Source organism: Symphalangus syndactylus, chromosome 2 (genome assembly GCF_028878055.3).
Source record: "Symphalangus syndactylus isolate Jambi chromosome 2, NHGRI_mSymSyn1-v2.1_pri, whole genome shotgun sequence".
Lineage (NCBI taxonomy): Eukaryota > Metazoa > Chordata > Mammalia > Primates > Hylobatidae > Symphalangus > Symphalangus syndactylus.
In genome coordinates this window covers 73758053-74046410 of record NC_072424.2, presented here as the reverse complement: position 1 = coordinate 74046410, position 288358 = coordinate 73758053, and the positions used below count along the sequence as shown (strand labels likewise).

The window sequence follows — 288358 nt, the reverse complement described above, 5'->3', positions numbered from 1 at the left end:
TCTGGGCAGTACCATTCAGGGCATAGGCATGGGCAAAGACTTCATGACTAAAACATCAAAAGTAATCGCAACAAAAGCTAAAACTGACAAATGGGATCTAATTAAATTAAAGAGCTTCTGCACAGCAAAAGAAACTATCATCACAGTGAACAGGCAACCTAAAGAATGGGAGAAAATTATTGCAATCTATCCATCTGACAAAGGGCTAATACCCAGAAGCTACAAGAAACTTAAACAAATTTACAAGAAAAAAACAAACAACCCCATCAAAAAGTGGGCAAAGGATATGAACAGATGTTTCTCAAAAGAAGACATTTATGCAGCCAACAAACATATGAAAGAAAGCTCATCATCACTGGTCATTAGAGAAATGCAAATCAAAACCACAATGAGATACCATCTCACACCAGTTAGAATGGCGATCATTAAAAAGTCAGAAAACAACAGATGCTGGAGAGGATGTGGAGAAATAGAAATGCTTTTATACTGTTGGCGGGAGTGTAAATTAGTTCAACCATTGTGGAAGACAGTGTGGCGATTCCTCAAGGATCTAGAACCAGAAATACCATTTGACCTGGCAATCCCATTACTGGGTTTATACTCAAAGGATTATAAATCATTCTACTATAAAGACACAGCACACGTATGTTTATTGCAGCACTATTCACAATAGCAAACACTTGGAACCAACCCAAATTCCCATCAATGATAGACTGGATAAAGAAAATGTGGCACATATACACCATGGAATAGTATGCAGGATGAGTTAAAAAGGATGAGTTCATGTCCTTTGGAGGGACATGGATGAAGCCAGAAACCATCATTCTCAACAAACTAACACAGGAACAGAAAACCAAACACTGCATGTTCTCACTCATAAGTGGGAGTTGAACAATGAGAACACGTGGACACAGTGAGGGGAACACCACACACCAGGGCCTATTGTGGGGTAGGGAGCTAGGGGAGGAATAGCATTAGGAGAAATACCTAATCTAGATGATGGGTTGATGGGTGCAGCAAACCACCATGGCATGTGTATACCTATGTAACAAACCTGCACATTCTGCACATGTATCCCAAATCTTAAAATAATAATAATAAAAGAATTCTCATTCATTGCTTGTGGGAATGTAACATGGCAAAAAAATGAGTAATTTATAAATAATACAAATTTATTGTTAACAGCTCTGGACATCAAACCACTGGCAGATTTGGTGTCTGGTAAGGGCTTGCTCTCTACTTCAAAGATGGAGCCTTCTTGTCATGTCCTCATATGGCAGAAGAGGTGGAAAAGGGGCAAACAGGCTCCCCCAAGCCCTTTTATAAGGGCACTAATCCCATTCATTAGGGTGGAGCCCTCAAAATCTAATCACCTCCCAAAGGCCCCACCATTTAATGGTTTGACATATGAATTTTGGAGGGACACAAACATTCAGACCATAGCACAGTTACATGTATTAAAGTAAATTAAGAGAACAAGCCTAAAGAATCACTGAGCAAACAAGGCCAGTCAGGCCTCATAAGTGACCTTAACCTTGCTTGATTTACAAACAGAAGCAAAACTTAATTTGAGCTATTTCTTGTGAACGCCTGTATCAAAGAAAAACAGAACTGAAGCTCAACCAATCAGAAATAGCCAACTGACATATAATTATATAACTAGGGACTTTCCAACAGAATAGACCAAATAAAGCAACTGTAAAACTGTAATCAATCAAATATTGTCTTTGCTTTGCCTCCATGTTTTTCCTATAAATCTCCCTCTTTGCTTTCCCTTAGTGGAGCTCCTGAATCACTAATGGTTTGGAGCTGCCCAAAACATAGATTGTTGTTTGCTCAAATAAACTCTTTAAAATTTTATCATGCCCAAATTTACTCTTTAAAATGGCTTCTAGTTGTAAATGAGTATTTTTTCATTTGAATTACAGCCTGTCACTTTAAATAAAAAAAGAAATGGTCAGCTATTTCATACAATCGTTAAAGGTATTTCCTAATGATAAAGAAAACGGAAGATAGAGTATAATAAAAAAGATATTAATTATGGAAATGATTTGCTTACCAAAATATGTGAGTCTTACATAATTTCCCCAAAGTTTGAGCCTGACTTTCTTGCAGGAAAATATCTTATTAAAAATCAGAATATAATTTTCATATCTGTTAAAAATACTGGATTTATGTTTATGTACACACATAATTTTAATTTGGCTTATTGCAGCTTGTTTAGTGACTAATTCAAAAATACTAGTGATTAGAAGTTTTCAAAAGTCCCTAGGTTTCTGTGAATCTTTACTGCAAGTGAACCATCTTAACATCTTTACAAATGTAGTCACTATAATGAGATAGAATGCAAAAGGTCATTTTACCAGTGGTGCCAGAAGTGGGATTACTGAGGCAATCCATTAGGATTTGCTAATATTTAATTAAACACTTGACACTGGCACCCTCAGCAGGCAGGTATGTCATATGGTAGCCTATGGGGAGTTATCCTAAGGAAGGCGTAGATGTCCTAAAACAAAGATGTTTACATAGCCCTTTGTGTATTCATTCGATTTCAACATATTGTGATGATTGAAATTTATTTCTGCCTAATTAGGTAAATTTACGGATTATATTAATTAGTTTTGATGAAACTAGACCTCTCGAAGTGAGCAAATGGTTTCAAAAATATTTCTGCGAAGAAATCCTAGCTTGAAGATATTACTGATAATTCAAGTGTAAATAATCAACAAGTAAATGGCAGAATTAACATTTTTGAAGCTAGCATTTGCTGTTCTGCCACATGGTGGACTCAAATGAATAACCTAATAAGATTTGAGATATTGGTTAAAAAATATATAAAATTATGAGGGTGAGGCTTTTTGAAATTTGAATTGCATCCAGCATCATTAAGGACAAATCTTGTCCTAAGTGTTTATTTAGCCCTGAGATGTTAGCTAATCATAGTATAAAACCATTATGAGAACAAGACATTGAAAGCACTGGGAGGCAAAGGACTATTCTTTCAATACTACTTAGAATTATATGATAATCCATTACTTTGTAAAAACTTAATCAAATATAATAATTGTTTAGATGATAAATTTGAGGTTTCTTAATTGTAAAAAATGAAATACCATGTACTGTTAGGGAAACATTTGTTTTTGCTCTGGTTAAAAATTAGCTGAAATACTACATAGGAATTAACATAAAAACAAACTTAAACATATTTCTTCTCAGAAGATGCACAGGAAACACTGCTAAAGAAATAATAAAAAGTGGTAAAATATATTTCATGTATTTAGGGGAAGTAGGTTTGCTATACAGCTGGATGATTGTACAAGGTTTTCCAACATTCAGGCTATGGTACTTGCTAGATTATGTCTCCTTTTGTAAGCAACCAAAGTAAGATGTCCCATAAAGAATATATTCTCAATACAAATGATTTCATTAAACAAAAAGTATTTTACTGACTAAGTCTATACATGTAACCACTGAAAAAGCTGCTGATTGGTTTGTAATCATTAATAAAAAGGTTCCTGGTCATGATTATAGAGATATCTTCACAATGGAAATGTATTCATTGTATTATTTGTAGAAAAAATTTGAAAATGAAATCACATCATTTTCAAATGCTATGAATATAGCTAATTTTGTAAAAAGAAGACTATTCAATAGAAGAACTCTTTGTATGTTATTTTTAACGCAATACAAGTGACAATAAAAGTCTTTTTTAAGCACTGCAATTTGCTGTGCTTAAATTATAACAAGTACTTAAAGGAGTTGGCAACTTAAAAAAAGATATAATTTTTCTTTTAAAAAAGACAAGTTTCCTAAATTTGCTGACATTTCCAGGAATGAAGAGATGTACTACCTGGAATATACATATATATATATATTTCAAAATAAGACATAATCTGTTTCTTCAAGTTAAAATTGAGATGTTACCAAAGAGTCAGAAAATGAATACTTATTCAAAGAAACTTATGTTATGACAAGAGGACGTTGAGAATAGATACTTGGAAATATTCCCATAGTAATGTGGTTTTGTTGACAAAAACAGTTCTAAGCATTTCACCTATAAACCCTAGTCTGCATTATCTGAAATTAGAATTTTCTAGTCTGTAAAATCTCCCAAATGAAGAGCTTTTTTAGGTTTTAAATCTATGTTTTAAATATAAAAATACACTTGTTTTTTGTAAGATTTGATTGCCTTCAGAAAAGGTAAAAATTTACTAGCAGCTTCATAATTATTTATACAGATAGATGGGATTGAAAAAATGTGTCATGATTTAGTAGGAGCTGCAATGACTCACTTTTTCTATTTGGACCTATATAATTTTGTAGGGCATCCTTTTTAGATATTTATGGCCACTCAGACAAATATGAAAATAATTTATAAACCAGACATTAAAATTAGCATCTCACAGAATGTTATACAAATATTAATAAAATAAATTATAAATATTATACACTTGGGGTATGTATTTACATTTTCCCTTTTTCTGTTTGAGTTTAGGATGAAAATATCCAGGTACTACTGATGTAACACACCTGCTGCTACAAGATGCCCCAGACTTGAGCTGCCCAGTTAAATGAGCCTTAGTCCTAGTATAAAGTCCTTACCATCAGAAGTGTCCACAATAGCTCATTTTAAGAAAGAATGTGAAATATTTCTTTATAATATTAATTCTCTGTTTTTTTCATTTCGTCTAGAAAAAAGCCTTATTCTGCACTTTTTTTTTTCAATTGAAGTGTCACATACTGACATTTGACAGTGTTTTCTTCTCATTCAAGTTAAAGCTTTGGATCCCTTGCCTGGATCCCATCTCCACTGTTACCACCATTCCCCACCTTCCCCTCTTCATTTTCTTTCTTTCTATCTTCTAACATTAATTCTTTCCTGTTTTGAAAACAAAACAAGCAAAAAACAAAGTTTCACTTTTACTCTAGTTGTTATCTATTTTGTATTGCCTTATTGCCAAAGCATAAACAAATAGGGAATCTATTCTCTTCTCCAATTTCATCTTCACTCACTCCTTTTTCATACCTTGGAAAAGGTTGGAAAGACTCCATTGTTTATATTTGAAAATTTTCTCTTTTCTTTTTAAAGTCACTAATGACTAATTGATAATTGAATGCCCCTTTTCTATTCTTCTCTGTGGCTTCTCTGAAGCATTTCACACCATTGTCTAAAATCCTCATAACACCTCTTTTTTGTCAGTTCTCTGATGTCATACTATCATACCCTCTTCTCTAGGATAGCTGTTTACTCTTTGTTCATGTCCCTGAATTACCAATTATCTATATTCATCACTTTTTAGTCCCTGACACTCTGGATCAAAGAGGAATATATTCTTTATATAGGAACCTTTTTGTATTTTCCCCAAGTAATTTTTTCCCATCATCTAATTCAGTCATGATACTGTCAGGAAACTAAGTCTACCCCCAGATTATTCAAATGAAGAGACTTAAATAAAAGGATTACAGAGTTGTGGGCCAAGTGAAAGGCTGAAAAAAAAAAAAAATAAAAGGATGGTGGGGTGCTTAGAAAAGAATAATACTGGGAAATTATCTCCACCTTGAGGGCTAAAGCAAAACAGAGACTCAAACTTACAAGAGCCCAGCGAGGCCTGAAACCTGGCAGGAGGAGACTGTTAAGGTGGAGCTGTATTGGTGGCAGGACACAGTTACCATCAGAAATCGGACTTGAAGCCAGGAGGGAACAGAGAAGAAACACCCTGACTGCTTTCTCCTACCAACCCCTCCAATTCCCTGTCCCTGCTTCCTATAGGCCAAACCCAACCTGAAGCCAGCTGGTGAGTGAGGCTGGATAGGCAGTCTGTGGAGATCAGCCTCCCGAGGAACAGAGTGGGCAGAGGGTGAAGACAGCTAGCCAGTACATCACCTCTTTGCAAATAACTACATTTTTTTGCAGTTGGACCTCTCACATAAACCTAATTTCTAAGTCAACTATCTATTAGCTATTTCCACATGATTTTCTTTCTATTCCTTCAAATACACTATGTCTAAAGGCAAGCACTATCTCCTTTTTCCAAACCTGACCCTCAACTAGCCTTACATTTCAACTCATGCCATGCTTGCTTTGTGATTTTCTCTGACCTGTATCCTAGTTCCACTATGTAATTCTGGGACCATATTCGACTTTACCTGAATCTCGAGACTTATTCTCTACTTTGAATCACACTGACAGAAATTTAATGTCTTATTTGTTTCCAATGTCTATCTCATCTTGCTCTTGCTATTACCCCATATCCTTGGGGAATGAAGTTTTGTCCTAGTGGCTGAAATCTGGCAGTTTACAGATGGTCTTCCAAGCAACTGTGGTGCATCTGATCTGCCTGGGTCTCTGAAGAGACCCTATTCTTAAAGCCTCAGCTGTCTTGCTCTGCCTATCTTTTAGGGCACCTATTGGGTGAGATTTTTCCCCATGCTGACTCCCTGTCGGGGTGCCTTCTGGGTTAGTATTAGTCTCCTGGTTTAGTGTTGTGTTTGCTAGACTAGATTTTCTTTTTAAAACTTATATGAAAATCTGTGATCCCTAGTGCCTGCCTCCTCTGGCAGGCAAGTAGAGTTCTAGGTGCTACTTCTTCCCAAGTGGAGAAATTACTGGATTGTTCCGACTTATGGAGCTACTGTGATCTGTACTCTAGTTGAATAAGTCAGAAACTTTTTTTTTTTGAGACAGGGTTTCACTCTTGTTGCCCAAGCTGGAGTGCAATGGCGTGATCTTGGCTCACTGCAACCTCCACCTCCCAGGTTCAAGCAATTCTCCCGCCTTAGCATCCCGAGTAGCTGGGATTACAGGCACCCGTCACCATGCCTGGCTAATTTTTATATCTTTAGTAGAGTCAGGGTTTCACCATGTTAGCCAGGCTAGTCTCAAACTCCTGATCTCAGGTGATCCACCGGCCTTGACCTCCCAAAGTACTAAGATTACAGGCATGAGCCACCACTCCCAGCCGTTTTAACCTTTATTTTTCTGATATAAAAAACATGCCGCCAAATTATAAAAATATAAGAAAATACAAAAAACCACTGAAAGCAAATAAAATCCACCTATGTTTCTAATGTCAACATCCTGAAATAAAAACTAATAATATTGGGGGGTATTTCTAACTATTTCAAATATATGTGGATACATATGTGTGTGTGTGGTAATAAATACATACTTTAAAATACATATATAGATAATGTTCATATAATGTTTCACCTATCTTTTATTTTTATTTATTTGTTTTTAGACAAGTTCTTACTCGGTGGCCCAGACAGGAGTGCAGCGGTGCAATCAAAACTCACTGCAGCCTCAACCTTCTGGGCTCAGGTGACCCTCCCACCTCAGTGTCCTGAGTTGCTAGGACCACAGGCCTGTGCCACCACACCCAACTAATTTTTTAATTTTTTTGTAGAGTGGGGGCCTCCCTATGTTGACTAGGCTGGTCTTGAACTCCTGGACTCCCACTTCAGCCTCCCATAGTGCTGAGATTACAGGCATGAGCAACTGCACCTGGCTCATATCTCTTTCAAAAATAATATATGTATATACACAACATATTCATGAATAAATATATGAATAAAATACGTATGAAAATATATGTATACCTATGTGTACACAGTTTTATAGGCCATCTTTTTAACTTAATATTTTTCATGAAAAAGTAAGTTCCTAAATACTTTTGGAAAATATTTTACTGGCTAAAGAATATTGCATGTAAGGATGTGCCATGAGGCACTCTGTCACCCACTTTGTTGAATCCTTTTATTTGCTTCCAGCTTGTAACTTTGTAGAGCATCAGATTGTTTTTCCTTTAGGACAGAGTCTGCAAAGTGGAATTACTGAGTCAAAGGGAATTAGATTTATTAAAGGCTCTTGAAACACACTGTGAAGTTGCTGTCTAAACAAAATAAAGCAATATGTGCTTCTACCAGAAGTGTTTGTGCACACATGTACCAATGTCCCTTTCTTGCCACGTTCTTCTTACAGGGAATATTTTTCTTAAATACTATTTTTAATTTTTGTGGATACATAGTATATAGTGCATGAGATGTTTCATACAGGCATGCAATTTGAAATAACCACATCATGGAGAATGGGGTATGTATCCCCTCAGACCTCTTTTCTTTGAGTTACAAACAATACAGTTACATTCTTTTAGTTATTTTAAAATGTACAATTAAGTTATTGTTGACTGTATTCACTCTGTTGTGCTATCAAATAGTAGGTCTTATTCATTCCTTCTGTTTGTTTCTAACTCATTAACTATCTATCTCTCTGTGCCCCACAGCCCCTACTACCTGTCCAAGCTTTTAGTGACCATCATTTTACTCTCTATCTCCATGAGTTCAATTGTTTTGATTATTAGATCCCACAAATAAGTGAGAACAAGCAAAATTTGTCTTTCTGTGCCTGGCTTATTTCACTGAACATAATGATTTCCATTTCCATCTATGTTTTAGCAAATGACAGGATCTCATTCTTTTTATGGCTGAATAGTACTCCATTGTGTATATGTACTACATTTTCTGTATCCATTCATGTATCAATGAACATTTAGATTGCTTCCAAATCTTAGCTACTGTGAACAGTGCTGCAACAAACATGAATGTGTGGGTATTTCTTTGATAAACTGATTTCCTTATTTGGGGTATATACCCAGCAGTGGGACTGCTGGATCATATGGTAGCTCAATTTTTAGTTTTTTGAGGAGGCTCCAGACTGTTCTTCATAGGGGCTGTGCTAATTTACATTCCCACCAACGGTGTACAAGGATTCCCTTTTCTCCACATTCTCACCAGCATTTGTTACTGTCTGTCTTTTGGATAAAAGCCGTTTAACTGGGGTGACATGATATCTCATTGTAGTTTTGATTTGCGTTCCTCTGAAGATCCATGATGTTGAGCACCTTTTTAGCCTGTTTCATTTGTATGTCTTCTTTTGAGAAATTCCTATTCAAATCTTTTTGCCCATTTTCTAATCAGATTATTATATTTTTTCCCTATAGAGTTTTTTTGAGTTCCTTATGTATTCTGGCTCTTAATCCCTTGTCAGATGGGTAGTTTGCAAACATTTTCTGCCATTGTGTGGGTTGTCTCTTCACTTTGTTGATTGCTTCCTTTGGTGTGCAAAAGCTTTTTAACTTGATGTGATTCTATTTGTCCATTTTTGCTTTGGTTGTCTGTTGTGGGGCATTGCTGTGGGGTATTGCAATATCTGCTTGTGGGGTATTGCTCAAGAAATTTTTGCCCAGACCAATGTCCTCGAGATTTCCTCTGATGTTTCCTGGTAGTAGTTTCATAACTTGAGGTGCTATATTTAAGTCTTTAATCCATTTTGATTTGATTTTTTTGTATATGTTGAGAGATTGGGGTTTAGTTTCATTATTCTGCATATAGATATCCAGCTTTCCCAGCAATATTTATTGAAGAGGCTGTTTTTTTCCCAGTGTATGTTCTTGGCACCTTTGTTGAAAATCAGTTCACTATAGGTGTCTGAATTTATTTCTGGTTTCTCTAGTCTCTTCCATTGGTTTATGTCAGTACATGTCATTTTGGTTACTATAGCTGTGCAGTATAATTTGAAGTCTGGTAATGTGATTACTCTATTTTTTTTCCTTAGGATACCTTTAGCTATTGTGGGTCTTTTGTGATCCCATATAAATTTTAGGATTTTTTTCTATTTCTGTGAAAAATGTTGTTGGTATTTTGATAGGGATTGGATTGAAATGTAGATTGCTTTGGGTGGTGTGGACACTTAGACCACAAGATGCAGTCTTTCCAGCTCTTCTCCCCTCTTTCCAAAAGCAAAGGAGTTTTGCATGGTACCACTGCCTCCACAGGCCATGTCCCTTAAGGCCCAAGGGCTCTTACATCAGCTTTTGGTGAATGCTGCCTAGCCTAGGACTCACACTTCAGGGCAGGGGGCTCCCCTCTGACTCAGGGCAGGCCTAGAGATTGCTGTCCAAGAGTCAAGTCATGAAATCAGGGACCCCAAGAACGCACTTGCTGCTGTGATTATGCTGGTACCTAAAGCCAGAAAGGCTCAGAAGCTCACCCAAGGCCCTCGACGAAGTACCTGGGTATCACTGCTGGTTATTCAGGGCCTATTGACTCTTCCATTAGCAGGTGATAAATGCTGCCAGGACTGGATCTTCCTTTTCAAGGCAGTGGATTCACTTCTGGCCAGGTTGTGTCTAGAAATGTCGTTTGGAGCCAGGGCCTGGAATGGGGTCCTCACGACTCTGACCAGTGCTTTATCCTGCTGTGGCTTAGCTGGTACCCAAGATGTAAGACAAAGTCCTCCCTGCTCTTCCCTCTCCTCTCCTCTCCTCAAGTGGAAGGAAATGGTCATTTTTGCAGCCATGAAATGTGCAGCCTGGGGTTTGGGGAGGGGTGATGCCAGCACTCCCTTAGCTGCCCTAGCTGGTGTCTCACTAGGTCATGTTTCCCCCCACAGTGCACTGTCTCTGGGCCTACTTCTGCACTAGGACTTGCCTAAGAGTTATAGTACTTACGGCCTAGACTGCTTCTCACGTTTACTTAAGAGACACAGAGTACTGTAGCTCTTCCTGGAGAGGTTTGCAGAAAGCCACGTTCAGACCACTGGGATTTGTGATTCTCCTGTGGCTAGGGCTGGTTTACATGCTCCCTCCGTGGTGGGGATTGGGGTGTCAGCTAAGTTTGGTCCAGTGTTCCTTTCTGCTGTAACAGGACAGTGCTGAGTTTAATGCCTCACAATTGCTGTGCTCTCTCTCTCTCCCCCAGCATCCAGAGATGCTCTCCACACCACGCTGCCATGTGGGGAAGGGGAGAGAATCCTCCACAATTCGGGACTGTATTTTTTCTGTCTCTTCAGTGCATTTTTCAGCAATATGAAGCTAAAGACAGATACTACGAGTGCTCACCTGATGACTGGTTCTTATGAAGGTGTTTTTTCTGTGTAGATAGTTGTTAATTGGTGTCCTTGTTGAAGGGATGATGGGTGAAGCATTCTATTCCTCTGTCTTGCTGTGCCTCCTCCCTCTCAAGTGAGTATTTTTATATTAGAAAAATTCTTGACTTATGTGGCCCAAATTTCCTTAGTGTTTAAATGATGTTTCTTTTACTGCATCATGATAAACAAAGAACATTTTGAAGAAACTAGACTCCTTATTGTCTCACAGTAAAAACAAAATGGAGGACACCTTCCCTTATCTTTGTGTCCTCCCCAGCTTATTTTCCACTAGTTGTGTTCTGTCTGTTTACTTGTCTCTCAAGGAGCCAGGGAAATTTGTACTTACCTATAAGAAGGATAGTAAATGAAAACTACCCAGGAATCTCTTCCTGGATGAGTGTACAGGGCACTCAGAAGTTAACGCTGCATTCCAAGGTTAGAGGTCTCGATTGGAGGCTATATAGGATGAAAATTTGACTCACAGAGTGTGACAATAGCAAAAGAAACTCTGCTAACCTTTTTTTCTGTGATAAGACATGTAGAGAAACAGAAAAGACAGTTTCAATTTCTTTTCATGGCCTTTACAAAACTATGTTGTTCCTCTCTTCCTGCTCCCACTTCTTTTTAATAAGTGTGATACTTGTTGATTAAAATGTAAAGAAAATGCACCATATGAGGTTCTGTGGTACTTTTCTTAATTTCGAAAATGGAAGTGTGAAATTCTCTGAAGTGTGGTGCTAAAGGTATATAAATGCTGTCTTGTTTTGAGAATTAGCTCAGTAAACCTGTCTCTAATGTTGCCCATAAAAAAGAGAAGCCATTCTCTTCAGTTTGTTCTATGAGGCTTTACTTCCATTTATCAGCCATTCCCTCTACAAGCAGAAGAGGATCTTGAAGATATATATATGTGTGTGTGTGTGTGTGTGTGTGTGTGTATGGCCATTTCACTATATTAAAAACAATGAATCTTTCATGTGAGAGTTTATAAGATAAGCTATATTGTCTCCATGACAAATGAAAGGTAAGACAAAGCAGTAAATATTTATCTTAGTCAAAATAAGAGCTCAAAAATATTCTTGTGTTGTTAATTTCCATTTTTCCCTGTTATTAGCTTTGTACCACTTCTTGTCAATTTCACAAAGGGAAACAGTGCAAAACAAATGGAAAAGAGTTTCTGGCCTCCTCTCTCTTTTAAAAAAATAAAAAAGAAAGAAAAAGATAAAGAGAAATCCCAACTGAAAACAACATTTAAATCAAGCTTATAGTCACACATTTTGATACCAAAAAATGTTTTGCCAGTTGGAGACTGAAAACATGGATCTAATCAAAAGCTTCTTTTCTCACTAATTTCAATTTTCTTTTAGAGGCATTTATTTGCTAATTTTCAAAGGTGAGCTAATAATTTCCCTTAAGTCTGAGAACTCATCTTGAACAAAAATATCATAGAAAGAATCTATACATAGAATTTAAATCTTTTTTATCAGTCTTTTGTACCATGTGTAGTGAATTATGTCCTTCTTGAATTCATAATTAGAGGAGGGAGCAGATGGCTGGGACTTATTGTAAAATTTTGTGCCTATTAAACAGTAAGTTATGCATTCTCAGTAACTATTCTTTGTAGTGAGATAAGCCAAATATTTAAATTATTTTAAAGGATGAAACAAAATACATTTTCTCCTGTAGATTAATGTGCTATATACATCAGAATCACTTGACAGTTAAGTTTTGAATTACTATATGCTAACTGCATGGAATCTTTTTTCTAAATCCTTTTCATAGATATTGCGATAGAGACACTTTTGGAACAAGGGTTCTTAAAATGCAACCAGCAATTTTATCCCTTTCCACTGTATTTTCAAACCCTTCCTTTATGATGATTATTTTCAAAGGTATTTGACCTACATCAAAGCTATCTTACTTTTTCTTTTTATAAAGATACATTTGAGCATGGGGACTATGGGTAGAGACAGATGATTGAGCCCATCATTTTCTGATTTTGTTCTAATTGTACCCAGAAGAGGTGCTGAGAGTAGGCAGCTGCCAGAGGTGTGCCTATATATCGTAGTGGTAACCACACATTCACAACCCCAGTTCAGTGATGCATGCACTCATTCTTTCTTACAAGCACATGCACATGACACACACTACTTGAACACCTGTGCTTACCAAGAACTTTCTACTTTGTCTTTATGTACATTTTGATTACCTCCTGCTAGCTGTAGCTGAAAAAAGCATTTTAATTTTATGAGAAATAAAATATGAGGATAGTCAAGCACAGTGCTTTTGAGGACAACATCATTTTACCTTAAACATTCAACTGTCAATTGGCACAATTGTTAAACTTATAGTATAGCAGTGGCATTAGAGAGGCTATACTGTTGGAAGAAAGTTTTTGGAGTGACTTCTGTCTAAACAGATTTTTATAGGTATTTTAGCTCTCCTGTTTCTCTGCTTAAAATAGTCTTTCAGACAAACTATACGACCACATTTGCTGACTGAGTAGGGCAGGAATTAAATAAATGAATTCATTTTTTCATTTCTGCTCTGTGTTTCATGTTTGTTAATGAATAATTGTTGTACTTTTTGTCTAAAATTACATGAAATTCTGGAAATCTCTGCCTTGGCATTTAGTGAAATGAATATACAGGCACATAATCTTATGTCAAAAATCATGTTAACAAAAAGGGGTTGCTCAAAATGCGGGCATAATTAATATTTTCTGGAGCAAGAAACCACACATTGTTTGCAAAGACTTTAAAAAATATATTACATGTGTTTTGTTGAGAGAAAGGTATTTCCAGATCATTTATGCAGATGATGAAAGCAATATGAAGAAAGGACTGATATTATGTTTGCAATAAAACCTGGCTGGGCGTCATTTGTATTCTTAGTTGTAACAATTCTCGTATTTTTAGGATCAACTCTTTAATGGATCAGCTCTGAAAGCAGATATACCTGGATGGTCTTCAAACTGGTCTCAGTCCAGACCTCATTGCCTGTCTTATTCTAGAGCTTTTTCATTATCTTTGAGGATTCCAGTGTTTAAAGAACAACTAAAAATCTAGGAACTATGGACACTGGTAGGATTAGGATCCTGCTATATATTTAATTCAGGGTCAGAATCTTAAATTTTGACCAGTTTCAAATATCTGGGTTGACCATAGCATTCACCTAGGATGTGGGTTGCTCCTAGGGAACATTTTAAGATTTTAGATCAGGAGTCTCTGCTCCCAGACTTCTGAGGGTCCCCTTTTAAATAAAGTATGTAACAGGACCTTTTAGTAGAAATGGCACATCTTTTTGTTGCTTCTTCCAATTGGTTACTCTTCTTATGGGAAGTATACACCTCATAATGATACAGTTTTTGTATTTGATACATAGGATTTGGTCCATGAGTTAAAAGGATCCTTGAATGCCATGAAGAATGAGGGTGGCACCCCACAGACCAGCAACAATGACTGGTGTCCATGTGGACATGTGAATAAGTTAAAAAAGTCAACAGTGATTGATATTGTGTTGGCTTTGTGCAGGCAGAGACTTTTCATTAATTATTGCAGTACGTGAGAGTGTTCATATATATGTGTGTGTATATATGTATGCACCAATATAATAGATAATATAGACTCTTCAATTCTAATCACCCTTGCACTCATACATTCTAATCAGAATATTGTATGCCTTACAATAGTGAAGTAGTATTTTGAACTTTTAAATTTGACTCACTACCCTTCTTTAAGATTCTGTGATTTTCTCTTTGGTTTTTATATGTACATATATGTGTATATGTACATAGATACACACACACACACACACATACACACGCACACAAACATAGGAACTCCAGATAATTCATAGAGAAATGGAATTAAAAGATAAAAGTAAAAAATATAAGCTTTATTTCTCAACATAAGTTCCATCAAGTTTAAGACACCAGTTATTTAGTCTATCCCTAAAGAACTGAAGGTCTTGTGAATATCACCGTGTTGATGCAGTATTTTTAACATTATTAACTGAAGAAAAATAGGTGCCCTTTACAGATTCTTTTTTTTTTTAAGAATAGTGATATGGCTTGGCTGTGTCCCACCCAAATCTCATCTTGAATTGTAGTTCCCATAATCCCCACATGTCTTGAGAGGAACCCAGTGAAAAGTGATTGAAGCAAGGGGGTGGTTTCCCCCATGCTGCTCTCATGATACTGAGTGAGTACTCACGAGATCTGATGCTTTTGTAAGTGTCTGGCATTTCCCCTGCTGGCACTTCACCTTCCTGCTGCCCTGTGAAGAAGCTGCCTTTCTTCCCCTTCACCTTCCGCCACGATTGTTTCCTGAGGCCTTCCCAGCCATGAAGAACTGTGAGTCAATTAACCCTATTTTCTTTACAAATTACCCAATCTCAGGTATTTCTTCATAGCATTGTGAAAATGGACTAATACAATTAGGAAATGGAAAGGAGTCAGAAGGAGCCAATTCAGGACCAAAAGTGGATGCCTAATAAGTTTCCATTGAAACTAACAGAATTACCCTTGTTTAATGAAAGAAATAACCAGGAGCATTATGGTGGAGAAAGACTCCCTGTTAAAGCTTTCTGGGGTATTTTTATGCTACAGCTTTGGCTTTCTTAAAAACAAACAAAACTCTCTCATAATAAGAAGATGCCACCATTCTTTGGCTCCCCAGAAAGACAACAAACAAAATACCTTACCTCGAGCACCCCAAAAAACTGTTGCCATATTCTTTGCTCTTGACTAGTCTGCCTTTCCTTTGGACCACTTTCATCTCTTGATAGACATTGCTTTGATTGTGTTTTGTTTTCAGGATCATACTAGTAAAGCCATGATTTATCTCTTGTTACAATTACTTGAAGAAATGCTTCAAGATCTTGATCCCAATTGTATAAAATTTCCACCTTTTCTGCATCTGATCTAGGCACAATAGTTTTGGCACCCATCAAGTGGAAAGTTTGCTCAACCTTAACTTTTCAGTCAGAGTTGTGTAAGTTGAACCAACTGAGATGTCTATAGTGTTGGCTATTGTTTCTGCAGTTAATCATTGGTCCTTCTAAATTAGGGCATGGGCAAGATTAATTTTTTCCTCACAAATTGATGTGGATAACCTGCCACTGCAGGCTTCATCTTCAGTATACTCTTGTGCCTTCTTAAAGTGAGTTATCTCTTTGTAAACCGCTGATTTCTTATGGGGCATATTTCCCATAAACTTTTCGTAAAGCATTAGTGATCTCACTATTCCTCACCTAAGCTTCACCATAAATTTGATGTTTTGCTTCAATGTTAGCAGAATTTATGTTGCTCTGATAGGGACTCTTTTCAAACTGATGTCTTATCCTTCGTAGTGCCTCAAACTAGATCCTGTCCAGACATGTTATAAGAAGTTAGGAAGCTTTTATTTTGGCACAAAACATTTTTAAAATTCATGGATTATTTAATAATATACATTTTCCATGATTTTTTTTATGAGACAGGGTCTTATTCTGTGGCACAGGCTGGAGTGCAGTGGCATGATCATAACTCCTTGCAGTCTCCAACTCTTGGACTCAAATGATCCTTCCACTTCAGCCTCCTGAGTATCTAGGACTACAGGTGCACATCACCATACCTGGCTAATTATTTTATTTTGTAGGACAGGATATTGCTATGTTGCCCAGGCTGGTCTTGAACTCCTGGCCTCAAGCGATTCTTCCAAAGAGCTGAGATTACAGGCATAACCTAGGATGCCAGGCCTCCACGAACATTTTTAAAACCTCTTCTGTATCTCCAAAAATTTCTCTTCAATCACTCAGAAATTGATACTATCTTTTCCTCATTTCTATTGCCTCTAATCAACTACAACTATTACAGTAAATTAGCCAATATATAACTAGATTTTATCTTCCCTTTTTTGTATGATTTCCATTTATTTCAGAAAGTTTGCATGTAACAATTACCTGAGAGTCATTTTTTTATTATACTTTAAGTTCTAGGGTACATGTGCACAACGTGCAGGTTTGTTACATGTGTATACATGTGCAATGTTGGTGTGCTCCACCCATTAACTCACCATTTACTTTAGTTAGGTATATCTCCCAATGCTATCCCTCCCCCTTTCCCCCATCCCACGACAGGCCCAGTGTGTGATGTTCCCCCTCCTGTGTCCAAGTGTTCTCATTGTTCAGTTTCCACCTATGAGTGAGAACATGTGGTGTTTGGTTTTTTGTCCTTGTGATAGTTTGCTGAGAATGATGGTTTCCAGCTTCATCCATGTCCCTACAAAGGGCATGAACTCATCTTCTTTTTATGGCTGCATAGTATTCCATGGTGTATATGTGCTATCTTCCCTTTTTAATTCTTTTGAAATTGGGAATTCATGAAAATTCTAATCTAGGATAAATAGTATACAATAAAAACATTCAGTGTGAATTATGTTACTGAGGAGTTTTTCTCTCCCAATAGCTAAAACATTAAATTTGTCTGAAATATTGTTGAATACTGGGGAGGGTAATTTGATACTAGTCTCACAAGAAGTAACCTGGAATTTAGACATCATTTAAATCACCTTCCATCAGAAGCAAATTAGAATGTTCAGCTAAAACAAAAAAAGAACTGTATGTAGAGATTGATTTTTAAAATAGGAGCATCTGCATAATCATTTGTCAGTGCTATGTCCTCAGTTGTTGTATTCATCATATAATACTTGTTTCTGTTAAATCTGTCATTAGTGCATGAGACTACAGATTTTCTAGTACACATTTATCCACTTCTATGGTGCTAGAAAATATGGATTTCTAGAAAACGTTTATTAAAAAAATTAAGTCTCTATTAGATGCAAACTATTAAAAATAACTGCCTAAACTAAGATTTTGCTTTCTCCTTGGGAATTCCTGACTTCTAGATTTCTCAGGATTCAGCAGAAATCCCATTTCTGGGTTCTCTTCTTGTGCTGGGCACTATTTCAGAAAAATCAGAAGTATGTCTTAAATTTCCCCACTTGATGTCCAGATCCAAAAGTGTGAGGTTCAAAGCCTGTCTTATCAGTCTTGGTTTCAGTTTCAGAACTTATGTATTCTTTGGAACATGTTTATTCAAGTATTAAAGAGTATCAAGTTACATGGCACTTTTAATTTTTTTTTTTTTTTTTTTTGAGACAGAGTCTCCTATGCTGCCCAGGCTGAAGTGCAGTGGCACGATTTCGGCTCACTGCAAGCTCTGCCTCCCGGTTTCATGCCATTCTCCTGCCTCAGCCTCCCAAGTAGCTGGGACCACAGGTGCCCGCCACCAATACAAATTTTTTATATTTTTAGTAGAGATGGGGTTTCACCATGTTGGCCAGTCTGGTCATGAACTCTTGACCTCATGTGGTCCACCCGCCTTGGCCTCCCAAAGTTCTGGGATTACAGGTGTGAGCCACTGCACCTGGCCTTTTTAAAAAAATATAGATGAAATCCAGAGGATATTTATGAAATGCATGCAAAACTTAAAAAATAACTTACAGTAACATAAATAGACCACACAACTTAGAAAAAAACTTACCCTCATGCAATCACCTGTGCTCCTCTCTGAGTCCCTGCCCTACTTCATTCACCCTCAGCTGTAACCATCATAATGAGTTTTGGATTTATTATTCTTTTGCTTTTCTATACAGCTTAATTTTATGTTTGTATTCCGAATAATATATCATTGGATTAACAAATTATTGAAATGTATGTGATTGAATTTGAATTATATTGTGAGTATTCTTCTACAATTTTTTGCCACTCAAAATTATTTTCTTAAGATCCATTCATGTTGTTGTATTTAGCTGTAATTCATCTATTTTCTCTGCAGTATCAGATTTTATTTACAACCATTTGCAACCATTTATTTACAAATTCAACTGTTGATGGATGCATGGGATTTTGATGAGGTAATTTTGATGTCCAGTTTTCTATATAGGAAATTTTTTCATTTTCATTTATTTCATATCTCCAAACACAAAGTGATTGACTTTTGAGCATTTTGAAAGATTTCAATTTAAATGCCCTCTCTAACATCACACCTTCCCTGATTCCCTTCTGTCCTGAGCCTTTTTCATTCCAGACATACATTTTATCTCACCTCTCTCTATATTGCTGTGGACAATGATGTAAAAGAAGATTGAGTTTAAAGGAAAGATTACTAGTCAGGAATGAGTTTGGACAGTCAGTTGATAATAACTTTTAAGAGAGTAGAATTTCATACTTATCTAAATGTTCTTTTTTAGTTTCATCACATCATGTTTTTAAATAAATAAAATGCCTTGGTGATAAACCATTACAACTCACTTAGGCTGATGTCCTTTTCATATATAAACACACAAAGCTTTGAGATTACCATATGATTTACTATATAATTTCCTGCCAGTCGATATGCCTGGCTGGGAGTATCTGAATTTTGTTCTTTGTATCACTCCTATTTAATGGAGAAAAAATTGCTATTGCCACCAAAAGGGAAGGACAATCAACAGCCTTTTCCTTCACTATTTTCAATGATTTTCTGAAAAGGGAGCTAATTCCCCTAGGATAATACTTTGTAAAATGTGTAAGAGCTTATTACGGTTCAGGGAAATGCAGTGCTGTCTCAGGAAGAAAGTGAAGGAAATTTATATGGGAGATTAGAAGAGTGGCTGAAGAGGGGCTGAGATTGTAGCCAAAATTAATTAACTTCACAGGAGAGATAGCGTGGCTCATATCTTAAGGCCTTATTGAGAATTTGTTGTTTTTCCTCATTGATTGATTTAGTGCATTGTGTATGTCAGAAATAAATACAACAAAGCTTAAAATGAAAATTTCTTACATTGCACGTTGAGTCATTTTAATTAACACTTTTATACTACTTATACTTTAAAAGCAAAAGTTAAAGCTTATGATAGGGAATCAAAGGCTATCAAACCACACTCTATGAATCTATACCGTATAGACTTTAATTCTGCAGTCATTCACATTTCACTGTAAGAAAATGAACAAGGGAACATTTTGATGATTTTCAGGAGAAACACTAGTCTGTTCTCTACATCCACTTCTGTTATCTTCCTTTTATGGCATTACGTCTGTTAAAATGTAATACCTTATAATAATAAAAAAAATACTTCCTGCCTTCTTTCTGACATACTGGCAAATTTCCCTCTCTTTGAAATTTAGAATGTAGTATTGGAAAGTATATACTTGAAAATATAGTTAATGTATTACCTTCTCATAAATGAAGAACTTACAATTAATAAATATTCAGACTGAAGCACAATCCATGTTAGTTTGCTAAATTTATACACAAGTAGGCAGTGGGGCTCATTCACATTCTCAGGAGAGAACTAAGGCTGAAACAGGAAGGAGGCATTTATTATCGGTGAAAATGCCTTTGATTGGACAACAGGCCTGAGCAACGTGCAGAAGGACAGTATTGTGCGTATGCCATCCTTTCCCCACTGACTTTCAATGTCATCTGCATCATTTAACAATTTATATGTGCACATATCTGTCTCCAGTTTCCTCCCTCTGTTCTTTTGTTTCATTGTATTTTTCTGTGCCGACGACAATGCATCTTAGCTATTAAAGATTCTTAATAAATTTTGAAAATCTGTACATACTATAGAGTATGTCTCCTCTTCTGGTTTTACTTTTGAGGGTCTTAGCTATTCTTGGCCCTTTGTTTGTTGGCATAAATTTTAGAAACAGCTTGTCATGTAACATGAAAAATTCTATTTGCTTTTTTGTTAAAATGTCATTCAATGTTTTCTTACTAATCATGAATTATCCATTTTTCCTTTCTTAGGTCTTTTCTCATTTTAATAAACTTTATGATTTTCTTCCTAAAACCGTATGTATATTTGGGTAGATATATTCCTAGTAAATTTCGCCTTATGATTTTTTTAATAAAATGCCACTGCATTTTGTGTGTGATCTTATATTCAGCAAACTTTACATATTATATTATTTAATCTAATAATTATCTTTTAAATATTGTGAGGGATTTTTATATAGGGAAAAATGTCATCTGCAAAGAATTATAGATCTTTCTTTGTTTCCAATCCTTATGTCTTTTTAAAATAGTTGCACTAGTTAGCTTCTTTAATACATATTAAATGAAATTTGTAATGGTACGAGTTCTAATTTAAAAGGAAATGATTTCGGTTATTAATTTTGAAATATGGTAGATGTGCTGTTTTTTATAGATGTCATTTATCAGAATAAGGAAGTTCCTTATAGTTCTATTTCTGATATTTGGTTTTCTTCTTAAATTATAAATATTTTTGATTTTTAATGATTTTTCGACATTTGTACAGATGATCATTTATTTTCCTCTAATCTGTTAATATGGTGAAATAAATTATTTGACTTCCCATTATTGATCTATTGTTGGGATGAAACAAACTTGATTATATAGTAAATGTACTTTTTTCTTCCTTTTTCTTTTTCTTTTTTTTTTTTTTTTTTTTTTTTTTTTGAGACAGGATCTCACTGTTGCCTAGGCTGGAGTACAGTCGCACAATCTCTGCTCACTGCAACCTCTGCTTCCTGGCTCAGGCGATCCTCCTACCTCAGCCTCTGGAGCAACTGAAACTACAGGCATGCGCCACCACACACAGATGTTACGTATTTCTTGTAGAGATGGGTTTTCACCAAGTTGCCCAGGCTGGTCTCCAACTAATGAGCTCAAGCGATCTGCCTGCCTTGGCCTCTCAAAGTGCTGGGATTACAGGCATGAGCCACTTTGCCCAGCTGTAAATGTATTTTGGAATTTAATTTTTTTCATTTTTATTTCTATACTAATGAGAAATATTGATCTACAGTAGTTCTTTCTCATAGTGTTCTTACTTAATTTTAGAATCGAGATTATACCAGCTTTTTAAAATCAGTCCAGGAGTATTGCATCTTCTATTTTCACACAATATCCTATAAATTAGAATAAGCTGTTTCTTGAAAAATTGGTAGAATTTGACTGGAAAAATTTTTAGTCTGATATTTTCTTTGTGGAAAGATTTTTTTTAAACTGATTCAGTTTCTTTACTAAGACAGTTCAGACTTTGTTTATTCTTGAAATAATATTGTTAATTTTATTTAAGATTAATTTCATTTAAATTTTCAAATATATTGACCTAAAATTGTCCATAAAACTCTTTTATTATTTATTATGTTTTAATTTTCCCTGAATTTATAATTATGTTCGCTATCTTTTTTTTTTTTTGGAAAGGAAGTTTTACTCTTTTTGCCCAGACTGCAGTGCAATGGTGTGATCTCGGCTCACTGCAAACTTCTCGTCCCGATTTCAAGTGATTCTCCTGACTCAGCCTCCCGAGTAGCTGAAATTACAGGTGTGCACCACCATGCCAGGCTAATTTTGCATTTTTTTTTTTTTTTTAGTAGAGACAGGGTTTCACCATGATGGCCAGGCTGGTCTCAAACTCCTGACCTCAGATGATCTGCGCACCTTGGCTTCCCAAGGTGCTGGGATTACAGGAGTGAGCCACCACACCCGGCCCATGTTCTCTTTTCTATTTTAATGTTTTCATCAGTTTTGCAAAATATTAAGCAATTTTATTAGTCTTAATATTAGCCAAATTTTGCTTGCCTATCATCTCCATTGTAGCTTTAAAAATTTATATTTCTTTAATTTTTTCTCATGTATATTAATTCTATATTTTCTTTTCAAATGTCTTATGTTCCTCATTAATTTTCAGCTTTATTTCTTTTCCAAAATTAGTTTACTTAAGAATAAAATTTTCCTAAGTATTGATTTAGTGGTATCCTAAAAAGTTAAAAGAAGTTGTATTATCATATAGTTGTAATTATTTTCTAATTTCAATTACAATTTCATCTTTAACCCATAAATTACGAACTTAAAAAAATTTTACTAAATATGTTGTTTTTAACTTATTTTTATTTCTTAACCTAATTGACTTGTAGCCCAATAATACCAGCTTTATGATATAGATTTTATTAAATGTGTCAAAAAAATATACATAGTCAATTGTCAGTTTTTTTAATGTTCTGTATCCTTAGAAAAAAATGTTCTCCAGTTGCTGGCTGTCGTGGTTCAATATATGCCAATTAAGTAAAATGAATTGATTGTGATTTAAAAAAATCTTTTAAAATCATTTTTATTTTCTCTAGTTCGTCAATTATTGACAGAAATGTGTATATTTTTCTCATTATCTTGACATATCCATCAATTTCTTCTTGAAGTCTATAAACATTTGCTTTATGTATTTTGGATCATTTTTATTAGGTTCACAAAGATTTAGAATTTTATCATCCTGTGAATTGAAACATTACAATATAACTCTATCCTTAGTAAGGCCTTTTTGCCGTGAAGTCAAAACAGTATATATGTTTTTTCTTTTTTTTTTTTTTACTTTTTATGTTTATTTTCTATATAGCAATATTATTATAATTTTAATAGTGTAGTCAATACTTGTATAGCTTTATTGCCCAATTTCCTATTTTTCTTTGCTCATCATGTTTTTTTCAATCCTGCACATATTTTCTTGATCATTTTCTTACCTTCTTAAGTAGATTCCTTGGAAATCATTTTTATAAAGCAGTTGTAGTAAAATCCCTTTTTTAACAGGGTCTGAAAATATTTGTATTTCAATCTTGCTATTGAAAGATTGTTTGCCAGTACAGAATTCTACTTTGACAATTATTTTCTCTCATATCTGAAAATAGCATTCTTCCATTTTCTATTATAGGCATTGATAAATTAGTTATCAGTCTAATTATATTTACTTTGTTTATGATATATTTAAAAATTGATAGCTGCTCATAATACCTTTTTTTCTTTTGTGTTTTGCATTTTTACTATATTTCTTGGTATGGATTTCTTTTTAATTTTTCTCACTTAGGTTTCATTGGAGTTTCTGAATTTGCAAATTGAACCGTTTCTTCATTTCTGAAAAATTCTTCACCATTATCTTTTACTATTCTTTCCTTCTGGCCTACAGTTAGTTTTATATTAGCCTTTCAGTTAGTCTTATATTAGGTCTTCACATTGTTCTTCCATAATTTCTTTCTTATCTGTTTGTTTTTGTGTTGCCTCACAATTTTCTTAGTTGTGTTTTCCAGTTTACTTCCAGCACTTTCTCGTCTGCCCTTAACCCATGATATTGTTTTTGTTAGTATATTTGTGTCCAACAGTTCTGTTTTGTTATGTTTCTTTCAAAACTACCTGCCAATTTTGTTACTTTTCTGGTTTCATCATGCTTTTATTGCTCCCCTTATTTGTTTGTACCTAGTAAAAATATTTATATTTAGTACTGGATAATTCCAATATCTTTTTTTTTTAATTTGGTACAGATTCTGTAGTTTGGTTTTGTTATTGATGGTTGTAATGTTGGCTTTTTTCCTTACATCTTAGTAAATGATCATTGTGAGCTCACATTTTTTGAAACTGGAAATTATTTGAATTCTGAGTTTTATGTGTCTTCATTTATTTGCTTCAGCCTGGTGTATGGAAAAGTTAGAAACATGGTGATAAATTTTCAGCTTGTGCTTTTTTGGGCCCACTTGGCTAGTATAAAATCAGAGTCAAACCTGTGTGAATGTGAGCTTGTAACCTCAATGAGTAATTTTTTGCTTCTTTTGCCAAATTCAGGTCTTGGTCTTGACTCCATGGTCTCTCTTTTTGAGGGTTTATTTTCTGGCTGAGCCATTGAGTAAGCTACACTCCTGTGCCTCCAATGTTATCAGTGATCTCAAATTAGCCTTCCTCAATTTTTTGTCCTGTCTTCAGCACACTCAGCTTGTTAAAGCCCAAACTCTAATCTACCAGAGATGGACATCCAGTTTGAGAGTAAGTGCAGCTCCAAAGTCCAGAGTATAGATTTTTATGATTTCTGACATTTGTAGATTTTACTTTGCACCTAGCTTTCTTTTAAAAAGTGTATTGTACCTGAATGTATTTCTCTTTGTATCTTTTCTGCCATTATGTTAGAAATGGAAGACACTGGTGATTCTTTAAAACATAAATTAAGTCATGTGACTCCATTATGACCCATCATAGTTAGAATGAAATTTAAACCCTTTCATCTTGTCTGTACAACTTTACATGGTTGGGCCTCTGGTTGCTTCTCCTTCTCATTTCTTATGACTGTTACCCTTGTTCTCTGCACTTCAGCCTGTGTTTCTCTTCTACAATAGGACTGCTTGATTTTCCTCCAAAATACTAAACTCACACCAGTCTTGGGCTTTTAATCTGCTTTTCTCTTGAATTTGAATGCTTTCACCCAAACCACGACTTGCTTCCTTAATTCATTCCGGACAGATATTTTGTGTGCAAATGTCACCTTACATAATTTTCTCTATCTAATGTAATATAGCATCCTCTACCACTGTCCCTTTAACCTGATTGTTATATTTTTATTCATTGTATTCATCACCATTTGCACACACACACAGACACACATTTCTGTTCCATATTAGAATGTAAATTTTATGGAGCCAATACAGAATGCCTAGCACCACTTCTGGCACAAAACAGTCATTCAATAATTACTTGTTGAATTAATAACTGAATGTCTTCAATTATGTTGGTTTTATCTTATGTGAATTCTTAGTATCTCATGTTAAGTTGGTCTGCTGTATTTTCTCCTTATTTATTTTATAATTTTATTTAGCAAACTTTTATTGAGTTATTGTGCTAAGTTAAACATGTACATGTATTATCTCATTAGTCTGAAAACCAACTCTGCATTGTGGATTGCCATTCTTATTTCACAAATGAGGAATCTGAAGTTCGTGGAAGTCAATACATTCCCTAAAGTCATACACGGCCAGTATGAATTAAAATAAAAATTAATGCCAGTCCAAATTATACTTGTCTGACTCTATAGCTACACTCTTTACCAAATCAGTGCATTGTATTTTTCTTCCCAATTGACCACTATGGTGGTGATCAGCTGATTTTAATGGAAAACTTGTGAAATTCAAATAAAGCCTGAAGTTTTGCTAATTTTTTAAAAATGAACTGCTAATATAAGCAATGGCATAGATACATATCACAAAAAATGTTCTACGTGAAAAAAGCCAGACAAAGTACATTCAAATGATTCCATTTATATGAAAGTCAGAAACAAGCAAAAACTACTCTACAATGACAGAAGGCTGATGAGTGGTCACTTAGACTCAGAAAGGGGAGTGGTATTGACTGAAAATGGGCCTTTGATGAAATGTTTTGGTGACAGTAAAATGCTCTCTAAAAGTGAGTGGCTTACATTTTCAAAACTTTTAGACATGTATAATTAAATTAGATATAAGTTATATCACACAAATTATACCTCAATAAATTTGTTTTTTTTTTCCCAGAAAAAAAAATATGGGCTGAGTGCAGTGGCTCATGCCTGTAATTCCAGCACATTGGGAGGCCAAAACAGGCAGCTCCCTTGAGTCCAGGAGTTGAGACCAGCCTAGGCAACATGGTGAAACCCCACCTCTACTAAAAATACAAAAAATTAGCCTGGCATGCTGGCACAGGCCTGTAGCCCCAGCTACTTGGGAGTTTGTGGCCACTGCACTCCCGCCTGGGCTATAGAGTGAGACTCTGTCCTCAAAAAAAAAAAAAAAAAAAGTGTGTGTGTGTGTATACTTAAACCAAATGTTTCTGAATTGTGGAACTATTTTCTTGAGTTATTGAAGTCAACATGTTATATTTTACAAATATCAGACCTTTTAGGGCAGCAGACTGGAAGTCAGGACTCCTGATTTCATCATGAATAACAGGTACTTCTCTGTGTTCTGGCTTTGGTTTTATTGTCTATAAAGCTAAGAGGCTGTCCCACAGTCCCCAAGATTCCTATCAGCTCTGAAGTATTTGAATACAATGTTGTAAAGATTATTTTGTTTTGTGTTTCAAGTACTTTTAGAGAATTGTTGGATTTCTAATCTCTATTCCACAGTTAATCAAACAACTTAGTCAACAATCCAGAGAGACAGACAGAAGTATGAACATGTGAGGGTGCCTATAATCTAGACAGCAGTCTAGCTTGACTAGAGTTTAATGTTTTAAGTGTTTTTTGAGGGGTGTGTGTGCATGTGTGTGTGTCTGTGTGTATATATATTCAGAATTTAGAGTAGGTTAAATGCACTTTTGTAGGCACTATGGGCAGACAATAAAGAATTTAGCTATCCTCAAGATAACAATATGATAATTTTCATCATGATAGATTGTATCTCCAAAGTCATATACATAAGACATACAGTTACACACAAGAAAGCAAATGTGTGACTGTGTAGAATTAGATAAGTAAGATAGAAGAGTCTACAAGTCAACAAATACAGTCTTAGTACACTAAGTGCAGTTAGTATACTTCCCTGTGTTGAGGGAAGGTGGGAAAGTACCTTCTGTGACCTTCAGGAATTTTTTATACAGTGAATAGAGGAGATAGGACACATTTCTAATACATCACTCCGGAATAAGTGTAATAGTAAAGACAGAAAAAGTCTCATGGGACTGTAGGGAAGAAAAATAATTCATAGGACATCTGGGAAGCTTCCTAAAATATTCATTTTTACACTGGACCTTAAGGAATGAGGAAACCTTTCAGAAATAACGGTAAGAAACAAGGTCATTTCAGTGCAAGTATTAATCTGGAGACTGAGAAGTCAGTAGAATAATCTCCAGTGGGGTTCAAACAATGAGTCTGAAGCAGCTTAGGTCATGATCCCAGCACTCCTGTGATGTGCCTTAGAAGACATTTTGCACAACGCAGCACAAGATTTCTTACAAGGAATTTTTATACAAGTGTAGGATATGGGTCTTGTATAAACACTTTTATGTTAGTTTTGTGAGATATTAGAAATCTCCATATAAATGAGCCACATTTCCTCAATCAAACTTACTTCTATTGCAAGAAGAAATGAATGTATTCCAGCAGATGCAAAGTTGCACTATCTCACTTGGAAATATTTGCAGCTACATCTACTCTTACTGATATAGTTACTTGGCATTTGTTTGGATTCCTAGTCTGCAACAATTTGAGAGAATTCCAGTGAAACGTCAGCATTCCCTGGAACTGAGGTGATTTGAACGAATCTTTCAAAGGTGTGCATTGAGTTGAAGTTTGGAAAGAAAAGAGGAAGCAAGGATTGATATGTTTGTCAAATTCATATCCAAGTGTTATTTCGCATCAGTGAAAAAACATTTTGAAAAATGATTTGCACTTTTAATAGATCCCTCATCCTTTTGCTCTTGTCATTTCAAGAGATTTTTCAATGGAGCCTTGTCACAAAGTTCTGAATCAGTTTTGAAAAGTTTTAGCTGATGGTCACCTGTGTGTGTTTGTCTAAAACAGCTTGCCTAAAAGGCAAATTCTGAGGCAGCGTAGCGTGGTGACAACATGCCTACTTTCAGATGAAGCAGTCTCCAATTCATCTCAGCCTTTCTGCTTCCTGGCTCTGGGACTCGATAGTCATTGTAATTTCCATCTCCACCTGGGTAAGAGGAGGTCAATAATTTATCCTCTAAACACAATCGTGAGAGTTAATGGTGTGAGTTAATGTTAGCGGCCTGAGTTTCTGATTCATAGCAGAGCTCCGTTTGCTCCCGTAGCATGGCCTTCTCTATTCCTGACCACATACATACTTTTGTTCTGCCTCATCTTGTCCCAGCCTAGCTTTGGCCACTGAGCCTTTTCCATTCATTGAAAATACATTTCACCCCACTGATACAGAGATACTGCAAATATCTGTCTTCCTGAAAAACACATACTCTTTTTTCATAGCACTTGTTGCAGCTGTCAATTTGTACTTATTTGTGTGATTATGGGTTGGTAAACTTCACTAGGGTAGGAATCAGGTCTGTTTTTCTCTTCATTGCTCCACCTGTCTCTACTTCTTGCCTGTCACTTAGGAATCTCAGAAAATACTTGAATTTATAACTGAATGAAGTGGAGAAACAAAGCTCTTAAATCCTAATATAAGATACTTCAAAACTTTTGTGGACAGAGTCAGCATTGCTGAATAGATAGGATGCTGTCTTTGGAGTCAGATGAATCCGGGTTCTGTTCTGTCAGTCAATGAACCAATTATCTTTAGACAACCTCTATGAAACTCAGTTTCTACCTCTGAAAAATGGGGCTAAAATATTCAGCATAGAGTTTTGTCTTTTGAATATTAAGTAGGATAATGTAAATGAAAGACCTACTCTGGTACATGTATGTGGTATTCACACAATAAATTATAGTGTTAAATTCAGATAGTAATAATTATAACAATAATACCAGACATTAAATAAATAATTTTCCATATCATGTATAAAATCTTCATTCTGTGTTAAAGTTAAATGAAATCTGCTTATAATCATTAAAATTTAATACAGGGCAATGGCATTTTTTTCCTCTAGAGCAGCTAGAAAGAATGGCAGCAGCATTTTTATCTGAATAATTCAAGAGAATGCAGCCTAGGAGTATGCTCTGAACAAGTTACCAGTAGAGCCAACGAGTAAAACACCTTAGTAGTTGACAGAGCATGATGTCTTAAGGATTTTTGGAGTAAAGAGTATTTGAAGAAAATAACTGAGTTATTAATTTATGGTGAAAGACACAAGTATTAACTCCATTTTACTAAAGATGCTTCTGATAAATGGAAAGGCAGATTGGAAATGCATTTGAGAGCTGAAGACAGACCTGTTCCTCCTCCATATGACCCTGCTTTATGTAGGTTTATGAAGCTTCAAGTGCTTAGAATGGATTAATCTATTTGATACTTTTGTCTCTATATGAGAGTCTCTTGTATAAGAAGGAGCTGTTGATCAATTTTCTCCTTCTGCTGACTTCCATCATCACAGGTGAAGTGCTGTGGCTGAAAAAGGGGGCCTTTGAAATTTATAAATAAGTGCACGAGAATTTTTAATAACAGAAAGGCTGTGGGCTGGGCAAGATATCACTAGCAGAAAGCATCACTTAAAAGCTACATGGGAAATCTTTGGTCATGTTGTGGCTTTGGGTTACCCATACAAGAGGCGGAACATGCATGGGACACGAGTTAGTGACTAACTCCCTAATGAGGAAAAAAACTCATTGTGGAAAAGCTGCAGGCCAGAGAACCCTTTAATACTACTTGGTATGCAGCATGCTTTGCAGTCTTCCAATGGCAGAGGAGCCACTTTAGAGTTTATTATATACATTAATTTGATTGTACAGTGATGTATTTGTTAGACAAATTACCACAGGTCTAATTAAAGGCGGTCCTAAAGCCACCTGATTACTGATTTACATTACATTTATTTGATTCCAATGTATTTGTGGAGATAAATTAGATGTAATTTCCAGGTAATAAAACTTAAGTGGTGTAAAATCTCAAGGTTACTAGATAAAAAATGAATTGAGAACCTCAGCCACATCAGTGAATAACGTGAGCCACTGAATGAGGTACTGTGTATCAGTATTATCATATGCAATGTAGGGGAGTCAGAAGACTGTTTCTTTTTTCCTTTTATTTTTAGTCGACACATAATAATTGTACACATTTATGGGATTTATTGTATGTTTTCAAAGGCTAGAAAAGAGGATTTTGAATGTCCACAACACAAAGAAGATTCTTTTAAATTATTTATGTTGTTGATTTGTGGGGCCCTCTAGTTAGAGGCCACAGTTTCTTCATCCGAAAATCAGTTGTTTGGATTTACTCACCATGGTTGCTTTTAAAAAAACTAGTAAGTTGGGAAGACATTCATTTTTCAATGATGTGCAGTGAATGATAGATCATGGAAGCTATTTCTTGTGATGATGTTGTGTACTGTGGGCTATCCTGAGCCCAAGAAGAAACAATCCATGACATCAGAATGTGCGTGTTTCTGTGTTGTTTATCCTGTAACCTGCATGTGAAGACAATATGTATGTATATGAATTATAATTTGCCATAATACCGGTGAACATCTGGCCAAAATATGTGTTTATTAACTCCAAGCCAATGATTATACTTAGTAGGAAAAAACTCTACTACTTATATATCTGAAAACAGATTCATTTCCAGTTATTCCAAATTTAATAATCATTAGATTCTAATACTAAATACTCTTTATTTGAAGTTAGAAAGATGGCTTTGGTGGACAGATGGATATTTCTCAATATTTGCTGTCTTTTTTTCATTTTGGCCCATTAATGAAGTTTACCTCTTCACTTCTTTTAATTCTGTGACACTAATAGTTTTAAACTAATCTACTAGAACAGGACAGATTTTTAGAATCCTAACCCACTGGTCCGTGAAGGGGTACATGGAAATGGAACCAGGAAGAGGCCTGGATTAGAAGAAGGTACATGGTGACAGTTAGCAGCTCTAGAAACAGGAGCCCATCCTAGGGAACTGATTCACTGTTAGGAATGGGAATGTGTGCAATGTCCCTGTCCATGGCCCTTTTCCTCCTCTCAAATTGTGTATGTGTGTGTGTGTTTGTGGGGGTGGGGAGTGTGCGTGTGTGCACATGTGCATGTGTGTGTGCGTGTGTGCGTAAGTTACTAACCCAAGGTGCTTATGGAGGACTTTTTTCCTCATTTCATTCTACCTATGGTGGTGGGAGCCCTAGGTGTATGGGAAGTCCTATGCTTGCTGATTTTGCCATCTGACATTTGAGCAAAAAATGACTTTCCTTATCTTTTATTAAAGATGTCTTTTTATTCTTATATCTCTTTCCCATCAGAACCTCCAGGCTAATTATATGCATGAAAGAAGATTCTTCCTCTGTCAGTGGTTAAATATACCTTTGTTTTTTTGTTTCTAGTAAATTATGCTTCTTGAGCTTCTTTTTAATCCATTATAAACACCCACCTTCATAATATATTTATTCCTTCTCAAAAATGGCACTTCTATTTTTTTCACATTAAGCTTCTTTTAAAAGAATTGTTTTCTCATATCCTCCCGTTTTTATCATTGCTTTCTGTTTTATTTCAATCATTGGCTTTGTTCTTTCTTCTTGGATGGGACCTGGCTTGTGACATATAAAGCAAATTCAGTAAATGCAGTTTAAGGTGGAAAGCTGAGATAAGCTTGACTGCAAGTGTCTAAGATCCTATTTTATTTATTACACTTTCTAAAGGTAGATTAGAATTGAAAACATTATCATTAGAATCATTCTGGGCTTATAGTCATACAGTTACCAACTTGAGAACCCAATCCTGGGGCTTTAAATTTTTAGATACATAACTTAAGGTATATTCAACCATCTCAGGAAAGAATAAGAAAGACATAAGAAGTGTATTTCTGTTCTTGCCATCATATCCCTACAGCTGTGCATAATCTCTGTGTTACAGTTTCTTCAATAATATAGACACTGAAACTCAATAATTCATATAATCTCTTCTAGTTCTAAAAAAAGATAGTTGGATTAATGCTTCGAGCTTATCACTTTATTTTTCAGTTTCTACTGAAGATATTTTTGCAATGAAGAATTAAATAAATATTTCCTAATTAAATAAGAGTGTAAGTTTTACCCATACTTCCATATGTAATACAAATGTAAGACCTCTTGCTAATTAATAACCAAAACATGGAAGATGAGTGAAGATGAATTAAAACATTATGTTGACTGAAATGGCAAATGTTTAAAAATAATTGCTATAGTTTGGATATTTGCCCCTACACAAATCTCACTGTTGCATTATAATCCCCAGTGCTAGAGGTGGGGCCTGGTAGGAGGTGTTTGGCTCATGGAGGCAGATCCCTCATGTCTTGGTGCCATCTTTGCAATAGTGAGTGAGTTCTCATGAGATCTGGCCCTTTTAAAGTGTGTGGCCACCACTCCTTTGCCTGCTCCTGCATTCACCATGTGACGTGTGTGTTCCCCTTTTGGCTTCTGTCATGATTGGAAGCTTCCTGAGGCTTCTCCAGAAGTGGATGCTGCTATGCTTCCTGTACAGCCTGCAGAACCATGAGCCAACTAAATCTCATTTTGTATAAATTACCCAGTCTCGGGCATTTCTTTATAGAAATGCAAGAACGGTCTAATACAATAGTCATTTACAGTGTTACTTTGTTACAATTACATTCATGTGGAAGTTTTGGCTGAATCTTGGCTTGACGAGCAAGAAGAATAGTGGTGGTCAACATGTAATAAATAAGATAATTTGCTACTGGCTACTTATGAGTAATTGATGTCCTAACTAATGAAGAGGAGAAAAACTTTTAAAATACCTTTTGTGCTTTGGTTTATAAGCAACATTTTAGTCTTGATCATTGCATATATATGTTTGTAGCATGCTTCATTGAGTGCTTTTTCTTATTAGACATGATATAGAAGCATGATATCACAGATGGATGGACGCAACATTCGGAATTAAGACTCTGCCTACCATGAACTATGTAAACTTGAGAAAGTCATTTGACTTCTCTGAACTCCAATTTATTTATGAAATAAAGGAATTTAGATGGCTGAAATTATTTATTGCTTCATGAAGCAGTTAAGTCTACTTCTCCTTTAATGTAACCATTTGATATTATTTATTCACTTTGTCTCTGCTTGCATGTTTGTTTCATGATAACTTTTGAAGGAGATGAGTTAGTGAACATTGAAGTATTCCTTAAGTGTGCCAAGAATTTCCCTACATTCCATTGTAGTATAGACTCTATTCTTGACTCTAAATTAAAATTGAGTAATTTTTTCTAAGTTTTCTTGTATTCTTAAATTGGCTTTTAACCTATTTGAATAATAATTTTTGAATCATAACTTTGTGTCAGGCACCAAAAAATAAGCAGTCATGTTAGCATTAGTTTAGAGTCAACACATTCCCCTCAAAAGTAAACTTCTTTTAAGTATTGAAAAAAATGATTTGGGGTTAAATATTATATTTCATACAAGGGTAAGTTTAATAATGTTGATAATCAAAACATAAATTCATGATATAATGTTTTCCATCTTGTTTCCATATGCAACATGTGTTTAAAATAGCTACTTAGATGTGGTAGGTTTGGCTTACCTAGAAATCTATCTTTCCATTACAGAAGCTAATGATAATGATCAAAAATATTTTACTAAATTGATCATAAACATCTGTACTCATTTAATTCTCATAGCAATCCTCTTAGGTAAGTTCTAAACGTTTTCTAAATTTACAAATGGAGAGATTTAAGAAACTCATATGCAGTCTGCAAAAAGAACCATGGACTTATAATGAGGTATAGTATAGGGTGTTGAGATAAATAACCTAACAAATAGCTGAAGGGATTTAAATATGTATTTCTATTATGCAAGTTAGGTTATAAGTGATGAGAAAATAGGGAAATTATGTCAAAATAAAAATGGGAAAGTACGGTTGGCTCCTAAGTGCTTTTGCCTAGTGTAGAAACATGTTTGAAACATGCAGAAACAAGCTTTTATAGAGTTAAAGAGAAAATTTTAGCAATATGCAGAGGTGATGGGTATTTTGTGGTTTCCAGATCTGCCAAGTTTTCTCCAAAGTTAAGCTATTTGGTGAAGCTGCTTTGAGTGCAGCTCATAGAAACTCCAAAGAGAGAGAGAGAGGGAGAGAGAAATGAAAAATAAAAGCTGCAACTTGCGGCCAGTTTTCACTTTTATCCAAACAAGATTGTATTTGAAGCAAATACATTCAAGGATCTGTATCTCCAAGAAGGATCAACTGACCAAGATGCAGGATGCAAATTTCTGTGGATATTTGTGCAAATCTTTTTTTGGTATTGTTATTGCTTTTGTTAGTTTTATCATAAGCCTTATTAGTTTTAGTGCACAATACAGAATATAACCATCACAATAGAAATGTCCTCACTCAGTCTCTCTGTTGCATTCATATTCATGATCGCTTAGCTCAGCTATAAATGTCATGTTAATGAGGTTATGAACTACTTTAGGGCTTCACACTATTCCATGACTGTGGTCCATACTTCAGTTCTCTGATAAAATTAGGAGAAAAAAAGAATATAGACAAATTAGTACAAATTAGTTATCACTAATAGAAAAGTATTTTAAGAATTAGTAACTTGAAAGAGAGAGAATTTACATTGTAAGAAACATTTAGATCAAGTGAAGTGCCTTTTTTAAATTAAAACTAATGTAACAACGTCAATGTTTTTAAAAAGTCATCAATATTGTCCCCACCATAACAAAACTATTTTTATTTGGAAGTATTACATCCAGACTTTGTTGTCTCACTCATTCAAAAACATAGACTTAAAAATAGTTGTAGTTATGACATATGCATAATATCGACATTTGTGTTTTCACTTGTTTGATCATTTACTCTTTTTTTGACTTACAAAGAGTCTCACAATGTATCAGCAACATGATTTATAAAGCCTCTTCTACTCTTTAGTATTTGGAATGTTTCAGTTTTTTAAGTATTCTATATAATGAAGTAAACATCTTGATCCAGTTAAAATCATTTTCTTACAATATGATAAAAGCAAGTTTACTGGAAACATAAGTATCAAATTATTTATGACAGCCGATACATACACACACACATACACACATATATCTCATACATTACTACAATATAGTAAGTCCTCACTTTGTTGATAGGTTCTTGAATACTACTGCTTTAAGCAAAAGGACATGTAGCAGGTCCTGGAATAAAGTTGTTTCATTCAATGCGCTTTTGTTATAATGTAGATGAGAAAACAAATGTTTTCGTTATATGTCATTCTGATTAAAGTTGCAATTTCCGAGGAACTACTGAACATATATTTCCATATTACTTTCCATATGGGTAAAAAAGCTTATGATTCTACCAGTAGTATCTAAATATACCATTCTTATCACAATTTTCTGAGCATTTATTTGATATTTTCAAATTTGGTGAGAGGTATAAAATAATTTTTCAATGTTATTTTATTTGCACTTTCTTAATAAATGTTGGACATATTCCTGTGGGAATTGTCCATTGTGTATTTACTGGAAACACACTTTTTAAAAACCTTTTAAAACAGATTATTGAGGTATAACTGAGGTATATTTACAGTATATAATTTCATAAGTTTTGATATGTGTATACACTTGTGAAGCCATCATTGCACTAAAGACAACAAACATACCCTCCCGAATTTCTGAAAATGTTTGTTTAGTTTGCCAGCAAGTCGTCAGGCCTGGAAATGTCTCTGTGGGAAGATTTTAAATTACAAACTTAAAATTTGAAAACAGATATTGGGTTATTCAGATAATTTTTTTATTTTGAATGAGCCTTGGTAGTTTGTGTCTTTGAAAATTTTTTCCATTTCATCTAAGTTGTCAAATTTATTGGGTTAGAGTTGTCCATAATATTCCCTCATTAGCGTTTTTTTGTTTGTTTGTTTGTTTGTTTGTTTTGTTGTTGTTTTTTGAGACGGAGTCTCGCTCTGTCGCCCAGGCTGGAGTGCAGTGGCGTGATCTCGGCTCACTGCAAGCTCCGCCTCCCGGGTTCACGCCATTCTCCTGCCTCAGCCTGTCCGAGTAGCTGGGACTACAGGCGCCCGCCACCACGCCTGGCTAATTTTTTGTATTTTTAGTAGAGACAGGGTTTCACCGTGGTCTCGATCTCCTGACCTCGTGATCCGCCCGCCTCGGCCTCTCAAAGTGCTGGGATTACAAGCGTGAGCCACTGCGCCCGGCCTTATTGGCGTTTTAATACCTCTAGAATATATAGCCCTATAACTTCTCTCACTTCTGGTGTTGGTAATTTATGTCTTCTTTCTCTTTTCCATGGCCAGTCTAGCCAAAAATCGATCAATTTTATTAATCATTTCTAAGAATCAGTTTTTGGTTTTATTGATTTTCTCTATAAATTTTCCATTTTCTCTTTCTTTAGTATCTGTCCTCATTTTTATTATTTACTTTCTCCTACTTAATTTGAATTTAATTTTTGACTTGATGCCAGACATTAAATATTTTATCTTGTTGAATAATATATACATTTTAAGTCTGTAAATATTTTTGAACTTTGGTTTGGACACAGTTAAAGTACTTGGAAATGGTTTTGTTCTGTTAAGTATTGCTTTTAAGCTTTGTCAGGCAGAATCAGAGCAGCCCGTACTCAAGGGCTAATATTTCCTCCTACCGAGGCAATATATTTTGAATCCTTTACTGAAAGTCCTGTTAATTTCAAGGTTTTTCTTTACTCACTGGTAGGAACACAAACTAGTCCCAGCCTTGTATTATTTCCAAGGACTGTACCCATGAATCCTTTGAGGTTGTTCTTTCCCTGGCCTCAGGTAATTTCCCCACATGCATGTTTTAAAAAGCATCAGCTGATTAGTGAGCTGAATACGGGAACCCTCTGCAGACCTTCAGATCTCAGTCTCTCTCTCTCTCTCTCTCTCTCTCTCTCTCTCTCAGTTTCTCTCTCTCTGTCTCCAGCTCTGTCTCTGTCTCTCCTGCTATTTGGTACTGTGCTTTGCAAATATGACTGGCTGCCTTTGCCTCTCCAGACTACTAACTCTGTGTCCTCAACTCAGGGATCTTTTGAATCTATTTCTGTTGACTTTTCAGAAGTGATTTTACTTGCTTTTCACCCATAATTAGTTTCCTCATTTACCGTTTATTTTTGCATAATAGACAATGTCTCAAGAACATAATTTATAGAAAATAATCAGGAGCTCAGGATGACTTATCATCCTTTAAAGAAGACTTTTATTGCTTCTACTGGGTACCTGAGGTCACTATTAGACCACATAACTTGAAACTGTGCTTTGAGCATGAGGTTTCCTGTTCTACTCAGATGATCTGACTGCAGTCTGTACAAGAGCTGTTCCTTCTTTCCTCCTCATACTGCTATGTGGCTCTTTGGACCCCACCTCAAACCAGACTGAAGTGTAGCAGGATTACATTGTTTATTGGTCCTGAATGCTGACTTTTGCCACCCAAGACTTGTGGTGATGTTAAAAATCCCTGAAATAAAAAGCAGCTCAGCTTTTAATGGTGAACAATTATGATTAGATAATATCCCAGAGCAAAATATTCCCAATTGTCATGTTAAAATCACTGGATTCACATTCTTCCCAGTGCCTTGACCTTTTCATTCTTTTTCATAGAGCTATTTGTTTTCAGAAGATGATCGTTACAATTCATTCAGTGTCTTAATGTTCAACAGAAAAGTTCTTCTGAAACATTTAGTCCATTGATTTCAGAAATGAAAGTCATGATATTTTTTCCTTTAAATGTCAGTAAACAGTGTGTTGTAGCTATAATGTCACTGTCTTAAATGTTAAATGTAGTATTACTTTGAATCTTCTAAATTACCACAATATTAAATATTAAGTAGTACATTAAACAGTTATGACAACTAAAAATGTCTCCAGAATTTGCCAAATATCCCATGGGGAGCAAAATTACTCCTAGTGAGAACCATTGCTACTGGAAGCAGGAAGGCATTTTCCAGGCTTTGCAGCCCATGCTCATAACCATGATACTGCACTGTTTACTTGGTACTTTCTGCCCTAGGGAATACACTGGTTTCCACTAACTCTCTATCTCACTGCTCATTTCTCAGGCAAAAATTATTTTACAGACAAAAAGCTATAATGAAACTGAATTATTTCTTTTTCTTCTCTGTATTTTACCCTCCCTCCCTCCCTCCCTCCCTCCCTTCCTTCCTTCCTTCTTTCCTTCCTTCCTTTCTTTCTCTTTCTTTCTTTATTTTGACAGAGTCCTGCTCTGTCACCAGGCTGGAATGCTTGGCTCACTGAAACCTCGGCCTCCAGGGTTCAAGCAATTCTCCTGCCTCAGCTTCCTGAGTAGCTGGGACTACAGGTGTGCACCACCACGCCCAGCTAATTTTTGTATTTTTATTTTTATTTTTATTTTTATTTTTATTTTTATTTTTTTGAGACAGAGTCTCGCTCTGTCGCCCAGGCTGGAGTGCAGTGGCGCGATCTTGGCTCACTGCAAGCTCCGCCTCCCGGGTTCACGCCATTCTCCTGCCTCAGCCTCTGGAGTAGCTGGGACTACAGGCGCCCGCCACCATGCCCAGCTAATTTTTTGTATTTTTGGTAGAGACGGAGTTTCACCGTGGTCTCGATCTCCTGACCTTGTGATCCACCCACCTCGGCCTCCCAAAGTGCTGGGATTTGTACAAGCGTAAGCCACCGCGCCTGGCCAGTATTTTTAGTAGAGACGGGGTTTCACCATATTGGACAGGATGGTCTCAATCTCTTGACTTCGTGATCCGCCCGCATCAGCTTTCCAAAGGGCTGAGATTACAGGTGTGAGCCACTGTGCCTGGCCCTGTATTTTACCTTTTCTACATGTCATTGTGTTCCCTTTCCTTACAATTCACTTATTTCTTGTCCTAATACCTGCCGTGTCCATCCTGTCCAGTTTAAATGCCATGTACTTTCTAAAGCCTCTCCTCATCATCTTGTGTGCATTTCTCTGTCATTTGAATGCGGTTTCTCCCCTGAGTGTGTGAGTTATATATATATAAAGATATATCATGAAAGATGTGAGGACAAAATTCATTGTATTCATGTATTGTCTTCTAAAAATACAGGAGAGTTCCCTGCTTCCAGTAGGGACTAAGTAAATGTTTGTTACATGAGTTAATCGTTGTTTTGTGAGAGGGGAAACTGATTGTCTTTCCTAAATTTCTTCTAGAAAGGAACTGCTTCTTTAGATTCCACTTTGGATTCGTTATAAATTTATCATCCAAGAATTTAACTGAATTATACCCTTCCTAAGTTACTATTTCTGTGAACTACAAATTCTTGAAGCATTATGTCCCATAGATGGACTAGTTAAGATTTTGCTTCCAGTTATTTGTCTGAAAAATGAGCTGCTTTCTTTCTTTACTCTTGATTTTTTTTGAATAATTTTAGGAGTTGGGTTGTTTGCACAAAATTTGATTTTGTCTGCCAATGTTGACATATTCATTAATTTTAGAATCTATGAGAATTCTATAACTAATTAAAATTAAACTTGAAAATAAATATACTTAATTTTTGTTCCGTTTTCCTTATGACATAATTTTTTTATGTATTATTTTATTAACTCAGAAATAAAAGCAAATTATAGCCATATTTGAGAAGGAATCATCTACTAATGCCTTTCAGTAGTCCATAAAAAAAATGATTTTAAAAATGATTATGTAAGTTTTGGAAACTTTATGGTATATCCTGCTCTTGTAAAGTCATAATTTACTATAACATATTAAAGGCTGTAAGAAATCCTACAGCAGAAATTAATCAGTTAATGAGATATTGGTTCAACCTCATTTAATCCAATGTTTCCAAACAGTAGAGTTAAGTGGTTGAGCATTGAGGTCCTGGAGCCAGATGACCTGCTCTCACATTCCAGCTCTCACACTTTGTAGCTGTGTAAAGTTGGGTGAATTTTCCAACTTTTTGGTTGGGAAAAAAGAGGTAATGCTGGAACTGTAGTGTTATGAGGATTAAATGAAATAATACTTGTAACGTACTTAGAATACAACCTTGCCCTCTGAAAACCCTCAGTCTATATTTACTATTATAATCATTTATGTATGACCAGGATTTATTTATTTATTTTGGAGAAAGAACTATTGGTATCACTGTGGTATACAAGCTCTGGGAGGACTATTACAGAGATTTTGATGCAGTAGCCAATAGAAAGAAGTCGGCCCAGATAAATTACTTCCTGTCTCTGAGTACTTACCTGGGGGAAAGATAACTGACCTAAGCAGGAAACAGTTAATGCCCATATGTGACTGGAAGCAAGTTGTAAACTCAGAATTGCGGAGCTGAGTTTTCATCTACCCTTATGTACACTGAGAAACATAACAATTCTATGTCCAGAGAGAAGAATAAGGCATGAAGATGAGAAAAAGTGGTTAACACTCCTCACCCACACACAACACAGATACACACAATTACGCATGTGCACATGCACACACACACACACCAACCCACACATCAAAACAGATGTGCAGAAATCCACACTTGTTCACATAAGTGATACCCACAACCGTAGAGCACTGTGGAGATTCCTGCAGGCTTCCCTGTTCCAAGTCCAGGACTCTCAGAAGGCCTGGCACCTTGAGTTCTCTAAGCCACTTAAGAATACTTTCATTAAGCCCCCTTTTGGCTTATTTTAGCTCATCTTAATTTATCTTGTGAGCATTTTTTTCAGAAATACCTCAATCACAAATTTTATTACAACAAAGGAACTTGGTAAAACCTCAAATTCTTCTCGAATTTCAAAAGTAGAGATCAATAAATCAATATAAACTTGAGATTTCTTATAGCTGGATTAAACAAATGTTTTAGTTTAAATATAAGGGGATCTTTACCCCACAAGCACAGGCAACCAAAGCAAAAATGGACAAATAGAGTCACGTTAAGTTAAAAGTTTCTTCATAGTGAATGAAACAAAGTGAAGAGACAATCCATAGAATGGGGGAAAATATTTGCAAACCACCCATCTGCCAACGGATTAAAAACCAGAATATATTAAAAATTCAAACAACTCTGTAGGCGTTGTAACTCCTACAGAGCAGCAATAACAAATGCTGATGAGGATATGGAGAAAAGGAAACCCTCATGCACTGTTGGTGGGAAAGTAAATTAGTACAACTACTATGGGGAACACTTTGGAGGTTCCTCAAAAAACTAAAAATAGAGCTACTCTGTGATCCCTTTGCTAGGTATATACCCAAAAGAAAGGAAATCAGTATACTGAAGAGATATCTGCACCCCCATGTTTGTTAGAGCACTATTCACAATAGCCAAGATTAGTTTGTTTTTTCTTTATCTATTATTTTTTGAGACGGGGTCACATTCTGTCACCCAGGTTGGAGTGCTGCGGCATGATGACCTACCACTGCAGCCTCGACCTCTGAAACTGATCCACTCACCTCAGCCTCTCGAGTAGCTGGGACTACAGGCATTCACCACTATGCCCGGCTAATTTATTTTTATTTTTATTTTATTATTTATTTATTTATTTTATTATTATTATTTTATTTGGTAGAGACGGGGTTTGTCATGTTGCCCAGGCTGGTCTCAAGTTCCTGAGGTCAAGTAGTCCATCTGCCTTGGCCTCCCAAAGTGCTCGGATTATAGGCATGAGCCACTATGCCAGGCCCAAAATAGCCAAGATTTGGAAGCAACCTAAGCATTCATCAACAGATGAATGGATAAAGAAAATGGGGTACATATACACAATGAAGTACTATTCAACCATAAGACAGAATGAGATCTTGTTATTTGCAAAAATATGGGTGGAACTGGAGACCATTATGTTAAATGAAATAAGCCAGGCACAGAAGACAAACTTTGCATATTCTCACTTATTTGTGGGAGCTAAAAATTAAAATAATTGAACTCATGGATGGTTACCAGAGGCTAGGAAGAGTGGAGGGGTCTGGGGAGGGCAAGTGGGGATGGTTAATGGGTACAAAATATAGAAAGAATAAGAATTAGTATTTGCTAGCACAACAGGGTGACTATAGTAAAAATAATTTAATTGTACAATTAAAAATAACTAAAAGATTACACAATTGGCCGGGTGCAGTGGCTCACGCCTGTAATCCCAGCACTTTGGGAGGCTCAGGCGGGCAGATCACGAGGTCAGGAGATCGAGACCATCCTGGCTAACACAGTGTAACCCCGTCTTTACTAAAAATACAAAAAAATTAGCCGGGCGTAGTGGCGGGCGCCTGTAGTCCCAGCTACTGCGGAGGCTGAGGCAGGAGAATGGCGTGAACCCGGGAGGTGGAGCTTGCAGTGAGCTGAGATCGCGCCACTGCACTCCAGCCTGGGTGACAGAGCGAGACTCGGTCTCAAAAAAAAAAAAAAAAAATTAAAATTTTAAAAATCCTTTATTTAGAGGTGTAGATAGAAACATGACACACTTATGTATCATGTATAAAAGTTGGAAATCAGAAAATAACTTTAGTAACAAAACTAAGATACTGTCAACAGAGATTATTAATGTGCTTTCTTAACTATTTTAATGAAATCGTGAATATTTTACTTTAAAATTTTATAAATAAATTAATGATTTGGCTCATAAGGACATAATTAGAAAATTTTGACTGATTGATACAAATTAAGAAGATTCTGAGGTGAATTTTGTGAGTTAGAAAACTCACATGAAATCATATTTCCAGCAAAACTGGAAATACTTTGCCATCAAATTAAGTGACTATAAATAAAGCATCTCTTATGAAATAATCCAAACATGAATCCATAGGTGATTAATTGTAAAAAGCTGTATAAAGTTTTCTGAATAATTCAGGTGAAATAAATGTTGTATCATAAAATCAATGTATTCTCCTTTTAGGTAGAATAAAGTTTTTCATCTGCATAATTCCTGTTATTAAGTAACTATTGAGGGTCTAGGGTGCCAATATTGGAGAATTTTAGGTTTCAGACTTGTTGAAAATTATCTTATTGTGTCTTAATTCATTGGGAACTCTAAACAATGATTCTACGGTTTTTCTAAGACACCTGGTGAGAAGTACATTAACATTTTTATTTCTAGATCTGATTGAATATATAACATTTGCTGACTGACCATTTTAGAAAGTAGACTTAAGTGAGACCAGGCATGGTCCTATACTCCTGTAGTCCCAGCTATTCATTAGGCTGAGGTTGGAAGACCCCTTGAGCCCAGGTTTTAAGGTCAGCCTGGGCAAAATAGCAAGACCTCACCTATAATAAATAACTAAGTAGATTTGAATGACTACTTTACAAGCTGTAAAGTTGTAAAATTCCTTACAATTTAAATGTGGATCCTCTTCAGCATCTGTGGTTTCCTGACTTTTTAATGATCGCCATTCTAACTGGTGTGAGATAGTATCTCATTGTGGTTTTGATTTGCATTTCTCTAATGACCAGTGATGATGAGCTTTTTTTCATATGTTTGCTAGCTGCATAAATGTCTTATTTTGAGAAGTGTCTGTTCATGTCCTATGCCTACTTTTTGATGCGGTTGTTTGATTATTTTTTTCTTTTAAATTTGTTTAAGTTCCTTGTAGATTCTGGATATTAGCCCTTTGTCAGATGGATAGATTGCAAAATTTTTCTCCCATGTTGTAGGTTGCCTGTTCACTCTGATGATAGTTTCTTTTGCTGTGCAGAAGCTAAATAGGAACGCTTTTACACTGTTGGTGGCAGTGTAAATTAGTTCAACCATTGTGGAAGACAATATGGCAATTCCTCAAGGATCTAGAACCAGAAATACCATTTGACCCAGCAATGTCATTACTGGGTATATACCCAAAGGATTATAAATTATTCTACTATAAAGACATATGCACATGTATGCTTATTGCAGCAGTATTAACAATAGCAAAGACTTGGAACAAACCCAAATGCCCATCAATGATAGACTGGGTAAAGAAAATGTGGCACATATACATCATGAAATACTATGCAGCTATAAAAAAGAATGAGTTCATGTCCTTTGCAGGGACATGGATGAAACTTGAAACTATCATTCTCAACAAACTAACACATGCACAGAAAACCAAACACCGCATGTTCTCACTCATAAGTGGGAGACGAACAGTGAGAACACATGGACACAGGGAGGAGAACATCATACACTGGGGCCTGTTGGGGAGTGGAGGGCAAGGGGAGGGATAGCATTAGGAGAAATACCTAATCCTTGCAGGGCTTTAAAACCTAGATGATGGGTTGATGAGTGCAGGAAACCACCATGGCACAAGTATACCTATGTAACAAACCTGCATGTTCTGCACATGTATCCTAGAACTTAAAGTACAGTAAAAAAAAAGAAAAAATGTAATATTCTACAAAATAACTTGCTAGTACTCTTCTAAAAAGTATCAGTCATAAAAGAGAAAGGAAGTGTCTCAGAATGGAATAAATTAAGGAGACATAACAACTAAATTCAATGTGTGAACTTGGATTAGATCCTGATCCCGATAAATGCCATTTGTGGGGCAATTGGTAAAATTCAGGTTATGTCTATAGATTAGTTAACGATATTGTACGAACGTTTTGTTTTTGATCTTTATACTATGTTAACATTTGACAAGATGTTAATAGTTAAGGAAACTTGGATGAGGGTTATAGCAGAACCCTGCAAAAATTTTTAATTACTTATAATTCTTAAGTTCTTATAAAATGGAAAGTTAAAACATTAAAAAATGTGGAAATGCAATTCTTAAAGACTGAATTAAGAAACTAGCACTATCTTGTGTCATTTTAGTTCTAAACTGACACATACACACATTCACACATACACACAGACATGCACACAGAAGAGATATAGTTTGATTTTATGGTTATAGTTCATTTCTACATTAAAATGATCATTGCTATTTTGATCCTAGTAAGGATCAAAAGAGTACTTTTTCCTACTCAAAAAGTAAGGAAAACAGTTATCTTCTTAATTTTTTTTTCTTGCTTAGTCAGGCTATCTTTTTTTTTTTTAATTTTGTTTATTTATTTACGTATTTTGAGACAGAGTCTCACTCTGTTGCCCAAGATGGAGTGCAGTGGCACAATCTCGGCTCACTGCAAGCTCCAGCTCCTGGGTTCAAAGGATTCTCCTACCTCAGCTTCCCAAGTAGCTGGGATTACAGGCACCTGCCACCACGCCCAGCTAATTTTTCTATTTTTAGTAGAGATGGGGTCTCACCATGTTGGCCAGGCTGGTCTTGAACTCCTGACCTCAAATGATACACCCGCCTCAGCCTCCCAAAGTGCTGGGACTATAGGGGTGAGCCACCGCACCCGGACTGAGGTGATCTTTTAGAAATAGACATCCTAAAGTGTACTTAGCACAGAATATAAAATGTGTATGTCTGTAGCATCCACATCTGTACTTGGTGAGCCTTCTCTCAGATGAATGGGATCCCAGCCACTCCCTCTCCCCTCCTTCTCTTCTTCCTGACATCTGCTCCTACCTTCTACGCCATGTTCTGCTACCCTTTTTTGCTACTGCATTTCACATATATATATAATATATGCATTTGTTTCTCGTTTCTACCTTATTCTAATCACTTGTCTGTCCCTGGAATGTCATTTGTTGCCTGTTTCCCTAACTTGTGAAATCACATTAATACTTAACTTTCTAGAATAAACTTCCTTTGAGCACCTACAGCTTGGGTGTACCTTTCTAGTACCTGCCCTGCTTCACTTGGCAAAACTAATTCTAGGTCACAACTTCTAGTTTGTCCTGTTTCACTACGCTCAACTAGGCCATGTAGTAAAGGCATTTGAGCCTGGAGATGATTAGGTTGAAGGCAAGGAGAAATAAGTAAGATCGAAAACATTGGCACTAGCATAATGTGGGACATAGACTTAAGGGACACCATTCGATGCAGTGTTCAGTCTGAGTGATCATTTGCAAACATGGTCATTTACTAAACTAAATACCATGTGTTGACAGATTTAATAAATGGCCAAATGGCCATACAAATATTTTCTTGTAATTCTAAACTCATATACTCTAAAATTAGAATTTTGGCTTGACATAATTTGGCTCTGAATAATTAAAATCCTGAGTTTTAGGTCTGCCTCTAGCTTTTGGGCATAATATTTAACATTTTGACAGAATCTGGCAATCCCAAATGGACACTGAACCTTAAAGAATAATCTATTTGGTCTCTTTTACCAGATTGTATATTCTAGCTATTTGTGTCCTTGCTGGTTTTTGGTAATTGGGCATATTTTCCTCCTTAATTATGGCAACCTATCTGTTGATAAAGATATTCCAATTTTTTAAAAATCCTTTTTACATTATAAGATAGATTGAAAACAAAAGACAAGGAGGGCAAAACTCCATCATCCATCTGGAAAGGAGTTTCAGTTTCTCTCAAGCCAGTTCTATGCTCAAAAAAGGTTGTTGGACTGCTTACAATATGAGAATTCTGAGTTATCACTATTGCCAGCTTACTTCAGATGTAATTCCCAAATCAGAATCTGTTCTGTGTGGAATTTTTTTTTTCAGAGTACCTAACTACTGAGCGTAGGCTATCAAAAATTTATATTCCTCCTGTTTGTAGGAAGCATCCAGTCATGTTCTAGGACTCTTCTCTGCGATGAAAACCACCTTCTGGCCAGGCGCAGTGGCTCACGCCTGTAATCCCAGCACTTTGGGAGGTGAGGTGGGTGGATCACGAGGTTAGGAGATCGAGACCATCCTGGCTAACACAGTGAAACCCCGTTTCTACTAAAAATACAAAAAATTAGCTGGGCGTCTTGGCAGGCACCTGTAGTCCCAGCTACTCGGGAGGCTGAGGCAGGAGAATGGCGTGAATCCGGGAGGCGGAGCTTGTAGTGAGCCGAGATCCTGCCACTACACTCCAGCCTGGGCAAAAGAGCGAGACTCCATCTCAAAAAAAAAAAAAAAAAAAAAAGAAAATCATCTTCTATCTAGAATAGACAGAATAGAGCAGTAACTTGAAGATCTATGTTTTGTTTTGTTTTGACAAACAAAGTGACAGAGTGACTGGGTCTCACTCTGTCATTAAGACTGGAGTGCAGTGGCACAATAATCACAGCTTAGTGCAACCTCAAACTCCTGGACTCAAGCGATCCTCCTGCCCAAGCCTTCCGAGTACTTAGTACCACAGGTACATGCCACCATGCTAGGCCTGAAGATCTATGTTTTTAACAACAACAAAAATATGTTAAAAGACAATGATTTAATAGTGACTGGGGGAACCGAAGAAAAGATGTATTGTAAAAATGTTTGTGTTCCTTTTAAAATAATAGCTGAATATTGAGTGCTTGCGGTGTCAGATAATGTTCTAAATAATGTATGTGCATTAACTCATTTAATCTTCACAATTTAGGAGAAAGTGTCATTATTCCTTCTTTTCATACAAGAAAATTAAGGTGAAGAGGGGTGAAATAATTTCCCCAAGGCCATACCACTGGAAGTGGAAGAGCTGTAGAATGTGAGCAGTCCAGCCTCAGAACCCAAACACTTAGAGCCATGATATCACATGGTTTCTCTCAGCCAGAGGGAGACATTGTCCACTGAAACACCTTGGAACTGGCCATGAGGGTGGATAAGATGTTATGATGCTAGTTTACATTTTTTAATGATTTAGAGTTTTAAAAGGATACATTTTGTGGATTTGCACACACCCATACATCTGCCCATAATTATTCAGTGACTTTAAATCATGCAGCAGTATGAATCAAATCAAACTAACTCAATTCAAATCAACCAACCTAGTTTACATTTATCAGTTTGAGTGTCAAGCTCCCTATATTCTGACCTTTTCATTTTTAAATCACTAATGCCTTATCTAACACTATTCTTCTTCATGAACGTACAACTAAAATGAGCCTTATTTATTCAATGCATGCTGTTCCCAAGACCTTGTTCATGTTTCATTGGAAGGTCTATCCACATGTTCTGCTTGTTTAACTAAATTATTCTTTCAAGGACTGTCTCACAACTCATTTCTTCCAGGATATTGCTAATAACCTTACTTGCCTCTTGGCCTTTGAACACATCTGAAATATCTTTTACATCTGTAATGTATTTTGCATCATAATGAATATGACCCTTGACTATAATCTTAAGGATGCTGAGAATTTACTGGGCAGAAAAGCTGTCTGAGCTCTGGGTGGTGTGAGAGGTATCACAGATGAGGAAACATTATAGGGTAATACAAGGGAGCAAAAAAGAGCTTAGAAAATTTAATAGAAGTCAAATGTTAAAGGACAGTATATGATCTGCTCCCAGATAAAGAATTCATCCTAAGAACTATGAGGAACCAATGAAAAATCCTAATAACTATGTGACTTTGGGGAAAAACTACTGGTTAATCAACACTCTAAGCTGAGTTATCTCTGTATCACCTTTCCTCTGTGTGTATTTTTTTCGTTTGTTTGTTTGTTTTTGTTTTTTTTTTTTCCAGTGGTGGCAGTGTTGAGTGTAGATTTTGAGACTTTAAGAAGTTATTGCTTTGCTCCATGTAAGAAATATTGAAGACTCTATTGACTAAATGAAGCCATGCGGTGGATCAGAAGAAAAGTGACATATTTAAGAGAAATTTCATAGTCAATTCAATGTGGGGAAAAAGAAAAAGAAGAATTAAGGATAATTCTAAGTTTTTGACTTAGGCAACGGAACTTATAATAGTGCCCTTAAGTGAATTAAAGTTTAGAGGGAATTAGGTGTTTCCATTCCCTTACAGTGGGCTATCCCTGTCAATGGATCTGCAGGAAGTTAGATGACAGTAGGAAATTGGATATAAACACTTGGGATCTTAGCATATTGGTAATTGTTGATTCTATAGGCCTGAATATAAACAACCAAAAGAGTATATAGAATAGCAGATAATTCAGAATGCAAGGTGAGATATTTCCAAAGCTAAGATCAAGGCAGAATAGAGAAGGTTGAATAGATTCTCCTATTCCCCGTGCATACAAGCCCAAATCATTAACAGGCCTAATTGCAGCCCTGAATCCATTAAAGCAATGCAAGGGTAAGGAAACAAAGTAATGTGGAACATTTTATATATGAACACTGACTGTCCCTTTTGATACAATATTTGTAATGAGTGTATAATCTGGAAAATATATTTATGTAGTTTTAAAATTTTAATTCAATATATATAGAATGTAGATTTGCATCTAAGTAAAAATGAATCTTCTCAAGTGAATAATTTTGTATGTAAGAATTATAAATAACCAGCACTAGCTAGTATACATTTAAATTGAATTCTTTTATTTTAAATATTCACATTACAGGAATTCATTAGGTCAGAATAGAACATCATTATTTACACATTCAAGGAATAACTCCAGTGCTAAATCTGCGAGGTACTTACACTGAATTTAGGAAATATGACTGAAGAGAGAGTTTCTTTTTACACATACAGGCTCAAATCCTTTATACATTTATTTCTGCCTTGGAATCTTAGCACATATTGCTGAAATCACTATTAATTGCTGAACAAAATTTCACAAAATTATAGCAATCACACCGTATATTTATAAGCCTAGAAAGACATCCATGAGAAGGAATCCATGTTGTGACAGCATGTTTAAGGGAAGAAAATTTCAAATGACATCTCCAGTTTAATTTGTGGAAAACACGAGTTCTCCAAATAGCTGAATATACAGATTTTCTCTGGCATCTTGCCTTTCATGGCTTATTAAAATATTTGCTTAGCTGCCTTGAAGTGTTATGTTATTTACAGTTTCAATCGATGAAGGGAACAATGTGGTAGCAAACTAAGTGCCTAGATCAATGTTAGCTGAATGTCACACACATACAATATCTTGTTTGGTAAAGTCGGCCTCTACAGTGTTAGGACTGACTACTCCTCGTTTGAATTAATGCTTTGCTCCCAGGATGCAGCAGGACTCAGCTGCATGATTTTCACTTGGAGTAATAGCTAGAGTCAATTTTTCTTATCATTATACTAACTTCATTGAAGCTGTTAAATTGAACTGGAAGGAACCAATCTTCTGTAAATAAATAAATAAATAAATGTATAAATAGGATTCCCATCATTTTAATAACATAGCAATGAAATTGCCTTCCAACAGTGTAAATGCTTACTGTCATGTTTTAAGTCACTAAGAGCTACGTTCTAGCCTTAATATATTACCATGAATGATTAATTTCATGGGAGGAGAGATGATTGATCCACACATATTACCTGTTTGAAATTAAGCCCTTTCAAAAGCACAGGTATGTTTTCTGAATAAAAGAGAAAAGCTAAACAAAACAAACCCTTCATTAAGTGGAATAATTTTTGTTATTTTCAAAGACTGCTGCAAATTATCTGCGTGTAAAGGCTCCTCTGCAGCCAACATTCATATTTTTATACAATTTTTATTACTAAAGTTAATAAGTAAAAGGTTAGGCCTACTTTTTCTTCCCCTAGTGATTACACTGGTTGACTGTCAAGACTGCCTAGATGTTCTATGTTATTGCCGAATTTAGTGTTGTGCAGACCTGACCTCAGGTGACTGGCAGTAGTACTGATTTTGGCAGTGTATAAAAAGATATACTGTTCTCAGTTATAGAAAAAGCTGCCAGGATATTATGTTCATAGAATGAAACTGGTTAAGATGATATTTTCACATCTTCATGCTTTATACTATTAAGTTGCTATACAGTAAATTGTATCACTTGCCAACAAATAATTTGTTGTATTTATTGCCAACAATAACTCCAAAAATAAAGTTTTGGGAGAAAATTTACCACAATATGCTGCACAGTTAGAAAAAAGAAACGCAGCATTGTTTATTCGCTCATTAGCACTATGAATAATATTTTCACTTTACCAAATGTTGAAAAGGGACTTTTGAAAGGACGTGAATCATGCATACGGATTGAGACAGAGCCTGTGTGTGAGTGGCAGTGTAAATGTCCCCAAAGCTGCATGATTCACCAATTGCATGCAATTTTTCACCTAATATAAACACAACCTTAATATAGTCATATAATTTCTAACACATCTTATTTCAAACATGCATTAGCTACTAAAATAAGATTTAAAGAAAAGTTGATGTTTGATATAAAATAATCATGTTTTTTTCAAGTGTGGAAAAATACTCTACAAAAAAATAAGTAGAAAAATGATTTCTGATCAATGTGTGATTTTATCTATAAAAATCCAGATGACTAATTAGTGTGCTTAAAATAACCCTATTGGGTCTGCATCGCAATAATACATACACAGAAAGTTAATAGCAATAAACAACTATTAGCACAATGCAATTAAATTCTTATCAGAAATAACATGAACCTATAAACTGTACATTTGGCATTATGTTTCAGGGTATTTTTAAGAGTTTGATTAAATATGACAATACAATAGTGCAAAATTACATCACATTAATAAAACATACAATTACCATCCAAATAGTTTATGGATTACTGACCCTTACAATTCACATATTGGCTAGAATTGTCACATTTGTTTCAGAATAATAGTTTTGATCTTCCTTGAATGTAAGTCATTTTATTCAAAGTTATACTTGAACTACATAAAAAAGATATTGGCATATGTGTGTCTATATGTGCATTCTTGAGGGAATGAGGCAAGAGAAATCATGTAAAGTCCTAACTCTTCATTTTCAGAACTTCACTGCAGTGTTTTGCTTCAGTGACCTTTTAATCAGAGCTCCTGAAGCAATCACACGTTAACTTCTTCCCCACCCCTTATAGTGACATGGCCACGTGGAAAGGAGCAGTAAGAAAAGAAGAAAAAATCTGCACGAATATATGGCAGTTTGTGCACTGTGCCAGGGTAATTAAATTAGAATTTCTAACCAATTCATCAAGATTTATTAAGAGCTTCTCAGGTACTTCTAATGTACAGTCCACCACACTCCTTTTACAGATTAAAAATCTATGGCCCAGAAATGTTAGTGAATTATACAGTAGATTGTGGAAACTGGAACTTGGGCTTTGATCCTTAGTTTACTACCCCTCTTCTTGTTTCTTGTTGACACTTTTCTCCTTTTTGCCGCTTTGTGAACTTGAATCTAGGTACAGACTTGTTAGCTCTTTACTTTTTCCATTTAAAAATCTCTTCTCTACATTCATATTGTCTTGGAATCAGAATAAGACATATTATTATAATGAAGATGTTTAATCTCAACAATTTCATTCAAGTAATTTTGACCAGTTGCATTTCTGCAAGCATACATTACTTCCTACCTTCATCTCATGCATTATTTGCCTTGTAGGGATTCTATAACAATGCCATTTTTATATTGTCACAATTACTCCTTTAACCCTGATTCCTACCAAACCCAACCTTTCTTTTAAGCAAATGAATATATATTGTTTTGAAAGCTACCATAATGATGACAGCTCTAAAGATTTGCATTTTTATTTAAGGATAAAAAGGCATCATTATTTCCATAATTTCTTTCCTCATCTCCATTTCCAATGACAGAGAGCCTGTTAGACTTCCAGAGCAAGAGCTTTCACTGATTTGAATGTAGAGCATCTACAAGCTGAAAGTTCTTTTTTTCCCTTCTAAGTAAAATCTTGTTCTCAAATATGATAGTCTTTTTTTGATTAATTATTTTAAAATCATATATGAAATATTCAAGATAGATTATCTTTTATCAAAAAGTAGACTACTTCCAGTTTTACATAGACAATCAGATGGTCTTCATTTGCTTAAGGACTCTTGAGGCAGAAAACCAGTCAGTGAAAAGCCTGATCTCATTACAGTCCCTGGAGACATGTATTCCACCCTAGATGAGCTCATATCCTCTGGCAATCTCACCTTGGACAAGGATGGCATCTTCGGGATTATCTCATTTGAGGAACTGAAGGTGGCTAAGAAGGCCAATCTGAGACTGGAGATATGATATTGTACCTCTGGCCCATATTTCTCACATAATGAGTAGTAGTCCTGGGTTGTTAATTTAGTCTTTGGATACTGCTTCTGCAGAGCCTGCCTTTCTATTTCCTGAACCCTCATTAATCAAAATGGAATGCAGCCATGTGTAGAAAGTTAGCATGTTAGCATAACTTTCTGTAGAAATGGTACTTAAAATTTTCCAGATAAAACCTATATTTGTTTTCCACAATAAAATTCCAGCAAGCTATAACTTACTTTACTGACACAACTAATTCAAAATTGTTTGGTTTCCAGAGAACTCAGAAAAATAAATCAGTTTTTGAAGTTTTCTAATGTTACTGACATAACAGACATTTCTAATGCTCTTTAAAGGAACACAATTAGAAACTACTTAAAAATACTATTTTGAATATCATTCTCTTTTTCATATAGAAAAGTAGAAATTTTCCTTGAGCCTACTTTTTTGTTCTAACACAGTACAGCTTTAAAATTGTACACTTGAACAATTGAGATTATTCACGTCAAAGCTATTTATTATGCAATTATGGTAGCCTTAATCACAGTCTGGCTAACAATTATTTTATTTCTGAACCACTAGACAAATATTCCTGTTTATTGAAGTTATACCCTAACATTTTCAAAGTAACTTTTAGCTTTTTTAAAAATTAGTTTAAAAGTAGATGGAGACTTCCTAACAAATCATTGACTAGTCCTGTGTCAAAACTAGTGGACCAGCTGAAGTGATGGATTAAGTCAAACTGTTAAATATTCCTAGGCCTTTTTCTTTACCAGAAAATGATCTCTGAGAATCTTCTTGCTATCCTATTCTATGACATGAGCTGTACCAACTGATAATAAGTTAAATTGACTACTAATTTACTGATTGCTCATAACAGGGAGAGAAAATTAGGCCTGCTTGAGTTCCAATTATTTTAAGAAATGGTATATATATTTAGTAATGCAAACAATGCCTATTCACCACCACTGCCAGCTCCTCACACCCCTTCCATAACTTAGTAATTATGGGAAACATGAATATATGCTTCCATGCTGTATTTATTTGTTCCCGTTTTGCTGAATGTTGTTCCTTCGGCTTGTATAAAATTTCAGATTCCTACAAGCTGCCTGTTTAACATCTTCAGAGTTTTAGAATTAAAATTGTGAAAATAGCCCTGGATTCCTCACAATGATCTTTTATAAGAATAAAAGATAACACTTGAACACATATCTAGTCACCTGAATATAATTTCTCAGAAATATGCTACCTCTGCCTTACAGCTGCAAAATCTGAGGATAAGACAAGTTGAGTAACTTGCACATAGCTAGTGAATGGCAGACCTTGGATTCAATTCTAAATCTGTAGTTGTCGAAAATTTGGATGCTACAATTCTTTGCCATATCTCAATTGCAAATTACCTTTCTATCAGGCAAGGAGACTTTGGAACCCAAGAATGTGGTCTCTTAAACACATACAATAGAAAAACAGATCACAGAAGCATGTATCCTAGTAATTGTCTAGACCAGTCTTTCCTGTTGCAAAATATAAACATGCAGTTAGAACCTAGAAAGCAAATTAGAGATTTTTTTTTCAAGATATATAATCTTTTATTTTCCTAATAGTTCCTCCAAGACAGGAACTGGTGATTTCCTGAGGTATGCCCACATTAGTATTACCTGTGGAGCCTTTACACCCGTTAGACTTCTGGGCTCTTCCTCAAACTAAATAGATCAGCTCTCTGGAGGTGGGGTTTGGACATCTGCAATTTTAAAGCCTCTCCAGATGGTTCTAATGTGCATTCAGGTTCGTGAACTGCCTAAGCAACTCGCAACTGGAAAAAGTGTCTGGAGACTATAAATAACCTTCCCCAAATCACAAGACTGGAGAGTTCCATGCTCTTGTGTGAAATAATTGGGCATACAAAATGTCTTGGATTTTGAAGTAGAACACTTTACCAACGTATTTAAGAAGATTCCAGGTGAACTAAAGAAAGGTAATACCTCATATTTAATAGAATACTTCCCATCTAAACAGGTGGGATGCAAACCTCAAAGCTAGCAGGACACCAGAACCATCTGGGGAGATTTTTAAAATAAGATTCCTGGTCCCATCTCACACCCAGAGACTCAGAAGCTGTGTATTATTAACAATATTTCAAATGATTTTTATGCAGATGATCTAGGAAGTTTCAAAGGCATATGCATGTTTGAGAACTGCTAGTTTAGGACAGGATGGTTCACCAATTATAGCAGAAACAGAATAATTTTGGAAATGTATTAAAAGCATGCTCTTTTTTTGGGTGGCGGCGGGGCATGGATTATTTGAAGAAATTCTAATTTCATGGCTCAAAGCCCAGAAATCGGTATTGTTAACACTTCTGGTGATTCTAGGTCAGGTGACCTAGGAAGCGTGCTTTGAGTAAAACTGACAGAAGGCAACTGGTGTTGGAGAGGTTATTTTTAAATAAAATATTTTTAAAGTAAATCAAATGCATGGACATATGTTAACTATGAGTTAAAAAATAACTAAATGTTCTAAATGAACTCAATCCAGCTTACTTAAAATTATGCTATTTTATTGTTAGCTTGGGATTGCCTTAGGTATTTCCAGTGACTCCCTAAATTTTTTGCATCAATAAATATCTTTAGATTTTTGTAATAAGAGTTTGAATAGTACAGAAAACTCTAAAATATTTCAAAATAATGCCCAAAATATTATTGATTTTTCTGCAGGCGATTAAGGTGTCAGTGAGTAGTGAGTTCAAAAGTCATAGACAATTAAGGGGAGGGAGGAAATACAGGAGGAATGTCAGTTAACTGAGCACTTTCTATATTCCAAGCTCTGGATTAGGTTCTTTCCATATGTTAGTTTAAATAATCAATTTCCTACTTTAAATATCTACACAGAGAAATGAGAAGGCAATCTGTATGGAATATTCTAAAAAATTACTTTGAGATGGACATTGAAATTCCTTTAGGAATTTCATGAATATATCAATTTCGATCTTAAATAAGAGTAATAGTGCTAGAAGAAAGCTTACAAACAAGGTCCAGAGAGGTTAAGTGGCTTTCTCAAAATTAGTTTGTTGAACTAATAACCTAGGGTAGCACTCGTATTCCAGATTTAGCAGGCTATATCTTATTTAGATTCTGTTAACTGTTTTATAAAATGCATATGAATATGGATACATTCAATATGAATTACTAAAGGGAAGAACACTTTGGATAGTAGTGAAGCATACCCATTTGCAAAATGCTACAAAATCTCTAGTTGAGACATCCAGAAAAAAAAATCATCTTAATTGACTGATTGCAATACAATGGAATGAAGTTAGGAGAGAGACTATATTTCTCTCCATGTGGTTTGGTAATAGATATCTGCCCTTCACAGTGCTTGCACTTTATACTCTCCTTAAATACTAATTTTCTTTCCTATTAGAAACAGTTGATATGTTACTAATATTTGCATAGAATGTTAACGTGATCCAAATCCTTTCTAATCTTCCTTGCGATGTTACTTCTTTTGATGCTTTACAATGTGGTAAGATAGAAAGGAGTTAAAATGCCTTCCTTTTGCATCCAGGCGACAAACTGACTAATAAAATAAATATAAAATATCATCTCCAATTGGTACCAAAAAACACTGTCACTACTCTTAAAAAATATTTTACAGGACCCCTTATCACATTCATTTATTTATTCAACAAGTATTTGATATGACCCTCCTGTACATTAGGCACTGTGCTTATCCTTTAGATTCTGATGTTTGTTATATTTAACAGCTCGATTGTAATGGTTAAGAAGTTTCCCAAAATGAGATCAGAGTTCAAGGGAACTCAACGATATGATCAAACACAGTCATAAGATAAGGACCTGAAATTTGTGGTAACTTTAATTCACGCAAAAAAAAAATTCTAGGTGATTACCTTAAGACTCATGGAATCTAGTTTAAAAATAGGCTGACAAAAAAACATCAGAGGCATAGTTTCCTATTCTTTTAATATTTAACCTCCAATTGGAGGCAAGAATTTAAAGCCTCCGCAAATAATTCCTAAATATTCTGTTGCTTTACACATCAAATGCTCTGAGCTTTCTAAGCCCCTCAGAATAAAAAACATTTCTGCACAATATAAGATTATCAGGAGTTTTACAGTAAATATAAAAATTTTAAGCATGTATTTGTTTCCCACTAAGATGATTTTTTTTTCAGTTTCTACTTCATATTGTCAGATATATGGCTGTCATAATATATATGACTGTCAGGCTCTCATGTCTTTCTTGTTCAGGGTGTAATACTCTGGATGTGGACAATTCAGTATATATTCTTATTAGTAAGGTCTATAATGATTAACATTTATTTATTCTTATTGATGTCTACAATAATTAATATTTAAATATTTAGAGTATTGAAGGTAGTAGCTTTTTGATATTTTGAAATAAAACATTTTAAATGGTCTGTTCCCTTTTTTGTGTCCACAATTTAATTCCAGGCATAATTATTGGTTTGTATAATCAACAGCAAACCAATTTTGTTGAATCAGTATATCTTTTTCATGAGTTTCTTACAAAGAATTGCAATCTACAGGATTTATTAAAGGAGTGGCTGTGAACCATACTCTTTCTTGAGGGTTGTATTTCACTTAAATGTAGTGATAGTCCATTTCTTTCTGCTGAACTCAACTCCTAAAATATTTAAACCAGAATGAATGCAGCAAGTTTGATGTTTTATTTATTGTATACCTTCAAAAGACGAAGTTCTTCTACTTGAGGTATACCATTCTATAGGCCCTAAAAATACCAATAAGACATTCACATTTGTAAAAATTGAGACATAATTCTATGATAAGGTAGGAATGCGATTGAAAAAAAAGTGGGATTAAGAGAGATAGGATCCTTAAATCCAATTCTTAACTATCGTCACTGGCTGTGGTGTGTGTGTGCGTGTGTGTATGTGTGTGTGAATGTGTGTCTTGAATAAATATCTCTGGATCTAGTTCACTCATAAATAGAAAGAAAAGCAATTATAATTTCTATATTATAGCAATTATAAACAACAAAATTATAATTCCTTCTAGCCCTAAAACTCACACATCAATGGACCCAGAGCTAAAAGTTTCCATTGAGTCATTAAATTCTTCCACTTCAAATTTAGGAAACAGTCTTCTGGGACTTAGTAATGGGGTTTCAAAGCACCTGCTAGACACTCAGGAGTACTGCCTCTACTTGCGTCGTATTATCAGTGTGTGATTATAGTCATAGTCCAACAAAGAGCCTACATTTGTAGTCAACAATAGAGACACTGCCTTTAGGTCTTTCAGTTCTTTCAAATCATGAGCATTCACTAGAGCTAAGGCAGGTTGAAATAATATTGAATGCTTTTAATATTGAATGTTTTTCTGCCTTCAAAAAAAGCAGGTGGGCCAGACACAGTGGCTCATACCTGTAATCCCAGCACTTTGGGAGGCTGAGGCAGGTGGATCACTTGAGGTCAGGAGTTCAAGACCAGCCTGGCCAACACGGTGAAACCCATCTCTACTAAAAACACAAAAACTATCCAGGCATGGTGTTACACGCCTGTAATCCTAGCTACTTGGGAGGCTGATACAGGAGAATCGCTTGAACCTGGGAGGCCGAGGTTGTAGTGAGACTAGACTGCGCCACTGCACCCCGGCCTGGGCAACAGAGTGAGACTCCATCACAAAAATAATAATAATAAAAAAAAGCAGGTGCTTTCTAAACTTGTTAGCAGTGTATCCTTTTTAGATCTCTATGCTTTTTATAGGCCAAAAAATTTGACAAAGTAAATGTAAATGTATGAATTTGACTGTCTTACCAATTAATTAAATATGGATGGAGATCTTTACTTATTGAGGAGGACATCCACATAAAAATATTATTTCTTAATGCATTGTGGTTAGAAGAGATAATACAGAGAGAATAATATGTTGGGTCAAAAGAGTTGACAAAGTTTGCAGCTCAGAAATATGTCAAACAGCTAAGCAATTGGGGAAATTTGCTACTTTTTTTCCCCATTAAATCAGCATTGACCCATACAAACTTCATTCAGAGTAGCACATGCATATAAACAGTCTCAGGCTGAATTGAAAGGAAGCTTTTATATGTCTGTCCACTTAATTGTAAGCTCATTTTAGGCAGTGATAGTACCTTGTTCATCTTATCTCTGTGGGTGTTAAGGCAGTGTCTGACACTGCATTCAATCTTGACTTAAGAAAAACACCTGAGAATCAAACAATCCTCTATTCATTACAGGAATACTCCTCTGCTCAAATCTTTCTGGTGCTGGGGTGAGCTTATTCTCTCACAAGATAGTCTGGATAGCTGGATCTATGCCATTTTTACTGAATTCTTTTTGAATTTTGCTGATGTCAGTTTGTAATAGGAATAAGTCATAAATAGACCCAAATGGATGTCCTCAGAACATTCTAATTTTTGGATGGATTATTGGCCTGAATGGAATAAAGGCACTAAAGATTATTTTGAGGAATGCCTTCCTTGAAGAATCCTTAATGGCCCATCTTTTTTCACCTATGGTCTCTGCTTATATCCAGCTCTCCTCTTCTCTAGCCTTATGGAGGAGAATGCTATAGGCAGCTGCAAGTTCAGGAATATACTCTTCAAAATTTTCATGTAATGGTAGGTTTATTTTGGTTCTATAAAGGCCTGAACATCATGGTCTTATGTGCTATGTATGAATAATTACCAAAATGGGATATAAAAGTCATCTCCAATTAGTACTTCTAAAGTACAACTATCACTTCCTTGAAACAATCATTTTTCTGTGAATTCAATTGCATTTATTTATTCATCCAACAAATGTGCATTGAGATCTTACTCTGTGCTAACACTGTGTGTTTTCTATATATTCCCACTTTATTGTATTTAACATCTTTAATACCTTGATGATAATTTTATTTAGGCTCTCTTAAATGATAGAACTCAAATTAAATGATAGGGCTCATCATTATGAGCCAAATCTTATATCCGTATGGTAAAATAAGACTGTTTTAAATATTAGGGCTTCAGAAAAAAATATTAAATTGATAAGTAATTAAACGTTCATAAATGACACCATTTATAAATATATTTATGGGTATCATTTTTCTTTGTAATTTGAGGAAATTATTTGTTTTATTATGACAATGAGTGTTATCAATAGCAGAAAGAGAACTGTCTTAGATTTTCTAAAGTTTTATTGGGATTACTTCCCAGGTGCTGAAAATCACAACAAATTGGATATTTAAAAATACTTGAATAATTTAATTTAAGACCATGAGAATAAGTAGCTGCAAATCAGCTTAATGAAAATAAATGAGAAGTCTAATAGCTTCCTGAATAGAACAGTTCTGCTTCATACCTTTCTTATTCACTCCATGAATAATTTCACCTTCACGAATGTGATAAACAGGTAAAAAAAATAGATCAAATAGAGACAGTTATACACTTCGTTCAACTTCGGAGTCAAAGAGGTTAGAATTCAATCGCAACATGTTCTTCCTTTGTTATAGTATGCAAAGTTGGAACTAGACATTGTAATACTTAGTGAAAATTTTTCATACTTTAAGATGTGCATCTTCATTTCCCAAATAGATTAAACAGCTGATCAGTGTAGAAACAATAATCAAACCACAAGCTTACATTATGGACAACTACAAAAATGTGAAAAAACAATGTTTACAAATGATAATGAAGAATAAATTACTCTCCAGTGCACATAATTAGGTATATACAGGATAATTTAAAACTGAATGGAATGATTGCTCATGCTGAGCTTTTAAAAATCTCCACCAGAATATACATGTTACCCTAGAGAGGGTGATAAAAATAAATCGTGACACAAAAGTAGTATGTTGCATCTCTTCTTATCCTCAATACTTGGATGATATCTCAACAAAATATTTATCAAGTGTGCAAGTGATGAAAAATTTTAATTCCAAAACCATTTCTCTAAATTACCAACAGACTTATATTCTTGATGCCTTTTCACATGATCGCAAGCCAAGCATGCATGTGACTCCCAAAATCGTGGAAGATTTACAGTGAAATCCTTCCTCCAGTTAAAGTAACTAAGGTATAACTTATTGTTTCTGTCGACTTCCTTCAGATACTTCGCTAGCTCACTGGGAGAGTTATAATCTTCCACATGAATGAATGAATCTGCTGGAATATAATTCTCATAGTTTTCCCTAGATGGTCCCAGAACAACAGGTACAGAGCCAGCCAGAAAAGCATTGTAGAGCTTTTCTGTGATGTAATCCTTGTGGATTGAATTTTCAAAGGAAAGATAAAATTTACAAGTAGATATGGTAGGAATCAAATTTTTATCATTGACATATTCTCCAAATGCTTGCCCATAGGTATGGATTTCAATGCTTTTGCTTAGCTCATTGTAATACTTGACCCTGGCATGCTCAGGGTTCCAGTTACTCACAACCCAGCACACCAACTTCTCTTTGCTTGGCACTTCAAACACGAAGGGATTTGTGCTCACCGTCAAGAAGCCATAAGGCACTTGGATATCTGAGTCACGGCGGTAAGTCAGAGTCAGGTTAAACAAGTGCTCAATGCCACTCTTTTGGGGAGTGTGAGTTGGTGATTCCAAATTCATCCAAATCCATTTCTGGAAGGGTGGCCTAGCTTGCTGAGGTAAATTTGTCAGATCCCAACTGATGTCTCGGTGATGGATCAGAACTGCATGGGATTTGTTGTACAGCGAACGGTCCGTTGTGAGGTGGCATCCTTGGATGTTGAACATTGCTTGGCAGGATGTAAGGTCAAAGGTCTGCCCAAATGGCCACACCCACACCAGAATAGTAGTTTCATTAAAATAATCAGTTTTGGTGGAGAAGAAGTTTTTCATTTTCAGCACAGAGCTGGCTGATTCCATTGGACTGAAGATCCAGCTGTTGGTAGGTTTGATGTAAATGAGAAGACATGCCATGAAACAGCCCAGGATAATGCAGACAATTAAAAATGGGCGAAGAATTCCTTTGGATGTTGATGTCATAATTTTTCCTATGAAACAGAGAAAGACAGAAGGGGAGGTAGGGGTGGGAATGAAGAGATAATCATAAATGTATTTGGGATATATTTAAAATCATAAATATGAGATACACAGGTAGTAATCAACTGCGTTTTCCTTTTCAGTGTTATCAAACCATTGAAAGAAACAGAACTTTCCTCAAAGCCAAGAAACAGCTTCAAAAGGAAGCTTCCCAAAAACTCTTCTAAAAGTACCAGCGTATCTTCAAACCAGGTAACATTTATTTTCCATGCTATCCTTAACTGTTCTACTTTTATTTGCTTGTAGAAAAGTGGCACAACCTAGACTGTCATTGCTAAAGCCATAACTAAAATTTTTAGTATTTTGTAACCACATCAGATTTGTGAACATCTCCCAGTTGGTATAATCACTTATTTACTCGCAGATTGAGACTGTACCATAACTTTGAGGTTCAGATGGAATTCAGTAGAAAACTAAACTGTTTTTAAAAACGTTATGTTTTTGGTTTTCTCGTTATAAATTTACCTTCACAGTTTGCAAATTAGTATAATCATCTGGTAAAAAAATGGCATCTATTGATTTGATACATTTTTAAAAAACAAGTACACTCAGCCAAATTTTATAAATTCAAAACTCACAGTGTTTTGTTTTTATTTATATATTTTCTTATAGTTTGTTTACTTTTAATAATTTGTTAGTATGTCCAATATCTACCAAGATGTAATAATCAAATGTTCTATTTGCGTTGGAACAACATTCTCACTTATGTAGCATAAGGGTTTTAAAAAAGTTTTTCTTTGTATTAAGATGATATTGGTATTATAAAAATAAACATAAACAAATTCTCAAAAAAGGGCTATATTTCATGAGGAACAACTTTGGTCTCATGAATTTTAGCAGATTGTGGCTAAAAAGATGAGTGAAGGCTTTTTTTTTTTAAGAAAAAAGTGTCTTCAAGTTTTTTCTCTTTGGCATTCATGCCTCTTTATGGCTATGAATGCAAAAATATATTTGCAAAAAGTGTTTCTTGATAAAATTCTCACGGATCGTTTGAAATTCATGTTGTTTCTCATATGAAAATAATATGGCCTATAAATTTCAGACTCATTAAGGTATTTTGAAATTTTGATAGAAACTAGGATAGAAACATTAGATGTTTCCTTCCAAAAAAGGGGAGAAATTATCCTTCATTTAATTACCTAAATATATGTGAACATTAGAAAAAGCAGTCTTCTGCTATGTAGTTTTTCTTAAAGCATATGAGACTCTCTGAGTAGCAAAGCGTAACTATGAGTCCAAAGATTTTGGACACTGCATTCTAGATCACTCTCAGAACTACGTTATTGGAATCAAAGATTGCAGCTTCCTGTCAAAGTTGGTTTCAGTTCTACAGTCAATAAGAAAATGAAAACAAAAGTATATATCAAATATGTCTAGGAGCTAAATTATTAATCAATCCTTGGAATACAGAGAAAATCAGGAAATAATTATGAAGGAAATTTCAGTTATTCAGAATTAAATGACACTGAAGGTTCTACATGCCAAATTTTGTTGTATATTTAAACAGAAGGAAATTATAGGTTTGCACACATTTCAGAAAATTAATAAATCGGTCAACTCAAGAAGCTAGACACAGAAAAATGGTATAATGCTAAAAAAAAAAAGAAGGAAAAATGTTAAGGTAAAGTCCAGAAATTTGAGATGAGTAGTAATGTCACAACATTTGAAAATACTCAAACTTTAGGTAAGAATAATGAAGAAAAAAGAAATTCAAATGTAATATCAAAATAGCAAATAATTGTTGATTTAGCATAGATAAAAACTGAAGTAACTATTTTGAGTAATTTTATGTTGAAAAATTTGAAATATGACTAAATAGTTGTATTTTTGTACAAATACAGAAATACCAATATTTGTAAAAAAAAATTCTGATTCAACAGATAACAGTTAAAGAAATGGAATTCATAAACAACAACAACTAAAGGCAAATACTAGGTCTAAATGGTTTTCCAATAATATCAACAATTCAATAAATTGGGAATACCATCCACCTTTTTTTAAAATTATTTTAGAAAATACAAAAATTAAGAAAGCTTAACTCCTGAGGTCAATTATAATCTTGTTACCAAACAAGATATGACATTGTTTTTTAAAAAGTCATTTGTGCTTATGAACACAGATGCAAAAATACAAAAATTTAGTAATAATAAGTATTAGAAATAGATCTTGATGTGATTCAAGAGTAAGTTTATGGAAGTTTAGTTGCGTTTGATCCTAAGTATAAATTTAACTGGACAATCTCTCAATTCCGTCTGGACTCCAGAATTTACAGACTGAAAAACCTTACTGGAAGGGTCTCTTTTCATTGGAAAAACATTAACTTTTAATGTGCATGATTTGACTGACTGTTGCAGTGTTTTCTTCCTGTGAGACCAATGTTTAATAGTTTTTAGAAATACTCTGATTGAAAGTTTCCTTAAATCCTTTTTGAACTGAAATGCAATGGCAAAAACTATTAAATAAATGATGTCAGTTCAATATAATCAGGTTACAACTGAAGTAGCCACCATTTAATAAATGCTCACCCTTAGCCAGGCCTTGTGCCAAGCATTTTACACACATCGTTTCCTTTAATCCTTCTAGAACCCCTAAAAAGGACATCTTTTCTCATTCCTTCACAGATGAGGAAATTGCAGGCCACAGATACAAGTAACTGGCTTAACCACTGGATTGTGCTCTCTCTTTCCTTCTATAATCTACTTTGAACAAATAATACAAACATGAAACATCCATTTGCTTTTGGTATCTCAAGTTTAGTTGTCTTGATTTCCCTGGTCTCTAACTTTTATTCTGCAATTAAGAACTATTTAACCATGAGTTAAATTTAGATTAATTTCTTTTAACAAGGATATCTGACACATATATATGGCACTTATTAGTGTCAAACACTGATCTGAGCACTTATATTAACTTATACACGCACACTAACGTATTAACTCATTATATCCCCATTTTATTGATAAAGAAACTGAGGCCCAAAATGATTAAGTAACTTGTCCAAAACCACACAGAGAGTTAATGGCACAGAATACTTTTCAAACCCAGACCACTTGGCTTTAGAATCTGGGCACTTGATAATTAACATTTTAGATCACTGATTCCCCAGGTTGCAGCCAGAATATGCAATCATTTTAGTGATACAAGAATGTAAGCTTTGTGAGGGGCTTTGTTTTCTTCACTGCTGTATCTTTATCATCAGAATGTAGTAGATGCTTAATAAATGCTGTATATCTCATGTGAATGAATGGGTGAATTGCTGCATCTCAACTATATACAAGTACTATGCTTAGTAGGTAACCAGATATACAAAAACGAGCCAAATGTGAATGAATGAATATGTACTTTGTTTCTTCCTCTGTGCATTTAGCATGGAGCTCTCTATGGAATAACTCCCATTAAAATTGGCATATGGCTATTCCTACCACTAGAAGAGCAAAATCTCCCAGTTTTGCCTCTCTTTGTTTTGTCTCAAAGTTAGCATCTATCCACAACATTTTAGTTCCATGTCTCAATCTCTCTCTCTCTCTTATTCGCCAAACGAGGAATTGGTCACTAGACAGAAACTATGTTCCTTCTACTGTGTGGTTTCCAGTTTTCATGCTTCCTGGATGTTTTATATAACTTGAGGTTATCCTTGTTAACTCTCTGCTCACCACCCCACCCCCCTTCATTTTTCACTGCTGTCAGGGTCAATTACTAAATAATAGGGGCAGTTACTCAGTAACCCCTACTTTGTACAGAACTGTCAAAAAAGTTTGCCTCTTGGGGCCAAATTGACATCTCCTTGACAGAATCCTTTTCACCTATTCCTCACAACTAAAATTCAGATGGATACTCAACATGTCTTATACTGGTAATCAATACAACCTATTTTAAAAACACCTGCAGCAGTGTTACTATACCTCACCAGAGATAGCAATAAACGTATAGCACAAAGCAAATTGTAACAGTAAGTAGAATAATTATAACCTTTTCAATTATTTTTAGTAGTCTCAAGTACTATGAGAGGATGTAACTTAAAGACTTTACCATCAAAAATAACGGAATCTCGGTTAAAAGTGCTGCTTAACAAGACTTGGTATGCATGATTCAATTTTCTGTTAAGAGATTACCTCCAGTCGTTCTTTAAGAACACTCTACTGAATGTTAAAGAATGGAAGATAACTTGAAATAGAAAAAGATTAGAGTTGTAATTCTCAAACCACAGATACATATCAAGGTATTAAGGAGAAAAATGTGTAACTAAGGAGAACAGGAGGCTCCCTCAAGGAGAGGCAGTCTTACTATAAGTTTTGATTTTTGGTGGAGATAGGTATTGAATCCTTATTTTAAATGGAAAGAAACAGGAGCATACTATAGAACAAAGTTCAATACTTGCTTAAAATGTGGAGATGAAACAGGATAGCTGAGCTTGTAACTTGTCATGTGGGGCATTATTCCCAGATTGCAGCACTAGCTACCTCTTCAACCCACCTCCCCTATCCCTCATTAGCAGGATGGTGGGGTTGGAAGAGATTTTCTCTTATGCCATTAGGAGTTGTTGGGTCAGCACATTTGACAGTCACCGTATAGTACATTTACTATTTTGTGTGTGTGTGTGTGTGTGTGTGTGTGTGTGTGTGTGTGTACTATCAAACCATTCCTAAAAAGACTTTTTGATAGCTGGTAAAAATATGTGAAATACATAGACCATTTGAACAGAACTTTAGATCAACCGGAGGATCTTCAAGATAAATTCATACCAACTCTAAAGACAAGAAGTGAATCACTGACAAATTGAAGGGTGAATTAAAGTTAGCAAAGGCCTCAGAAGCAGCTTCAGAAACAAAGTTTCTGTCTGACTTTCTACTGCTCTCCTGTCTTTCACACTCATTATCTCCTAAAGCAAGCAGTAGAAACTAGAATCCCTCTTTCCCAAGGCATTCATAGAAACAAGAACCCTTTTCCTCCAAGGCCACTAATAAAACCTAAAAATATTACTACAACTTTCACCCATCCTTCTGTGTAAGAACTAGCCATGAAGAAATTTTCTGAACTACCTTGTTGATTGTAGGTCATAAGACCTGCATTCCAGAGAAGATCCTGCCTCTTACCAGAAGGAAGGAATGCTAAAGAGAAGCCAAGAAGAATCTTAACAGACTGGTCTTGCTGGGTTTCTCCCCTTTGTTTATTTTATTTTATTTTATTTTATTTTATTTTATTTTATCTTATTTTATTGAGATGGAGTCTCACTCTGTCACCAGGGTGGAGTGCAGTGGTGCGATGTCAGCTCACTGTAACCTCTGCCTCCCGGGTTCAAATGATTCTCCTGCCTCAGCCTCCCAAGTAGCTGGGATTACAGGTACACACCACCACGACCAGCTAATTTTTGTATTTGGCTGGGATGATCTCGATCTCCTGACCTCATGATCTGCCCACCTCCGCCTCCCAAAGTGCCAGGGTTACAGGCGTGAGCCACTGCACCCGTCCCTCCTTTGTTTATTATTATTAAATCAGATCATTTTTGCCCAATCACATTTCTATATGACTGTCCATTCTTCATTAATCCCAAGCATAAAAATGAATAGTTCACCTTAAGTCTTCGAGTCTTAATTCTGAAGGCTCCCATGTAGCATAAAGCTATGATCAAATAAATTTCTTATGCTGTTATTAATTTTTAAATTAATCCATCTATTATATTAGACTATTCTTCTATTAATCTGTCTTTGTTAGAGGGGTGTTGGCCATGACCCTTATGATGGGGAGGAAAGAGATCACCACCTCTCTATTCCCACACTGGCAATCGCTTCCCCTTCTTCTTCCCCTAATATTCCAGGATCCAAAGTATGTATCTTGGATCCTTCAAAATATATCCATAATTATCTATATTTTCAAATAAGCCAAAACACCCCACAACAACACTATATGTAAATTCTCAAAACTACAAATAAATCTCTTTATTTTATATAAGCCATTTGTGTTATCTGATTCTTAACTATTAGTAATCTGTTTATGCAGGTTCAAAGAATAATTTGCTCCTCGTATAATCATTGTGATCTTCACTATCATAGTATTAGTACAGGATTCTGCAAAAATCTGAATACTACAGTGAATGCTTATAATTTAAATTGGGTGGCTTATCTTTCTTTTTAGGTTTTTTTGGTTATTGTTTTATTTTGCTTTTACTCCTGCCTACAATTTTTATGCTAAGAACACGTGCAAGATTAAAAACAAAAGCTTTACACTCATCTATTATACACCAAATTATATTCTGTCTCAAAGTCCTATAAAACTTTATATGTTCATCACTGCGCTTTCAAAAATTCCCTTGAAACTTCAAATTCTATTGAATCTCTCTAATGGGCATTCCTCCTCTATGTTCCCACAATTTTCTCCATTAAATTCTGAGCTAAATGCCTCTTGCCTTTGGGAAAAATGCCATTTACTTGGCATGAAGACACTGGTTGATCTCTGGAATGCTATAAAATTTGTGTTTGTGAACCTTTCTCAAAGATCCTTAGATATAATCTCTGGTATTTCCAAGGGTAAGCTTTTGTTTTATTTCCTCAAGCCCTGAGGAAGTTGCCACCAAACAACACCCGTTTTGATCACCAACACTTTTCCTAAATATTCCTCAGAACTCTCTCTGGTAATAATAAGTCCCTGATTCATTTCTGCAGTGGGTTTGTCTTTAGACAGTCCAACGCATGTCTTTTTAAAATTCTTTTTTCTTCTTTCATTTTTGCCTCAGACATTTGTTTCTACTGGCAAGAGAGCTGCCAACTGCCACTTTTCCTGTACTGCAAATTTCTTTATTTTGGGCACCTTCTACAGTCCCTCTCTTTGAAATTTTCTTTACGAATTCAGGGATTAGCCTCTTTTAGTTTGATCTTTCATCTGCTCTCTCTCCTCTCCACTCAATCACTAGTCCTTCATCACTGTCTTTATTAACTTTAGAAGCTCTATTTACTGGCTTCAGCTGTGGCTAGAGCCATGAGATCTGACACGGAGCCCAAGTGTAACCTGGCTCATGCTCCACATGCCCTTGGGAAATACCACAGACAGGGCCAGGAGGTGCCTTGCTGGCATTTTTTCAGAACAAGCTTTCTGGCACCCTTTGAGTCCAGCAGTCTTTTATAACTTAGCTGTCAGCACCAGCACTTCTGTGATTATTGTCAGGTTTAGTCCCTTGCAGCCAACAGATTTAAAAAAAAATAAAAAATCCAAAACTCTCATTTTGGGCTGATATATTACTAGCCTTTTGGACTTTATAAATGAGAATGTCTTCATTCCAGATGATAAGGTAAGGCAACTAACCCAGTGACATCTTGACATCTTCTTGTCCTTCATATCCACACCTAACCTAGCACCAACTCCTACCAATTTTACCTCCTAAATATTCCTTACATTAGTAGACTTCTCTCCATTTCCCTAGGTCAAATGTCTATCGATTCTAGTATGGAAGACTGACATTTCTTTCTAAGTGGTCCACCTAGTGCTCCCTTTTGATCCTTTCATTTTGTTCACAGTACAGTAGATTAGTAGTCCTCAAAGGATGGCTCTAGACCAGCATCATCAGCAACATCTGGGATCCTGTTAGAAAGGCAAATTCTCCGACCGGAACCCAGACATATGAAATCAGAAACTTTGGAAAGAGGCCTAGCAACATGCTTTGGAGAGCCCTCCAAGTGGTTCTGATGTACACTAAATCTTTTTATTATTATTATACTTTAAGTTTTAGAGTACATGTGCACAATGTGCAGGTTTGTTACATATGTATACATGTGCCATGTTGGTGCGCTGCACACATTAACTCATCATTTACACTAGGTATATCTCCTAATGCTATCCCTCCCCCCTCCCCCAACACCACTACAGGCCCTGGTGTGTGATGTTCCCCTTCCTGTGTCCAAGTGTTCTCATTGTTCAATTCCCACCTATGAGTGAGAACATGCAGCGTTTGCTTTTTCGTCCTTGTGATAGTTCACTGAGAATGATGGTTTCCAGCTTCATCCATGTCCTTACAAAGGACATGAACTCATCCTTTTTATGGCTGCATAGTATTCCATGGTGTATATGTGCTGCATTATCTTAATCCAGTCTATCATTGATGGGCATTTGGGTTGGTTCCAAGTCTTTGCTATTGTGAATAGTGCCACAATAAACATACATGTGCATGTGTCTTTATAGCAGCATGATTTATAATCCTTTGGGTATAAACCCAGTAATGGGATTGCCAGGTCAAATGGTATTTCCAGTTGTAGATCCTTGAGGAATCGCCACACTGACTTCCACAATGGTTGAACTAGTTTACAGTCCCACCAACAGTGTAAAAGTGTTCCTATTTCTCCACATCCTCTCCAGCACCTGTTGTTTCCTGACTTTTTAATGATGGCCATTCTAACTGGTGTGAGATGGTATCTCATTGTGGTTTTGATTTGCATTTCTCTGATGGCCAGTGATAATGAGCATTTTTTCATGTGTCTGTTGGCTGTATAAATGTCTTCTTTTGAGAATTGTCTGTTCATATACTTCACCCACTTGTTGATGGGGTTGTTTGTTTTTTTCTTGTAAATTTGTTTGAGTTCACTGTAGATTCTGGATATTAGCCCTTTGTCAGATGAGTAGGTTGCAAAAATTTTCTCCCATTTTTTAGGTTGCCTGTTCACTCTGACGGTAGCTTCTTTTGCTGTGCAGAAGCTCTTTAGTTTAATTAGATCCCATTTGTCTATTTTGGCTTTTGTTGCCATGGCTTTTGGTGTATTAGACATGAAGTCCTTGCCCATGCCTATGTCCTGAATGGTATTGCCTAGGTTTTCTTCTAGCATTTTTATGGTTTTAGGTCTAACATTTAAGTCTTTAATCCATCTTGAATTAAATTTTGTATAAGGTGTAAGGAATTAAATTTTGTATAAGGTGTAAACATTTAAGTCTTTAATCCATCTTGAATTAAATTTTCTACATATGGCTAGACAGTTTTCCCAGTACCATTTATTAAATAGGGAATCCTTTCCCCATTGCTTGTTTTTGTCAGGTTTGTCAAAGATCAGATGGTTGGAGACGTGTGGTATTATTTCTGAGGGCTCTGTTCTGTTCCATTGGTCTATATCTTTGTTTTAGTACCAGTACCATGCTGTTTGGGTTACTGTAGCCTTGTAGTATAGTTTGAAGTCAGGTAGCGTGATGCCTCCAGCTTTGTTCTTTCGGCTTAGAATTGACTTGGCAATGCAGGCTCTTTTTTGGTTCCATATGAACTTTAAAGTAGTTTTTTCCAATTCTGTGAAGAAAGTCATTGGTAGCTTGATGGGGATGGCATTGAATCTATAAATTACCTTGGACAGTATGGCCATTTTCATGATATTGATTCTTCCTGTCCATGAACATAGAATGTTCTTCCATTTGTTTGTGTCCTCTTTTATTTTGTTGAGCAGTGGTTTGTAGTTGTCCTTGAAGAGATCCTTCACGTCCCTTGTAAGTGGGATTCCTAGGTATTTTATTCTCTTTGAAGCAATTGTGAATGGGAGTTCACTCACGATTTGGCTCTCTGTTTGTCTGTTATTGGTGTATAAGAATGCTTGTGATTTTTGCACATTGATTGTGTATCCTGAGACTTTGCTGAAGTTGCTTATCAGCTTAAGGAGATTTTGGGCTGAGACGATGGGGTTTTCTAAATATACAATCATGTCATCTGCAAACAGGGACAATTTGGCTTCCTCTTTTCCTAACTGAATACCCTTTATTTCTTTCTCCTGCCTGATTGCCCTGACCAGAACTTCCAACACTATGTTGAATAGGAGTGGTGAGAGAGGGCATCCCTGTCTTGTGCCAGTTTTCAAAGAGAATGCTTCCAGTTTTTCCCCATTCAGTATGATATTGGCTGTGGGTTTGTCATAAATAGCTCTTATTATTTTGAGATACGTCCCATCAATACCTAATTTATTGAGAGTTTTTAGCATGAAGGGCTGTCGAATTTTGTCAAAGGCCTTTTCTGCATCTATTGAGATAATCATGTGGTTTTTGTCTTTGGTTATGTTTATATGCTGTATTATGTTTATTGGTTTGCATATGTTGAACTGGCCTTGCATCCCAGGGATGAAGCCCACTTGGTCATGTTAGATAAGCTTTTTGATGTGATGCTGGATTCAGTTTGCCAGTATTTTATTGAGGATTTTTGCATCGATGTTCTTTTTTTGTTGTGTCTCTGCCAGGCCTTGGTATCAGGATGATACCAAAATAAAATGAGTTAGGGAGGATTCCCTCTTTTTCTATTGATTGGAATAGTCGCAGAAGGAATGGTACCAGCTCCTCCTTGTACCTCTGGTAGAATTTGGCTGTGAATCCTGCTGGTCCTGGACTTTTTTTTGGTTGTTAGGCTATTAATTATTGCCTCAATTTCAGAGCCTGTTATTGGTGTATTCAGGATTCCACTTCTTCCTGGTTTAGTCTTGGGAGGGTGTATGTGTCCAGGAATTTATTCATTTCTTCTAGATTTTCTAGTTTATTTGCATAGAGGTGTTTATAATATTCTCTGATGGTAGATTGTATTTCTGTGGGATCGGTGGTGATATCCCCTTTATCATTTTTTATTGCATCTATTTGATTCTTCTCTCTTTTCTTCTTTATTAGTCTTGCTGGTGGTCTATCAATTTTGTTGATCTTTTCAAAAAACCAGCTCCTGGATTCATTGATTTTTTGAAGGGTTTCTTGTGTCTCTATCTCCTTCAGTTCTGCTCTGATGTTAGTTATTTCTTGCCTTCTGCTAGCTTTTGAATGTGTTTGCTCTGGCTTTTCTAGTTCTTTTAATTGTGATGTTAGGGTGTCAATTTGAGATCTTTCCTGCTTTCTCCTGTGGGCATTTAGTGCTATAAATTTTCCTCTACACACTGCTTTAAATGTGTCCCAGAGATTCTGGTATGTTGTGTGTTTGTTCTCATTGGTTTCAAAGAATATTTTTATTTCTGCCTTCATTTTGTTATGTACTCAGTAGTCATTCAGGAGCAGATGTTTCAGTTTCCGTGTAGTTGAGAGGTTTTGAGTGAGTTTCTTAATCCTGAGTTGTAGTTTGATTGCACCGTGGTCTGAGAAACAGTTTGTTATAATTTCTGTTCTTTTACATTTGCTGAGGAGTGCTTTACTTCCAACTACGTGGTCAATTTTTGAATAATGTGATGTGGTGCTGAGAAGAATGTATATTCTGTTGACTTGGGGTGGAGAGTTCTGTAGATGTCTATTAGGTCTGCTTGGTGCAGAGCTGAGTTCAATTCCTGGATATCCTTTTTAACTTTCTGTCTCTTTCATCTGGGGTGGTTCCAAGATGGCCGAGGGGCAGTTCCAAGATGGCCGAACAGGAACAGCTCCAATCTACAGCTCCCAGTGTGAGCGATGCAGAAGACGGGTGATTTCTGCATTTCCAACTGAGGTACTGGGTTCATTTCACTGGGGCTTGTCAGACAGTGGGTGTAGGACAGTGGGTGCAGCCCACCAAGCGTGAGCCAAAGCAGGGCGAGGCATTGCCTCATTCGCGAAGCACGAGGGGTCAGGGAATTCCCTTTCCTAGCCAAGGGAAGCTGTGACAAATGGCATCTGGAAAATTGAGTAACTCCCACCCTAATACTGCACTTTTCCAAAGGTCTTAGCAAATGGCACACTCTGTGAGAGTGTTTTCAGAAGAGACTTGCTTTTGATCAGTGGATTCAGTAAGGAAGATCTGCTCTCACCAATGTGACTGGGTACTAACAAATTTGCTGAGGGCCCAGACAGAACAAAAAGCAGAGGAAAGAAGAATTCGCTCTCTCTCTCTCCCTTCTGGAGCTGAGACATTCAGCTTCTCCTGCTCTTGGACATCAGAACTCCAGGATCTCCACCCTTCAGACTCCAGGGCTTGCGCCAGTTCCCTCTCTACCGTCTGCCTTGGACCGAGAGTTACATGGTCCACTCCCTGGTTCTCAGGCTTTGCAGTTGGACTGAGCCGCACTGTTGGTTTCCTTGGTTCTCCAGCTTGTGGACCTCATACTGTGGGATTTCAGCCCCCCATAATCACATAAACCAACCCCTCTAGTTAATCCCCTCCTATTTATATCTATCTCTCTATATTTATAAAATATGTATTTGAAATATTTTATATCATATATAATATATAATGATATATAATATACAAGTTATATTTATATATATCCTATTTGTTCTGTTTCTATGGGAAACCCTAATACACAGTCTATGTTGCAACTACTCAACTCTGTCATTGTAGCACAAAAGCAGTCATAGACAATACATAAAAGGGTGAGTTTGGCTGTTTTCCAGTAAAATATTATTTAAAAATTAGGTGGTAGCTGAATTTGGCCACCAGGCATATAGTTTGCTTACTGTAGATTTAAACAGTCCCTTTGGGAAATTTTGCTTTTTCATTCGTCCAGATATTCTCTCCTTTCACCTATTTTTCTTGCTCAGTTGAAATTCAAGAGAATGAGTAGAGGCATCTTCTCATCTGCTAACCTCACGGCCACGCTTCCTGGCTCCTTGCTTCTGGCTTGCCCTGCTGGCTTTGGTTCTGAGGCCGGGATAATTTGTAACCTCGGACTCTCCAGGAAGGGCACTCTGTGGAGCTGCCTGGCTGTCTTGGTGCTCCTCAGCAACTTTGGTGCTATGACTTTTCAGGGGTCTGGCTGTGACTGCCGCTTAGTTCTAGGCTCTGCAGGTCCCACAGCCACTTCATCACATTATGGCAATCCCCTCTGACAAGCTTCCCAGCCACATCTACATCCCACCCATACTATACATAAAACAAGGGCAATTTGGAGAACTGTCTCAAGATCTCAGGTGTCCGACTATACTGTTGGCTGTTCCCATGGTTTGCGAGAGGCCTCTTCTATCTCTTTTAAATATTACCCTAAATTATGTGATACTCCTCACTTAAGCCAAAGCCCAGAGAACTTCCCTCAATCCTAAATCTTGATATGTTTAAAAGCATTAAAAATTTTTTTCTCTAAAAACAATTGAGTTTGTATCTTTTACTATATGTCAGAAGCCAAAAATTACAGTCTTCTTTCTCTTCTTAGTCCTTCTTTAATAAATCTGAATTTACTTATCCTACCCACCCCCAAGGTAAAATAGATGACAGTCCAGCTAGGATAAAGGTCATGCATTGAGAAAGTTCAGAAAAGAAAATAATGTAGTTACATGTTACGTTAAATTTCCCCTACAACAGTCCTCCTGGATAGGTATTGTTATACTCATCTAGAAATGAAAAAAATTAAGGTTCACAGAATTTGCTAAGTAAAGCTTGACCAGCTACTATATAAAAAAGCAGAAAACCTATCTGTTTCTGGCTAGACTCCTAATTCTCATTCAACCACAGTTCCTGGAAGACAGGAAGTTAATTCCTGGTAAAGAGCATGGTTTGTGTTTCAGCCCCAAATAAACGAACTTCTCTCCACCTTTGCATGGAATCACTGGGATTAAATGAGGTAAATATAGTAACAGCTATCTTTCATCTAGCCCCTGGGTGAGCTAGGCAGTTTCTAAACATTTAGATATATTATCTCATTTAATTCTAAAAACAATCCTATAAGGTATTAAAATTATTATCATTTTTTTACTTAATGTTACTAAGGTCCTCAATATAGAGTTTGCCACATAGTAAATGTTTAGTAAGAACTGGTTATTCTTAAAATTATTACTCTTCCATTAGAATTACACCAACCAAGAATATTTATATGGACATCTTTTTCCCCAGAGCAGAAGCAGTCTTTGATAGGCAGCCTTTGTTTGCTCACAGGGTGAGGAACTCCCATTCTTAAAAGGACTAAAAGAGCATCACACTTAAGAACAAATTCTGGGATCCACCTACACTGTCATTCTCTTCAGCTCCCGTGATGCCAGACCTTGCTGGATGCAGAGGCCCAGAACATAATGGCAGTGTTGGAAGCAGGAAAAAGACAGGAAAGGATGTGTACCAGGATGGCCAAGACAAGCCACTGGGTCAATTCAATATCCAGGCAAGACTTTTCCCTTTTGAATTTACATTTGTTTAAGTTTTAATCCTAACCCACTTGATGAATTCAATTTGGACTTTTTCCATTTTGAATTCTTAATATCACAACTGTATTTCCTCATTTTATGAAAAGGGGAGACACTGTATTATGGAAAAAGTCTTGGCCCAGAAGCTAATATATGTGGTTTGTCCTTTCTATTGTGTCACTAAATATGTGATATTAGCACTAATCGAAATTTTATGTATCTATTTGAAAACACAATCAAGCTATATAATAAGGCTATAAGACTAGATGTTCATAAAGATATCTCCCAGAGAAAAATTGTCTTTTAAATATTTTCTATTATCCTCGGCATAAATGCTGATGAGTCTCTTCGTCTTTAGTCAACATAAGACTTGAAATTGTTTCCATTGGCAACCACCTCACAATTATTAGTTAAAGAGAAACCAGCTCTAGGCTTTGAATAATCCATCATTTTTAGAATTATTTATGGGTTTCAATTCCTCATTTGATTTTCTTTTTAACTGAAATATAAATGGAAGGAATATGAACTGTAGTATCTAAGGGTCTTCTTTATCTATCATTATGTTAATCATTTAATATAATAAACACAGAGATATCCATTTCCCATCTCCCTTTTGCACTGTGCCAATATTTGCTTCACATCAGCATTCACTATTTGCAATTCATAAAATCACATGGTGAAAAAAATATGTTCTTTTGCTTTAAGGATCTCATTAATACTTTGATTTCACAGTTATCAACCACAAAAATAAAACACCTTTTGTAATTTCTCTCATTTTGGGATTTCTAAAGATTCTGGGTCTTATTTTATACCGCAAGGAGCAGAAACCTCATTCTCTCAATGCAATGAAATTGTTATAGCTGTAAATTTATAGTTATTGGGATCTTAGGTATAGTCATCCCGTATTGTATATGACCATAGAAGATTTGTCCTTCTTCATTCCAAACAAACCAAGAAAAAAACTATCACGTTAGAATGTTTGATTGAACTTTCATGCATTCATTATTTATATTTATTTGTTCAATACATATTTACTCATTTAGTAGATATTTATGTCTCCCGTGTACCAGAAATTGTGCTAAGTACAAAGAATAGAAAGTCAAAATAAATTTGGTTCATGCCTCCATGGAGCTTATGGTTTAATAGGGGAGAAACACAGGCAAATCAATTATAGTGTCATTATAATGCAAGTGCTATGTCAAAGAGATGCACAGCAGCTATGGGAGCACAGAGGAGGAGCATCTTTCTTATTAAGACAAAATCTTTCAAAGGTATTTATTATTCAACAGAATTTATATGTTACTTTAACAATTTTTTTTGCTTATGCATTATTTAAGAGGGATACTATTCAAAACACTATGTTACATAAATACATGAACTTAAAAATAATTAGTGAACATTTGTTATATGCAAAGTTTTGGTTAAGTTACCTTGCTGGCTGAAAGAAAAGATGGAATTCTTATACATAAGAACAATAAAAATTAAGAAAATGATAAGGAGTGAAAACCATTTATTCCCAAAGAGAACACCTGAAAAAAAATCTGTCTTCAGAAATTGAAGGTCAAAGAGGGGCAAAGTACATCAGAGAAAATGAGTTTCTTAATCTCGTACAGCCAGATTTGTCTACTGAACATACAGCTTATGACACAATAATTGTGCAGTAATTACTCTAAAAGATGAGACAAAATCAAGTTAAAATGGAGCAAATTGCCTTTTGCATTGTGGCCAATGACAATTAGTGACACATTCATGCTGTAAAATACCACTTTCTTTTTGTGAGAGGTGACCTATTGCTCAATGGTTAAGTAATTAGGTTACTTCTTGGAAAATCTTCTGCAATCCTGTCTCTCAGAGGAAATGCAAAGTTTATTATTGCTACTGCTTTGGTGGCAATTTCATATTCAATAATGAAACAAGTATACATCTTAAGTCATGCATGTGTAAGTGCAACAATTATTCCTGGTCATATTTACTGAGTGCTATGTCCAGGGACTGTCCCAGGTTATTTACATGTATCAATTCATTTTACATGCACAAATCTAGCATAGTAGTATTTTTCTCAGTTTTTAGATGAATAACTGAGACATGGAAGGTTGGGGATGTTGCCCAAAAGTTTCATAGAGAGCCAGATGTAGATCCATGATTTGAAACCAGGCATGCTGTGTACAGAGTAAGTGTTGTCAGACAGAATAATGTGCCATGTGCCCCACATAGTCCAGAAACCAGTGGATGGTCTTCCTGTTTACATTTTTTAAATGTAAGTGAATTGTTTTTTGGTTTTATTATTATTTTTAATTAACATATAATAATGTACATATTTATGGAGTACAGTGTGATATTTTAACACATGCATACTTTTGTATCAATTCACCAACCTTTGGCTATCCCCCTGCCACCAACACTCTCCTACCTCTAGTAACCACTATTCTGCTCTCTGCTTCTGTAAGAACAACTTTCTTAGCTTCTACATATGAATGAGAACATACAGTATTTATCTTTTGGTGCCCAACTTATGTCACTTAATGTATTCCAAGCTCAGAATTTGTTCTCTTCTATGGCTAAACAGTATTATATTGTGTATATTTTCTTTATCCATTCATTTGTTGATGGACACTTAGGTTAATTCTGTATCTTGGTTATTGTAAATAAAAATGAAATTTTTCTTGATGACTTAAGTAAATGCTTCCAACTTACTGTTAAGTAAAAGAAAAAAAAAGAAAAGCAGGAGAAAAGAGATCTTTACCTACTGGTTCTCATTACTGTTTTTAAAAATAACATACAGAGTTAGTCATTGAAACTAGATAGGTAAATATATAGTTAAGATAAGGAAATAGATCTATACAGTAAAGACTAGAAATTGTTATTAATTCTGTGAGTTGAAGTATAGACTGCTTTCATTTACTTATGTGTGTATTTTCAAAATTGTATAAAATAAACATTAAGGTAATATAAAAATCACATTGTCATATCAGACTCACTTCAGTGAGAGATTGTGTCCAGTATCAAGCTTTACCTGTAGTTTAAGGATCCAATCAATGAAGAGGCAAGAAGAGATCTGAAACATCCTACTAGCCTCCACAGCCCTCTTTTTCACATTAGACACATAATCTCTGGTTGAGAATAATAGAAGTCTACAATGTCACCTCACCCAATAGGAGGCATTTATGTTATAAAGCATCTCCATTTTATTTTTTTTCTTCATAGTTCTTTTTTAAATTTTTTTTCATAGGTTATTGGGGGAACAGGTGGTGTTTGGTTACATGAGTAAGTTATTTAGTGATGATTTGTGAGATTTTGGTGCACAAATCACCAAGCAGTATACACTGCACCCTATTTGTAGTCTTTTATCCCTCATCCCTTCCCTCCCTTTCCCCCTGAGTATCCAAAGTCCATTGTGTCATTCATATGCCTTTGCATCCTCATTTCTTAGCTCCCACTTATGAGTGAGAACATACAATGTTTGGTTTTCCACTCCTGAGTTACTTCACTAAGAATAATGGTCTCAAATCTCATCTAGGTTTCTGCGGATGCCATTATTTTATTCCTTTTTATGGCTGAGTAGTATTCCATCATATATATAACCCACAGTTTCTTTACTCACTCCTTGATTGATGGGCATTTAGGCTGGTTCCACATTTTTGCAATTGTGAATTGTGCTACTATAAACATTCATGTGCAAGTATCTTTTTCATATAACAACTACTTTTTTCTGGATAGATACCCAGTAGTGGGATTGCTGGATCAAATGGTAGTCCTACTTTTAGTTCTTTAAGGAATCTCCACACTGTTTTCCATAGTGGTTGTACTAGTTTACATTCCCACCAGCACTGTAGAAGTGTTTCCTGTTCACCGCATCCACACCAACATCTATTAGTTTTTGATTTTTTGATTATGGACATTCTTGCAGGAGTAAGGGTATCACATTGTGGTTTTGATTTGCATTTCCTTGATTATTAGTGATGTTGAGCATTTTTTCATATGTTTATTGGCCATTTGTATATCTTCTTTTGAGAATAGTCTAGTAATGTCCTTAGCCCACTTTTTGATGGAATTGTTTTTTTCTTGCTAATTTCTTTGAGTTCATTGTAGATCCTGTATATTTGTCCTTTGTCAGATGTATAGATTGTGAAGATGTTCGTTCATTCTGTGGGTTGTCTGTTTACTCTGCTGACTATTCCTTTTCCCATGCAAAAGATCTTTAATTTAATTAAGTCCCAGCTATTTATCTTTGGTTTTATTGCATTTGCTTTTGGGTTCTCGGTCATGAAATCCTTGACTAAGCCAACGTCTAGAGGTCTTTTCTGATGTTATCTTCTTGAATTTTTATAGTTCCAGGTCTTAGATTTAAGTCCTTGATTCATCTTGAACTCAGGTTTAAGCCCTTGATCCATCTTGTGTACAGCAAGAGATGAGGATCCAGTTTTATTCTCCTACCTGTGGCTAGCCAATTATCCCAGCAACATTTGTGGAATAGGGTGTCCTTTCCCCACTTTATGTTTTTGTTTGCTTTGTCGAAGATCAGTTGGCTTGTAAGTATTTCGGTTTATTTCTGGGTTCTCTATTCTGTTCCCTTGGTCTATGTGCCTACTTTTAAACCAGTATCAGGCTGTTTTGGTGACTATTGCCTTATAGTATAGTTTGAAATCAGGTAATGTGATGCCTCCAGATTTGTTCTTTTTGCTTAGTCTTGCTTCGGCTATGCGGACTCTTTTTTGGATTCATATGAATTTTAGGATTGTTTTTTCTAGTTCTGTGAAGAATAATGGTGGCATTTTGATGGGAATTGCATTGAATTTTTAAATTGCTTTTGGCAGTATGGTCATTTTCACAATATTGATTCTACCCATCCATGAGCACGGGATGTGTTTCCATTTGTTTGTGTCGTCTATGATTTCTTTCAGCAGTGTTTTGTAGTTTTCCTTGTAGAGGTATTTCACCTCCTTGGTTAGGTATATTCCTAAGTATTTCATTTTTTTATTTTTTGGCAGCTATTGTAAAGGTGTTGAGTTCTTGATTTGATTCTTAGATTGGTCATTGTTGGTGTATAGGAAAGCTACTGACTTGTGTACATTAATTTTGCATCTGGAAACTTTGATGAATTCTTTTATCAGTTTTAGAAGCTTTCTGGGGGAGTCTTTAGGGTTTTCTAGGTATGTAATCATATAACCAGCAAACAGTGACAGGTGGACTTCCTCTTTACCGATTTGGATGCCCCTTATTTCTTTCTCCTGTCTGATTGGTCTGAGACTTCCAGTACTATGTTGAGGAGAAGTGGTGAGAGTGGGCATCCTTGTCTTGTTCCAGTTCTCAGAGGGAATGCTTTCAATTTTTCCCTATTCAGTATTACGTTGGCTGTGGATTTGTCATAGATGGCTTTTATTACATTGTGGTATGTCCCCTCTATGTTGATTTTGTTGAGAGTTTTAACCATAAAGGGATGCTAGATTTTGTGGAATGCTTTTTCTGTGTCTATTGAGATGATCATGTGACTTTTGTTTTTAATTCTGTTTATGTGTTGTATCACAGTTATTAACTTGCATATGTTAAACCATCCCTGCATCCCTGGTATGAAACCTACTTGATTATGGTGGAGTATCTTTTTGCTATGCTATTGGATTCGGTTAGCTAATATTTTGTTAAGGAATTTTGCATCTATGTTCTTCAGGGATATCGGGCTATAGTTTTCTTTTTTTGTAATGTCCTTTCCTGGTTTTGGGATTAGGGTGATACTGGCTTCATAGAATGATCTAGGGAGGATTCCCTCTTTCTCTATCTTGTGGAATAGTCTCAATAGGATTGGTGCCAATTCTTCTTTTCATGTCTGGTAGATTTCAGCTATGACTCCATCTGGTCCTGGACTTTGTTTTGTTGTTGGTAATTTTTTATTATTACCATTTCAATCTCACTGCTTGTTTTTGGTCTGTTCAGGGTATCTAATTCTTCCTGATTTAAGCTAGGAGGGTTGTATCTTTACAGGAATTTATCCATCTCCTCTAGCTTTTCTAGTTTATGCATGTAAAGAAGTTCCTAGTAGCTTTGAATGATCTTTTGTATTTCTGTGGTATAAGTTGTAATATCTCTCATTTTGTTTCTGATTGAGCTCATTTGGATTTTTCTTTCTTCTTGGTTAATCTTGCTAATGGTCTATCAATTTTATTTATCTTTTCAAAGAACCAGCTTTTTGTTTTATATATCTTTTGTTTTTTTTTTTTATTGGTTTGTTTGTTTGTCTGTTTCAATTTCTTTTAGTTCTGCTCTGATCTTGGTTATTTCCTTTCTTCTTCTGGGTTTGGGTTTGGTTTGTTATTGTTGCTCTAGTTCCTTGAGGTGTGACCTTAGATTGTTTGTGCTCTTCAGATTTTTCAATGTAGGCATTTAGAGCTATGAACTTTCCCCTTAATGCTGCCTTTGCTGTATCCCAGAGGTTTTGATACATTGTGTCACTATTGTCATTCAGTTCAAATAATTTTTAAATTTCCATCTTGATTTCATTGTTGATCTGATGATTATTCAGTAGCAGGTTATTTAATTTCTATTTATTTGCATGGTTTTGAAGGTTCCTTCTGGAGTTGATTTCCAGTTTTATTCTGCTGTGGTCTGAGAGAGAAGCATCTGTATTTTATACTTAAGATTGTTGTACAGCTTATGTGACATTCCCTAGCGAGCCATGTCTCATAAATCCATCAAAGTTTAGGTTTGTTTACAGTAAGCAATTCTAAATCAAGAACACCTTTCTCAAAGTAGCTCATAGATAAAAATGCTTTTTTTTAAGCAAACATTCTTAGTCTCTTGCCCTGGGGACCCAGTTGTTATGTTTACAAGGAGATTAGACCAGGCCACCAACCTTCCTTCCCCACTCCCCAGGGAAATCCCCTGATAAACAGAAGGAGTCACAGGCTAGCTGCTTTAACTCCTTCCTCCTCAACAATACTTTTAGAATTTTTCTTTTTAACAGAAGGAATGAAAGAGGGGAAAAACACTCAAGCCATCGTGTTTGTTTTAAATTGGAGGAAAGCAAGACCAACATCATTTATAATAGTAAATCGTTCATTATAATAATCCAGAAAAATGATATAAGCCTAAACAATGAAGTAACAATAGGAAGAAGAGAGGGAGTGAGATTTAATGAATACCACAGCATTTCAATGGACTCAATATAGTATTTGACTAGATGTAGGATTTAGGGAGTTGAAGATATAAATAATGATTTCCAGTCAGAGCCTTAGGCAGGTATATGAATAATGTGGCTATTTATGGCCACAGAGAAAACAGAGGAGCAATGTGTGGGAAGATGGAGGTTCTTTAATAGAAGATAAGAGAACTCTGATTTTATTTAAACTCTGATAGAAAACAACCAGTGAAAACATGGAAATGGATGATGCAGCAAAAATATAGAATAATCTACGGAATGAGGTAACTTTACCCATTTAGATTTCAGAATTTAATGAGGAGGGATCAGTCTTAGATATGAGGACAGATGTCTTTTCCACTCTGGTAGGAGGGAAAAAAGCAAGAATGTTCTCTTTGATGTATTATTTTCTAGTGGCCTCCATTTTCTCTATTGTGTTCACAAAATACGGAACTTTCTTCTGAGTATTTAGTAACTTGGTAAACTAAATATTCACAAGATTGTTTATTAGGAATGAAATCAGAGAAAAATATAAGATGACCCTTGAGGATGTTCCTTTCAGACTATGGAGAAAGAAATGGAGCCAAATAAATTTCCTGATATAAGAAAAATCCTCTCCTCCAAGGTTCGAGAAATTTGTCTCTCTGAGATTAGTGATTTCTCTTTCTTGGATATTTACTTCTAAACTCTGCCTTTCCACCTTTTTTCTAATAACATCATTTTCCAAAAAGTATGTTAATTAGTTCATTTTCAGATTACTCAGATGCAAGTTGATTAAACTTGCTTTTTTTTTCTAAAAATCTCTTTACTTTTATCAAAATCTACACTTTTATCATATTATTTCTTAGGCTGTTGACATCTTTGTGGCTTATTTTTTTCTATTTCGGTTCTTACTAGTTTGTTCTCTTATTGCAAATTGAACTTGAAGTTTCAGGGCTCCTAATTAACCACAGTGATACATTTTTATTTAATCCCAGCAAAACTGGTGCTAATTAGTTTCCCATGAGCTCAAAAGATGATCAGCCTGCAAAATTTGGTCTGATGCAGAAACTGTTGTCATAGCAATGCCCCATCTAAGGTAACACTCTCTCTTTGACTCCTGCAGCCTTCTTCTTAGTATGTTAACATCCCTGATATGCATGATGGTGTTTGTTTTGTAACTGTGTATTAGGGTTCTCAGAGAAACAGAACCAACAGGAAAGAGATTTATCATATATATAGAATACATATAAAAGAGATTTATCTGTATAGAAAGAGATTTATTATAAGGTATTGGCTCACATGATTATGAAAGCTAAACAGTTTCACAATCTGCTGTCTGCAACCTGGTAGTGGTTTGAAGGCCTGAAACCCAGACAACCAATGGTGTCAATTCCATTTCAGATCTAAGGGCTAAGAACCAGGAAACCTAAGGACAGAAGATCCATGCTCCAGTTCAACCAGTCAGGCAGACAGCAAGTTCAGCCTTTCCCTATCTTTTTGCTTTATTAAGGCCCTAAAATGGGTTGAATGATGTCTACCCACATTAGTGAGGGCTATCTGCTCTCCACCAATTTAAATGCTAATCTTTTCCAGAAACACTCTCACAGACACACCCAGAAAGAATGTTTAACCATTTATCCAGGCATCCCATGGCCCAAGCAAGTTAGCACATAAAATTAACCATCACAAACTGGAAGAGCAAGAATTTTATGTAAACATAACAGCAAAAGATTAGACCAGGTTACCAGCCTGGCCTAATGTTAGAAAAAAGGGTGTAGGAAAGATTCAAGGAGGATAAAGCAGTTGGTTTCCCATGGATTCTCCACCCTGCCCTGTGAACTGGACTAAAGCCTCTATCATTAGCAGATAGAGGACCAGAAATTAAGGGAAATGTTCTGGAAGAGATGCTGTGAGTGTTTCAGTGAATTCAAAGCCACTGAAACCAGCAACAGTTTGATTCAGATAGTCAGTTTTCCAACTGCAACATAAAGCCAGACTGGCAACTGCAGTTAGAGGTCAAGGAACCACTGAATTTGGGATTCTGGGCCCACACATACAATAGGGAGGAGCAGAAGTGAGCTTGCATCAGACAGATTCTCAGACCAGTGGCAGCCAAATGATAAAGGGCAAGTAGGGTTGGTGGAGACTGTAATTGCTAGAAAAGTTTGGAATCCATATAAAACTCCTGTGGTCTTTTACAGAAACGACTGGGGAAAGAAGAGAAATTTCCAGTGGTAAGATCAACGAAGGATCAAATTATCACAATATAGTCAGCAAATATCTGACTTTATACAGCAGCTTAATGAGATCCAGGGAATTTGGATTATAAAAATTTACAGAGAGGGAATTCTTTGTTTTGTTTTAAGTAATTAAAATAAATATTTAAAAAATATCAACTGACGGTGTTGTATGGAAAACTCTGGGACATAAGTGAAATGTTTACTTACATTCTTCCTTATCTCTCCCCTTATTGTTTTTAGGCAACTTGGTTCTTTGAGGTTAGTTAATTTTCAACGCTGACTCAACAAAGCAGCACATAAGGAATTTATCTAAAAGAGAATGTGGCTAGGAGGGGATACAACTATCACAGAGGCCTTGGATCAGCAATTAATGCATCATTAATCCTTGATATTCCTTGAATTTCTTCATAAGCACCCCAATAATAAAACAAATCTAGACTCCTTCACTGTTCTGATTCACCTTTCTACACTCTCCTGATGGCACGTGACCACTGTTCCTGGCCATTGGCTTCCAGAAAGAGAACAGACAGGGAAGTGTTGGTGAATCTAGTTTGTTCTAATTAACAATGACTCCAGGGAAATACATATCATAAAATAAATTTTTATTCATATAATTCATAGAAGTCTTTGCAATTGTTAATTGGAATATTCATTTTCTCTCTCTTTCGTGTGTGTGTGTGTGTGTGTGTATGTATATAAATAATTTTTAGAGATGGGAACTGACTTGTTGCCCAGGCTAGAGTGCAGTGGCACGATCGTAGCTCACTGCAGCCTCGAACTCCTGGGTTCAAGCAATTTTCCTGTCTCAGCCTCCTGAGTAGCAAGCAATCCTGCCTTGGCCTTCCAAAGTGCTGGGATTACAGGCATGAGCCACTGTACTCAGTTGTCAACATTTATTCTTAAAGCAACACGTGTGATCTGAGGCAGAAAGATGTACACCAGTTTCCTCATCTGGAATAACTGATGTAATTCTAACCCATATTTCATCTGGTCGTGAGATTTAAAGGAATTATTACCTGCAAAATGCTTGGAACCATGCTTGGAACATAGAAAGAAATATATATATATATATGTGTGTGTGTGTGTGTGCGCGTGTGTGTGTGTTTAAACACATGCACATATATTTTTCATTTAACAAATGTATATTATTTGATATATATATATATGTTTGTTAAATGAACAGTAAGAAATATATTTTTCCTGAAGATTAAATGGTAAAATTTATATAAAAATCTTAGTCTCGTGGTTTAAACATTGGAAATGCTGAATGATTGTTAGCTCTTTGGTCAGTCATAAAACATACGTTGAGAACAAGCATATGACAAGTATGATTTAGGCACTAGGGATTGGAATCTGAGTAAAAACACCCAATCTTTGCCTCATGAGCCTAGTTACAATGGAACAGAGATGACAACATTAATCATATACTCACACAAATCTAGGTAAACTTGATACTGTGGCAAATGCTGTGCAAAAATGACACATGGTACTATAAAATGTGTACTCGGTGTTTTGATTTAGTGTGTTGGGGGAAGGTTGGGAGGCTGTTGGGGGAAGGTTGGGAGACTGTCAGGAACTTTTCACAAGCTACTGCCAGTAGAACTGAGAGCTGAAAAGTGAAAAGGAATACATCAGTAAAGAGAGGAGGGAATCTGCTCCAGGGAGAGGTGAGGGCTGGTGGAGCAGCTCTGTGAGAGGGATAAGCATGGTAATGGAGGGAATGCAACATTCGCATGTGCTGAGGCTGGTGACAAAAGCTGTGTCCCCATCATCCAGGGCTCCTTAAGCTAAATGAAGACTTTTAATTTTTTTTTATCTTATAAGCAATTGGAATTCATCAACGGCCCTAAAACAGAATGGTAATATGTGATCTGTGGTTTGAAACATCATGCTATTGGAGGAATCCCCAAATTTTAGTGTACATCTAACGTTGACAGTGGGGTGTTAAAGTCTCCCATTATTATTGTGTGGGAGTCTAAGTCTCTTTATAGGTCTCTAAGGACTTGCTTTATGAATCCGGGTGCTCCTGTATTGGGTGCATATATATTTAGGATAGTTAGCTCTTCTTGTTGAATTGATCCCTTTACCATTATGTAATGGCCTTCTTTGTCTCTTTTGATCTTTGTTGGTTTAAAGTCTATTTTATCAGAAACTAGGATTACAACCCCTGCCTTTTTTTGTTTTCCATTTGCTTGGTAGATCTTCCTCCATCCCTTTATTTTGAGCCTATGTGTGTCTCTGCAAGTGAGATGGGGCTCCTGAATACAGCACACTGATGGGTCTTGACTCTCTTTATCCAATTTACCAGTCTGTGCCTTTTAATTGGAGCATTTAGCCCATTTACATTAAAGGTTAATATTGTTATGTGTATATTTGAGCCTGCCATTATGTTGTTAGCTGGTTATTTTGCTCACTAGTTGATGCAGTTTCTTCCTAGCATCAATGGTCTTTACAATTTGGCATGTTTTTGCAGTGGTTGGTACCAGTTGTTCCTTTCCATGTTTAGTGCTTCCTTCAGGAGCTCTTTTAGGGCAGGCCTGGTGGTGACAAAATCTCTCAGCATTTGCTTGTCTATAAAGGATTTTATTTCTCCTTCACTTATGAAGTTTAGTTTGGCTGGATATGAAATTATGGGTTGAAAATTCTTTTCTTTAAGAATGTTGAATATTGGCCCCCACTCTCTTCTGGCTTATAGAGTTTCTGCTGAGAGATCTGCTGTTAGTCTGATGGGCTTCCTTTTGTGGGTAACCCAACCTTTCTCTCTGGCTGCCCTTAACATTTTTTCCTTCATTTCAACTTTGGTGAATCTGACAATTATGTGTCTTGGAGTTGCTCTTCTTGAGGAGTATCTTTGTGGCATTCTCTGTATTTCCTGAATTTGAATGTTGGCCTGCCTTGCTAGATTGGTGAAGTTCTGGATAATATCCTGCAGATTGTTTTCCATCTTGGTTCCATTCTCCCTGTCACTTTCAGGTATACCAATCAGACGTAGATTTGGTCTTTTCACATAGTCCCAAATTTCTTGGAGGCTTTGTTCATTTCTTTTCATTCTTTTTTTTTTTAAACTTCTCTTCTCACTTCATTTCATTGATTTGATCTTCAATCACTGATACCCTTTCTTCCAGTTGATCTAATCGGCTACTGAAGCTTGTGCATGCATCACATAGTTCTCGTGCCATGGTTTTCACCTCCATCAGGTCATTTAAGGACTTCTCTACACTGGTTATTCTAGTTAGCCATTCATCTAATCTTTTTTCAAGGCTTTTAGCTTCTTTGTGATGGGTTCAAACTTCCTCCTTTAGCTCAGAGAAGTTTGATCATCTGAAGCCTTCTTCTCTCAACTTGTCAAAGTCATTCTCTATCCAGCTTTGTTCTGTTGCTGATGAGGAGCTGCGTTCCTTTGGAGGGGGAGAGGCATTCTGATTTTTAGAATTTTCAGCTTTTCTGCTCTGTTTTTTCCCCATCTTTGTGGTTTTATCTACCTTTGGTCTTTGATGATGGTGACATACAGATGGGGTTTTGGTGTGGATGTCCTTTCTGTTTTCCATCTAACAGTCAGGACCCTCAGCTGCAGGCCTGCTGGAGTTTGCTGGAGGTCCACTCCAGACCCTGTTTGCATGGGTATCAGCAGTGGAAGCTGCAGAACAGCGAATACTGCTGAACAGCAAATGTTGCTGCCTGATCATTCCTCTGGAAGCTTCATCTCAGAGGGGTACCCAGCCATGTGAGGTGTCAGTCTGCCCCTACTGGGGGATGCCTCCCAGTTAGGCTACTCGGGGATCAGGGACCCACTTGAGGAGGCAGTCTGTCTGTTCTCAGATCTCGAACTCTGTGTTAGGAGAAACGCTACTCTCTTCAAAGCTGTCAGACAGGGACATTTAAGTCTGCAGAGGTTTCTGCTGCATTGGTTCAGCTATGCCCTGCCCCCAGAGGTGGAGACTACAGAGGCAGGCAGGCCTCCTTGAGCTGCGGTGAGCTCCACCTAGTTTGAGCTTCCCAGCTGCTTTTTTTACCTAGTCAAACCTCAGCAATGGTGGGCTCCCCTTCCCCAGCCTTGCTGCCACCTTGCAGTTCAATCTCAGACTGCTGTGCTAGCAATGAGTGAGGCTCTGTGAGCAGAAACAATACTTTACCATCTATCTGGGTACCCCTTAATCTCATTAAGTTGACATCTAAAATTAACCATTACAGACTGAATGGCCCACAAAGCCTAAAATATTTGCTCTCTGGCCCTCTATAGAAAGTTTGTAATCACTGGTTTATAGCACCAGATAAAATTTATTTTAAAGTGTAATATGCATTCATTTATTTATTTTTTCATAATATTTGAGGCTCAGGTAGAAGGCCAGAGTAGTTTTAAATAAGAAACTCTATATTTTCAATGTACATGCCTGTTAAATCTACATAAACTAGGTGCCCCATGGCATTTGTATTTACATAAGTATCACAGCTAGCCACAGAATAGGTACAATATTTGCTATTTTAGATTTATATATTTAGCATCGAGACCATTAATTTTTGTTTCTTTCAAAGTGACCATATAGCTTACACATTTATTAGCAGACAATGTAGTATTGGGGATGTATTTTATTGAGACAAATGATGGAATGAGACAGATAGGAAACAAAAATACAATGCCTTACCTTTACTCAATAAAGACAGAGCTAAATGTTCTAGCTGGGAAGGAGAACCAGGTGACGGGGCCATGGACTTGGAGAAGCACTGTTTCTTTCTCTTTAATGAGCTCGAAGATTTCTCTCCTAAACTGTAATGTCCGGTAACTGGGAGCCACAAGATATTCCTTTAGCTTTAAATTGTCCATGAAAGACACTTGATATCTTGCTGAGGACATTTTCTCAGTCCAGCTCCAGAAAAAAAAAAGTCTTCAATCTAGCTAATGCCTAATTATTAAGGTAAAATCGTGATTGGAATAGCAACACAATTATTTAGTCCACAGCAATGTTTAGTCTAAGATCTTGAAACTTTTTGAAGTCAGCCACCCCTTTGGAATAGATGAATGCTTTAGAATCTGATGATTTTTTCTAAACGCACATATATGAAATGGATTGCATTGAATTGCAAGGAGCTTTGGTTTGTGATGTTTTCTAGGTCATCAGTTTAGGACTTCAGAACCGGTGTGTATTGAAAAAGTCTTTGAGTTTACTATTGTTTACTTTCTAACTGTGCATTCTTATCTTCCTTCATTTATTTCCATCTTCGTCAACCTTTCTAACCTACTCACACTTTCTCAGTTCAGTTTATTGTTTATTTTCCTGGTTCCAAAGAAAAGCACAACGATGAACTGGGGGCAAACAAGACCATAATGTGTGTGTATTTTGTTATCGTGGTAATAGTGAGCCTCTTATTTAGAGACCGCTGTGTCTATTTCTGCCAGAAGAAAAATCCTGGTAGGTATTGTCTCTTCATTCTCTGCCTGCAAGTATTGCTATACTTAACTGGTGAAAGATGACTGTGCAAATCTATAATCTTATCCAGTGGGGATGCTTTTTTTTTTTAGGTGTAATTTACTTCTTTCTTATTATAATTTGCCGTCATTCAATTTGATTCTGTCCCCACGTAGATGGAAAACATCTGGTCAACCATTTTTACAGCACTTTTTATAGGCTTGAAAACAGTTATTAATAATCCTCACTTCACATTTCTTTAATAATAATCTAAGTTTCTTTAACATCTCTATAATAATGTGCTGCCCTTAAATACAAAGCTAGAATTGTTAGGACATTAATTTTGAGTCATTTTACAGGAGTGGGGAAAAGTTTGCATTTATTTAATCACATCTCTTTAATGTGTTGTTTGTGGATTTTTAAGGCAGGGCTTGAAGTGGTCTGTGACTGGAAAACCCATGAGGGAATTACTGGGCCACAGGATTGCATATTTCCTCTCTCAACCAGGGGAGCAAATTTCTCATTTTAGAAGTCCTAAATACTTCTTGTATTTCTCTTAATCTTGATTCATATAATAAAATTTCACATTCCTTTTTATAAAAACTAAACAACAATCAACACAAATAAGTTATTAACTATTTTGTTATGCAAGATGGTTTTTTAATCGAAAATTGTAATGATAACAATATGGCTATCACATTTACTTTAAAACTCAAAACGCCTGTAGCAACGCTGTAAGAAGACAGCAGCAGATCTTAGGAGATAGACAGTATTAGAGAAAACAAAAGAAAATTTCTGTGATTTTCCTTTTAAATGTCCATAATACATTTTGAATTATCATATTTATCATATTGTAAATATAAAAGATCAGATGTTTCATCTTGCCAAATTCATACCTTTATAAGACAGATGTAAGAATATTTTATCTAATAAAATAGTCACCAGTTTTTTCTTTTTTGTTGCTGAATAGATTTTAAATGAAGCAAGAACATGAATCAAGGAAACCTCTAGTTAATAGAGAGACTGAGAAAATAACATACTGAAGGCCCAATTCTTGCCATGGAAGAGGCAAGGTCATATGATGATGTGTGATACATTCTTCAACTTATCCAAGAAATATGATTAGTTGTGAACTTTATGTTGAGTACTGTTCAAATTGCTGTTGAACAGCAGATAAAGAAGATGGAAAAGTTCTCTTCTTTCGTGTAGCTAACATTTTAGTGGAGAATGGCAGACAAAATAAACACAAGAAAGTAAGACAAAATCAGTTAAGGCAAGTCCTTAGAGGAAAATAAAATAAGGCATAATTCTACAGAGAGACTAGAGTCTACATAAGTAAGATGACACAGGCATTCTTAAGGCAAGACTTAAATGACAAGTGGGAGCCAGCACCTCAAATATCTGAAGAAAAATCAGCAGAGAGGAACTTAGGGAAATGGAAAAATGCCATTGTGACTGGACAGAATAATGTGTGTCTGTGTAATTACTCATGTACTATTCCTCACAAAAAATGCATTTTCTGGCCTTTTCCACCAGTCCAAATGCAAACCTCCCATTTTCTACAAGTCCTCCTCTAAATCCATAAAACCATTCATTTTGACTCCAGCCTTATAAAAATATTTCTGTTTTTAAATTTTTTTCAGTGGTACACAGAACCCTCACACCTAATTCTATATTATGTAAATGTTTGTACATGGCTATCTTATGTCCTCAGAATATAACAGTGCTCCCTTCAAGACTGAGAATCCTATCTCTTAATTTTGTCCTCCAAAGTTGGACAAATGAGAATTTTTGAACAAATGATAATTTTGTGCATGTTTATCAATGTATTGTACAGACAATCTTTTGTTTTGATGAAGAACCTGCTTGTTTGCTGCTACTTGTCAGCCTTAAACTTTTAGTGTTTGTCCAGTTTTTTTTCAATAATGGGCTTCCTTTCCTCCTTGTCTTGACTTTTGGCTGCAATCTCTAAACACTGGTGGTATGATGTAGAAACCCACACTCTACTAAGACCCTATTTTTCAAGAAAGGGGCAAAAATTTACAGAGATCAAGTATCTAATAAACTAAACATCTCTCATTGTGGTAGTGATGCTTTCCAAAAAGATATAACAACGATCACGTGAAATCATATTCAGACCCATGTAGAATTATTACTAAGCATTTCAGCAAGAATAAAATGATATGAAAAATATATGTGGTTGTAAATGGCAATGTTTCCAACAAAAATGTTAAAAGAAATCTTTCATTCAAGTTAGCTCACGCAGATTACAATGGACTGAATGTTTGTGTCCCACTCTCCCAAATTTATATGTTGAAATCCTGACCCCCAGTGTTTTGGTATTAGGAGGTCGGGATTTGGGGAATTCATTAGGTCCTGAGAATGAAGCCCCCTCTCTCATAAATAGAATTAGTGCCTTGTGATAAGGATCCCACAGAACTCTTTCCACCATGTGAGGATACAAACAGAAGAGATCCTTCAGCAGAACCTGACCAAGCTCACGCCCTGATCTTGAACTTCCAGCCCCTGCAACTCTTAGAAATAAATTTCTGTTGTTTAAGTGCCTCAGTCTACGATAATTTGTTACAGCAGCCTGAACTAAGACACTGATGTTTGGAGGAAATACATTCTACCATAAGAATTGTCAAACAGCAGTGAACCATAAAAGGTCTTACATATTAGACAAATTCTTTATTCTGCTAGGTATTTCAAGATGGGGGTAGGATGTTTTTTCAGGGCACTTGACTAACTTAAGGGTTAGTGTTAGGATGAATGAAGGGAACCAAGAGTAGAAATCCCATGAGGTGATGGAAAGTCTTGAATAAGGTAGGAGGATTCAAAGGTTTGCTGCATGGGCCTTTTCTAAAGCTGCTGTTTCGAATTTTTACATACTTAAGGTTAAAGATATCACTATTTTGTTTTATCCTGCTCCAGAAAAATAAGTCATGCATTGGGATAAAATCACCTTGGTATGCACAGAGCAGCAACAAAAGCAAAATGTTTGTGAGCCGTAAGTGGAGGAGCTTGAAGGAGTCTAGATTACAAGAGGAGGAAGAGAGTCTCAGACAACTATTGTGTCCCATTTCACCATTCTCTATGCCTTACTGGGAACTCCAGCCCCTGCTTATGTGGTGTGACAGCCTCCATTCAGCCCTCCACTAGCTGTGGCAGTTGGAACCCAACAGTGCCTTTTCTTGGGCGACAAACCAACTGCTTACTGCCTTGAGTAAAGAACATTATTGAGCTCCTGCAATGTACTCATGCATGAGCAACCCAAAAGAGCAGGGCAGTTAATGTCTGAGGAGTCAGTCTTATCCAAATGAGGGTTGAAACTGACAGATAAATGCTTTCATCTTTCATCCTCCAAGAAAACAGCTCTGAAGCCTCCTCAGAATGTGCCATGGGCTTGAGTCTCAGTCACCTGTTTGGTTGCCAACTTGAAAATGCATTCTGGAATCAGTTATTGCTCCTTTTCATTTTCACTTGCCCTGTTCTGCACTTCTGTTTCTTAGGATTGTATGCTCCTCCAAATGACTGGCAATCAAGTCTTTGTCTCAGACCCTGCTTTCAAAAATACTACAGCTAAAACAGTGAGAATGCAGGGAAAGAAAGGGGGAAAAAAGCAGAATGAGTGAACTATATGTTGTCCTCAAAAGAGGAGAGAGTTACTTCATTTTTTTTTTTTTTTTTTTTTTTTTTTTTTTTTTTTTTTTTTTTTTGAGACAGAGTCTCGCTCTGTCGCCCGGGCTGGAGTGCAGTGGCGCAATCTCGGCTCACTGCAAGCTCCGCCTCCCGGGTTCACGCCATTCTCCTGCCTCAGCCTCTCCGAGTAGCTGGGACTACAGACGCCCGCCACCGCGCCCGGCTAATTTTTTGTATTTTTTAGTAGAGACGGGGTTTCACCGTGGTCTCGATCTCCTGACCTCGTGATCCGCCCGCCTCGGCCTCCCAAAGTGCTGGGATTACAAGCGTGAGCCACCGCGCCCGGCCTGTTACTTCATTTTTGTACTAAATCACTGTAATGAGTAACTTACAGAAAGTGGGACAGTTTGTTTTACCACTGGAATTTTCTTTGAATTTCTACTTGACTCAGAGCACAATCCCCAAATGTCCCATTCTCCAGGGTTTAAAATGTGTTGTATGAATGGAGAGTTAGAAAACGATATTTCTTTCTAATACCAGGACAGTGGCTCTTTTGTCATTATTATATACTTTATTGATTTGTATTAACTTATAAAGATATCACAGGAAAACCATTGTTTTCAACCTAGAAGGCAATGATTCTAAGTGTCAGTAACATTATTTTCTTATTTTATTACTATTCAATTGTGTGTGTGTGTGTGTGTGTGTGTGTGTGAAAGGGATTTTATTCTGGTTTAACTAGCTCTAACTAGTTCATTGGATATTCTTTTGAAAGAAAAGAAAAGGCCAGTTTAATTTTGATATATTGTTTTACATAATCCTAACTTATTAATATGGGTATTTTTTCAGTTTATGGTTAGAATAAATCCCTGCTGTTCACATTAAATCTTATTTATAACTTATTTTAAACTTCTGTTAGAGTCAAACTTGGGTTTCTGCATTTATCAAATAAAATATTTAACTCTAAGGATCATAATATTGATTTGACCTACTGTGCACATTATAAACTACATATACTTAGCAACCTCATAAGATTTGGGTTGAAACTCAATTTTCCTGAATTATTTCGCATCACTAACTTACAGATAAGAAAAGTTTCAAATGGCAAAGTGAATTTGAGCTTCTTGTTATGCTGTCTATGCACGTTTCCTTCTCTGAAATATTATATTTATAATTTCATTAGACTTTTCAAAACATATCAGAATGCAAGCATTTTTCAGTATCTAATTCAGTTAGAACTGCAAATGAGTCCTATTTGTTTTCAGGGTTAGTTTTATTTCATTAAGTCAGAATTACTTGTTTTATAATTACATGTGAAATAAATAACCTGTTCACAGGCTAATGAAAGAAATCACTCACTCAAGTTTTCTCCAAATTTCTTTGGTTGGCAAAATTAACCTCTCACTCATCTTTGCCATAAGAAATTAATTTAACTTTCTTTTCAAAAGGAGAAAAATTATTTCTTTAAATTTTGCCAAATGAGTCAAAATAATAAACAATTTTAAGGAGCAAAAGAGAGAAATTTGGTAAACACAGAGCATTTAAGAGATTCGAATAAGAGAGAAACAAAGGCTTAATTATAATGCCGAACGAAGTGCTTTAGAATAGTTCTTTAATTTTAAAAAACCTAAAGAGCAAAAGACTTACGTTTAAAATGATTATGCACATCTCCAATAAATAAAACTTTTTCCTGAGAGATGTCTAATTCTGATCTTCAGTCAAGACCTCCCCCAATACAAAAACAAAACACTATCAGCAATAAAACCACTCCCTCCACACCTAGCAATAATGAAAAATAGTTACTTTCTGAGAATTATGACTGTTTCATTTAACTTATACCTGAGATTCATTGAGTACTTACTCTGTGCCATAACTGTGCTGAGTTCTTTATTTGAAAGATTTCACTGAACTCTCAAATAACCTTATCCTCCATGATAATGACATTATTTTACTGTATTTAATTGGGAAATGAATGTAAAATACAACTGAAATCATCAGCCCAGCTTACTTTGAAGTTAGAATTAAAATCAGCGTATTTGCTTCATATTCATCAGAATTTCTGTAGGCAATATTAAATTGCCCATCAGCAGATTAGTTACTCACTACTTGGTAAGTCACTGTAGTGGATACTGTAGGGCATCACCCAGCTCCCTCCTTCAGGGCCTTGGTACTCATTGGTTTCCCCAGTTGCTGGGCATGTTGACTGCTGATGATATATGTAAAGAACAGAACATCAACCCACTTTTATTCCACATACATGCTTCTACTCCCTTCTGTTCAGACCTAGCAGCATCTGTACCCATATGCCATGATTTCCTGCCTGTTGCCATAGATAGGATAAGCCTTATTCCTATGAGAGCCAATCCCTTGATTTGTACAGTAAGTCCCATCACCTCTTGACTATTAAAAAATATTGAGCCCCCTTCTGTTATCATTTATTTTTTTCACTTTCTATGGGATTATTCCCATCACAATACAAAGACATCTCTCATCTTAAAATAAGTCATCACACTTCTCTTGACTCCTCTTCCCTGCCATCTACTGATTCACTCTTGTATTTCACTTTGCAGCAAAACTCTGAACTAATTGTCTACATGTTCACTTTCTTCGCTTTTTATACTTCTATTCCTATTACATACCTTCTAATCAGCCATTTTCCCTTGCTACTTCATGAAACTCTTCTATTTCCAAGTTTAATGTTCAATTCTCAGTCTTCATCTTATTCACTCTTCTTTTACTTATGAACGGTGTTTGATGCGATTGCTTTCTTCCCTTGTCCTTCATAAACTTTCTGCTCTTAGGTCAAGATATCACCTTCTCTTAGTTTTCTCCCTTTCTGGTCACTCTTTCTCTGCTCCGTTCTTGGTAACTCCCATTCTTCTTTATCAGTCAAGGTTCAAGTGTCCCAGAGCTTAGTACCTGGTTCACATACCCAATTTTGTTACACATATATGTGCAAAGTTACCAGTTATGTATCTCCAGAGCACATCACTCCTGAACTCTAGACTCATATATCAAGATGCCTACTTGATCCTTGCATTTGGATTTCCCACAGACATCTCAAATTCATGAAAAATCCTCAAATAAAGCTCATCAAATCTCAAATTTATTTTCAGATAAAAGAAAAATTGAAATTCAATGTTCTACCCAGTCTTCTCCACTTGTTTCTTTCTCTATCTTATCTGATGGCAATTTCATCCTTTCAGTTGCTCAAACTATAATCTTGGGATATATGGTGGACTCCACTCCTTCTCTTACATGTGTATCCAATTAGCAGGAAATACAGTTGGCTCTATCTTCAACTTATATTTATAGTCTCGCCTTCAGTGACTTCTCTGACCTCTTCCTCTTCATTCTCTTTTCCTCCAATTCCCTGGCCACTCCTTTATGGCCACAGTGGCTTCCATGTAGCATCTTGAGCACAGTAGCACTCTCCACCCTAGGTCACGTTCAAGCTATTGTCTCTACCTGGAGCACTCTTCTCTCCCACACTTTTGTTCAAAAGTTACCTTCTCAATGAGGCCCACAGATTTCAAGTTGCAACTACTCTCCTTTACTTGGCACCCTCTGAATTCCTTACTCTACTCTTTTTATTATCCTTAGTACTTTTGACATCATTATTTACTTATTTATGTGGCTTCTACTAAAATAGAAACTACAAGAGGACAGAAATCCTTGTCTGCTTTGCTCATCTGAAGTGTCCCACATGTCTAGCCATTTTCTGGCACATAGTAAGTGCTTCATAAATATTTGTTGAGTGAATGAATGAATAATTAGTTTGGTGCCTGGTACATGTAAATGATTAATAAACATTAGCTATATTTGCAATTTCCATATTACCCCTCCACCTTGTGATGCTGCAAGTGGAGGGAGATCTTATGATATTACTGTTGTTTGCATCTTTGCTCATTATTGGCTTTATTGATTTCTGCACATATTTGCCATCAGATTGGCCCAGGCATTTGATTTAGACATTTTCAAGATCTTTACCATTATTTTCAATTTTCAATATTTGAAGATACATAGTTGCTTATTAGGGATTAAGGATCACATCCAATAACTTCCAGTCCCAGAAATAGACTTTAAATTATTCTTAATTACATTGCTTCTCTCAAACTTAAAATAACCGTTTTACATTTTCAGGAATTTATTTTAGGAAGTCTCAGTAATGAAAACATTTAATCAGAGAGTGAAAAGTTACAATGTTAATGTACAGTCAACCCTCTGTATCCATGGTTTTGCATCCATGGATTCAACTGATGGTGGATTAAGAGTATTTTTTTAAAAATGCATCTGTACTGAACATCTACAAACTTTTTTTCCTTATCATTATTCCCTAAATGATGCAGTATGACAACTATTCACATAGCATTTACATGGTGTTGGGTATGATAAATAATCTAGAGATGATTTAAAGAGTATGGGAGGATATGCAGGGGTTATATACAAATAGTACAATGTATGCAATGACAAAAACTACACCATTTTACATCCGACTCTTGAGCATGCATAGATTTTTATATCAGTGGGAGATCCTTAAACCAAGCCCCAAGGGATACTGAGGGGCAACTATGTAGTGCAACGTACATTTATTGCCTCTTACTATTAAGTATCATATTTTGTCCAAATATCACATTTTTTAAAAAGTATAGGAAATATTTTATTTTCTTCAACCAATGGCATTCCAGAATTAATGGTGCTTACTTTCTGATAAAAGTAAAAGATCAAAGGCAAAATGAGAAACCTCTAATTTTAACCTTCAATTTAAAAAACAGATTGTTCAAAGTAAAAACTTGTGGCTCCTGTGAGGAACTCAGAGCAGCATATTGGCATTTTTAAATACAGTTATATATAACATTATTAAGAAAAAAATAAAAAGATATTTTTAACTGCTGTATTACACTAGTAGGATAATGTTTGAACAACTGACAATGTACAGATTATGCTAACATTACTATGCTTCTCAGGTCTAACATTACATTATCATATTTAACTGTCCTGGCAGTATAATTACCTGAAAGATTTCTGCCATTAAGCCTGTCACTTATATGACATTCTTTAATATTAAAAGTACAGAAGGTCTCATTTTCTTTTTTTTTTATTGTTTCTGAAGCAAGTGAATTGTGTGTGTGCTCTCTCTGCCTCTTTTCTTTTAAAAATTTTTACTTTTATTCTGGATTATATGCTTTTGAAATTAATTTCTAAATAATTCCTGGGGCTGAATCACCATACGTCCTTGGGGAATTTTTTTACACACTCAAAACCACAAGCCGAAGCTAGAATTTTAGTAGCTAATTCTCAGACTTTTGTCTGACAGGAAAAATATACAGAATAATATAAAAACAAGGCCGAGCGTGGTGCCTCACACCTGTAATCCCAGCACTTTGGGAGGTCGAGGCTGGTGGATCACTTGAGGTCAAGAGTTCAAGACTAGCCTGGGCAGCATGGCAAAACTCCGTCTCAACTAAAATTACAAAAATTAACCAGGCATGGTGGTGTGCACCTGTAATCCCAGCTACTTGGGAGGCTGAGGCACAAGAATCGCTTGAGCCTGGGAGGTGGAGTTTGCAGTGAGCCGAGATCACGCCACTGCATTCCAGCCTGGGTGACAGATGACAGAGCGAGACTCAGTTTTAAATCCACAAGTGACAGTCACTTGCAGAAAATCCAAGTTTGGCTTTAGCTATATTATGAAAATATAAAGGTCTTTGCATTGGGTTGGGTCTTTTTTTTTTTTAACCTAGGGCTAATTGCTATAGTAAAGGAGAGATCACTTTTTATCTTTATAACTGAAGACTATTGTGAATCGACTCTTTTTTTTTTGAGATGGAGTCTCACTCTGTCACCCACACTGGAGTGCAGTGGTGCGATCTTGGCTCACTGCAACCTTCACCTCCCTGGTTCAAGCAATTCCCCTGCCTCAGCCTCCCGAGTAGCTGGGATAACAGGTGCCCACCATCACGACTGGCTAATTTTGTATTTTTAGTAGAGACGGGGTTTCTCCATGTTTGTCAGGCTGGTCTCAAACTCTCCCGACCTCAGGTGATCCGCTGGCCTCAGCCTCCCAAAGTGCTGGGATTACAGGTGTGAACCACCACTCCTGGCCTGTGAGTCAACTCTTTAGTTACCCTCTATTGTGAATTTTCTCTCATCATTTAATGAATCTGAGACAAAGATTTACATCATTCTAAAAGATCTTACTTTATACTGCCCCATTTTGTCTTGTGATTCTAGTTGCCCCATGAGATTTCTTTAGAGAATTCCTCTAGACCATCTCTGACTAATAGAAATTCCTGTGATGATGGAAATGTTCTACATGGGTGCTGTCTCATACAGAAACCACTAGCCATACATGGCTATTGAACATCTGAAATATGGCTGGTGTGACCAAGAAACAAACTTTTAAATTTTACTTAACTTTACATAGTTTTGCAAACCAAAAATAAAATTCTAAGCGCCCCCAACCAACTGAATGGATCCCTCCTCTTGGCCAAGGACATTCTAAAATAAACCCGAAACACTAGTTCAGGCCATGGTGGGAATGAGTGGTCAGACATGCCTTATTTTACCTTCTTTTCTTTGGAATTTGGGCATAGCTGACCAACATTAACATTAAAACCGAGATCTTAAGACTGACAGAGTAGACTCTTCAGGTCTGATAAGAAGCTTTTATAGTCTATTCTTTCTGAAACCTGCTACCTGGAATAATGTGGCTCACGCCTATAATCCCAGCACTTTGGGAGGCCGAGGCAGGCAGATCACGAGGTCAGGAGATCGAGACCATCCTGGCTAACACGGTGAAATCCCATCTCTACTAAAAATACAAAAAATTAGCCAGGAGCCGTGGCTGGAGCCTGTAGTCCCAGCTACTCGGGAGGCTGAGGCAGGAGAATGGCATGAACCCAGGAGGCAGAGGTTGCAGTAAGCTGATATAGCACCACTGCACTCTGGCCTGGGTGAAAGAGCGACACTCCGTCTCAAAATAAAATAAAATAAAAAGAACCTTGATCTCCAAAACTGTTTATCTTAACCCAGAAACTCCCTTCTATTGATTCCAGGTCTTTAGAGAAACTCTTTCATCCAATTGCTAATCAGAAAATCTTTGAATACACCTAAGACCTGGAGGGCCAACCCCCACCCCCAACGTAGAGTTGCACTGCGGTTCTGCATCCTGAACCAATGCACATTTTACATGTATTGATTGATGGCATATGTCTCCCTAAAATGTACAAAGCCAAACTGTAGCCTGACCACCTTGGGCATATGTTGTCAGGATCTCCTGAGAGGTTGTGTCACAGGCATGTCATTAACCTTGGCAAAATAAGTTCCTAAATTGATCAAGATTTGTCTCAGGTACTTTTTGGTTTACAATTTAAATTTAAATAGCCACATATGGAAATTCTGGTTTTAGCTACAAAATGTAAAGTGCTTAGCTGGGCACAGTGGCTTGTGCCTGTAATCCTAGCTACTCAAGAGGCTGAAAAGGGAGGAATACTTGAGGTCCGGTGTTAGAAACTTCAGCCAAATTAAATTTAGAGGAGTTTAATTGAGCAATGAACGATTCACAAATCAGGCAACCCCCAGAATCACAGCAGATTGAGTGAGACTCCAGGGATGCTTCGTGGTCAGAACTAATTTATAGACAAAAAAAGGAAATCGGCGGTGAGGTATAGAAACAGCTGGATTGGTTACAGGTTGGCATTTGCCTTATTTGAACACAGTTTGAACACTTAGCAAGTGGTTGAAGTATGGCCACTGGGACTGGCCAAGGCTCAGCTCAGCTACTGTTACAGGCACATACTCTTAAGTTAGATTTTCAATCTTGTCTGCCTATTAAGCTAGGTTATAGTTCATCCGCAAGAACTCAAATATAGAAGTATGGAGTCCTTCTCAGGCCATATTTAGTTTGCTTTAACACTGGTAAACATAGCAAGACTCTCGTTTTCAAAAAAAAAAAAAGTGCTTGGAAGTGGTTACTGCTATCTTTGAAACAAGGAAGCAGAAGAACAACTTGTAATTAATCACTTTTCTTTGAGCCAGAAACTGGTAGGAACATTTAAATTAGTAACATTCATGAATTGTTGAAGCTGATGTGAACTAGCATGAGAGTGAGAAACTTGTAAAGGATGCAGTCTTGGAGGACCTCTCACATTTTCTTGGGATTTCCAAATGAATCTCACAATGAAGAGCCAAAATCCTCTCCAGGCTCTGAGAGAGGGAGAGGAAAATAACCTTTGTGAAATACACCTGGAGCAATCTCCATGACAAAGGCCTCCACTACAAGGGAAAAGACTTTACCTCAGCCTTATCTGGCCTACAGGAAAGGCATTCCCTAACATCTTCTAGCCTTCCTGAATGACCTAATCATAAGATTAAAGAATACCTCTCTACCACCTATACCTTAATGGCAGGCCAAAAGGGCTCCAGTATGATAGCAGTGAATTACAACGGAAAGAGTGCCAGATGTAGGCTCTATTTAAGGAAGAATTGTTAAGGAAGCACAAAAACAACAGTGGAGACAAAACGAGGACACTAGTTAATGTTGGTCTCTGACATATACTACTATAACCATCATTAAACATTAATGTGTGGTTTTATGTTAGTCTGGCTAGGAGTTAGATTATTTTTAGGGCCTATTTACTTCAGTTCATATCAACTGATACACTACATCTGGCTTTCAACAAAAAATTACAAAGGAGTAGAATAGTAGTTACTAGAAACTGGAAAGGGTAAGGTTACAGTTAGATGGGGAAGTATAAGTTCTGGCATTCGTGGTCTGTAGGTTAACTATAGGTAACAATAATTTAGTGTATTTTCCAATAGCTAGAAGAGAGGATTTTGAATGTTTCCAACACAAGGAAATTATGAGTGTGCATTTGAAGTGATAGATATGCTAATTACCCTGATTTGACACATGACATACCTACTGAAATATTATGCTGTATTTCATAAATATGTACAATTATTACATCTCAAGTAAAAATGTCAATAAAAATAAGAAGAATGCTAAAAAGCAACAAAAAATAACATGTTTTGAAGAGAAAAAGCACGCATCAGAACTAGACTCAGATATGACACAGATTTTGGAATTAACAGACAGAACTTAAAATAACAATGATGAATATGTTAAGGGCTCTACGGAAAACATGCAAGAATAGATGAAAAATTTAAGCAGAAAAATGGAAGTGCTAAGAAGGAATAAAGAGGAAATGGTAAAGATCAAAACCACTGTAACACAAATGCAAAAATGCCTTTGATGGGTTCATCAGTAGACTGGACACAGTTAAGGAAAGAATCAATGAGTTTGAAGATATGTCATTAGACATTTCCCAAAATGAAATACAAAGAGGAATGAAGTCAAAATCCACTAGTACAAATTCTTGGAATCGTGATTATCACTTTTTCACATCCCATGGTAAAAGGCAAAGTGAAGGGGGTGTATTTTTTTGGATATCTGGCATTCACATATTAATAATGCAGAAGTTATAGGTACTGATTTAAATATCTACATAATGCATAATACAGCTTTTATTGAACAGAAAATGTAAATTCAGAGGATAGTTAAAGGTGTGAAACTGTATTTTAGATCCTGTAAGTATTTTTGTGGTCTGTAGATATTCACATCCGCATTCAGGCAGTCACTTCTAACATTGAAACTATTTATATTCTTCAAAAAATGTCAAAATCAACTTGGTTATCTATCTATCTATCTGTCTCTACCTATATCTATATTTATCTGTATCTATGTTTCTGTCTTAGTCCAGTCAGGCTGTTACAACAACATACAATAAACTGTGTGGCTTATAAACAACAAATATTTATTTCTCACAGCTCTGAAGGCTGGGAAGTCCAAGATTAAGGTGCTGACAGATTTGGTGTCTGGGGAGTGCCTGTTCCTCACAGAGGACATCTTCTAGCTGTATCCACTTATGGTTGAAGGGGCCAATGATATTCCTTGAGCCTGTTTTATAAGGGCACTTAACCCATCCATGAGAGCTCTGTACTCATGATCTAATCACCCACCAATGACCCCACCTCTTCATATCATCACATTTGGGAATAAGTTTTGACATATAAATTTGGTGCAGATATAAACATTCAGATGATAGCAAATTTCTAGCTATAAAGTCTTTTCCTTGAGCTTGGTCTTGTGCCAATTACTGTTTCTACTCTGGTGTTACAAAATGAATCTAGATTTTCCTCTACTGAGGAATATAATCTGTCTTAATTTACCCTATAGAAATAGATGGAGGTTATCCAGTAATTACAATTCACCTTTTCAAAATCATAGTTTAAAAACAGAAGATTGTCTTTCATTATTTCTCTCCGTCACCCATACTCTCTCTCTTAATCATTAGCACCTTCTCATTATTGTTATTTCTACTACTTTCAGAACATAATAAGCAATAGTAGAGAAAAATCCAAATGTGATAATTTTGCTTTGTAAAAAGATTATATTTTAATCAAAATGGATTCATACATAGATCTGCATTTTCATTTTTCCATGTTATCACCAAAGCCTATTTCCACAGATAAGAGCTAGTTATCTATGATAGTGAATTTGTGAAAGTCATCAATATCTATTATTAGCTTCACTTTTCCACATTTTTTGACTTATTTGGAACAATTTAATGAATCTTCAAGTTGGATAAGTTTTTTTTATCATTATATATAGCAATTTAATAAATAATGCCTTGAGTCTTTATAGCACTTACTTTTTAAAAAGCGTTCATACATATTATGTCAACTACACTTACCAGTTGTTTCACCGGATTGACCAGAGTGACTATTCTACAAATCAGTTAAAGCAAGTCTTTGTTATTCAAATAGAAACATGGTTAGTAATGGAAATCAAAGCCATTTATTCTGCAAACTCGGGCAGCATAACTGTGGTATTTTTCGTCAGCACAAATTATGAGGTGCTGAAAGGATTGGGCATTCGAGAACTTTACTCACAGTTTCCTCCCCACTCTTTCCCCCTGACTCTTCATCAGAGCCACAATACCATCATTGACACAGATTTCAGAATTCCCAGTTTTTATTCAGTGTGCCAAAAATTAAATTAGTGGTTTAAGCTCTGAGCCATCTTTAAGTTGGAAACACAGGGAATGGCAGTATTTTTAAAAGTTCTATCAAAATGTCTGTATGGGCAAAATTCTAAAACCTTTTATCTTAATGTAACTAACAAGTGTCCTGATAATTCTTCTATCTTCTGATTTTATCTGTCAGCCGAATTAATTTCTTGTTTCTTTGATAATATAAATTTAAGCTAATGAAAAATTATATTCAAGGTATAATCAATGAATATAAAGTAGAATAGCAGAAAGTAGCTGTGGCCATAACTAAAAGTTGACATGGTTAACTTTATCACTAATAAAGCATGGATCAGTGCTGCAGTTTATCAAGACAATTTTTACATCTACTGCTAAAATAATCAATGTGTTTAGAATCCTGTTGATACAAGACTCATATATAAAATTATAATGCTTGATTCATTCAATCATGTTTAACAGTTATTAAATACCATTCTAAGGACTAAAATGGGAGATAAATGAATGGAACTTGGATCCTGGCTCCAGCAGAAACAGTTTAAAACATGAAGGGCACTTTGAGACACCATAGGCAGACCTTATATAAGTGAAAGAAAACAAGTCAAAAAGATTTAGTCAGTGTAATAAGCCTGGTTCTGAAAGCTTATTTGGGGAGATATTTCTACAAATTACACATTTTTAAATCATTTTACAGACATATAGGTCTACCAATACATTTGGTCTTGTAGAACCCATCTTAATAATTTATGTTCTAATTTCTCATGTCTTACTTCATTGTTTGATTTTTGGAAGGAAGTTGTAGAGAAAAGATGCTCTTAATTTTTTTTTCTCTGGCTCAACTTAATAGTATATCATCATTCAGAGGGATCAACATCAATCCCTGCATCCCTGTTGTTGATGGGATCAACATTTTTTTCTCTGTTGATTCAAAAATCACTTGTCTTCAAATCTACTCCTGTCTTTTCTTTAGAGACAGGCTCATTTTTGCTTAATGATATGATGCAAATGAAAGGAATACGTCTGTAAAAATGTGATTTCTGTAGCTCTTTATTTTCTCTAACTCGAAAATTTTACTTGTAAATATCAATTATATTATCCAGTCTTTAAGAATCACTAATAGAAGAAGCATTAGTAGAAAAGATAATTAGATAAGGCCTCAACAATGATGACTTTTAAATAGCACTTTCGCAATATGATGTTCTGAAGAAAATATGATTAGTGGTTACTATAATGTTTACAATGTCATTTACCTGAACATTGACCTTTACCTTTACATTGATCAACATCAATCCCATCAACAACACAGATGCAGCAGATAATTTGCAAGCAAGTGCTTAAAAATAATTTAACAAATGATGTTAAAGTTGTGAGGATTCAAGCCTAAGAGGTTGATTCAGGAAAAAGAAGGGAGAGTTTCAATTTTAGTCATTTATGGTATAGAAGAAAGTCATGGGCAATTTGGGTGTTGAAGCAACAAATCTAATATTATGGAAGTGGAAGAGATGGTTGGAGATTCTTTAAGTCTCCTCAGAATACTTGATCAATAAAAGAACAGAGCAAGTTTCTTATCTGAGAGCTGATTAATGAGCTCGGAGAAGATTAAGGGTCCACATGCACGCTAGGGGGAATGGGGCAGAGCCACCTGGAATTTATGCCTTATACAAATAGGGAACCCAGCTCCATCAGCTTATATATATAGAAGCCCTTGTACTGTGAAGGGCAACTGGCAACCTGCTTTCAGGACGCCCCTTTTTGCTGAGAGCTTTCCTTTTCACTTAATAAACTCTACTCCACTCACTCTTTGAGTGTCCACGTGCCTGATTTTTCCTGGTCATGAGACAAGACAAGAACCCAGACCTGGATGAGCTAAGGAGATAAAATCCTTCATCACCAGGAATGAACCAAAGGCTCCAAGGGGAAAAGTTGTGTTCATAAACACCAACAAAAAAATTAGAAAGAGACCATGGTGATAGTTGCACTGGCTCACAGCTGTCATCCTCAAAGTATTTGCCATTTGGAAGGAAAATTACCAGGACCAGTGTGAAATTTGAAAACTTTCCTGTAGCATTAGACTTCACTGGTGAAGAGAAATGCATCAACCTCACCGAGTACCAGAAGCATCCTTTGAACATCAGCAAAATAACTATTACTTCTATGAAATCAAGTCTCCTACTGCAACAAAACCCTAAATTAAAATGTTGGAAGAAGCAGTTGGTTTTATAACCTCCAAAAGAAAAGTTAACAAAAAGCAAACAAACCACTGTTCTGTATTAGTTTGCTAGGGACGCCATAACAAAATACCACAAACTGGGTAGATTAAGCAGCAGAAATGTATTTCCTCACAGTTCTAGAGGCTGGAAGTCCAAGATCAAGAGGTCAGGAGAGTTGGGTCCTTCTGAAACTCTTTCTTGGCTTGCAGATGGCTGCCCTATTGCTGCGCCTTCACTTGGTCATTCCTTTGTGTTCTCTCACCTCTGGTAGCTCTTGCTTTTCTTTCTTTTCTTTTTCTTTTTTTTTTTTTTTTAGACGGAGTCTCACTATGTCGCCCAGGCTGGAGTGCAGTGGCGCGATCTCGGCTCACTGCAAGCTCCACCTCCTAGGTTCACGCCATTCTCCTGCCTCAGCCTCCCGAGCAGCTGGGACTACAGGCGCCTGCCACCACGCCTGGTTAATTTTTTGTATTTTTAGTAGAGACGGGGTTTCACCATGGTAGCCAGGATGGTCTCGATCTCCAGCTCTTGCTTTTCTTATAGGGACATCAGTCATTTTAGATTAGGACCAAACACTAAAGGCCTTATTTTAACCTAATCACTTCTTTAAAGACCTTATCTCCAAAAACATACTGGAGATTGGGACTTCGACATGAATTTGAGAACACATTTCAGACCATAACACTCTCTCCCCTCCCAAAAAGACAAGAAAGATCTTTTACAATAAATCTTTTGACACTGAGAGTTTTTTTACCCCTTCTAACTCCCAATTAGCAACTTTCTGGATTTCAAAGAATCAGATTTTAAAATTGCTATAAAGCTTGCTAAGAGCATTCAAAAAAAGGCGGGCATTATAGGGAAGTAAACCTTGACTGCTGTAGAATTGAGAGAATCTTTGTTCTGCTGATTGGGGGTCATTTTTCTGTACGCTAGAGAGAATGCTTTTGTGATTTGAGAGCCAACTGAAATGTTAAGAAAGTTTGGGTAACTGCAGGGACTGTCATTGCCTCCTCAGCATGTGCTGTGCCCCTCTCCTATTGCACAGCAGCAAGCACTTTGAAGGACTGACCCCAGTCCATGAAACCTAATCCACTGCCTATGCCTATCTTCCAATCTGCATATACAGGAGTTGTCAGTTACATTGATTGGTTCAGAAGTGTTCACATGAAATACTTTGGTTCAAACAAGATGAAGCCAAAAATTTTTGACTATTGGGAAAAAGGTAGTTATCTTTTTACTTAATCTAAGACATTCTTTTTATAATTGGACAATATTATAGGAAGATGTGATACTTACAAATGCAATCACTGTTTGCAGGCACGAAAAAAGTTAAGTCACAGAATAAAGCTTTTCATGGAATAAAAAAGAGCCAATAGAATTGTAAAAAATTGAGTGACTTGATCAGACTATACCCAGAGTCCACTAACCTCTGAACTCTTAAATTAATAAATTTACTTTCCTTAAGAGAGTTTAAGATGTACATTCTGTCTCACACAATCTTACTTTACAAAAAACTAAAAACATGTTTACTTTTATACCTTATAATTTTCAACTAACAAGTAAAAAGTAACCAAATACTGTTTGTTTGCTTTTATATTACTGTTGGAATCTAAGAAAAATCATAATTTTTAAAAATAAAATTAGACCAGATAATTTGACTATATAAATGACTAAAGGGAATAAGAAGAACTAAAAACTCAACATTAACAGATCACCATTTGTGAAAATGATTTTGCTACTCTGTGCTCATGTATTTCTATCACTTTTGCTAATATCCAACTTTAAGGAGCACAATGAATATTATTAATTTGATACTATAAAACATGTGTTGAGCTCTGATTTAAAGAGTAATATAAACTACCATCACCCATCATGAGGAGGCAAATGTTGTGTCAAACAGATTAACCATTGGATTGAAAACATCTCTTCTACTTTTTCCTCTCACTCATATTGAAAACTACTGCTAAAATGAGGTTAATGTGGCAGAAACATACAGTCTGATGATCAAATCCAGAAACAAAAGATAAATATAGTAGCTCCCCCTCCAGGAGAATTAAGATTTTAATCATTTCCTCTCCAGATTGAGATTGGCTGCTGGCCATTACTTAGCAAAAGAAATGTCCCTGAAAGGGGCAGGAAATTAAAATGCAAATGGTATAAAGAAATAAAGACATTCTATTTTTTTAAATGACAGCAGTGATTCTAGCATCCATAATTGAAAACCATAAGGAAACTGGAGAAGTGAGATTCATGACAAAGTGATAAATGAGAGACCTCAGGAAGTTGGTAGTATTTCCCGTAGTCTCATTTAACAAATTAATGTTTTTGTCTCGCCTGACTGAAGACCTTTGTAAAGGTCTGAGACTTAATGGTCATTATCTTGATTCAGATACCATTGTAGCAGAAATCATAGGATTTGTATTTTCTAACCAAAATCAGTCTGACTCTGATTTTTCAGGATATTTCTCAATTTCATACTTGGGAAGAGACCTGAAAAGTATTTATAAGTTTTTCTCACATTGTCTACTCAAGAGAATCCTGCACACTTAGAAGAAATGTTAGTTTTTCCAATATCCCCCAAATATAAATTAGTGCAAGGCATCAGTTAATGTGTAATGTCCTTTTGTGATTTTAAGGACAAGAGGATAGGGAAAAATGAAGCAGCTGGCTCAGGGAGGGGCACAGAGCACATCCCAGATGAGCTGAAGGGAATACAGTCCCAGATGGTCTGATATGCTCTTCAATTTTTGATGCTCTTCAAAAGTTGTTTATATGTATTTCTTTACCAAATTTGGATTCTTAAAAATTTATCTTGCCAATTACCTATGACAATTAAATACTTTTTGTAAGTACCCCAATTTTATATCTACTTATTAAGCAGGAGAAATGGAAGGGCTTTTTTAAAGGCACTTCATTACTTTTACTGATGAGAAGAATTACTGGTTTCTCTATCATACCTAAACATTCTGAGTCCATTTAGGACTGTTCCTAATTGGATTCCTATAGTTTTCCCAGAAGGTTCCCAGATGCAGTTTGCCTATCCTCTGTGAGGCAAAGCTCAGCTTTCACTGAACCGTGTTCGTGGGAATGCAAACGCTTTTTATGTTATGCTTCTCAGGTATTGCTTTGAATATATATGCATTTTTAGCAACTTTCTTCCAAAAAGCAATAATTATCTATTTACAACTTTATCAACTGAATGGTCAATCATATTAAATTATTTGTACTTGGCAGACTATTCATAGGCAAAGTCATACAACAAATCATAGTCCCAAATGACTACATAACGAATCAGTGTGCTGTGACCCTAAGTAGACAGGCACTTAAGTAAGTCCTAATGCAGTCCCTTTATCTTAAATGGCAGTGGCTGGAGAGCAGATTGTGTTAAAAGGACATTTTATAAAATTATAATTATCCAGAATTTTTCAGGCCCCACTCCAATGATTCATTTCTTCAAAAAATATTTATTGAGCAGTTGCCGTGTACCAGGAGAAAGGCTTTTAATTATGAACAAAACAGACCTCACCCTGACCTTCCCGGTGCTTTTGGTCCAGTGGGAAAGATAGGCAGTGACATAAGCGCTTAGAACTCAATACAAGAGTGCTATGAGAGGGGACAGGGTACTCTAGAAGACAGGGTGGGTGCCAGATGCCTGTGGGAGTGATATCCACATATAAATCTAGGTCATTACACAAATCGTCAAATCTGAGCCTCAGGGATTATGTCTGGGCTGAATTTTTAGACTTGGATGTTACCAGCATATACAGCGTGTAATAGGTAAAAACTATGACAGAGTAAGATATGACCCATTAGATGAGCCTATGATCAAAGACAGAATCCTGGGTAGCACCAGACTTTAAAAGACAGGCTCCTTCTCTATGGTTTCTCAAAATATAATGCTGATCTCTCCCTATGTAAAAATGGGAACAGTTTCAATGGCACTAAATATATCTCTAAATTTTTTTCTACAAGCCCTGGCATCAAGTGGACCTGTGAATAGATGCATCCTCTGATCCCATTTTGAATGCTTCTCTACTTCATCTCTCTAATGTCCTTGCTGGTATTTCTTCAAGATTGCCATTTTTTTCTATCCCAAATTATGGAGCTTGAGAAATTGTTTTATGGTAAGAAGCAGGCTCTGGCGATTAAAATAGTTTCAAAGCTCACAGTTATGTCTTGATCATATAACTCCTTTTATACTGGATCGTTGCTTCCTGGAGAAAGAGAAAGGGTAAAATATTCCTTAGGTTCAAAATATCCTAGCTGAAACTCAAAGCTCATGAGAGATATGGATAGTGAATCTGAATATAACAAAACTCAGCTCACAGCTTTGTGTAACTGGTCTCTTGAGAATTTAGGGGAGTTTTGTTCTGCAAAACTTTGGAACAACGATTCCTTCCAGTGAACTAGCATATAGATGTGCTCTGAAGCCATTTGCAGTGCCCTGAAGCAAGGAGGAAGGCAGAACTGATGTCTCTACCTGATAAAATCTTTAAAGAAGGCTGGTCTGTTAAAGTATGTCTGCACTTGGTCTGATAACAGGAAAACAATTTCATTTCACTTTAGGCACCAAGGACAAGAAAGGCAAGTATAATTTCTTCGTTCTCTTTGACAGATTTTCATTTCTCTCTGTTATAATGTGATTATCTCCTTCAGATATGGTAATGTATTTTGGAAAAAAAATTCTATTATACATAATTATAATGGCGTGGCCCATGGAATGAGGCTCATATTGGAGTAGAAGTTACCCTAAAGATAACCCACTATCAAGTTTAATCAAAGAATTAAAGCCTCAAGCAGGGTTCTCCTCACTTTCCCTTTTAGTTTAAATTTAACATGTATTTTAGTCTTCAAAATGGCTTCAGGTGAAAACATTTTTCTTGCTGTTACCCACTCTGCTAAGTTTGAAAATCGTATTTCCAAAGTATCAATTAGCATTCTATTTGGTATCTGCAAATCTAAATTGTGGAATCACACTTTTCCTTTCTGTAGCCACGTTGATAAAGATAACTAGAAAGCTTATATCAGTGATACAGCTCAAATCTCAAGACAAATCAAGTAACTTGCTATTATAAAACTTCAAAAGCTGAAACAGGAACAAAGTAGGAGGGTTAGAATGTTATATCGCCCTTACCCCCAGTCCTAGGGAATGAGATAAACATTTTATTATAATTATCCCTATCAGGTCAGCTCCACACAGCTCATGTAATAGGTTTTAACTGTTCACAAATCCATGGTATTCTGGAAAGAGGTGGACAGTCTTCAAATTGGTGCTGCAGATGGAACACAGGGCAATTTTCAGTGGCACGTGGGTTAGTCTCTACTGCAACTGTGCCTTTTCTCCACTTTAAGGAATTGTTGAGCCTGAGCTGGCATCACCTCCTTCAATCCATCCTACACACTGCTGCCAGAATAAATCTCCAAAAGCACAGCTCTGGTTCTGTCATTCTCCTTCTTAAAACCCTCTATACCTGGTCCAAGCCTGATGATTAAAGTGCACATCAGGCCTCCAAAGCTTTGCACCATCTAGCCCCTCACAGCCCATTGTTCTCTTTCACACACTAGAGGCTCAGGAAGATCAAGTCCTCTTTTCAGTTGGTGCCTCACACCTCCTTCTCCTTTTGCTTTTTCCTTGGAATGCTGGATTCATCACGCTCTGCACTAATTTCCATATTTTAAAGTCCAGGTCTATCAAAAATGCCACTTTGTTTACAATGACTTCCCTGATTCCTAATTGCTCCAGCTGGAATCACTCCCTCCTTCTGAATTCTAATGTCATTTTACCTGAAACTGACACCATTTAGTATAGCACACCAGTATAACACCATACTACTGACACCATTTTCTCTTTTTGTATTCTATTCTTGGACATGACTTATCCCTCCTAAGATAATCAAGACCCAGGTAGGCAGAGTTTCTCTTTTGCTCTAGAAGTATAACTATTACAAATTATAGAGAACAGAATGATGGTTACCACAGGCTGGGAAGGGTAATGGAGAAGGGGGGTAAAGAGGGGAGGGTTAATGAGTACAAAAATACAATTAGATAGAGTAAAATCTAGTGTTTGGTGGCACAATAGGGTGACTATAGTTAACAATAACTTATTGTATATTTCAAAATAACTAAAAGACTGGAATTGAAATGTTCCTAACACAAAGAAATGATAAAAGCTTAAGGTGATGGATACCTCAATTACCCTGATTTGATCATTACACACTGTATACTGTATCCAAACATCACATATACATAAATATGTACAACTATTATATATCCACAATAATTATAAATAAAACAATTTTTAAAACTTCAGGCAAAGAAATGCTTGCTTTTGATGGAATGCACAGATATGTTTTTTCTCACAATGTTCATGTTTCAATAAGGTTTATTCCCAGCTCTGCTGACAATTACAAATAATTGAGTTTTGTTTGATGCTGATAATATACACACACCTGATCTAAGGCAATGGGAGTTCTGTGATTTAGTGAAATTACAGTACTTCTTTAGAAGGGTTATACTGAGAAAACATTTGTTTCAGGTTTTAAAATTATTCACTCATTTGGGCTAAAAGGGATGGAGGAATGAATCTTAAGTTAATATTTTCATTTTATCCCCAAAATGTTCCACTGTGGTTTCTAATAGAGACTTTTTTTTTCTGCCTTAAACTTGGTTACGTCATATAAATTAGTAATCATGTTCCTCACTTAAAAAAAAAATGCTCTCTGGTGATAGAAGAATTAAATTTAATTCAACAAAATTGCATGGAATACTGACTCTGTACATAATAAAAGCAGTCTATTATTTTCAAGTAGTTCAAAATCTTTTTTTTTTTTTTTTTGAGACAGAGTCTCACTGTGTTGCCCAGGCTGCGGTGCAGTGGCACAATCTTGGCTCATGGCTCATTGCAACCTCTGCTTCCTGAGTTCAAGCAATTCTCCTCCCTCAGCCTCCTGAGTAGCTGAGATTACAGGCACATGCCACCACACCTGGCTAATTTTTGCATTTTTAGTTAGAGACAAGGTTTCGTCATATTGGCCAAGCTGGTCTCAAACTCCTGACCTCAGGTGATCTGCCCATCTCAGCCTCCCAAAGTGCTGGGATTACAGGTGTGAACCACCGTGCCTGGCCTCAAGTAGTTCAAAATCTAACAGCCCACATTTTAAGCCAGGGTCACATAAGACTATCTAGAGAGCATTTTGCTGGGATTTCTGCGCATGTACAGACTCAGAATAAAGACAATACATTTGGTTAAATTTTCATGTATTTACACTACTATAGGAGTAGCCACTTTTTAAAAATTTTACTGTCTTTTCAACCCTATTACAAAATATATACTATCTGGAGTAATATAAACCTCAGGCAGTACAAAATTGTTACAACTTGCGCTTCTCCAGGGCCACTCCAGGCTTTGAAACATTTAAGTGTTTTGATAGGGTCAATGAAAGTATCAAGAATTCAGGAATCAATAGCCTTCAGAGCACATTTCCACAGCTCGGCTGATTATACCATGTAAATTTTACTGAAAGCGAAACTGTAAATTTGAAAAAGCCAGCAATCTGAATCTGTTTTGATGCATTACACAGTACTCACTCATTTTAATTTTCCACCTTAATGGAGAGACTTGCTTGATGATTAAATTCCCCAGAGCTCCATGGAGCTGTTAGAATCAAATAGTTGTGGAGATAGGAGGGACTTTGGCAATCTTTCTAGACCCAATTTCCTATTCTGTAGGTTAGAATCTGAGACTCTGAGTGGTAATTACTCAAGATCATTAAATCAGCTAGAACTTAGATTTTTACGTTCCTATCTTAGTGATAAGTCTATTGCACTAAACAGTTGGAAAGATTTTTAGTTACCATCAGCTTTGTGAGATATTTGGTGTGTTAGAAAGCGTTTTTAAGGAAAGACTGGACTTCATTCAATTGCACATAGGCTGCCCAGTTTCTACATTTTTTTTTCTTTCCAACATAAATGTTTCTTTTAAAGTCTTTGCTTTGTAATATTTCTAAAACTAATTTTCGCTTCGGTACTCTTTATCCCATGTTCAGTGGTTCTTTTACATTTATCTCTGATGTAGAACCATATCAAACGCACTTTTTTTTTCTGAACTATTGACTATATCGTAGTCCCAGATCATCTTTTATCTAGTGTGGCTGTGATATATTCAAAGAACTCCTGCAGATTATTTATGCAAGCCTGAATCCATCATGGCTGGACATCATCAAGTGATGCGTTAGCACTCTGTATGAGATTTTTTGAAAAACTCCTGGGGTCTTCATCATTCAATTAGCACGGAAAGGATGAAGAGTTAAGAAATCTTCACTCTAGATCCTACTAGTGGCAAATGTTCACATTACTTCTAGATATATGAAGAAGACTTACTTCTTTCTTTGGGTTTAATAATTACAGTTATAAGTGTCCTGAAGCTTAAGTTTTCTCAGAAAACACACCAATAGCGTTGGTATTTTTATTTTCCACAGTTGCTCATCTTTTTCTTTTGCTTTAGGACGAACATGAGGATAATGAAAATTTGGGGCTAGGTGCGGTGGTTCACGCCTATAATCCCAGTACTTTGGGCGGCTGAGGCAGGCGGCTCACCTGAAGTCAGGAGTTCCAGACCAGCCTGGCCAATATGGTGAAACCCCACCCTACTCCGCCCACTAAAAATGCAAAAATTAGCCGGTATGGTAGGGTGCGCCTGTAATCCCAGCTACTCGGAAGCTGAGGCAGTAGAATCGCTTGAACCCAGAAGGTGGAGGTTGCAGTGAGCCGAAATCAGGCCACTGCACTCCTGCCTGGGAGACAGAGTGAGACTCCATCTCAAAAAAAAAAAAAAAAAAAAAAAGAAAGAAAAGAAAAGAAAAGAAAAAAAAATTAGACAAGTAGGGAGAAAAGATCGTGCTGCTATGATATTGGATGACAAAAAGCTGGAGAGTTGCTTTATCTTGTATGTGTGAAGGTAATTGTGTTTGTACTGATTGATACTCTTGGCCTGTTAAATCTTTGCTTTCTATTTAATTTCTGAAAGAGAAGCATTTGTGTGTAAGGTATTTTATATTTCATTATGATATAATAAAGGAGCTAAAGCAAGCTTGATTCAATTATAGCTATTCAGAGACAGGGAATTTTCAGTTCCAAATTTGGTGTTGTACAATTGGGCTTGTCAATTAGCAGCAATAAAACCTTGGCTTGAGCATCTTTAGCTGGCTCCTGGATTCGTCCTTTGAAATAAATTTAAACTGCATTTTACCATTTTACAATAAAACAAAACTTTCACCAAGTAGTGATACTGTTTTATGGTAACATGGAAAAGAATGAGAAGGTACATAAACTAGAAATTTGGAGATATCCCTTTGCCTTCTTTCTGTGACAAAGTGGCACTCCAGAATTAATTTATTTCTCTTTAAATGTAGTTCTAAAAAGGAAAAGCAAATAACATTTATCATATGCATGATGAATAAAAAGTTTTTTTTAACTTACCAAATTATTCAGTTCTTAGGAGGTACAGGCATTTAAACTGGACTAAAAAGATATAACCCCTCAGATTTTCCTTTGTAGTTTGCAAATTTTTTATTTTTACGTTTAAATTAGGTCCACATTTTAAATTTTGCATTTAAAAGGTAACCAGCATCATTAATATATACTTTCCAGGATTGACTGTGTACTAAACTATAAAGTAGATAGAAAAGTTCTTGAGCTATCCGCAATCCAGTAGATAGAATAGGATATCACTTGATAATTTTTACCAAGCTGCATGGCCCAGAGCAGCCCCTGCAGTTGAGAAGCTCCTGTCTGATAAAATAAGGTAGATCACGTCTCTTCTGTTCAATGCTACCACTCCTTCCCATCTCACTTTGGAGTCAAAATCTGGCCTGGTGTGGTAGCTCATGCCTATAATCCCAACACTCTAGGAGGTTTAGGTGGGGTCCCTTGAGCCCAGGAGTTCGAGACCAGCCCTGGCAACATAATGAGACTATCTCTGCAAAGAATTAGTGGGGATGGTGTCATATGCCTATAGTCCCAGATACTTGAGAAGCTGAGGTAGGGGGATCACTTGAACCTGGGAGGTTGAGGTTGCAGTGAGCAGTGGTCATGCCAGCCTGGGTGACACAGTGAGACCTTGTCTCAAAAAAAAGAAATGCAAAGAAATGAAATAAATTAAAATAGAAATAAAAATCCTTGCTGTGACCTCGTGACCTACAACCTGTGAAGGGCTTCTCCACAGCCCCTGCCTAGACGTACTCTATCAACATCATTTCTTGCTGTTGCCCCAATAAGCTGTGCACAGCCTGCCTCAGGCCTTTGCACATCTGTCTGGAGGCTTTCTTAAGATACCAGCATGGTCAGCTCCTTCACTTCATTCAAATCTTTACTCAGGTTTCCACAATGAGGCCTTCTTTGACCATTCTCTCAAAAAAAATCTCACCCTTCCACTTCATATTTATCTTCTTTAGCATTCATTACTATCTAACACACTATACATCGTACTTATTTAACTTTTACATTATCCCTTTTCAAACAGAATGCAAGATTCTTGATGGTAGGAAATTTTGTCTCCTTCATTCTCTGCTGTATCCTCTGTGCCTGAAACACTGGCTGCTACATAGTAGCTGCTCAGTAAATGTCTGTTTAATGGATGAATAAATAATAAGACAAGGCCGGGCACAGTGGCTCAATCCTGTAACCCCAGTACTTTGGGAGGCCGAGGTGGGCAGATCATGGTCAGGAGATCGAGACCATCCTGGCTAACATGGTGAAACTCCGTTTCTACTAAAAATACAAAAAAATTATCTGGGATTGGTAGCGGGCACCTGTAGTCCCAGCTACTCAGGAGGCTGAGGCAGGAGAATGGCGTGAACCCTGGAGGTGGAGCTTGCAGTGAGCCAAGATCGTGCCACTGCACTCCAGCCTGGGTGACAGAGCAAGACTCCATCTCAAAAAAATAAATAAATAAATAATAAAGAATAATAATAATAAGACAAAACGGATGTGTCTACTAATAGCTATGATATGATACAGAAATTAAATATTATAAACAGAATGAATACAGTTCTTAAGTTATGAGATACTACATATCTGTGTTTGAGGATAGTTTTCAGCAAGTGATATTCTTTCAGTTTGTTTTCTTTTCAGTAAAATGGGCTTATGTGGTTAATAAAATACCTCTCTCTCCCATAAATACTGATACAGTGTTGTTTTTTCTTTAGATTCCTTTCAGTTTAAAATGGAACTAAGAATATATCAATTCTTAGAGTAATTATTGAAGTGCATCTTTAATTGTTATGAATAATTCCACTTAAACTATGCAATGTTTGATAATAGATCTTAAAGATGAAATCAATTTCTTATTTTCTTTTATAATTAGCCTCCTCCCATTTGGAATCCTAATAGCTGAAATCACAGAGATCCATGGTGTTTTTAATCAAATTAGCAAGCAGATTTCCTCCTTTATTGCCCTTCCATAAAAATCTGTTTAGCATAAAATGAGGATGCTGTAGTATTTCCAAGCAATATTTGATTATGTACAGACTTAAATGCTTTCAATTCTATCCAATTATTGGAGGGCGCATCTCATTATATCTTCACTTCTAATTCAGCAATCTGTTTTTCCAGTTGTTTCAATCTGGAATATCACTCTTTTCTCCTATCAGCACAAAAAAGATATAATGGCCCTGCATAGCATTGATCAAGCAATTTCCCTAAATGAATAACTACTCTTCTTTATGGGCAACACTGGAAGCTGCAAACAAATACCATCATTCATTCAACTAATTGGAAAAAAAATCACTACGGAAGAAAAAGGACTTAGAAACTAACTTCCCCCAAAAGCAGGAGTCACAGATGATATAATAAACAAGTTTGCATTACTCTACGTATATGTGTGTGTGAAGCTGAAGGCTCCATGTTGAGAAAACATATCTAAGAGAAAGTACTGAACAAGAGCAGGGTAAACAGGAGAGCCAGTTTGGAGAGGAAGATCACAGGGATTAAGGGGTACAGTTCACTATTTTATCTGGGAAGACTTATCTCTTCACTTGCTGAATTGGGGCTTTCTAAGTACACAACCAGAGTTACCATTTCCAAGTGGTAAAAATTAAAAGCAGTTGGGTGGTGTGGAATAAGCAAGGGCAATCTGCTTAATTATTTAAATAGGCATTTCTCTATCTTCTGTTATATGACTCCCTCCTAGCTTCTTTCAGGGTAGTACATTCCCACTTACCTTTGTGCAAACAAACAGTGACTCAGCCATCTTATCTAAAATTTCAATCCACCCAACGATTTTATATTTTAAAATAATCTTATTGGACAAATACTGATAGTAAACAGTTCCAAATGACCCTGTGCCTAACACACATGCATTGAGGATGTGGTATTTCTGATAATTGGGGGTTGAGATATGGGGAAAGGGTATATTAAAAATAAGAAGAAGGAAAAGAGAAAAGGGAGGGGATGGGAGGAAAGGAGAGAGAGATAAAGAAGGAGGAGGAGATGAAAGAAAGGAAAGATGGAAGGAAAAAAGGAAAGAAGGAATGAATGAAGGAAGGAACCATATGAACTATCTGCTTTAAGAAATTACCTCCTTATTTAACTATTAGTTTCTATCTTATGGGTCCTTATCATCCTTATTCTCTAGCCATACTGAAAGGATTACGGTTTTCTAAGCACACTAAGGTGGTTTCTGTTTCATTCCATTCATTGCCTCTGCTCATATTCCTCTCTATCTGGAATGCCACATTCTAGGAAATAGTTTCTAAACCTCCAGAACTTTCCTGAACACCACTGTGCTTGATGCCTGCAACACTGTTTCTTTCTTAATGATTGAAATGCTTTTTGGCAAATATAGTTTGTATGAGTACTTGCCTTCCTTGGGCCAGAAACCACTTGAAGCAAGGAGCTATACCTTTATGCTCTGGGTTTTTTAGGACCTGCCACAGTGCCTGGCATAATGAATGACATAATGAATGACTCAATGAATGCTTATGGAATGAATGCCTGTGAAGGAATCCTCAACTTTTCAATATTTTTTCCTCCTACTGCATAGAAGAAATAACATCACACATAGCATTTATGTGTGATTCATGAATCACACAGGAATAGCATTCATGTGTGATCTAGGCTTCTGATTCCTTATATTATTTCATCCTTATCACAAAACTTACAAGGCCAGTGGTGTTAGTATCAGCATTTTCCAGGTAGAGAGCTAAGGTATAGAGAGGTTAAGTAACTCATCCAAGGTCATGCAACCATATGAATGCAGAGAATTTGATCTGAAAGAAATAGTAGGTAAGAACACATTCTTTGGAGTTAAAATTCTCTTGGCTTCATTTCTAGCCATGACATTGATGAGTTATGCCACTAAGCAAAAAATTCTTGTCTTAGTCCTTTTGGACTGTGTAACAAACACCATAAACTGAATGTCTTAGAAACAACAAAAATTTATGTCTCATTATTTTGGAAGCAGGGAAGTCCAAGATCAAGGTGCCAACAGATTAGGTATCTGGTTAGGGCCATCTTCTCACTGTGTCATCACATGGCAGAAAGGGGTGAGGCAGCTCTTTAGAGCTTCTTTTATAAGGGCTCTAATACCAGTAACAAGGGTTCCTTATCAAAACCTTATCTACCTTATCAAAACCACAGGCTTTTATGAAGATAACGTGGTATAATCTATGTAAAAATAGTTTTTAAAATTATATGTTGCTATGACTTTATTTTATAATTATAATAAAATCTTGATAATCCTATGTATATTCTCCACTATAACTATGCTCTTTCAATATCATACTGAATGCGCAAAAACTGGAAGCATTCCCTTTGAAAACGGGCACATGACAGGGATGCCCTCTCTCACCACTCCTATTCAACATAGTGTTGGAAATTCTGGCCAGGGAAATTAGGCAGGAGAAGGAAATAAAGGGTATTAAATTAGGAAAAGAAGAAGTCAAATTGTCCCTGTCTGCAGATGACATGATTGTATATCTAGAAAACCCCATCATCTCAGCCCAAAATCTCCTCAAGCTGATAAGCAACTTCAGCAAAGTCTCAGGATACAAAATCAATGTACAAAAATCACAAGCATTCTTATACACCAATAACAGACAAACAGAGAGCCAAATCACCACTGAACTCCCATTCACAATTGCTTCAGAGAGAATAAAATGCCTAGGAATCCAACTTACGAGGGATGTGAAGGACCTCTTCAAGGAGAACTACAAACCACTGCTCAATGAAATAAAAGAGGATACAAACAAATGGAAGAACATTTCATGCTCATGGGTAGGAAGAATCAATATCGTGAAAATGGCCATACTGCCCAAGGTAATTTATAGATTCAATGCCATCCCCATCAAACTACCAATGACTTTCTTCACAGAATTGGAAAAAACTACTTTAAAGTTCATATGGAACCAAAAAAAGAGCCTGCATTGCCAAGTCAATGCTAAGCCAAAAGAACAAAGCTGGAGGCATCACACTACCTGACTTCAAACTATACTACAAGGTTACAGTAACCCAAACAGCATGGTATTGGTACCAAAACAGAGATATAGACCAATGGGACAGAACAGAGTCCTCAGAAATAATGCCACATATCTACAACTATCTGATCTTTGACAAATCTGACAAAAACAAGCAATGGGGAAAGGATTCCCTATTTAATAAATGGTGCTGGGTAAACTGACTAGCCATATGTAGAAAGCTGAAACTGGATCCCTTCCTTACACCTTATACAAAAATTAATTCAAGATGGATTAAAGACTTATATGTTAGACCTAAAACCATAAAAACCCTAGAAGAAAACCTAGGCAATACCATTCAGGATATAGGCATGGGCAAGGACTTCATGTCTAAAACACCAAAAGCAATGGCAATAAAAGCTAAAATTGACAAATGGGATCTAATTAAACTGAAGAGCCTCTGCACAGCAAAAGAAACTACCATCAGAGTGAACAGGAAACCTACAGAATGGGAGAAAATTTTTGCAACCTACTCAGCTGACAAAGGGCTAATATCCAGAATCTACAATGAACTCAGACAAACTTACAAGAAAGAAACAAACAACCCCATCAGAAAGTGGGTGAAGGATATGAACAGACACTGCTCAAAAGAAGACATTTATGCAGCCAAAAAACACATGAAGAAATGCTCATCATCACTGGCCATCAGAGAAATGCAAATCAAAACCACAATGAGATACCATCTCACACCAGTTAGAATGGCCATCATTAAAAAGTCAGGAAACAACAGGTGCTGGAGAGGATGTGGAGAAATAGGAACACTTTTATACTGTTGGTGGGACTGTAAACTAGTTCAACCATTGTGGAAGTCAGTGTGGCGATTCCTCAGGGATCTAGAACTAGAAATACCATTTGACCCAGCCATCCCATTACTAGGTATATACCCAAAGGATTATAAATCGTGTTGCTATAAAGACACATGCACACATATGTTTATAGCGGCACTATTCACAATAGCAAAGACTTGGAACCAACCTAAAATTCCAACAACGATCGACTGGATTAAAAAAATGTGTCACATATACAACATGGAATACTATGCATCCATAAAAAAGATGAGTTCATGTCCTTTGTAGGGACACGGATGAAGCTGGAAACCATCACTCTCAGTAAACTATCACAAGGACAAAAAACCAAGCACTGCATGTTCTTACTCATAGGTGAGAATTGGACAATGAGAACACATGGACACAGGAAGGGGAATATCCCACACCAGGGACTGTTGTGGGGTGGAGGGAGGGATAGCATTAGGAGATATACCTAATGCTAAATGATGAGTTAATGGGTGCAGCACACCAACATGGCACATGTATATATATGTAACAAACTTGCATGTTGTGCACATGTACCCTGAAACTTAAACTATAATAATAATAAAATTAAAAAAAAAAAAAAGACTGAGGAGGATAGTCATCAGGATAGGAAATTGTAAAGAAGATAAGAAACTTATCATTATGTTAATAATGGAGTTTAATATTTAATATTTTGTTTCTGTGCAATCTTGTGAAATACAACTTGTTTTATAAGAATTTTCTAAAAAAAACAAAAAATAAGAAATCTCTATTAGCAAAAAATACAGTGTCAAAAAGTGTTTGTATGTAAATACTACTCCTTATAATTTAAAAAATATTTTTGAGCATGCCTAAACAAAATAATATATCATGATCCTTCTATTAGCTATTTCTCTCTGAAAATTTTATTAACAACTTGCAATACTGACCTCATAATAGACTTGCATACAGAAAAAAATGAACTTCTCAGGTGCGGGTGGGACACACACAAAAGAGAGTGAAGAGACAGCTTCTGATGTAGGATCAGATTTACTTACTTGTGCTATCTTAGTTAATGATGAACCTTTGAATAGCACTTCATCGAAGTCTGTCCTGATTCTGATCATTTTCTTCTTTTATAGATCTTCTGGTATTTGGCGTCTTGTTCACTTTTGGCAAGATGCACCAGCTTTGTCTCTCCAATTACTACATTAGATCTGACATTGACATAGCCCAGACCTCTGCTGGCCAGGACCAGTATTCATAACTGGATTGTGCTTCATTTTTTTTTTTTTCCATTTATAGCCAGAAGGAATAAAATTGAGTATTTCTCAAGATATGAGATTACTCTTATCTTTAGTATCACTTATCATTTGTTAATACAAGAAGCAGCTGTACTGATGAACTTCAGGACCTAGAAATTTGCCTTAGGACTAGAATATTTAAATGGGATTGATTTTCTTTGCCATATTTCTATACCCTGTTCAACCTCTGAAATTATTAGATTTAAAAAGAATTGTACAGTTTCTTAGCAATATTCACGAGCAAAACATCCCAGTGTGTAAGGTGTTGGTCTTACTCCTGACTCTGCCATTAAAATATATTTTCACCAATATACATATATTTTATAGGTGTGTTTGGACTAAGTAATCACTTCAGAGGGCTGGGATGTAAAATGGAGAAGAGATAAAATTAGAATTGGAAGATGGGTACACAGCAGACAAGAAGAGAGAAATTATAAACTGTAGTCAAGAAAAGTAGGCAAGCCTTAGCTAGGAAAATCTCAAAGGCAACAGCCAGAATCTGGAGAAGTAGTAGCATGCCAGTGGGATAAATCCTAGCAAGGACTGGCTTATCACTGTCACATTCCCCAGATCTCCCACAATCCCTGGATTCTCAGCTTGCAACATAATTCTTGAGTTCTCTTTAAAATTTTGAAGTGAGTTAATTCATCATGTTTCCTATTCCCACTGTTCTAGCTCATTACACAAAGTGCAAGCGTCTGTGAATATCTGCCCTCTCCTTTCCGTTCAGCCTTACCCTGCTATGCTGCTCCGCCTTCCTCTCTTTTGACCTAAACCCCAGCTTCTCTGATCCCCCTGGACCCCTCCACTTTCTTGCTTTAATTTCCTCATTCTCCCTTGAGGCTTTTCACTCTCCTGCATCCCACCTGATTCAGAGTCTTTTTTACAGGACTTACCAGGACATTCTGTGTGCTAATAGATACAGAGAGGACTGTAATAGGAAACATTTCTGAAACTTATTTGATCATGGAATGCTTTTTCTTTATTCATGGAATAGTTAATAAAAATCTCTGATAACTAGTAGTATTCCAAACTTTGGAAAAATGATACAAAAGCCTATATAATCTGTCTAGATTTTATCATTAAGATTAATATTGTAAAAATAAAAAAAACAGTAATACAAATACATTTCAGAAGAAACTTATCATTAAAGGATAGCTTCCATATTGTGTTACAGATAACTTGTCACAAACATAATGCCTTTGAGATAATTTCAATAATCTCATTAATTTTAGTCAAAGAAATGAAAACAATCCCATGTCTGGCTATATTTAGCAAAAATTGAATATTCTATCAAAACTCATCTTTACAACCCAGAAACTGGAGTGTTTGTTTTATTCATTACCTAGTTCTAAGGTCAATATAACATAAAACAAATGTTTATCATTCAAATGTTACTGCATTTCTGTGAAGATTTTAGGTATGTAATGCATGACATACTTTAGATATTTGAATGTTATGATTGAAGAATACGAATATTCTCAGTGGTAAGAGTAGATCATAATCTCAGCATGTCATGGGGGGGATGCAGTAGGAGGTAATTGAGGTAATTGAATCATAAGGATGGGTTTTCCTGTGTTGTTCTTGTAACAGAAAATAAGTCTCATGAGATCTGATGGTTTTATAAAAGGTAGTTCTCTTGCATACGTTCTTTTGCCTGCCACCATGTAAGATGTACCTTTGCTCCTCCTTCACCTTCTGCCATGTTTGTAAGGCCTCCCCATCCATGTGAAACTGTAAGTCAATTAAATCTCTTTTTCTTTATGAATTATCCAGTCTCAGGTATTTCTTCACAGCAGTATGAAAAAGGACTAATACAGTAAATTGGTACCGGTTAGTGAGGTGCTGCTGTAAAGATTGAAAATGTGGAAGCGACTTTGGAACTGGGTAACAGGCAGAGGTTGGAATAGTTTGGAGGTCTCAGAAGAAGACAGGAAGATGTTGGAAAGTTTGTAACGTCCTATAGACTTGGAAGGCTCAGAAGACAGTAAGATGTGGGAAAGTTTGAGACTTCCTAGAGACTTAAATGGCTTTGACCAAAATGCTGAATAGTAACATGGACAATAAAGTCCAGGCTGAGGTGGTCTCGGATGGAGATGAGGAACTTGTTGGGAACTGGAGTAAAGGTCACTCTTGCTATGCAAAGATACTGGCAGTATTTTGCCCCTGCCCTACAGATCTGTGAAACTTTGAACTTAAGAGAGATAATTTAGGGTATCTGGAGGAAGAAATTTCTAGGTGGCAAAGCATTAAAGAGGAAGTAGAGCATAAAAGTTTGAAAAATTTGCAGCCTGATAATGTGATAGAAAAGAAAACCCCATTTTGGGGGTAGAAATTCAAGCTAGCTGCATAAATTTGCATAAGTAATGAGAAGCCAAATATTAATCACCAAGACAATGGATAAAATGTCTTCAGGGCATGTCAGAGACCTTCACAGCAGCCCCCCCCATCACAGGCATGGAGGCCCCGCTCTATGCAGCCTCGGGACATGGTGTCCCCTGCGTCTCAGCTGCTTCAGCTCCAGCCATGGTTAAAAGGGGCCACTGTACAGCTCAGGCTGTTGCTTCAGAGGGTGCAAGCTCCAAACCTTGGCAGCTTACACACGATGTTGAGCCTGTGGGTGCACAGAAGTCAAGAATTGAGGGTTGGGAACCTCCAACTAGATTTCAGAGGATGTGTGGAAATGCCTGGATGTCCAGGCAGAAGTTTGCTGCAGGGGCAGAGCATCGTGGAGAACCTCTGCTAGGATGATGCAGAAGGAAAATGTGGGTTGAGAACCCCCACAAAGTGTCCCCACTGGGGCACTGCCTAGTGGAGCTGTGAGAAGGAGGCCACCGTTCTCCAGACTGCAGAATAATAGATACAGGAACAGCTTGCCCTGCGTGGCTGGAAAAACTGCAGGCACTCAACACCAGAGCATGAAAACAGCCAGCAGGGGTTCTGTACCCTGCAAAGACACAGGGGCAGAGCTGCCCAAGACTGTGGGAACCCACCTCTTGCATCAGCATGACCTGGATTTCAGACATGGAGTCAAAGGAGGTCTTTTGAAGTTTTAAGATTTGACTGCCCTGTCGAATTTCAGAATTGCATGGGGCCTGCAGGCCCTTCATTTTGGCCATTTTCTCCCACTTGGAACAGGTATATTTACACAATGCCTGTACCCCCTTTTTATCTAGGAAGTAACTAACTTGCTTTCTCCATATAAATTACCCAGTCTCTGGTATTTCTTCATAGCAGTATGAAAATGGACTAATATAATGTAATGTTAATTTCTATCTGCCGGTCATTTTTTAAAAACATGGAGATTAAATTGAGATTTGCATTATCTGTATTTAAGGCAATCAATAAGTAGTTGATATGTTTTTCCAAAAGGGTGATCTCTGCTTGCTGGTGTCAAACACTTTTTGTTTGAGAGTTTTACCTGAAAGCTCCATATTAAGTTTAAGTTTAAGAGAAACTTCTATTTTAAAAGAAATAAACATGCTGCAGAAAAGATAAGCTTTTGGGATCAAATTCACTTGCAGATACTTAAAAAAATCTGTTATGGTGACAAGTGACATAAGAGACAGAAAGGAAATGAAAGGATGCCTTATTAATAAAGCCAATTCAGTCCTGGATGCTGCTGCCCAGGTTCGAAGTTGCTGACAGACTATACAATGATATAATTTCAGACTGTTAATTGTGTCCTCAACCTTGTTGCTAACCATCTGTGCTAAGAGCTTTTGCTCTCTTTTTTGCATGAAGAAGTGCCATTTTTAATTTCACTTTCCCTGCAAAATTGAAGTGTCAAAAAAAAAAAAAAAAAAGCAAGGAATACATAGGTGCTTGCTCTTTTATTCAAGAATATTCCTGCACATATCCTTTTTTGGAAAGCCATAATTTTTCTTTGTCAGCATCCTGATCTATTTTTACAACAAAACAAAGAAAAAAAATAGAAGTGCATAAAAGAAAGAGTAAAAAATAAAAATCAAGCAAAAATTGCCCTTCACCTTTGCTAAGATCATCCTGACTCATTCATCCAAAGACTTTTGTTTACAAAGTCATTTTCTCCAAAGATATAGAAAACCCAGCTCTGTACTGGAAAACCATTGCTGCCCTATTTTTTAATCAAGAGAGGGCATGAGTAACTCAGAACTAGGGTTTATGCCTTTTAGTAGCTTGTCACTGAAGGAAGCAATATGAATGTGGGAGAGTATGTACAATGTCCATCAAAATAATAAACAGGGAACAATCCAGCAATTCAACAGATGAGCAGTTATGAGCACATAGAGACAGGTTTGCCTTCTTTTAGTCATAAGTGGGATGCTCCATATGCCCTCTTAGACTAAACCTTCAGGTATCCCTTAATATATAATTTTAAATAAACTCAATTTCAGAATAGTTTTAGATGCACAGGAAATTTACAATGAGAGTAGAGAAAGTTGTTGTATATTCCAAATCCAGTTCCCTCTATTTTTAACTTCCTTTATTACTATGGTTCTTTCATCAAAACTAATGAGTCAATATTAATATATTATTATTCACTAAACGCAATATTTTATTCATATTTTCTTTTTTTACTTATTTTCTTAGTTTTTCTTTTTCCCTCTGTTTTATGTTGCTAGAAAAAAAGAGGTGAAATGTCATTCTCATCACATCATATCAAGTTATTATTGGCTATTAATACAACTTACCACTCTTGATGTTAACTGTTATCACCTTGCTGAGGCAATGTTTATCAGGTTTCTCCACGTAAAGTTCCTCTTTTTCTCCATTTCTATGCTGTACTATTTGGGAGGAGGTTATTATGTGCAGCTCACAATTATGGACTTGGAATTTATGCTTCTTCTCCTTGAGGGTGAAGTATCCACATAAATTGTTGGGAATTCTTCTGTATGACACATCTGCCTTTCTCCCTTGTTTATGTATTTAATCACTTATTTATATAACTATGCACTCGTGGATATTCATTCTCTACACTGGAGTATAATGTAATACTGCAATATTTATTTTGTTTATCAGATTACTCCATTATGTGTTACTCAAAATTGGCCATTGGGGCCTCTTTTGGTTGGCTCATATTTTTTTCTTTTGGTAGGCTCCCATTCTTTTGCTTTTTAAAACACTTCACTGTTGTGTCTCATGGTTTCCATGTCCTACAGCACCTCACAATATGCCTGGAATTAATAAGTTCTTGATAAATATTTGCTGATAGATCTCAGATAACCATGAATCTAAATTTTTATTTGATATGTATATAGAAGACAAGAAAAGGTAAATGCCAAAGATTTATAAACTCTGTGCAAAGGTTTCCATTTTCTCATATCCTATTCTATTTGGGGGAATGCAGTCTGCATGCTGTAAATATCAAGTCTGATTCATAAGTTATTAAAAGTTGATATTCATAAGGGATTCTAAAAGTTATATGAAATTTGTTATTTGTGAAATTTGTTTGAGAATGGCATTTGGTTTGAGAGTAGCCTCGCAATTATTTTTTTTTGGTGCTATTGTTTTAAATCCCACAATGCTGCTACCCTCTCAAACACAGAGCTTTACCACACTTATGACTACATTTCTTTGGAATATAATTTGCTATCTTCTGTGCATAAAAACATTATGATAACATACAAATGGTGCTGTGAAGATATTCCTAAGCATGATGTAAGTCTTTCTGTATCTGCTGATCATGCAATGGATACATAGTATTCAAAAGGATTGCCAATGTTAGGTACATTAAAATGTTTATTATAATTAAAATATAAAGATAAAATATAATAAACATAAATTAGTTCATAACTGCAAGAAGGATGATGCTGTTTATATCTGACCTAAGCATAATGAGTTCATTTCTTAGTAAAATTAAGTCAAAACTTTTAATTGTATCTGTCAAGATTTTCAGGAAGCATTCAGAATCTCTTTGGATAGTTTTGAATACTGAGATATTTCTCATTGAATCCAACTTCTGGTGCTGCATCACATATCAACATATCATGCTCGAAGCTAAAAGGTTAAATGATTCTACTCACTCAAGTATGAGGAAGTTAAGACAAATGACTTTCTAATTACTCTTGGTGACATTTTCCTCAAATGCATTTCTTAATTATCTAATGCAATATATGGATGTGATTTTAAAATATGCCCACTGATACCCCATCAGTATATTTCTCAGGCAAGTAGAAGATAAAGACAATAATTAAGGGTTAGAAAAAATCAATCTATAAGCCATCAGTTCTTTTACATGATTTCCTTTTGATCTTGTTAAGGAATTCTATTACCTTCATCTCAGAAAAGTCATTTCTTTGGCAATGGGTAATTGATTTAGGCTATACTAGGTATCCAATATATCACTAAGATATGCTGCTTGAGAAAGCCACTTGAAATCACAGAGATGACAGTATTGGTCTTGGAAAGAAATGTTTGTTTCCCACTTTCTTATTTCAAAAGTACCTTTCCTTCTACTTTACATTTTTAAAAAATTGTGGTAAGAACATGTAATAAGATCTAACCTTTATCAAATTTTTAAGTACACAATACAGTATTTGTTCACTATTAGCACAATGTTGTACACCAAATATTTAGAACTCATTCATCTTCTATAACAGAAACTTTATACACATTGAACAGCAACTCCCCTCCCACTTCTCTCTGCCCTGGTACCTTTTTTTTTTCTGCAACTGGCAGTTTTGCATTTGCTGTGCATGTCTCTATGCAGTATACTTAGCATCCATAATATTATTATATTCCCAATGCTCATTATTTCCTTTTATGTTGAATCATGGTGAATAATGATTAAATTGGCTGGCTAACTGGTTTCCAGCCTAAAGCAGTTTGAGTATTGGCACTAAGATGCAAACCTTGCCATTCCCTCTTTAACACCTTTCCCTTGGGCCCAATAAGTGGTGCTCATTCATTTCTAATTCCAATGGGACATTGTCTGAGGCTACAATATGGTTCGAAATAATAAGCAGTAACTAATGAAATATCTCTATTGGCACAAATTTTTGGTGAACCAGATGTCCCTCACGTATGTGTGTGTATATAAAAAAGTATGTACTGTACATATACTAACATTTGATTATACTGTACACACCTCAGCTTTTGTAATATTGTAGAGAAAAAAAATATCATTCATAATACTCATGATAATTTATCTTTCACATTGCCTCCCATTCATATTATGTGACATTCAATAAAGTAATTGATAGAGTAATTTTCTTTCCAAGCAACATATTAGTCCTTAACTTTGCAATGAATATTTGTAGCAATACAGCAACCTGCACCTTTTTGAAATGCCAGCCACGTAATTTGAATGTGTCATGCAGTTACTTGACAAGGTTACATATTAGACAATTCATGGAGGACCAAGGACAAATACATTGAAGTTGGTCCTGCAAAGTAGAATTTTGATTATTCATCAAAAAATAATTTAAATTATCTGGAAACTAAGTAAGACTATAAAAAATTAAAGTATTCAAACTATACTACACGAGAGAAGTAGTATAGTGCAGTCATTATACACGTGAGTTTTGGAATCAGTTGTTGCTGGTTATAATTCCTGCTTTCTGTGGACTTTTGGCAAATTATTCAACTTTATTAATTTTCAGTTGCCCTGTTTGGTAAAATGTAGTTAATGATGTATCTGTTTCATGAAATTATTGTAATAATTATTGTAATAATCTCATGAAGTAGTGTATATAAAATTTTTAACACTATAATTGTCAAATAGCACTCAGTAATTGGTGATTACTTTTATAAACTGAAGGAGAAATTTATCATGTTGAAATATTTGGAGAAGGACACAGAGTTTTATAAAACAATAGAGCATTGTTTGCAATTTCTAAATATCAGATATTAGATAAATGTTCCTGAATAAGTAATTGGTTAAAAAATTATGGTCCAAACAAAGAATGGAATAGTATACTGCTCTTAAAAACAGTATTATTGACTTATATGTGTTGACATAGAAAACATCCATGATATAGTCACAGGACAAAAGGAAGTTATAAAATTATGTAAGGTATGATTTCATTTTGTGAAAAAAATGTTATTAGCTGTATATGTGCACAGCAAATGCATTTGAAACATGTACATCTAAATAATAGTATTGTTCTATTTATCTTTGGCTATTACCTAAATTTTTATAATGAACATGTATTAATTCTATAATAGAAAACTATTTTATTATTTTTTTCTATTCTTTCACATATCTTCTCTTTATTTTTCTCATTTGACTCATTCCCAAACTCACGTGTCTGAAAACCTTGTTATCATATTTTGTGGGCTTCTATACTTAGGAGTCTAAAAAAGAAGTACTTAAGGATATCTCCTTGAATTCATTAAAAAAATTATGCCTACTTAATTTAACTATTAACATCCTATAGTAAAACATTAAACAAAGTGAAACTATCCTCATTCAATAGTTAGAAAACCATAAGACCTTACACATAAATGATATATCTTTGAAGATAAAAAGCAAAATTTATTATTTACTTGAGAGACTACTAATTTAGCAAGTAATTTTAGCAAAGTATACTATACAAACATGCAAAACAAAAACACTTTAGATTCGTCTGTAAATTAACACTTTGTGATCCCTCCAGTACAGGTGTCAACTGAATAGTTTACAATTACTGAAAATTTATTCCATGTGGGGCAGTAAGTTCAATGTATGAATTACACACCTTAATTTAGTTAACTGCCTGAGGAGACAGAGGGTAGTTTCATCCTCATTTTATAAATGAGAATGTGGAGCCTAGTGTGGTTAAATAATTTTGGTCAGAGTTCCTTAACCAACCAGTTGTAGAGCTGAGGTCTGAACCCAATATTTATTAGCTGAATTATAAGATCTGTCTTATTATTCAAAAAACAATAACCAATTGATTACTCAGATGTTCGCCATGATTTCTCTACTGTTTTCGTTTTTTTGGTTTTACTTCATCCTTGTATTCTACTCCTAGCTGCTTTCAGTGATGTAAGTGAAGCACCACAGAAGTGGCTTCTGGTTGTGGAAAAGTTTCTTAAAAGTTCCACCTCTCTAGAGCTATTTTTTTCTTTTTTTGGCAATGACATTTAGTTTAGACCCGCAGTAAGAAATACATTTTATTTTATTGCCCAGTGCACACACATACAAATGGTCCACACCTTCCCTAAAAGACAAGAATATTATTATTATTATTATTCTTTTTAAAAAAGTGCTCTGGGGACTCCAGGGAAAGGGTGGAAGGGGGATGAGGGATAAAAGACTACACATTGGATACAGTGTACACTGCTCAGGTGATGGGTGCACCAAGATCTCAGAAATCACCACTAAAGGACATATCCACATAACCAAACACCACCTATTCCCCCAAAACCTATTGAAATAATAAATAAATAAATAAATGGCTATAGATACATAAAGTCCTCTGAAGTGAACAGAATAATGTGCTTTTTGTGTATTTGCTTTGAATGTTAGACTAAAAGTCTGCAAATAGTTTTTTGCTTGGGCAATTATACTTCATAAAGGTTTTAAGAAAGCTTATAGGAACTGTTATACGCTTTCTACATTTTAGCACAAATTCCATTACAGTATATCAAAACACATCATAAAATATTTTCTCATGTAGAAAATGAGTGTGTCTAAGCCACCAGAAACAGAACATAACAAAACATAATAAAGTTGAGTACCTGTAAATGTCTGGCAAAATGTATGTAGCTTAGTGCTAACAAGTCCCCCAAAACTGTCACCCTTTCTCTTTTGGTGTCAGCCCAGCGACAATTTTCAGCTTTTTTGTGAAGAAAAATATTCCTCTGTATTATGCACTTACTACAGTCTAATTAACCTTCCTCTGTTATCCAAACCCTCATGATTCTGCTGTGGAATGCATGCTTACACACAGTAATGACTAACCTGCAGCTGAAACCAGAGAGGATGCGTTCCACTGGGGGCAGAAATACTGACATTTTGCACATTTTCAGGAGCAGCTTATAAAGGCTTTTAGATACTTTAGAAATGGAACGGCAGCCATATACGTTCTTTCAACCTTTGTTTTTCAGTCAGTTTTCTGGAATGATGTTGAGTACTAATAAAAAGTTTCATGGAGTGGAAAAGAATTCTTATCTCCCATGAAGTATTAGCATTTATTAAAAAAAGCAAATAATATAAAAAAAGACTTCTGAATTTGTTCCAATATCTAGTGATGTAAATGTTAGGATGAGAAAACACAATGTATCATGGGTAACATGGGAATTTTGTAGGGAGACAGGAAGAAATGCAATTGATAAATGGCACCATTTGCATCTTCTGCATTTCATGCTGGGACTCAGGAAAATCTTTAACTTCTCTGAGACTTGTTCATATGAGAAATGAAGACTATAATATCCTCTTCATAGAACTGTGATGATAGGAAAAATAACTCTTGTAATTTACTGACATGTTTTAGGCAATTTAGTAAATTTTAGATCACCTCCCCTTCCCTAATTCCTCTCCACATATTAGAGAAATGATTTACTTGTTTGAGAAGAGGGAAGAAATTTGTTATATACCAGGTGAAGAAAAAAAGGATACTTCTTTTGGTTTCTATAATGTCTGCAAAGTTATAGGAAATCTTTTCTCAATCTCAATTTCTTTTGGGTACTTATGAGAATGACTCCCAGAGGAATCACTGAATGAATGTGGAAGCTGGGATTCCCTAAAGCATTCTGAGGTTATGGAACAAGCCCATATTTCCTCTGAAGGTCTGGAAGCAGTAGAATGCAAATAAGCTGCCTCTAAAACTTTCTTCTCAGAGATAGGGATTTGTAGCCTGCATTCCTCCTTTTGTTTAAACAATTACGATTAAGGTTAACAATGATTTGAAACAAAGCTGTGTGTGTTCGTGTGTATGTGTGTGTTTGGAGGAGTATGACAACACTACATTTGTAGTCTGGATAACTGCATTGGTCAGTGCTGGCAACCACTTACAATATAAATGTGGAAAGAGAAGGAAAGAAAAAATAAGTTGAAAATGAGAAAAATCAAGCTACTCTTCAAGGTGTTATTTGTACAATGTTAGATAGTTGAATTTTCAGAAATAGTCATTCATAATACGTTCTATTTTTTTCACTTTTCTTCATGCAGGTGGTTATAATAACATTTATTTTGGAAAATAAGTAATATATAGCCTATTGTGATGATACTTTAGAGTAAAAGAGAAATAGGAACTCATAGAAGAAAAAATAATGCTAGCAGTACTTATTTAGAAAGGGCTCCTCCATACAAGCCAGGTACTGGGTCCTGCACATAACAAATACACAACATCTTGTGTCATTCTCAAACCAGCAGTGTAGGTGGTAATATTATTAACTCAGTTTTATGAGCAGGGACGACCACTATGGTATACTGATTCCTCTAAAAGGATCAGGAGAAAATGTTAAATTTTGAAGAATTTCTAAAATAATTTGAGTTCAGAAATGGCTGCAGAGTAGCAAGCAACAAGTTTGCACTGCCACAGTAAAGAGAAAAGCAAAGCTCCAAGAGTTTCCTCGCACACTGTAAGATTTTAGAATGAGTCAGAAGAATGATGATCACTTTTTCTATTGCCACACTAAGTTGGAAAACATGTGTATGTAGTTCAATTAAAATTGTGTCAAAGAAAACAAATTTTACTGTATTATCTTTTTTTTTTTTTTTTTTTTTTGAGTCGGAGTCTTGCTCTGTCACCCAGGCTGGAGTGCAGTGGCGCAGTCTCGGCTCACTGCAAACTCCGCCTCCCGGGTTCACGCCATTCTCCTGCCTCAGCCTCTCGGAGTAGCTGGGACTACAGGCGCCCGCCACCACGCCCGGCTAATTTTTTGTATTTTTAGTAGAGACGGGGTTTCACTGTGGTCTCGATCTCCTGACCTCGTGATCCACCCACCTCGGCCTCCCAAAGTGCTGGGATTACAAGCGTGAGCCACCGCGCCCGGCCTACTGTATTATCTTAAAGGAGGAAAAATAATTACTTTTGTATCCTTTAAAAATAATATGTATAAAGAGGTTGGATATTCATAATTGTAGCAACAATTAAAGTGCTTGAAAGTTTCACTCAGGCTCATGAATTGCAGTTAATCTACAGAATTTCTTTAACGTCCAAGAACAATGTCTCTGCTTTTTAGAGAGATATTTTAAAAAAAAGGACGGGAGTTTATTTAATTTTTCAAGCAGTAAATGGAGCCCATGTTATTGTGTTACTGAGAAATTCAAGATGAAGGTGGGGAGAGAATATAACTAATGGCATTATTAATGTGACGTTAGCATTCACACCAGGTTTCATTTTTACTCCATCTTATTTAATACATGAAGACAGGTTAAGTTTCTTATAATATTTATAAAATTACATAACAACTATCTCTCATAGCAGAGAAAGTCAAATTTTAACTTCCTTTTTAAAATTTATTTTTAAAATTAATTTTTCTCATACTGCCTTGCCTAAGATTCTTTTTCTTTTTATTTGTCAAATAAAAAGTACTTTTCAAATATAAAGTTAAAAAATTTGTCTCCCAAAAACCATGCAGAGATTCATACCCCCTCTCCCACCTCCCAATGTTGTTTTATTGAGGAGGTTCTGATTATTTGTTTGCAACTGACGTCTAATTTATGTAAAATTTTGATTCTAGCCAAAGAAAGCTAAGCCCTACAAATGTGGTAAAATTAATTTTTTTTGAAATTTAATTTAAAAATTCAAGGCCAAACAGGAAAAATGTTCAAAAATGCCCACTCTTCAGAACACTATCACTAATTGACTGATAATTCACCAAATCTTTTCTGAAAATATTTACTTACTTCAGTTATACTACCTGTATTTGTGTGACTTATAAGAAGTATAAAAGTAATAGAAGAATATATTTTTATTATTAAAATGTAAATAATTCAAGTGTATATAAAATAAATAATTAATACCAAATTTTAATACCATATACCAAATTAATACCAATTGCCACTCTTTCAACCCATTCTCTTCCCCAAGAGGTAACCACTTTTGTTTCAGTGTGTCATATATCCTTTTAGAACTTTTTCAAAACTGTATACACATTTATATATATTTAGATATATTTATACATATATATGATTTTTAAGAGAAAATTGAGACTCTTCTATTTATTTTATTCTGATACTTACTTTTTATAGTGAATAGTTTGAAGCTGTTTTAATTTTAATTTTTATTTTTTGAGACAGGGTCTCACTCTGTCACCCAAGTTGGAGTGCAGTGGCACAACTGCAACTTACTTCAGCCTCAAACTTTCTGGGCTTAGGTGACCTCCCACCTCTGCCTCCTAGATAGCTGGGACCACAGGCACATGCCACCATGCCTGGCTATTTGTAATTTTTTTTTTTTTTTTTTTGAGACGGACTCTCGTTCTGTCGCACAGGCTGGAGTGCAGTGGTGTGATCTCGGCTCACTGCAAGCTCCACCTCCCATGTTCATGCCATTCTCCTGCCTCAGCCTCTCAAGTAGCTGGGACTACAGGTGCCTGCCACCACTCCTGGCTAATTTCTTTCTTTTTTTTTTTTCTTTGTATTTTTAGTAGAGACGGGGTTTCACCGTGTTAGCCAGGATAGTCCCGATCTCCTGACCCTGTGATCAGCCTCGGCCTCCCAAAGTGCTGGGATTACAAGCGTGAGCCACCACACCCAGTGGCTATTTGTATTTTTTTGTGGAGATGTTTCACCATGTTGTGCAGGCTGATCTTGAACTCCTGGACTCGAGAGATCCTTCCTACTCAGCCTTTCAAAGTGCTGGAATTACAGGTGTGAGCCACTGTGCCTGGCCCTTTAGTTTGATATTTTAATCTGTCTTTGTATATTCACCAAGTTATTTTCAATGGTTGCTTAGCACTGATTGGTAAGAATATATTATTATATATTTTACTTTTCTCCTATTGATGGACATTTTGATTATTTTTAATACTTTGTCATTCTAAATTTGCAATGAACATTTTGGTGAAGGCTTCTTAGTGGTGCATACAAGTGTTTTTAATGAATAAATTACCACAGGTAGAATTACTGGGTCAAACAATATATGTTTTTAAAATTTTTGTAAGTATTACAAGTATGTTATCCAAAAGGGCCCAACTTGCTTCACCTGGAATCAAATTTTCCACAACACTTAATAATGATGAATGTTATGAACTATTTAATACAGTACCAATGAAAAAATGTCCCATTAGACCACAAAATTGTGTTTGTCAGGTCATTAATTGGTAAGGTTGGACATTATTGTCTTTATTGGGATAATTTTTATTTCCTTTGTGAAATGACTATTCATACTTTATTTGCCCCTTTTATTATGGCATTTTGGATAATTAATTTGTGAACACTCTTTACATATTACAAAATTAAGCCTTTGTCTAATTTTGGGGGGAACATTTTCTCCCAGGTTTTTAAATTTAAAGACAAAATTAATTTTGTTTATAGTATCTTTTTTTGCTATACTGAAGTTTTGATAATTAGGTAGTTGAATCTGTTAATTTTAAAAGTTTATTGCTTGTTAAATTTGGCTTAAAAAGCTCTTTACAATTTTCTTTTTTAAAAGAGTAGTTTCAAAAATTGACAAGTGGAATCTAATTAAAATAAAGAGCTTCTACACAGCAAAAGAAACTATCAACAGAGTAAACAGATAAAATCTATAGAATAGGAGAAAAATATTTAAAAAGTATTCATCTAATAAAGGTCTAATATCCAGAATCTATAAGAACTTAAACAAATTAACAGGCAAAAAATAAACAACCCCTTTAAATGTGGGCAAAGGGCATGAACATAGACTTTTCAAAAGAAGACATACACATGGCCAATAAGCACGTGAAAAAATGCTCAACATCACATTAGAGAAATGCAAATTAAAACCACCATGAGATACCATCTCATACCAATCAGAATGGCTGCTATTAAAAAGTCAAAAAATAACAGATGCTGACAAGGTTGAGGAGAAAGGAGAACAATTATACACTGCTGATGCGAATGTAAATTAGTTCAGCCATTATTGAAAGCAGTTTGGGGATTTCTCAAAGAACTTAAAATTACCATTAAGCCCAGCGGTCCCATTATTGGATATATAACTAAAGAAAGATAAATAATTCTACCGTAAAGATACATGCACACATATGTTCACTGCAGCACTATTCACAATAGCAAAGACACGGAATAAACCTAAAAGCCCATCAATGATAGAATGGATAAAGAAAATGTGGTACATATGCAACATGGAATACTATGCAGCCATAAAAAAGAATGAGATTATGTCCTTTGCAGCAACATGGATGGAACTGAAAGCTATTGTCCTAAGAAACTAATGCGAAAACAAGAAACTAAGTATCATGTATTCTCACTTATAAGTGGGAGCTAAACACTGAGTACACGTGTACACAAAGAAGGGAACAACAGCCAGCCACTGGGGCCTACTTGAGGGTGGAAGATAGGAGGAGGGTGAGGATTGAAAAACTACCTATTGGATACTATGCTTATTACTTAGGTAAAGAAATAATCTGTCCATCAAACCCCTGAGACACGCAATTTACCTGTCTAACAAATCTGCACATGTACCCCTGAACCTCAAATAAACGTTTAAAAAAACAGTAGTTTTTAACAAAAGAAATTATTAATCCTCAGACCAATAGTAACCTGAAACCATTCTTAATAAGTTTTCCATGAATTATTTTGGTTGATAATGCTGGACACTTAGATTGAAATTTTCTGCTCAATTATTTAATATTATTACAGATGGCTCATTTCCATTTTAATTATCACTTTATATTTCTCATTCACTGCCTGGCCATGCTATAATCTCTACAGGGAAGTTAAAGAATACAGAAATGATATTGCGTCTACCTCCATTGAATGTATTTAGGTGAAATAAGTATGTTTATAATAATAAATAACATGAATTAAAGTGTAGTTTGAATTTACAAACCTGTGTATGTAAAGACCAACTCAATCTCTTAGTCTGAAGCAGAGGCAGAGAATCCTTTGCTTTAAAATGCGCTGAAGCCTAACAACACATTGCATGTAGTTGATAATTTGCAATATGTCCTGGATCTACAGAATAGCATAATTATGGTATAAATACTTTTCTGCATTGTTGAGTGAGTGCTTTGAAGACCTAAGAACTTTAAGGAAGCAAAGAATGACATCTTGTTGGAGGTGGGGCCTGAAGGGAGGTGTTTTGGTCATCAGGGCAGACCTCTCATGAACTGTTTGGTGCCTTCCTGGCAGTAATATGTGACTTCTTGCTCTAGAGCTGGTTGTTTAAAACAGCCCGGCACTCTTTCTTCTTGCTTGCTCCCTCTTTTGCCATGTGACACACTGGCTCTCCTTACCTTCCTCCATGAGTAAAAGCTTCCTGAGACCTCACCAGAAGCTGAGCAGATACTGGTGCCATGGTTCTTGTACCATCAATTACCCTATCTCAGGCATTCCTTTATAGCAATGTAAAACAGACTAATGAAACATCCAAAGGCTGTGGACGAGTTTTAACCTGCGCCGACATGAGAGAGGCTTAAGCACTGTTGGGGGTAGAAGAGGAGGGAGGCACATCAACCCTGAAGACAGCACAAAGAGGGAGGAAAAACAGGAACTGAGGTCAACCTTCACTCACTGAAAAGCTTAAATATTGTGTGCATGTGTTTTTAATTCCCTAGAGCACTTGGTGGCTAACCTGACAGGAAAATTACAAAAGAGAAGCATGAATTAATGACACAGAAAAGAAAGCAGCTATAATGAAAATAAACGAAGGCAGGATCTAGCTCTAAAATGCTTTTAGGAGAGTTAACAGGAGCCTTTGAAAATGAGCTGGGTAGTAATGGATCATGGTTCAAGTAGTGGCCAAGGAGCATTTTTAATGAAAGGAAACTGAATGCATTTGATCATTCACTGTTGCATGGGGCTCTGAGGGTGCAGGTGGAGGTCCAGAAGACTTCAATTCTAGCCCTGTTCCCTCCCACCTATGTACCCTTGACCCAACTACTTCATCTTTCCGAGCTGTAGTTTCCTCACATAAACATTAGAAATAATATTAATCCCTGTTAGATAATTGTAAAGACTGAGCTTACATTTATTAAGTGCCGACACAGTGACTTACATAAAGAAAATACCAGATTTTAAAATGCTAACAGTTATTGTTATTATAATGATTAAGTACTTCTGTAATCAATATCACATTTCAATTTGCCATTGCCACAATGTAATTCAGGTAGAGAAGGAAGTATTCTTATCCCTAAATGAACAAGATGAGATAAACTGACTTGCCTCATAACACGACAAAGACATTGAGCTTTTGACATTAGGCCTCATGGATCTTTTGGTTATGCAATTTGGAAGAGCAGTCAACATAGTAAGACATAATAAGAAATAAACCAAGATTTAACAATTATGTAGCTCCTCCTGGGTAGAAAGAGTATGCTATTTATATGTTTTCTATACATGATTTCTTTACATCATCATTACCATCCCATGTACTAGAATTCCTATTTTACAGATAAAGGAGGTGAGACCCCTATAGCTTAAATTACTCATGTAAGATTACATCAGCCAGCAAATGGTAAAAATAGGAGTCTCTTGTTATTCTGTCTGAACCTAGAATGCAAGCTCTTTTCATGAGGTCAGGCTGAAATGAGTCATCTGTTGATGGTGCTGGAATAGGTTGTAGAACAGTAAGACAGAATGCAAGATAGAGACATCATTTGGAATGAGTTAACCAGGACGTATGTCACTAACACATTTCTCAAAAATAAAAAATTATACATCTTTTTGGAAAGTTTAGCCAAAAGAAGAGAGAAGAAGAGCTATTTTTTGCATGGTAGAAGAATGGGGGTGGAAGTATAATGAGAGAAGCCAATATTTCAGAAACTGAATGTCATTTAAAAAAAGAAAAGGAGGCGTATAAAATTGTTGACTATGGAGGAGAGCAAAATTCAGGAGGATGAGAGTCAGAAAAAAATGTAGAACTGGCAGGGTCAGCTTTCTGAGAGGAGACTAGAAGCCATTCGAGAATGGAGTATCAGCAAGTAAGAACACAATTTATATTAAAGAGAGAGAAAGTGCAAAAAAAAGAAACAAAAAATAAAAAATAAAGATTATCAAGTAATCTATGTAAGTATGGATTTAGAGAAAAGCAGCCTCGGTCAGGCGCAGTGGCTCACGCCTGTAATCCCAGCACTTTGGGAGGCCGAGGCGGGCTGATCACAAGGTCAGGAGATCGAGACCATCCCGGCTAACACGGTGAAACCCTGTCTCTACTAAAAATAGAAAAATTAGCCAGGCGTGGTGGCGGGCGCCTTTAGTTCCAGCTACTCGGTAGACTGAGGCAGGAGAATGGCGTGAACCCGGGAGGCGGAGCTTGCAATGAGCTGAGATTGCGCCACTGCACTCCAGCCTGGGCGACAGAGCCAAACTCCGTCTCAAAAAAAAAAAAAAGAAAAAAGAAAAGCAGCCTTATGAACTAAAAAGTTTAATAAATAGACATTTGTGATCCCACAAAATGTATAATTATATAATTTCTTGACAATAAAATAGGAAATAAGTTTTCTTTAACAATTTAACTAACTTACGTAAAATGTACTTACCTTTCCATCCTAGTTCTACTCCTCTTTTCAATGGATACTACCTTTCCACATCTGTTTCACTGTTGGATACTGACATAGTATTTCTCAAGCAGAAGAAGATTGTTTTAAAAAACAAATTTCTAGTTATTTCCCCCTCTTCCTTATGAAAAGCCCTTGGCATTTTCCATCATTTCCTCTGTGATTTTTTTCTCATAAGTTATTTCAACTATAGCTTGAGAATAAAATGTTCCCACACTCCTAGGAAGTGATTGATATTTTTCTGTAGCTATGGTAGCAAGTAGTCACCAGAAGTGGTTTTAAAACTGCTTAATCAATGACAGTTCCAGAAACTATCGGAACTGATTTCACACAAAGTTGAATCTCAGTGAGGCTGTGCATCTCAGTGAGCATGCATTTGCAAGTCAACCAACTAGTTATAACCCTAACTTCCTAAAGTCAGTTAATCAGAAAAAGACTCACTTCGAAGAACACACTTATGGAAGTTGATTAATCAAAGGAATTCTCACCTGAAGAACCATATTTCTACAAATGACATCAATACACTTATGCCTCCGGAAGTCAACCAGTAACTGAATTACACTCTTCCTCAAAGCCCTCTATAATATTAGCAGTCTTCTCTGCTCTGAGAGACTGTGCTTGAAAATTATATTTTGCCCTTTTTAAAATAAGTGATCACTTCAGCACTGGGTTTTTTTGTTTAAGATATTGACGCCAATTTTCATTCTTTTGCCAGCTGAATACTCTGGAAGTTAGTAATTCATTCAACAGCCTCAGAAAGAATATATAGTCATATCCTTTGCGTCAATAATTAGATTTCTAGAAATTGGTCCAAACTGACACTATGCATAATCTTTATTATGCATTTTTTTGCATTTAATCCTCACAACAGCTCTACAATATAAGCTTTGTTTTGTTTTGTTTTGTTTTGTTTGTTTTGTTTTGTTTTTGAGACGGAGTCTCGCGGCTGTCTCCCAAGCTGGCATGGAGTGGCGCGATCTCGGCTCACTGCAAGCTCCGCCTTCTGGGTTCACGCCATTCTCCTGCCTCAGCCTCCCGAGTGGCTGGGACTACAGGCGCCCACCACCACGCCCAGCTATCCACGCCCAGCTATTTTTTTGTATTTTTAGTAGAGACCGGGTTTCACCGTGTTAGGCAGGATGGTCTCGATCTCCTGACCTCGTGATCCACCCGCCTCGGCCTCCCAAAGTGCCGGGATTACAGGCGTGAGCCACCGTGCCCGGCCATAAGCTTGTTTTTATTTCCATTTTTTATTTGATGAAAGCAAAATATTTGACAAATATTTAAATTGAAGTGTTATTTATGTATATGAAAATTCAAGTACACTCTAATACCCAAGATAAGAAAAGGGTTAGGCAAACAGTCATTATAAAGGCACCTACAACAAATAAACATGTTAAAATATTTATGATTTGACACTGATTACAAAATCAAAACAAAATTATAACTATACCATGTAAAATTATGTGTACATATGGATTCGAAATAAAAAGAAACATAGGCAAATAATTCTGTGAATTTCTGTGGTGGTTGGATTATGAGTGGATTGACCTTTTAAATATTGCTTTAATGTTTGTGTAATAAGAAAAGTAACCTAAAGTGTAGTTTCTGCATTTGAGAGTTCCAGCCACCCATCCAATATTGTATTGGAAATTCCAATGCCCCACAAGATTTCTGAGAATTAAAGAGGTTCTAGAAACTCCTGATTACTTAGGGTCCTGAACTTCTGAACTAGAGATTTCCAAATTCTATTCATGTGTTATCTACCATAAATGTTCCTTTTTCTGATTGCTTTGACCTGGATGTGAAACTGAGTCTCTTTAATTTCCCCTAAAATGTCCTATAAGGAACATGCAATGTTAGCAGAAGTTTTAGATGGAGAGCTGTTATGTCATAGCAAAGTGCACAAGCTAATATTGAACACAGATCATCACTTTACTAAAATTCTTTTGGCTACCCAGCACATCTCATCTTCTCCTCCTTGAAGACTTACTGATAAGTTTCCCTCACTTTATCATATAAAGCAGCTTTCCATCTTCAGTGTAAGCTCTGAGTATAATGAAGATTTGATCTTGTGCTCTCATAAAATCAAAAGGCGTATACTAGGTTTTACCCTTTAGCAACATAGAGATTTATTTTAAGGCAGATTACATTTCAAACATAAAAGTGGATGAATCACTATATTCATTTGGGGGATTTAAACGACATGAATTTAAGGTCACAAATTTTAAATTAGCATCCTACTGTGTTTAGAGTACAAAATGACATGAATTAAAAAGGAATGATGGAACATACAAAGTAAAAGAGAAGATTAATTTTTTAATATGAAGAGATACAACATAGTTTAAAATAAACTGAAATTAAAATTCAAAAACCTACAGAGTGATAATTGACTTTATAAGGATAGCAAGAAAGCCCACAGGGTTAATATGCATGGTTTTAAATAAAAGTTTAGGGTATTTTTAATCTGCCTCTACTTATTCTAACTACTTAATAACATAAATATTCACTCCACAGTGTTTTTCCTAGGGGGGCTAGTTCACTGTGAAGTGTTTTCTTGTCTCTTTGTAGAGTAGCTATAGGGAAATGATAGTCTCTGAAAATAAAACTTAAGAACAATTTGAAAATAATAAATTCAGATTTTCTTGACATCTTTATTGACTAATTCTTTCCCCAGAGCATGTAATTTGAAGCATATACTTAGAACTGCTTATATCTGCATATTGAAAGTAAGGATATATCATTATAAGGGATAAGAAGAGAAAAGGATTAAAATAGTCACTATTATAGGTAGTCTTCCATAGACATTGATTTTGACCCTACTATCAAGGCAAAAGTAAATTATTGTTAATTTTTTAGTTACCAAAATAAAGCAGTAAGTTCTTCTGGGTGCAGAGGGTGAAAATACTGTATCCTCAATTTTCTCTGAAATCATTGGAGTTCCATAGGATTCTGTATTACCATCTATGTTTCTTAGTTCCTAGAAACAAGTAAGGATAAAACACTGTCCATGGTATGGAAGATATTGGACGGTATGTGTGAGAACAATCCAACTATTTTTCCATCTATTTGTCCTACTCTATCCACCCATGCATCCGTCTATACTCCATCTACTTCTCCTTGTGGAGGAGAAAGATTTGAGACACCACCAAGACTCATTTTATGTTGCATATTGAATGGTCATCACAAACAGTGGAGCTCTGGAGCATCTCCCATACGTGATTTCTTCCAGGCTACCCTAATTACTCCTAAAATTAACTGAAAAAAAAATGTGCTTAATGTCATTTTGTTTAGAAGTCAAAACCGCAAATATTTTAAGTACCTGTTATTCACCAGGCAGAATAGTAGAAAGTCTTAGTACAAAAAAAAAAAAAAAAAAAAAAGGGTGGTCTTGGCGAGCCACGGTGACTCACGCCTGTAATCCCAGCACTTTGGGAGGCTGAGGAGGGCGGATCACAAGGTCGGGAGATCGAGACCATCCTAGCTAACATGGTGAAACCCCGTCTCTACTAAAATAAAAAAAATTTAAAAAAAATTAGCCGGGCGTGGTGGCGGGCGCCTGTAGTCCCAGATACTGGGGGTGCTGAGGCAGGAGAATGGCATGAACCCGGGAGGCGGAGTTTGCACTGGGCTGAGATCGCGCCACTGCACTCCAGTCTGGGCAACACAGACTCTGTCTCAAAAAAAAAAAAAAGGTGGTCTTATAAAAAGGAACTCTTCTGAATAGTCTTTTAAACAAAAACAAAACAAGTAAACAAAACAAATAAAATATATTTTTACTATGGTAGAAGGACTTTAAATCAGAAAAAATAAAATAATGAGAATTCTGAACATTAAATATGGTAGAAAATTCAAATAGATTTGATAATCTTTTCCAAACATGTTTATGCATTGTAACAGATAACAAATGAGGGTTAAATATATAATGGATCACACTGATTTTGCATTTGCCTCCTATACCTACTATACTATTATTTGAAGGTATAGAAATTGTTTCTCTATTGGGTGTATCTTCTTTTATTGTTAATAATCCCCTCATATTCAAGAAGCTCCTCAAATAGCCTAGTAAAGTATTTTCAAATTACCTAATAAAATAAGCTCCCTTAGAAGTCATCATTGTGATTGGAAAGCAATAGGGAGAAAGCTTGATTTATTGATTAGTAAGAGTATGCTATAAATTTTCTTCATATTAAAACTGTGTGGATTATGAGATCACACTTACTTAGAAAAATTGCAGCAGATGGGCATAGTGATGAAGGTATTAAAGGAAAGGATCACAGGTTAGCTTGGCTTTATAAAATGACTTTATTTCCTCTGAGATACTATATATAAATCTAACAAAATTGCAGCAGGGAAGATTGTTATTTAAGAAAATACATGATGAATGCTTTTGTGAGACATAATTATTTTGCAGTAAAAAACACTTTATGTACAGTCATGTGTCACTTAAAGATGGGAATATGTTCTGAGAAATGTGATGTTAGGTGATTTCATTGTTGTGCAAACATTAGAGAGCGGACTTACACAAACCTAGATGGTATTGCCTGCTACACATGTAAGCTATTGTTTCTAGGCTACAAACTTATAGCATGTTACTATACTGAATACTTTAGGAAATTTTAAAACAATGGTATTTGTATATCTAAACATAGAAAAGATACAGTAAAAATACTGTATAAAAATAAAAAATCGTACACCTGTATAAAGCACTTACCATGAATGGAGCTTGCAGGACTGGAAGTTGCACCGGGTGAGTCAGTGAGTGAGTGGTGAGTGAATGTGAAAGCCTAGGACATTACTGTACACTACGGTAGATTTTATAAACACTATACAAATGCTATATTAAACCTATAAAAAGATTTTTCTGTCTTCAATAATTTAATGTTAGCTTATTGTAACTTTTTTACTTTATAGACTTAAAAAATATTTTTAAGTCTTTGAGTGTTTTCATAATAACACGCTTAAAACACAAACACATTGCATAGCTGTACAAAATAATTTCTTTAATCCTTATTCTATAAGTTTTTTCCTATTTTTAAATATTTTTGTTTTTTATTTTACCTTTTAATTTTGTAAAAACTAAGATACAAACCCACACATTAGCTTAGGTCTACACAGGGTGAAGATCATCAATATCACTGTCTTCTACCTCCATATCTTGTCTCACTGGAAGGTCTTCAGGGGCATTAAGGTTCATGGAGCTGTCATCTCCTATGATAACAATCTCCTCTTCTGGAATACCTCCTGAAAGACCTGCCTGAGGCTGTTTAATAATTAAGTTTTTTAAATAAGTAGATGTACACTCTAAATAATGATAAAATATAGTAAATACATAAACTATAACATAATTGTTTATTATCATTGTTATGTACCTTATGTAATTGTACAGTATGTACTACACTTTTATACAACTGGAAGTGCAATAGGTTCGTTTACACCAGCATCATCACAAACATGTGAGTTGTGTGCTACTAAGTTCCGATGGCTACAAAGTTACTAGGAGATAAGAATTGTTTAGCTCTATCATAATCTAATGGGACAACTGTTGTATATGTGGTCAATCATTGTCTGCAATGTTATGCAGTGCATGACTATATTTTGTAGTTCTTTTTTTTAGTTCTTGCACAGGATTTCCTTAAAGTGAAAGCGTATGTGTGTCCAATATAACAGAAATAAATTAGCAATAATGATTTCCCAGTCTAGTAGGACTTTCTGGTTTGGTTTTGTTTTGTTTTGTTTGAGACAGACTCTTACTCTGTTGCCCAGGCTGGACTGCAGTGGTGCAATCTTGGCTCACTGCAACCTTCGACTCCCATGCTCAAGCGATTCTCCTGCCTCAGCCTTCCCAGTAGCTTGGACTACAGGTGTGCACCACCACACCAGCTGATTTTTGTATTTTCAGTAGAGATGGGTTTTCATTGTGTTGGCCAGGCTGGTCTTGAACTCTTGACCTCAAGTGATTTGCTTGCCTCAGCCTCCCAATGTGATGGGATTACAGGAGTGAGCCACTGTGCCTGGACTCTAGATGGGACTTTGAAGCTCAACAGGAAGCAGACATTTCAGGTAAAAATTTTGAATTTAAATGTGAATAATAGTTTTTTAATGATATAAAATTGCCAGAATTTTATTTAAATTAAGAGAAAGAGCTTGATTATTTCTGGAAATTAAAAACAAATAATTTAACAAATAAGAATATTTCCATGTAGTGTAGACTTCTTGATGTGGTACAAAAGTTAAGATTACCTTGAGAGGTAAGATTTTTCTATGTAGATGCTCTATCCTTTACAAACTGCTGATTCCAGTCAAGTCACTTAAACTCTCAGAGACTTCTCTTGTGTTTAAATAAAGCATGCTATTTGAGTTTCCTACATTCCATGCTCATTCTAAGATTGAAGCATTATGATGTATACACAGAAACCTCTAAACTCTGAGCATGAAACTAAAATTTGGGCATGAGGCATGCTAATTGCTAATGTGGTATCACTGCTTCTAAAGCTTTTCAGTAGATAGAGCTAATAAATGTTATGTGTGTAGACCCATTTCTGTATCTATGTATTTTAAAATAAAAATAGATTCACAAATTAATATCTACATCTCTAATCTAGCAATGCAAGGTTAATTTTAGCCATCTCTCTTTGCTGATTATAACTTCTCTCTCTAGCAATGTGAAACCTATCTCCCAATATCTATATTTACTTATGCATTCCACCCTAATGCACATGCAAAGTACTTTCATAATTGCTAACCTGCACTCCTTTGAAAAAAATCTACTAAAATACAATGTCTATGTATAGTTCTTTTTATAGTTAGCCTCACCCTTTGCAGATTTTTTCCTTCCAAAATACTGTTTTCCAAAATATAGGCTAGATCCTTTGACTGCATCACCTTTAGTAAGCTTATATATTACATTTGTAAGATGGTTAGGTTCACTTGTCACTGTTTCCACCCAATTTTGGGATATTGCATCCTATTTGTTTTCTTTCTTTTTTTTTTTAATGTGCATGCTGCAGAATTTACTCATTGTGTTGTACAGTTCTATGGGTTTTGATGAGCATGGTAATTTTTCCAGCACCACGGACAGTTCCATCGCCTTTAAAATTTCCTCATGTAATTAATGATTTTGTAGTCAGCCCTCTTATAACTCCAACTCAATATATCTCTAACTTGGGCAACCATTGATCTGCTTCCCATCTCTATGTTTTGGCTTTTTCAGAATTTAAGATACATTGAATTGTATATCTTAAATATGTAGTCATTTGGGCCTCCCTTCTTTCACTTAGCAAGATGCACTAAAATGTTCATCCATGATATGCATAAATCAATAATTCTCTTTTAAAAATATTTGAATAGTATTCCCTTTTATAGATTTACCACAGTCTGTTCATTCATTTACCAGCTGAAGACATCATATTAGTTATTTCCACATTTTGGCAATTGAAATCAAAGTTTCTGTAAATATTCCCATTTTTTTTTTGCATCAAAAATGTTTTTCAATTCACTTGGGTAAATACTTAGGAATGGGATCACTGGATCATATATTAAGTAAGCATTTAACTTCATAGGAAACTTGTACATTCCAAAGTGACTGTACCATTTTGAATTGCCAACAGTAATGAAAGTAATGAATGAGAGTCTCTGTGGCTCTGCATGCATATGAATATTTGACACTGTTAGATTTTTAATTCATTTATCCATTTTTAACAGGTATGTTCTGGCACCTTATTGTGGTTTTCATTTGCATCTCCTTAGTGAACATCTCCTCATATTCTTATTAGTCATCCATACATCTTCTTTGGTAAAGCTTAGATATTTTACCAGGAAAATTAGATTTACTTTCTTATTAATAATGTTTTAAGAGTTTTTTATATATTATGGATACAAATCTTTTATCATATACATGATATACAAGTCTGATGCCTATATTTTCATTCGTTTAAGAATGTGTTCGGTGGAACAATTTTTTTGAATATTAGATTTTTTTTCTATTGATTTACTCATTGTAATGGGGAGGGCTGTGATCAGCAAATTACTTTAGTTACAACAAAGCAAGTACACGGAAGCAAATAAAAAGCCCCCAAATTCCAACATGTATATAGCTTAGAATTACACATTTGGTATATTTTCTTCTCTATAATTTCTCATAAACATGGGGTTCTGTAAAACCCCATTTTAAGTAATAAGTTTAGGGTTTGACTTTTTCTGTCATTGAAATTTTAAAGTCATATGCTCCTTTGATGTGGTCTGAAGTTGGCCTTCAAAATTCATTAGGTAGCAGAACCGAAGCATTATATCAGTGGTCTCCTGGAGCAGAGTTTCCAGTATGGAAGCTACCAGCCACATGAGACAGCTGAGCACTTGAAATACAGCTAGTGTCATTGAGGAGATGATAATCAATTCAAATTTAAAAACTGACACTTGATTTAGTTATTGGAACACTTTTAAATATTTGTAGGACAATTTGGGTTTGTGAATCTACTTTTTCAACTGTAAATTTTATGAAGTCTAAGTATAGATCAAGTATATTCAACAAAACTTTAGTATCTGCATTGAGATGTGCTATAAGTACACACTGGATTTCAAGGACTTAGTGTGAAAAAAGAATGCAAATTGTCTCATTCTTTTCTTTACATTAGTCATATGTTAAAATAACTATATTTGGAATGTATAGGGCTAAATAAATAAACTATATCATTAAGACTCATTTCACCTGATTCTTTTCACTTTTTAAAAAAGTGGCCATGAGAAAAATTTAAATAACATATGCAGTTCACATTATAGTTTTATTAGATAGCACTGCTATAAAATATGTATTAAATCATATTTTGTGTCACAATGCACTCAGAGTTCTGAAACAGGGATGTTAATAACCTATCCACCACCACCTCCAATTCTCTGACAGCTTTATATCCTCAGACAGGAGCTTCAGCAAAACAAGCGCTGAAGAGAATAGAGAGTAAGGCTTGAGAAGGGATTCTAGGTTTGACGATATTAGGTGTTGTTAAGGAACAGCATCTCCTAACGCCCTAAACATGCCTTAAATTGTAGGGACACTGCTGATTCATGATGGGCTCCAGTTCATAGCTTGCTTTGATCCAAGGAAAAGAGATTGGGCTGTTTTATTTCTTTCTCACTGACATGAGTAACACTTATTGCTTTGTAGTATTTCTTAACTCAAAAACAAAGCACAATATCCCAGAATTCTACCTCCTTCCTTATTTTTTAATCACGTGAAATGAACAGTAAGAGGTTCACATCTGTGCAAAGACTACTTTCCTTTTTTTATTTAACTTATTAAATAAATTACATATATATGAATATATATAGTCAATATATTCTTATATTCATATATAAGAATGATTTATTGGTATAGGCATTATCTACCCCGAATTAAAACCCATGTTCAAAAGATAACTAACATAAAAAGAAATTGACCTAAATTTAAAATTAGATTGCAAATTATATTGAGAACATAAAATTTTCCATGTCTAATATTTATTTACTTTTTTCTAGAAAACAGAAGAGTATAGAAATTTTAAGATTATTAATTGTAAGATTTATTTTAAAATATGATTAGACATGATGGATATATTATCCTACCTACCATGACAGAAAATTATTTTAAACTTTAACTTTGATAGAATGTTAAAACTAAGTTTATAAAAGATCTCCTCTTAGAAGCTAACCTTCTGAAATAATTCTGTAACTTGGATGAATTTTAGTTCAAAATTTTCTGAAACAATATAAGTCATCTATAAGTTCTAATTGAACACATTTCTTCCACAATCAAGCTAGATTGAGAAAGTAAATATATACTTACAATATAGAGAACATATCATGGGAAGCACATAGACAGTTGTTATACTACTTCACTGTATTATCAAATCCTTGAGTTATTACATTCTAAACCTGATGGGAAAGAGAAATAAAGAAGTATGTTAGTTAAATGCACTGGATGTACTACATATATGTAGCTAGATAACCAAAAGAAATCTAAAAGAAATAATGCATGATAAAAAGATAAATCTTTCTGTATTATTGTGTTCTTTGCTGATATCTATTTGTGATTTCTGTTAAATTTTAGAAAAATGTTATTGATGGCCGGGCTTAATGGCTCGTGCCTGTAATCCCAGCACTTTGGGAGGCCAAGACGGGTGAATCACTTGAGGTCAGGAGTTCAAGACCAGCCTGGCCAATATGGTGAAATCCTGCCTCTACTAAAAATACAAAAATTAGCTGGGTGTGGTAGCAGGCACCTGTAATCCCAGCTACTGGGGAGGCTGAGGCAGGAGAATTGCTTGAACCTGGGAAATGGAGGTTGCAATGAGCCAAGATCACACCACCGCACTCCAGCCTCAGTGACAGAGCAAGACTCTGTCTCAAAAAAAAAATGTTATTGAATAGCTTAAATGGTTACAATATATAATAAGGGAAATATCATTAAAAAGAATGAATGCTCTAGGTTATAGTTGAAACTCTAAGAAAGTGAGTATAAGATATCTTGATAATTAAATATATTTAAAGTTTCCCATTTACAGAATAAATTGTGCCCATGTCACAAAAAAAAAACAAACTAACAAAAGAAGTTGCTAAATCCTCTGGATGTATACAGCTATCTGAATGCTTAGAAAAATAAAGATCAAACAATTCGATGATTTGCCTAAACATCTGTCATTTTAATGGTGATATGTGTCAGCCAACATAAATGATTAGTATAAACAGAGGTAAATGCTATTATTTGGGTGTTTTGCCCAATCAAGAACAAATGTCTTTAAACTATGGAATAACTTAAAGTATTATAAAGGGCAGATTCAGTTTTCTCTTTAAGATAATACCACCAGAAGTATGTTATATAAGCTTATCCTCTGTCAAAAAAATGCATTTTTGCTATAGAACAGACCCAAGGGGCTTCTTACACTTAGCACTAACCAAACATACTTGTTAAGTATCTTGTTCTCATTACATACACCCATGCACACACACTTGCGCGCACACACCAACACATTTTGTTCTGATTTTATGTCCCTCAAACACTTGCATTTGTTTTTCTTTCCTAAAGCAGTAGATTTTAAAACAAAATTCAATCTGATTTCTTTGTGGATTTCCACATAGCCTTGGACTATGCTTGAAAGAAAAATAATTTAATTTTCACTGAATTTAGTACATTTTCCCCCTTATACTTTGATATTGGATTCAAACACATTTAAAGATAATACAAACATGAAGAAATGGATCTGTCTTGTCTTTAAAAAGTCAAATATCACCTAATTGTTCTTTTTTTCAAATGTATAAGACATTGTAAATGAAGAAATTTGTCTATATTTTGTAACATTTGTTTAGTGTTTTTGTGGGTGTGTATGATTGTCATATAATTATGAAAGCATTATTGTAAGGTAGGTTTTAGTTTTCTCATTTTAAAAGGTTATGATAACTCAGACAACTGGTATATATTAAGAAGCTGGAAGGTATTGTAGCTGTGGGTCAAATCCAAACCTAACTTCAAAGTGTCTCCTCTTTATTATTACAATCTTCACTTGCACATGGCTTCCGGATGTTGTTTGTAAGACTATTCTGCTTAACTATCTACTTTCAATACTATTAGAGGTCCCAATTAGAAAAAATAATAAAATGCTATATAGAGAAAATTAATTTATTTGTTGAAACTGTGTGTAGCTGTCTTAGGATTGTTAAATGAGTAAAACCACAAACACAATATTGCATATAAAGTATGCAGTGTATTGGTTATAATTCTGCACATAAAAGATCAAAATAATCACTAAATAAAAACTAGAGAAGAGGCATAGACATCCATATAAATTGGCTCCCAAACATCTGTCATATAAACATATATATATTGCTATTTGCTGTCACAACATTTGCCTTCATTGTACCAGTGTTTTCTTGTTTTTGTTCTTACCATCCAACATCTGATTTGATGCTTTCAAAAAGACCTTGGCTGAGAAGTCAGAAAAATCAAGGATTTAGAATTATTTCTAGAATGAGAGCAAATAATGAGGGCCAGGAAGTGGCCTGAGTTCTTTTATCTATTTGATAACTCAGATTTGTGTGTGTGTGTGTGTGAGTGTGTGTCTGTGTTTCCCAAATCATGGTTATAATTTAATGGCTCAGCATGCTGAATAAATCACACTTAAGTAATTGAGCTACTCTTTTGATTACTTTTGTTGATAATGTTTCATTTGAACTTACTTTTTATTATCTCTATCTCCCTTTTTCTATTATGTGTAGGGAGAAAATCATTTTCTCCATTCCCTATATTTGTGTCCAAGCCAGTCAAATAATGATAGTACATTTTTCTCTTTTGTTTTTCTACATGTCTTTCTTCCTACAATGGTAAGGCATCTGCCTGCCATGGGGTAGAGGTGGGAAGAAGACACTAAATTTCTGTTATTTAAAGCATTATTTTAATGCATAGTTTTTATTTATTTATTTTTTATTTTATTATTATACTTTAGGTTTTAGGGTACATGTGCACAATGTGCAGGTTTGTTACATATGTATCCATGTGCCATGTTGGTTTGCTGCACCCATTAACTTGTCATTTAGCATTAGGTATATCTCCTAATGCTGTCCCTCCCGCCTCCCCCACCCCACAACAGTCCCCTGAGTGTGATGTTCCCCTTCCTGTGTCCATGATTTCTCATTGTTCAATTCCCACCTATGAGTGAGAACATGTGGTGTTTGGTTTTTTGTCCTTGCGATAGTTTAATGAGAATGATGTTTTCCAATTTCATCCATGTCCCTACAAAGGACATGAACTCATCACTTTTTATGGCTGCATAGTGTTCCATGGTGTATATGTGCCACACTTTCTTAATCCAGTCTATCGTTGTTGGACATTTGGGTTGGTTCCAAGTCTTTGCTATTGTGAATAGTGCCACAATAAACATACGTGTGCATGTGTCTTTATAGCAGCATGATTTATAGTCCTTTGGGTATATACCCAGTAATGGGATGGCTGGGTCAAATGGTATTTCTAGTTCTAGATCCCTGAGGAATCGCCACACTGACTTCCACAATGGTTGAACTAGTTTACAGTCCCACAGGAGCACCCAGATTCATAAAGCAAGTCCTGAGTGACCTACAAAGGGACTTAAACTCCCACATAATGTATAGTTTAACATCAGTCTTTAGAAAGCCCTTCAGTTTCTTCCTCCTTGATGGGTTAGTTTATTATTTAGATGTCTTGCTAAGACCCAGATGCTTAGTAACTTAAAGATGAAACATTAAGATGATTCACTAAGTGTTTTTACTTTTCATCTCGATGTTTGTCAACAAACATAAATGACTGGGTTTGCATGGAATTTTGTATAAAGGAGTTTCAAATCATGTAGAAAGAACAGGCCAAGCACAGTCGCTCATGCCTGTAATCCCAGTACTTTGGGAGGCCCGGGCAGGAGGACCTCTTAAGGGCAGGAGTTCGAGACCAGTTTGACTAACATAATTAGACCCTGTTTTTATAAAAAAAAATTTTTTTAAAAACATAGGCACATTTGTGCATACCTATAGTCCCAGCTACTCAGGAAGCTGGTGTGGGAAGATTGCTTGAGCCCAGGAGTTTAAGGTTATAGATGGTCATGCCACTGCACTCCAGCCTTGGCAACAGAATGATACCCTTCAAAAATGCACAATAGGAAAAAAGCCTTCAGGCATTCTTTTGAGAAATGCCAGAATAGGTGGAGAGAAAGAGCGCAGTGGTAGAGAAAAGTGGCTGCCACAGCTCTTGTTTTTTCTTCCCAGCTTCTCAAGGCCAATGCTCTAGGGGATGTGTCTTTCGAAATCCTTAATTAAGTTGAGGGGATGCTCCGGGTTTTTGCTTTCAAGTTTTGGAGGATATTACTGTGCTGAGTAATCCCAGGCTAACATGTGGATCCCAAGTAGCAGTCAAGGAGGCCCTGTGGCATGACAGACTCACTTTGCAATCTCAAGTTTCCTTTAGCTATCATGCAATATGGATAATAAGTTCAGGGGGATAAATGGGCCTTCTATGAGCAAAATGGCTCAGCCAAAAAGGTTTATGAGGCTCGCAGCTTTAACCAGGTGTCGTAAGAGAAAAGTAGTAGAGACTCTGAGGAATCTGAACACCAAGATCAAGGGCAGGCTGAATTAGCAAGGCCATTAGAAGAGACAGAGCTGAGAAACAACTGACTGAGAGGTGCCAGCACCTGAGTGGGACTGGAAAGGCCCACTGAAGAGAAGCAGCCAGAAAAGGAAGGTTTCATGAAGGAGGTCTTGTGTGAGTTGAAGACAATGACTCAGCCTTATATTCAAGATCTAGCATTACAAGGAGAGTAGACACAAAGTGCAAAGGCCCAGGACAGTAACAAGCACTGCTTGTTCAAACAAAAAAGAAAAACACCCCAGTATACCTGTAGCTATAGTTACCCAGAGCACTATGGGTGGGGTGGGTGTGAGGGAAGGGTAAGATAGCCAGGCAGCAGCAGGTCTTGATGGACCTCAAAGGCCATTGTAAAGAGTTAGACTTTATAGTGCAATGGATACAAGAGGGTTTTGGCTTGGAACTAGCATGATCTGAATACAATTTTAAATGATCACTTCAACTGTCCTGTTGACAATAGAGGGTCAAGCCTGGAAGCAGTAGCCAGTTCAAAGGTTATTACTGTCCTTGAATTGAGAGACAATGGTGGTTGTTAGGTTTGGTGGAAATAAGTGTTTGGATTTGGAATACATTTGATATATTTGAATAAAGTATTAAATCCAATTAATTAGTATGGTCATTTCACAAACACAAATAAAATTTGCACAAATCCATCATTGAGTCATCATTTTTGAATCATTGTTGAGTAATTTTTTTGTAGAGAAGGGTCAGTTTAAATAATAAAATTTAGATCTTTATGCAAGATACTTTAGTAAATTTGGGGAAAAATTCACCAAAGGTGAAAAATATGGAGACACACTAGTTTTATATAATTGTTTTCAGTTGCTGTTGAATTAAAGATAGTGCAAATGATTAAGAAAAACACTATACAATCTATAAATATAAAAGAACAAAGAAATGGCCAAATGGAGCATTATTTATTTAAAAAGAAGCTTCAGAGAACTCTGAATGGTGTTGTTAGAAACACCTCAGATATATTGAAAACTGAATTCCATTAATAGAAGCAAACTTCTTAATTCAGCTGACCAGATGAGATTAAAGGACATTGAATTTTGAAAAATAATGACAAGTACTATGTGCTGTTTATGATAATAAGTGAGCGTTGCTGCCAAAAGAGGTCATGGAGCCAAATCCTGTGGCTGTACTTTAAGTAGAATTTTATGAAATCAAAATTTTATGACTGGGCCTTTAAGCTTTTTTTAATTCAACATACATTTTCTAAATGTCTTCTATATAACAGAGAGTTGCTAGGGGTTATGGCCATAAGGGTTCCTAACACTCTCTCTCTGCCCTTGAAATCTTCACAGTCTAGAAGTGGAAGGGGAAAAAGAGAAATGAACTGTGTGTGTACAAATGAACTGTGTGTGTGTGTCTGGCTTTGGGTACAATGTAGTGGCATTCTATTTTACAAGGTGGAAGCTTAATGGAAAATAGGCTATGCAAAGTGAATGCTGAATAACAGCAAGGCACTGCAGCATGAGCAAAGATAAGCATAACAAGGATAATATCATTTTGGGACTAAAAAGTAATATAGCCTCTGTGGAACAGAGTGGTAGAGAGTGTAATGGAAGACATGCACAGGGCAGTGGAGGTGAGCTGGAGAGCCCCTGGGTCATGCTGAGAGCTTGATTCTCATTAATGCTAGTAATAATAACACCTAGTGATAAAAGAGTGTTCACTATATACAGGCACAATTTTAAGGGTTCTATGCATATATGTTCTCATTCAGTCCTGTCAACCAGCTTATGAAGTAGTACTATTCCAGTTTTAGAGATGAGAAATGTGATGCACAGAGAGGTTAAGCAATTTGTCCAAGGTCATTCAGCTTGTAAGTGGTACAGCTGGACTGGAACCCAGACAGATTGATTCCAGAGGCCCATTCTTGGTGTGGTATGTCTGCCTCTTGCATACAACATGGGATGATTTGGCTCTAAAGAATTCCTTTTTCATAAATGTACATGGAAAAGAAAATTTTCCCCCTCGCAGTCCAAAAAATGTTGGTTGGCTCTTTACATTAGGTAGAAATATGAATAAGAATCCTAGACTGAAAAGAACAAAGCCAAATGAGAATGAATGAGAAGAAGGGAGGGAAATAATGAACATTTATTAAGTATTTTATTGTGGAACAAATTCTGGGCTAGAAGATTTAAAGGTCATCTCCCCAGGTCCATATCTTTGCATTATCTGACCAAAAAAAAAGAGTGGCCATGAGAGACGTGCATGATTTGTACTTGCTTCTACAGCTCTTGTTTATTTTCATTATCTGAACTCTTTCAAGAGTTGTGCTTTCTTCTCATTCCTGCTCTCTCACTTAGCTGCCTTGAAAGATCTGTCTTGACTCTGTAGTTAAAGTGAATAGGATGTAGATCCTCATGAGTTGAACAGGGTTAAATGTTCTGTAGAAGGCTAGCCTTGAATGATATAGTCTGTTCTACATGCTGAGTTGCTGCAGGCGACAGAATTAGTAATGCTTAGGACCATTGACAAACATCAATGTCTTAAGAACTTAAAATACACTTATGCTTGGAATAAAGATTAGTAATTGTTATACTAGATGTTTGAAATAGATTTGTCCAAATTTATACATATATTTTATCAATATAAATATTTTCAACATGTATTTCGGGGAAGGGAAAGCTGCTTTGTTCTTTTAAAACTTGCACACTTCAGGGCAAATTCTTGAGCTTCTTCCCCTGAGCTTTAAGCAGTACTAGAAACCTCATTGTACATTCTTCCTAAAGCATCTATTTTACTCAAAGATTGGAGAAAATGAAATTTATTCTAAAATAGGGAGACAGTATATCATAAATACAATGCAAAATGTACATATATTTTTAAAGACTTATTTAATCAAAACATTTACGGAATCCCTATTATGATAGGTGCTGTTGTAGTTGTTGGGGCTAAGGCTGTTGTTCCTACACATTTATGGTTGTCTTATGTTAGGTGATATGAAAATAAAATATGCAAGTTTTAAAACATGTATGAATAATTTTTTATGGAATACAGTGGATGCATATTTTGCCTTCAGATGCTGGAGAAAATAAATCATGAATGTTTTGATTTAGACCAGAGGTTAGCAAAGCTATGCACTAGAGATCCATATGGTAAACATTTTAGGCATTGCAGGCCAGGAGGCAAAGTCAAAGATGTCCTATAGGTACCCATATATTATACAATTTATGTTGCATCTGCTCCACTCTGCTTTTGTAATATGAAGGCAGACATACATAAAGTGCTATAGTTTACCAAATTCTGGTTTAGACCAAAATGAATTTTTTTATTTTTTAATTTCACTGAGACATATGTCTGAAAAATGTTTTGATACTTTGTGTCTTTCAATCAAATCAATCAAGTTTAAGCACTCCATCTCTTCATTTCTCTAGCTCTAAGAGGGTCTTGGAATAATTAAACCGATGCATGATAAGCCCTGACTTTTCTTATAATGGGCCTGGGAGAGACAGACCAGTCAGCAGCCTGGGAGCTTCTGATGGACAGAATAAGGTTTGGGCTAAGTTCTGGGTGTTGCTCCCAAAGACTGCAATGCACTTCATACTTATTCAGATGGTGTTTTAATTCCTCATCTTACCTGTTAAAATCCTCCCAGGAAGAAGGATCTGAAGATAGGAGATAAGAGGTACAGTCAGACAAAGATTGTATAACACTTTTATCTACCATCAGTCACACCCACCAAGAAGGACATGCCTCTTGGAACTGGGATTGGGAAAGTAGGCCAGGGACAGACAGTTGGTAACACTTCTTACTCTTTATTAATTTTTTGTCTATGGCAATAACAAGAAAAAAATTGAATACTTCCTTTCAAAAGCACATGTTTTTAAGAATGTTAAATGAGGTCAAGATAAGATAAGCAGGGTTTTGATATGCTGTTGCTCTTCTCCCAACAACCCTCCCTCCCCATTCTTCTGACAAAAATAGAGAAAGCATTAAGAAGATGAGGGAGGGAAGGAGGGAAGGAAGGAAGGAAGGAAGGAAGGGTTGATTGATTGTGACGATTTATCTTGGGCTCACTCTCATTGATATAGCTCCATACATGCTGCCTGCTATCTTCAGTCAGGCTCTCAGAACTCCAGAACTCTAGGGGTAGTAAGAGGCAGTTCAGGCTTTCTCTCTTTCCTGACCACTGGATGACTTCTACAAGAAGCTGACATTCATTGAACAGGTTATCCCAGTGTACTACAAAGCCTAGAGATCACTAATGTTGGAAAGGTTAGGATACACTGGTTTGTTCTCTTTAACACTGGGTTCTTAAAATTTAAGAGGCATAAGAATCATCTAATGGCATATTAGAAACAGATATTTATGAAGTATATTTCCAGAGATGCTGATAATAGGTATGGGTAAGATCCTGAATTTCCACATGTAACAATTTTCCTAATTTTTAGAGGAATTTGTTGCAGATATTTGGGGATCATGCTGTGAAAAATAACAGATCAGCTCCAGAGTGTTCAAAACAACCGAAGAAAAAAAGACTATGGAAACTTATCATTATTTAAATAACTATTAAAAGTTTTCTTGAGTATAAATTAACTGCATGAAAAATAATTCTATCACTATAAATTTTAATTAGAAAACTTAAGACACAGCTTTTCATTTAGACAAAGGGCTCTTGGGAAATCAATAATCAAATGATAAAATTTAGCATGGTATGTTTTTTGTAATCAACAAAGAAGACATACTATCCCTAGCAAAAATATTAAGTGGCTATTTTATGCCATGGCAATTTAATTTAGAATAATATGATTTTTATTTGTAAAGGTGTGCTTACACTGATGAGGGATTTTTAAAAATCAGAATTTCTTGTTAAATTCTCCTCAAACAATGAATGTTCTGGGAAAGAAAAAAGAGTCCACTCCAATTTTAACTGCAATTTCTATATTAAATACAATAGTTTGAGCTATGTGTTAATACTACATGGTTTACAAATAAACTGAGTTATTAAAAAATGAAATACATTATATTGTTCAGACCATAGGGCAATTTACCACAAAGCACTACTCTGACTCACTGCATACAAAGAAATGCATTTTGTTTTAAAACAGATTTATCTCCTTTTGAATCATTTTAAAACTTGAATTTCACGATTTTAATAGCCTAAATAAACGTACCACATTCTTCTGAACTTATTCCTTAGAGGCGTGAGCATTCCACCACTGTGAATAAATCTGACTCTAAGTAAGCACAGAAGAACCCAGATTGCCTGATATGAAGCCTCGAGATGACTCTTTATCTTTGTTCTTATTTGTTCTTCTAATACACACTTAGAATGTATTTTGGAAAAAATAAAATCTGTACCTGCCAAAAAATCTGTACCTGCCTTCTATTTTGTGTAGAAAACTACACAAAATAATTTATACTTGTGTGGCCAGGCATGGTGGCTCATGCCTGTAATCCCGGTACTTTGGGAGGCCGAGGCGGGTGGATCACGAGGTCAGGAATTCAAGATCAGCCTGGGCAAGATGGTGAAACTCCATCTCTACTAAAAATACAAAAAATGTGCCAGGCATGGTGGCGGGAGCCTGTAATCCGAGCTACTCGGGAGGCTGAGGCAGGAGAATGGCGTGAACCCAGGAGGCGGAAATTGCAGTGAGCCGAGATCGTGCCACTGCACTCCAGTCTGGGCGACAGAGTGTGACTCCGTCTCAAAGAAACAAATAAACAAAACAAAAAAAAATAATTTACACTTGGGTAGTTTTCTACTGCCAACATTTTTCATCAATGTCCTTCATATATTTTATATCTATCCTTCATATATGGACCATGTATGGCAAATATGCAGATCTCAATTCGTCTTAACATGGGAAAATTAAAATAAAGTATCAAGCCATTTTTCATATAATTTGGTCAAATAATATTAAAATGCTCTAAGAGTGAAAATATTACTAAAGCAAAAGGAAATAAAATACACAACCTAAATTTTCTGCTTAAGTATCCTTTTCATTTCATAGTTGATCTACTCTGGCAAATGGGTAGAGAAATATAACCTTGGCCTTGAGTTTACTGAAGGTGGAGAGTTGAAAGCTCTAGATAGAAAGCAGGTACTAGGAATGCTCTTACCCTTAACAGTGTGTACATTATTCAGTACATTTGTTTTATAAACTTCTTCCTTAGAAAGGCAGTGTTATTCTGACTTTTATGTAAATCGATTTAATCAGATAATGTGGTTGTCCTTCTAAACACTTAGCTGAGATTAGCCCCCTGTTGTGCACTGAATTATGGCACCCCTAAAAGACATGTTGAAGTCTTAATCCCTGGTACCTGTGAATGGGACCTTATTGGGAAATACATCATTTGCCAATACAATCAAGTTAAGATGGAACCACCAATTAACTTTAATATAGTAATTATTTTACAGCCTATATGTATATCAAAAGCATGCTGTATATCTTATTTATACAATTTTCATCCATCAAATATACCTCAATAAAGAAAAGATGTAAAGAAAAAAGATGAAAATCACACAGGAGAGGGTTAGGCCCTAAATCCCATAACTGGTGATATGAGAGAGCTTTGGAGATACACAGACTCACAAAAAGAAGTCTATTAAAGAAGAAGCAGAGATTGAAGTTACGCTGCCACAAACCAAGAAACTTGCTAGCAACCATCGGAAGATAGAGGGAGCAAGAAAGGATTCTTTTTGGAGCCATTTGAGAAAGCCTGACACTATTGACACCTTCAGTTTGGACTTCCAGCCTCCAGAATTGTGAAAGAATAAATGTTTGTTGTTTGAAGCCACCCAGTTTGTGGTCATTTATTATGGCAGCCCTAGGAAATTAACACACTCCTCATAGATTTAACTTTAATTTGGGTAAGGAGAGTAGTTGAGGTAACAGTGGGATGCTGTAGTGTTGAGTTCTTGAAGATAAAGAAGGCAGAATAAGAATTCTGTTCACCTGAGAGATGGAAATTTAGGGCAAAAAGGAAGAAGGAAAGTGTCTAGCAAATACATACATATGCATATACACACACACGCATATGTTTGTGTGTGTGTGTGTATTTGCCCTGACTGAACTTAAAATGAGCTTAAATAATGCTGTTGCATGATAATATTGTTGAAATATTCACTGGTCTCCTCCCCTACTTCCCATTCAAGCATTTGGCCATTCCTTATTCACTTAGCTGATGTTGAAGTCCTTAAAGTCTATTTCTGACTGCTCTTTTCCAATAGCCCAAGACCAAGGAAGTCTGGACCTGCCTACTACTCTCTTGGCTTTGTACAGTCTGCTTTAGTCACTCTAGCCTTCTGTCAGCTCTTCGAAGTTCTCTTCTGTTTCCATATGTAATGTCTATTGGCACAGCACGTCACACATTCCAGTGTAGCATGATGCATGAGAGGAAAGTAAGTTTAAACTATTCTCTCTGGTGTAACGGGAAGATATTTTCTTTTCAAATTAGGTATATAGGGGGAAAACACACAATTTCTACATGATATTTGATGTGGGTATCAAACTCAACTACATCTAGAGCTTAGGATTTTCAACCCGAAAAAGCTGATTAAAAAAAAGAAAATTAAGAGGCTTGAACTTCAAATCCAATGAATCATATGTGATTATAAGTAAAGTTATAGGCTTAAGGCAGTTTACACATACAACCCTAAGATAAGATGACTGTATTGTAGCAAAATGTGTCTCTAAAGTGAACTCATGGCCCCTTTGGGTCAGCTTTGAGAGAAAAAATTTATAACACCTCTTAGAGAAGCACCTGACATGAAAATTTTATTGGCCAAAGAAAATCAAGGCAATTACAGATCCAAGGACTCAAACAAAAGGAAAGGGAAGTAAGAATTAGAAAATTATCTCAGTAAAAAACAAAACATAATTATTATTTTAAATTAATGGCAATGACCTAATAATCGTTTTTTTTTTAAACTCAGGTAAATTTAGTGCTGTATTTATATGTAAAATTTCTGATATATTGTTCTTGTCATTGTAATAAATATGTTTATAATATACGCCATCTTTTAAATACCTACATCTACATATGAACATTTACATTAGTGCACATTATTTTTAAGAAATAAACAACGATTTCTCAACAACATTGTTACCTACTTCTATGTGAAGACATGCTATTAGAAAGTTTTTATCTGCATGCAATTGTCATGACCAATCAGGAAAGTTTTATTGTGTTTTATTGAAATACCCACAGGTTATTTTTTGAGACTTTATACACATATTTTTACACACATGTGCATACATATCCATATGTGATATCAAATGAAATAAATAACTATTAAATATATCTTCATATATAAACATTTTCTAATCATCATAGGATAAAATGATATAAATTCCTGGTGACACTGACCAGGTAGAAAGGGAGAATGTGAGCCTGTGCAGCATAGCAAGACCTTGTCTCTAGTACAAGAAAAAAAAAAAAAAAAAAAAAAGCTAGGCATAGTGGTGCATGCCTGTCATTCCAGCTACCAAGGAGGCTGAGGTGGGAGAATAGCTGGAGCCCAAGAGGTCAAGGTTGCAGTGAGCTGTGATTGCACCACTGCACTCCAGCCTGGGCAATGGAATGAAATCTTGTCTCCAGAATTGGAGTATGTAAAAGAATGAAGACTTACCTGTCTCCTCAAGGAGGAAACTTGTGATCTCCTTAATGAAATAATTGAACATGTAATAAAATGTACATTTTTATGTTCTTTTTTCTTTTTTAAGACAATTTCACTCTTGTTTGCCCAGGCTGGAGTGCAGTAGTGCCATCTTGGCTCACTGCAACCTTCACCTCCCAGGTTCAAGTGATTCTCCTGCCTCAGCCTCCTGAGTAGCTGGGATTAGAGGCACCCCCCCACCACACCCAGCTAAGTTTTTGTATTTTTAGTAGAGATGGGATTTCATCTTGTTGGCCAGGCTGATCTTGAACTCCTGATCTCAGGTGATCCACCTGCCTTGGTGCTGGGATTACAGGCATGAGCCACCGTGCATGGCCCATTTTTATGTTCTTAATATTTTTTTTCCCTAAAACATTATTCTTGAAGATATTTCAGTAAAACAAGACACCCACACAAACATGCCCACACATTTATATTTGCACGAACTGAAAAAGATTACTTAGGCATTTTAAATTTAGAATTCTTTGCAGAATTAAGAACACTTAGGTTAAAAATATTAAATAGTAATTACATAATCAGATATGAAGTATCTAGTTTTGTTTAATAATTCACACTTGATTACACATGTATGCAGTAGTACTAAGTAGAAATCCTGATGCCATCTTTAATCCTGATGCCTCCTAAACTTCCATTTTCATTCAAACAGTAAGTCCTAATTCTAACTTTTTTTTTTTTTTTTTTTTTTTTGAGACGGAGTCTCACTCTTTCACCCAGGCTGGAGTGCAGTGGCGCGATCCCAGCTCACTGCAGGCTCCGCCCCCTGGGGTTCACGCCATTCTCCTGCCTCAGCCTCCCGAGTAGCTGGGACTACAGGCGCCTGCCACCTCGCCCGGCTAATTTTTTGTATTTTTAGTAGAGACGGAGCCACCGCGCCCAGCCTCTAACTTTTAATTTATCTTTCCCTTCCTTTTAATCCATTGTCACAGCCAAGAGTATCTTCACATATATTAAGAAAACTACAGATTTTACACCGGTGTGTTGTCACAAATGATAACTTTCTAAAACATAGACACTCAGGTTTAACTCAACCCATTCCAAAGGTCAAACTGTTCAGTAGTACCTCACTACCTGACAACTTAACATGGAAAAGAAAGGCGGTTCTTCAAATTCTAACCCGCGTCTTTACTTCTTGGCTTATTGATCATCACTCCTCACCATATCTCAGTCATACAGCTCTGTTCTCCACTTCCCATAATTGTAAATTTCTTTAGCTATTTAAAGAGTTCTTGTCCTTATTTGGGATTTTGCTTAATATCTCCATTAAAACTTGTGAAATTCTGCTAATCATCTAAGACATAAGTGAAATCTTTCTCACTTTATAAAGTTTCATCTTTAAATCGTCTGTACTACCATAGATAATTTCATATTGACATCAAAGTGTTTCCTTTGCTTTACCTTGTACTATAATGAATGAATTCTCAAATTTCTGTTTTCTCATTAGATTGTGAGTTTTTTGAGGACATTGACTATTTTATTTATGTTGTACCCTAGGAGCCTAGAACAGCATTTTAAATATTATATATCTGTGTGTGTGTGGGTGTGTGTGCGTGTTAAATTCAAAGTAATAATTCATTTGAAGACACTTTTTGATAATTTTAAGAAATGGTGTGAAATGAGAATCATGGTCAACCTCTAGTATGACCATTGCTATTGCAAATGTTCCTTCTGATTTCCCTTGGGTATGTTATTTTCCAAGTAAATCTAAATGAATAGTCCTTTGGTATTAGATCACAGATAAATTGAATCAATTCTCACCCAATGTTAGCATTTGCAAAATGAACTAATAAATACAATAAGATTCATTGCCATTCCATTGACCTTTTTGTTGCAGATTGCGTAAAAATCTCAAGGGCTAGCTTAAAGTTCAATTAATAAAGATTGCGCATAATGTACAAGGTTATTTTGTTCTCCATGCATTGAGGTTTCCAGTCTGTGGTAGAAACTAATTACTCAACCTCTGTACAGGAACACTGGATATTTTATCAATGAGTGTCTCCTTATAGAAATCTGGCTTTGGAAAAAAATTGATGAGTGTCTGGCCGTCAAAAGGCAGGCATAAAATGATGACATTTTGTATTCTAAATACACTAATAAATTTATTACTATCAGGCAAGCACCAGAAAGTCTGAAGTAAATTTTATATACAAGAGTGCATAAATATTCAGGAACACTGTGATTTTGTGGCATTTTATCATTTTCATATAAGTTTAAAGGAAACACTCCAAGTATGAGGTCTATGAATGGAAACATTGGCAACTATTTTTTCTGAAGTGTTAATGAGATACTGTTTCTGACCTTTTAGAAAGAAATGCAAAAGATTACATATAAAGGAGGAAAACTGAAATAATCATAATAGCGTGTACGGTTTTAGCTTAAAAGGAGGAAAACAGAAATAATCATAATAGCATGTACAGTTTTAGCTTAAGAAGGATAAAATTGTCTTTCTGTTATAAAACCAAGTCACACATTCCATATGTGCATAAAGTTAAAATAGTAAGAATGTTGTAAGTGAGGCACAAAGAAATGAACTGGCTCTTCTATTCTCCCAAATTGTTGTGAATCATCTTTAGTGATTTGCTTCCTAGAATAAGTCCAGAGAAAATTATGAATTTTATACAGATTTTCACATCCTAAGGTACAATATGAGACTCCTATTATTTACTCATCTGTTTGACAAATATTTATTAACTACTACACATAAGGTTCTGATAATACAGAGATAAAGGAGGCACAGATTAATTCTCCAAGGACTTCACAGTGCTCGAGAAGACAGATGCAAAAGAAAATCAGGGTGCATTGTGGTAAAGACTATGATAAAGACATGCACAAAATTTTATGAAAGCACAAAGGAGGTGTATACAACAGTACCTCAGGGAAAAGTTACAATAACAGACTGTACCATGCCTCATCTAAATCCCCTGGATTTCAACAGCACATTTGAAATTTCCTAAGATTTCCTTGTGGATAGGATGAATAAAAGTGGGTTGAATAGTTAAGTAGTTTGCTGAATCTGTAGGTGATAGATCTTTCCTACCAAACAATATTGATTAATGGCTCACTGTAAAACTGCAGGAGGTCCCTGGCTTCTATTATTCTTAAAGTAATTTTTAGTGAACTATTTGATGACACATAAGACATATTGAATACATTTGGGAATGACTCTAACTGGGAGTTCTGACAACTATGTTATGTCATTTCCAAAGAGCTTCACAGGCTAGAACAGTGGTTGAAACTGACGATGGAATTTAATGGTAAAAATAGAGAGTAAAATTTAAAAGTCCACTAGGGCAATAGAATGATAGAAGGAGCTAGCTATAGTCTTTTAGGTGAAAAGAATCTAGAGTTTTAGCTAAATGAAAGATCACTGTGGATCGTGAGTGATTAAAGAAATGTTGCCTGGAACATTAGTTGAATCGTAAACTATAACAATAACTCTGTATTTGGGTTTGGGGGAATGAGGCAATAGTTTGACTTTCTCCAAAATCAAGAACATTGAGTATCAGAGGAGGGAGATCCAGAAGTTGTAGGTTTTGAAAATCATGCTTTATAAAAAGTAGTTGACAAAATTGGAAGTGTTTAGGGAAAGAGAATATTTAAGAAACAACTAAAATAACTATTCATTCCATCCATTTATTCAATCTGCAAGTCTTCTTTTTTTTTTTGTTTATTTTCTTTTTTTAAGTGTCAGTATGTCAGACACATGCTGGGAATAGGCAATAACTTAGACAAATAGCCTGCCCCTAGGATCCTCTACTTCAAGTGCAGAGTTCTTAACCTGGAGCCTATTTGTTGGGGTGGGAGCAAGGGTGGAATGGTATTTTGAAGATCTGTGCTTCTCTGGAAATTGTATGCATATTTTTTGTGTCTTTACCTTTTTATATGAAGGTGACTTTCTTAAAATAAATGGTGATTTAAAAATATTTAAGAAGGACTTGTCTAGTGGAAAAATTATGTATATTCATAGACACATAAAGATAAAATACAAAATGAATATACATTATGTGGGATACTATACTTAGGAGGAAATATTAGCCTTATTTTTTATTATCCCATAGGTAAGACAGAGAGCTCTAGCTAAATAGAGCTTATGGAGTAAGAAATTGAACTATATTCTATATCAAAGATTTTATTTGTTATTGTTTGTTTTTGTAATGTTCATTGAAAGTTATCGATCAACAGTTTTGACCTTTTCACCTTATCTACAGCACCTGTATGCTGAAAGATGCGTCGGACTATAATATCTACCTTATACATTTTACTCAAGATTCATTCACTCATACAGCAATATATATCTTTTTAACTATCTTCTTTGCAGTGCTTTTCAGGTAAATATTTAATAAGCCCTGACTTGTTTGCTAATTTCCGTGGTGTAAATATTCTCAGTAAGGCCAATTCCAAGCTACCAACATATGTCACAAAAAGCAGGATTGGAAGAGAGCATACAACCCACTCTTCTGAGCTTGGGGAGCTGGCTCCAGCACACCGCTGCTTCTGTGATTCCCACACTATATTAGGTGCCAGGTTATAAAGATGACTAAAACTGCTCCTTTTCTCAGGGAAATCCCTTCTAGTGAGAAGAAGAGTATGCATTTGGCTATTCTATTATTATCTTCTATGAATTACTTATTCCTTCAGTATGTGTAGCCTAGATGCTGACCTGTGTCTTCTAATTCTGTGCTTTGACTTTGGATCCCTTGGGTAAATTTTGGATAGTCAAGGAAAATGATTTGTCTCTATGAGCTTCACTTTCTTTATCCCTTATGAGAAGGAAGTAATTCATTCTATGACTATTGCTTAAGTGCCTAATATGTGCTGGAGGTTCTAATACCAGAGATATGCAGTGAACAGATGAAATAAAAATTCCTCCCCTCATTGAGCTTATGTTCTGGAAGGAAGAGTTGAAAAAACAAAAAACGAATAAAAACCATATTGTGCTAGATCATTCTGAGCTCCAGAGAAAAAAATAAGGAGAAAAGGGGGCCGGGGTAGAGTGGAGTTGCAATTTTCAATAGAGTAGGCAAAGACCTTGGCAAGGTGAATTTTAAGTAAAGATCTGAAAGAATAAGACACACACACATGCAGGTGCCTTAGAAAATAACACACTAGACAGAGGAATGGCAAGCACAAGGAGGCTGAGAGAAGACCACCTCTAGATTCCCACAGGACCTGTGAGGGGGCCAGAGCAGTGAGAGTGGACTTCAAGAAGTGAAACTTGTAGACGAGATTAGAGAGATTAAGGGAGTGATGGGACAGATTAGGTAAATTCTTATAAACCAGTGTAAGAATTCCAGATTTTAACCAGTGAGGTAAAAAGTCACAGAAGCCTAGAAGCAGAGGAGAGATACGAGCTGACTTATATTTTAAAATAACCAGTCTGCTATGTTGGATATAGTCCACAGAAGAGCACTAAGCTAGTACAATTATTGAGATGAGGGATCCTGGGGGTTTGGATTAGAATGGTTGAGGTGAGAAGTAGCAAGATTCTGGAAAACCTGAAGTCAGAACAATCTAGATTTGACAGATGGATGGATGGTCTGAGAGAAAGGAATCGAGGAAGCATCTGAGTCTTTTTGCATCTGCAACTGGATGCAGTTGCCATTTACTAAGCATGTCTGGTTTAAGAGTCATGATAAGACTTTCCATTCTATATATAATAAATTTGAGATATATATTAGACTTCCAAGTAGAGACATTGTATAGGTAGTTTGATATATGATTCACAAGTTTGTAGCAGAAATCCCAGCTAGATAGGTTTATGAGTCATTAGATTATAGATAATATCAGCAAAAACATATAGTGCTGGACATTATTCTATGCTCTTTACAAACATTACATCATGTAATGTGACAATAGTTCTATGACTGAGGTACTGCTATAATCCCTATTTTTACCGATGAGGTAAAATAGAGGTAGACATAGAAAGGTAGAGATAGATCACTAGCCCATGGTTACACATCAAACAAACTAGATGAGCTGCAATTGAAAGCCAGACAGCCTGGTGCAAAGGCCTGTCCCCTTAGCCATAATGCCCAACATGAAATTTGATGAAATCACCGATGGAATTACTGCCAAAGGCTGGGGCAGGACAACATATAGAAGTTGTAAAGATGAGAAGAACCGGCAAAGTAGACCATAAAAAAAATTGCCAGTGATGTACAAAGCAAACCAGAAATGTACAGCATCCTGAAAGAAAAGTGAAGAATGGGTTTGAACTTCTAAAAAGGGACCAACTTTGTCAAATGCTGCTGATAATTCAAATAAATGAGGACTGATACTTTGTCTGAATTCATTAATGTAGCGGCTGTTGGTATGTTAGACAGGAAAAGCTTTGGTGAATGGTGGGGCAACCCTAGTTGAATGTATTCAAGCGAAAGTTGAGGAAAGGAGTGAATCAGGCAATGTAATCCTCTCCTTAGAGGAGTTTCCTGGAAAGAGAATCTGAGAACTGATATGTGAACTGGAGGGAAACAAGATAATAATACGTAATTGTTGTAAGTATTAAATGAGAAATGAAATTTGCAATGTTTAGAGCTGGGTTTAAACATAGGAGATGCTCTTTAAAGGTGAGGGATCTTTCACATTATTTTATGACATTAGAGCTCATTAGTGCTTATTGTGTATATATGGGCATGTGATTGAAGGGTTAATAGATGGCTTCACAGATAATGTGACATTTAAACTAGTGTGTAAATAAGAATTTACCACATATCACAAACAGGACATAGGTCTTCCAGGCCAAAAGAACAGCCTGAGCAGAAGCATGAGGTGAGAAAGGACAGGGAGTGCTATCAAAATTGTGCTACACTTTGGGTACAGTGTACACTGCTCAGGAGATGGGTGCACCAAAATCTCAGAAATCACCGCTAAAGAATTTATTCGTATAACCAAACACCATCTGTTCCCCAAAAACCTATTGAAATAACAACAACGACGACAACAACAAAAACTTGTCTTCCTAGGACACAGGTTTGCATTAGAAAAAAAAAATGAAGAAAAAACTTTATAGTTCCCTCTAGCCTGGAACAGTTTCCAAGAATAGTTTCCCTATTCAGGTATGTTTTTAGAAGTGCTGGGTTAAGCAATAAAAAAAGCTATTTCAGAACTTTTTGAGTACAGTAGTTTCCACTTATCCATGAGAGATACATTCCAAGATCCCCATTGGATGCCTGAAACCACTGATAGTACCAACACAATATATGCTATGCATGAATTATTTTTTCCTTCTTCACAATTTCACGGATAGCAGAGTCATTCTCATCATAGGTTGCAACCACAGTATACGATTTTTAAAATTTCCTTATTTATACAGAACTTTCACTTTTTCATTAAAGAAAGTGCTTTATGTGTTCTCTTTGCCATATCCAAATAGCCAGCATCCTTTTGTTTTCGGGCCATTATTAAGTAAAAGAAGTGTTACTTGAACATAAGCACTGACATACTGTGACAAGTTCTGATAACCAAGCCAGCTAGCTACAAAATGACTAACACAGCATGAATACACTAGACAAAGGGATGAGATGAGATTTCATCATGCTACTCAGAACAGCACACAATTTAAAACCTGTGAGTTTTTTATTTCTGGAATTTTTCATGTAATCTTTTCAGATCACTGAGGACCACAGGTAACTGAAACCACAAATAAGGGAGGACTATTGAATATGACATGCAGCGTATCTAAAACTTGTTTGATTTTGGAATCTTTCACAGAGCAGCATCAAATTTGAAGAAACACTGACTTAGATTAAAACATGACATATACAATTCCAGCCTCATTAATTTCAGCAAAACTTTCATATCCTTGGCTCGCAGTGTACCAAACTAGGGCTCAGTAGTCATACAGATGTGGATTTTATTTTTGACTCTGCTGCTGTATAACCTGGGGAAAGTTTTTCAACTCCTCTGCCCCGTAATTTACTCATTTGTAAACATTGTAATAGTAATGTATACCTTCCTCTGAAGGACTATTACACAGATGAAGATGGTGTGTGTAAGGTTCTTGGTAATATTTTAAAAGTTCATTTTGTGTGTGTATGTGGATCCATATTCATGCAATAACATTGAAGCCATTTTTACGCCTGGAAAAGTGATGATTATATGCTCATAAATAATATGGGCATGAAGAAATGCATATTTAAATTCTAATTTTTGTTGCAGGGATATTTTCTGTTAAATATTCTACTTCTTAATACAATTTAATTTATTAACTCTTCAATGTAATTTCTTAACATATATTGATATATATTGCCAAGATTAGCATATCCCTTCCTCTGGTCTTAAATGCTTCAATGCCCATACTTCTAGAGGATACTCTCAATCATAGTATCTATATCCTGTCACTCAAGTAGAGATGCCCAAACCACATCAAACTGCATTAGTCACAGGGAAAAGATAAATGAAAGTGTGGAATTATCAAGAGAAGGCTATTTCAACAGGATCATGATCAAAATAAGAGAATCCTATGAAAGAAATGACTTTGCCAATTCATTCACTAATTTAGTAAATATTTGGTAGGCACCTTTAATGTGTCAAGAACTGTGCAAGGTACTAGGGATATGATGCTTAGCAAAATAGATGTCATCTCTGATTTTATGTGGGGAGAACAAGCCTAATGGGAGGATAGATGCTAATCACAAAACCTCGTAAGTCAATGAGAAATAACAACTGATATAGTGCTCTCAAAGGAAGGAATAGAGGCTGGGTGCGGTGGCTCATGCCTGTAATTTCAGTACTTTAGGAGGCCAAGGCAGGAGGATTGCTTGAGCCCAGGACTTTGAGACCAGCCTGGGCAACATAGCAAGACTCTGTCTCTACGATTTTTTTATTTTTTAATTAGCTAGGCATGGTGGCATGCTCCTGAAGTCCTAACTACTCAGGAGGCTGAGGTGGGAGGATTGTTTTAGCCCAGGAGGTTGAGCTATGATTGTGCCACTGCATTCCAGTCTGGGAGACAGAGCAAGACTCTGTTTCCAAAAAAAGAAAAGGAAAAGAATGGTATGAAATGTTATAAAGAAAAATGATGGAATTTGACCTCGCGTCTCCTGAATATGGGATGAGAGCTGAAAGATAAGTTATTTAGGAGGAAGAATAGAGCTAAAATACTCCAGAAAGAGGAAACGACATATGCAAAGTCTCAATTGTGAGTTGTGACAAGACACATTCAAGTGTATGAATGAAGAAGTCAGGTGAGGCTGGAGCAGAGAGCTAGAAGAAGATTAATATTTGATCATTCTAGAAATGTCAGCGAAAATCAGATGATGCAGATTCCTAGAGCCTGTAGTAAAGAATCTGATATTAATCTTAGGAGTTATAGGAAGCCATTATAATATTTTATTTAGGGAATATACTCTCAACATTCTTTTTTATATATTTGTTGTGAATATATCTATCAGATAACATAATATAGATTTCTCTTTATTTTTGAATTTCACACAAGTGTATCATAGGATAAGTATCATTCTCCAATTGATTGGTGCACTTGGTATTATGTTTCAGGGATATTCCCATAAAGATGTATACAGATGTAATTCATTCATTTTACCTGCTGTTTAGATCGATATTGTAAAAATATTCTGGAAATTTTAGTTGATTACAAGGTTTTTCTCTAATCTATTAATTTGATAAATAGATCAATCAATTTTTTACTGTTAAAGTATTATTGTCCATTTGCGATACACCCTACTTGGTCATAGTATACTATTTTTTATTGCACTATTGGTTGTAATTTGACAATGTTTTCTCAAATATCATTTTTGTATCTATGTTGATAGTAATATACTAAAATTTGAATTTCTCAAACTGTCCTGATCTAGTAGAGTTTCAAGATTATGCTCACATTATAAAATTAGTATGGAAACTTTATTTCTGAAAATATTTTCTCACTCAAAATTCTTAAAGATTCAATAAAACTTGTTTGTAATACCATCTGGACTTGACAAAGCCCCTCCTTACCAACTTTTTATATGGAAAATTTCCAAATTGATAAGGAGATTGCAGCAGTATTGCAAAGATCACCTACAAACCCTTCAACTAGTTTCAATTGTTAACATTTTGCCATAGATTTGTGCTCTCACTCTCTCTCTTTGTCTCACTCAGTCCATTTCTCTCCTTAACTATCTGAAAATACATTGCAAGTATTACGACATTTCTCAGCTATATATTTCAAAATGTTCTTAGAAAAAGGGCATTCCTCTACCTGACTGCAATACCATTGTCATACCCATAAAGGCAATGATAATTGCATATCATATAATATGGGGCTCATATGCAATATTTTCAATTGTGTCTAAGATAAAGCTGATTTCTTTTATGATCCAAGATATGATAATGAAGATTCATGCATTGTTATTGACTCGTTAGTCTTCTTTAATACAGAAGGGTCCCAATGAATTTATGAGTTCTTCCTTCCTTTGCTTTTTGAAAAATTGAATTTTTAGAAAATAATATTCTAATTTATTTTGTAAAATATTTCAAATTCAGTATTTACCCTTCTCATGGTTAAATTTAGGCTAAACATTTATGGGAAGAATACATAAATAATGCTTTGAACTATTTGGTTTTTTATTTGCATGAGAGTCAAATAATGTCAGGCTCTCCTTCAGTTGGTGAAGTTACATCACTTGTTTAAGAAAGTGATCTATATGATGTCAGTGTACATATTTCCCACTGCAATTAAAAAGTAATCTGCAGGGTGATATTTGAGATGGGGTAAATAGCCTCCTCCCCACCAGAATATATTCTCAATGGCTTTATCATTTATTGATGATTCTTGCCTGAATCAATTACTATTGCATTAGATATTACAAATTTCTTCTGCTTTTGTTAGCTGGCATTCAAATTTTAAGTGCTTCCCTTTCACTCTTACTTTCCCTTTGTTTGCATAATCCTATTGACTCCTGCATTTATTTTAATTCAATATCTTATAATAAATTCACATCTTTTTACTTTAGGTGTTTAAATTACATACAAATATGATCAATGGGTGTGGCTGTCAGGGTGTGTGTGACTATTATTGTAGTAACTTTTTTTAATGATTGTCTATTTCATACTGTCTTTATGATTTAAAGTTGATCTGTTATGACTATAGTTGCATCAATTTTTCATTCTTATTATTGTTTATTTTGCTTTTCCTTTTCCTTTTTGCTCAATCTTACCAGAGATGTGTATCTTTTACTTAACATCAGTTTTTGTCTTGATGATCATGTCAAATATATGTTTTATTTTAGTTTTTAAATTTTAGTTTTATTTTACTATATAAACAGTAAAATTTGAGTTGATATAATTATGAGTTGATATAATTATTTCCTCTTGCTTATAAAATTGAACACTTTCATCTACTTTTAAAACATATAAATTGTAGTCTGTAAGTATTGTTTTAACTACATCAAGAATTTTTTCAAAAATTAATATCTCACATAAACTATTTTAAATCTCTACTGTGATTTCTTCTTTAATTCATAAACAATTGACTTTACAAATTTATTTCCAAAAGTACTTTTTTATTGACTGTGTTCAGAAAAAGTATATACGAGACGCTAATTTTTGAAATTTATTCATACTATCTTTGTCGTTCAGCCCCCCAAAAATTGTATGTATGTTTCATATACACATGCTTGAAAATAATGTTAACTCTTTCTTATGGGCTGTAAGCACTCTATATGTCCATTGGTACTTGTATTGTTCACACTTATTAATTTGGGGGGTTTTTCATAATTTTATAGAAGTGTGTTAAAATCTCCTCATGTCTTTGTATTTTTGTCAAGTCTCCCTATAATACAACCAAGTTTTCAGGCTCTTTTCAGAATCATACAGGCTTATGTTTGATTTACTGTCCTAGTGCATTGTTCTTTCTGTGATTACCAAATATTCATCATTATACATACAAATTGTTTCTACCTTAAACTGTACTTACCTTGCACTAATAATGCAATGCCATATGGGTATTGTGGATTTAGAGGCCACACTTTTATAGCTTAAAAGCACTGTTATGATTCCTTTTTTCTCCACTCATAGCCTGGTTACTTCTTTGTGTTGGTAGGGCAGTATTTCAATACAAGTTATTGGATAGAAGGGCGTTCATGCCTCCTGTCAATATGCTGAAAGCTTAGTTCAGCTCCCCATCTTACTCTGGGGTGAGATCGATGTATACTGTTAGTAACTCAGATTATTGTTGTACTTTTTGGTCACAATGCAAGAATATGGATCAGATCTACCTTCTAGCTGCGACAATAACAAGAAGAAGTAGGAAAGAAAATACATCAAACAACAATTTTAACGGTTGGTTGTCTGGCAGCACACGTTCTTTGAGAAAGGAGATGCAAACAAGCCCTATAACTTCCCCAGATTCCTGAAAGGTTGGAGATTTTAGGCTGCAGCTCAGGGAAAGGGACACCAGGTGGAGCCTGATTGTCTGCCAGAGTTGAGCAGACAAATAGGAACTCAAGGAGGCTAACAGGGTAGAATTCTCAGGGGAAAGTATCCAGACATTTCCACGGTAAGTCTCTAGATATATGCAGAAGAATCCCTTTGGCTATTTAGCTGAGTATTAATCAGCAAATGTGTGTATGAAAACTAACCATGATGAAACAAAACTACCAAAATGAAGAAAAGGAACAACCCTTCAGATCTCACATATGGCCAGGAATAGTTATAGTTTGTATTCCAATCAAAGACAGTAAACAATTCTCATAATTCATGGAACATCAAGAAGAGTATGTAGAAGAGTAATGGGATCAAAATTAATCCTTGAATTAAGGCTGCTCTGGTTTCGCCTAATAAAACCAAAAACAGTCCTCAAAAGGAAAGGGTCAAAGCTGTTTATAAGTAACTTAGCTGTGCCCAATAACAAAGCTAAAAAATTTTAGAGATACACAAAAATATCCAGGATCCATCAAGGTAAAATTCACAATATATGACATTCATTTAAAAAATAGCCAGTCATGCAAGGAATTGGAAAAATAAGCAGTTAAACAATACTTAGATGTAGACTACAAGAAGGTAGCAAAAGGTCTGGGACATGAAGAGTATTTTTGAAAGACTCATTTTCAATTCTAAATATAAAACTATACTTTATGAAATTAAGAAATACAAGAAATGAAATTAACCACATATTAGACCCTGCAGAAGACAGAGTAGTGAAACTGATGATAAGACAATAGAAACTATCCAATATGGAGCACGCGCGCGCACACACACACACACACACGCAAAACAAACAAACAGAGAATCATACAGCTATGGGGAAACGTCAAACCACATAACATACAGGTAATAATAGGAGTCCAAAAATTGGGAGAAGGAAGTTGAAAATGTTTAAATAAACAAAAGTTTAAAATTTTTCAAATTTGATGAAAGCTATAAATTTAAAGAACCAAGAAATTCAATAAACTCCAAGCACAAGAAACATTAGGAAACTATACCACAGCATATCATAATAAAATTGCTTTAAAAATGAAATAAGAACATTTTATTTTTTTATTTTATATTTATATCTTTTATTTTTATTATACTTTAAGTTCTAGGGTACGTGTGCACAATGTGGAGGTTTGTTACATAGGTATACATGTGCCTTGTTGGTTTGCTGCACCCATCAACTTGTCATTTACATTAGATATTTCTCAAAGCAGCCAAAGAAAAAGACATGTAATATAGGAAATAAAGATAAGAATGACAGCATATTTCTCATCAGAAACAGTGGAAGCCAAACAACAGCAGGGAAACATCATTAAAGTACTGAAAAACAGAATTGCATAGCCAGTGAAAATGTCTTTGAAAAATAAAGACTTTCTCAGACACATACAAGAGCTAAAAAACATTAGTAGGCCTCTATTACCAGATATGTTAAAGGAAGTCCTTCAGAAGAAAATGATCCTTGTGGAAACATGGATCTATGCCAAAGAGTGATAAGCACTGGAAATGGTAAATATGTGGTTAAAAGCAGAAAAAGCATTTTCTCTATATCAGAACATTTACTGCTTAGAGCAAAACTAAAAACTATATTGTGGGGTTTACAACTTCTACATAACATATTTAGAGGTAAAATGTACGATAATAGCACAAAGATTTGTGGGGAAGGCCGGATGTAGTGGCTCACGCATGTAATTCCAGCACTTTGGGAGGCCGAAGCAGGTGGATCATGAGGTCAAGAGATCGAGACCATCTTGACCAACATGGTGAAACCCTGTCTCTACTAAAACTACAAAAATTAGCTGGGCATTGTGGCACGTGCCTGTAGTCCTAGCTACTCAGGAGGCTGAGGCAGGAGAATTGCTTGAACCCGGGAGGTAGAGGTTGCAGTGAGCTGAGATCATGCCACTGCACTCTAGCCTGGTGATAGAGCGAGACTCTATCCCAAAAAAAAAAAAAAAAATCTTATGGGGAAAATATAAGCCTACTGTTGCAGTGTTTTCATGACATATGTAGAGTGCTATGTTATTTGGAGGTAGACCATGATAAGTTAAAAATAGACACCACAAATTTGAAAGCAACACCAACAAATAATTTTAGGTAATAAGCCAATAATAGAGATAAAAGAGATAACAAAAATATTCAAATAATCCAAAATAAGGCAACTCTTGAATTTCCTTTTTGGCTCTGTAAGAATGTCATTTTCTTTATCTAAAAACCAAGTCTAGGTTTTTAAAAACAAGTACAACAGGAAGAACAAAAGCTAAGAACTGGTCTTCACCCACATGCATAATGTTTATCTCCTTGCTGATCCCCGTGTGTTGAGATGGCACATGTTCCACTGACTATATAGGAGGCACAGGTGCTAACCGAAAATTGGCAGGCTGCACACTCCTGAATTGCAAGAAACCTATTCTCTGTGACAGCAGGGTCCTGATATCATCCTGTGCCTTTTAATACCTTAGTTCAGACAGTATCTTCCTTTAGTGCAAGGACAAAAAATAGAGGCCAAGCAGTGGAAAATATTAACTAACAGAGAAAATGCAAAGGTGCATGGTAGATAATGAGTTCTTAGTTAAGATTAAGGATTGCAAGCCGGGCGCGGTGGCTCAAGCCTGTAATCCCAGCACTTTGGGAGGCTGAGGCGGGCGGATCACGAGGTCAGGAGATCGAGACCATCCTGGCTAACACGGTGCAACCCCGTCTCTACTAAAAACACAAAAAATTAGCCGAGCGTGTTGGCGGGCGCCTGTATTCCCAGCTACTCGGGAGGCTGAGGCAGGAGAATGGCGTGAACCCAGGAGGTGGAGGTTGCGGTGAGCCGAGATCGCGCCACTGCACTCCAGCCTGGGGGACAGAGAAAGACTCCGTCTCAAAAAAAAAAAAAAAAGATTAAGGATTGCAAACAAAGGCAAGAACTCTGTGGTCAAAGCCAGGTTTTTGATATGAAGAAAAAAATAAACTTGGGTTCCTATTTCATACTGATTACAAAATTAAAGTCCAGTATACTCCTGATTATGAAAGGGAAAATCATATAGCTAATGGAAGAAAATATAGGAGAATATCTGTGTGTTTTTAAGAAGGAAAATACAGGAGAATATCTTTGTGACTTTAAGATGGGGAAATATTTCTTAAGCATTACATATAGTACAATTTAAAGATGAAAAGTGAGTTGATTCACTATATTAAAATTAAGAATTTCTGGAAAAAGACAAAGTTAACGAAGAGGGGACAAACTGAAGGAAAATAATTGCTAGGTGTAAAGCTGACAACCAATTGATAAGCAGGAAAAATAAACCAAAACTTTGAATCAGAAATTAAAAGAAAGGAAGACTGCATAGCTAGCAAATACGTGGCTATAAATGCAAACAGAAGGAACACTGCACATGTCAAATTTCAAAATTGGAAATTTGAAAACACAAAGTGTTGGCAATAAAGTTTGTAGACAGGTACATTTATGTGGTCTGAAGAAAAGTCTGGTAGTGTTACGTGAATATGTGCAGCCTGTGATTCAGAGTACTCTATGCCTTAGTTTACCCAGGCTCTGGTTCATGATGTTGTCATGGCATAATTATTAATAATACCCTCTTCCATTCTTAAAATTAGTTTAGTGTGGAGGAAAATTATACAATTGCCCTACTGATGAGTAAGTAATTTTACATCTAATTTTCACAGAGAAACTTTCATATAGGCCCACAAGAGGACATTTACCAATAAACATAACAATGTTGTTTGTGTCAGTTGGAAAGCTGGGTATCCATTTCCAGAGGAACGACTACATAATACTTGAGGGATGCAAGGCATGAAATACTATAAAGCAATTAGAAACAATGAAGTAGAGTACATTATGGAGATAGAATTAATTTATAACTATCCTGAAAAACTCTGTATTTCCAGGGCATTTAAGTGTTTGCATTTGACCCTTGGCCAAGATAAGGGAAGTTGAATTTATGATGTGTTGAGAACCTCCAGGGTAAGTGTTTCTCCTTATGACTGCATCTAGTCCACTGGGGTTTGACAAACCTGGCTTGTTTATTTAGCCAGAAAGACAAAGAAAGGCTTCCCAGGGAACTTATAGTTTGCCATAGTTTGAATGTTTGTGTCCTCCAAAAATGTTGAAATCCTAAACTTCAAGATAATGGTATTAGAAGGTGGGGCCTTGGAAAGGTGATTAGTTTGTGAGTGCTCTAAGCTTGGGAATATCATTAGTGCCCTTATAAAAGAGACCACAAAGAGCTAGCTAGTCTCTTTCACCATGTAAGGACGCAGCTAGAAGCTGCCATCTATGAGGGAAGAGGGCCCTTATAGACATCAACTCTGCTGGCATCTTGATCTAGAAATTCTTAGCCTCCTGAACCATAAGAAATACATTCTTATTGTTTATAAGCTACACAGTATGCTATTTTGTTGTAGCAGCCCAAATGGACTAAGACATCCTTTGAGCTATGCCAGAAATGGTGCCCTGCACATGGCATATCTTTGGAATCTCTAATGTTTGCCTATACACTTTTTCTTTTGCTGTACTGTATTTTTTAAAAAATTTAAATAAAAGCCTTATGCGAATATGTTCTGTGGAGTCTGATAAGTCCTTTCAAATAGTCAAACTGGGAAATACATACATTTAGCAATGTGGATAGAAATTATTCAGTAAAACAAGAAACTGAACAAAACAATACTTTATGACACTCTATGCATCATAATATCCTTTATATAAAATAATTAAATAATAGACACACACGAAACATAGTATATTTTGCAAGGATTATATATATAAACAGGGATGTATATCAAACATTAGAGTAAATGTCTATGGGGAATGAAGACATACAAATGGGAATCAGTAATGAGAACTTGGGACTGAAGACCACAGTGTGCTAAGTAATGCAACTATCGGTATCCAAGGCTTCAAAATAATTTCTAATTTGTATGTCAAGATCTTGTCCACAAGATTTACAGGTTTTATGGCTCATATACAGCTAGTCCCCTTAGTCTAATTTCTATGAGACACATTTGCTGTGTTGCTAATTTGCTGATAACTGAGTATTTGAACAGTCAGTCAAAATGTGTGTGTGAGAAAATTAACTTCACACTCTGAAAAACTACTAGTCAACTTTAAGGTAAGTCGTTTAAGCTCTAGCTTTAACAGAATTAGAGATAAACCTGGGATATTTAGATATATATTTGTAATTGACAAGAATGATTTGGGACAAAATTGAAAATGAAATTTTTTGTTTTAGATTTTTATCCCAAAATGCTTTCTTCTTAGAGCGCTTTCTGTAGCTTAAAAAACAACATAACACTTATAAAATGTGCCAGATGGTCTTTCCAGGAAATTTAAGATCTTCTCTTTGACGGAATTCTTTGGAGAATCGACTCAAAATTATTTTAGTTGTTAAAAGGAAATAAAGAGGTATGATCTTCTAGACAGTCTGACGTTTAGTGTGATGAGCCACTTTAGTCTATCTCTCTCTCTCTTTTAATTTTCAAGGTTGCTAAGCATCTTCTTGTTAAAAATAGTCCATTGTTATGGCTAGAATTAAGAAGAAGCCCCAAATCTCAACTAAATAGCTATTCAATTGACAAGTACATTCTGAAAGGTTAAGACCTAACTCAGGGAGTTATCATATAATGACATGTGAGAAGGAATGTTTTCTCAAATTATTAATGCTCACCTTTTCTATGCTTGACACATGGAATACACTCAACAAATAGTAGATGAAAGAATGCATGCATGAAAATAAACAGATGCTTAGATTAAATAAGAGAAATGCTATTATATCGAACACAGTACTTAAATTAGGGTTATTATGCTAAAAGAGGGTGAATTTCTTTTTTATTTATTTCTTTTTAATTTGGAGGATCTGGCAGTCAGAGCCGATCAATAAATGGTAACTCAAGAGAAGCAGAGTTTAGTTCAGTATGATGAACTGTACTTGAAAATGGAATGGAAATCTGAGAAGAGGGTGTGGTGCCAGCTGCTGAAGGGGTTTAAGTGGAACTCTTAACACTCAAGAAAGCTGGTACTCAAGAAAGATGCAATAGAGAGGCTAGAACATTGGATGAAAGGTAGAACTAGGTGACCTGTGATCAACAATATCATTCTATGCTATGTTCAATAATAACTTGTAAGTCAATGCATCCAGAAGACAGAATAGAATAAGTAAATGGTCAGCAGTCTCTTTTATATTATCTGCTACTCATAAATATTCTTTGTTTTGCAACTCCAAAATTTTGGCCTATGCTGATTAATTATTAGCCAATACAATCTATCTATTTGTGAGAAAGACAGAGCCCATATCTTGACTTACACATTCAGAAATATTAACAATATATGTGACTCACCTCTTCATTCCTTCATTCAAGTTTTTAAAGTGCCCACTTTGTTTTAGACACTGGTGATTCAGTGTTGATAAGAAAACACAAAGTTTCTACTCTTAGAAAACTGAATTCTTGTGAGAAAAGATAGGTCACAAACACATCAAAGAATAAGGAAATATAAAATGTTCAGTGTGTGATAGTGAGGAGAATGGACTACAGGGAGACAAAAGTAAAACAGAGAACCCAGTTAAAAAGCTACTGTCATTTCCCAGCTAAAAAAATTTTTGAAGAACTCTCATTTCTAAATGAAGCAACCAGAAAATATATCCCTTATGGTTAATGTAGCCAAGAACATAAAGTATCTAGAAACAAATAAACAAATAAATAAGTAGGTAAACCCAATGCACAAAGCTCTTTCTTGAGAAAATGGTAACAATTTACTAAAAGACATTAAAGAAATCCCCAGTAAGTTAGAACTGGAGAAGTATAACATGTTTTTGAATGGAAAGGCTGAATATATTAAAGATGCAATTTCTCCAAAAAATAGTAGATAGGTTCAATGTAATTGTTTAAAGATTTTAAGAAAATTGAAAACTAATTTTTAAAATGCATATAGAAGAATAAAGGGACAACACTAGCCAAGACTCTCTACAAGTATCAGATGAAGAAATTTGCTATACAAAACATCAAAGACATATTATGAAGCTATTGTTATATAATTCAGACGATGTGGTATTTGGAATAGGCAAATAGCCAATGGCAGAAATAGTTTTAAAATAGACCCACACATGTATGGAATCTCTCTATTTGTTATACTGCTGGTCATCAGGAAAGAGTATACTATTTAAGGTGCTGGGATCTGGATATTGTTTGGAAAAAAAATGAAAGTAACTCTCTACATGTGTCATTTTCAAAACTTGTTTTAAGAGGTATTAAATATTTAAATGTGAAAGGCAAATTTTAAAAGCTTTAGAGGACAATATAGAAAAATATCACCGTACTTCAAGGGTTGAAAAGTTTCTGCTAAAAAATAATAAAAAGAATCTAAACTCAAAAGGAAAATATTGATACATTTACTTAAAATAAATATTTTATTAACTGAATATGCCATAAAAAGAGTAAAAAGACAAGACCTGAACTGGAAGAAGGTATTTATAAAAGTGGATTAAACAAATGACTATAGTGTTGAGAATACAGAATTTCTCCAGATCAATAATTACAAAACAATCAATAAAAATATGCTTAAATGACCAAATGTACATTTCAGAGGAGAGGGAACATAAACAGCCATTAAGTAAAAAAAAATTGCTCAACTGCATTAGCAATCAGGAAAACAAAAATTTATAATAACAAAGAGATGCCTCCTTACACTCTACAGATGGGCAAAAATTAAAAGTCAGAGATAATAATGAATACTGGTGAGGGGATGGAGAAACTGTAATGTTCAACCATTGCTAATGGGAGTGTAAATCAGCACAAACACTTAATAGTTTGGCATAATCTATTGCATTTGAACATGTGGAAATCTCAACTTTGTTCTTCTACTCTAAATATGTACTTTGTAGAACCTCTCGCACATGCTTACAATAGACTATTACCAGAATGTTTGTAGTGGCATGGTTTTTAATCCAGAAGGACAATAATGAAACATCAAAAAACCACAACCATCACCTTGGAAGCCACGCAAATATTTACCCAAAGTAGAATTTATATATACATTGTAAGATAGTAAGACAATTCCAAATGTAGAACAGTAAAAACAAATGAACTACAAATAGACACGTCAGCATAGGTGAATCTCACAATCAAGATGTGGAGAGAAAGGAGTAAATTGCAGAAAAATACATACAATACTACTTCATTTAAGAAAATTGAAAGACAATCAAAACTAAAAAATGTATTATCCAAGAAGCGTGTGTGTGTTTGTATGTGAAAGAATACTTTTTAAAAGTAAGAAAATGAAGAACATGTGAATCATTGCAAGAAATGGATGGCAATTTAATTAGCATTTAAGGCCCTCAAAATTATTGATATTGTTTTATTTCTGATGTTAAATATTATTGAAAAATATTCCTTAAACTTTACATATACTTTTTATGTTTCTTTCATGAAATATTTTACAGATATTATAACTAGTAAAAATAAATCCTAGTGTGAATAGGATTTTAGCAATGGAGGTGGAGAGAATAGACAGATTTCAAACAATTTTGGTGTTATTGCTGGTAAGATTTTATGATGTGTTGCATGTGCATAATGAATGAAAGTGTGATGTTATAAATTAATCTCAGGATTGTGCTTTGAATAAACAGGGTACATGTTGTTGCTAATTCTTCAAATAAGAAATATGTTTACCAATGAAGTAAGAGTTCGAATCTGGACTTGCCATTTTTGAGATGTGTAATAGACATACCCAAGAACATCTCAAGTTGACAGTTAGATATATGCATTTTGAAATAAGGAGATATACCAAGGCTAGTGATACAAATTTAGGCATAAATGGCATACAGGTGACATTCATTTTAAACCATGGAACTGGATATGACCACTTTAGGAAAGACTGTGGATTGAAAGGGAAGAAGGTACATGGTCAAGACATGATTTTTCAAATATTAAAGTTGAATAAATGAGTTATTTACATTTTAATCATCATTGGAACATTTAAATACCTTATTTTTTATCATAATTTTCCCAATATAGTGTTTTATTTGTAATAACATACTTCAGATTCAGTTTTGAAATAGTCAGAGTATACATACATTTAATAAGTAGGCAAAGACATTCTTGTTTTTGCTTCACTTCAGTTCTTCCTTCTTTCACTAAATTGCCTAAGGCATAGAAAAATGTCCCTTAAAATTTCATTTTATTGATCTCTTCGCTCCTCTTATGTAAAGTCTACTAAAATAAGTCCTAGATTCTAGATAATTATTAAAGAAGTTATTTATAGCTACACTTTTATATCCTCTTACAAATAACCATTGAAAAAATTATTATGTCATTCTTTCTGGCTTTTTTTTTAGAAACACAATTAAGCTTTATTTGTGAGAACTACTGAGAAATAGATCACAGAAACTAGCAAAAGTAAAATGTTGAATACTGGTTTGATGAATATTTTATTCATCATGATTTGTTCAAATATAATTTCTTAAAAAGTGCAAAGTCACAAATATATATGAATTTGTATTTCTTTTGATATTTAATGTCCTGCGTTTATTCTACTTCTTCAAGTACAAAGCAATAATATTGTCAGTTACATTGTTGTAAAGGCAAAGACATTATTTTTGGTGAGAATCATTATTGTTTTCCATTCTTTTAAAGCTATATCCATTTTTATTTTCCCTAATAAACTTTTATTTTCTTAGAGTTTATTAAATTTAGCAAGTAGTTTTTCCTATGCTATTAAAATACATCATTGTCCTGCCAATGGACTTTGATAGCTAACACTGTAGTAGAGTTCTTATTTTTTTCACAAAACTATTAAAAAATATGAAAGTTTTCAGCTCTGATTATCTTGCTTTTTCTGATGGAGGTGATGTTTTTTACACTAGAAACATATTGTAGAACAATAGGATTTTTATCCTAAATGTCCTCAGAAACATTTTGTCTCATACATTAGAAGACAAACTGGTGATGCCAATATCAAGAAGACTAATAAAACAATATTCCATTAAAAATGATATATTAATCTCATGCATTTATTTTCTTGCCTTTCAACAACCTTACTAAAATGACTATAAAGGAATAATATGTCTTTAAATACTCAAGAGGAATGGGAAACAGAGAGGAATATCAGCACCTGAAAGATTTCAACAATTTCAGGAGGAATCAGAAAGCAAATGAAAGAATAGTAACTGACTTAACTTCAAGAGTAGTAACTGACTTCAGATGCCACCTAAATACCTAGAGAGAGGGAGAGTGACAAGAAACTAGTCAATATAGCTGTGGTGTCCAAAAAGCTCAGTATTTGAAGGTACTGAGTGTTGTGGAAATTTAAAGTTGTTGAAAATGGAAGGTTGGTTGAAAGAATGCATATAGATCTGGTGCTTCCTAGTCTCCCTTCCCCACCTTTAAAAATGTACAGGGAAAAAATCTTGAATATTTATTTTCAAGAGAAATTAAAGCCTGGTGCCTCTGAACATGGGCACATATGAAGAAAAGTAAAGAAATAAAGTGCAGATCAGAGCTAAATACAGCAAGGCAGCAAGGATCTGAAAATGAAATGGTGGGACTCTTTGAGCCCAAAACTCTAGCCACAGGAATATATGTTTAAATAAGAAGATTAAGGAGTCTTCTTTTCAGAAACAGAATGGTTGGCAGCAGGGGCAAGGAGAAGCAAAAGCCTAAATATAGATGTCTCCCAATGAAAAAAGACCAACTCACTGATTAATCACGGTAAATGAAATATATCTAGCAATTTCCACCTAATGCATAAAGAGCTTCAATTACTTTTGTTTGACCTTTGTTTAATTATGAATGCCTAATTAACGATCATGAAAAATTTGGTTAAGACTGTAATATGGGCCGAGTGCGGTGGCTCAGGCCTGTAATCCCAGCACTTCGGGAGGCCGAGTCAGGCTGATCACGAGGTCAGGAGATAGAGACCATCCTGGCTAACACGGTGAAACCCCGTCTCTACTAAAAATACAAAAAATAAGCCGGGCATGGTGGCAGGTGCCTGTAGTCCCAGCTACTTGGGAGGCTGAGGCAGGAGAATGGTGTGAACCCAGGAGGCGGAACTTGCAGTGAGCCAAGATCGCGCCACTGCACTCCAGCCTGTGGGACAGAGCGAGACTCCGTCTCAAAAAAAAAAAAAAAAAAAAAAAAAGAAGACTCTAATATGAAAGAGATCAAATCAAGCACACTGTAAGAAGGTTCATAAGAGGAAAGGTGTATTGAATATCTGAGCTATAAAAGAAGATGTATCTCTGAAACAAAAGCAGAATTATATGAAGCCAGAGCAGCCAGAGAACAAGAAAAAGCTCATGGAAATATAACCAAAATTAAAATTCCAGTAGAAAATTTGAAAAACACAGTTGAGGAAGTCTCCTGGAATGTAGAAAAAATTGAAAGGGAGAAAGTTGTACTGAAAAAATTAAAACAAGTAGAGTCAATTTTGAAGGTCCAACATCTCATTCATATGCATCCCAGAAATAGAACACAGAGGAAACAAGTTAAAAATTATTTTAATAAACAAGAAAAAAATAACTAAGAACATGACTGCAAGTGCTCACTGAATACCTAAGAAAGCAACGTTATAAAGAAACTCTTACAGTGTGCATCACCTTGAAATTTCAGAACGCTAGGGATAAAGAGCAAATAACGGAGACGATAAAGTTGATGTGGAGGCAGATCACATAGAAAGGAATATTTCCAAATTCTTAACCACAAAACACTGGCTATTAAGCATTGACTACATTATTAGTTGAGTGTGAGGTTAGAATGAGGATAGATTAAAGTTGATATCACATAAATAAAGACTCCAAAGTGTATTTTCATGTGTTCTTTCAGACGTTATTGTAGATATGCTCCAAAAAAGCAAGAGAGAAAACCCAGAAAGAGAATGCAGGAAACAATAATCCAGCTGTAGGGCATCTACAGAATGATCACGGCTTGCTGAGACTAAAGAACAATCAATCCAGATGGAAAAACGGTGGAGCGCTCTAGTAGGAGAGTTTACAAGGTCAGAGGAGGGGAAAGAAGCTGATAGATTACCAGATAATTTTGAGTTTTTAAAAATTACATTAAAAGGCTTTTGATAGTTTGGATAAACTATGGAAAAATAGGAACAGTTACATAGAAAACCATGCACATTAATAAAGAGAAAGAAATTATTAACTCCAAGAACAACATGAAGTTGTATAAGAAAGAATAGTAGAGAATTTAGATCAAAAATGAGTACCTACACAATCATAATAATATATAAACTGACTAAAGTTTCTAATATTCTTAGTTTATGAGAGTGGTTAAAAGGGATGTGTATGTGTGTGTGTTGGTGGGGGAGCAACTGTGAGGATCCTAACCTCATTACCATAACACAAAGTCAAAAACTAACAATAACATTGATTAATGAAGTCACAGCATCATAAGTAAATTATACCAGAACTGTGTCTGCGTTTGTGTATTTGTGAGTATTCTGTCTCTGAAGTGTCAATCTGGGGGAAGACAAGAGCTGGGGAGGGAATGGAAGTGTTTCTTTACTAGACTTTTTGTATTATTTAATGGTTTTATGTTTTTGAGCATATTGCTCTGATAAAAATTTCGCATATTCATAAAATAATGAAGAGAGCCATCAGTGAACTAATAATCAAAGTTTCCTTATTACAGTCTATTTGTTTATCTGATATATAAACTTCACAAAAGTGTTCCAATTTGTAAAACAAGGCCAACAATATTTGCAGCTGAGCAGTTCATGTGGTATATTTGAGAACTAAATAGCTACTCTTAGAAACATGTCAACTGCCCAGGGGAAATAATACTGCAAACATAAAACAGTGTTATAACATGCCTATGTTAAATTTTAATTTTATTAGGAGTTTAGTATTTATATTTCTATATATCAAATAGTATAATACATTGACAATAATTTATTTACTTTATACTTATGAAGCCAATGCCAAGTATATATGTTGTTCTCAGCAGTTCCATTTTCAAATGAAAGAAATCAGATGACTTTGTCACTTTTATCTCACACGGCGAAATGCTAAATAAATTATTTTAATGGGCCTAACTATTTTAGGTGAAAACTCAAAAAGCATGTGGGTATTTGTCTCCTTGGATGGAGGAAGGCTGCAATTTATATTAACAAAGCAATATAAATTAATTAAACAGCCACATGAAAGCCCTCAGGTAATTCCCAGATTACCAGGAAGGCTGTCTATCAAGTGAACTTGCAGTCCTTAACATTGTGTAAAGACATCTTAATAATCACTATTAATATTTCCTCCTTTATATCCCAGCCCAAAATAGTCTTCCTATATTTCCTTAAATCTTGACATCAAGTTATAAAGTACCATTTGGTGTAGAAAATGCAAACATGCAAGCATCCTTTATGTAATATCAGCTCCTAAAGAAAGGGTCTGAAAATCTGGGCTATTTCTGAATTCCATGGATATGTTACCACCGAGAACTGACTGCCCTGAGTCACAGCTCACTTCAGACCACTTGCCCAGTCATTTCATTATTTATAGTAAATAATAGGCTGGTGACATAGTCTGAACAACGCAGCTTGTGTAACTATCCTTCTGGTATGCTTTAAGAGGTAGAATAACAAAGCCCACTTTAACAACAATCTATTTGGGGATATAAATATTTGTTAACACCTACTGCAAAACATGTAGGAGGGGAAAAGGAATGTCATTCTTTTACTTATGTACATATTAAACCTAAGAATCCTACAGGCCTCTTTCATTGACCCATTGTCAAATCGGTCAGTGAACTTAAGTTGACAGAAAATTTAAGGAATCGGCTGATATTAATTTCAGCTGATGAAGCACTAGCCTAAATAAGACAGGTAGTTTTAAACATCTAAAGGTTTAAAATGTGTATTAATTTTCATTAGATTCAGTTATACGTTCATATTATAAGAAGATCCAAGTCCGTATAATATTTGGCCCATTAATTTCCTTTCAAAATATAATGAAATGAATGAATTATTAAAAGTTAAGGAAATACAAAGTTATACATAAGTAACTTGAGTTTGTATATATGTCAAACCTGCCTTTGCAAGGAGAACTAGTATATACACATACATATTTGTCCGGAAAGTGAGATTCATTTCTGAGGCACAAAATTTCCATCATTTTCTCACTGATGCTAAATATGAAATGGTACAAAATTAAAATTTAGGATTCTGTGGTTTCTCAAGTTTTCTTGGTATCAAACCCTGGTCAAAGGCTTTGTTTCTGATGTATCCAAAGGGAATGTGAAACTTTGATTTTTTTCCCTACTGTTTAAAGTCTGCACCATTATTAGTTTCAAACTTGGCTCCTAACACAACCAACTTTTTGTTGTATTTCAGATTTATGTGCTACAGTAGCTTTCTGCTAGTAACTGACAAAGCAGAAATACACATACACACACATACACACACACACACACACACACACATCTCTATAATACATAGGTGTATTGCCTATAAACTAAAATCAGGCCAGATGTGCTGGATGATGTCTGTAATCCCCGTGCTTTGGGAGGCCAAGGTGGAAGTCTTGCTTGAGGCCAAGAGTTTCTAATGAGCCTGGGCAACACAGTGAGACCTCCATCTCTACAAAGAATTAAAAAAAAAAAAAAATTCGCTGGCCATGGTGGCGTGAGCTTGCAGTCCTTGCTACTCAGGAGGCTGAGGCAGAAAGACCACTTGAACCCAGGAGTTCCAGGATGAAGTGAGCTGTGTTCATACCACAGCACTCCAGCCTGGGAGACAGAATGAGATCCTGTCTCTTAAAAAAAAAATAATTAAATTAAAACTAAAACCATCTAATTACTTTATTGCCTATATTTTATACAGTGACAATATTTGATTTGATTTTAACAGCAAATTTTTAGAGATGAAGGTAATTTTTCTTCTAAAAACTATAGTTATATAGGTGACCATATTGCTTTTAAATGATCTTAATTTTTGAATCCCAGTGTTCAAAAGAACAGAGAGACTCCAAAATATTCTTTAGGAAATGTCCATGAGGTATGAAGTGAGAGCAGTTATGATCCTATCCCTTTAACAAAGAAGAAAAGGGACATGCCAGAAGACTAATTTTAGTTTCTTCCAAGAGCCTTATTATTAAATAAAAATCTGACTCCTAACTATATATTAATAAACTTGGCTTCTTCAAGAAATTCATGTCCAAACTCAATATTACGTTCATTATACTATTTGCTTTCTTCCCAAGAAATGACCGGGAAGAAAGTCATGGCAAGACCCTATTCTTCTAGCTCTGCTTGTAAATGCTGTGTTTTATTTTTTAACAAACCAAAGAAAACAGATACCATCACATTTTATGTAAACGGCTGTGCTAATAGGCCACGTGCAGCTGCCAGACAGGCTACATTCTCAGGGATGGGGACAGTGTGGATATTGTTTGGTGCAGTACAAATTTTATGTTAAAAACCAACTACTGCTAATATTCACTGAGATAATAAAATAACAGGTTTTTAGAACTGGAATCATCTGGGCTAATGGTTTGCAACCTTCTCACTAGTAGATATTTTTTATTATTTTAATTGCAGGCCCTAAATTTTAAAATATTTTAAATCAGTAAACAAGCCATAGTTATACTGTTATTTTGTAATACTGAAAATCTAAATGGAATTTTAGTTTAGTTTGAAAACTCCATTACTACCTGTGGGGATTCAAGTTGGGAATGAATGAATGAGTCTTCTTCATTCCACAGATGACAGATGTTGTGTCAGGATGAGGGTTGTACAAGGTTACACAGCTAAATGAGAGGCAGCACTGGATATAGAACAATTTATAAGGAGGGAAACAATTTGTTAAAGCACCATCTTGGGTCCCTCATTAGCATCTCGCCCCTTTAATGTTTCTGTTCCCCATCGCCCTTTCAAGCCTCTATTCTTCTAGCTCTGCTTCTCATGCTGTGCAAAGATTTTAATTAATAGCAAGATATTGATAATGTTCCATCCATTTCTCAACCTGACCTCACTCTTGTTATTTAGACCTACTTATCCTATATCCTATTGAATACTACCCACCCACAGGCCTTTAGGCCTTAACTTGTGCTGCATGTTTATCAGTAATACCATCCTTTATCTTTTCAATGCTTTTTTTTTTTGAGACAGAGTCTCACTCTGTCACCCAAGCTGGAATGCAGTGGCATAATCTCAGCTCACTGCAACCTCAGCCTCCTGGGTTCAAGCGATCATTCTGCCTCAGCCTCCCGAGTAGCTGGGACTACAGGGGTGTGCCACTACGCCTGGCTAATTTTTGTATTTTTAGTAGAGATGAGGTTTCACCATATTGACCAGGCTGGTCTCGAAAGCCTGACCTTGTGATCCACCCGTCTCAGCCCCGCAAAGTGCTGGGATTACAGGCGTGAGCCACCACACCTGGCCAATGTTTCTTCTAATGGCAGTTCAAATCTCGTCTTCTCTGTCAGACATCTGATTTCCATCCTCCCACTATATCCAGGTAGAAATAACGTGGTGTTCCCTGTGCTCACATTACAAGTCAGAGCATTTGTTCTGTTTTCTGATTGTTAGTTCATGTGTATCTCTCCAGCTAGATGGAGATACTCTTAAAGGTAGGAAGAGTGTCTGCTTCTTCTCTGTAACTCCAGTGCCCTACATATGCTGGCTCTGACATATGCCTGTCAAATAAGGCTTTATGTATGCTGCATAATTACTATCTGCTCAAAATACTAGAAAGTATCCATTAGCCATATTTACTCATGCTTAGAGTAACTATAAACTTTACATAGCTATGTTTGTGCAATTTTTATTTACATCAAAGTACTTCAGTTAAAATATAGCAACTTCAAAAAATCTTCTTTCACTAATGAATTAACCAGTGAACTTCATTATTCAGATAGAAAAAAAAAGTTGCTTTTTTCTAAAAATTCATAGAACACAAAGGCATTGTAAAAATAACCATGTGCATACCACGTAGAGGTACGTGCCAAGCTTAGTGAATTGTGGACATCATTATGGACTAGTAATTTTATGGAATAGTAATTTTAAACATGATCCTCTCCCTTGTTTTGTTTTTAAAGATTCTGACAATTGAGTATATAGAGAGGAAAAAAATGCTCTTTCAGTGTATTTGACAAAGATATATTTGTGATGCGGTCCAGAAGGTGATGCAGAGAATAATAGGAGAAAGATACAATTTTTTACATCGTTAGTGTTTTTAATGCATATTTTCCATATTTATATTCAGTCATTCCTATGCTCTGACTGCTTAGAAATAAGGTGATACGAAATAAGATAAGAAATATAGAGAGAGGGTAGTGTGGTGGTTCTGAGTCTGGGATTTATAGTCAATTGGGTTTGAATCTTGATTCTGCTACTTGCAGCTATATGACCTCAGCAAGTTAATTAACAGCTCTAAACCCCTAGTTTCTCATTAAGAAATGGAGTCTATAATAGAACCTATTTCTTTTCTTTTCTTCTTAAATAGAGATAAGGTCTCACCATATTGCCTAGGAACCCAGCCTATAGAACCTATTTCATGAAGTCGTTGCAAGTATTAAAAAGAATAACTCATAGAGAGCATTTTGCAACACATCTAGTTTAATAGTCACAATAAATAAAATTAACTATTATTGGGCTGGGTGTGGTGGCTCACGCCTGTAATCCAAGTACTTTGGGAAGCTGAGATGAGAGCATTGCTTGAGCCCAGGAGTTTGAGACCAGCCTGGGCAACATAGTGGAACCCTATCTCTGCAAAAGGAAAAAAAACAAATTTTAATTTTAAATATTAGCTATTATCATTTATAGAATTATTGATTGGCCGTTGTTAAAATTTTGGTCATAGATGTTTAGGGATAGAAGAGATCTTAGTGACAATTTTTCAAAATGCCTTGTGTCTTGCTCCTTTGTTGATGTAGTAATGGTTAAACTGCCATAGCTTCCAGGTATTCAGATTTGCAGCCCATTGCTCTTTATACTCTTCACTAAAATGACATTTAAGCTTCATTTTTAAAATAATTGATTTGCCAAGGGCAAACCAATTTTTTTTTTTTTTTGAGGCGGAGTCTTGCTCTGTCGCCCAGGCTGGAGTGCAGTGGCGCAATCTCGGCTCACTGCAAGCTCCGCCTCCCGGGTTCACGCCATTCTCCTGCCTCAGCCTCTCCGAGTAGCTAGGACTACAGGCGCCCGCCACCACGCCCGGCTAATTTTTTTTGTATTTTTAGTAGAGACGGGGTTTCACCGTGGTCTCGATCTCCTGACCTCGTGATCCGCCTGCCTAGGCCTCCCAAAGTGCTGGGATTACAAGCGTGAGCCACTAGCAAACCAATTTTTTTACTTCTAGAATTATTTTTTCTGTGATCATTAATCAGAATGAATAATAGAGGCAGAAAATTAATAGTTCTTATATCTGGGCAAATGTGTAAAAAATGTTATATATTCTTAATTTTTGCATCATATTTTTCAGCTTTATCCTCTCCATAATAACTACCTCCCAGAACATACTATCCCTTACCAGACAACTAGAACAAATCCCATCCGAGGTAAATTACTCCCAGAGATAGCCCCACATACTTCCTCACTTAGGAGCTGTTTTAATGACTGCTCCTGCAGAACAGCACCTCTGACCTGCAGTCAGTTTCTAATTGCAGACACATCTGCTGTCAGAATTCCGTCCTAATTCTAAAAAGTCCTCTACTACATTTGAAATTTCTTTACTTTCAATTTGTTCATAAAATGCAAAATTAGATTTCAAGGAATTTTTATCCAATATGCATTAGCTACCTTGATAGACTGAGATTGTTTTAATATCACTTTTGATCAACTCATTTTGAGAGTGCTCATATTTATTTTTGCCATGCAGTAATATTAAATATATATGCTAAATTTAAGCGAGAAGACTAACATCTATCTGATAAGCCCCTACTTACATACACTTCAATGTTTCTATTTAGATTACTGCATCCTTAGCAAAGCAATGCATAATTCAGATCCCAAGAGAAAAATGATTGAAAGAGAATCTAGGATATATTATATGTATACATATACATTCTGGTTTGTAAGTTAAACTGCATACATATTTTCACATTCAAGTTTTTATTCAAAATTTTATAATAATGATTTTCCATGTAATTCTAACTTAATTAAATTAATTTTTTTTTGAGATGGGGTTTTCCTCTGTTGCCCAGGCTGGAGTACAGTGGCACAATCCCAGCTCACTGTAACCTCTGCTCCCCAGGCTCAAGCAATCCTCCCACTTCAGCCTCCCAAGTAGCTGGGACTACAGGTGTGCCCCACTAACTTTTTGCATTTTTTGTAGAGACGGGGTTTCCCCATGTTGCCCAGGCTGGTCTCTTGCTCCTGAGCTCAAGCGATCCTGCCACCTTGGCCTCCCAACGTGCTGGAATTACAGGCATAATTACAATTTTAAGGCTTGTATAGTATTACATAATATGGTTTGCCATACTTAACTTTTCTCATTTTGTGGGACATTTACAAGGTTCACAATCTTTTGTGATTATAAATAATGGTTTAATAAATGCATTTAAATAAATGTATTTTTGCTATATTTCAATGTTGTTCAAATAGCTTCATAGAAGTATCAATTTCGGGACAAAGAATGTAAACATTTTAAGTATGTAATTATTTTTATCAAACACACTAGGATAGGTGCCCCCTCACTTATCAGCTCATCAAGGTAAGATAATATTTCTCATGTGCTTTCTGTTTGCATATTTTTATTATTAAGGAAGTTAACTATTCTGTAATTCATTCACTATTGTTTGTAAAATAATGAATAATTTATAATTTATTCATGAATTGTGCCCATTATATCTTTTTCTTTGATTTCTGTTTTAATTATTTTGTGTGTTTTTTTTTTTTATTATTATACTTTAGGGTTTTAGGGTACATGTGCAGAATGTGCAGGTTTGTTACATATGTATCCATGTGCCATGTTGATTTCCTGCACCCATTAACTCGTCATTTAGCATTAGGTGTATCTCCTAATGCTGTCCCTCCCCCCTCCCCCCACCCCACAACAGTCCCCGGAGCGTGATGTTCCCCTTCCTGTGTCCATGAGTTCTCATTGTTCAATTCCCACCTATGAGTGAGAACTAGTTCAACCATTGTGGAAGTCAGTGTGGCGATTCCTCAGGGATCTAGAACTAGAAATACCATTTGACCCAGCCATCCCATTACTGGGCATATACCCAAAGGACTATAAATCATGCTGCTATAAAGACACATGCACACGTATGTTTATTGCGGCACTATTCACAATAGCAAAGAGTTGGAACCAACCCAAATGTCCAACAACGATAGACTGGATTAAGAAAATGTGGCACATATACACCATGGAATACTATGCAGCCATAAAAAATGATGAGTTCGTGTCCTTTGTAGGGACATGGATGAAACTGGAAAACATCATTCTCAGTAAACTATCGCAAGGACAAAAAACCAAACACCGCATGTGTGTTTTTTTTAACTGTGCTTTAATAATTTGCTCTGTTGGCTGGGTGCGGTGGCTCACGCCTGTAATCCCAGCACTTTGAGAGGCCGAGGAGGGCAAATTACGAGGTCCAGATATTGAGACCATCCTGGCTAACACGGTGAAACCCCATCTCTACTAAAAATACAAAAAAATTAGCTGGGCATGGTGGCGCACGCCTGTTGTTCTGCTACTAGGGAGGCTGAGGTTGGAGAATCGCTTGAACCTGGGAGGTGGATGTCGCAGTGAGCCGAGATCGCACCACAGCACTCCAGCCTGGGCGACAGAGCCTTGAGACTCCATCTCAAAAAATAAAAAATAAATAATAAATAATAAATAATAAAATAATAGTTTGCTCTGTTTAGCTACTTACTAATCTTTCTTGAAATTATCTTACCAAAAGTTATTCATTTCTCTGAATTTTAAAATTGATTTTTAAATTTCCTAAAGGTATTCTATTGAGATTTTTATTAAAATTAAATCAACTCTATTTTTGAAAATCTTGTCACTAAGTTTTTTTCCAATCTTCTCATTTGGCAATCTGATTAGTCATTCCATTAAGCCCAGCAAAATATTGTAGATCTCATTCATTTCTTGGTAAGATGATTCTTTTCTTTTCTTTCTTTATTTTTTTATTTTTTTATTTTTTTTGAGGCAGAGTGTCGCTCTGTAGCCCAGGCTGGAGTTCAGTGGCATGATCTCGGCTCACTGCAACCTCCGCCACCTGGGTCCCGGTTCAAGCAATGCTCCTGCCTCTGTCTCCTGAGTAGCTGGGATTACAGGCACGTGCCACCATGCCCAGCTAATTTTTGTATTTTTAGTAGAGATGGGGTGTCACTATGTTGGCCAGGCTAGTCTTGAACTTCTGACCTCGTGATCTGCCAGCCTCGGCCTCCCAAAGTGCTAGAATTACAGGCGTAAGCCACCGCACCCGGCCGATGATTCTTAACTATCATATTTGACATTTGTTTCTGTAAATAGAATCCTATATTCTTTATATTTTTAATTGGTTATTATCTGCGTACAAAAAGTCTTTGGATTTTAACTTGCTTGTTTCCAGACAGTTTATTTGACTTCACAATTTTACTTCTTTTTTTCTCCAGTTAATTTTCTTAGGTTCTCCATATATGGGTAGCTTCTTTCCTCAGCCCATGGACAAAATTTAAAAACACTATTTTCACAATGGCATGAAGGATAGCAAGTTTAGGTGGCATATAATTCATTTTAAGAGAAGATATTATCTACAATTATATTTTTACCAAAGCATAACTTTCCTCATTTCTCCAGTAACAGCTTAGCCCACTGAAATCTGAAGTTCATACCTAACATTACTTAAACTGCTTTAAGTCTCACATTTATTTTTCAGTTTATTCAGATGCTAATCAATGTGATAGAGGCAGGATAAAAATAGTTTGCTATGTCACCAATGATGTCTCAATTATCAAATGAATTGCTTCATTCATAACAATTAGTTCTTGAATTCCAACTAACATTCTTTAGGCTAAGTCATACTCTTATTATAGAATTTGACAATGCAGTTTTCTTCATCTTCACTTTGGGTATTTTTGGTTAACTCACCCGTCTTTCCATAGCCATCTAGTATATCTCTGATCTTCAGGCTACTACGAGGACCATCTTCCACCCATTCCTTAAGTATTGTTATTTCTAAGAGGATTGTTTTGTTTCTCAATATTACTGTCTTTTTTTCTTTTCTTATACTTTCCTCTTGGGCAAGCCAAACTATTTCATAGCCTCAAATATAACCTGTACATGGTTGATTTCCAAATTTATATACTAGCTGTCCCCTCTTTCCAGAACTGCATTTCAAACTTGTCACTTCTATCTGGATGACTAAAATGATTAATCCAAAGTTGGATTCATTATATTTCCTTCAAAATCATCTTTTCTGTTGGAATTCATTAATTCAGATAATGCATAATGATAATGACAAAAATGATGTATGATAATAGTGACATTATAGTAATAATAAAAAAGAAACATTCGTTCAACACCTATTATACTTCAGACACCATTTTAAGAGCTTTACATGTACTAACTCATTAATCATCACAACAATCCTATGAAATAAACATACATATTATATATTTTATAAGTAAGAATATTTAGGCACAAAATTTGAGGAAATTGCCCAAGTGCATACTGATAAAATAAAAGGTAGAAAAACTAGCTTTATAGTCTCCACACGAAGTTGGTTCTTTTTTTCTTTTTTAAAAAAGAAACACAACCACAATTCTATACTTCCAACCACAATTCTACACTTCCAAGCTAAAAGCTAAAAGCATCAGAGTCATCCTTGAGTCATTCTTTCTTCTTATATCCCTAAATAATTTACCAAGACCTGTCAATCTGGTCTCTTGCATACTCAATGCCCTTCTCATCACCTCTACTCCCCTTTGCTTTTTCAAGCAACCACCAACTCTTATTTAAATTGTAGCAAAGACTTCCCACTTCCAATATTTTATGCTTTCATGATGCCTCTGATACAATCAGGTGTGACTCCGTCATTCCCATGTTTAAAGCACTTCTGTTTTCTGTTTAAAATCTTTCTGTTTCATACAGGATAAAATTCAAACTTCTTGACAAAGTACTCAAGGTCTTTTATATTCTAAAGTTGTATTACGTTTCTGGACATTCTTCACTTGTCCCTCAACCCTACCTCAAGCGTATGTTCCCAGTTGTAATGATTACTTATTACCTAAACAGGAGTATGTGTGTATAAAACATATATGTATATATTCATATATATATTCATAGCCTAATGAGTTTATATATCCATAGCCTAATAAATATATAAATATATATGTATACATATATATCCATATCTTTAAGCTAGGAATTCCTCAATGGAGAGGTCATGCCTTATTGATCTATATTTTTTAACCTTAACAGTATACAATACTCTGCACATGGCAGCTATTCAATAAGTTTTGGATGAACACATGAATGAATGAAGAAAGTAATGAAGAATATAAAGCTTTTAGGTAAACCATATTTTAGGGTCCATGATGTTCATTTTTAAAAATTCAGCCTCTCCTACAACTGAAAGAAATTGAGTGTGCAAGATCCAGGAATTAGGCAAGATTCTGGAAGAGGTATACCACACACAGTTTCTCTGAATATTCAGGGAGGAGAATGAGGAAAATCTTTACTATGTCTACTCTGCAAGTAATGCCTTTCGCAAGTAGTTCTGGAAATAAAGTACATATACTTATATTTGTATAAATTATACAAAGATTTTTGTGTACTCGATCAGCTTACTAATTACTGGGAGCTGGCCTATGGTCCTATTGCTTTAAGAAGATAAATGGGTTACAAAATCACCATCATGGTTGGAATGTGGAAGAACATGTTAAATTAGGAGAACAGTGGCCTCTTTTTTACAGTAATTTATGAGTGGTGACAGGAATAAATGGCTTCGGATGACAATAGCGCTGTCAGTACCAAATGATAATATCACACTTGTGGTTTAAATAAGCCACATCTGTCACAGAGTAAGATGTGTAGAGCAATCAGTATACTTGTTAGAATCATAATGCTTATAATAAAATAATTCTGATTATCATTCCCCTTAGTTCTAGCTTTTTTATTTAAATTTCTATCCTATTGATGTATTAAATGTGCATTTTAATGTGAACCATACTAAGTCACTTTAAAAAAACAGATGAGAATAAGAAAAATTCTAAATAGAAAGAAAAAAGAAACTAAAACTGAGCCCAATCAATTAACTTTCTTAACTATTTCCTTACTATAAGGTAGTTATTGGGATAAACACAATAACCACTCAAAAATCAGGGTTGTGTAACTCTAAACAATGCAGTGGTGACCTGAGTCATTTAGCTGCGCAAATACCTGGCAAGTGAAATGACAGTGTCTAAATCATAGATTAGCTAGGAAAAGAAAAATAAAATGTTTGTACTAAAACAGTTGCTTGATAAATGTATCCTACTTTTCTTCAATGTCTATTTTTGATAAATGGCGAGACTTTGGAATGACTTTGCCTTGACATTTATCTCACAGTCAGCAACCATTATCTTGCGACAACAGTCTATTCCTTTCTGTTATCTTGCACATCGTAACTGTTAAGTATTCTCACTGAGAATTTCCTATCAATTTTGTTATTTATGTCATAGAGGACCAAATTTTCTAATAAAGTATATTAGGCATATAGCTTGTAATTAAAAATTCAAAGTAATAGATCTATAGCAGTTTTGTAGCTGTTGTCTACATACATATCCCAAAGGAGGAAATGTTATGAAAAACAAAGCATATGCTAACAATTTTTTTTAATTCACATTTCTTTAAATTGCATATAAACTCCCGAGAAAGTTCACAGACTTGGAGCTTAAAGAGATAGAACAATATTGTACTTATTAACATACCGGTCACATCCCATCATATTAGATGGAGTAGCCACATGGCCAATTACTTAGAGAACTGAGCAAGTTGCCAGGAATTTGTAACCATTGGCAATCTTCTCAATAAACATATTTTTTCCAAGTGTCCTTGCTCCTGTGGCTATAGGCGGCTTCTCAGAGCATACAAGGAAAGGAAAAATTGAAAGGCAAATCCTTAAGAGAGCATTGTTTGTATGGCTAGTTCATTTCAAAACATTCATACTGAACAACTAGACAGTGAATTTTATTAGTTAGACCTTGACTGCCCCACCATGAGCATTCAGTTTAATTGCCTTATCTTACAGATAAGGAAACTAAGTCTCAGAATATTTTTATAATTTGGCCAAGTCTACCTAGACAGGAAGAAGAAGAGTTACTACGTGACACTAGTAACTTTTCCAGAAGCATCTAATCTAGTGTTCTTTCTACTAATCATTGTTCTTAAAATTCACATGGAACATTTAGTAAAAATAATTTTTACTAAATATAACTAAATAAATTTTTAGTAAAATATAAATTTTACTAAAAATAACATTTACTAAAAAAAAAGATTTCTTGGTCCCTACCCCAAATGTGGAGTGAAGCAAGGGAATTTTCACTTTTACTGTCTAGAGTATTGTGTTGTAGCAATCTAAGAACATATTTTGAGATGTACTTTTCTATGCTACAATATTTCTTCATAAACATAAAATAATTCTTCATTGCTTTGGCTAGCACAGCAGCTTTCTCAACAGATTTCTTCGACATTCAGTTCTAGAATAGCTAATGCAGGCTGAGGTGGGGAGAAAATTGAATGGTGTGTGTATGTGTGTTTGTGTGTGTGTGCACGTGCATGCATATGTGTGTATTAAGGTGAAAGATAAAGATGAAGAATGGTTTGAATAGAAGCTACTTACAAATAAGCCAAGAATAGAGGACAAATCAAACTGATTCAAGATCCACCCACTTTTCTATATAAGAGCTACTTTTATGTTTGTATTTTTTTCAGTGTAGATCAGTGTTTGTGCTTGGAGCCAAAGAAAAGTTACTTCCAAGTAGAGGTTTTGTGCCAAGTTCTCCCATGGGAATGAGAAGACTCTAAGAGCTCCTTGCTCTAATGATGCCATCAGCCCCCTCATTTTTTTCTTTGCTGTCTTTACTATGCACCTGCAAGTCAGTCACATTCTCTTTGTACACTGCCAGTATGGTGTGATGAATGCTCAAAGAAAACACATCATTTTCCACATGATACAGTACTACACTCTCTATGCCCCTCATTCAGTTCTCCTTCTCAGCAGGGAGACCCAGGCTGGGTCTCAGTATTTAACTCATAGGTAACTAGTTTCTGATGAATATATGAGAGTATTGGTTGAATACCATGGTAATAACATTAATAATAGGTGCAGGATGAGTTCTTTATCACAGAAAACCAGTATGAACAAGCAACTTATCCACTAGTGGTTAACCCTGAGCTAACAAAAATGAGGTAATTGTTCTACCCCAATGTGAATAGTTCTGGATCTCCTTACACTAACTTTCCTGTGAACTTTGGTAGCAATTGTGCCATTGTAAGTTCTAGATTGATGGGGATATCTATTATCCCTAATAGTGTAACCAAGAGACTGATGGTTCATTCAAATCATTGTCTCATTTTGAAGCTTTTCCAGTGAGTTTAAATAACAGAAATAATTACTTAGGTTTTTAATTCAATTATAAAGACTTTACCATGAGCTCCTTGCCAGTCTGAATCTCAATTAAATTGGCTGAGATACTTTGGTGCATCTGCCTGGTGTGCGGGGTATAGGTGGCATCTTCAGGATCCTTCACCAAATTCACTCTCCAGAGATAAACTTATTGCTTCCCACTTTATGTACTCACTAGATCCAGTAACTTTATCCATGCTTCATTGCCTTTATTTATCTCACAAAACAGTGAAGAATAAGTCATTAAATATCTACATTTCATACCCCATTATATAGTTAGGATATTTGTCTGTGACCAAATCTCATGTTGAAATGTAATCCCCAGTGTTGGAGGTGGGTCCTGGTGGCAGGTGTCTGGATCATGCCCCTGAGTGCCCCTGAATGGCTTGAGCTATTCCCTTGGTAATAACTGAGCTTTCACTCTGAGTTCACATGAGATCTGATTGTTGTAAAGTGTGCCCCCCATACTCTCTCCCTTGTTCCTGCTTTTGCCGTGTGGTGTGCTTGTTGCCCCTTTGCCTTCTGCCATGATTGTAAGCTTCCTGAGGCCTCCCCAGAAGCTGAGCAGATGTTGGCACCATACTTCCTGTAAAGCATACAGAACCGTAAGCCAATTAAACCTATTTTCTTAAGAATTACCCAGCCTCTGGTGTTTCTTTATAGCAAGGCAAGAAAGGCCTAATACACCCTAAATTGTCAGCCAGCTTTTATATTTCTCATTTTCCATAAATCCACAAATTCTGGGTTGATGTTTTATAAGCAACCTTAAACCAGGAACATCCTGCTAAGAGCATTTCATAGATAAGGTATCTTCTTCTTTTAATACTATTAGTTCCTTTACAAGGAGGTTTAGTCATTATCTTTTCACAAGGAAATTCCACCAAATTCCCTGCTCTGCCTCACTCCAGCAACACCCCCATTTCTGTTTCCTCAGAAAGTAAGTGAATGGATTATAGGCCAGCTACGTTAACTCTTTTTCTCTCCAGTATTAAAAGAGATCGCTTAACTGAAGCCACTTTTTTGTCGTTTTTGATCTTTTTGTTGTTTTGTTGTTGATCTTTGTTTTAATTTAAGATTTTCTTTTTTTACAAAGGGGAAACAGTTTATTTTCCTCTTATTTTTATAAAAATATTACCTACTCATTGTAAAATATCCAAGCCATACAAAAAGGTATAATGAAGAAAAAAATCACCTGAAATTTCACTATGCAGTGATAACCTCTAGGTATGTAGGTTTTCCTCTCTCCATCCTATCCTCCCTCCCTTCCTATTATCTATCTATCTATTTATCTATCATATTTATCAAAAAAAGTCAATAAATACACATGCATGGGGAAAAAAACATAATATTAGAGGATGACATAAAACTAAAAGCAAAGTTCCTTTCTCTGTTCTTTTGCAGAGAAAGTTCCTTTCTCTGTTCTTTGTTTAGATAATTCCTAAACAAGTTTTCCAGAGGTAAAATGTTTGTTTTCTCATTCAATTATTTACATTGATAACTCCAAATAACATGATTTTACTGATTTTTTCTGCGTTTATCAACTTTGAATATCATTGGTTGACTCCCAGCTATAGAGAGTAAAGATTTAGTTCACTCATTTACTTCCTATTTTTTTCCTTCCTATAGTTTTAATAATTATATTACTATTTTGATTTCTATTTGTTACTTTCTAGCTATAAATATTTTTATATATGTTTTCAGATTTTTTTTTTCTTTTTTCATTATTACACTTTAAGTTCTGAGATACATATGCAGAACATGCAGGTTTGTTACATAGGTATATACGTGCCATGGTGGTTTGCTGCACCCATCGACTTGTCATCTACATTAGGTATTTCTTTGAATAGTGTCATATACTATACAAACACTGGTATAGTTACAAAATAAAATATTGTTAATTAAGCCACTCCATGGGAATGATAAAGGTCGAATTGACTTCCAAAGTATGGATCAAATAAGACAAAATAATATGTAATTCTGCTTCTGTTTTCTGTAAGTCAGTAGTGGCATTGGTTCACTTTTTCTCTTTAGCCTCCTCAGGAAAGAAGTACTCTGGAAGAATCCCTCTACATAAAACAGGAGAGATTAAGAGCTTTCTGAGTTTGCTGATGATTATCGTGATTGGGTAATTAGCACCAGAGAGGAATAATGTTAACAATGAAAAGTAGCTAGACACCACTTGAATGAAGAACAGGACTACAAGGCTTAGATGGGCAGCTACATGAGTCTAAGAGGAAAAAGATCTTAGAATCATAGTGGAGATCAGTTTAACAAAATAAAATCAGAAAAAATATAAAAAGCATTAAAAATTCCATGAGACTTTGCATAAGCCTACTGTAAGATATTAAGAAGGAGTTTACCAACCCCATGGGAAACAAGAAAATAAAAAAAGAAGCAGTTTGATGCACTTTGGGGAAAGGCAAATATGAAATGAAAATTGATACAAAGAAGGAAAGCGTTTGTAAAACTATACCCATGAGAAACTAGGAATGCTAAAAATAAATAAAGAAGAGAAGACTTAATGACTTCTAAGATAATAATATATGTTATGATTATTAGAATTTACACAACTCCAGAGAGAACAGAGCCTAAGAAGTATCTTGAGAGGTTTAAAGAATAATGGGTGATAAAATCATTCTTAAGGGGAGATGTAGTTAAATACTAGAATGATAATATCATAGACTCTGTTTCAATGATACCGTTATAAAGTGGATTAAAATTCATGTGCCATAATAGGAAGATCCTAAAATGAGACAGAAATAAACTATAAGTTCTCTCCGATTCTTATAACTTCATAATAATATCTCATGGAATTTCTAGTAAACTTCACTTTTAATGCTCATTAAATATAGGATACATTTTAATGTGTAATAGCAGGCTTATGTATTTGACCATTTATAATATTTGCTTTGTCAAAACTAAGTAAAATGGCAACAAATTTACCTTCTTAAATTCACTGTTTCAATATTATAAAAAGTCTTTTTTATTAATTGAATTCTATCCTTTAAATGCTGTAAATGTTCAGCTAAAAATGCCTCTGTAAAGGTTAAGTATGCTGGCCAGGTGCCATGGCTCAAGCCTGTAATCCCAGCACTTTGGGAGGCCCAGGCAGGCAGATCACTTGAGGTTAGGAGTTTGAGAACAGCCTGGCCAACATGGTGAAAACCTGTCTCTACAAAAAATACAAAAATTAGCTGGGTGTGGTTGCGGGCACCTGTAACCCCAGCTACTGGGGAGGCTGAGGCAGGAGAATCGCTTGAACCTGGGAGGCAGAGGTTGCAGTGAGCTCAGATAGTGCAACTGCACTCCAGCCTGGGTGACAGAAAGAGACTCCACGTCAAAAAAAAAAAAAAAAAAAAAGAAAAAAGTTATCCTTAATGTTACAGATAAACTTTAATGTGAATAAAATATAAAAATGTACTTAAATGGTTACATCATTATTTAAAAAAATATACTAAGTCAATGATGTTGTAAGAACTTATCAATTCAAAATAATCGTTCTGCATTTAATGATTATAAATGTTTTATGCTGTATAATTAAGTTTAATTTAGTATGTAAATGTTATTACTGAAATATTCTTTGGTACTTGAAATGAATTTAAGTAGGTATTCATATTCTGTGGAATATTCTAGTATTAGATATTTATTGAATTAAAGAGTTTATTTCCAAAGGATGGCTCTCCGTAAGTGAGTTTGCATCTGTTCAATTTGACACTAAAGGGAAAGGTTTAATTCAGAGCAGGATCATTCCTTGCGTTTAGATAATTAGGTGAGAACAAGATAAAATTTTGTAAGGTGTAGCTTTCACAACATAAGATCTATTAATGGAGAAAGTAGGCAATTGTTCTATGCAAATAATAGACACAATGTGTTTTTATGTATCCTCTTTTTTAGTATTAAAATCACATTCAACATGTGATTATAGAGCTATGAGACTATAAAAATAAGTACTGAAATACCATTCAGAAAATTCACCTCGATAAGCCTATTCTAACCATGCTTCCATGACATGAAATATTTTGGCAACTCCAATTTAGGAACTGTTTTCAGAGACCGGATATGACTCATAAAAGAAAAACAGCCTCATTGCTTTATATTCACACTTTGCAAAGAAAAAGGGATAACATTTTTCTGTACAGAGTAGATATTATGGGGCAAGCTGAGAAATCATTCCACAAACTAAATTCAAAACAAGCACTAAAAATTAGTCATCTTCCAAGGTAACACCAGTTAGAAATGAGCCTCAGAGTGAGGAATGATGTAATGAAACGGATAGCTGGTCAAGATGATTTAAAAAATCTCCTCCAACCTTAAGATTGTTATTTTTCCTGATCCAGGATTCTGTCAAACTCCACCATACATATCAGTTATTCCTCCTCTGTAGATGCTTATGTACAAGTCACTATCATCCTTCTGCCGCATACACATGGTCCAGAGTAAAATCACTGCTTTAAAGTAAAACAACATTAACCTTCTGGTATGTGTGTTATGCAGGTGCGCACACAAGCGGTTGGACTAATGTTATTCTCTGACTGACCTCACATCAGCACAGATCAAGATGGAGAAATGAGTCTAAAGAAAACTTGCACAAAGAAACCACTGGGATATTTAGGGGAGGATTGCAGGCATATGTCCTATGTACTAAATGCACAACATTTTATACTCCATTTAGCAGAAAATACACTCTTCTTTAGTGTAATATACACTCCTGGGGCTTTTTCCGTTTTAGTTCACAACCTACATTATCCTCTACACAGACTTTTTTATATCAACATTCTTCAAATAGCAATGATTTCTATGCCTTTTTATTTAAAAACACCACATACAGCAATATATTAAAAACTAATATTTTATGTTCTATGAAGAGAGCTAAAATCTATTGTTACATTTTCCTGGCAAATGCAACTGCCATTACTGTTTTTCTAAAGTGATACATCAGATTGCTTAACATATCATTAATCCCAATATAAAAGAGGGAAAATTTTTGTAGTTAGACAATTTTTGTACCTTGTTTCTTGTGTCTAAAAATTCCATTTGCAAGTGTACAAAATTCTACTGAACAAGGATAATCAGTACAGATAATATCATCACTATAAACCAGGCAAAGTATACAAAGTACAAAACAACGTGAGGTAAGATTGCCAGGTTTTTAATTTGTCTTTTCCAAGTAATAACATTGCTGATGCTTACCACACAATATCAAAGGTTGGTACTGCTTGGTCTCACTGCATTAAACATTTATAAATTTATTATTTAGTTCTACAAACATTCATTTGTATTTTTTACCTGAAATTATTATGCATTTAGCTTTTATTCATTTCAAAAAATTCTACTGCATTAGGTCTTCAAAGGGATTTCCAAAGTGTTCAATTACTTCTAACTGCAGCTTTTTTCTGGCTTTTTCTTTTTTTTTGGAATAAAGCCAGGTTCCCAGTCTTTGCACTTTTACTCTTACTCTCTTAATCCACTTGTTCCAGGGCTTGTGAAAAGGGGTTTTCTTTCATGACTTCCCCAACAGTGAGGGTTCCTTTCTAGCTTTAAAAAATTCAAGCTTAAAAAAATTTAAACTGGCATCTTTATAATGCTGTAGCTTTTGCTCAGTGAGGAATCAAACCCTTTGAACAATGAATGCTTGTCTAAAGCAACTATTCATAGAAGTACTGCCTTCTGGGGAATGGGAAAAGTTTTTACCTACTGACAAACGGGAGTAGCATAACAGAATAGAACTGCACCCAACGCAAAGTGCCTTGTGTTTTCAGCTCTGAAATAAGGAGATCAGTTACAGCCCGTCTGCTATTGACCCATTATAAAAAGTTGAGTGCTAAAGAATATCAAACAAGATCACGCAGCAGTCCAGATGAGATCATGTGTCTTCTTTTTAAATGTCTTGAATTTACAGATTTTAAAAATGTTTGGAGAGGCTGGAGGCTTGTCTGCATGTGTGAACTACAACTTGATGACGGAGTTTTAGAGAGTTGAGAGACAAAAAGGACAAATCTTGAGAAAATTGTCTAGTATATATAAATAGTCTTAGCAGTTACTTCAAAAGTTAGTCTTATGTTATATCATTTAGGTATCAAAACTTCCTAAGGCCTCTGAAAAGAAGCCAAACATCTTGATGTCTCTTATTGAGCTTTCTCCAACAGCAGGCTCCTATGCATAAGATTGCTCTTCATTCTGTGCTCACATTAATTTTCTGTAGCAAAAATTGTGGCACAGAATTTCCTTAATTCAGCATTTGGAAGCAATAGGTTTTAATCCAGCTTTAGGGAGTGGAGAGAGAGCAATTTAGAACTTTTAAAAAATAAGTTTATAAAATCAACATGCATAAATGATGGCCATTACTATTGCTGATAATGTTGAGTTTCTTAGGAGTGGCAATAAAAGTGCCTTAGCAATTCAGTTTCTATATTTCTTTCTGTTTCCTTATTATTCAGTGCCTGTGTCTGAAGCATATAGTCTACTGGGGCTTTCTCTTCTCCCTCTGCATTCCAGAATTGTCTGGTTTTCCACACTTTAGCACTTCCTAATGTTAGATATAAAATAAAGAAGTAGACACTCAAACTGCAATATTTTACCACTCTTCTAGGTATTGAAGCATGAGAAAAATAAAAGGTTGATAGTAAAACATGATATGTAGCTGTTGTCATCTATCCAATCTCTCTTTTATTATTATTATTATCCACAATTAAGAATTACATACAGATGTCCCTTAATTTCTGATGGGATTATGTCCCAATAAACCCTTCATAAATTGAATATATCATGAGTTAAAAATGCATTTAAACAACTAACCTACCAAACATTCTAGCTTGCTTAGCCAGAACACTTTTATTAGCCTAGAGTAGGCAAAATCATCTAACACAATGCCTATTTTATAATAAAGTATTGAATATCTCATGTAAGTTATTGAACACTAAATGTGAAAAATAAAATTGTTGTGTGGGTACTTGCAGTACGGTTTCTACTGAATGCATATGCACGCATTTATGCCATCTTAAATTAAAAAATCCCAAGTCAAACCATCGTTAAGTCAGAAAGTGTATATTGCAAATATGTAAGACATAATTATTGTATTCAGTGGTTCATTAGATGACTAATTTTAAAAGCTTAGGTTTTTTTTTTATCATTTTTCCTTTAAAGATGGAGTCTTGCTTTGTCATCCGGCTGGAGTGCAGTGGTGCGATCCTAGCTCTGCCTACTCGAACTCCTGGGCTCAAGCGATCCTCCTGCCTCATCCTCGCAAGTACCTGGGACTACAGGCACATGCCACCACACCCAGCTGAGAGTTTATTTTGTTGGATACTAGGTATATTTGCTTATATTAAGATTGTGTTTTCTTCTTTACTACTAATACCCTGACTGAATTAGTGATAGTCATGGAAAAAGGTCTTGTAACTTCCTGCATGTTTTATTGATCAAGAGCAGTCTAGTATAAGTTACATAAACAATTAATAAAAGAAAACTAAAAGCAGATATGCCTGTTTGTAGTACTGATTCTCCACCTGCCATTTTAATGTCCTTGGCAAAAGAAAAATATTTCTAGATCTCATATGTGTGACTTTGCCATAGAGACTAACCAGATTCTATTTATCTTTTTCTACCCCACTCAATGGGAAATAAGGATATGTGGGTATTTGAAAAGTTGAAAGCAGATATTGATCATTATTTTAGTCTTAGACAAGATAGAGTCCAAGGCAGAAAGCATTAAATTAGATACAAATTGTCATTTTATGCAGAAAAAGAGAATATATAATGAAGGTATAACAAGCATGAAACTTCAAGCAGCAGCAGAGACTCAACATATCTAAAATATAAACTCTTTTTAAGAAGTAGAACTTAAGCTAGATAGAAATAGAAGACTTCAAATGCAAGACTAAAATGCAAGACTTTGATATACTCCTTCAAATATTATTTTGATATTTTGATAAACTGTTTCAACATAGAAGACAAATAATAAATTATATTAGAAATAGAATAACTGTACACTAAACTTTATGTAATATAGTGGCAAATTTCTTTTCAAATATCTAGAGTCTGGCCAGGGTCAGTGGCTCACACCTTTAATCCCAGCACTTTGGGAGGCCAAGGCAGGCAGATCACTTGAGGCCTGGAGTTTGAGACTAGCCTGGCCAACATGGCAAAACCCCATCTCTAGGAAAAAAAAAAAAGAAATAAATAAATAAAAAACAAAAACAAAAAACAATTATCTATAGTCTGTGTAATTGAAAACAGACCACACCACAAAGAAATAACCTGAACAACAAACCCCCATGATGCATGTTTACCTAGGTAATAAGCCTGCACATTTACCCTTGAACAAATAAGTTAAAAAAAAAAAGGAAAAAAATAAGAAGAATTTTTTCAAATCTAAATAAATTACCAAAGCAGAAATTGCATATACTAAATATAATCTTTGACAAAGATACACTAAAATTTGAAATTAATTTAATGGTTTTCAAACAGGAAAAACGTAAAGAAAAAAAAACAAACCCCAAACAGCCATTAACTCGAGATTTAAATTATTATCCTAGTTATTGGGTCAAATAAAAATTAAAAGTATAGTCACATGTATTCATAAATTACTGAGCAGAAGGATGCTGCACAACAAAATTATATCACATCACTAAAGCTATATGCAAAGGTAAATGTGTAACATTAAATGCTTTCATTATTAAATAAGAATGAAAAATCAATGCTCTAAGCAGACCACTCATAATTTATAAATCAATTAATCAGAAGGAAAAAAATACAGTATTAAATAAGAGCAGAATTTAATGAATTTGGAAATATTAAACAATATCTTCATATTTTTCATGTTTGTTGGTGTGACCAATAAAACAATGTATTTGATTACTAAATCAAGGGGCATAAGTTTTGATTTAATGAAAATTAATTTAAAGAATCCTTGGAAATCTAATGAAAATCTACACAAAATCAGAAAGGATAAAAATGAAAATGACCACTAATATTTCTTCAGTATGTAATATGTGTCAGGCACTCTTATAAGAACATTACCTATATTATTACATTTAATCCTCACTTTTAAACCTTGTGATATATGCACTATTTTTTTCTCACTCTTTCAGACATAAGAAGCACTGAAATACAAAGGGATTAGGACTGCAAACAAGTTTATAAGGTAATATGTGGTTAGGGCTCTTCCATGTGCTGAAATCAATATTTTTGCCTAAACTTCCAACTTCAAGTATGGTGGATTGTTTCACTTTTGAATCTATTTGCTGCATTGCATTATGATATTCATTGATTTCATGTTTTATAACCTTTGTTTTTAATTTTGATGGTCATGTGCATTTTCCTTTTATTTAGATTGTAAATCCTTTAAGTGCAGAAGGATTTTTCTTTTCTTTTATCTTTGTAGTCAGAAGATTTAGCAGAGTGTTTGGATCATAATAGTTACTCAAAAATTGCTGACTTAAATACATGAGTGAGTAAATAAGTGAATTCTATAGAGCATATTTCACATTACACACTACCATGTGGACTTGGTCTTGGGGTAAAAGTGCCCAATACTATAGTAAACAGCTGTTATATTGTATGGTCCATAAGGACCAACACTATATCTATCTCTTTCATTTTTGTTATAACCCCAGCACTGGGCACAATACCCAGCTCAGAGTAAAGACTTAGTAAAGAAGAGTTGATTGAAGGAGTGAATGGATCTGTTCCCTCATCTTGACTTAAAAGGACAAAATCCCTGGGCCAAAAAGACCTTAAGAAATATGGTCATTTGATGAAACTGACCCTGAAACAGCTGAAGATTTAGTTTTCTTGTCATCTCACTCACCACAACAACATTCTATTGCAACACCTTATGATATCCTGTGCTTTATTTAGCACGATTGAACAGTTAGAAGTATGTGTGATTTGCCTGATTTATTTATTTGTGTCTCATATTTATTTATGTCTCGTATCGTATTATGTTCACGAATATAATTTCACAATTTCCCTAAACCAAAAATTTAATACTATAAATAAATATTTTATACAATTTATCCGACTAGTTTAGCCAAGCAAATACTGAATAGCTTTCCATAAGAACCTTGCAAAATTGCTAAAAAAAACATATAACACATGATATTTTGGCCAGTGCTGCAATGATTATTTATTTAAATATATTTGTTAATAAATTTATTTATTTATTTAGAGATGGAGTCTCGCTCTGTTGCCCAGGCTGGAGTGGAGTGGTGGGATCTCGGCTCACTGCAAGCTCCACCTCCCAGGTTCACACCATTCTCCTGCCTCAGCCTCCCGAGTAACTGGGACTACAGGCCGCCCGCCATCACGCCCAGCTAATTTTTTGGTATTTTTAGTAGAGACGGGGTTTCACCATGCTAGCCAGGATGGTCTCCATCTCCTGACCTCGTGATCCACCCGCCTCGGCCTCCCAAAGTGCTGGGATTACAGGTGTGAGCCACTGCGCTGGGCCTATAAATTTATTTTCTTAAGTTTAAATGGTTCAGGCTCGGGTTCAGTTGTTGGAGTTTTTTTTCATTGAAAATAGAAAGACTTCCTTCTTCCATTTAATGTAGTCATAGTTCTAATAGTGCTTTGGATACAATAGCTTTAAAGTTTCTAAATTACAAAAGTAAGTGAAATGACCAAATGAACTAAAAAATGCCTTGCTTTAATGCTTCTTAGACATGTAAAATCCTAAAAATCTAAAATAACCCTTAAGAATACGTATAAAATTATTTGATTTTATTGTGATGAAAATAAGAATTATTTTGACATCTTTCTCAGTAGACCAGGATAAAGGTTTGCTAATTAATCTGATTCGGTACTTGCATTCAAAAGAATTTTAAAATTACTTTCCTTTTGGTATATTTTCAGTGATGATTGGGCTTTGTGGTGTGCATGGCTGGATGGTGACTGACTGAAGACAGAAAAAAAAACAGTAAGGTGAAGACACAATATTATTTTCAAGACTTTATTTTTATATTTTAAATTTTTTGACCTTATTAAATATTTACTTGCTTTCTAAGTTTTCCCTTCTATTCTTCTCTCCACACCACCTTCATGAAGAAAAGTTGACAAATATTTTTTTCAGATTTTTTTCTTAATGTTTCAAAAAGTATCTTGATTAGTAAAACAGCCAAAAAACTAGAAACTTTTCATTATAGTGTAGTCATTTCCCCAACATCTTTCTGGCACTTGGCATCTGAGTATCTGTAGTGAAGCCAAGTTAGTTCCATTGGAAAATTCTCTGATGTTCTCCTTCCTAATCCTGTTTTATTTGAGCCACAACCTGGCCAGGTTAGGGAGCACATGAGATTTGGCTTTCCAACTTTCTTTTTGTTTCTGCCTTGACTTAATCAATTGGGAGTTGAGGAAAAGAAACTGTGCTTAATGAATAACAGAAATTGCTAAATACTTGGAACCTTGTGATGCATTTTCCAAGAAGCTATGGGGTGAAAGAATTAGGGAATAAAATGCAGCGAACTCAGCAGAGAATAAATATCATGGAAAGAAAGAGTGACAATAGTGGCCAGACATTTCAGTTCTTTTTAGTAACACTTTCTGATATGGTTTGACTGTGTCCCCACTCAAATGTCACCTGGAATTATAATTTCCATAATCCCTACGTATTGTGGGAGGGACTCAGTGAGAAGTAATTGAATCTTGGGGGCAGTCACCCACATGCTGCTCTTCTCATGATAGTGAGTGAGTTCTCATGAGATCTGATGGTTTTATAAGGGGTTTTTCCCCCTTTTGCTCAGCACTTCTCCTTCCTTCCATCATGTAAAGAAGGATGTGCTTGCTTCCCCTTCCACCACGATTGTAAGTTTCCTAAGGCCTCCCCAGCCATACAGAACTGTGAATCAATTAAACCTCTTTTCCTTATAAATTACCCAGTCTTGGGTATTTCTTCATAGCAGCTTAAGAAGGAACTAATATACTTCCCAATCCAACCACAATTCCCAAAGACTGTGGAAAACCAACAGTCCCTTTCCAGAGACATCAAGTGGGTCTGGATGCTTGCTCTTTACCACCAGAATTCTAATCCAAGGAATTAGATTCCTTGTATTTAATCATGTATTTTATATGTAATATTTTTATTATATTTACTCATGCATTTAATATATAATATTGATTTGCAAATCAGGTATTTAGTCATGTATTTAATATATAATATTGATTTGCAAATTTCCAGTTTACTAATTTTACTATTATTTTATAGTTTTATTTATTACTTATTTTTTTTAGAGATGGGGTCTTGCTCTGTTGCCAAGGCTGGAGTGCAGTGGCACAATCTCAGCTCACTGCAATCTTGACTTCCTGGGCTCAAACAACCCTCCCACCTCTGTCTCTTGAGTAGCTGGGAGCACAGGCACACACCACGATGCCCAGCAAATTTTCTTCATTTTTTTGTAGAGCTGGGGTCTCACTATGTTGTCCAAGCTGGTTTTGAACTCTTGGCTACAAGCAATCCTCTCACCTCAGCGTCCAAATGCTGAGATTATGGACATAAACCACCATGCCTGGCCTATTTTATTGTTTTCAAAAAGAATTTCAAGTCAGTCATGTAACAGTATGTATATCATCAAGAATCAAGTTTTTAAAAATCCTTTATTACTATTTCACAGGGTAAAAATGAAAAAGAGACATGATAATCTAGTGCCCTATAACAGCATGCCCCACAAAGGCCAGGCATGTAAATTAGGTATAGTATATAGCAAATAATGTAACCTAAAATAATGTTTAGCCATTTTTTTTCAGAGCTGAGAATTGGCAATATTTACTACTCATTTTTTTCACATTCCACGTGGAATTTAATCTCTTCACATTAGATAATCCAAAAATTTATGTGAAGAAATTGCCGCAACACGCATACAGAGAGAGAGAGAGAGAGAAAGAGAGAGAGAGAGAGAGAGAAAGAGAGAGAGAGAGAGAGAGAGACATGATCCACTCCACAAATGATGCCTGGACAATATATGCACACATCGCTCAGTTGATCTGAAATAGCAATGAGGTCTTACATTATTAAGTGTTTTTATTACCATATAATGTGTTACATTAAGTAATTAGAAGTAGTTGTCAAAATAAATTAAGTAAACTGCATTGTAATGTAAAAAGAAAAAGAAAAAGAGACTTGACAGCTACATATCCCTCCATCATCCATAGATGAATTAAAAGACTCTGAGGTAATCTTTCTAAGCAGTTCCTTACTGAGATTAACATTAAAAAATAATCTGTATAATTAAAATGCAATTATAGGATATCTCTGAGATCAATGCTACTTAAAGTGTGGTATGTAAACTATTTATTTCCAAGTCCCATTGAGATTAGTTCAGAAAGAGAGGATAGGCATTTAAATACTTTTAAAGCAATTTGACAAGAGCAAGATATCCAACTGTGTGGTTTTATATTTCACCAAAATATCAGTTGGTAATGAATTGAGAGGAAAACATCTCTTCTGTTAGAATCACTTGAAAAGCACTGGGTTAGATAATGAAGAGAGCAGTTGCTCATGACTGAAAAACTAAACTACAAACTAAACAGGCATTGCATTTTTAATTAAACGGAATGATGGTAAACAGAACCCTATTTCTGTTCAAAATTTTTAAAATGGTGATTTGAACATCTTAAACTATTGAATTTTAACTCAAATTAGGTTGGAGTAAACACAGAGACAGACTGATGGGTGTGTGACCTGTGCATTTACACAGGTCCCTGATCTCAGAAGGGTCCTACACTTCATTGAATACTCTGCTGCTGCCATCTTGAAATTCTTAATAACTGTATCTTTTAAAGTGTGTTTTGAAATCTAGTGTGGTGATGGAGCATGCATATGAGCAGAGGAGAGATGTGAAATGAACATAGCACCCATTCCTTGCCACCCTATTTGCACATGACCTTTGAGATGCCTTGTGAGCAGAGAATTCTGGTAGACCCACTTCTACAAAGTGGGTTATTTTATTTTTCAGTTTTCTAATTTTTAAGATGAGGATCATATCTGCCCCATAGAATGATTATGAGGAATAAGTGACAGATAGCATATTTTACGCTGCCTGACACATAGTAACTATTTAGTCCACGTTAGCTAATCCCATATATCACAAACTTCACCCTTTCACTATCATCTTGTTATAATTATTCCAAATTCTGGTTTTCTCTTTTCTGTGAATGAAAATAACAGAGATGCTCAAAACACAAAAGAAATAATTAAGATAAGCAAAACAGAGTTTAAAGAGGAAGAAAAGTCAAAACTCTTGTCCAATTTGTATTTCTCACTCCAGAAGCTGTAAATTTTGGGGCCAACATGGGAGTCTGGTAGATCTCTCATTTATTCTCATGCTAATACAAATGGATGAGTATTAAAACCAACCACCTCTTTTCAAACCTCTCTCTGATAGTTTACCTTGGCCCTGGGCTTTGAAACAGGATGGCCTCATATGAGATGTGGAAGATGTAAGAAAGAGTTGTTTACCCACTCAAGAAGGACAGGACTGAGATATATTTCCTTTATTAGAATGAGATATGTAAATTGTGTATAAATGTTTTTAGTCTTCAATTTAAACACTGAATTTTATCAGTGAGCAGCATGTGTTTTGGCATTTTGATGATTGACATCCCAGGAGACTGAATGTTGCTAGCTTGCGTAATTCTTAGAAAGAGACTCCAGAAAAGCAGCCTGAGAACTAAGGATTCCAGAGGACAGCACCCAGAAGGCTACAACCTTGGAAGGAAGAGATGATTTGATGACTCTATGTCCCCCTCTACTTCCTATCCATTACTTTCTGACTTAGACCAATCTAACCCTTACTTCAAGAGGACTCATTCCATAATTTTCCCTTGTCTTTTCATATTTTTAAGTAGTATTTATTTAATATGTGTCAGGCACTATTCAAATAACTTTACGTGTAGGAACTCACAACAAAACTATGAAGAAAACACTTTTATTATTATAACTATCCCAGAAGAAAGGACAGTGAGGCACAGTGAGAGTAAATAATTTCCTGAAGGTTACCCAAGTAGAAGGTAGCAGAATCAGGATTCAAATGCAGACAAGCTGACTATAGCATTCTTGCTCTTCCATGCCTGGTTTTACTGCAGATGCACCACTCAGGAAAATCAGACTTTGAATCAGCTCCAATTGTACTTGGTCAGTTCCCCCTCTCATTTCCCACAACTGGCACTTAGGACGTGTCCAGGAACATTTGATGAATCAGTGAGCACATGCTAATCAAAGCATCCAGTGCAGATCTCTTTTCTGCGCTTCCATTCCATGAGGATACACTCATCTCCTCCCAGATGTAGCATTAAGTATCATAGGAACTTAAATCAATATGACAATATGAATTCACTGTCAATTATTCTCTACTTCTAGCCCCAACTTCATGAATGGGAGTACCATTTATCCTTTTGTCCAATTTGGAAACCTTGCTTCTCTTTGTCAATCCTTCCTTACATCTTACACAGGAAAGTTCTCTTCTCAAGCTACAAACACTTCCCATTGAGTAACAGTGGTAGGCATGTAATGATTTCCAATGTTACTGCTCACTTTCATCAAATTTATCTCCGTAGCACTGATCATTCCACTTACCCACTCTGACAGGCAGAACGAACCCCCCCGTCCCCCAGAAGGTGTCTGGGTGGGAATCCCTGAAAGCTATGAATATGTTACCTTATATGGCTAAAGAGACTTTGCAGATATGACTAAGTTAAAAACCTTAAGATCAAGTGATATCCTGGATTTTCTGGAAGGCCCAATATAATCACACGGGTCTCTAAAAATAGAGACCCTTTACTTGCTGTGGTCAGAGGAACGTATCTATAGAAGAAGGGTCAGGGCAATGAAACTTGCTGACTTTGAAAAATGGAGGAAGAACCATGAGCCAAAGAATGCAGGCAGCGTCTAGAAGATAGAAAAGTCAAGGAAACAAATTATCCTCAAAAGCTTCTAGAAAGAGATAAAACTCTGCTAACATCTTGGTTTATCCCAGTAAGACCTGAGTTGGACTTCTGACTTAGAGAACTTAAGATAATAAGCTTACCTTGCTTTAAGCTACCAAGTTTCTGGCAATTTGTTATAGCAGGAATAGAAAACTAATACATCCTCTATGAATCATCTACTGATGCCCTAGAGATTTCAAGATTTTCTCACATAGTACCTATGTTTGTTTTTGTTTTTCTATCGTAACCCTTATTTTATTTTCATAGTGGTGTCAGGGGCTAGAGTAGGGAAGTCAGGGAGGCTGGAAGATAGTGAGGCTCCTGCCATCTGTACTTGAGAAATGCATTTCCTTTCTGAAACTAAAATCACAAAGTACATATACAATGAATGTAATTAGCTATCTCAGGAACAAAACCAAAATTTTGGTTTTTAAGTGTATGAAGTAAGATTTGTGAAATATCCACAATTCTTATTGAAGTAATTTGTCAGCAATCTCAAGAAGAAAGAAACAAGATTGCAACTCAGAAAACAGAAATTGTAACAATTGTACTTTACTTCAGGAAAAAAGAAAACTATTTTGTAACTAAATGTATACCTAGAAGCAGAGGCAAATGTCCTGTGAAGCCAATGAAGCTTAAATATAGCTATTTTCGTGGCTCCTGAGAGAGGCCTGAGAGGGTCACACATACAAAATCTGCATAACTGAGGCATTTCTACTATAAGTGGATAACACTACCGGTTCTTACCATTTCTCCATAACATTTTCCTTTCCATTTGGTGACACTGTGAGGACATGTTGTATTTGTAATTTCCTATTCTTCAATGGGGCTCCAAACCATATGAGTTTCAGGTCATATAAAACTTGGGTTCTGCTCTGTTTAATGAAAAGTGAAGATCAAATAGAGCTTGGATTTGCCATGTAAGCGTGGTAGAAAGGAGAAAGTGTACAGTTTCAGAGACAAAGTTTTCTAGTCACTAGGGTGTATTGCATTATTAAGGAGATGTTCTTTTGGATGCCACTAAACTCAAAATACGTGATTAATTTCTGTCACTCTGATAATTTTTTCAAATGTAGCATTCCTTTAGAGGAAAGCACAAAGTGCTGACAACACTTCCAAGATTGAATAAAAATGGTCTTTTCCACTGTAAAATAATATTTTGGAATTTTGGAACAGATGTACATATATGATAGATAAAACATATCTTCATTAATCACTTGCCATGTTGCCAGAATTTGTGGGGAGCAGCAGTGAAGAAGATGGGCTCTCTTCTCTTACAAGCTTGTATGTTCATATGCGGGAAGGGGGCATGAAATACACAAGTTAACAAATAAGTGAAGAAAATCATTATTCATAGAGTTAGGGTGAAGGTCTTCAGGATGCGTGGTAAGTCCAAGCTTCTTTCAAGCAATGGCATTTGAGTAGAAACTTAGAAAGGAAGGAGCCTTTCCTGCAGAGATATCTGAATAGACAGTTTAAGGCAGAGGGAGCAACAAGTTTCAAAAACCTTAGAGTCATGTTATATGGAGTTGTAGGTTAATATTTTTCAAATTGGTCTTTGATCAATTTGTTGGCCTTGAAATCAATTCATTGACATGCAACAATTTTCTTAAATGAAATAGAACAGAAAGAATAAGAAAAATCAAAGTGCGTTGCATACGTTCAGAAAATAATTTTCATAAAATGATTGCTTCAGGGGTGTGTGTGTGTGTGTGTGAATATCTGTGTATTGGGTCATGGTATATAAACATTATTTCCCCTTTGGGGTCCTAGTTAAAAAAAAAAAAAAAAAAAACGACTTCGAAAGACACTTGTAGAGCTTATCAAGGGATCTCAATACTATTCCACATGAAATCAAACACTGAAGGAATCTTTTAAGCCACATATATACACACAAAGAAAGAATGTGAGCTGCTCAAAAGCTGAATCTACCGATTTACTCTCATTTCTTTAGCAAGTTCAGATTGATGTATTTGGAAAGCTGAAAATTATACCCTAGCTCACGGTGCATTTTATACCTGGGTGGCCTCTTTGAGGTTCAACTAGCCGTCCTCCTCCTGGAGGCACCCATACTGCGTTAAGCTGCCTTAGGCAAACTGCAAAAAAGTACCCGCCAGGAATGGGCAAACTACGAAAGGAGATGCCTCCTCTGAAGTCTTGCAGCATGGTGATAACTTCCCCAGGGTGACCAGGCCACAAAGCTTGGCTTACATCTCAAGCTGAGTTTCAGCCCCAGCTATTCCCATCCAAGCACCCTTTCCTCTCCAGGAACTACACAGGCATGTGCAGGGGCTACTCCCCCACTTCCTCTGCTTTGTGCCTCACCAGTCAAATTTCAATAGTATTTGCTATCTTGGATGACAATTGCTTACTTGTCAGTCTTGGGATACTTAGGTAATTTAAACACTTAACATAGCGTCTGGTTTAAAATTCATTTTTAATAAAGAGAGTCATTGAAAATTATCTAGGAATCAACAAAACGGTTATATTAGATGATAATGTCAGAAACTAGATGTATGTGGCACATGGAACAACATAAAACAAAATCTAGCTGGGATAGCATATGAGAGTCTGGGCAAATTTTGTCTGGCACTTTGAGAGTTTCTCTTATTCTCTTATACTTCAACTTGTTTATTTCAGCTCTTGCTTTTCTCTAATAGCCACTTTTCTTTCTTCTGGTCTTATTGTTGCTGATTCTTTAGCTCCTGCTCTGACATTTCCTCCAGTCATTTTATTCCAGCATTATTTGCCCTTGCTTTCCAATTCTCACCTCTTGGTTTGCCCCCTCAGTATAATGGTGGATCAATCAATTTGGCCCATCTTGTCCTGCTGAAGGATTCATCTGTGGCATGTTTAACTCCCTAAATCCTGACATTCTCCTGTTCATTGAGCCTGGCCAATCTCCACCCCTTTCACTGTCACCCAAATTAGATTGACTCCCAATATTATACCTAACTTTAGCAAATGAAATCAGTCACCTGGCATATCAAGCATTTTGAAATTTTTATATGATGGGTAGAACATATAAGGCTGTATGTATCAGCAGTAATTAATGTTAAAATAAATAGTGTAAATTCACTTACACTAAGCCTGTCATCATTACTTAATTAAAATGATTAATTTATACAGTACTGTCAAACCTAGTATAATAAAAGATTACTTAAAATTCATATGACTCATTGAATATGATAATTAGGGAATTAAAAAGAGTATTTATAAAAACTAATTTTTATTATGAAGACTTAGCACAGATTGTGGCTCTAAATAATGTAATTTCAGCTGTGTTTAAATCAGGGGAAAAAAAGCATAGAACAAACTGTTGATCAAGATTCCAGTTTCTAGTCTAAGAGTTTCAATTATTACTGGTTTGCTGGTTTGGAGATTCTGTGTCAATACAGATATCAAATAATATAAGAAGAAAATAAGTCACATATTTGATTCAGTAGCACTGCTAAAAAATACAATTTGTTTATTTGTATGTTTTGTGTTTACTTTAGTTTACCAGGCATGGCAGAGCCTTTCAAAGGATATGGATTTTTGGAATATTACCACTCAAATCTGAGCAATTGCAAATTCAAATGGGTCTGCTATTTTGTTCTGTCTCTTTGTGCCAACAAAAGTTAAATGATTAAATTCTGAAATTTAAATGAAGAATCAGTCAGGTTTAAGGACAATTATTTAGGTCATGCTATCTTTGCTCAAGGAATCACTCTTTCAATTTAGGGGCAAATTATAGGTAATGGAAAAATCACCAAGAATAAAGGCTTTCGTTTGTACACATATGTATTAATTTTTTTGAATGTGGGACATGTGCAAAAATTTTGTCAGTTATAATGCCTATGGTATTTTTGTTCTTTCATCTCACAGCCACTTACCCAAATACACATGTAAATACAGTTACTGTTACATATATTTTAAATCAAGCATTACTTTTGAAAGTGTGTCCCTGAGCCAAAGTGATGCTAAGGCCAAAAAAATCAAATAAAGTCAAAGACCACAAGGTGGTTCAATGTGGCTGAAACCTGAACTTGTAAAGACTAGCAACTGTTGATGAGATTTGATCTGATCAGATAGCAATGTGTTGGTTTTTAAAAGATTATTATTTTACTGATACTGATTTTCCTATTCTCTTTTCCATTAGAAAACGTCTTTCCAGCTTCCTATTTTACACTCTTTTAAAATAATTTCATGAATATAAGAGAGTCAAGTGTCAGAAGAGGCACCTTGGAGACGGTCTGACTTACATCCTTCGAGATTACAAAAAGCCCCCCTGTGGGAGCATTCTTTCCAACTATTAAACAATAATATGCTATTCAAAGAAGATTAATCATTCACAGCAATTGTGCTCTTGAATAACTAATAATTATAATTGTGTTAATTTTCTTCAATGAAAAGTTAACTGTGTAAGACATTTGATAATTTACTTCTAGTATAAATCAACAGTTCTCAGATTTGGGGATTTTATAGACAGAAAATGTTCAAATAAAATAATAATGACATTTTCCCAGTAAGAGCAGTAAAACAATTCAACAAAACCAACCAACCAAACAAATAGGTATGACTGCCATCTATTGTAACTATAACTTAACAAAAACAATGTCATTTGACATCAAATAATGTATAACAGTTATAACCTTAGAATAAACAACAATCGTCCAGGCGCGGTGGCTCATGCCTGTAATCCCAGCACTTTGGGAGGCCGAGGATCAGGAGGTCAGGAGATCAAGACCATCCTGGCTAACACAGTGAAACCCCATCTCTACTAAAAATACAAAAAATTAGCCGGGCGTGTTGGTGGGCGCCTGTAGTCCCAGCTACTCGGGAGGCTGAGGCAGGAGAATGGCGTGAACCTGGGAGGCGGAGCTTGCAGTGAGCCGAGATTGCGCCACTGCACTCCAGCCTGGGCGACAGAGTGAGACAAAAAAAAGAAAAGAAAAGAATAAACAACAATCCTGTGAATTGATCAAATCTAAATTTATGTAATACTCACCACGGGTAAAATGTATTTTATTTTGCCACACTCATAAAAATTTAGTCAAGAAACACATTGGTCCAGAGACTGATGTCATGTAACCACCATTATAGAGGCTTTTAAATGCTAAATACATATTTTATCGGCACAAAGGGAGCTTAATAAATTAAGTCTTAATAATTACCTGCTCTAAACTCTAATTTTCTTATGTGTGAAATGAACAGAATAATGGGAACTATCTCATGGAGGTGTTGTGAGAATTCAATGGGTTAATACATCTGTAAAACTCAATGGACTAATACACTTAAACCCAACGGGCTAATACAAGACCAAAAAAGGAGGGTATGGGGCTTCATTGTATCTAAGATTTGATTCATCCCTAGGATATCCATCTTTCAAGTCTACATTAAATAACTAAAAAAAACAGCTGTAAAATATTGATCTCTAGTTTATAATATGCATGCTGGAGTATAGAGGGAAGTGTACTGCAATTTACTATGCATAGTAAATGAATTTACAGGAATAATTAGATGTGTATTCCAGCACACAACAAATGTAATATAATGGTAGTTACAGAATTTAGGTAGTGGGCACATTTTAAATGCTTTTAAATTTTCCATGTGTTTTAAATTTTTAATAATAAAATTGAAAAACTGGAAAACTATCTACTACTTGTTCACCAAGAAAAAAAATAGTTAAAATAGGAAGCAACAAAATGCAGACATTGTTTCTAACACTTATCTGGGAATTCCCGTAGTTATATTTAAGGTTAGGATTTCTGCTGCTTGCCTCCATGTCCATAGTTGCTAGTTGTGATGGTGCCCCTATAGACATAATCATGCTTGCCCAGAGGCTGTGGGAGGCTCTGGTGACTGCAGGCACAGCTTGGCATCCAGTTCTCACTGACCTGACCAGGATGAACCTAGGGATGTTGGGGTGGTGGGGGAGTGAACTGAGCAGAGAGTCTGGAAATAACTGAAAGTTATAGGATGGTTTCTATTCCAGAGGCAAGTACTTGAAAATAACATTGGTACAATTTGATGATAAAGTTCAGGAGAAAAGCGTCATTAGTTGCAAAAACATGAGAGAGAACAAAAATGTGCTCACTACATAACTTACTACAAAACACTTGTTCTAGTAGTTTTATTCCGTGTTTAAAAAAAGTATTTTTATGTGTGTGTATAGACATATATATGTACGTGTGTGTGTATATATAGAGATTTATATTTTGAAATAATGACTCTGTAAAAAAACAAAATGTTTTTATGAGATGGTGCTATTTTTCATAATTCTATGATCTCTTTATAATTTCAAACAAAACAAAGCTAAGATTTTTTTAAAGTATTTGCAACCTGTGTTTGAGATATGTTATGGCAATTAAAACCCAAAGAATAACTCCATGTGAAATCAGAGCAGGCCTTCGTCGGAATGACTCTAATATCACCAGGAAATAACTATTATTTCCGAAATAAAGAAAAATACTTCAGATGTCTAAATAAACCAATTAAAAAAAAAAGAAAGTCAATTGTATAAATATTTGGCATTCTGTAGAAAAGTTTGAGATGTTTTAGTGACATGTCTTCTCCTGGAGTCCAACTGTTATTACTTCTCAGAAGGCTCTCAAAATATGAAATACACCTGTATAGTCATTAGTTTCCTAAGCACAAATAATAAAATGAAGATCAATTTCAGGCAAAATAAATTCTGCTTTAATCACGTGGATATTTCCAGTAAATCTTTCTTGTTCTTAATTATTCAGATAATAATTGTAATTCTATTATTTCTCTATTAGAACAATAACAGAAAAAATACTACCCTTCAATAATATTTTTCCATAAAAGGGTTAGGCCATAACAGGAGGAGACTCATCGGGATTAACAGGAGGCAGAAATGGTGACTGTAGATATATCAACAGATTGTTTAATGTCCTAAATAGAAATTCAACAAGAGAAAATAAAAACACTTAGATCAAAGAATTTTGGAGCTGGAAATGCCCTTAGACATATGCTTTTATGAAGGAAAAACTAATATCCAGAACAGCTAAATGTATCACCTCACAAGTCCATTTCAGGGCCAGTTAAAGGGCAGTCAGCTGGTTTTGTAAAATTTCTCCACACCACACTGCCAGTAGCTCTAAAAGGCTGCCATTAGTTTCCTGCATAGAAACGGGATGTTGGAAGGAAATCCGTATATAAAATCATTTACCTTAATATGGGTAGATGTCTGTTTACATTCAGGGAACAGTAAAAGATTACATTTAATTTTGAATTATTTACACAAAGCTTATGAAATTTACATGTAAGTTATAAATCATGTATTCTACCAAGCACAATAGGGAAGAATTTGAGTAATAGAAAATCCATCACTCTGATTTTCTTGGCTTCAGAACACTTAAATAAGAATTCAATACATAAAATATTTTATTGTGTATCAGGCATTCTGCTGGCTGCTTTGTGGACACATAAACCCTGTCACCAAGAAGTTGGCAGACTACTAGATGGGGAAGATACTGATGTGTAAATACATGTACAAAGTTATGTTTTGCAAGATGGGTCACAGGAGAGAAAAACTGGGGAAAGGCATAAACCGGGAGGGACACCAGCCCAGCCTAGAGAAGAAGCAGAACGAATAAGAGATGGGGCAGCTGATGTTGAGGAAAGGCGGCGGGCAGTCACAGGTAAAGACACATGTAGGCTCAAATCTCAGAATTCTAGTGCATCAATTCCTCTTCCTTTCCCACCCTCTCATTAAACCCTTTAAACAGTAGTAAAAACAAACAAAAGTGTTAAAAAGGCCAAGTACAAAGAAACTGCTATAACATCAACTTCAACAAACTTGGCCATCTTCCAGTGTCTTGGTGAATGTTACCACTAAGCCGAATCCAGGGATTCATCCTAGATTGCTCCTTGGCCTTCAATGCCCACATTCCGTCATTCAAGCTCTAATAATGCTACCTCCAAAACAGGTACCTTTTTACATAGATTCCCCTCTATCCACACTGCACTGTTCTTGCCCTCCTCATCTCTTTCTTTTGAACTGTGGTATCTGGGTTTAGTCACTCCAACCCTCTACTCCATTGCCTGCATACTACAGAGTAGGATCACCGACAAAATAAAATGCCTGTCGTGAAGGGTATTTTGTGATCTGATCCTTCTGAATGTCACATGACCTCCTACTTCTTCCTTCTCTTTTCTACTTCCAACTTTATTCTCCAAGAGTATCAAAGATTGCTACTTCTAGGAATGTGCCATGGTTTTGCACTCTTGTGCCTTTTCACTTGTGGAAACTAGCTAATAAGCAGTGCTCTTCTTAGACAACATGACTGCACTAGTGAGTTGATGGATAAATAAATGAATTTATTGTAGGCCTGGGTTGAAATTTTCAGTGCCTCAAATAGAACGTGTTTTGTTCTTCTAAATAGTTCTCAACTAGATGGACCATTTAAACAACTAAGCACTGGCACTTGTTTAGGCAGTGGGATAACAAAGACAATCACTTATAATCACTGCAAACAATATAGCATTCAATATTCAGAACAAGTCAGAAATTTAAAAATTTTATATAATGTCATAGGTCACATACATGGTATGATAAATTAATTATTGCTACTTAACATGTAATGAGAGCCTAATAAATACTCGAAACAAGAAGGAAAGAAAGTAAAAAAGCAAGCAAGAAAGAGAAGGAAAGTGACAGAAAAAAAATAGTCTGAATTTAAAGTCCAAGAGATATGGGCTTCTAACATATTTTAAGCCAAGAAAGTCTTGCAGAAACACTTTATAAGAAAACTCCACATGGAAAGGAAGTATTTATTCATTTCATTACATCTACACAACTTACTGCTCATTGCAAAATGCTTGAACTCTTGTAGATGAAGGAGACATAGTAAAGAACAAGATAGATAAGGTCTCTGTCCTCTGCTATCTTACTGCTAGCAGAGAAGATAGATAATAAGCAACAAGAGAGATTTTCAGATGGTATAAATAATAGGAAAGTACGAGTTTGGCTACTTATAATAGGGTGACTGAGGCAGCCCCTGTGAGCAGGAGGTAATGCTTGAGTTGAGACCTGGATAAATGAAGAGCAATCCAGGCACAAAAACTCACATGCACAGGCCCTGAAGTGAGAACAAACTTGCCAAGTTCAAGAGACAGAATGAAGAAAAATGAGATAGCGGGTGCACAGTGTAAAACAAAGACAAAATAATAGGCTCAGTAGAAACTTACAGGCATTTTTATAAATTGGTGAGGAGCTAATGGAGAGTAGGTAGTATAGGTATTAAGCACGAATGTGATTGTTGTTTATCACCATAAACGTACTTTGAGGACTGTGAAGTTCCTCCCTTGTCTCATGCCTGCATTCCACATAATTGGCACTAATTGCACTCCATTGCTTGGTTTTCACTAATGGCATATACATGTGTGTGCGGGTGTGTGTGTATACATATATATAACTGAATGATGTCCAGTTCAATTGAATAAACATCTGCTGAGCGTAAACTATGTGCCCATCACTAAGCTTAGTGATAGAAGTACAAAAATGAAAGTCATGCATTTACTCTTAGAGATTATTCAATGCAGAAAGAAAGGCAGGTTCACTAACATAATTTTAGAATAATGCATTAAGTGCTAAGGTAGAAATATTGAAGCATTGAGGAGAGGCTTGATTATTCCAGGCTGGGTGTTTGGGGAAGGTTTCCTGGAAGAGGTGACACCTGAGATTTGGGTTAATTAACCAGGCCAAAGCGGATATTCTGTGCAGAATGAAAGCATAAGCTAAAGAAGAGACACATTTTCATGTAGATGGTGCAAAGAAGGTCATTCAGGTCAGTATCACTAAAGCTTAAAGTAGGAACTGGGGACCAGTGAAAAATGAGATTTGTGACATAAACAAGAACTAGATTAAGAAAGTTTTCAAAGCCATTTAAAGCTATTCAAACACTATCCTGATATCAATTAAAAGCCATTGACGGGTGTTGAAGAATAGATTGGACCTAGTCAGATTTGCATTTTAAATATATCTCTGGCAGCTGGTGGGAAACATATTGGACATATTTTTCCCCAGCTACCATCCTGGAAGAGAATTGCTTTTCTAGAAATGCCAAATCTCTTCTGAATTCTTTAAACATTTTTTAAAAGCATAGTAGAAAAAATTTAAAGGAAGTTACCCTATATTTTCCTCATAATCTCCCACATTCTTTTTCAAATTCACTTTATAGTTTTAATGCATAACGGCAAAGAAGAAGAATTAAAAATGGGTTTTGGTTTGTTTTGGTTAGCCAGATATTCTGCTAATAGAAGCCTGAGATGGCCTCAGTTTTCTAATATTACTCATGTTTCAGATTCCAAGATTGCAGTGAATTCATCTGACCCAGATACGACAGAAGATCCTCTCTGATGAATATGTGCAACCATTCTGAACCTCTCTTTTGAAAACTTTACTCTTCTTCTGATTTCATTCCATAATTGGAAATCGAATGGAAACTTATGCCTTCCTAAAAATGTTGTAATTACATATTTTGTATTTCTTTTACCTGAAGTTGTCCGTCGTCATCTTATACATCTTACTTAGGAGCCATTGACCTTGTGGCAATGCTCCGAAGCATCACTCTCTGTTCAAGGCACCACACACCTGCAGTTAGGATGCAGGGATTAGGTGTATGTTTCAGGTGTCTATATTAGGCTCAAGTTAGCTCACTGGTCTGGAAACTTCTAATACCTTCAGAATCATAGCCCAGCTTAAAGTCTTAGCCAATATTTCTGTGCACATTTCACTTGTATTACAAATCAATCACCGTCCCATTCACCTCACTCATCACTGCAGTAATTATTTTAAGAACTCGTGCTTCTGCCATTTTGTATTCACAATTAGGCATAATTGGTTAATGAAAATATGATATTGTTTATAAGTACATTTCTCTGCAGAGAAGATAAAAAGGGTCTTTTTTTCTTTTTTAACATTCAAAAAGAATTTTTTTCACACTAATGACTAATGACTAAGTATTTGCAGAGTTTTATCCAGAAAAAGATAAGAATAGTCTGAAGGGTGAATCTTTAAATTCCATTTTTGCTGCCCCTACTTTCCTCTTTCCAGTATTTGCTGTTCCCCAACTTCTTCCATATCAAAGTCATTAAATATCAATACCATCAGTTTCTTCTTTAATCTAGGCCAAATATTCTTATGCTTTCTCCTCAAAGGATCATATGCATGAATGTGTTCATATTCACTTGCTTATTTGTTCTTTCATTATTCAATTTATTTACTGAATTATTACATTTATTTCTCTCAAATCAAAGTTTGAAAGACAATCGAGTACTATTAAAGCCCCTAGATTAGGCACCAGAAACCTGGATGCAATTCCTAGGTTTGTAACAAACTCTGTGAACCTCGCGGATAATTTAGCTTCCTTAGACCTTAGTTTACTCACCTAAAAATGGGATTGATTCAATCACTACCCACTTATTTTAATTAGGTCTTCATAAGCCTCTTACAAAGGCTAATAACAGTTAACTCTCCAGAAAATAAAAAAATGCCCATACCCACATACATATAAAATTTTGCATTTTATTTCTTGGGACTCATAGAATCCTAAAACCTGTGGATAAATGTCTCAGAGATTCGCAGGCTCTTGGTTAAGAGCCATAAACTAAAAGGTCTCTACCTTTCTAGTTTTACAGACCCTTGCTTGTCAAAGTGTGGTTTCCAGAGTAGCAGTTTACTTAAGAGTTTGTTAGAAATCCCCTATCCCAACCCAGATCTATTGAATAAGAATCTGCATTTTAACAATATCTTCAGGTGATTCACATGGACAGTAAAGTTTGAGAAGCACAGCTATAGTTTGGTTTAAATAAATGTCATATGAAAGCAGAAAGGAAGGTGGGATGATTATTAGGATGGATTGGAGGTGCTTTCCTTTTCTTTTGTCTCCTTTGATACACCAAAATACAGACAAACCACAGCAATGATTTTTAATCTGGGACTCAGCTTCATGGATGAACTGAAGAGCTCTCCAGTGAAAGAAGCTTAAGGTTCTGTAAGGAAGGAACAATTTACATTATATTATATTTGAGTTAATAATAATCGTGATTAAATGTACATGTTATTGGGAAGTTATCACTGCTAAAAGCCCTACTGACAAAATGGGAAGAAATGAAACCCAAAAAGTTAGTTTAACTAAGTAATTCTACTGATAGTCATTTATGTGAATTACTTAGCATTTATGTCTAATAATCATCTGCACTATCATGATTATGCAAACCATGAACAGACTCAATGTATCAGATTAACATTGCTCTTGGTTTTATTTAATTATAATAGCAAATTTCAGGCATATATTTACTCTTCATAATTTGTTACTCTTGCAGCATGGAAATCTGCTTAGAACCTTACAAAATTAACACAAATATTATTTTAAAGAACATCTCGAATGAAAATTGTGTTTTAAATATTAAGCTATTTAGTATTTATACAAAATCTCTATTCTGAAGTGTAAATGTTTTGGCTCAAAATATATGAGAAATCTAAAATCAAAAGTATACTTTTGCAGATGGGAACTTTCATATTATTATTAAATATTATATTATATTTTAATTATAATATTATATTATATTAGTATAATAAATATAATATATTATATTTTAATTATAATATTAAAATTAAAGTATCTTTTGAAGTTCTCCTGGGTAAATATTACATTGGTCTTCAAAACTATGGGCCAATATTTCCAAAATTACCTCTTAAAATGGAAGAAATTAAATGTATTGGATGCGTGGATTAAGAGATAAAAAGAAATTGAATAAGATATAAGAGAAAATAAGGTTATGGGTGGCAAAGAAAGATGAGATGAAGAGTGTGAACTTCAAGTCTAAGTAGAGAATGACATTTACTGTTCCAAGAAGAAACAGGGGAGGAAATAATTTTTCAATGCATTTATGCACTTTTTTGTCATACCAATAATAGTAATTCAGTAATGCTCCCAAAATAAATAGGATCTCTTCTCTCTCTCTGACTTTGTCATTCTCTCTTCATCTCTCTTTTTTCCTCATTTCCTCCTTCTCTCCCTCCCTCTCCTCATATGTGTAATAGTGCATTTTGGTTTTATGGAGAGGACATAATCTATCACAGAAGATAGTTATATCATTTTATTCTAATAAAGATTTCTTCTCTTTAGTAATTTCATGACCTTAAGTGAATTAATTGAATTGATGACTTTTGTCCCTCTTTTATCAGAGTTTTTAGAAAATTGTAGCTAATTTGCCTATGTTCTCTTATTTAAATCATTTGCTTATCTCCTCTTATCCAAACCACTGGTACCTTGTATTTCCCAAACCACTATTCTCAAGTTTCTGCTTTGTAATAGGCCATTGTTCCAAAACTGATCTTTCTTACAAAGTTAAAAATTGAAAAACAAGAGAAACCATGGCTAATTTCTTTTTTTCACCTCCAGTTAAGAACTTTGGTAGCATTTTTTGCACCTGTTAAACAAGCCCTCTGGGTTCAATGCAGGGGTAAGTTTGGGGTCAAGAGCTAAGATGGAAATAAGAAGAGAATACTGGAAAAGTGCTACCAATGGGAAGTCAGATTGACCCTGCTTATCCAGCACTGTATAGGGCTTATATTTTCTGTCTTCTTGTTTGTCCTATGGTTTCCCTTCCTAAGTCAAATGTCTTTATGCCTTTTATTAAATTTTGGAGGTTTTTTTTTCTGAATTTAGGGTGTTTAAGTTTAGGATGAATATGTGTGTGTGTGTATTTGTGTATATATTTATGAATGTGTGTATTTATGTGTAAACATATATATGTATGTGTGCATTTGATTGTGAGTATATTTGTATGTGTGTTTACATATTTGCTGATTTGTATTTATACGTACATAAGAACAAATATGTGTTTGAATTTGAGTGTGTATGAATATTTATATTTTGGTATATCAGAAGACAAATTTATGAAAGAAGACAGCTTGTCTATATAATTGTTTAGTTTGAAAAAAATAGCTTTCTAACATATTCTGTGCTATTTATACAACTGGTCTATGTCAATAAAATTTTTATGTGCCTCAGGAAAATAATTTTAAGATGAAGGGAAATTGACCTTGGACAGTTTTCCAGGGATTTGGACAATTTTCAGCCTATGTAATTAATTGTTTCTTATATGTTTTCTGGACCTGCTGTTTCAATTGAATGTGGAGTCATTTCCCTTTATAAGTAATTTTATTCTATCTGTGGATTGCTGTACCCCATTTTAATGGTGGCTCTGTCTCATCAATCATGAAAATGCTTCCATTCAATGGAAGTTCACTAACTGTTTAGCAGTTTTAATTAGTGATTAAAAAGTTCTCAGAGAGGCTTAGATGTAAGGTCTCATAAGCTGAAAAGTATTACAATTACTCTTTCTTCAGTGAAACTCAATCCAATATATTCAAAATCTTAGAACAAAGCTTGGCAGTGGTTATGAAACTACTGATAACAAATAAGCTTTTAATATTTTTTCATACTTTTACTAGCAGAGTGGTTTGCTTTTATGCTTCCTTTCTTTTTATCTGCAGAAGGTGTAATTAATTATACAGAATTTCAACTCTCATTGTAGAGAGCTGGAAACCACATGTAGTTGTTCTTAACAGCTTGGATTCTTTTCCTGGTTAGCAGCCTAGGAACTTCTTTCTGGGAATCAAAAAACTGTCATGCCGAGTTGAACAGGATGCAAATCTGGCCTGAAGTTTTCTTACAATTGCTCTAATAACACGTACTGTTCCTCTACTCCTCAGGTTGCCATTAGGAATAAAAGCATATTATCTCAGTAGGATGCTGTAATCTCTCTGGTTACACAGCCTGCCTATAGACAGGGCCAGGCTTAAATCGGGAGCCTGAAACACTGTGAGACCACATGGACAGAGATAATAACGAAGGGACTCCCAGTTTACACAACCTGGCTAAGAACAGGGAGTTCTAAAAAAGAAATATGGGTAAATTTTACTGCCTACTTTCATGTATAGGAAATAGTATTAAAGGGAATGCTTCCAGTTTTTGCCCATTCAGTATGATATTGGCTGTGGGTTTGTCATAGATAGCTGTTATTATTTTGAGATACGTCCCATCAATACCTAATTTATTGAGAGTTTTTAGCATGAAGGTTGTTGAATTTTGTCAAAGGCCTTTTCTGCATCTATTGAGATAATCATGTGATTTTTGTCTTTGGTCTGTTTATATGCTGGATTACATTTATTGATTTGCATATGTTGAACCAGCCTTGCATCCCAGGGATGAAGCCCACTTGATCATGGTGGATAAGCTTTTTGATGTGCTGCTGGATTCAGTTTGCCAGTATTTTATTGAGGATTTTTGCATCAATATTCATCAAGGATATTGGTCTGAAATTCTCTTTTTTGGTTGTGTCTCTGCCAGGCTTTGGTATCAGGACGATGCTGGCCTTATGAAATGTCTTAGGGAGGATTCCCTCTTTTTCTATCGATTGGAATAATTTCAGAAGGAATGGTACCAGTTCCTCCTTGTACCTCTGGTAGAATTCGGCTGTGAATCCATCAGGTCCTGGACTCTTTTTGGTTGGTAAGCTATTGATTATTGCCACAATTTCAGAACCTGTTATTGGTCTATTCAGAGATTCAACTTCTTCCTGGCTTAGTCTTGGGAGGGTGTATTTGTCCAGGAATTTATCAATTTCTTCTAGATTTTCTAGTTTATTTGCGTAGAGGTGTTTGTAGTATTCTCTGATGGTAGATTGTATTTCTGTGGGATCGGTGGTGATATCCCCTTTTTCATTTTTTATTGCATCTATTTGATTCTTCTCTCTTTTCTTCTTTTTTTTTTTTTTATTATACTTTAGGGTTTTAGGGTACATGTACACAATGTGCAGGTTTGTTACATATGTATCCATGTGCCATGTTGATTTCCTGCACCCATTAACTCGTCATTTAGCATTAGGTGTATCTCCTAATGCTGTCCCTCCCCCCTCCCCCCACCCCACAACAGTCCCCGGAGCGTGATGTTCCCCTTCCTGTGTCCATGAGTTCTCATTGTTCAATTCCCACCTATGAGTGAGAACATGCGGTGTTTGGTTTTTTGTCCTTGCGATAGTTTACTGAGAATGATGTTTTCCAGTTTCATCCATGTCCCTACAAAGGACACGAACTCATCATTTTTTTATGGCTGCATAGTATTCCATGGTGTATATGTGCCACATTTTCTTAATCCAGTCTATCGTTGTTGGACATTTGGGTTGGTTCCAACTCTTTGCTATTGTGAATAGTACCGCAATAAACATACGTGTGCATGTGTCTTTATAGCAGCATGATTTATAGTCCTTTGGGTATATACCCAGTAATGGGATGGCTGGGTCAAATGGTATTTCTAGTTCTAGATCCCTGAGGAATCGCCACACTGACTTCCACAATGGTTGAACTAGTTTACAGTCCGACCAACAGTGTAAAAGTGTTCCTATTTCTCCACATCCTCTCCAGCACCTGTTGTTTCCTGATTTTTTAATGATGGCCATTCTAACTGGTGTGAGATGGTATCTCACTGTGGTTTTGATTTGCATTTCTCTGATGGCCAGTGATGAGGAGCATTTCTTCATGTGTTTTTTGGCTGCATGAATGTCTTCTTTTGAGAAGTGTCTGATCAATTTTGTTGATCTTTTCAAAAAACCAGCTCCTGGATTCATTAATTTTTTGAAGGGTTTCTTGTGTCTCTATTTCCTTCAGTTCTGCTCTGATTTTAGTTATTTCTTGCCTTCTGCTAGCTTTTGAATGTGTTTGCTCTTGCTTTTCTAGTTCTTTTAATTGTGATGTTAGGGTGTCCATTTTGTATCTTTCCTGCTTTCTCTTGTGGGCATTTAGTGCTATAAATTTCCCTCTACACACTGCTTTGAATGTGTCCCAGAGATTCTGGTATGTTGTGTCTTTGTTCTCATTGGTTTCAAAGAGCATCTTTATTTCTGCCTTCATTTCGTTATGTACCCAGTAGTCTTTCAGGAGCAGGTTGTTCAGTTTCCATGTAGTTGAGCGGTTTTGTGTGAGTTTCTTAATCCTGAGCTCTAGTTTGATGGCACTGTGGTCTGAGAGACAGTTTGTTATAATTTCTGTTCTTTTACATTTGCTGAGGAGAGCTTTACTTCCAACTATGTGGTCAATTTTGGAATAGGTGTGGTGTGGTGCTGAAAAAAATGTATATTCTGTTGATTTGGGGTGGAGAGTTTTGTAGATGTCTATTAGGTCCACTTGGTGCAGAGCGGAGTTCAATTCCTGGATATCCTTGTTAACTTTCTGTCTCATTGATCTGTCTAATGTTGACAGTGGGGTGTTAAAAATCTCCCATTATTATTGCGTGGGAGTTTAAGTCTCTTTGTAGGCCACTCAGGACTTGCTTTATGAATCTGGGTGCTCCTGTGTTGGGTGCATATATATTTAGGATAGTTAGCTCTTCTTGTTGAATTGATCCCTTTACCATTATGTAATGGCCTTCTTTGTCTCTTTTGATCTTTGTTGGTTTAAAGTCTATTTTATCAGAGACTAGGATTGCAACCCCTGCCTTTTTTTGTTTTCCAGTTGCTTGATAGATCTTCCTCCATCCCTTTATTTTGAGTCTATGTGTGTCTCTGCACGTGAGATGGGTTTCCTGAATACAGCACACTGATGGGTCTTGACTCCTTATCCAATTTGCCAATCTGTATCTTTTAATTGGAGCATTTAGCCCATTTACATTTAAAGTTAATATTGTTATGTGTGAATTTGATCCTGTCATTATGATGTTAGTTGGTTATTTTGCTCGTTAGTTGATGCAGTTTCTTCCTAGCCTCGATGGTCTTTACAATTTGGCATGTTTTTGCGGTGGCTGGTACTGGTTGTTCCTTTCCATGTTTAGTGCTTCCTTCAGGAGCTCTTTTAGGGCAGGCCTGGTGGTGACAAAATCACTCAGCATTTGCTTGTCTGTAAAGTATTTTATTTCTCCTTCACTTATGAAGCTTAGCTTGGCATTCCCTTTGAAAACTGGCACAAGACAGGGATGCCCTCTCTCATCACTGCTATTCAACATAGTGCTGGAAGTTCTGGCCAGGGAAATCAGGCAGGAGAAGGAAATAAAGGGTATTCAATTAGGAAAAGAGGAAGCCAAATTGTCCCTGTTTGCAGATGACATGATTGTATATCTAGAAAACCCCATTGTCTCAGCCCAAAATCTCCTTAAGCTGATAAGCAACTTCAGCAAAGTCTCAGGATACAAAATCAATGTAAAAAAATCACAGGCATTCTTGTACACCAATCACAGACAAACAGAGAGCCAAATCATGAGTGAACTCCCATTCACAATTGCTTCAAAGAGAATAAAATACCTAGGAATCCAACTTACAAGGGATGTGAAGGACCTCTTCAAGGAGAACTACAAACCACTGCTCAATGAAATAAAAGAGGATACAAACAAATGGAAGAACATTCCATGCTCATGGGTTGGAAGAATCAATATCGTGAAAATGGCCATACTGCCCAAGGTAATTTATAGATTCAATGCCATCCCCATCAAGCTACCAATGACTTTCTTCACAGAATTGGAAAAAACTACTTTAAAGTTCATATGGAACCAAAAAAGAGCCCGCATCGCCAAGTCAATCCTAAGCCAAAAGAACAAAGCTGGAGGCATCACGCTATCTGACTTCAAACTATACTACAAGGCTACAGTAACCCAAACAGCATGGTACTGGTACCACAACACAGACATAGATCAATGGAACAGAACAGAGCCCTGAGAAGTAATGCCGCATATCTACAACTATCTGATCTTTGACAAACCTGACAAAAACAAGAAATGGGGAAAGGATTCCCTATTTAATAAATGGTGCTGGGAAAACTGGCTAGCCACATGTAGAAAGCTGAAACTGGATCTCTTCCTTACATCTTGTACAAAAATTTATTCAAGATGGATTAAAGACTTACATGTTAGACCTAAAACCATAAAAACCCTAGAAGAAAACCTAGGCAATACCATTCAGGACATAGGCATGGGCAAGGACTTCATGTCTAAAACATCAAAAGCAATGGCAACAAAAGCCAAAATTGACAAATGGGATCTAATTAAACTAAAGAGCTTCTGCACAGCAAAAGAAACTACCATCAGAGTGAACAGGCAACCTACAGAATGGGAGAAAATTTTCACAACCTACTCATCTGACAAAGGGCTAATATCCAGAATCTACAATGAACTCAAACAAATTTACAAGAAAAAAACAAACAACCCCATAAAAAAGTGGGCGAAGGACATGAACAGATACTTCTCAAAAGAAGACATTTATGCAGCCAAAAAACACATGAAAAAATGCTCATGATCACTAGCCATCAGAGAAATGCAAATCAAAACCACAGTGAGATACCATCTCACACCAGTTAGAATAGTGATCATTAAAAAGTCAGGAAACAACAGGTGCTGGAGAGGATGTGGAGAAATAGGAACACTTTTACACTGTTGATGGGACTGTAAACTAGTTCAACTATTGTGAAAGTCAGTGTGGTGATTCCTCAGGGATCTAGAACTAGAAATACCATTTGACCCAGCCATCCCATTACTCGGTATATACCCAAAGGACTATAAATCATGCTGCTATAAAGAACATGCACACGTATGTTTACTGTGGCACTATTCACAATAGCAAAGACTTGGAACCAACCCAAATGTCCAACAACGATAGACTGGATTAAGAAAACGTGGCACATATACACCATAGAATACTATGCAGCCATAAAAAATGATGAGTTCATGTCCTTTGTAGGGACATGGATGAGACTGGAAACCATCATTCTCAGTAAACTATCGCAAGGACAAAAAACCAAACACCGCATGTTCTCACTCATAGGTGGGAATTGAACAATGAGAACACATGGACACAGGAAGGGGAACATCACACCCTGGGGACTGTTGTGGGGTGGGGGGAGGGGGGAGGGACAGCATTACGAGATATATCTAATGCTAAATGACGAGTTAATGGGTGCACCACACCAACATGGCACATGGATACATATGTAACAAACCTGCACATTGTGCACATGTACCCTAAAACTTAAAGTATAGTAATAATAGTAAAAAAAAGACAATAGTATTAAATTTCCCCCTTTTGCATGTATTTTTAACATTAAAATTTTCAAAGTTATATTTTCAAAGAATATTTTTCAACTAGGTATCTAGGAGAGTAAAATTTAAAGAAATAATGTACTCTAGAGTTACTCAGATATTTAATATGTAGTATACAAGCATATTTGAGTAATCTTTCCTTTCTTTTCTTTCCTTGCTAATTATTGTCTTTCTTTCTAGTGTCCTCTACTTTAATAAAAGTTAACATGTATTATGAGAAAAAAATTACTGACTGAATAAGTTTGGAAACATAAAATTAAACAAGAACATTCCTAAATTAAGTCACATAATTTAAAAATGCACATCATAGTCTTTCTGTAGTCATTAGGGATAGAAAGTTGACACTGAGCTTCCTAGCAGCCATTAAAAAGAGGCTCATTCAATAAAATCAGTAACAAAATAAGTATGACTCCTCCGGGAAACAAAGTGTGAGAAACATTTCTCCTGTAGATTATCATAAAAGGACTCTGTATTATGTAATAAACTGGATTTTTTTTAAAAAGTCCTTATTTTAAATGTAACAATATGTTCCACAGAGTTCAATATAAGCTGAAAACATAATACAGATACATCAGTTCTGCAAAAGGTGAGAATAATGCAGTCTTGGTACACAGGTCTCAAGTTTAGAATATTTAAAGGAAGAACTGCAAACTGGAAAGCCATAGGCCACATTGGCTACAGATCTTTCAGTTGTCATTTTTATTTAGTTAGTTTGAATGCCTGGGAATGAGTGTTTCTCAAACTAATTGAAGTAAAGTACTAGTTTTGTTTTAAAATTCTTATCCATCAAGAATTTTGTAAAATGTGCTGAGAAATAAATTACTAGGAAAAATATATTTAAAAAGACTTAAAAGTAGATGTAAAGTATTTAAATTTGGGGCCAATTTCCTTAGAACAATAGTCAATTCTTCATAATGTACTAATCAATATAACTAAGTTTTTGATGACTAGTAGATGGAGCAGGTCAAAGGTATGCTTCCTTATAAATTGCTAGGAAATAAATATTCTGTTGCTCTGTTGAAGGATACACTATTTGTTAAATAATTACTGTCCAGTTGTGGGCAGATAATCTTTTACTAGACCAGTTTGCGACACTGGGCCATGATCTTGGGGGCAGTCACTCTAACTCTACATAAAGGTAATTTTTCCCAGTATATGTTTACTAGTCTGACTACAATGCTTAATAGCACCAGCAAACCATGCAACCTCTCTGAATTATAGTTTTCTTATCTACTAGTCTGTCTCAAAAGCCTTTCCCAATAACTCTTCAAGGTTAGTGTTAGATTAAGATGATTGAATTTAATAAAGATTTCATTAATATAGATGTGTGTCAATACTTTGGAATAATGCAAAATGTTATTTACCAAAATTAGGTTGTTTACACGCATATACTCAAATGTTCAAATTGCAAGGAATTAAAAATATGTGAAATAACCATCTCTAGCCACTGTTAGAAAAGTGCCTAATATATAGACCTACCTAATGGGACTTCTCTCATTCTTCCAATCATGATTTTTTAATAGTCAGGTTTATTGAAATATGATTTGCAAACAGATTATTAATCTTTATAAAGTGGCAAGTTCTATGAATTTTGACAAAGGCCTACAAACCACCAGTGTATATCAAGATATAGCACAGTTCCATCACCTCAGAAATCTTTCTTCTTGTCATTTTAAAATCAGCCTCAACTTCCCACCCTAACCCCTCGAAACCACTGATATGTTTTCTGTTCCTACGTTTTTATTTTTTTTAATGTCGTATAAATGTAATTGTGCAGCATGTAGCCTTTAGAGTGCATTTTTTCACTGGGCAGTAGTTCAATCCTTATTATTGCTAAATAGTATGCCATTGTATGAATATACCAGTTTGTTATTTATTCAGCAGTTGATGGACACTTAGGTTGTTTCTATTTTTGGCAAGTTTGGGTATTCATTCACACCTAAATATTCATTATAACTTTTATATAAAAACACATGTTCATTCTATTTGAGTAAATACCTAGAAATTTTATTGCTGGTCATATGATATTTGTATTTTTAACTTTCTAAGGAACTATTAAACAGTTTCCAAAATTGCAGCACTATTTTGCATCCCTTCCAGAAATGAACCAGTGTTCCAAGTGCACCACATTTTCACTCAGACTTGGTAAAGTCATGTTTTTGTTTGTTTGTTCTGTTCTTGTTTTGCTCTAATAGGTCTACAGTGATATCTTACTCTGATTTTAATTTGCTTAATTTTCTTAATAACTACCAGTGTTGAACATCTTTTCACTACTTTTTTTGCCAGCCATATATCTCCATTGTTAAAATGTCTGTTCAAATATTTTGCAACTTGTTTTATTGGGTTATTTGGTTTTGATCATTGAATTGTGAGAATTCTTTATATATCCTGCATATCAGTCCTTTATGATATGTATTTTGTAAGTATTTTCTTCCATATTCTCTTGTTATTGAGTGGAGTATTCTGTAATTATCAGTTACATCAAACTGGTTGAGGATGTTGTTCAGGCCTTCTATATAGTTACTGATTTCGACTTGTTCTACTAACTACAGACAGAGGAGTTCTGGTCATCAGAAAAACCCACAGTTGTAGATTTATTTTTTGATCCTTTCAGTTTAATCAATTTTGCTTCTTGGACTGTGAAACTCTGTTCTTAGCTGCACACATATTTGGGATTGTTGTTGGTAAATTTATCCACTTATTGTAGAATTTGTGATCTGTGATAATATTTCCTTCCACTTCTCACCTTCATTTTGCTCTTTCCTGAACTTTCAATTTTTCTGCCATAATTCTCCATCCTTTCATGCAGATTGTCCACTTTTTCCTATTAGGTTCTTTAATACATTAGTCATAGTCCCTGTTTGATAATTTCAACTCCTGTATCATCTCTAAGTCTGGTTTTGTTCATTGTTTGACCTCTTTTGACAATGGGTTTTTTTTTCCTTAAATTTTTGTATATCTTATAATTTTTCAATTAAATGTCAAATATCAAGTGCAAAATAATGGGCAATGATGCCAATCATTTATACCTAGAAACAGAGTGTACTTTTGCTACTCTAAAGCCATTAGTTTGCGGCATTGAGTTACTCTGGTAAAGAGTTGACCTTTAGGGAGCCAAAGACTTCACATTCCTCTAGCCTTGTGCTTAGGATATGGGATGAGAGCTTGAATAGACTGGGATTTTGTGCTTTATCTGAAGTGGCAGCCAATCCCCTACTCTGCACCTGTATTGACAAGAGGCTCCCTCCTGTCCCCACCCTGCTTCCAATATTTCTCATAAGTACCTGGTGGAAGTCCACATATAAGCCCCAATGGGTGACATCAAACTACCCTTGTGTCAGGGATTACCAGAGTTTCTAAACTGTCAGTCAGTCTTTGGCAATTTGTAATGATTTTAGCTTTTTACAGAATTTCTTGTTAGATAATTTAGATAATAATAATTTTTATCACCGCTTGTATGACAGCCAGATGTTGTTCGATTCTCTGCCACATATGACACTATCCCCATGACTCATTACTCAGTGGAGGAACCTATCATTTCCTGAAAACCTAGATATTTGTTTGCCCGGTGAACTCAATTTCACAACAGATTTAACAAAAGTTATGGTTTTGTAGTTCATCTGGCTCTGTCTTGTGATGGTGGGATTGGCACTCTTTCCAGTTTTGTTCATCCTGGTTAAAAGAGGAACTCCTCCTGTTCATGAGTTTTAATTCTTGTGGAAAAAATTTTATACCACTGTGATTGAATAATTATTAAAATATATAACTTCTTTTCTAAGTGATTACTTCATATTGTCATGGAAAGTATGATTCTAATTAGCTCTTCAGTGCTCATTATATGCTTCTTTCTGCATTACTATATAATATTCTGAAAGTTCCAAAGTTCTCCTAGTTGCTGATTATCAAATTGGATTATCTAATTGTCACTTGCTAATTGTCTATTTGGGAAATAGGCTCATTCTATTTGTTACAAACTGAAATGATTATGTCTTCTTAAATTCTTAAGTATGGAGAAGATGTAACATTTATTGAATGAAAATTTACAGTGCCAGTCAGTGTTTTAAAGATTTCTACGTATTATCCAATTCCACACTCAAAATAATTAAGCAAAATTTTTATGTAATAGGAAAAAGAGTCTTAGATATACTAAGAAATTTGACTTTAATCTCTCAGCTAAATAGTTGATATTGTCTTTGTTTAATTAAAAACATTAAACATTACTTAATGTTTAAGCATTCCTTTGCCATTAAAAGTACTGACCAAAACCGCAATGACTTTTGCACCAGTCGAATAGTTAACTCAATAAACAGGTAAGAATTTGAACCCAGTTATATCTGGTTACAGCTCTGTGTTTTTTTTTCCATATAATGCAGTGTTTCCATGAAACCCTATTATAATATAGGTAAATATTTGTCTTTATTATTCTAGAACTTCTACTTTGCCCCTTCTTCTCTCTACAGTATTTCTTTGTTTTTCTATTGTTCGATATCTTCCTCTTTTCTTCTGCACAAGATTGCCACTGTCATACTCCAAGCAAGCCAGTCATTTCCTGACCTTCCATTCTTCCCATAAAAAACATATCTGTCTTGTGTTTGATTCACTCCAACCTTTTTATTCCTTGAAATGACACACATATTTTGTAAGTTCTAAGGTATTCACATGTTAATGTTGCTATTAAATAACAAGGCAATGTAGGGACAAAAAAGTTACAAAAACCTGTTTTTTATGAAGAAAACAGCAAAACATTGGCTAATGAAAATCCAAGAATTTAGAATTCTTAAATTTCCAAAATGGCTCTGGAAAAAAAGCAGAAAAATACAGCCCTTGAAGTGAAGTGAAGATACAGCCAGCCCTTGAATAACCAACAAATAAAGAAAAAGAGTCAGAGAACCCATCACTTTATCTGATCCTTCAAGTTCACTGCACAGAAGGAAAGGGCAGCTGTCCCTTAGAGACAGTCCTTTTGTTGATGTTTTTGTTGTTTTTAGAATATGAGTAAGCAATAAGAGTCAGAAGAAATTGGAAAATTTGAGAAAAGAGGAAGAGGAGAAGTACACCAGATTTCAGGGTTGGCAGCACTGGTGATAACAACAATAATGATTAGGTGGGGTGGTGACAGAAACCGCAAAGGTAGGTATGAGCAGCAGACATCTATCTGAATCCAAGAGAGAGAAAAAAAAAACTATGACAAAGAAAGAAAGAACATCTGTGCATCAGGGCAGAGAAAGGGACATGTATTCATCTTCAGTCTACCTCTTTGAAAAAGAGGAAAGGCAAGATGCTTTGAAATTTCTAATGCAAGGTTAGAATAGAAGTAAATTCTGGATAATATAAATCAGTGACTCCAAACCTTTTGATAATTAAACAAAGTCTTACATTTAATTTTGTGACGCTCTCTTCAATGTCTAAACGTATAAAAGCGATATAAAATCTTAAAGTTTCACTGTAAATGCAAAATTTCAAATGTTTCAGCATGTCTCAAAACTAGGAATGAGTATCAGGATATGAATATTTACATGACTATAAGTAAAACAATGGTCATTAAGAAATTTTATAAATTATTTCAGCTATACATCTTCCATTCAGTTATTCCTCATGGGACATAATTGTCTGAAATATCTGAAAGTAAAGTCAACATTAACAGACACTGTTACTTTTAGTTCATCTCTACTAGCATTTATTGGATACTCACCATGCTTCAGTTGGGGAGGTAGGCACTAGGAGTACAAAGAGTAATAAGCAACAAGGTTTAATTTCAGAGTAATCCAGTCAGGGAAACATAAATATATAAGGCCAACATGATGTTGTAAAGGCATAAAATGGTACAAATAAACCTGCCATTGTGTCAATACAGAGAAAGGCATGTGTCCAAGCCTAGTGTATAGGAGATGCCTATTAGAGAAGATGACAATTATGCTCAGTCTTGAAAAAATTAAACATATTAAAGCAGCATTGCACCTTTTTCATTTTATTATTTAGGAAAATTTGGACACCCTTCAAACTATAAGCATTGGAGAAATATTATGGCCATGGGAAATATGTAGTAACATATTTTTGCTTAATGATTTTGATTTACAATACATTATAGTTACACAAAATATATGCTTAATATATTTTGTGGTTTAGGCTCAAATTTTTACTTCCTGACATAGAAATTCTCAATTCTTTAACATGCCCTATGCTGTAATCTATATAGGTTATAGTCAGAAATTACTAATTAAGATTCTAATATTGCAGTTTAAATACAATATATTTGTTCCAAAAGCCTCCTTCTTATTTTCTATCTTAGTAAGAGGTTCATCAATCTCAGATAACAAAAGTTTAATGCATTCCATCATTAGGAAATAGAAAGGATGAACATATATCATACCACAGATAAGAAGCCTATCCAAACAGTCACTTATTGAAGTTTTTTGTCACTATTGGGAGACAATTTTCCATGGGTCTTTCACATTTTGCACATCTTATGAAAGAATCATTGACTGCTTTTGTTTTGAACTATTTTAAAAACATGTTTGTAAAGCAGACAGTCTTGGAAGACAGAAATAGCATCTTCTGGAACAAAGGGAGGCATGCTCATTGCCCATTATAAAGGGGTGACATTTCTTAAATTGAGGGCCTTTTTGTTTGTAATGTGCATACTTCATGTTGCCTTGTGGAAATTGGGACCCAGGGAACAGGACAAAAATGTTGATATTTTTGCTACTGCTATTGCTGTGAAAAATAAATTGTCCTTCATCTCTGACCTAGGAGTCTATTGTTTTCTACCAGCATCCATTCAACTGTGGCAGGCTTTCATGTTAACTTGTGAGCAGGGAAAAATCTCAGACCCTTCAGAGATTTTTATAATGTTAGTGATGAGGATGGGATGCTGACAAAGTCATGGCTTTCTGGAAGAGAAAAGATGAGAGCCCTGCAGGCCTATTAAATATTCCAAGTTAATTGGGTTATGACATGAACCACCACCACATCACTTGAAACTTATAGTACATATGAAGTCTCTCTCCTTCCCTGCTCTCTGATTCCTCTCTGTCCCTGTACCATGACCTCACTTATTTAAACAGAAACATAACTAAGGGTCAGGGTATCCATATCCCCAGTAAGTATCAAAGGATATACACACTCATCCAGGAATGTTGAGAAATTTCAGGAAGATAAATATTTGAGAGAAGTCTGCAGGAATCAGTAACAAAGATGTTTGCAAATTATATGGGCCACTGGGCAATAGACAGTCCTTCACTTCTTTGCCTTTTAATGAGGAGGAATCAAGGAGGTCATTGCAAGCTAAATAACAAAAATAGGTAAAATACAGATGCCAGAATTTTCCTCTAAATGGAACGAGTTCCTTGTCTGAGAATTCCAGACTGGAATCTAGAGTCCAGTCTCAGACCTGCAGCACTGTAACAACTAATACTAAGATTTGCGCTGGGTAGGCGGAAGCTTCTACCCTCTTTCAGACAATAGTTAAGAGTAATGTGTACATATATTGAGTGTGAAAAGGGAACTCCATAGCCAGAAACCAGGTGAATCATTAGAATTTGGCTCACAATGGAAAGAGGGGGTTATGGATCATATTGTTCTCAAGGAATCATGGCAAATGCTGTGTTGACTTACAGCTAAATCTCGCCTTCATGCCAACCTTAGATCCATTTGGAAGTAATGAGAAAATGTATCGAAGGTTTTTGCAGTGGGACTTTGCTGCTATGAGGAAGCTTTATTCCTCTTGAGGAGATTTTTCTGAGACAGAAAAATTCCTGTGGAAAACCACAGATGAGGCATTGACTAGTATTTGGGCTCTTAATGGCCTGGATTGAGTCTAGAATTCTGACAAAATTGACACACTAGAAAATTGAGAAAGAGACCCGAAGAAACCTAGGTAAATTATTGAGGTCATCAACACTGTGCAGAGAAAATTCCCTATCCTTGATGCTGAAACTGGGAGAACTTAAGAGATATAAGATATTGGGGCAGCTAATGCCCCAAATTAAGGTGGATGCCTTAAAGTCACCACTGTGTGAGCCAAGACTGAGTCAGCCAGAGGTCACAAACCCCATACCCCAGGAAAAACAGCAATGTATCTGTGGCTTCTGAGTCAAACGATTCCCAAGGATGAAACAGATGGTGCCGGCCACAGGAGTCCTGCTCCCAATATAGAGTATTGGGTGGACAACAATATTCTAAGTTAATTTGGTTATGCCATGAGCCACTGCAATATCATTGAAACTGGGATAATACATATGAAGTCTCTCTCCTCCCTTGCCCTCTGATTCTTCTGTCCCCTTCTCCCATAATCTCAGTTTATTTAAAGAGAAACATGACTAGAGGTCAGGGTGTCTCTATTCCCAATGGGTATCAAATGACATATGCACCTATCCAAGAATGTTGAGGAATTTCAGGAAAATAAGGGAACCAAACTTTTAGGATATTTGGATGTGGACACCCAAGTCATGTTTTTCACTGGATTTATAGAAAGAAAAGATTGTCTGATTTAGCTAATGGGGTTTAGGCAGTGTGTTCACAGTGAGAAAGGCAAGTTAACATGATCTCATGAATGGAGCCCTTTGGGCCAATTCAATGTACTGTTCTATTTTCTATATCCAATTGTATAGTAATTAATATATTAAGTGCTTATACTTCATCATCAGTTAAGTGCCTGGGGAGATTATCACAATTGGGAAAGGCCAAATGTAGTGAAGTGCTAAAGGGACACATAAATCACTTTTTGGTCTTGTTCTCTATTTCCCCCAGATGGTCCAACAAAAACAATAAGAAGGAAAAGAGGAAAGAAAATCACAGCCTTGATTACAGACTTGAAGGGAACATGGGTGCTGAGAGATGCAGTATTTTAATACAACAGCACTGTATGACCAGTGAAACAGTGTAATGAGAGCTAGAAGCTTGGAATGGATTATAACCAACTGAATCAAGCTGTTAATCCCATAATCCCAACTATTCATGTAACTGAATCCATTGCACAGAGTAAACTCTCAGTATGCTGTCTTGGACTGTGCCAATACCAGCTTTTCTATACCACTGGCTTCTGAGGACAAAGACCAAGTCACAACATAGCCACCAATATACATTTGTAGTAACCTCCCACATTACTACAGGTTACTCCCAGGGGTACCAACATTCCTCTGCCATTTGCCATCAGTAGTACATAAGTCAGCACAAGTGTCCCTACTCTCTATGGTGCAAAGCTTTCACTATACAGATGATGTCCTGTTAATCAGCCAGTTAGAAGCTTCCATTGCAATGGTCTTGACTGTGGTGTTATCACACTTCTATCAACCATGGAAGCTGATAAATTCTGACAAAATTCAGGGTTCTGATTGTCAAATAAAGTTTCTTGGGACTATATGAGCAGATTCACAATGTTTAATCCTTCTGGTAGTCAAAGAAAAACTGCTGTCTCTTCATCCCCAACAAACAAAAACAATGTTCAGGACCTTATTGGAACATTTGGGCATTGGAGATGGTATGTTCCTCACTTGGAAATTCTACTTGGACTTCTATATTAGCTGGTCCAAAAAATCAGCATCTTTTGAATGAAGCAGAAACCAACACACTGTGTTAGTAGGCTGTGGCCTTCTCTCTATATTTGGGGTCCCACATCCCTAATTAACCTGTGAACTACCAGTTTCTGTGACTAATGATTTTTCTAATTGGAGCCCCCGGAAAATGTAAGCAGCCTCCATTCACAAGAGCCCTTTGGGATTTTGGACAGATCACCTCCTTAACATACAGGATATACCCGTACCAGGTACACCTCATTTGAAAAGCAGCTATTAGCTTGCTACTGGGCTCTTGTCAAAACTGAACTCCTGATCCTGAAGACCTTATGACTGTCTGGCATACTATTTCATTTTAGGGTGTACCAACTCAGATTCAATGACCAACAAAGGTAAAAAGGGGTTCTACGAACCTCACTTATAAAATAGAAAGAGTATATTCCAGCTTGTGGCTCGCTCGGCTTTCCAGTGGCATCTCAGCTTTACATGAAAAAGTGGCTTACTCAACTGTTGCAAGTGCCTTAAATTTAACTCTCTGCCAGATCTGCCATCCCACACCAGAAAGCTCTGATCATGATTTGATCTATATTCACCTTAACGATAGCAAAAAATCTACTGGAAATAGCAGGAGATGGCCTCAGCATCTGCATTTCCCATGCAATACCTGTCAACACCTCCAGATGTCTTTCCCACTCCCATTTCTGTAACTCTTGCTTAACCATTCAGTGCAGACAGACAAACACAATTAAGCTGTTGGTGAAGACAAATAGGACAAGTTGGATTGACTGCCTTCATGCAGCCTCTTCAAAACAAGGAGGACAACAAGTCACTCATACTTAACTTAGTGGGTTAAATTAATCTCAGACCCTTTAGGACCCTTGAAAGTCAGCAGGAATTGACTAGTGAAATAGCTCTGTTGGCTCTCTACAGCTCAGGGCAGTGAAACATCGTTATCATTAACACCTACGTCTTGTAGCTCATCTCATGTCAAAGATTTCCCCATTGTTACTTGAAGCTCTCTAATCATATTACCCATGTAACTCAGCCACTTTCTTCACACAACGAATGTCATGAAAACATAAAGTTGTAAAGAATTCATAAAACGGTCAACAAGTTAGGAGGTATATTTTTCTCTCTCATGTAAAAATTGAATAACTTATTTTTTTCTCTTGGTAAACCAATATTGAACATAAATGAACCAGATCCTTCATGGGCGCAGGCTATTCCTACTATAGCATAATTCAGGTACCTTCAGAAGCTGTTTGGGGCCATTATGTTTTTCAATAACATATATATTATAAGCTTTACCTAGGTATAAAAGTAATTGTCCAGTCCGTGTTCTAGGTCAGATGACATGTAATACGTATTATTTAAATGCTGCCATATACTTCTCCCAAATTACTTAATGAGTCTATATTTTATCATCCCAACTATATGTCATCTTCCTTTTCTATCACTGAATTGCAACTGTTCAATAAACATTCATCAGAGTAAATAAAATATAGATAATTACAAATACCATTTAAGGTTGTCTAACTTATTAAAGTGGTTTTTAAACTTTTTGATTATGGAACAGCTATTACATATATTGTTCGTAACCTCCTTCCCTGCATCCTCTGCATGTACTTCTCTGTGAATATTCCTTGAAGATTTAAGTTTCTTAAAAGATAAGCCTTTCCTACTTACTTTAAAAGTATATACTTAGTTACATTTCCATTAAAAGATTACCCTATGACCTCCAAGGACTGAATCAACCACTGAATTTGTTAGTTTGGGACTACCTATGTTCGTTCTACTAATAGGTTCCTGCATTGTCTAAAAAAAAAAAAAAAAAAAAAAAAAATCTCTGTCAGAGTTGAAAGTAATATAGAAAGCAATGGAAACTTGGTTTTTTTAAGGAACTAAATAATTTTTTTGTCAAGCCTTAGCCACAGCATGCCTAGATCCATGTTACACAAGACAGATTTTCTTTTTTGGTCTTTTTGAGTTTTTCCTGGACACCCTTGTTTAATACCAAGGTGACATCCCTAGGTTAAAGCAGCTGGTGTCTCATCACTCCTTCTTATTTGTTCTTACTGGTTTCTCCACTTAAACTCTAAGCTGCTTGAGGTCAGAGTTTAAATCACACTTACTCTTGTGCCTGCCATCATCACTTCGGTTCTTGCCCCATAGGCCCTCAATAAAGAGAGGCTGAATTACACTCCAAAGAAACTATGTCAGGGGAGCCTTAGAGATGTAGTTTTCCTTTCATCCAAATTTGCATCTTAATGTGCTATAAGAAGACCAATGCCTAAGATCAATGCCTCAGCTTTTGAATCAGCCACCCAGCAGTGCAAGATCACTGGTTCCCCTAGTTTACATCAGTCCAGGCACATTTAGATGATATAGTGTTGTTCCAGAAAATGTAATGGAGATATCAAAATATGTCACCATGTTATTCTTCCTAGATGAAATGATGGTGATGAGCCACCATCAGCAAGAATACAGTTTAGAGCTTATTTTTTACGCAGTAATGATAATGGTTTCCCATAGATTTAGTCATTCACTTTCATTGATCTCTCTGGCTATCAGTGAAGAGAAAGCTAAAAGTGCCAGGATTTTCATCTGTGGGCTTGGAACTTTGTGAAACAAATTTACCTTCCCTGACCACCTGAGCTATTCACAGTCTATGGAGGTAAAAATTTAAAAATAAATAAACATATGGATACGAAACCTTCTCTGTGATGACATAAATATTGAATCAGCATGGAGATGAAACTGTAAGTGCGTTTTGCTTACAGAAACTAAAATCTGTTATTTTAGGAATATTTTTCAGTCAATTGTCTATAAAAGTTTATATGGAAGTGTCCATGACATGCTATTAACATGAAAAATCTTACACTGCATAAGTGAGGAATTTCTAAAAAAAATTGTGCAAAAATGTTAAAAGATTTTTAGATGGGCTAGTTGCAGTTTAATTTTTGAATATTTCCCAAGCTTTAACCTGAAGGTGGGAGTGAATGAAAAAGTCTGCTTGACTGATTACCTTTAACTATGGTGTGTTGGAAGCCTAGGCATTGATATGGTCCTTGAAGAAGCACAGACCTTTTATTTCATTTTATTTTCAGATTTCTTTAACATTAATATCGACTTCTCTTTTATTAACATCTTAAAATAAAAGAAGTGGAAAATGTTTTTTATTTTATAGAAAGACAAATACAGCATGGAATTGGGAGACCAGGATTTGAATTCTGTTTCTATTAACTACTCTGGAACCTTGAGCAAGTCATTAGTAGAGTAATAGAAATGGAATGTTCTCTATATTTCTAATCAACATCTGAATTCCGTGAATCTTTCTATTAAGAATGCCGAGCATTCCATTTGCAGCTAAATGAATAAAATTGAATTTTACACAATCAGTCACAGGTAAAAATCACAGAATTTAAATGTTTCTGTCAGGAATTTTAATTGTACATTAGAGTTTATGAGAATATCACTTTATAGCATTGTTGTAAAACTTTGGTTGAATCATCATGCTTATTTTGAAATATTCATTTTACATATTTGCTCTTAAGAATGTGTTCTGCTAAATACTCCCTCCTGAATGCAAGATAGAAAGCAAAATCATGAACATTTATGTAATAATTTGATACTTACAAGTGTAATTTGGGGGTTATTTAAATTTATAAAATTTGCATTTTATAATATAGAGACATGAATTTATAAATAAAAATGCAAATACTTATAAAAACATAATAATACATCCACTGCAATGAAAAAGAAAATACAAGAAATATATATTAAAGTATAAAAATACTGTATGTGGTTATCTCTTGACTGAATCCTCTTGCTTCATAAGACACTAAATTGTTTAGCTGTTTATCGAATATTATAATTTTAGGTATGTGTGAGGTGTGAATATGTGTGCCTTTTTTTCAAGGTATTTTTGTAAATTTGTCTAGAATTTTATTTAGTTCAGTTCATCAATTGGATTACACAAAATAGTTTGCCTTTGATGCTCAGATTTTACTAAATAAAAGGAATAAAATACTTTATTTTTAAAAACTTGCATTTTTATTGCTATAATTAAGGAGTCATATCCTAAAATTCAAGTGGGAAAACAGTTGCTGTTCCAAATACCAAAATAATAGAACCTGTATTTAGTTAACTTAATTTGATTAAAGAATTTAAGCCAGTCTCCAAGGAGTTGAAGACTCCCTATCTCTCCCTTCCTGCAGCTTTCTCTTCCTCAACCATTCTTTCTCTTCATCACACACAAGGCAAAACATGGTTTCACATGGAACATTCAACCAATGGCAACTTGTTGATGGAATAATCTATATAATTTCCATAATTTTTAATTTCTGTTTATAATGTTTAATTTATATTTAACATTGCAAATACTTAAATTAAACCCGTCATCCTCTAGGTGGCATATAATTACGAGCATTATAAGAGACAGTTCAATGGTACTCAAAGATATGCCATTCCAATATTGGTATGCCTTACCTCCCCATACGTTATATTTAACTGTTCAACCTTTCTTACTAATGACAATGACATTAAATTCTGGCAGATCTTCTTGACTTTCAGCTCACCATAATTCTTTATAGAAATTCTTGCCATAATTTTTGGCAGACTAGTTATTTGCATTCTCATAGATAATTCTGAGACCTTGTTAATATTTTCATGTTAATTGGAATTATGTTAGACTACATTGACTTTAATTTATCATCAACATAATTATGGGCAATAGCTGATAAAAATATGACTCCTTGCTTTCAATTCAGGATGTATCGATTCCAATACAGATTAATTACTCTTGGACATACTGTGCATAGTAGTCACCCTACTGTTACCCAAATGTACTGCCTTGAATGTTCTTAGTCAAGCCCTAAATATAACCAACTAAAATTTTCAAATTTAGAAAACCAACAATAAAGTCATTATTCACAGCCCTTCTTGACATTTAATGCAGCTATCCACATTTACTTAAAACCACCCCTTGTCAGTGGACTTGCTCAGTGCATTTCTGCCTATGTATACACAAAAGGGGAATAAAAGCTCAGATACAGTTTGAATGAAAACAAACCAACAAAATTCCTGACATTGAAGAAGGTATTAAGGCAATATTCACTAACAAATTCCCTAGATGATGGCTCAACTTTCCCTTCCTATTTCTTATGTAGCCTGAGACTTGCTCCTTTAAGGTGATGAAGCATACATCTCTCTCCACCAACTGCAAGAGCAAGAATGGCACTTTAATTTATATTCCCCTCAAATTATAGTGATAATAACACCAGGAAATTTATATTGACACACTGCATGCCTCAGTGGGGCACCTTTTAAAGTTTCTAACATTTATTTCTGGATATTCTTATCCGTATTGCTTAGAACACAAGCCCTATGACCAAGGGTTCCATGGAGTACAATGCCATGTTGAAATGAATGTCTTTTCATAATTTCTCTAAAATTTTAAACCATAAATTGTGTGGGGTAGTTTTCTTTTTAAGATTTCAATACATGACAAACTGAGAGCACAAATTTTATTATTTAAACGACCCCTCCCGATGTTCACCTATTCCTCCATCCCCCTTGCTCATATTCATTCATCGAACACAACTCTTTATTTTCTCGCACTACAACTAGAAATAATAAAACGGTAAACATGGTTTCAGAAGAAACGACTACTGCCCTAAGAAAACTTCTACAGAAATACCGTCTGGTGCTAAGAAACTACACAACTCTGGAAGCACCCAAATAGTGCAGGAGCTTCTTGGTACAACGTTTTCTAATCCTCCTATATCCCTCTTTTAGCCACTACACCTAAAGAAAAATAAGAGCTTTGGCTTATTGCAACTTCAAAGAAGATTTTAAAGGGTAAGTTTGGTGCTACTCTCATCTCCTTCAAGAAAAAGCTTCTTATCCTCAAGAGTTGCTGAGCGTTTGATAGTGTTGTTGCTGAAAGAGATTCACCACCTAGGCAAGTCCTCCGTTCTTAACCTGGAAGTAAGACCAATTCCGCAGGAACAGGTAAAATAGGTGTGTTTCCTGTACTCAGCTAAGACGCCTCTCAATGAACAGAACAAACCTAAGCAATGCAAATAGTTCCGCGCTTTAAAACAACAATAACAGAAAGTTTGGTTCCAAAGGGTTTGTTTTTTGTCTTTATTTTTTCCTGCTTGATCATACCCTTAACAGCCCAGGTGCTGAGTAACACACAAAGTAACTGTAGAGAAACCAGGATCACAGCGTGTCTGTGTCAGTTTCCTGAGGTGACTGTCAGAAAATCTGGAGAGGCACCATTGTGTTGAGGGAATGAGGTCAGAATTCACTGAGGACCATTCACCCTGGGAAGGAATAGGACGGGACAGTCGGGCTCGAGAGCCAGGCTTTGGCAAAGGAGAGAAGGTGGGTCAGGGAGGACTTTGTGGAGAAGGCTTTGTCAGCGCAAGATCGATCGGGTGAAGGGTGGCAGATGGGGGCGTTTGTGCACTGGCATAAGGTGGGAACGCAGGGACGGTAACAGTAGAGATGACCCTGTTTGGGGTGACCAGAGGGTCGGGGCCATCTACCGCTGCTAGTGTGGGAGCCTGGGGGCTGGAAGGTGAGGCGGGACTGCGAGCTGCAGGCAGCTGTCCCCGAGAGGGAGAGGCGTTCAGGTTTCCAGCAGGTAGAGTTGAAATCAAACACCCCCTTGGGGACCACAGAGCAACACCCTCCCTGGACCCTCTGCCTGGAGAACTGGGAATCACAGCAGCTGGTTTGGGGTACCTCCCAAATCAAAAGATGTTCTCTCCGCGCCAAGCTTTGACGCCCGACCCCCTGCACTCTCCCGCCTACTCACCGGTCCTAGGGGTAAAGCGCCATCCGGGGCGCTCGCGAGGGCTGCGCGGCGCAGGAGGCAGGCAGGGCCAGGCGGCAGTGGCGGCGCTGTCCTAAGAGCGCGACTGGAGCCGGGGGACACCGAGGCAGCGACAGCGGCGGGGGCGCGGGAAGCTGCAGAGGAGAGCAGTGAATCTGGAGCTGCTGCGCCGCGCGCGCTCTCTGCCCATCTCCGGCTTCGCTGAAGCTGCTACAGCTACTGCCGCTGGAGGGGAGGGAGGCGAGGGGGAGGGGAGGAGGCACGAGGTAGGGAGGGACGGAAGAGCAGGAAGGGTGGGGGGTGAGCAAGCGGAGAGGGGGAGATGGTCGTCCAGAGTTGAGGGGGTGGGGAGGGAGGCGCACAGGAGCCCAGCAAAGGTTCCCACTAAATGAGCTCGGGAGGGGAAATGGAAGATGAGGCGATGGGTCTCTCCCTCGCCCTCCTTCTACCCTACCCTCCTTCCCCCTTCGCGCCCTTTCCTTGGGCTCTTCCTCTCGTGGCTCAGGCTGGGGGTTACCCAAGCTTGGCAGCAGCCGCGGCTTCAGCGCGCTGGTGCGAGTGCTGAGTCCGGGAGGCAGCCGTTACAGCTCTCCGCGCCACCGGCCTGTGGCACCTGTGCGTGCACACTGCCGCCCGCTCCATTGCGGCGGCTCCTGGACCAGGATCCCTAGACTGTCGCCCTCCTTCTCTCCCCTTTCTGGACAGATTATGATCCTACATGTGCATCCATGACATCTGTATAGTCCCCCATTGGTGTTTGTTTCCCTGGGCGCTCTTTGGCACCGGCTGTCCCGCCAGAAGGCGCCAGCAGGGAGCTCAATGCCGGCAACCATCACTTGCCCCTTGGAGCTGTTGCCTGGGCAGGGGTGGCCTTGGTTGTTTACCGCCAGGGTTGACCAGCTAACGAGGTAAAAAAAGAAACATATACTTATATCGTTTTAACCCAATTGCCTCGGACCGTGTTCTCAATGATCTAAGAAGGCTGTGTGAAGGGCATAGTGACAGCCCATTACCTTCTGTCTTGGTTTCCTTCCTCCCTTTTCTCAACATTCTAAAAACCTAGGGATTGAAGGATCTCTGGATCTCTTTATCACAGAGCTTTTCATTTCCCCCTGCATTTTCCTAGGGTTGGTCCCGCTTTCGTAGTGTGGATTTTCGTTTGCTCTATTTGACTCTAAATCAATCCTGTATATTCGCAAACTACAAAGAGGCGCATGCAAATAGATACTGTACTGAGGGCAGATACACGCGCGAGATCGAGAGGGTGAGTTAACACACATTCAGTAAATATAAAAACAACTGAAACATTATTAACTGATTTCCGTGAGCCGTAATTTTATTTTATAATTTTCACGTGGTAATTGGGGATAGACAGTGAGCAAGTAGATTATGTGTCTAAAAGATATGACTAGAAAAAAAAGTCTGGTAAAACTCTCCTCAAATAACATAACACATAAAGTGAGCTAATTATTCCCAGACATTCCCAGGAGGGAAAGAGATTCTGATTTTGTTTGGCTGGCTGGTTGTGTTGCTTTAAAAAAAAAAAATGAAGTAATCTTTCAGTTGGTGGATTCGTTTTTTAAAAGCCTAAAGGATCATAGTCTCTAGAATAAATAAGGCAGGCATTTCATTTTACATAAGTGTGTCTTATATAACAAATGTTCTCATATTTTAAAAAGTGCTCTCTTAACTGTAAATGCAATGTGGAAAAACATTTTCAATGCAATAGGCCATACCTAACTATTGATGAAAAACCTCTAGATTTTCCCGCATACATTCACACGAAGGAAAAAACGATGTTGGAAATAAAGTATTACTTGATGGGCTGGACGGTATCAACTTGCTAGACTCTGTCTTGTTGAGTATATCTGCTAATGAAAATATTTGGTTCAACATTTACCTAATGACCTGAATGAGAGAACCACCTCCTTATTTAGGGAACAAACATCTAATTATTCGAATACACCTCCCTTTTAAAAGGTATGTGTTACTGTCTTCAGAGATCCAGAAGTGTACCATGCAAATTCACCCACTGTTATTCTTTCAATAAAGATCATAGAAAGAAAAGGTTGGCAAAGACTTACAATTCATTCAGCTTCGTAAGTCTTCTCAGTGGTGCCTATACTACATAGGTGAACAATAAATTTTGCAGATGCCAGCGGCTACTTGGGCAGAGGATGGTTACCAAGAATTAATTAAATCTCTGTTTCTCGTTTCTGTTTAGAATATTTCTCATCCCTTCCTTATTAAAGTAATTTACCTTGGAGAATTTTTACTATTTTCCTCCTACATTTAATTATGAAACTATAACGCAATAGCTTATAGTCTCATTTTATGGTTCTAAAATGGCAAAGACAAATACGCAAACTATAATGCCTTACAGCCAAGCAAAGGAAAGGGGTGATGTTTGGAGTAGAGCAAGCAAGCTTCTAACTCCTCCCTCCAGCTTACAATCCCCAGCCACTTGGCCCTCCAGAGACAAGACAGGATGATAAGCAATGGAATGGCATTGAACTCTCCTGCCGAAGGACTTGCATTTCAATGTAGATTCTGCGGCTGGGTGAAAACTTCTCTGTCACCTTTACTACAGCATTCTCACCCGTTTATATTTCTTTCCCCTTCTACATCTCTATTACTGTTGTACTGTGTTATGCATTACACCATGAGAAAAATTAACCAACTTAACAATAAAAGCTTAATTTTAAAACACTGACCCTTTGAACTTATTTAATTGAAAACAAATTCTCATGCTGAAATTTTCTAAAATCAGAAAGATTCAAAACCCTGTCTTTGAACTGATACTGCATGAGTGCCAGATATTGGTTAGCAAAGGAAATATCATTGCTCTATTTATTGAACACAGACTCAATTAGCACTCCCTGTAGGCAGGCAATATGTTAGGCCCCAGGGATATCATAGTTAAGAAAATTGCTAACTGTGCCCTTGTGAGGCTTAAGAGTCCAGTGATACAATAAAAAAAAGCTTTATCACTAAGAAAGATATTCTAGTAATAATGATGATCATGAGAAATTTCAAGTTTAAAGACGAAATATTTAATAATTTAATTATAGGCATTAAAAAGATTAGGAGTAAAGGAAGACAGATTATGAGCCTCTGCTATAACCAGTCCTTATGTGAGCTGCTGAAGAAAAGACGAGAATGAAGGGTTAGTTAAGAAAGTCACATTTGTTGTAGTAACAGAATACAGTGGATACATTTTAGGCAAGGGAAAATTTTGGTGAGCCTTAACTTTAAAAAATAAGCATCTGCTTTTATTCAAAGTGAGAAAACTGGAGAATAATAAATGTTTCTGAGGTTGCAGACACTTCTAAAAATTATATATGTACTGTATGATACATACGATTAGCTCTGCTGAATACATGGACTGAATCTATTATGAAGACAGTGGCAAAAATTAGGAGTTTTCCCTCTTTCCTCCCAAGGAATGTACCAAAGAATCAAAAGGAAAAAAAACTCACAACTTTTCTTCAGTAAAATCAAAAGATAGATAATCTGCGGTTTCCAAAATTTGTATGTGAAATCCCAGAACTGCTGAGATCAAACAGAATTCTCAGAAGAGAAAGAAAGAAGGGCAGGGAGTGGGGCCCAATGATACCTAATTTGAGAATACAACAACAACAAAAACAACAACAACAACAAACTTCTTGAAAGTGAGACTTTCACTCAGAAGAACAAAATCAATTTCCATTGGTTACAACAATGGATTCAGGAACTAGAGTTGGGGTATAGCTGCAAAAGGAGGAAAGAAAGAAACCTGACAAACGTAGAGGACTCAGTTGTGGCTAATCTCAGAAAACCGACAAAAATATGATTCCTGAAGGTAAGTTCTTACTGTGACCTAAGAAACCTATATTTCTTGTTTGCACCAATCAGTGTAAGAACTGCAATTTCCAACAATCAGTGTGGATAGTGAAAGAAGCCCACTTGGATGTGTCTTGCAGGAAGTAATGGAGTGATACACAAAAATTAGGCAGAGGAGTGAGTCTGTCTCTGTAGCAGCAGTGAAGAGAAACCCTTTGAAAACCCCAGGAGTCATTTTCCTCTCCTTTTCCCAAGAACCTAGATAAGAAAAATGTAACTCAGTTGTATATGAGTAATTGAAAAAAGAAAGGACACACTGTCAACAAAAGTAGTATAGGAAAGGACTTGCACAGGAGTAGTAAAATGTATCAATTGTTGAAGAACACACACCATAGCAATGTTGTCATGGAGAAGTTGAGAAATTTGTTCTAACATTACAGCAGAAATTTTCAAAAAGGCACAATGAAGGAATTGCTTCTATAAATGAAAACTACAAGGTACAAATGCAAGAAATTGGGAAGGGATGATGAGAGACAATAGGAGCTGGTGACACATAGCTGGGGGAACTCAGAAAAGAAGTGAAGAAAAAAAATACCTTCACGAATTAAGAATATAAATGGAAGAGTTACAAGGTAAGATGGACACTGAGATAGACACAGCAAGAAAAAGAAGAGACAGAAATGAGGAAGGCTAACAAAATGAAATGCAAGTAAGGAAAAAATACACAGGATTAGAGAGAATACAAAAGATGGAGAAGATAGGGAATGGTAATCCAATAGATACATAATTAGAGAAAAGAAATAAGTGATGGGAAAATAAATATGTCAGTATATTATTAAAGAAAGAAACATTCTTCAAATGAAAGATGACTTGAAATTTCACTTTGAAAAGAAACAATGATTACCAGGAAAAATTGCCCCAGAATCATCAACATTGAGATGTGTCCTAGTACAGTAACTAGAATTTAAATATAAAAAAGAATTTTTTTAGGCATGCAGGCAAAAGCAATCAGTAACTTATAAAGAAAAATACTGATACTGGCCTCAGAAGTCTTCACTGCAACTTTAGTGGAATCGAGCCATTCAATATCAGTGGAACAAAGCTTACAAGAAACCAAATAAAATAAAATAAAACTAAGGATTTTTTTCTTTTTAGCTAAATGGTTTTTCAAGTACAATGGGAATAGACAAACAATGGTGAACATGCAAGAACTCAGGGACTGTTATTCTCATGAAACCACCTTCAGGAAATCACTAGAATAATGAATGAAATTCAGCTTTCTAATAAATAAATAAAAGAGACATGCTGATTCAAGGACTGATTTTCAAGTTAATACATTCAATTTATTTATCTACTGATCTACAATGTTAGAATATGAGAATTAAAGCAGTATAATGCAATATAAACCTTGTAGAAAAAATAGACTCTGACAATATAAAAATGATATGAGATATAATGGCATCGATTTTCTAATGGCTGGGAGTCCAACAAAACCACTTAAAAGAACAAACAAGTAGCATGACATTTAGCAACACAAAGATGAAATTTAATCCAAATTATTTGATAAATTATCTAGTCAAGCAGGAAGGCATGGAGGAATAAGAAACACTAATTTTTATCATTACTTTAACAAGCTAACAGGAACGTTTCTTACTTTAACTAAAAAATAGAGCAATGCAGATAAATAATTACAAAAGTAACACAGAACAAAATGAAAATCTTTGTAAATATTAAGAATACATATATAGGCTGGGCGTGGTAGCTAACACCTGTAATCCTAGCACTTTTGGAGGCTGAGGTGGGCAGATGGTTTGAGCCCAGGAGTTTGAGACTAGCCTGGGCGACATAGTGAAGCCCTAACTCTACAAAAAATACAAAAATTAGCCGTGGGTGGTGGCACACTCCTGTAGTCCCAGCTACTTCGAGGGGCTGAGGCAGGCGGATCGCTTCAGCCTGGCAGATGAAGGCTGCAGTGAGCCATGATTGTGCCACTTCAACCTGAGTGACAAAGTAAGACCTTGTCTCAAACACACACACACACACACACACACACACACAGAAAAAATAAAACAGAACTCAAAATGAAGGAGTTTTACAAAGTAACAAGTGAAAACATAACACAATATGTCAGAACCAAAAGTAAATATTTCCATTATATCAATAAATGTAAATAAAATTATCTCCTGTTCTATAGACAAAAATAAAGATTTTTATACTTTATCACTAAAAATAGAGTTCTATGTTTTATATCTACAGCAAGAAAACTCAGAACATTTAAAAAATAAAAAGATGAACAAACATAGTATCAGGGAAATGGAAACAAACAGTAAGCAGGCATTGCAACCTTAATCAGAGATAAGGTGGCATAAAGCCTAAAACGTGTTAAACAAGATAAAGAAGGATATTTTAAGGTGATCACAGAACAGACACCTTCCTATGAAAACAAAGCAATTATGAATATCTGTGTAGAAGATTATATATCACCAACATTCCTACAGCAGCAATTATAAGATATTCAAGGAGCTAGCATGAAGCCCACCATTAATAAAAGTCTTAATACTTTATAAAATATTGGTAAAGTTTTGAATATTAAATGTCATATATACTTTTCAGGCCAATCTCACTGAAGAGCGTCAGTGCAAAAATCCTAATTAAAATATTAACAAATGAACCTGAATAGCACATTACTGTATCAACACTAAGTGTATTTTTCTTTTTTTCCAAAAAGGTTGAAATGTTACTGTATTAGAAAATGTATTAACATACTTAGTCACTTCCCTTATCTATAAAATGGAAGTGTAATATTAGTATCCACTTTATGGGATCATTTTTTCAATGATTAAAAGAGTTATTGCATACCAAATCTTTAGCAAGAATGCCTGGCATAGAGTGAGCCTTTCATAAATATTATCTGTTGTGTTTAGCAGCATTCATAAGATGTTAAAAGATGACTATGCTTGTGATAGTAATATGTCTTCTTATCAGTTTCTTAAATAATAAACTTCTTATGTTAATTTATTAATATTGTATTCTCATCTTTTATCCCTTCTCCTTGGGGTTTTTACTATTGTTGTTTTAGGCCCTCTGTTCTTTTTGTATTAACATCCTACAAAAATTAAAATCAATTTGTAAATTCAGAGAGTACCTAAGACCAACCACTTATTTTAAAATAATTTCAAATGATAATACTAATACATGAGTGCACTACCTCTGTTTTAAATAGACGTTATTTTTTAGGGCAGTTTTAGGTTCACAGCAAAATTTAGCAGAAGATAGAGTTCCCACATAGCGCCCACCACATACATGCACAGCCTCCTCATTGTCAACATCTCTCATGAGAGGCATGTATTTGTTATAAGCAATAAACTTATATTGATACATTATCATCACCCACTGTCTATAGTTTACAGCAGGGTTCACTCAATGTTGTACATTCTATGGATTTTGACAAATGTGTAATGGCATGTATCTATTATTGCAGTATCATACAGAGTAATTTCACTGTCCTAAAAATTCTGTTTCACCTATTCATTCCTCCCTCCCCCGCAGCTGCTGACAACTACTGATCCTTTTACTCTATCTATAGTTAGAGATGTCCTAGAATGTCATACAATTGAAATCATATGTTATGTAGCCTTCTCAGACTGGCTTCTACGACTTGGTCATAAGCATTTAAGTATCCTCCATGTCTTTATTATTGTTATTGTTATTATTATTATACTTTTAAGTTCTGGGATACGTGTGCAGAATGTGCAGATTTGTTCCATAGGTATAAACGTGCCATGGAGGCTTGCCGCACCCATCAACCTATCATCTACATTAGATATTTCTCCTGATGCTGTCCTTCTTCTAGCCCCCCACCCCCCGACAGGCCCCAATGTGTAATGTTCCCCTCCCTGTGTCCCTGTGTTCTCATTGTTCAACTCCCGCTTATGAGTGGGAACATGCGGTGTTTGGTTTTCTGTTCCTGTGTTAGTTTGCTGAGAATGATGGTTTCCAGCTTCATCCATGTCCCTGCAAAGGACATAAACTCATCGTTTTTTATGGCTGCATAGAATTCCATGGTGTATATGTGCCATGTTTTCTTTATCCAGTCTATCATTGATGGGCATTTGGGTTGGTTCCAAGTCTTTGCTATTGTGAACAGTGCTGCAATAAACATACGTGTGCATGTGTCTTTATAGTAGAATAATTTATAATCCTTTGGGTATACCCATACCAGAACATTGCTTGCTGTGCTTAAGAATTAGATCAAAGTGAGACAGATTACCAAAAGCAACAGTGTCCTCAAGCTATAATAGGTCAAAGCACTGAAAAGCCATATGTCCTCTATCCTGGGCAATCGCAGAGACAAATATTTTGTGCTCAAACATAAAATCACAGCAGATATATTTTCTGGTGTCTTGGCAATGAGCTAGCTGGGAGCTGTGACTCCCCTTTACCCTAGTGGAATGGACTGCAAAGCTATCAGTTCCCCAGGCCTCCAGGTGTTATCATCACTGTATAAACAAGTCATTTGCACAAACAGTGTTTCAGGTCTTGGGAATAAACCTCCCCTGAAGAGCTGGTCCCTAATCTGACTATTGCTCCCCACCTTTTTAACATTCTCAAGGGCACTCTCACCCTAGTCCTATAAAAAATTAGAGGAAGAGAGGACAGGTTTCCTTCCTGGAGAACAGTGTCCTTTACAATTTCCCATTGTGTTTTCACCCTTATATGCTTCTCCAAGGGAGAAAAGAATGTGGCAAACAGCATGCTGTATCTTACTGTTCCTCTGTTTATAAATTTCCCCAATAGAGCTTGTTTTTTTGCAGACCAGGTGGCATTGTGACCTAACTCTCTGCAGGACTGTAGGGAAGAAGAGACAAATTCACATTGTTCTTTTAAAAATATTTATATTTGATTTAAGCACCATAGTTCTGTTAGTGGCATATAACAATTAATTAGGTCATAAATTCACTAGTCACATTTTAGTGCTTTTAATAAGATTTCAGAGAAACAACATTCTCATCAGCTATAAATCCACAAATCATATTGCAGAATATTACTTCTGAAGGTAATAGTTTCAATTTTTATTGATTCTCATTGGATGCAATTTAAAAAGGCACGATTTTCTAATACTGACACCAAGCTCTAGAGGTGCACCAAATCTAGGCCTTAATCTCTCATATACTATATGGGAAATTTATCAGTAAGCTGACACTGAAAATCCTCTATGAGAGTAACATTTATAAACTTAAGATGTAGAAATACATGTGAGCTACAAAAGATTACTATTATTTAAATAGTAGTAGAAGTATAATATAATGATTTACATAAATAGTAAATTATATTTAGTGCAATAAATAGTAATTATCCAGAAGATGGTGTACTTTAAATACCACTTTAGCTAAGAGACCAAACAATACAGTTCTCCCAGAAAAATGGGAGCTTATTATTCTTTCTTATGTAACAGCCTCAGGGGTTTCAATCATCTCTCTCTTCTTGTCTTTTACTATAAGCAGTCAGGAGGAGCCAAGACCCTCCTTCAACATTTTTCTTAGAAATCTCAGCTAAATACCCAATTTTATTGCTTATAAGTTTTACCTTCCACAAAACACTAAAACACAGTTTAGCCATGTCTTTGCCATTTTATAACAGGGATCACCTTTTTCATTTCCCAAAATATATTTTTATTTCCATTTCAGACCTCACAGGAATCACCCTTAGTGTAAACATTTCTAGCATGTACCTCAGAACTCTTTCAACCTCTACCCATTACCCAGTTCCAAAGCTACTTCCATATTTTTTGATATTTGTTACAGCAGTACCTCCATCTTTGTATCAAAATCTCTATTAGTCTGGTTCTCCAGAGAAACAGAATGTAGTAGAGTTCTTAGAAGAAAGAAAATTTTGTGTATGTGTATACATACATATATATGTATTTATAAAGAGATTTACCATAAGAAATTGGTTCATGAGATTATGGAGGCAAGATCTGCAGTCAGCAAACTGGAGATCAAAGAGAATTGATGCAGTAGTCCCATTTTGCTTCCCAAGGCATGAGAGTCAAGAGAGCCTAATAAATTCCAGTGTAAGTGCAGAAAAAGTCCAATGCTCAAGCTCAAGCAACCAGGCTTCCTCCACTCTCAGGAAGGCCTTTTTGTTCTCTTTAAGCCTTCAGTTGATAGGAAGAACAATTTGCTTTACTCACTTGACTGATTCAATTGTTAATCTCATCTAAGAATTCCCGCATAAACAAATTCAAAGCAATGTTTAACCAAATGTCTAGGCACCCTGTGGCCTGGTAAAGTGGAACATAAAATTAACTATCACAGGTGGTGAAAAATTTCATTTTAAAGCTCGTGACCCTTCGTAAGTTTGCAGAAACGACATCCTTTCACGAGCCAGAATGTAGTATATAGCTTTATCTATGTCTAAGGGAGGTCAGGAAATGTAGTCTGTAGCTGGGTGGACATAAATTGACCTTAAACTTGGAGGTTTCTAGTACTTCAAAGAAAAAAAGAAGATCTTATACTAGAAACACTATCTCTGTCTGCATTCACATGCACGTGTGTTGCACATTATTACCCTATTTTTTGTGCCTATGGTAGCAATAAAAGAGGTCTTCTACACAGATGCCTTCAAAAAATTTTAAGAGGCCACTGACAAACTTAACCAGATAGGTCGCAGAATATTAAGTGTTTTACTATGTTCTTCTTGTCTAAATCCAATGATCTTCTTTAACATAACTTCTCTTCTTTTTACTTTTATTTTAGGCTCAGGAGTATATGTGTGTTTGTTATGTATGTGAATTGTGAGTCATAGGGTTTTGATGTACAGATTATTTCATCACCCCAGTAATAGGCATAGTACCCAATAGGTAGTTTTTCAATCACCACTCTCCTCTGAACCTCCACCCTCAAGTAGGTACTGATGTCTGTTGTTTCCTGCGTTGTGTCTATGTGTACTCAATGTGTAGCTCCCACGTATAAGTGAGAACATGTGACATTTGGTTTTCTGTTCCTGCATTGGTTCACTTAAGATAACGGCCTTCAGCTCCATTCTTGTTGCTGCAAAGGATGCGATCTCATTCTTTTTCATGGCTATGTATTATTCCATGGTGTAAATCTACCACATTTTCTTTATATAGTCTACCACTAATGAGCATTTAGATTGATTCCATGCCTTTGCTCTTGTAAATAGTGCTACAATGAGTGCATGAGTGTATGTGTCCTTTGGTAGAACAATTCATATACCTTTGGTTATATACCTAATAATGGGATTTCTGGGTCAAATGGTCATTCTAAGTTCTTTGAGAAATTGCCAAACTGCTTTCCACAATGGCTGAAGAAATTTCCAGTACTATGTCAACTAGGACTGGTGAGAGTAGGTATCCTTATCTTGTCCTGGTTCTCAAGGACAATGCTTCTGGGTTTTGTTCATTCAGTATGATGTTGGCTTCAGGTTTATCAGAGATGCTTCATTATTTTCAGATATTTTGCTTCGATGACTAGTTGTTGATGGATTTTAACATGAAGGTGATGACAGCTGGCAGCTGTCCAAAGCAACCGCTGCCATGGTACCAGCTGCGGTGGGGTGCAGGTAGTGGGGTGTGGGTTCAAGCCATGGGTACTTAGGTGTGGATACTGAGGCGAACTGTCCCTGGGGTCTGCTGCCCTGGGAGCCCACCTCTGGGAGCCACTGCGGTGGGGCCAAGCTGGGCTAAGCCACCCACTGGTGGGGGAATAGCAGCAACAAGCATGGAGGGACCCCAAAGCAGAACTTGACCCAAGGAAGTGCTGTGCTTGTGCATGGAGTGTGAGGGCTGGTCCCGAACATGGAGTAGTGGCCACATTTCAGGGCCCTGCAGCGGGGACTGGGAGTGGTCCTTCGTGAGTGGGACCTGGCCAGCATCATGCCCACCCTGCTGAGGGCACTGTGCCTTGGTGGGAGGCTCAGCATGGGGCCATCCTAGGATGCCTACCAAGGATCCACCCCATGTTGGGGTGACAGCTGAGTCTGGTGCTCCCAGTAGCTGTGTCCATGGCCCACAATCCACTCCTGAAGACATACTTATGGCATGGTCATGAGCTAAGGAACGGGGAGCCCCTGTTCACCACTGAGAACCGGACTGCAGGGGAACTTGCAAATGTCATCCCTTCCCCAGAACCTGGCAAGGGCAGGGGGCCCGGCCCCAGGCTGCAAAGTGTCAGACAGGGCAGTAGGAGCAGCTTCAGAAGCAGCAGTGGTGGCAGTGTGTCCCCTGTGCCCGATGTCCCTAAGGCAGCTGACTGTGCCACCCCCATCCTCACATGGCCTGGCAGGACTGGCTCCCAGGCCCAGAGCCTCCACTGCAGCTTTGACCTTGCTCTCTGCCGTGTCCTGGGAGCCTACAAGCATCTGGCCAATGGTGCAGCTGGGACTCAGAGGACAAGCCCAGGAAGCATGGGGTTCATTTGTACGGAATTGGCCGGGGTCACCATGCCACCTGCGCCTTGCCTGCTGCCACTGTGGTGAGATGCAGAGTAGGGGCATAACCTGGGACAGGGACAGTTGGGAGCCCTGCCCCTCCCAAGTTGGCAGGGCTGGAGCTCCCCAGGAACAGCTGCAGCCACCCAGGTTGTGGCTGTGGGCCCAGGCTTCCAGATCCTCTCTCAGGGCCCAGAAGGGCCCCCATGTCACCACACGCTCAGGGGTGCCTGCTCCCAGTGCCTGCGCTCAACCTGCTGTGGGCACTCTGAGATGGGAGTGGAGTTAGTGCCAAGCCCTGGAACTGTCACAGCTTGGCCTGGTGTGCAGCAGGGCCCCCTGCTGCATCGGCCCGTCCAGACTTTGGGCACCAACAAGTGTGGGAGGAGGCTCATATGAGGCTAGGAGCAGCTCAGCCTGTGGGTGCCTCTTGGCCTGAGTGGCCTGGGTACCATGAGCAGTGGCGGGAGGTAGACAGGCCCTTCTGCAGGAAGAGGCAGGTCCCAGTGAGGCTCCACCTTCAGCCAGGGAGGGCATGAAGGTTGGGGCTGGGCTGCTAATCCTGCAGATTGATGTGGGGACTTGTGATGCCTTTTCTTCGCTGTTCCTACCCACCCATGAACCAATCGGCATGCATTTCGTCCCCTCTGAGGCCCATAAAAGCCCTGGGTTCATCAGATCAGAGAAGAGGACAAAGAGTCAATGAGAACACTGGCCTACAGAGAAGAGCTACCCTCTGTGGGTCTCCTCTGAGCTGTTCTAACACTTAATAAAGCTCCTCTTTGTCTTGCTCACCCTCCACTTTTCTGCATACCTCATTCTTCCTGGATGCAGGACAAGAACTCGGGCCAAGGCGCTACTGGCCACAGAGGTTTCTGGACAGAAAAAGCAACATTGCAAAAATCCCATATCAAAGGGATGTTGAATTTTATTGACAGTATTTTCTGCATCTATTGAGATGATCATGTGGATGTTTTTTGTTTTGTTTATGTGATAAATCACATCTTTTGGTTTGCATATGTTGAACCAACCTTGCATCCCAAGGATAAAGCCTACTTGATAGTGATGGATTCACTTTTTGATATTATGCTGGATTCAGGATTCAGTTTGCTATTATTTGGTGAGGATGTTTGCATCTATGTTCATCGAGGATATTGGCCTAAAGTTTTCTTTCTTTGTTATATTTTTGCCAGGTTTTTGTATAAGAATGATTCTGGCCTCACAGAATGAGTTATGAAGAAGACCCTCTTCCTCAATTTTTGGGAGTAGTTTCAGTAGGAATGATATCAACTCTGCTTTATACATCTAGTAGAATTCAACTATGAATCTGCCTGGTCTTGGGCTTTTTCTGCTTGGTAGGCTTGTTACTACTGTTTCAATTTTGGAACTTGTTACTAGTCTGGTCACAGATTAAATTTGTTCTTGGTTCAATCTGGGAAGGTTGTACTTTTCCAGAAATTCATTCATTTCTTCTAGGTTTTCTAGTTTGTGTACATAAAGGTGTTGGTAGTAGTCTCTGAATGGTTTTCATATATCCATGGGGTTGGTGGTATTTTCCCCTTTGTTTTTTTCTGATCGATTGTCTTTATTTGGATCTTCTTTCCTTTTTTTATTTTTTAGTCTATCTAGTTGTCTATCCATCTCATTTATTCTCTTAAATAACAATTTCCTAGATTTGTTGATCTTTTATATGGTGTTTCATGTCAAGTTCCTTCAGTTCAGCTTCAATTTTGGTTATTTCTTTTATACTGCTAGCTTTGGATTTGGCTTGCTTTGTTTTTTTACTCTATCTGTGATGTTACGTTGCTAATTTGAGATCTTTCTAACTTTGGATGTGGGCATTTAGCACTATAAACTTCCCTCTTAATACTGTGTTAGCTGTATCCCAGAGATTCTTGCTACATGTATATTTTTTCTCATTAGTTTCAAAGATTTCTTGATTTCAGCCTTAATTTTATTGTTTATCCAAAAGTCATAAAGGAACAGGTGTTTAATGTCCATGTAATTATATGGTTTAGAGCAATTTTCTTTCTATTAATTTTTATTTTGATTGTGCTATGGTCTGAGAGTATGGTTGGTATTAATTCAATTTTTCTGAATTTGCTGAGAATTGTTTTATGACCTCTTGTGTGTTCAATTTTAGGGTATGTGCCATATGCATATGAAAAGAATGTGTATGCTATTGTTTTGGGGTGTAAAGTTTGGTAGATGTCTGTTAGGTCCATTTGGTGGAATGTCGAGTACAGATTCCAAATATCTTGGTTAGTTTTCTGCCTCTATAATCTTCGTAATACTGTCAGTGAGGTTTTGAAGTCTGTTACTATTGTTCTATGGTTATCTAAGCCTCTGTAGGTCTCTACGAACTTGTTTTATAAATCTAGTTACTCCTGTGTTAGGTGCATATATATTTAGAATAGTAAGGTCTTTTTGTTGAATTGAACCCTTTACCATTATGTGATGCTCTTCTTTCTTTTTTAACTTTTGTTATTTTGAAATCTGTTTTCTGAAATTAGACTAGCAGCTTCTGCTTTTTTCTGTTTTCCATTTTCTTGGTACATTTTTCTCTATCCTTTTTCTTCAAGCTTATGGAGGTCATTGTATGTGAGATAAGTCTCTGGAAGACAGTGTTCCAATGAGTCCTACTTCTTGATCCAATGTACCACTCTGTGCATTTTAATTGGGGGCATTTAGTGGATTTACATTCAAGGTTAATATTGATATGTGCTAATTTGATCCTGTCATCTTGTTGTTAGCTGGTTATAATGCTGACTTGATTGGGTAGTTGCTTTATAATGTCAATGGTCTTTGTAATTAAGTGTACTTTTGCGGTGGCCAGTAAGGGACTTTCCTTTCCATATTTAATATTTCCTTCAAGACCTCTTTTAAGGCAGATCTGGTGGTAACAAATTCCCTTAGCATCTTCTTTTCTGAAAAGGGTCTTATTTTTCCCTTGCTCATTAAGGTTAGTTAGGCTGCATATGAAATTTTTTATTGAACTTTTTTCTTTAAGAATGCTGAATAAGGCTTTTAATCTCTTTTGGTTTGTAGGATTTCTGTCAAAGGACCTACTGTTAGACAGATGGGGTTCCCTTTGTAAGTGATCTGCAGCTTCTTTCCTAGCTGCCTTTAAAAGCTTTTCTTTCAATCTTGGAGAATCTGATGACTATATGCTTTGGGGATGGTCATCTTGTGTAGTATCTTCCTAGGGTTCTCTGAATTTCCTGAATTTGCTTTTTGTCACTTGATATGGTTAGGTTTTGTCCCCACCCAAATCTCATTTTGAATTCCCACCTGTTGTGGAAGGGACCCTGTGGGAAGTAACTGAATCATGGGGGCAAGATTTTACTGCACTGTTCTCATGATAATGAATAAGTCTCATGAGATCTGATGGTTTTATAAGGAGTAGGTCCCCTGCACAAGTTCTCTCTCTTTGCCTGCTGCCAATCCATGTAAAATGTGACTTGCTCCTCCTTGCCTTCTGCCATAATCGTGAGGGCTCCCCAGCCATGTGAAACTGTAAGTCCATTAAACCTTTCTTTTGTAGATTGCCCAGTCTCAGGTATGTCTATATCAGCAGTATGAAAAAGGACTAATGTAGTAAATTGGTTTCAGTAGAGTGGGGTGCTGCTGAAAAGATATCCAAAAATGTGGAAGTGACTTTGGAACTGGGTAACAGGCAGAGGTCGGAACAGTTTGGAGGACTCAAAAGAAGACAGGAAAATGTGGGAAAGTTTGGAACTTCCCAGAGACTTGTTGAGTGGCTTTGCCCAAAATGCTGATAGCAATATGGACAATAAAATGCAGGCTGAGGTGGTCTCAGATGGAAATGAGGAACTTGTTAGAAACTGAAGCAAAGGTGATTCTTGTTATGTTTTAGCAAAGAGACTGGTGGCATTTTGCCTCTGCCCTAGAGATTTGTGGAACTTTAAACTTTAGAGAGATGATTTAGGGTATCTGGCGGAAGAAATTTCTAACCAGCAAAGCATTCAAGAGGTTACCTGGGTGCTGTTAAAGGCATTCAGTTTTATAAGGGAAGCAGAGCATAAAAGTTCAGAAAATTCGTAGCCTGACAATGTGATAGAAAAGAAAATCTTACTTTCTGAGGAGAAACTAAAGCTGGCTGCAAAAATTTGCATAAGTAACAAAAAGCGAATGTTAATCCCCAAGACAGTGGGGAAAATGTCTCCATGGCATGTCAGAGGTTTTCAAAGCAGCCCCTCCCATTACAGGCAGAGAGGCCTAAAAGGGAAATATGGTTTACAAGCATATAAGCTGTATATAGGCATTGTGCTATAGTTGATAAAGTTATTTCTCCTGAGGATACGAATGATCATTTCTGATACTGCTAAATATGTGGACAGGAATTGAACAATTAAGCAAATAATAAAGTAAAGTAAGTAAATAAATAAAGAATGGTGGTTTCTCACTGTAGGAATGGGAGTTTACAGATAAACAAGGGAGTAGACTAGAATGATCCTAGTAAAGAACTCATGTTTAATTTAATATAGATGCAGATGGTTATATATAAAATATTTATAGAGTTCATTCTTGTTATTTACGGTAGTTATATTCTATAAAGTCATTACAAACACTGAATTAGCAAATGAAGAACAATTGTCCAAGAAAAAAATATAGGGTTAGTTTTCTGTCAGCCTCTGGTTATAACGTTTTAATTAACCAATCAGTATGCAACCTGTTTTATGTGTATTTCTGTTTTAACTCACCTCACTTAAAATATAGTGTTGGTTCATTAATATTGAACTCCCAGCCAACAATACTATATATATATATGTGTGTGTGTGTGTGTGTGTGTATATATATATATATATATATATAGTTAAAAATTGTTCCAAGTTTGGTCATTAGGAGCTCTTTCAATTGGCTCCTGTGCTCCTGTAGAAAGGATATATATATATATATATACATAGATAGATAGAAAGACAGATATATATATTACATATATAACCCTTGCCTGAAGGAAGCTTATCTAACCCAAGTATTTTCTTCATAAGGTACAATACAACCTTCTCTCACTTAGGAATACTAGGAAAACACTGTAGCACCACACTTGAGGGGCCACTTCAAACAGGAAAATAACATAAAGCGCAAAAAATGTGCAAAACATAATGCTAAGTATACCACAAAAGGATGCTTGTTTATATTATGATAGTTAAAACAAGAAGGCAGAATGTTGCCTTGCTCTACTTCAGTTAGGATGTACATGTCAGGTCACTCAGGTCACTCTATTTTTTTTTTTTGGCTGTCCTGCACAGGTACATAAATTTTCAAGAAGGAAATTCACAAGTATGGAATCTACAAATAAAGAGATCTACTGTATGTATAAAATCACAGGTTAGTGTACACACAACTATTTCTTTGCTCTGTTAGCTGAGAGAGCTTAAAATAAAGAATATTCTTATAATAACAAGCACACTTATTGTCCAGATCTCAGTTTCTAATACCATTCTCCAATGACAGGAAGCAAGGCTCCCTCGAGAAATGGCAGCTTCTAGAACTGGAGCAGAAAATATGTAAGATTAACCTGCAGCATTTTGAAGTCCCAGAAAGTAAAAACGTGATTTAAAAAAAGGCCCCCAAAATACATCAGTGGGGGTATGTATGTCAAAAGAGTACAGGAGCTAACTGAAGGAGCACTTAATGGCCAAACTTGGAACAATTTGAGTACAAAATAAAGTATAAGTATCTATGAGTACATACTGATATAAATTTAAAAATTTGACCAATTAATAAATGAAGAAATAAGTCTTTCGTGTGGAAGAGTTCCAAAAAATTTATGTAGGTACCCTTCCTTCAAGCAGAGAGAACATAACTTTTCATCCCTTAAGTATGGGCTGTGATACTGACTTACTTCCAAAGAGTACAGCATGACACAGAGGAATAAGAGTAACTTCACAGTGAAGAAATCTGACAATCAGTATCTCAGATGACCAAGGTTGACACAAAAAATGACAAATCATGTTGATTTTATCTTTGATATGATGTGATGAAAATGGCACTTTACCTCTGTGATCTTTCTCCCTCAAATCCGTAACTCAAGTCCAATAGTGAGAAAAACATCAGACAGATCCAATAGAGGAGTATCTTTCAAAATACCTGACCAATGCTCTTCAGAGGGGTCAGCGCCACTAAAACATTACAAACAAGAAAAGTCTGATAAATTGTCATGGCCAAAAAAAAGCCTAAGGAAACATTACAACTAAGTATAATATGGTATTCTGGATAATATCCTGGAAATGAAATGAATAGAGGGCAACAAATAAGGAAATCCGAATAAACTATGAACTTTAGTTAAAAATACTGTATTAATATTATTTCATTAATTGTAACAAATTTGCCATGCTAGTGCAAGATGTTAATAATGGAGAAAGCTAGGTGTGGGGTATTTTGGAACTCTACTACCCTCTCAATTCTTCCTGTACATGTAAACTGTTACGGTGCAGAGAGGTTTTAGATTTTCTATCACTTTCTAAAATGAAATATTTTTGTCAGTTTTTGTGTTGCTTTTCCATCAAATTCTACTCCTTTTTTTCTTAACCTTAACTCTGCAAAAGAGTGCTGTTGGTTTAGATGGGATGTCAGGACTGGTGACATTAGGGAAGAAAATTTGAAAGAAGTGATGAAAGATACCTAAGAGTGCATAACTCTACTAGACGCAGTTAGGATTGGCAGAAAATCATTACTTTCCCATAATAAAGTCAGGAATATGATAAAGAAGATTAGAGAGCTATTATACCAAACATTTGCTGAATTACATCACTCATGTAATGAAATAAACACATCTGTACACAAAAGTGACAACAATGTATTCCATTTCTAGATCTTATTTATTTATTTAATTTCAATAGTTTTGTGGGAACAGGTGATATTCAGTTACATGGATAAACTCTTTAGTGGTGATTTCTGAGATTTTGGTTCACCCTTCACTGGAGCAGTGTGTACTGTACTCTGGTGTAGTCTTTTTATCCCTAACACCCCTCCCATCCTTCTCCCTGAGTCCATTGTATAATTTTTATGCCTTTGCATTCTTACAGCTTAGCTCCTACTTATAAGTGAGAACAATGTTTGATTTTCCATTTCTGACTTAATTCACTTAGAATAATGGTCTCCAACTCCAACCAGTTGCTGCAAATGGCATTATTTCATTCCTTTTTATGGCTGAGTAGTATTTCATGGTGTGTGTGTGTGTGTGTGTGTGTGTGTATGGTATATATGGTATATATATGGAATATGATATACATGATGTGTGTATTATATATGTATATGTGTATATCATATATATCTCTCTCTATATATAGATATATATATGTATAATGTTTTCTTTACCTACTAGTTGATTAATGGACATTTGGGCTGGTTCCACATTTTTGCGATTGCAAATTGTGCTGCTATAAACATGCATTTGCAAGTGCCTTTTTCATACAATGACTTCTTTTCCTATGGGTAGATACCCAATAGTGGGATTGCTGGATCAAAGGTAGATCTAGTTTTCGTTTTTTTAAGGAATCTCCATACCGTTTTCCATAATGGTTGTACAAGTTTACATTCCCACCATCAGTAGTGTAAAAGTGTTCCCCATTTCTAGATCTTTAAAGAGTAAGGGAGTTGATACGGCAAGTAAAATATTCTGTCCTTCAAGAAAAATGGCTAAAGCTTTCAAATGATTTTGCAGGGTTTCTCTGATGGCAAAAAAAAAAAAGATCATTGTACTAACCCAAAATATAAAGAAATAAATAAAGATTGGAAAAGATTTAGTAACATTGAACCAAGTGATGGTGCCAACTGCTCAACTCCCATTTTTAGAATCCATCAGAAAAAACTTTGAAGATTTGATTATATTAAGTGATAAGAGAGAAAAGAGCTTTGGGGCCAATAAAAAAAAGTACAAAAATGACTGATTTCTTACAATACTATTTAAGCCTATCTAGCAGAGCAATGGGATTCAAGAAAAAAAAATTGAATAAGATAACATATTTTCAACACACACATATATAAGCAGCTGCAACATGTCCTGCAAAAAAGGAAAGGAATGACCTCTGTTAATGGGTATCACATGTTCTTCAAAAGTTTATAGAATTCTATGCATATAATGCCCATTCCACATACCAAAAAAAAAAAAAAAATCCTGCTTGATCCAGTGCTATGAACCTGCTGAAGCTTCAAGCAGACAACTGAATAATTAAACTTTCACAGTTAAATTTTAACAACCTTGAATGTCTCCATTATTTGCCAGAGAAAGAATGACCAGAGGACTTCATTTTTCTCAATGACTCTTCTCCTTATTTCTGCTTGGCTACCTTCATTACTTTTGGGTCATAAAAAATGTATCATATCATTTCAAAAAATTATCTTAAAATCAAATATCAATAGAAATGTATTAAACAATAATCATTAAAACTAATTTAACAAAAATAAAATATCACCAATTGCTTTTGTATTTGGTATTATTTTTATTTTTATATTTATTGTGTTTTATATTAGTGTTGAGTATTATTTTTATATAAATATATTTTAACGGTTTAATAAGATCATTCATGAATTCGAAACTCTTGAGCCCATATGTTAGCCACCCCAAAACAGATGCTTCATTTCTTCAATCAGTGATTATTCTACTAGTTTTAAAAATCTGACCATGATGTTTGGGGAAGAACTCTTAAAACTATGTTATAGATTCCATAGTTATTTATTTTCCAAAAGTCTAGATTTTTTTCATAATAACTAGTCAATGTCAGGTGTAAGGCTACTTGATTTATTCTCATTTCTTGATTATATTCATAAACAAATAAAAATTTTAATCTAAGTTAAACAGGTCAAAGTAGCAACAGACATAAAACACAATTTTATGTTTTTTTTTGCTATATCACTTCCTACTAATTTTAATTTTTAATTATTTTTTCATGGCAAAATATGTAACATAATGTTTGCCATTTTAGCCATTTCTTAAGTGTTCAATTCAGAGGTATTAATCACATTCACAACGCTGTACAACCATAATCGCTATTTTCAATATGTTTTCATCAACTCAAATAGAAACTCTGCAACCAGTAGGCAGTAACACCCTCTTCACTCCTCTCTCAGGCTCTGGTAATCTCTACTCTACTTTTTGTTTCTCTGAAGTTGCCTATTCTAGATATTTCCTGTGAGTGGAATTACAAAATATGTGTTTTTTGGTGTCTGGTTATTTAATCTAACACAATGATTTCATGTTTCTTCCATGTTGTAGCATGTATCAGAACCTCATTCTTTTTTATGGATGAATAATATTTCAATATGTTCATGTTGTTATGAACCTTATTATATATACAATTATATATACAAACATACATATATATTTATATGTATAGAATATTATTATATATACAAAAATAAATATATAATATTTAATTGAAATTTTTGAAAAAAATACTAGATTTGTTCAATGCAAAAATTACTTCTGTTGGAGTAAAAGTTAGTGATAAATAATAAAAGCACATATTTTTATTGTAATCAGTTTTCTCCACTTTTTAAAACCTATGGAGAAAATTATAAACTAACGACGTCCAGATAATGAAATATTATTTCTGTATTTTCCCTTTTATTTTAATGTTTCTCTGCCTTTTCAGTACACATTTGCTATTGAAACATAAAACATGCTAACTCAGTGAGATTAAATAGGACCAGAAAAGTTATATACCTCCTCCCTAAGTTTAAGCTTTCTGTGATAAGACAAATATTTGTGGCATATCATAACTCTTATACCTGACAAGACTACAAAATTTTCTACTCGACAGATCATAAAATTACAAAAAGATCTATCATTCTGTATAGTTCAGTGTAGCAACTAAACTGAGATAACTTCTGCACAGAGAATGCACTTCTAGGATTGATAGTGGATTGTGTGAAGTTGCCAGTTGTTTTTACTACAATAAGTTTAAAAACAAAGAATATATTTTATCCCGAAGACAGTTTTGGTGAGGTGTTTAAAGCATAGAATATATTTCCAAATGATAGAATGTTTGAAAAATTAGTTAGGTTCCCTATCAATCCTGTTAGTCGATATAGAGCTAAATGTAAAAACTTCTGACATTGGGTAACCAAAACTGCTGTTCGATTTTTGTTTGGACCTCTGAACTTTTTATTGGCCTCCTATTACCCAAAGGACACCTTGCTTCTGCTGCCTCAAAACCTCAGAACTTTAGTGTCGTTGGTGTCAGATGCTACTTTGCCGTCCACTATCCTGCAAGTGGTGGTCTTTCGGATGGCTTGCATGGGGTTGCTGCTATCCAGGGCATCACCCGGATTGAAGTCCCTCCCATCTTCCAGCAGGCAGCAGTAAGGTGGCCAGCTTAGCTGACAGTTTGACCTTGATGTTCAGCAGGGCCTCCTCATATACCCGGGCCTGGCACCACCCCTCTGCCAGAGTCTGCGCCAGCTCTGACTCCAGGTGCAGCAGAACCCCATTGAGCTGCTCTATCTGCATGGCATAGTGGGCCTCCATCTCCCTTGAGCTGTTCTCCAAGCTGGCCTTAAGATTTCTCATGGAGTCCAGGTTGATCTCCAAGGACTGGACTGTACCTCTCAGCTCCGTGAGCATCACCTTAGCATTTCTGATTTTGGTGACTGCATGGTGATGACTGTGGTGCTCTCCTCAATCTGCTAGGACCAGTATTTTCCAGTTCCTCTAGGTTCTTCTGAGCCAGCTCGTCACACTGATCTGCCAGGATCTTGCTGGGGTCCTGAGATTTAGGGACATCTACCTCTATGGTCAAACCAGAACTGGCAAACTGGGCTTGTAAGTCTTTTTTTTTCCTCTTTGTGGTTCTTCTTCATGAAGAGCAGCTCCTCTTTGAGAGCCGAGATCTGTCTTCAGCTGCAGCTGACTGACATTGGTGTCATCAGTGACCTTCCTGAGACCATGAATGTGGCTCTCCACAGATGGGCATATGGCCAGCTCTGTCTCCTACTTGACTCTAAAATCATCAGCAGCAAGATAGGCATTGCCAATCTGCAGAACGATGCAGGCATTGTCCACAGAATTTGCAAAGATCTGAGCCCTGAAGTCCTCTATGATCTTAACATAATGTCCTCAGTCTCTGACCTGGGGCCCCTTCTTCTCCAGATGTTCCCAGATTTTGATTTCTAGCCTCCGATTCTCAGTCTCCAGGCCACCCACTCTGTCCAGGTAGGAGGCTAGGCAGTTATTCAGGCCTGGCATGGCCTCATTCTTACCCTGTATGCCCCGCTATTTCTACCAGATCCCCAGTCCCCCAGCCTACCCAGAAGCTGGTGGAGCTGAAAGAAAAGATCCAGGAGCTAGAGCCTGTGGTGCTTGCATAAAGGATAGCCAGACTGCTGGCAAGCAACTGCATGGACCCCATGGACAGGCAGTTAGTGGAGAAGGTGGTGGAGTGGGTGATGAATCTCATGTCTGTTTGTTACAGAAAAATTAAAGAATGCTAATAAAATAAAAGTAATAAATCATTCCAAATCAAAATGTTAGTAACATATGTCAATGTAAGAACAGGCACTCAGTGTTTTTTTATTACATGATAGGAATGTCCACATAAAAATAAGAAAATAAAAAGCAATTTATCAACATTGAATCTTTGGGAAAGGGACAACATTATAAATTTTGAACAATTTCTGTGTTATTACAGACGAGACTTCTTTTAAGAAGTAGTCTCCAGCTACTAAAAGCAGGCAGCTTTGGGCAAAGCAAATAAAAAGCACAGAATAACACCACAAAGGTCTTAATTTGAAGGAATGAAGGCCAGAGGAGAAGGTAAATAATGAATGATGGAGACTGTATTAATGTTGAGTATGCTGACACAACAGACCCCAAACTTCCAGTGCCAAAAAAAAAAAAAAAAAAAAAAAGCCTGGTCTTTTCTTTTTTTTTTTTTTTTTTTTTTGGCACAGGGTCTAACTCTGTTGCCCAGGCTGGAGTGCAGTGGCACAGTCTTGGCTCACTGTGACCTCTGCCTCCCAGGCTCAAGAGATCCTCCTACCTCGGCCTCCCTAGTAGCTGGGACCACAGATGCCTTCCCTCATGCATGGCTAACTTTTTGTATTTTTGGTGGAGACAGGGTTTTGCCATTTTGCCCAGGCTGGTCTCAAACTCCTGAACTCAGTTGATTCTCCTGCCTTGGCCTCCCAAAATGCTGAGATTACAGGAGTGAGCCACCATGCCCAGCCTATTTCTTTCTCAGCTGATTGTCCTGGCTGTTATTTGGGTTGATAGCTGCATTTTCACTTTGCAGACATCCAAGGCAGACTGATGGCTACTTTGCCATCTTCAATATGTGGATTCCAAGGTCACCAGGGGCATAACCATCAGCCAGAAATGGGGAATGGACAGCATAGAGGTTGCTCATGGGAGGTTTATTTGAGCCACTTTTGGAAGCTGTACACATGACATCTCTTTACAGTACCTTCATTAAAACAACCATGTGTCTACACTCAATTGCATTGGAGGCTAATTCTAGTCTAGCTGTGTTCTCAAGAAGAGGCAACCAATATCTGTTTATCTGCTTGTGTGTTATCTGTTTGGTGGACAGCTGGCTGTCTCAGCCACAGAGATGATTCTACTTCAGGTAGTATTTTCTATTTAATTATGGCATACTGAAGAAAATCTCTGGTTGAACTTCTTATGTCCACTTTATATTGCATAGCTTCTTTTCAGCAAATACATATTAGTATATACATATACATATTAGTAGCAAATATATATTAGTATACATTATTAGAATAATGAAAAGCTTTTTTTTAATAAACAAGGTTAATATTACTCCAAATATTATGATCCAGAATACACCCAATGTTAATATTTATGCATATATATGTCCTTTTAGATAATCTATTTACCTATCATCTGTTTATCTAATAATGCTCCATTGAATTTGTCAGATATTTTGGTTGTCAAGAATAAAGTCAGATCTTGTTATTGTAAGTGAAAATAAATTTATTTTAAGACATCAGGTAGCTCACAGACTCAGTGAAAGATTCCAGAATACCAGGTTCTGCTGTTACCCCAACAGGAACAATGCAGCCAGTAAAACTGCCCAATCACATGATAGAAATATTTCTGTCATCAGAACCCTTTGCTCTACACCAAAGATGGTGGGGGAACTGGATACCATATTGTTAGCGTAGTTGCTCCAGAAGAACCAAATGCCTCTATTTCCATGCTTTCCAGAACATGTGAACTCCCCTCACGTAGAGAGCATCTCACAGCATTCATTTTGCATCTAAATCTTGCATATGTGCATATGATTTTTAGAAACCAAATCAAATACTTATATCGCTGATATCCTGTAACAAGGAGCATAAGATTTTGCATTAGATTTTAAGCCTTTGTAGCACATAGGAAGGCAAATTATGAGTTGTTGAAATAAGAATTGAGTGAACCTATTTAAAATATTTGCCTGCTGGGAGTGGTGGCTCTCACCTGTAATCCCAGCACTTTGGAAGGCTGAGGAGGGTGGATCCCGTGAACTCAGGAGTTCAAGACCAGCCTGGGCAACATGGCGAAACTCCGTCTCTAAGAAGAATACAAAAATTATCCGGGCATGGTGGCACACACTTGTAGTGCCTGCTATATGGGAGGCTGAGGCAAGAGGATCCATTGAGACTTGGGAGGTTGAGGCTACAGTGAGCAGTGATCATGCCACCGGACTCCAGCCTGGGTGACAGAATGAGACCCTGTCTCAAAAAAATAGAATAAAATAAAATATTTTCCAGTGAGATTTGTCTCAAAAATTTGTTTCTTAATGGTTATTTTAAAAGCCATTATTGTTATATTTTTAACTAGCCAGCTACTGAACTGTATTCTAGTTTCAAGAGTTTTTCAGTTTATTTTTTGTGTGCTTTTTAGATAGATAATTATATTTGCAATAATGGTATTTATCTTTTCATTTCTAATATTTATACTCTTTTTCATTTCTTTGTTTATGGCATTAACTATTTTACCAAAGTTATCCTAACTTTCAAGTTCTCTCTAAATAAGAGATAAATACTTGATGATACCTGTAGGCATAATGCTTCTTTTCTTTTCTTTCTTTTTTTTTTTTTTTTTTTTTTTTTTTTATTTGAGATGGAGTCTTGCTATGTTGCCCAGGCTGGAGCATAGTGGCGCGATCTCGGCTCACTGCAATCTCCACCTCCCGGGTTCATGCCGTTCTCCTGCCTCAGCCTCCCGAGTAGCTGGGACTACAGGGGCCTGCCACCACGCCCAGCTAATTTTTTTGTATTTTCAGTAGAGACGGGGTTTCACCGTGGTCTCAATCTCCTGACGTTGTGATCCGCCCACCGTGGCCTCCCAAAGTGCTAGGATTACAGGCGTGAGCCACCGCACCCGGCTAATGCTTCTTTTAAGTAGATATTTAATAATAGGAAAACATTATTGACTCTAAATGCTTTGCTGACCGTGTTTGCTTAAGGAATTATCTTTATGGTTTGTAAAAGAGAGAACTAGTGGTTCTAAGATTCCAGTATAAAACTAGTAATTAGACTAACTTAAATAAAAAATAACTTTAATTATAATAAAACTAGTTTAAAAGTAGATTAATATAGAGGAGAAAATAAAATCACCAATAATTTCATTGCTCAAGATATACATGCATCTCTGCACATCCTTCCCAAAGCCCCTGCTGACACACACACACACACATTTAAAAAACTGAATCATATGATCATTTTGAATATAGTATTTATAAATTAAAGTATATTATTGTGTCAATCATTGTCATTTTATTGCAAAATTTGATATAATTTATTTATTTAATCCAGAAAAGTTTTAACTCCAAACATGTGTTATGGGATACCTGACTTCCCCCAGATCTAATCTACCTCTTCATCCTATTCTACATTTTAAAAAGTCTTCACTGAGATTTTAAAATTTACTAGTCTTCAGTTTTGAAGCCCTTTAAAGGCTGAATTTTTGTTTTATTTAGAGTATTCTAAGTATTTTATTATGGATCAGATAGTGTTTTATAAATCAACATGTGTCTATATTCTATCATGTAGACTGATTAGCCAGTAAGAATAATTTCTTATCTTTATTTTAATTTTTCTGACTTAAAAGTAAAATGGCTAAACTAAATAAATTCCAAATTCATTCAGTCTGTGGAAAAGTAATGACGTGCAAAGGAAAGATTAATCAAAATAAGAACAGATGTAAAAAAAAATTTATTAGCTTCCCACAGCATACAACTTTTCCAGAACTTTGTGAAAATTTTCCAGTGTTATGTTAAATTTGTGTGATGTAGCATCAGTAAATGATCCCTCGAGAATATGAATTAATAATAGAAGTCCATTTTTGTTTTAAAGATTTTAGATAATCCTGAAGCAATTCTAGACGAGTAGAAGAAAGTCCTGAGTCTGAGTAAATGAGGCTGGGTATAGGCAGCCAATTTAAAGAAATTTCAGCAGCAGTAGTAGAAATTTTATGTGTGTGTATGTGAAATATATTAGCAATTGTTGTTGTATTTTGAAGAGAATTTTTAACTGTCCCTCCTCAAGGCCCATTAAACTTTCTGTTTGCATTAATTTCGTCTTAACACTCAGAGTAAATCAAATCGGATAGAACTTTAAAATTTTAGTTCTGTATATAGTTTACATTAATATAGGGTTTTAAAAAATAAAAGCAATAATATTAAAAACTTCAAAAATATGGATAAGTAAAATAAATGCAAATCATCCTCAGTCTTATACAACAATAGTAGCATTTCAGAGTTTTGTCTTTCATATATACTCAGAATGAAAACATACTAAATATATTCGTTTTAGTGTTTTCTTTTCACTGAATTTTTAAATGTTTTTCCATGTTACTAAATTTCTTTGAATAACAATTTTTAATTACAGTGATTTATTTTGCACATTTGAATAACTCATATGATCATATTTTTCTCAAAATTGTTGTGTTTATAAAGAAAATGCATAGAAAGTCCTTGTGATGTGACTATATCTTTGTGTATGTTTTCAGTTGTTTTCTTACAATACATTCCTAGAATTTGACTTTTATCCAAAATGACCTAACAAAATGTTCCATATCAAAATTTTATTCAAAAAGTATATTAAAATATGTTTTTGATACAATGCAATTATAAGTTAACAAGACAAAAATCCCCTTATGTTTGAAAATTAAAAAAAAACACCAAAGTACTTGAATTTAAGCTAAAATAGAAAGCCCATACAACATTTTATATCTTTCCTTTCTAGAAAAAATGTTGGAAGTTCAATAAATAAATAAATAGAAGCTAAAAACTCATGGTATGATTTCAGTTTCAGGTACTCATTTTTAAAAAGCGATGACATTTAAGAAATGAGGTTGAAAGCCTCTAAATAGTCAGAGGCTAAACGAAGAAACACGTATATTGTAATACTAAATCTAACTTTTTGGAAAACCTCTAATGTGGCTGCTCTCACTGGCCCAGGAGGAATATTTTCAGAAATCTAGACAGGAATCGAATCATGTATTTCAGCTGAATGGGACCATTCTGTCGCATATCCATGAGAGGCTTTTAAAATTGTACTGAGGCTACACTCTACTGACTAAATATATGCACTTTTTAGTCTTGATTTTGGAATATTAAAACAATTCCACTTATACTGATTTTGTATTACAGTGGCTATATCTAACAACCCTGGAAAAAGAGATCAGACTTTGAGAATTCAAATGGCTCAATTTGATGAAAATCTATCTTAACAGTTTCCATAAGCACTAATGCTAGCACTTTCAGGACTTGAAAAACTGACAAATCAAGTCAAGCACAGTTCTTTTTTAAAGACTTAGTCGTATTTTTAATTGACAAATAATAATTGTAAAATTCCACTTCTGGATATATGTCCAAAGAAACTGAAATCAGTATGCCAAGATATATCTGTACTGCCACATTCGCTGTAGCATTATTTACAATGGCAAACAGTTCTCTTATGGCCTGATTTCCTTGCGGTTGTATAGATCTGGACAAACGTTAATTTAGCTGTAGCGTAACTTTCAAATTTAATTATCCTATGTTCCTCCCATAACAAGGTTGAAAGAAAAACATAAAGAAATGGTAATCATAAAAATGAATAAACATGATTTCTACAGGGTGGGAAAGGTAATCCACTAGAAACTGGCTATTTATTTTATTTGAGCTTGCTCATTTATCCATTTATTTATTTGTTCTTTTATCAATGATTATGGGTTCTGTATTCCCACTACTGAATTAGACACTGGGAATTCCAATATGAAGAAGACAATGTACTTTGGAAGAGACAGAGAGGTTGATTTTTATGATAGTATGATATGCAGTAATATACAGGTTCTGTATTTGGGGTGGCTGTATTATTTAGTATTTCAGAACTTTAGCTCTCAAATAATAATGTATGGATTCAAAGTCTGCTCCATATCTCATCAGCCAGGTGGTCTTGGACAAGTGTTTAATTTTTTGGTTCCAGTTTTCTCATCTGTTAAATAAGGATGATAACATTACCCATATTATGGAATGGTTTTGAGGCATAAATGAGGTATTATCTGTCTCTATAATAGTGTGTGACACATAACTGTATGTTAATGTTAACTATTGTTATTTGTGCTTTTGTTATTAAGGAATAATTGTGCTAAAAGGTGAAAGACAGAGGATGACTAATGCAAGGTGAGAAGAAAAGGGCATCATGATTAAGCAGAGAAGGGAGGGAAAGGCACTCCAAGTGGGAGATGGAGAGAAAATAGTGCAGAGCAGTAAGGTGTAGAGATTCAGAACAGGTTCAGAGACAAGTGACCTTTTATATTCAACTCGATGTGTAATGGTGAGTCATTTGAACTTTATCCCGAAAACTTTTAAGCTTACAAGAAAAGAAATAGCATGATTAGATTTGGGTATCAGAAATATGGTATAGTAAATAATGTGGAAAACAAATCTGAGTGTGAGCAGATGAGATTAGAGAGACTTATGAGACAGACCTAATTGTCCAAGTGAGAAACTGAAGACATAAATTAAAGCTTAAATATTAAAGATTAAACCAGGCATATGGTCTACAAATTATGTATGACACACATGTGATGAAAAGGTGGGATTTAAAGCTGATGCCCAGATTTCCAGCTTGTGCAAATTGATGACAATGCTATTAGTCAAAATAGAGAATATAATAAAATACAAGAAAGAAAATATAATATAATACAATTATTACAATATTTAATATTATTTAGTTCTTAATTTGTGTCAGGCTCAAGCTCTGCTCCAAATACTTTTTTTTTTTTGAGATGGACTCTCGCTCTATCACCAGGCTGGCGTGCAGTGGTGTGATCTCGCTCACTGCAACCTCTGCCTCTGGGTTCAAGCAATTCTCCTGCCTCAGCCTCCCGAGTAGCTGGGACTGCGGGCAAACACCACCATGCCCAGCTAATTTTTGTATTTTTAGTAGAGATGGGGTTTCACCATGTCAGTCAGGATGGTCTCGATCTCTTGGCCTCATGATCTGCCTGCCTTGGCCTCCCAAAGTGCTGGGATTACAGGAGTGAGCCACCAAGCCTGGCCTCCAAATACTTTTTTTTTTTTTTTTTTAAGACAGTCTCACTCTATTGCCCATGCTGGAGTGCAATGGTGCTATGATAGCTTGCTGTAAACTGGAACTCGTGGGCTCAAGTGATCCTCCCATGTCAGAGTAGCTATCTTGTCCACCATCATGTACAACTAATTCTTTAACTTTTTGTAGAAACAAGGTCTCACTATGTTGCCTTAGCTGGTCTTGAATTCTTGGCCTCAAACAATCTGCACCTTGGCCTCTTAAAGTGCTGAGATTCCAAATATTCTTAATGCAATAACTCATTTAATTCTCCCAACAATGCTACAAAATAATATTTTTCCATTTTACAGATAAGGAAATTGTAGGACATAAGAAATAAATAATTTTCCAAGGTCACATAGCTAGTGACCAGGAGAGTGGAATTGCTAATGTGGTTGAATAGTTGCAGAGCTTATGCCTTTGAGCTCCATGCCACACCGCTTTGCTACTGAGAAGAGGAACAAATTTGAAGGAGGAGTTGGCCTCTACAAAGAT

General features: G+C 35.9%; 1 protein-coding gene, 1 long non-coding RNA gene and 1 pseudogene across 4 annotated transcripts; 1 reads left to right on the top strand and 2 right to left on the bottom strand.

The window, feature by feature from the left end:
* Positions 1-53225: 53225 nt before the first annotated feature.
* On the bottom strand, positions 53226-257112 carry FUT9 (fucosyltransferase 9). 3 transcript variants are annotated; one of them, XM_063619575.1, is made up of 4 exons: positions 257027-257112; positions 152775-152863; positions 145821-145937; positions 53226-62118 (listed from the first exon to the last, which is right to left on the bottom strand). In XM_063619575.1, the coding sequence occupies exon 4, from the start codon at positions 62108-62110 to the stop codon at positions 61031-61033; it is 1080 nt and encodes a 359-aa protein (XP_063475645.1). In that variant the 5' UTR covers positions 62111-62118; positions 145821-145937; positions 152775-152863; positions 257027-257112; the 3' UTR covers positions 53226-61030. The 3 variants fall into 3 exon arrangements, with proteins under 3 accessions (XP_063475645.1, XP_055115144.1, XP_063475646.1); XM_055259169.2 differs by lacking the exon at positions 145821-145937; XM_063619576.1 differs by lacking the exons at positions 152775-152863; positions 257027-257112 and having other exon boundaries at positions 145821-146309.
* Positions 257113-257542: 430 nt separating this feature from the next.
* Positions 257543-274960, top strand: LOC129471018 (uncharacterized). The gene is made up of 4 exons (XR_008653471.2): positions 257543-257952; positions 258171-258308; positions 274591-274669; positions 274796-274960. It is a non-coding gene; the product is annotated as an uncharacterized lncRNA (long non-coding RNA).
* A 397-nt stretch (positions 274961-275357) lies between these two features.
* On the bottom strand, positions 275358-280144 carry LOC129462202 (keratin, type I cytoskeletal 18-like; annotated as a pseudogene).
* Positions 280145-288358: the final 8214 nt, after the last annotated feature.

Excerpts from the sequence above, each read along its gene's own strand:
- FUT9 (XM_063619575.1), bottom strand. The coding sequence starts at position 62,110 with ATGACATCAACATCCAAAGGAATTCTTCGCCCATTTTTAATTGTCTGC.